Genomic DNA, 253,203 nt, shown 5'->3' on the forward strand with positions numbered 1-253,203 from the left:
TAGCACTTCAAGATCCAGCTTCTTCTAATATTTAAAACCATCCTAAATGTAAAGTTTTGTTTACATGAAGCAAAAATAGTTCCTTTTCCCCCCCCATTTGTGGATCAGTTTGATGAACAGGGGGATTTTTTTTTCCCAGACTTCACTAGCTAGCAAATAAATGGGCTATCCCAGCCTCAGTTCCGATACCTCGTGGATCAAATCCAACTGGAGCACAACTCCAGTCATGGTGGAGCAAACCTGTATCTCCTCACTGGTGGTGGTGTCACCTTGTCACTGTGAGAGGAGCCATCAGGGCACCACTCTGCCCCTGAAAACTGCTCCCTGGTATAATTTTTGTTTCCTCATCTCGCTGTCCCAGCAAGTTCCCTCTGTCATAAACACTGGGGTGTGGGGTGGCTCCTTGCTAGGGCTGTTTTCAAGAGCAGCTTAGACTTGATATTTTCTTGTCTCTCGAGTCTCTGCTCTTGGCATCCAGCTCTCAAATGCCTGGGATCCTTCCCTGTCTTCAGAGCATCACTGCTGGCATGCAGGGAGGTCTGGGGGCCAGCTTTCTGAAGTCAAATACCACAAAAAACCAAACAGGAAATCCCATGAGAAGGACTTGGTACCTGAAAACAGTGGTGTGGTACCCTGCTGTACCAACCAGTTCCCCATGTACCTCCTCAATCTTTTGTTCAGTGGCAAGAAATTAAAGGCAAATACCCAAGTAGCATAGTGAGTGTACACTTGTGAGCACAGCAGTTGAAGTTGCCTCATAGGGGACTGTAAATCCAACAGCCAGCTACATTTGAAAGAACAAAACTAGTAAGGTCCATTTGAAATACCACGGTGTGTCAGTACCAATGACTCTATATAGGTCAGGAATGGCATCTGAACACCATAAATCAATCCTCTAGATTGCTAGAAGGAGAGGAGGTTTGGTCAGAAGATGCTGAAGATACCAGGCTGCAATAACTCACAAAGACACCTGCCTCAAATTCATAGGTGAAACATCTCCAGAGATAAATATCAGGATAACAGAGTCATTATCTAGGTTTTTTTGTGAAGAGGAAACCTTCAAAAACTGGTGTTGGTTGGTTGCTTGGTTGGCTTTTTTTGTTCAGGTTTTTTTTGTTTTGGTTTTTTTTTGTTGTTTGCTTGGGGGTTTTTGGGGGGAAGGTATGATTTTTGGTTGGGTTTTTTTTTTTTTTTTGCTTGGTTGTTGGGGTTTTTGTCCCCAGAGCAATAAAATAAAAAGCAGTGAAAGAGATATGCTGCCTCTAGTGCCACAGCCTGCAGTAAAGGCAAATGTTTGTGTTCAGTGCTTCAGTCAATGCTTTGAACAGTGAGTTTAGTTGCTATGGAAAGGAGAGTCTTCTCTCTCTTCACCAATGCCTCTCTTCTCCCCAAGAAATGAGGATAAGCAGTGAACAACAAGGCTTTCTTCACCCTATCCTTGCAGTATGTTTCAGCACTGTTTTTAGGCAGAAAAGGTATCAGTTCTCATTTTTGTCATCTATCAAAATGACACTGCAACCTGTGGATGCAGATTCCAAGGTGAGGACAGAGTCCAGGAGATTGTGAAGTCTAAATGCTGGTCCAAGATGCCTCTATAAGAGCTCCAGTAGAAGCCAAGGAACAAAATGCAATAAATTAGTTGACTTTTCCACCATAGAGTAAAACCTACTGAAATCTTCATGTGGTAAATCGAAGTTCTGGTGTAAAATGCCACATTTTTGAAAACGGGACTTCAAACATACTCAGTACAACCCAGAGCTAAATTAAAGTGATGACCTTTCCATGACTTAGATTTGGCTGGTATGAAATAAGCTTTTTTGGAGACAGGCACATCCCTTATAGAAAGGGACATGTTATTGAATTCTCATTATACAGGAAATTCTATTGATCCTTTCAAGCACTCCCAGAGAGGTGTCATGAACTGGAGCAGACCCTCAAGACTGTATTTACTCTGAACAGTCTTCAGAAGTGGTTCATTCAGGGTTAGGATAAAGGCATGTTATTGCTTTTCTCCTGGTTTCTTGTAGGGTAAACAAAAATTTCTTTACTTCAAAGCTGTCAGTCTAATGACCCTCATCAGAATTAATACAGCTTTTGTGGAAAATACGATTCTGTTTAACTACACCATGAGGAAAAGGGGACAATTAAGAAGAAAACAGGATATAAAATGATGCCTTCAGAGATATAAATATAGCACATAGCATTTCTAAAAAAAAAAAAGGAGAGGGAGGGAGGGAGAAGTGCATACAATTTTTCCTGACTGTGGGATTAAGCCACCTGATTAAATTTATGCAAGAGACAGTTGTGATTTTTTGAGGGAGGCTTCAGTGTTTTCTTTAAACAAATGTTATTTAAAGAAAAAATCTTACAGTAAATGTCTCAGAAAAATGACATTTTGATTGTTTTTCCCCTAATTAGGGGAAAATTGAACTTCAGGAAAATGGCTGGAGCTGCAGCTTTCCTGCTGTGGGAGAACACTACTCATTACTCTGTTTTTTTACATTTATATCAGTATTAATTCAAGTCTTAAAAGTCTGACTTTTTGCCACTTTTTTTTTTTTTAATTAATGGTGCTTTATAAGGAGATATCAGTCTACCTTTAGGCTTTGAAACAGAAGGTGATTGGAATAAACAGGTTTTACATAGCTCTACAAATTTCATACATGTAAAGCATACACGGAACAAGAAAATTAAGGTAGCACATTTCTTTTCCCAGCACTGCTGCAAATAAAATGACTGTTTATCAATAAATACATAATGCACTTTATGACTGCATTATAAACAGTGGGAGATGAATGAATTTCATTTACGCAGACCAACGATGTTGTGCCAGTCATTATATAAATCAAACCTAGGCAGAGGCCTGTAAGCTTTTGCTGCTTCACTGATTTTTATCACCATACAAAATGATAACTGAAAACCACATAGAACAAGGCAAATTAAGAATCTATTGGGGGGAAAATGCGATTGGAAATGAACATCCTCCTGGAAGCGACATGCGTGAGCCAAATGCCGTGTGAGATTTTTATCTTCCATGTACAGTGTGATGATATTCCTGTGCATATATGGTTAAATTAAATTTCCCTTAGCAGCATAAAAATGTAGCTGGCCAAAATAGATTAGAACTGAATAATGTGTTGGATCACATTTTATTTAGATGGAGAAGAGGAAAATATTTAATTTCAGCCTGGAAAGATACTGAGCAGAATAAATGATTGAGTTCAAACAAAGAGATTGTGCTTCCTGGAGGTTTTTCTTTTGTTTCATGAATGAAATTATCTGTAAGTTCATGACAAGATGATGATTTTCTCAGTTGCAGAGCAGTGACAAGAAAATAAAATTATTTCTCTGTGGTCAAACAGGAAATTCTCATTCTGTTGGAGTCCAGTCTCACTCTTTGAAGAATTATTTGGTTTCTTGGGGTTCAGCCAGTCAGTTTGTGCAGTTTGAGGCTAAGGTGGGATGAACTAGTTTGTGTCCTGCAGGATTTTTCTTTAAATAAATTCATCTTCTAAACAACTGCAAAGTGCTCCTGCCTGTTATTAAAACCCAGTTTGGTCTGCAGCAGATAAGTGATTGGCTTCAAACTAGCCCAGCCAAGTTGCACTATTAACCTGCCATTTGCTAGTAGGGTTACACCTGCCCTTTTTAGCAGTGTTTTCAGTTCACCTGTAACTACTCTGAGCAAGTGGAGTCAGTACCATTGGCCCAGGGCTGCCAGGCTTGTCCCTCTGCTAAACATATGCAGCAGCTCCTGGGGCCCTGAGGATGCCCTCCCCTGCACACAACCCCACATAAACTCATGGAAGGGAAGTCCATGATTTTGCAAGTTAGATAAAACAGTAGGAGAAGGGTGGTAGTTTTGGGGTTCGGATTTTTGTGGTTGGTGGGGGTTTTGTTTTGTTTTGGGGTTTTATGTCTTTTTTTTTTGTCTTTTTTTCCTAATTCTACTCTTTTACTTCTCCTTGCCATGTAAGTGTTTCTTGAGGTTTGGTCGGTTTTTACCTCCCCCCCCAGCCAAAATGTTGTGGAGAATTATTTGCCCTTCAGCTATTTTTTATAAGAGCTTTTGAAGAAGATATCTAGTGTGTGTCTTAGCTTAATGTTTCAATGACAAAATCCCCTTCAAACCCAACAGGAAAATATATGCAGTGGAAGATTTATTTCGATGGTTACTTCTAGTTTCAGGCATACAGATACATTTTAATCCAATATTCAGACATTATTGAATTGAACTGGTAATCATTTAACTGTAAGTTGAGATTTAAATGCTTTTTTTTAAATGTAATTGCTTATTTTTGATGTTGGGTATTTCACTGCACCTCTTCAGTATACCAGATTTCATTTGTACCTGTTTCTACTCAATCATTACGTAGACATTGTCTGCTGTGCTAAACAATTTGGCCAATTTGCCCTTCTAATGGCAAAGACTCACTTCTCTCTACACCCTATGTGATGGAAACATCCCAACATCAGGCTGCATTGAGAAGGTCCCTCAGAGGCTGATGGTACCCCTCTCATGTGCCTGAGCTTCCCACAGACCTGAATGGAAATCTTAGGGAGCTTGGGAGCCAATTTCTGCTCACAGCACCTCAGGAGGATGGAAAATAGCCTCTTCAAACTGCACTTAATAAGACAGGTTTGTCCTGAAAATGCACTGAACAACTCCTGCGTTACTGTTCATTACTCAATAGTTCATGTAGTACTGGGGGTGAATGGAGCCTCCTGAAGAAATACACAACCCACTATAAACATGGAAAAGAGATGCATTTCCTCTAGATTTTGCAATGTCATCTCCATGCAAGACCATCAAAGCAGTGGTAAGAATTCTTCTCTGTCATGAAAGGGCTGACCTTGTTGATATGCAGGGAGATGGATGTTAAATGGCTTAACCAAGTGAAATGATTCCTCCAGAATGTGAGATTTTGCTGAAATCATAGAGGGAATAGACACCACTTCACTAGAAATCACTGGACTAGATTGTGTTTATTAAACAGCAGAACAATTTGACTTAATAAAACGTATAAGCTAAGAATAATGAAACTCTGGTTTGTCCACTGTAGTTTTGTTTGTACAAGTTTTGTGGATCTTAGGTAAAACTGTTCATAGCTTCTTATACTCCGCACCAGAAATCTCATGTGCCCAACTGTGTGCCTGGTTGTTTGCAGTTTTTACAGTTTTATCAACTGGTTTTGTGAAAGATATCCCCTTTCCTTGCAAATCTCACTTTTATCTATGGACCACCGTGTTTCTAAGAAACAGGGGCACCTTCTTAATTCAGACACATCCTATTTGGACAACTGGACAAATAAGAGACAATTTTGGAAAAAAACAGTAAATAATGATAATTTGCTAGCTGTCTGTCACCTGATTTTACCAGTAAAAGCAATGTCTTTGGGTAAGTTTAGTGAGTTCAATCTGGTTGAAATAATTGTCAAAAGAATTTTTTCCATTTGAGTTCTTTGTGATACAAATCAGATGTTTTAAACAGTCAACACTTATGTTAGCAGAATTTTAAATATCAGTTTAAAATGCATAAACCCTGTATTTTAGGAAGGAGAAATAAGGAATAAAACTCTTCAAGTTAGCAAATATCTAGTATATAAAAGTAGAGTTAATTTTAAAAATTAATTCTTGGAAAAAGTCCCCACTGTTTCCCCTCTACCCCCTGGCCTACCCCCAAGTGGAAAGTGGAAGTGGCAGCTATTGTGGTAAAACATTCCTTGGTCTGTCTGTGTTGGAGAAAATGAAAAACCATTAAACGGATAATAGAATAAAAGTGCAATGAGATGTTCAGAGAATCCATCAATAAAAGGATGGAAAGCAATTGCTAAAGACAGCCCTTTCTAAATGTAGCTTTATTGCCAGAGGATGGAAAATTGAGAGAGAACGTGCAAACAATTGAATTTATGGTAATGGCATATAAGCGCATTGTACCACCAAAGCAAAGCTCAGAGCAAACATAAAAGACAAAATACACCAACGTCCCATGGAAACCCTGTGTTTCACCCATTATATCTTGGTACTGGAAACTGTAATATTCTGATATTAAAATCTAATTCATTGCAAAGTGCATTAGGAGGCAGTGAGGGTGATGTTCTGCTTTAAGGTGAATTGTTGGAGTAAAAGCGATTCGAGGCATGAGCAACGAGCAGCTTGCTCCTGTGTACTCCAGGTAGCTTTGTTTCCTAGATCCAGTGATACCTGGACAGTCTGATGCTCTGACTTTAGCAGTTTATGGGTAAATTACTTCGAGATAATTAGAGTCAACTTGAATTTTAAGCCTGTTTGAAAATGCACTGTCTATTGAACCAGCAGAGGTGACTGCTAAATGACAGGGCAGGAAGAAAACAAAGAACTGATGGGCTCAGAGATGGAACCTCCCAATACCCAGGTAAATTGGAAAGGGGAAAACCAACCTCTACTGCAGGTTACAGATACCATTTCTGGACAAAACCACAGCCAAAGCCTTGACAGAGCTAAAACTCTGTGGCTGAAAAACCATAGGCAACAGTAAACTTCAGCTTTGAGACAGGCTGCACTCAGCCATCAGGCCAGGGATGGGGAAGGCTTTCCTGTAAGGTATGTTTTGATTTTTATGTGAAAAGAAATTGTGGGCAAATTCTTTTCAGAGAGGTTATTTATGTGTGGGTTTGGTTGTTGGTTTTTTTTTTTTTTACTCCATGTCCCCACCTCGTGGCGTCAGCAGCCTGTTTCAGGAGCCCTGCCTTCCCTGATGACCACGTGTCCCTGCTTCTGCCCCATCCGCGTTGCTGCTCACATATAACCAACCCCGCTACAGTGCTGCTGGCTGGACCAGGGAAGTGCCCCAGCACTAAAGGAAGTCTGGGATTTATTTTTTTTAATGTGTAGATAACAGACATGATACGTTTGGGTGTACTGTGGATAGAGCAGTGGGCATTGATGGTATTACCTGCATTGCTAACACTTGGGGTGTTGGGAGTCTAAAGGTAATTCTCAGCAAAGCAGTGAGAGGATGGAGGGTTTATTTGATTTATCTGATGTGGATTTGGGGTTGAGGATAGTGCTTAGAAACAGAAAAATGGGAATAAAATATCCCAGGTCAGTACATGTCTTTCAGGACACGTGCTCTCTCTGAAATGGGCATAGACATTGCTGAGCCTAAATTCAGCTAAGCTGTTTTTTTCTGTAAGTCCTCTGCAAAGACTGAACCTTCAAACAAGCTTCCTGTACTAATAAGTCCTAGATTGGAGGAACAGAGCAAAACCATCTTTGAAAATAACAAAAAACCCAACCAACCAACAAAAAAAAAAAAAAATCTAGTTTCTAGGAGTTACTCCACAGACCTCAATAGCAAACAATAAGAATGGAAGATGAAGAGTTTTGAAAATGGTAGAAGGTTCCTATGAGGTAACTAGCAGTGAGATACCTGCTGGCTTTTAAAGCAGTAGGGGGAAAAGAAGAGTCTAAAGATACTAAGTGGAGAAATGAAAATAAATAGCAACAGCCTGTCTGAGCCCGGCTTCATGGAGAGCAGAGCCTGGAGGATGCTACTGAGTGTGAACAAAAACCTGAGAGTGTCCAGCTGATGGCCCTGCTGAGCTAGTGGGACAAGCTACCACCAGGTAAATATCTCTTAAACAAGATTCTCTTTTAAAGATAAAGCCTTGACTATTAATGGCTTGGGCTGTGGCACAGCTTGTGTCTCTTTCTCTGAAAATTTACTAAAAATGTAATTAGTATGTATTACAGTGTTGCTACTATTAATGACTCTACCTTTCCCGAAGTAAAATATTTCTCATTTATGAGGTGGGTTAGGTTTTTTCTGTTGTTGTTTTACACAGTTTTTGCCTGAAGCATAACAATTGCTGTATCTCTGAAAAGCCCATAAATGACAGAGGCACGGCAATGTGAGTTCTGTTGAAAGATTTAGGCTACAGTTCCAAGAAGTGTAGTTGTCTTGGCAGCAAACAAGGATTTAAGTACCTCTGAGACATTTGCCTTTAATTGTCGAGGAATGGCATCACCAGCTGCAAAAATGTTTAACCTTCAGAAATGCTTGTCTTACTCATTAGGCCCTCGTTGGGGCACTGATTACAAATACGAGGGCTGAGAGAGGTATCTGTAGCATGGCTTGGGGGGCAAGCAGAGCCATGGGGGTTCAGCTGAGTCTGGCCCCAGGAGATCTCTGGAAATAGTCTATTCCTTCGAGCAGCTAAAGGTCTGGGCATGGCAACATAATGTCACAGGCAGCAACTCTCTGTACCTTTAGCTGGGAGGGGAAAAGTTACAAGCCTGATAAAACTGGGGAGCAACTACAGTGCTGTTGAGGGCTGAGATGAGATCTGGCTGTGTCCCTTTATAGGGCACAATGATTGTGTCGTGTTGTTTCCACCATTTTCATCTTATGCATAGAGGAGTTTGATGCATCTTGTGCCTGAGGAGCAGCCCTGTAAATACACCAGAGCACATGGGGTATGGGGAAGAGGTATTTTAGCTTCAGTCAGAGAGCAGCTCAAGGTCTGTACACTTTTTCTGTACTACCAGAGAACTCTTGTGATAAAAGGTATATACCTGGAAAATATTTTTTTCTTTAAATTCCATTTTCCCTGATTATTTTTTGTACTAAGAAAAAAATTGGGAAGCCCTGTCTACAATTTTTTGAAAAGCAGCAACAGAAATAAATACGGATAAAATCTTTACAACTGTGAAGCCTGTCTAATTATGAATGCTTCAAAACTTGTTTGTGAGGAAGCTGTGCTGGACTTTGCAAGCACTGATAGGCAGCCACGGCTGCTGCTTTCTCCCCAGGAGCTGCCTCTCCCGCGAGTCCCCACCAGCACGGTGGCGGTTCAATGAGCTCTGCCAAGGCTGGCCGCATGAAATCACCAGCTAGTCATAATGAGTGCTCAGCAGGCTGTGCTTGCGCCTTCTGCCCCCTCCAGTCCCTCAGCCAGGATTCCTAATTTACTCAGTTGTCTTTAAGCACAGGTCTGAGACTCAGTCTTGTGCTTGTCCCTAACTTTCTAGAGTGGCTGAAAAGTAGCAAACTCAGTACTGCACCTCCTGGTGATCAATACGGTAGAAATGCCTGTCTAAAGGCTGGAGTTGGGCTTTCCTTTCACATAAATTAGATGAGTTATTTACAGAGAATCTTCTTCTTACAGAGAACACACAGAGAACCATGTGTTTCCTTGTCAGTCACTGACTTCTGCCAAGTGCTCAGCTTTCATTTTGGGTCTGTTCACCATCAGCCCTATTTTCAATTTATTCCATGTAAATTGAGATGCTGTAATTGAACTTCTCCAAGTCTGCACAGCCTTGTCTTAGAGTACGCCAAGTGTCTTATCTAGGCTTTGATTGCTTCTCTGATGGACTACAGACATCCTGCTTGTTTGTTTATTAGGCAGCTCCTTATCTTGGTTGTAGACTTGAAAACTCCCATCATTTCAGTTGCACAGGTCCAGTAACTAGGCTTGCAGCTATTCTGGCCTGACTGGTGCTATCTTAGTCTGTATAAAGGGAGCAGAAGAAAGAAGTGTAGGAAAGAAAACATTACCATGGGTAGCAGTCAACATTATAAGGAGAACCCTGGTCATGTATGTCCTTTGCTGAATCCTGTAAAGCTGAGGTGTTGAGCAGTACCAAAAGATACTAAGAGAAGGCCAGAGACCAAAAAGATAAATGACATGGATTACCATTTCACACACACAAAAAAAAAAGCAGATAAATTAGAATAAAAGAATTTTTTTTTCAGAAATTTTTGCCTAGCAGGACAGGTTGAAGCAGTAGCAGAATGCCCCATCCGTGGAAAGTGGTCAGAGTCTGGTTAGATGGGGCTTTGAACAACCCAGCCTAGTAAAAAATGTCCCTCCCCATAGCAGGAGGTTAGACTAGATTATTTTTGAAAGTCACTTTCAACCCAAACCAGTTCTGTGGTTCTATAAAAATTGCTTATTATCTTTTTCCACTGTCAACCCCTACCAATTAAATATTCACTGGAAGATGAGCTTGTCTTGGGGTTGCAAATTTTTATCTGAATCTTCAAATGGAAACATGCACCTAACAGGCTGCTAAAGTACAAATATTCTGATTTTTCACCTGCAGTGATACCTGAACTTAAAAAAATATTGAAGATTTATAAATGCCATCTATCCCCTGGAGAACAGAGCCTGACTTGAATGCATTTGAAGGTGCTGCAAATTAGAAATGTTTTAATCATGTATTCCCACTGGTAAGCACACATAACAGCAGCAAATACTTATCCAGATGGATGAACGCAAGAATCAGTTTTGACCTTAAGCTGTCACTGCTCCTGGCCAGTCACATATGTCACTGGTGGGTCTTGCTGACATGTCATCTTTCCTTGCTGAGAGCATCCAGGTATCTTCAGCTGCTTGCCAGCCCTTCCCTTCCTTCACTGGGTTGCTCCCAGCCACTCTTCAGGCTGTGCCAAGTACATCAGCCACTGGAGAAGGTCCATCTGCCAGCCTTTCACAGGGGAACAATTTGGGGCTGTGGAGGTCAGCAGTACTGCCAGGATGCTGTATGATTTCAACAGGCTACAGGAGCCTGACAAAAAGGTTAATTCAGACAGTTGTCTGGTACAGTTTGAATTACTCTATAGGACAGTGCAAGGTACTGCCTGCCAGTGCTGCTGCTCATTTATCTGCCCTTAAATGTTGTTCAGGCAGCAAGGAGTTCTAATAAATTATTGCTGAGCAAGGAGCATGGATATAGTGCTATGTCATAGAACAGGACATCTTTAAACTAATTTCAGTCTTTCTGGGTCACAGTTCAACTTTTTCCTTTGAACTCCTGAAGGGGAATTCAATCTATGCTCAGTGTTAAGGTGGGGTTTCTGTGCCCTTTTGGCAGAGCCATGAATGCCTTAGTTTTTCACATAAAGAGCCTGATGCTGTAACTCAGATGAGGAAAGTACCTCTTAGGCCTCGCACAAATCAGCAGGGAAAACTGGCCTTTATGTGCGGGATCTGGGACCCAAAATGAGTGACTTCCACATGTAGCTTCCACCCTCCTGAAAGTATCTGCTTTCTGTAGTAAGATAAACTGTAGCAGACATAATTTTAAGGCTAAATCCTGAAAAGGTCTGGAAGAAGGCAGATGAAGTTCTATTGTTAAAACTGCAATGGGATATTACAGAAGAGCATTCTGAGGATGATGATCATATTGGCAGCAAAACTGCATCAGGGCTAAGTTGTCAGAGCAACTTCAGCACAAGTTTTTGGTGCCTACTTTCAGCATCAAAATACACCTGTGTTTTGGCAAGCTTTTTCAGGCCCAGAAAACTGTGTGCTTAAAACTGACCAAGAGTTGTGTAGTTATGAATTAAACTACACAGGCACTTTTCCTTTAACTGATTCTCCATGCAAAGGGTAGGGTCCACGGATGCCTGTTGAGTTTTCTCACTAGAGAGTTGCAGGAGACTGCCAGCAAAAGGTGAAGCCAGAGGTGCCACCACAGCAAGGGTGGGAGCCTTGGCCTATGAACTAGTAGCTTTAAAAAGCCCCTACAACATCAGCTGCATAATTCAGAGGTCTCTCCATTAATGACGTCTCTATAATGCACCTCAGGAAAGGCAGGCAGGGCACAGAGTCCCAGATGCCTGGAAACCAAGGAGGTTGGGAAGAGCCCTGGCATTGCTGACCAAGAGGGTATGGCTGTTTGCATGTGGCAGTGGCCAAACATGCTCCACAGAGCAGGCAGGGCAGTGGCCCTGCTCCTTAGCCTTGCTCTGGATTTACTGTTTTGCACATGAAATTAATAAGACTTGTCATAAAAAAAAATGCACGTTGGCCATCCGTGTTAATAATTGACTTAACGAGGATCTGACTGCCTCTAGCCCATCCCAGAGAAGTTAATTGAGGGGATTGTGTTTATAATCTGGTTTGAGAGTCCTAATCTCCTGTTCTGATGCTGCCAAGTCACGGATTGATTGATTGATTTTGGTCTCTTGGAGCAAAATAACAACCTCTTGAGACAGACTTTGGCAGTTTCCCAAAGAGAAAGTACACAGCATGGGGAACCAGGAAAAAAAATATAGGCTTTTCTGCGGTGTTTAAAAGTGGATTGCTAAAGCCTGCTTCCTAGAAAATGTGAACAGGTGAATGTCAAGCTCTTAGGTTAGCTTCAGGTCCTATGAAAATGTTTATTGTTAGCAAGAAAGGTGTGTTGTTTTGTATAGACAATGGATGGTGAAGTTTTTTCTGAGAATTGGAGCAAGGGGTTTGAATAATAAAACAAAACTGGTCATCCCTGCCCTTTGAGGGGAGGTGGGTGAGGTCTTGCAGAGGCAACCTTCCCCTGGGTCTGGGGACCTCCTCTCCAGAGGACCTACCTGACTGCTTGAACTATTCTATAATGGAGCAGGTCAGGGGGAGGCAAAACACGATTTTGGTAAGAAAAGGAAAGGTCACCCATAGAGAAAGACTGTTGAAACTGAAAAATGGACATACTAGAGAGCCTGTCAGGAGATCTAATTCTTCATTTTTTGCCCAAGTCAGACTAACTGAACCTAATGTATTTTTTGGTTAATATTTTTTTATGGATAATAATTCTAATAATAAGATAGATAATATACTTGCTCTGTTCAATATTTTATCCATTTTGAAACAGCTGATTACTTCCCTGAAAAAATCCTAGTTCTTTCCTGTGGGCAACCAGCATATGATGTAGGTGCCAAACCCATAAGGCTGTACTTTTTCTGTTCAGGAAAAGTGAGCAATCTTCCCTAGGATTCCAAGGAATACACTTGTTGCACCCAGCGTTTTTATCAATGTGGGCAGCATCCACATTGATATAATAAAATTTATCTTCTGGGTGAACAGACCACATCTGCTTCTTTCCCTTTTTGTTTCATATGTGGGTTGTTAAAAGCTTCTACTGTTCAAACTACTGAACTATATATGAATTTTCTTTGAACTTACATTTCTTACATTTCTTTCATTATCCAATTTGCTCTCTTCAGCTTCTTGGGAATGAGAGCCAGTGTAAAGCAGTAAGCCTGACAGAGAAGTCCAATATCTGAGGGTGTTATGAGATTACAGCCCCAATCTAATAAGGATAGATTAGTTTTATTTCCAATTTAGCCATGAGCATTGCTGGTTGAACCAGATATTAAATCAGACTTCTAAAATTGTACCTGTACTCTGAGCAGCTGGTCAGCTGTACTGATCTCCAGGCTCAGTACTTTCTCTTGCATCCTGAAAGACCACAGCCAAGACTTGGCAGAAGCACTGCAAGCCAAATGTATCTCTGGTGTATTCAACTAAATCACTAAAATTAGCCTGAAGTGATTTTGATCCAACCTCCTGCAAACAGATCTATGGTGCTTCTAAACTTGTGTTTTTCATGCAATTCTGTAGTGGGCTTTTTTTTTTCCTCCTTGACAAGCTCTTTGCTGCACAGTAGCCCCTGTTAGAGAAATACACCATGTGAGTCAGAGCCACTTTAAAGGGAGAAAGGATGACCAGTAATGACCGTGGCTGCTGTAGTTTGCATGATGTTTGGTGCTTCAGTGATCGTGCAGCTGAGCAAGGGGTAGGGAGGGAAGGGTCCTCTGGAGAGTCTGATTCACATCAAGCCAACTTTATTCAGTTCCGTAATGAGAGATTTTTTTTCTTATTTTCAATTAAAATGTCAAATACACTGTTTGATTTGGGTTCAGTCACAAGTGCAATTCTCCAGCTTACTGACTTTCAGAAGGCTTGCAATATGCTTATTTTTTTAAAAAATCCAATTACAGTACCAGACTGAAATTAATTTACTGAATCATTGATTTTCCAAGGGGCAGAAAGTGGCTTCAGCCTTTTGGGGAAACAAGACTTGGGTAACATGAGTGGCTTCCCTTGTTTACAGAGTGGTACTCTTTTTGGGACACAGCCTGAAATGATCCAGGAGCCACCCATTGGCTTTTGCAGTCAAACCCACCCAGACAATGTATATTCATTTTGAAAATGGAGGCAATCATGCAAAATAGAAGTTAACTGCTCTGCTAGAGGTCTCAAATGATTTCATTGCCATTAGCAGCATTGCTAAGCTTAATCAGCTGTGGAGAAGTTAAAGCATAACCTCATTTCAGGCTGAGGAAGAGCGGTGTTCAGTCGAGTGGTGCCTCTGTGTCAGTGGGTCACAAGCAGGCTCCTGGGAATGACCAGGTAACACATCAGTGACTGGGATGGAAATAGTACTGAGGACAAAGGGTCAGACTGGGAGGAGAGCTAGAGGAGATGACTACTAACCTACTTTTTGTTCACAACTAAAACTCCAGTTCAGGTAACACTCAGGGATGTTTTTTATAACTTGATTGTCCTTCTTCCATTTTAAACAAAAAAAATGTGTGAATGATGACTCTTTTAAATCCCCACAAGCTAGGATATGAAGTGTCACTGAAACAGAAAACAGCAGTGCAGGGTTTCCCTGTTTGTTCTAGGAGGTGACAGACTCATCTGGAAACCGAACATCTATTTCACATGGGCAGTGACCCTTACAAACCAACCAAAAACTGGAAGCCTTTCTTAATTTTGGTGGTTGCTGAAACTTTAAGAAGTCATATTGAATGTTGAAAGAGGTGTTTTCTGTTAAAAACTATCTTAATTCCCCAACCCTTTCTTCAGCTACTTGCCCAGTAGCTCTCTGGAAGGAGATATGTTTTCAGTGCACATTGCAGCACTAAAAACTCCTTGCAGGCTCCTTAGGGCAGGTTCACATTATGCCTTCAAGCACAGAGTGAACCAAAAGGTTTCACATCTGAAGTAGCTACATGTTACTCTGCTTATGGAGTGGAAAATAACATTATGCAGAAATATCCAAGAAGTTTCTACTCTTACCTCCGACCTACTCCTGTGCTGTATTTAACTTCTAACTCTATTGAGATACCCAGATTTAGGAATGCACTTGTCCTCTACTGTGCTCATCTGAGGTGCACTCAGCTTTGTGTTGCCCTCTGGAGATGACTTCCCCTCTTTCCAGGACCTGGGGGAGGTGTCCTGCTCTGCAAGGCCCAAGGCTAAAGTACCTCAAGACTCCAAATGGGCCCCCCTGAGATACATTTTCTTCTCTGCAGAATAAGGCTCAACATGAGAAACCATCTCTGCTTTACTTTTCTCATTTAAACTTCACCACCTTTTCTAAAGAGACAGGGTGTAATGGACAAGTTAATAGATGGCGGAAATATCTCACTTTCTCGTGGTTGCATGAAAGGTATTTATAGGGCTACAAAGATACTGCATGGAAACAAATTTATTAACATCTGATGCTTTCAAAATATTCTGAAAAAAACCCACCACAAAAAACAACAAAAACCAACCAACCAACCAAACAAACAAAAAACCAAAAAAAGAAAATATCCAAGTTATGGTTCTCAATGTCTGTATCTGAAGTTAACTTTCACACATTTAATCCTTTCTATTTGATGTATTTCTTCAGTGGTGAATTCTAATCAGTTTGCTGTGTTGAGCTCTGGCCAGACATCTGTGCCTTCAAGAAGGTACTTGCACACAATAGTATGGAGGAATTTAATCCATTGGAGATAGTCTGTACAATAAAATGAGCTGTACAACCCATCTAGGTTTATACCACTTTGGATGTGAACTTAAGCTTTTCAGTTCTGACCAAGTAGTCTGTTGCTTGTCTTGATAACTCCCTCTGTCATGCAGACCTCAAGATGAAGCCCCACAAGCTGTGTCTACAAAAAGGCCTTTCACAAGCAGACTCCTGTTCTTTCTTACTGGCATGATCCACAAAAGCTGCTCCAAGCACTGCCTCTGAAACCACTGCCAAAGCGACCAGGGGATGACATGGCCTTCTAGGAAGCTTCAGCAGAAACCTTAACCTTGTAGTCTAACATGAGCAGGTGTTTCCCAGTAGCAGGTAACTCCTTTTTCAAAGCTATGGGTGCCATTACATTTTGTTACACCGTTATGAACCTACCTCGAAACATTTCATCACAGAACATGGAAAATGAGATGTGCAAGTGAAAAGCCTTTAGCTGATGTTGTGCAAAACGGGGGGGGAAAGCACAGCTTGTGCTGTATCTGGAAAAGAGAAAGAGACCAAAGAAAGCAGGGCTGGTCTCACATGAGCCTCCCAGTTAATTTTGAAAATAATGGCTCTGTAGTCTTTAATTGTGTTGGAAATGGCTGGCTGGCTTTCACACAGTGGTTTTGCATTGGTGTGTAGTTGCTGGGTCAATGTGCTTTATATTTCTTTCGTTTTGTTCATTGGTTGCAACTTTATATTCTGCTTTTTCAGTAACTTGCACTTTGCACCATGAAATGCTTGACGGCTTTCATATGGTCCCTGATGGGCAGTCGTTGACCAGAAATGGGATTAAATGGGAGCAGAGGACCACAGGGACCTCTGGCTGGAATGGCAGAAAAAGTGAAGGAGCTCATTTATGCTCTCTTTCTCTGAAACATGACCTGTAAGTTAGGCCTTCTAATTAGAAAAACTAATTAGAAGGTGGAGCAGGGAGGCATCCAAGGCTGAGCTGTTCTTGGTTTCTCCCATACTCTGAGCTGTCAGTGAAGGAGTAGGGAACAAAAGTCCACTCAGATCTTTTAACATCTCTCAAATTGCTGTTGAGCGGGAAGTGCGTGTGTCTTGTTGTGCTGCTTCAACAGCCCAGCTGGAACCAGGGCTGCACTGTGTCAAACACAGTGTGTAGGTGTGCAGCCATGAGGGAGGAGGAGTACGAGGAGAATGCAGAGTGAGAAACCCTCTTCCCTCTCCTCCCCCATGCAGAAGAGGCAGTGCTGCAAGCTGGAGAGAGGCACCAGAGCTAAGGGTGGGAAGGGGAGACTGAGGAAGCAGGGGGTCACTGGAAAAGACCAGAGGATTATCCCACTGCAACCTCAGTGCCCTGTCCCCCGAAATGCTGCACCCACACACCCTCCCAGGCCATGCCACACACTCATCCAACCCCCTGCGAGGTGCTGTGGTCAAAGGTGCCTGCCAGCTACAGAGTCATTAGTGCGAGTTTCAAAGAGGTTCAAAACCAAAACACAGTGATGAAGTGGGAGTTTCTGTGCCAAGTGCCAAGCGAACCTGAAAGGTTAGTTTACTCTTTAATGAAATTCCTGCTTCAAAGTCTCCATCTCTTTTTCACCAGGGACCAGCGCTTTCTTTAAGCAATGTTTAGAGGACACGAGTCTGCAAGGGTAATCATCCTCGCCTCTGGCAGGAAGAGCTCTCGCACTAGCATTTCTGGAAAGGGTCTCTTTGTGAATAATTGAATTTGTCTCTGGAGTGCAAGATTTCTTTTTCTGTGGGACTGACTGCAGCTTTGCTTCTTCCTTAGTTACAACTTACTGTAATTGAGGCAGAAAAATTGTATTGCAGTGGCGAGTTTCGTGAGCACGATGCATAATACAGTGATTGCCATGGAAAGAGTCATTTGTAGTGTTCCAAATGCCTCCTCCAGTAGCAAACGGATCTGCAGAAAATAATTAGAGGATCCCCCACTGCCACCCCCCACTCCCACACAAGGGGAAAATAATTAATGCTGCATGAAGTGTCCCTGTGCAGCGGGGAGAGCCCCGTGCTGCAATGCACTGCTGGGGACCCGTCCTGGGTGATACTCAAAGTCCATCGGTTCCTGCCACTGCCTGGGACACAGGGGACTAACATCCAGGCTTGTCCAGCCCAAAAGAAAATGCTGTGGTTCACATATCCACTGACAAGGTATGTCACTTGCTTGGGCACAGCTTCTTTTCCTCTAAAACCTCCCAGCCTCGCAGTGATTTCTGAGTTTCTCTTGAACAGCAGGAAAAATCTGCACATCCCAATGCTGAGACACTCATCCCTGTAGCTGCCCCACCAAGGAAAAGCCAAATACAGAGAGATATACTTCTTCCAGCTACCAACAAAGTCTGCTGTCCCTGGGCATGTTTCAGTACCACCTCTCATCCCTGCCATCCATAACCTGGTGTGTGACATCCAGCTGTGGCACCTACAAAGCTGCCTGTGAGTAACTTTTCAGGAAAGTGGTAGTGGGGGAAGAAGCTCTTATAATAATTTGCCCTGCTGTGAGCAGGACCTCAAGTCTTGCTCCAGGGAAGAGATGTCTCCCTGCCAGCAGGCTAAGTGGTGTGTCTCAGAAGTGTTTTTTGATGTCATAGGCAGAGGCAGGGCTTAGGTCTTCATGCACGTGAATGTCAGCAGCAGGGTGAATGCCTGTTTCAGAATCTGGGCTTAAGGCAGGAACTGGGGCAAAACTCAGCTCTGAACTGAACAAAAATCCATCGAGCTGAGAGATTTCTTTCTTGTCTGTCTTTCATCACCAAGCACAGCAACGGCGCTGGGTGGCTGCATTCAGCCAACACAATGTAACGTGGCAGCAGTATATTTTTAGAATATTATTTTAGGGGGTGAACAAATTCCAAGGGCAACATACAGGGATATAGTAACTTGAAAAAGCTGCTCAGGGATTTCTGTGGCTATTGAATATGCCACACAGCACTTGGGCTGTCTTGTCAAATTGGGATGCATATTTCAGATCAATAAAAAGGCTCATTTAAGACTGTTTTTCTCTGTGTTACACAAAAATATATTCTCTCATGGTACAAAGCTTACATGACCTGATCAGCAGGAGAAGTAAAGGTAACTCATGAATGAAAGCCCAAATTTTAGATTAAAGTCCAGTTTTCTTGGACTCCAGTATCTGCAGGAAATCTCTGGGTTCTTTGTGGTCTCTGCTCTGAACTGGAAACCAGAACATATCTCTTTAATATTTTTACTCCCTTCTGTGCCTGTCAATTGCAATGGCTTGACTAGTCAGTTCACCCTCAACTTCAGGACTTGTTAATCCTCTGGGACAGGTCTTTCTCAGGTTTCTGAATGACAAGCAGAGATTTCCTCCCCAGGGACAATTCCTTTAGTAGTAACCAGGGCACCCAAGCAGTAACCAGGGCGCCCAGTGCATTTCCTACAATTGCTTTTAGTGCATTTTCTCAGGTAGAGGAAGCAAAACAAGAAACTGTGCAGAAGCATTTATCCTCCAAGAAGTGTGGAGCCCTGACTGCAGCCTCTCCAGCACTATTATCTGTTCCAGCTGGAGCTGGAAGGATAAGCCCTTCCAGCCTTGTCCCACCTGAACATGCAACCAAAACGTTGTGTGTGCACAAATTAGGGAAGCGGTGTTGATGCTGTTTACATCTGGTAGTGCACAGAATAGGGAAATGACTAGTGAGGACTTTCTTTTTCACTTTGTACTTTGCATCCTGGAGCAATGGGGAGCTCCATAGTGAGCAAATGTTGACAGTCAGGAAAAGACATGTCAGGACCCAGATGACTTAGGGATGGACCAGCCACCCAAGAGAGGGCACTGCTTGTAGAGAGAATAGCCTGTTTAAGGGACTGTGACACTTGTCTTCTCTGCCCTGGTGGATGGACTGTAGTCATTTCTCTCCCAAAATCCCAAGAGTGGGTTGTCCTTGGTCCCCCAAGAATGGAGCTATCAGGGGCAACAAACCTCCTTCCTGGCTATCCTGCCACACACCCATCCCACTTCGGGAGGAGCCAGCAAGTACTGTATGTCTACACTGTGTATATGAGGTGTCCTGCCCTTCTCTTTTTGGTTTTGGGGAAAGCAGTACGATAAGCAGGAACTCAAACCTGTTTCTTTCTGAAAAGCTGCCAGCAGCAGATCCAGTTTGCATAAGACTTGCCTGCAATGAGGTGCTTTGCTGGCAGGTGTGTGCCTAGCTCATGGAAATGCAGCGTGCTTTGAGGACAGCTCAGAAGGATGTACAGGTGACCTGCAATAAGGACAGGTGACAGGACTGGCAGGAACCATGCTTTTCTGCCTGAGGGTGCTGTCGTTACCAAAGCTGACAGCTGAAGGACGGTGCAGGGGTTAACCACACCAAGGGATGTTGCCGTGTGTGATGCTGTAATTCTTCATCTTGCAGGAAATAATTAATGGGCTTCTCAGGAACGAAAAGGAAAAAAATGTGAATGTAGAAAACTCTCAATTCACTCTATAATAGTTTAGGGGGATTGGTTTTGTTATTTTGCTGGGGTTTTTAAAGATACTGAGTATAGAGAGTCTAGAAATAATATATTTGAGATATTCTGGACTAACATGTGAAGAAAATGAAGCTGGGGGGAAAAAAGTGGGGTTTTTTGTATGCCAGCTACCATGTAGTACGCAGAAAACACAGAGTCATCAACGTTGGAATAGACCTTCAAGTCCAACCACTGACCTAGCACCATTATAATCACCCCTAAATCATATCTCAAAGAAGTTATTTATTCAACCTTAGACACTTGACATGTTTTTGAGAGCATGTAAACCACTAAACTGCTTATTCTGAATTTATCTGAAAAGACAAAGAGAAAAAAATTGGTCTACAATGTGGGCTTGCAATGTAGACAATGTTTTCAACTTAAAGGTTTCACAAGATGTACTAATTTTATCACTCTGGCAGGAAACTGAGGCTTTCACATTTAATGAAGCATTTCTTTGAAGTCACGCTAAGTGACTATGTTGCACATCTGCACGGGGCAGACCATTTCAACTTCCTTTTCTGAGTCCCTGACAGGAGCACCAAGAGAGATACATATTTACCAGAACTTCATCAAGTGAAGATGGAAAAAAGGTGGCTCTTCTGTCTCTTTTGTTTCCTCTGGGTGCCCAGCATCACAGGTAGGAGTATCCATGGGATACTTTGATTCATTTTGTGATGGAGGGTGGGGAGGAGCAGGCTGGGCTTAGTGTGTCTCACTAGTGTGTCTCATGGCTACTGGCAATGATTTACTGTTTCCTGACAACTTTCTAATCACCCTAGTTATAATGTGCAACTAGTAAGGAGTAAATGGCTTGTGCTGACTAGCAGATCACTTCATTCAAATTGCCTAACCTGCCAGAATAGTAAATGAGATCAGCTCATGTGTACTTAGGGCAGTGTGTGCTCATCTCGAATGGGCCAAAAGGAAAACTGCTTCCACTGAGGAAAAAAAACCAAACACCACCTTTCTCTCTCTCACACAGACACACTTGTGTATGCAGAGAGAGGAAGAATTGAAACACTGCAAGGCAAGGGTAAATTGTACAGCTGCAAACCTTTAAATAGAGTCTTCCCTTCTCCTTCCTCTCCCAGCTCTGTGTGCTGTGTTAAAGGCTTGAGAAACAAGTTTGTCATCAGAGCAAAACTTTCAGAAAAGTAGAGTAAGGAGGGCTGCATCCCTGTTAGAGGGAGTTTAAACCAAGAAAAAAATTCATGTTCTCAACACCCTCCACCTACCACCCCCAAAAGTCTGATCATGCACAATGCAGGAATACTTATTATCAGCTTGTAGGATACACATTTTTCCAGTTAATAAAGGAAAAACTGCATGTATCTGACTGGCATGGTAAGATGCATCTCAGAATCTGACATAGCCTGTTCCTGTTTTCTTCATCACTGAGGCAAACTGGATTTAAAAGAAAGGAAAAATAATTAATATGTGTATCCATAGAAAATAGAAATTCTCAAATGCAAAGAAAGAAATAGAAGCCTCAAGACATACACATGTAGGAGAGCAATACTAATTAGAGAAAAATAGGACTTGGGTTTTTTTTCCCCTCAGGATGAAATCCTCACTGAAGTCACTCTAAGGTGAAAGTGGACACCACCATGCCCTTTGTAGAGGTCAGACACCTAAATGTCTGTGAGTTACTCCAGGAGGTTTCAACTGGAGTACAAGTATGAGCTATTGGACAGTATTTGATTTGGAAAAACAAAGGTGACATAAAATGAGAGTGCTTATATTGAGATGCTAACAAAAAGTTAAGAACACTTTTACATGAAAGGGTTTCAGTTAAAGTAACCTAACATGCTAGGCTACTAACAAATAACACAAATTAAAATGTTGTTTCTACATATATAACTTTTTCATCTTAATATAAACTACTCAAGTGATTATTCATAGACATTCTTTACATGATCCTTTGACCTCATACAGCACCAGCATGAATATGAGAGTAAGCTTGTTATGTGTCTTTTGCCTTGTAGTCTGATCATAAGATTGCTAATTGCTTTTATCCTTAACTTTTACTGGTGCAAAACTTGCAGTGAAATCAGTGAGCATGTCCTATAATAATCTCCTTGGACTGACAAAAATAGTTTTCAGTAATTTTTCTCACAACACTTGTCATTCGGGCTAGTTTTTATTTACCCTCTTACCTCATCCCATCTCTTTGAACACAACTAAAAGATGAACAGAGCAAGTGCAGCAATGAAACAACAGAGATTAATGTTAGCCATGTCCATTCAGTAGCTTTGTTCTCCCCACACCCAAGCTCTACGTGTCCATGTCACACTTCAGTGGATCGGTACCAAATCTCAGCCACCTCTGTGGGGATGTGGCACCCTACCCTTGTTCCTTTTCCCTGTCCAATCAGAGCTGATGGTGCACTGGGTCCCTGTGTTGCTCCTGGCTGAGCTGGCAGAGTGTGGAGCACACTGCAGGCACCATCAAGGTTGCCTGACCTCTGACAGGGCGTGCCCTGGCTTATGTGCCCCAGAGCCCTGCACCACATGGCAGAGCACATGTCAAAGCAAAGAAATGAGTACGCACTTTTTTCAGGTGAAGGAGGCGAGCAGTGGGCACTTGCTGCCGTGGGGAGCCTGCAGTGTGCCTGGTGGGACTGCAGGGCAAATTCCCAAAGCAAATACACATTGATATTATGATACACAGGGAGGATAAAATCCAATGTAGAAGGGGGGTGACAAGTCTATATCTAAGAGCAATTGCACAGTTCATTTTTTCTGTGGACCTGCATGCCCTTTTAGAAAAGGGACTTCCTGTATATGGCTCTGTGGGTGTGATTGATTACTTGTCTCACTATGATTCCCCCATCCATAAATTCTTCATCTCCTTGAGTTTGTCAGTATCCTGCATACAGGAGTTTGGGGACTGCAAGACTTACTCATAGGAGGGAGAAAGGGAGATAAATCAATTTTATTACAGCAGCAGCTAAACCAAGTAGTACAGGCTCCTGCTGAAAGCCCCTTCACTTCATCGATCCATTACTCCTTTATATGGCACACTAAGGACTGCCACCTGCTTTATGAAATTAATTGAGGAAGAAACCATACATACCAGGGCAACTCACTCTGACACTGAGACAGGCATTCGTTTAGGGCATGCAGGAGATGTTTAATAACATGGAGGAAAAGGAACAGCTTTCTCTGCCAAAGCAGCAAAGGCAAAGGCAATGGGCGGGAGAGCCGGTGTGGGGCAGAATTAGCCAGCAGGGATAACTCATTTGTTCTTGCAAAAAGAGCTGGGGAATAACTGGGCCCAGTTTCTGCTTTATTTATATTACTTGAAAGATTTCCATTTTCACAGAGGCCCTCAGAGCTCCCATTTCTCTCCCACAAGTGTGACAGGAGCCCTCTGCGCTCTTCTAGATGTGCATGCATTTGCTTCCCCAGTTCTCTCTCTGCAGTCTGTAATGGTGGAAATTTGCTGTAAAACTCCTCCCTGGAAAGCCTATAGTTACAGTTGTAGGGTCTTCACAGTTGTCTGTGTCTAAGGCACCAAATCATGTTGAAGACGGCTTAGGAAAAGCTTTGTTTAAACATTACTTGCACTGAAAATGATCCTGTTTGTTTTTAAGGCCAGTCTAGAGACGTCATTACCCAAACAGAAGTGGTCCACGCTCTGCCAGGTACTGATGTGACCCTGGTGTGCCTCTTCCCAAAATCACACACCACCCACATAATACAGACACAGTGGTCCAAGACTGAAGACAACCATTCTGCCAAAATAGCTGTTTATCATCCCACTTATGGCACTCATTACTTCAAATTTTCTGAGGCTTCTTACAATTTTTCGGTGTCCTTCAGCACAAGGAAGTGCTGCAGCCAGGATGTCACAGAATCTTTGTGTTCCACCAATCCAAACACCACGTCTGAATGCAACCAGTGGGCTCTGCATCTGAAAAACGTTACCGTCACCCTTAGTGGGCAGTACAAGTGCAGTTTTGCTACTTACCCATATGGGACAAAGGCTGCAAAAATTCAACTTATTGTCAAGGCAGAAGGTAAGTGATGATGAAGGAGATGTTGCTTTATCCTAACAGGGGTGGGGGAGAGTATCAGGATAGACGAACATTTCTTGGTCGGTGATGGTGACCTGTTTGGAGTTTGCAGTGGTGCCACTGAATGTCGCTGCTACAGCTCCCTGTTTACCAGGCCCTCTTTAGTTGTTGTTATCCAGCTCGTGATTAGGAAACCTTATTTGTTTGGAGGAATATGAAGCAAGGCCAAAAAGGTATTGAGATGGGAAGTTTCTGCATTTTTATTTTGGAGAAACATGCCATGGAGGACACTGGATGAGCAGCTCAGGATATGGCGGGACCAAGGATGGTGCATCTCCGAACCATGCTGTGCTGCTGCTAAGGGTGTGCAGCACTGGGCACCAGAAAGAGAAAACACCATTATCTAGTTCAGACTGAGGGCTGGCCTCTGCAGGGCATGCTGGGTGTTAGCTCAATGTCCCTACTGTCAAAAACACACTGGAGCAAAACAGGGGATTGCTTAGGACAATCACAGGAACAGAGACTTGGCTGCTTCTGTCAGCCAAAAGAAAGCTGTAAAGCAGCATGACTGTTCTCGGTAAGTAAGCCTCAGGGGAGTGTGTGAACTCTAGGGAGGATATTTAAATTATCCCAGCAAAGGAGCAAATTGATTTAAATAGACGGTAATGGATTTGACTACAAATTAAACAACAGTGGCAATTGTTAGTGCAGCAACATTGGGAACAGCTATTTAGTGTCAGCAGTGAGGGCAAAAGTCCAAATTGCTGTGAAGATGGAACTGGGCAGGGACACTGAACAAGCCTGCTGTTCTGCACATGGGGGACTGGATTTGATGACCCCAGAAACCTCTCCCTGACCCAGGTTTCTGCTAACAACCCAAGCAGGATTAAAGTAAATGCAACAAACCCGGCACGGTTTCAGTTCAGAGCTGTAAGGCCAACATGCTCGCTCTGCTTTTGCCCAGGGCTGTCGGTGTAGCAAACATTCAAGGGTTAGGAGCAGGGTGGGTGCAGGTTATTTCAAGGGTAGCAAAGGGCAGCTCTGCTCCTACTGCCCTTTTACCTTCATGATGAGGCCAGACTGGTGGCAGGAGGGACGTTGGTTCCCATGCTGGATCACACTGGTCCTGCAGCAGGAGGAGGTTCTGTGCAAGACTAGTATGCAGGAATGTTTAACCCTCACTCCCTGGTGGCCACTGCATGGCAGTGGCTCCAAGCATTTCGGTGCTTTTGTCTTGGAGACACACCTCGGGCAACCCTGCAGAACCTTCCTGCCCTGATGAACCCATGGGGGCAAAATGAGAGCCAGCACCTCTGCACAAGCCACAGAGGATGGGTGTGTTTAAACAGTACACGTTGGATAACTGTGCCAAAGATAAATCTGCTGCTCCACCCGCTGTACAGGGGTGTGTTATGGTAGGTTCCTCTTGGGGAATTTTCCTGTGCTTCACAGGGCAGAGCAATTGGATCAAGGGGAGTGCAGTGAGGTACAAACAATGCTGGTAACCCTGTGAAACCCTCCTGTGTTTCTGTTCCTCATACCATGTGTTCTCTGTCTCTTTCTTAACACAATAACATTTCTAATCAGGCATTGCTCCTTTTCTCTTGCTGGTGCCCTTGGTTGATATGGGCACTGTTCAACACTGTTATTGCCATCTATGTGTTAAGCGTGGGCAGCTCTTGTTCATATCAGCATCACTGTGGCTTTTTTTTGTAGCTACCTGAGGTAGCAAGCTGTGATACCAATAGCTGCTTGCTAGAGAGAACTAAAAAATTCAGTTTGCTACCTCTTGCAGGTTTGTATTTTAAGGTAACCAGATCTTTTGCAATGAACCACTTCCACACAAAGGAAGGCAAAACCCCCTTAATCCAGTCTATGAGTGGAGTGGATAAGGGTGCTAGTCACTGACGAAGTAGTTTCCAACTACGTCAAACTGAAGTGAATCCAGATGGATTCAGCTTGTAGATACTGCTAAAAGCCTGCAGAGCAGCAGGCCTGCATAAGACAGGCAAACACAGAGGACCTTAACCAACAGGCTGTTAATGGAGACGGGAACAGAAATGGGGGAGTGGGAAACAAGCAGCTGGGACGTGACTGTAAGAACAGGCAGAGACTGTTTGCAGGCTGAACTTCTGGGGTGACCACTCATGTCTGTACTTGTTGTATGCTTCACGGCACTTTTACATGGTAGATTGTCCCAGCAAAGTCTCCTGTGCAGCTTTCTTCCTGGACAGGCTATAGATTTGCTTCTTTTGTCCTTGTCTTATCCTTTCTGCATTATCCAGCCCCTTAGGCCTTCTGCACTCTGCGTCCTACTGTGAGAGCTGGCTCCTCAGCTGCTTCACTCTGGTGGACTGTGCAGGAAAGCTGCTTCTGCCACTGGGTTTCCTGGTCACAACTCTGGGCACTGCCTTTCTTCACATCCCTGTGGCACAGGCTGTGTGCTGGCATCGTTGCTCTGTGCTTGCGTGCCAGATACAAAGGAATTTACAGTCACTGTGAAGTCCCCACTGAGAAATAACGCGACAGTCAGGGACAGCTAGATATTCTGACTCCCCCTGAGATAAAAAAAATAAAAGAAATACATATCTACTCCATCTCAACATGCAAACCAGAGCTACCAGGGGAGCAAAGCTGAAGAGTTTCCCTGCGGTGTGCTCTGGTGCCTGCCTGCAGGGAAGAGGGAAGGCAGGTCACAGCAGGCAGGTAGGATGTCACAGCAGGCTGTGGCAGGGAGGATGGCACAGCAGGCAGCACCACACTATCATCCACTGCACAGCTGGGGATCAGAGAGGCCAGTGCTGACCACACCACTTGTGGCACCTCCAGCCCATCACCACTGCTCTTCCTGTTTGAATGCACACATGCACCCCACTTCTTAGCCACAGCTGTGCTCTTTCCAGTGCACCACTCCGCCCTCCCACAGCTGGGCTGGAGCCCTGGGCTGGGAATGGGTGGGATAGGAAATGCTGAAATGCCTTTTCAAATGGATAAGAAAGAGTAACAAGTTTTCTGCTTCTGGAAGTGGGCAGATTGGAGAATAAAACCAGGAGCAGTTACACTGAAAAAAGGGGGTTACTCTTAACCTGACTGACATGCTGAATACCCTGCTTAGAGAAAAGAAGGTCTGCAGATATCTTCAGAGAAAACGAAATATGGGTGGACAAAATTGATTTGAAGGTTTATTGCCGCAGGAAACAAAAAATTGTTAGAGAAAAATTGAAGCTTCAAATTATTCTCAGCTCGAAAAGGAGACATCTTGATCCTGCAGTTAAGAAAAGCTTTTGTAGGAATTGCCAAAAATTCAGGTAAAGCTGTGAATTTCATGAAACTACATCTAGAATCAGATGTAGGGCTTTCACTTAACAAATGTGTCTATTGGTAATGGCTGAAAATTACAGTTCCATTCTAATCAAAAAAGTGTCTGTTCATTGAACAGAAGACTAGTCAGTGTTGGTTTTCAAAGCACAATGAACATCATGTTTCTGATTTTCCTTCTTGGGCTTTTTGTTGTTGTTACAATGATAAAAGAGGAGCAGCACTACCTGAAGAAAGTGTGGTTAAACCAGACTTTAGAAATTCCATGCCTTGAGGACACGACCTCAGAAAATTTGTCCACTTATCCTTTGAAATGGCTAGTGGTAAGTACTTTTCATCTCAGGTATAAAGTACAGAAAGGACTACAGGGTATTTCTGCAGACTGAAACAGAAATGTTCTACTCTAGTGTGTCCTGCAGAACCTGCTAAACAAAGCATATCAGTCACATTGGACTGTGATAAAAAAAGGGAAAAAATATAAACACGGGTTTGCTACATACACACCGTAATAGCTGTTAAAGAAACAAAGAGGGAATTTTTTTATTTTTTTTTAATTTTTCAGGACCACACACAGAGCAGGGCCATGGACAGTGGCAAATATAACAGAAGTAAAATATTTCTTGTGTTGGATTTCTCAGGGTTTTTTTTTTCTAGTGAGGCTTTAGGATCTGAAAAATACATGGTTACTGTGTAGGGTAGTAAGATATCAAGCTGCTTTGAGATAAAAAAAGGTACTGACTAATATTTTTGGTTTTGTTAACCTCTGTGTCACGGATGCCCACTGAAGACATGCAAACCTAGCTGTCAAACTAAGCACATGAAAAACTACTTTAAAGCAATTTGCTGTGAGATGTAAAGCTTGCTATATTTTTGTACTTTATCTCACTCTCTGGATAAATATTTATAAGCATGTTTTAATGTAACCTTTTAACATTCATTTCAGCATATAAAGATAAGTATCAGCAAGCAGTCCCTTAAGCTTTACCTGTTCATTTATATCCATTGTCACTGAGGAGCTGTAACTGTTGAGGGTTTTCTTAAAGGTGATTTTCAAATATTTTGGGTTTTTTAACCTTTTGTCCTGATTCATTCTTAATATTAAAATTTTAAGGGAACATCCTTGTCCTTACTAATTTTTAGTTTTGCTAGTTCACTCTACAAAGTAGCAGAAGAAAGGAGAAAAAAACCCCAAAGGTCAGCACAATGACATATGTGGATTGCCATGTGTCATGCAGAGTAAAGCTGGCAAATATGTACTGGCACAGATGTCCAAGATGTACCTCTGTCTATAGGCTATACCTATATCTAAGGGTGGCTGCCACACAGATAATAAAAGGAGATGACTTTTGGTTAGTATTATCAGATTCTAGCTATTTAAAATTCTAAAAGAGCAAAGTTTTTTCTGAAATTTCAGTCGTATTTAATATGTATGGGATGTTCAGCATAACTTAAAGACTGGTGCAGTGAGAAAGCAGCTCTGTTGTCCTCTCTGCAGGATACAGAGATCAGGATTCATCAGACACAGCTATTTACTCCATATTTTATTGGTAATAAGATGACCGCTCTTGGTGTTGAAATTCTGGGAGAGAATGTATTCAGGAAAAAAAATAAATGTTGCAAATGCTAAGGGTGAGAGGGAAGATTTTTTTAGTGGGAATAGAGTTGGCCTACAAAAATATTTTTCTCTCTGGGTGTCCAGTCTTCACAATATGGTGGGTTTTTGTTTTCACAGGGTGACAATGGCAGGAAAGAGGAACTTGTGACCAAGGAGCCCTCCTGTCCTGCTGTGTACAGGAACAGCAGCGCAGTGTATGGGCAAAGAGTCCGCCTGGCTTTGAACAACACTTTACAGATTTTCCCCATCAAAATCACTGATGATGGCAGGGTCTTTTCCTGCCATGTGGTGTATCACCCAGAGAGAGTCCGGAAGAGCAGCACCACTGTGAGAGTATACGGTAAGGGGCTTATGCCAAGTGCTTCCTTGCACTTGGAAGGGTAATGTTCCTGTCTGGTTCTGCAGCCAGTAATTTGAAACACACTGTTTGTTGTTTTTTCTTAAGATAAACATATTTACATTGTAATTTTTTCAGTTGCAATGAGGTAAAATGTTAGAAAATAACCCTTTAGGTCTTAGAAGAATTTGAGGCCATTCCTTCAAGTCCTTCAGTTTCTGAAATTAAAAAATAGTAGATTTGTTGCACATATATCACCCCCACTGGCAGGCACATGGCCAGTATCTTCCCCTGATGTGTAGGTTTATGTTTGCAGGCTACAGGTCATCAAGATCTCTGTGCCCCAAATGACCATGCTGCCTGTGGCTAGGAAATCATGGCCAAAAGTTAGTAAGCAGTTTGGAACTACTATTGTTGCAAAGTCACATCCTCGAAGGTATGTGATATTAAACTGCTGCCGAACACTCTGGCTCTGGAAATGAGGGTCCTGGCTGGGGAGTCTCCAACTGGTCAGGAGTGGTGTAGGCTCTGTACTGCAAACATGTGGGCTGCCATTTCGTGCTGGAAGCCTTCCCCATCTTTAATTACTTGCTCTGTTCCCTTTCTAGTGGCTTAGAAACTCTACTCTACAATTGCTGAGGTACAATTGAACCAGAAAAATGCTGCCCACTTGAAAACCAGGCTTTGTTTTCTGTTTATAAACCAGTTGGTCTGGAAAACATATTTCCAAAGCTTCTAAAATGAATGGGTGTTAAACAGTGGGTCTGTCAACAGTCCCTTGACTGTAGCTAATTGTCCAAGGAAGCCCACACCTTGAGGCTGGCATGGCCATATGAGGCTGATTCTCTGAATAAACAGGAAGGTTCAACAGGGAGCAGCAAAAAAAAAAAAAAGAAAAATATGTCTGGGGGCTGTTAGTCACTGATGTAAAAGAAATAAAAATAGAAGTTAATGATCTGAAATCCCCTCTTGCGTTTGCATGATTCAGACACGGGTTTTATTTTAAAATATTGACATTTGTCAAATAGCGACAGTGTTACCTGGGTAATTGTTCAAGTATACTAACATACTTGAACTCTCCCTCCCCTCCATCACTGCTGATGCTCTCACCTTGATTTCTGTGTCTGTTAGCCTAAGAGGTTGCTTTATTTGGATTTTCCCAGAATTACTGTGAGGTGTGTGCTTGTCTGTGCGTGCGCCCACATCAACATACTAGCACAACAGGGTAGAGAGGCAAACAAGAGAAGGTAACTGTGGCTCTTGGTGGTGAACAGCCCATGTATTTCCCAGTAAGTGCTGGCTGGCTTTGAGGGTGCTGTGCTGTCAGCCTCTCCCACAGGGGTCCTGAGGGCAGGGTTAGGTGCAGGGGCTCCCTGAGAGCCTTGAGGTTTGTAGTGGGTGCTAAAGGAAAGTCTCTCAGACTTCAAGGAAATAGAGTCCACATCTCGGAGGAAGTGTGGTTTTGTGCTCCTAGCCCTTCTACATCTGATATTTTGCAGGTAAAATAACTATTTTGCATCCGGTCTCACTCTTTTCTGTTACTATTCCCTGAAGTCATGCTGCTTATGATTGCATCATACCAGCCTTTCTCCATTTACCTCTCTTGTCCTGCAGCAGGATGTGAGGCCAAGAGCAGAGGGTTTAGAGCCTCCCCTGCACCATCACACATACCTGTGCACCACTGGCAGGGCAGAATAGGCAGAGACAGTGGCCAGAATAATCCAGCACTCTCTTGGTGACATCTGGGGACAAAGAGCCTTTTCAGATGAGAACCCTTCTCTTTTTCCTCGTGCTTACCAGGGAATAAAGAAATGAACTTTTATGTCCTAACAGTTAGATCCAGCCTCAAATGGCTGGGACAGAATCTAGAGATAGTATGTGTATACAACATCAACAGCACATTATATTGGTGATATCTGTTGTCTTGGCCATTAGCAAGGACACAGCTAGAGAGCAAAGCCCAACTGAAACCTGGGCAGATTTTCCCATTTTGGCAATCCCCCTGTCACCCAAACACTCCTGCAACTGAACCCCATGGGCTGGGTGTTATGAAACAGGGGAGAGGGCAGAAAGCTCCTTGTGCAGGATCACTCTGACAAATGCTTGAGGCAGGGCTAAACACAGCAGAGACAGACCAAGTCTGAGGGGCAGTGAAGTGGCACTTCCTCACAGTTGAGAGCTGGGCAGGAGAGGATGGGAAAGGCCTGAAAAAGTCTCTCAATGAAGTTGAGAGTCTTCGTAAGTTGAGTAAAGACAGATGTTTGAAAAAGAGAGCTTTTTTTAAGGGGGTACTTTTGGACTGAAATACTTTAAAATATTTCTTTTCTAGGACAGAGTTCTTTAGATACAAGTTTCTTGGAAAACATACGGCCTTTTCAAGTCCAACTTCACCAAATATTGATTTTCCCTTTTTGTAACAGTAAAAGCTCAGCCGCAGAAACTACTGAACTAAATATTGAATTTCCACTAGATACAAAACATTGGTAAATATCCTAGCAAGGCAAGTGAATGTCAAAATGTTAACAGAGGCTAAGATGTTAATTGCGAAAGATCTATTAGATTATTCAGAGCTATGCATGAGAGCTATGCATGAGAGTTACCCAGCAAACATGCCTTCTGAAAAAGCAGAAGACAGCATCCAATGCAGATGTGGAAAAGTGTGCCTGTTCTCATCAAAAAACAAAGAGAGCATGCACTAGACTAGACATCATTTAGTCTCCCAGGCAACTTTTTGCTGAGATTAGAAGATCCAGTTTATCAGACTTTTTCTAACATCTGAAAAAGTATGCTTGTCTTCTGCCAGCTCCACGACCATCTGTACAGTTTTGGCAAGGCAGAAACAAGAAGGAAATCTTAATACATTCATTTTCTGATAGGAAGAATCTACCAACCTACCTCCCAAAACAAAACAAAACAAATGAGTAAAGAGCAAAACCAAGGAAAAAATATTTAAAAAAAAAGGAAACTTCATCCAAAAGTACCCAGACTCCAAAAAACCATAAGGCTACGATAATTAAATACAGGTCATGACCAGGCATAATCCGTCAGTAACATTAAGCAGAAAAGTGGAAATTAAAAGAAAAAAAAGAAGTCAGGAGAGTCCTTAGAGGATTAGCCATATAATACAAGAGAGAAACTTGAGCAGTTCAGCTCAGAGGGGAATGTAAGGGAATATAACAGGGTAAGAAAAAAGAGGAAAGTATCTTAATGGTAGAGAATAAAGTGAGGTTTAAGTTGGAAAGAGAAAGAATTACTGATCTCCTAACAAATCCAGGGGCAGCACTTGTTTCCACTCCAGTTTCAAGGCTCAGAAAAGGCCAGAAGTACAATTTACCTGAGGCTTTTGAGAGTTTTTAATATATTAACACAGTTTCAACAGTCCTTACTTAACAAGTCAGTTAATATTACTCCAAAGCAGGGATTCCGATGGCTACTTTAGAAATGCCCACTTAGAAAGGTTTACAGTACCTGATAGCTTTAATTTGTACAGTCAACTTCACCCAGAACCAACATGCTGCAAAAAGAAAACACTTTTTCCATTTCATGTGGATGTGGTCATCCACAGCCTGCTGCTCTGATGTGAAGGTGAGCTCTGGGCTTCCTGGCAAGGCAGGAAGCATCTGTGGTGTGACACTGCCACACGTCTGTCCAGGTGACAGCACGTGGGTGGCTGGTACCCAAAACCAATCAATGTTTTTGGAGATGGCTGAAGCCTTTGGAGATGACTTTGATTGGCAAGCACCCAGAGGAACCAACAACCGGGGTGTGTTTCATTTCATCAGGCCCAGGAAGGGTGACTCTGCTGCCGGAGCTGTGACTGCAGGATGCTTTCATCTTGTTTCCCCAGCAAAGCCACCCTAGAGTAGTTTAGATAGACACTGAAACACATCATGAATCCTGTGGCAGTAGCTGCTGATCTGTGCTTGTAAACCACTTCCTTGACCTCAAATTGCAGCTGTGCAAGCTTTTATCTTGCTACTTGTGTGGGTGGGGTTAGGATTTAATTTCAACTCTTTTTATGAAACAAGGCTGTTAAGTCTTCTTAGAAGCTGTTACTGTGATCTTCAGTGTCCATTTCACTAATACATATATGTTTGCTTTCCAGCTTACCCTGAGATCTCTGTTAGCCTGCAGGAGGGCTCAGCTGGCACCTCGCAGAAGGTGAGCAATTTTGGAGCAAAGAGTAAGGCCTGTGACTGCCACCGTGCCACCCCAGCAGAGCCAGGCAAGCTGAGCTGAATCAGGCATGGGTGGAACATCCAAACTGACAAAGCTCACAGGTCAATGGGCACGGCAAAGAGTTAATGTCAGCTGTTCCTGCCCTTCCCTCTGAGCAATTTCCATCCTCACAGCAGTGAATTTCTTTGGTGAGCACAAACTTGACCAAGCTAAGGGCTTCTCTGATGTGTGGGCAAAATCTGGTTTTATGTTAGCCCTGGGGAAGACTCCAGGACAGATCAAGAGGCTATGTGGTTTGCAGGGGGCTGCAATTCTCCCTTTCCCTCCCCATCTGCTGGCTACTACCCAACAATCTCGAGCTGCCCTCTCCACACTGCATAAAATCCCTCTCTGAAAAAGGTCACCTGCTATCCAGGATGCTGCTCCAGGGGGTCAGGGAGAGGCAGCCTCTACCTTCCCCACAGCCCCCCTTAGGACAGGGAGGAGCAGGTGCTGCGGGAACAATGCTTGGAGCACAGACATGGCCTAACACGCTGATGAAAAGGTGGTGATCGTGTTGGGCATAATGTATCACACTGCAAGCCTATCTCATCTGGGGCAGTCAGATGCCAGTAGAGCAACTAGATCTAAATCTGAGAGTCCCTATTTAGAGATGAGCAGTTACCCATGTGTTTTGGGGCCTCTGTTTTCTCACATGCTTGGTAATGGCAAAACCTAAAGGTCTGCAGATCTGCAGTGGCCATACTTGGCATAAAACATATTTGTGGCCCATATGACTGACTAGCAAGCCACTCTGGCTACTAGCTAGGCTGCTTTGCTTCCTGTTCCATCTTTTCAAGTTGAAGCTTTTGGTCTGTGAGCATTCATCCCAAATTAAGGTTTTCCTTGGAAACAGAGCTTGTGGGCAGGCAGAACCTTGCACTAGCCATATCCACCTGCTTCAGACAAGCCATGAGTCAGTCAGTTCTGCAAAACTGACTGGTATAATTTTCCTGATGACCTATTTCCACGTGTGGTGTTGGATATTACAGGCTTTTATCTACACAGTCCTGTTGAACAGAGCAAGGGTGCTGCCATCATGAGACTGGACAATAGAAACTCCTCTGTCAGTTCTTCATCTCCAAACAAACACCAACTCCTTTACTTCTCTTTTCTTCTTTTTCTTGCAGGGCTTAAATCTAGTAAGGATATCGGATTTGTATTTCTTCATAAGGAAGCATTTATAAAAATATTATGACCTAAAAGTGCCTGAAAAATAAGGGAATAATGAAGAGAAAATAGGGGAAAGCAATACAATTTACCATGGCAGGGAAAGAGTTTCAGCTGGGTAGTTTCAGTCTTTCTACTGAATGATTGACTTCTCCTGGCTGTAATACATCAAGCTTGCTTTCAACTAAATGTGGGAGCCACTTTCTTCAAAAGTGGGAGCAAGTGGGCCTTGTGCTGCATGAGTAGCACATGCTTTTTCCTTTTTTCTGTTTAAAAGGACAAGGCAATTTCTCTTATAACAGTGCTTAGTACTTAGCAGTGTCATAACCTGCTAAATAAATGTAATTGTGAACATCCAGGCAGTATGAGGATGAGACCTCCCACCTTGCTAGTGCCCAGCCCTTCATCTAGCCTTGATTTTGAGGTTCTTCCCATCTATTGCTTGATGAGAAATTAAATGGAGCACAAAAACAGATTTTTGGAGCAATTGGCATAGAGCCAGGAGTACTGCCTCTAAAGCATCAATTTCTGGAAACCTCTTGCATATTGTGCCTACTACAAAGGTATCTAGTTTTGAATATTCAACAGACTAGGCAGTCTTTTTCATGGGATTTGTCTCTCCATCTGCCTAATGAAGGGAGGATTCACATGGTGATCAGAAGGTGTCTTACTCTCCATACACACACTGCCCATTACCTATTCCAGTGTTTTTCCATGTGGATGTTCATCACTGGAGGCAGGAGGGGTGGGGGTCACCCTACATCTTTCCAGCCACAGCCAGGGCTAGAGAGGGTTGGAGCCTTTTCATCCAGAGCAGTGTGTCCCTGGACTCTCATTCAACACTGCCCACAACCAGAAAAATGAAGGGAGTGGGCAAGAAACACAATAAAGAGGAAGGAAGTGCGTCCTTCCACAGCAGGATTGTGAGTTAACAAGCACTGTCCATAAGGGAATTTGGAAGCTGGCAGCAGGGTGAGGATGTTGGAGTCTAACCTAATAACTTCCTTTTCCTGCCCCATAGCCCAGCGTGAGCTGTGTTGTGAGGAAGGCATTTCCCAAGCCAAGCCTTGTGTGGTACGTGGACAGAGCAAACCTGTCGGAGCAGCCTGGAGGTAAAGCAACCTGTCAGTAGGACAATGGCACAGCTTTAGAAGTGGTTCCCAAGAGAAGTGATGGTTGCTCATCCCTTCCTGCCACAGGGAGCCTGCAGGAGTCTGTCTGGGTGCAAGGGAGAGTGTCAGACCTCCTCAAAGGGAACAGATGGCAAATGGCTGTGACCACAGACCCCTGCAATTGCTAGGGATGGGAACCATGGTTTGGTATAACCACACTGTTCCTGACAGATCTTTGGTAGTGTCTCAGCAAAGAAACCTGCATCTATATGAGCCTGTTTTCAGTACCAATATTATGCACAGTTTTGATTTATGGTCTGGAGTGAACGAGAGGGCCTTTTTCTTTTTTCCCCAAGAAATTCCTGTTGTACAAGAAGATTTGCAAGACAGTGAAGGTTTCTATCAGATGAGATCAACGCTGATGCTGCAAGGGACCCAAGAGACACATAAGACATTCTCATGTGCATGTCTGTTTCCTTCCCTCGGGAGTGAAATATGGAATATTTCATCGGAAGAAATATTTGTTTCATTTGGTAGGTTTTTCATAGATGAAACACATCTGAGATCTTAAGAACACCAAGCACATGTATTCACTGTTATTTAAAATACTGAAGAAATACCAAGAGTATGGAAGCTTTATTGTACAAGTTCATCTCACAGCTTGAACTTTCTGGCAGGTTTTTTAGCTCAAGTCTTTGCTTAAGCCTCTAAATGAGCTAAGAAACTCCTGCACAAACAGAAGATGCTTGTCGTTTGTTTAGGCAGTGTCTTGCTGTACTTCCCATATCCAAAAATAGATTAGCATAGCCACACGGACCAGTGAGCTATTATAATCATGTGTTTCCCACTGAGCATTTGTGGCAAAAAGTCTGCATGTGTGCAGTGCAACTCTCTGGAAATCTAAACCCTCAGATCAGGGCTGTGTTATACATCTTCAGTGAAACTTGCAAAAGGTTGAACCATTTTGGACAATGGAGAAACTCCCCTGTAATCTGTACCATAAGGATTAGCTACATGGTTAGGGAAGTGGGTATACATGCTGTCCTGCTCTTTTGGTGAAAGCGGGAGACTCAACATTACAGACGGTTTTGGCACTTCTGAGAATGCAGGGGGGCTGGTGAGAAGATCTGACAGATTTCCTTTAGCACCCTCTTGTTCATGTCTCCTCCTCAGGTGCAAATGCATAGTGACACTTTTTTATTATTTTTATTATTGTTATTATGATCCTTGCTGCACAGACAACAGGACTGAGCTGCTGACCCCTTAGCAGCATCTGCTGGTACATCATGTACCTTGGCAACTGCTTGCATCTCAGCTGTATTCACTTGTGGCTGTGGATATGCTTATTGGTATGTTTTTCCACAAAGTAAGACTGCATCAAAAGCCAGAGCTGAATCCTCTGGAAATATAGCTTCAGAGGGAAGGGATATAAATCACCCTTTTCTCCAAAATTACTCATTTCACCCAATTTGTAGTTTTGTAGAAATATCTTCAAATTGGAGAGCCATCAATTAAAGCAGTCTAAGTTCTTGCCTGCAGGTTATGCTAATGCTAAGATAGATCCACTCTGTATAAAAACATTAATGTATTTAGATATGACAGAAAGGAAAGAATCACATTAATTCTCAGCCATGCCTTCTGTGAAGGTGCACAGTATGACACAAACCTAAACTAAATTCTCAGCCTTTATAATTACTTTAAAGAACTGGTTTCATCTTTCTCTTTTTTTTATTCACAGACAATAAGTCTAATGAAGCTTCACCTGAAGCTTTTCCCACCACGGTTTCAGAAGGTAGGATAAATTAAGAATAAAATAACTTGGGTTGTGTTAGAGGAATCTATAAATTCCTGAAGTTGTTGTAACACTTACTACACCAAGAAACCCCTTCCTGCAGCTATGACTTCAGAGAAAATACAACAAATGGATATTTTGGTGATGTAATCTATCATAATTAAGACCAAGCATAATTAAACTCCAGCCTTGAGGGGCACATAATGTTATTTCTGATGCTTCAGCTGGCATTTGAATAAAGCTCTTTCAACACTGAAGTAATAATTAAAAATAACAGCCCTGTTAACAGTTCTACCTTCTGCTTAAGTACACAGCCAAGATCCTCAACACTTTTGCCTAATTAAAGAACTGATAGAATGTTTCTTAATTTGTGTAAATGTGGTAAATCTGTGCTCTGCCCCTGCAAGTTTGTCTTATTATCAGCTTATTGCAGACAGATAAATGTTCCGTCCACAGCTCAGCTGAAGCCCTTTGGAGACATCTGTCCTGGAGCAGTTTGTTCTGCTCCTCGTGGGAGGCAGCTGCACTTTAGCAGTGGGTTATGTGAGCGTGTCAGAGAAATGTTGTAGACAGATGGCATGAAAAGAAGTGTGGGTTTCTGTGTAAAAACTTCTACAAGTGCAGGTTGTGGCAAGCTCTGGGGGTTCAGCTAATACCCCACTGCACACCAGAAAGTCATCCCAGTCACTGGGGGGCCCTGAGAGAGAGACTTTGTTTTCCACTGGCCTCTGCAGTGGAAACTCTCTCAAAGGAACCCTGGCAGCTTGCATCAGGTCACCATTCTGCTTCATCTTGCACACTCTGCATAAAGTCCCTGGGAGCTGGGCACACCTCAAGGTGCCCACTGCCCTGGTTTTCCGACCTGCTGCACCTTTGCTAAGGAGTCCTTTATGTCAGCCAGCTACTGCAAAATCCCTGCTAGTGCAGGCGAGGCTAAGATGAAATGGAAATGGAAAAGCAACAGCCAAAGGAGGTACAAGTGCTTGCACAGAAAAGCAGCCAGAGAGTTGATAGTTACCTGCTTTTGCTAAGATCTGATCTGCAGAGGGTTGCTCCCACCCAGTGCCCACCACATGTGCCCAACCACACAGAGGTAGGTACCTCTGGCTGCCTTCCCAGATGTGTTTTTCTAATGGGGTTTGTGAGCTTCCATAGATTATGTCCTTCATGGAGCCCTTTGGGGAGACATAATCCATCCTCCTAACCTACTCGGGGAGTACTTTGCCTCTTCTCCTGGGGAAAAAAAAATACTGAAAAAAGTGAGAGATCTCTTACTTAGGACATAAATGCTGCTTGGGCAGGATGGTGTCTCTGCTGCACTTGTCTGGGTGGTTAACAGTTCTTTAATTACAAGGAATAACTCCCCCTCCTCTTCTCTGAGGACTCAGTGAGCACTTTTCAGTGCAAAGGGTCTCTGAAATTTCCTGTCAAGAGTTACAGCCTCCAAAATGCCTCGTGGATGGAGCTGTGCAGGTGCCACCACCAGCTCATATTTGTTATTTCAACATCTGTGCTAATAAGGTGCATCTCTTTGAATGGAATAAACCCATGTGATTCACTTGTTCTTTTTAAGTTGAGGTGCCAGGGGCTCCAAAATTTTTCCCAAAAAACCTTTGTTTCCCTAGGGATTTCACAGCACAGTTACCTCAGATGCTTCATGTTTCTCTCCAGACCACTTAGCTGAGTTGTGCATTGAAAGATTATTTGGAAATTAAGTGTGATGTACTTTCTCACTCTTGAACCTTTGAATCGCCCACTTTCCTAAAGCAGAATAAACACCTTCCTTATGCTGTTTGTTTTGATTTGTTATAGACCTTGGTAATTCAACACTTACATCAGCTGTCATGACTGCCTCAGGTAAGGAGGATAAAATAGAAGCCTTCATTATACAATATATGTATATTGACCACTGCTTAAATGTCATGTACACAGAACCAGAGATGTGCCAGGGAAAGGTCAGTGTGCTCTGGTACTGACAGTACCCATGTCCTGCTGGATGGGAATTTGTGAGCTGTGAAGTCACTCAAGCAGAGATCCAACAGAAATCTTACTAAAACTGTCACGTTAGGACAGCATGTAAAACGGCATCCTGAATATTGCATTATTTTTATGCATTTTTATAAAATGGAATATTATACCTATAGAACTGTAAATAAATTTGTCCTATTATGACAGAGAGGTGCGTGTGATAGAAAAGTTAAAGCCACCACTTTTCCTTGACCCAAGAGCAGCACATCATTCCCCTTCATTAGTTATGTAAGATAGCTAACTCTGTTACCAGAGCATGCACAGGGCTAACTACATAAAACTCTCTTCAGCAACCGAGAGGAAAACCCGCAGGTGATCTCCTCAGCTTATGTGGCTGTGGCATCTTGTCATGAACCATTTCTGGAAAGGCTCTGGATAAATGGGGGAGCACCACCATCAAATGCATGATCCACCCCACAGCAGTTAAACTGTACCCTGTGTATAAAAACATAAATAAGTAATGTCTCCAGCCAGCTCACAGGAAAGGGCCAGTATTAATAACATCAGCCATCTGTGAGTGCCCCCTGAATTTGTGGGATGTGTTTTGAGCATTTAGCCTAAAGTCTGACAGCAGGATTTCTGCTGCAGAGTCTGCATTTACCCAACAGCTGCCGCAAGCTTTGATCTAGGCTGTTTTATGATTTATTAATATTATTTTCTAAAGAACCTATCAGCTAAATGTGATACCATGTAATCTGTTTGTCTTTAGAGCCCCAGTCGACATCTTTGGCCTCTCTGGATTTCACAAGTCAAGCAAACTTGGCTCCTGCTTCCATAACACAAGGTAATCAATTAAGCCAAAATGTTTTCTCTATTGCTTCAACAATGGAGGAGAAAAACACATAAGCACAATAACCATCTTGCTTTTTTTGTAGCAAACAATTTACTGTCTCCTGAAGCCCTTTTCCTAGTGGATTATATGCTAGGAGGTACAGTAACCACAGTCAGTATAACCACAGTTCAAAAGTAAATATATGAGAAAATGCTTTAGTGATTTTATCTTTTTTAATGCTCCATTTAGGATATGTGCACTAAATTTGGCAACTGAATTGACATCGAGTATATATTAATTAGTGTTATTATATTATATTATTTACAAGGAATACCTATTTTCTTTAATTAAAGGTCATACCAAAATAGAATTAGATTAGAGCTAGAAAAAGTGTAAACCAAACATCAGAGCACAGAAGTCCAAATACAAAGCAACAATAAACAAAATGTTTACAACAGGTAATTTCTTCCTTAGGCTGGCAACACCAAGGCCAGTGGAGGGCAGAGTAACACTTGGAAGGGTTTAACCTCTCTTGCCAAGGGAGAGGTTAAACCAGTGGGCTGGACAGTGCAGCAGCAGCCTGAATCAAGAGCAGGTAAAGCTGAGAACCTCCTACCTTCTGATCTCAAAATACAGCGTTAATGCCCACCAGACACAGCAGAGTGCATTTTCTCGCAGCACAGCCTGTCTGCAAGCACTCTTTTCTTTAAAGTCTCTTTTGAAGCCCAGCTGTTGATCCCTGTAGGACTGGCTGGTTTTAAGCAGCAGATAGAAGGGTGCTGGGGCAGCCCTCACTGGCAGCAAGGAGAGGTGTGCTCACTGCCACAGCTCCTGACTGAACACACACATGGCACACACTCTTCATTTTAGACAAAGAAGCACATGCAAAACAGCAGTGCAGACAGCACAAGGAGGAGGCAAAATGGCAAGTTGTTGTTCCTCTCCTTAACAGCACCATAGCTTTGGGTCAGGAATGATGCACCACTGAGGTAGCCACCAGCAAGAGTGGATTTGGCCCTTAGTATTTGCAGAAGCCTTGTTCTCCCAAACAAAAAAAAATTTGAGTGCAACAGACTTTTATGAGCCTGTGGGGCATTGACTATTCTCCTTGGGCTGTGTAAATTCAATCCTGCAACCCTCCCTTAAAGTAACCTCAAACCTTAAAGTTACTCTCTAGCAGAGATAAGAGAGCAATGTGAAGGGCAGCAGTTGGGGGTAATACTGGAGGAAGACACCAAACACAGGGCTTCCTTGTGTTTGGAGTTGAATCACTCAGCATAAAGCCCGGGGGCACAAGGAGGCTAGACAGAGATATGCCAAGGCAGGAACACAGACTGCAGTGGCACTGAAATGAAAGTTTGCTGCTTCTCATGCTGCTGTCCCCATCCCCAAAACAGAGACCCTTGCCTGGCTGAGAGCAGAACAGCAAAGTTGCTTGTCCAAGTGGACTGAAAGCCCTTCTGTCTCAACAAAAAATTTAATGACAAAGGCTATAAATATACAATGTGAACAGAGAAGATTCTCCTAGCTGAATTACACATCTTCGCTGATTGAGGAGGTTCAAGGTAAAAGTCATAATGTAAGGTGGAGCTGAGCCATTTTTCTTCTGTAAGTAGGCCAGGAAACAACTGCCTTTTAATGAATGCTCCCAACACGTGGCAGTTGCAGTGTGCCAGCCTTGTATTGGTGCTTCTCCTCTCTGGCTCACTGCTGGTTCTCACATTTGTGCCACCATCAGCTACTTGAGCAAATCCTCTGAGCTGCAGCTGAGTCAGGATGCCAAGTCCAGGCCTGCCATTTCAGTCTACTGGTTTGGTTCAGTTCCTGCTATTTTGCAAGTTTTTAATGAAAATCTAAGAGACAGCTGGGAACGGATTCGAGGGAAGAGTGGACATAGAGAGGCAAGGGCAGGAGCAGGGAAAGCAAAACCAAGGCTGTTAAAACTGCAGCCTGGACTTTGCTTAGCTTCCATGATAGCTCTATGTCTGAGCACAGAGAAGCTCAGGCTTCGAGTGATGGGTTACAGCTGCATTTCACCTTCTTGGGTTTGTTTAGATGGCTTAATGATATTTTTTTTTTCCAAAAATGAGACAGTTGTTAAGAAAGATGAACTCTTTTTAGTAAATGTAATATAGTTCTTTTGGGAAAATAGAGGTCTACTTGCTAGCCACCATCTGTGTGTAAATATCAGATAAATAGCTAGCTGAGCTCTAGAAATCTTAGCACTTAAAAAAAAAAGCTTAAAGGAAAATATTAAATAAATTGGCTTTTGGCATCAGACATTGCAGGTTTGACACCTGTACACTAACTTTTTCAAAACTTCCCTTTGCTAGTTGGGAAAACAGTTTTGTTTCCCTGGAGCTGGTGACATCCTGTCTAGATTCTGATTTATGTATGTTTGTTTGTCGCTGCTCTGGCTTCAGGACGAAACAAGCCAGTGAACTCCAATCTATAGAGCTTCACTTGAAACTATGCTGAAATACAAAAATGCTCCAAATGTTTTGTCAAAGTTTATTCATCTATCTCAGTCGAGGTTCTAGCTTGTGATAGGCTTTCAAAGAAGACATGGAGTTATGTAGTGCTTATGTGAGGGAAGCCAGCATCTCAAGTAGTGGGCTACAACTGTTTGACCTTATTAGTCAGGAAACAGGGAAGAAAGACAGGGAAAATGAAAAACAAGCATTATGGTTCCCTACAGCAATTTTTACAAGCTTGTGTGTTTTTCAGCAGGAGCACTGGCTTTTAATGCAGAGACAAAAAGCTACAGCAGCGCCGCAGCATTAAGTGAGAGTCTGACAGCAGCACGTGAGTAGATGATCTGTCTCCTTTGCTTCTTAGGTCTGTAACAGGGGAGTTATGAAGCCAACTATGGGGGCTGCAAAGTGAAAATGTGGCACAAAGTGAAAATGTGAGCATTGGATTGCAAATCTACAGTAGCCTGGAGCATCTTGCAAAAAGTAGAGCAGCAGGTCCTCAGGTCCTCAGTTCGAGATACCTTTCCCGAGATACCATTCCCTGTGGCGCTTATTTTCAGCTGCTAGTTGATAGTCACCACATTGCCATGCAAAAATTATTACTAAACATGGAAAAGTTGTGTCTGAGCAGAGGCCAAAAGTCAGGTGGAGTCATCTGTACCAGCTTTTCAATGCTTCACAGAAACAATTTCCCTGTTGAATTCCGCTGAGTTAGAAGATAAAAGCCCAAGTTTCCAAGCTGTCAAGGATTTGCAGCGGCAAAAGAGGAATGAAAAAACGTTTGAGTATCCTGGTTTCAATAGACATATTTATTTTAACAATATTACAATTGAGAGAGTTGCTAGGCAAATGTAGTAAGTACTGAAGGTAGTTTATAGATGAAATAAATTGCCAGAGAAGGTAAATAAAATCGCAGAGTAGCAATGAAATAATGAGATAATGTGGAGCAATAAAGGCTGCCTAATAGAACATTGAAAGGCAGCCTCATTAAAGATCAATAAATCAATTAAAAAGAAACCCTAAGGTGAACGTTTTTTCAGAAGTCTTTCCCTTTAGAAAATCTCTGCTCAGCAGCAAGAAGCCCAAAGTGACTTTCTTTTTTAAAATCTTGGTTTGTCCTTGTGCTTTTGGAGCAGGCAGGAACTGTCAGTGAGCTTTTGCATTTGCATGGGAGTCATCTTTTGGCTGAAGTGCAAATGTAGCAGCCGCTTTCCATTTTCTGAATATATTTTTGGTAACACTCCAGTGCTTATTTACCCACGTACAACCCACAACCACACATTTAGACCACAACCTCGTGACAACTTCTAATGCTTCACAATTCCGCTCTTGCACAGCTTGCTGGTGGCAATCTTTGCTAAAAGCATGCTGAATTACAATAATACTTGCAGGATATACTGTGCATTGCACCGGTCATCCCCACATCCCTGCTATTGCTTCCCTACATCTGTGCCTGCCTGACCACCGGCTAAGAGATAATGGCCTTGAAGGGTCCTCAGTCCAGCAGCTGTAATTGAGGGTAATTTCAGAGCACAGAGGCACCAGTGAGCCTGCTGAGGCATACCAACATGCATCCCTGTGCCCTCCCAGGGCCACTGGGCTCCTACAACAGCGATTACCATTATCATTTCAGTCCTCTGAGGCTCTAACACAAGCCATTATGTAAATAAGAATAAGTAGTGCTCATCAGTGTGCTGTACAGAGCACAGTGCTAAGGAATCTCTTAGTGTATGTCTTTTTTTTTTTTAATATATATAACTTTGCCAGTAATAAGCAAGATCTGTCATGCTTATTCTCATTAAATTAAACACCTAATAAGCAAGAAGAAAAGAATTGAATTAATATCCGAAAGTCTCAATGACTTCTTAGAGTGCCCTAAATTTGGACAGATTTTCATAGGGCTTTTTACTGCATACATGCATACATACCTACATATATATATATATATATATATATATATATATATATATATATATATATACACACATACACTTCAGTGTTCAATTTCAATCAAAGCCAGCATCTAATAAGAAAAAGATTTTCCTGGTTCTGTCTGATGTTTCATTCATATAACTTAAACAGTGGTTTTGGTTTTTTTCTTGGATTTGTAAATCAGCAATTATACCAGAGACTTTCAGGTTCCTTTGTTATTTCATTTGTTGTTTGCATCAGAGAAAGGCTAAGATACAAAATAGCCACAGCTGAGTCTAATGAAGCAGTCATAGGTGCAGGCTTGGAAGAGAATTGAAGGACATTATTTCTTTTTGTACAGATTTGAATGATTCCACCACAGAATCTCCACAAAGCCTCAGGAATGCCACACACTCCTCTGAAAACACAACCCTGGCACACCATAACTGCCGTGGCACCTCTGGAAATGCTGTCCCATTGTCTAGTTGCATATTTTAGGTATTATTTCAGAAGCTGTGAATATGGAGGTGGCTAGAAAAAACAGAAATGTATCCTTAGGCAGCACTGATTCAGACATAGGTAACTCAGCTGTATTAGGAAGGGCAAAATACTGCCTACAAACAGATGATAGATTATTTTTGTGGTTCAGACACAGCACTTGACAGAGGAGACTGAGGTTTTGCTTAGTTGTGACAAAGGCAGACTCTTTGTGCTGCTGCTAAGCCACTTAATATCTTTAGGTTTTTCATTACCATCAAAGACATAAAGAGCTTATCATTCTCCTAGACCACAGCACAGCTCAATGTTGGCTTGCTGTAACATTTTAAAAGGTGTTTTCTTTCTCCCTTTCTTTCTTCCTTTCTTTCTCTCTTTCTCTCTTTCTTCTCTCTTTCTTTCTCTCCCAGCTTCCTTCCTTCCTTTTCTTCTAATATTCTTTAATTTGATAAAAGCACATTTTTTATCTAGCACCAGGTTTTAGGCCAAAAATCTTGGTAAGATACCTAGATTCTTGGCCTAAAACATGGTGTTAGATAAAAAATGTGCTTTTATCAAATTTTGACACCCTGATCCTGGAATTTGATTTCCAGTTTTCTGCAGGGTGAATAACAGTGGGTTCAAAAGACAGTCTTCATTTTAAAACACCTGAAGAAGTTACTAAAAATGTTCTGTGCCCATGTCTTTTTAGGTAATCTGTCCTACAGTGTCACAGACCAGACAATTTCAGCTACAGGAGGGAAAGATTTCTTTACTACCAGCAGCCTGCTCAACAGTACTGGTGAGACATTATCCTACAAATCCTCTTCTTTCAGCATGCCATTGCAGAAGCACAAAACCTGGAGCATCATGTCCATTTGACCAGGGGATTTCAAAAAAGGGAAAAGAGATGAAAAGGAGTCACAGCTGCTGTGTCTTCACACCGCAGCCTGTCACAGGCTTTTGGCATTCCAGCCTTCTCCCTCCAAATGCAAGCAAACATGCAGTGCACGTTTTCTTCCAGCAGCAAAATTTGGCCAGTCACGCTCTTGTGCCCCTGGGAAATCTCATGGCTCATGCAGTGTGGTAGACTTGGTGCCAGGCCACAGCACTGGCTGCCACAGTGGGTAAGACCCAGGCTGGGTGACGTACCAGTACAGCCAGCCTTGCACAGGGGTGTGATGAACAGGGAGGTGACACCGAGGTGTATCACCCAGGGACCTTGTGCTCCAGCCCCCTCTGGCACCCAGACCACTGCTGCACCCTCTGCAGCAGCTGGAGGAGTAACTGTGCTCCTTCTCTCCTCTTCCATACCCAGGACCCTGAGGACACCTCTGTCAGCCAACAGCACCCCCAAGGGTGGCTGTGCAGCAGGGGGCAGGGGAGGAATCCAAGCACTGTGGTGGGGAGAGGCAGTTGGAATGGAGCAGGGACAGGGATGCTGTGTCACCAAAAATGCAACTGAGCCCTTGGCCAGACATTTTGGCAGGGTTTGGTGTCAGTGGTGTGAAAAATAAACCCCTGGGAAGGACAGCTGTGGTGGGTAGCTGTGCCCAGCTGCACTGTGAATTGCTTCCTCTTCACAGAGAAGCTCACAGGGGGACAGAGAAAGCCAGTGGGTTTTGGATGAAACACTTGCTGGACTGTGCCTGAATAATCTCATCATGTGAACTGATGGGTGGCTGAAACCAGCTCACAAACCCAGTCAGAACAAAAGTGGGTTAAGTCCATAAATCAGAGCTGCAACACCCAGAGTTTGGAATCCTCAGGCTGGGAACGTGACAGTGTGGTGGTAATTTTGGGGCTGTACTGACACCAGTACTGTGCTGGGGGGAGCAACAAGCTGCAGGCAGCAAGCCCAGATTTCCCTCCTCTCTGAGGATATTGGGATGAGCTCTGATTGGTGTGTCCCCTACAGGTGCTGAGAGGAACACAAACACCAGTCACTTCCCCTGGCCAACAGTGGTGGCCGTCCTGCTCCTCTTCTGCAGTTCTCTAATAGCTGTGGGCGTCAGGAAATGGTGTCAGTACCAGAAAGAGATGTAAGTACAAGTGAGGGGAGCCACAGGGGTGGGAGGCGTGGCACAATGGACAGCACAAACTCTAACCCAGCTGTTTGGATTTACACCTTTTCATTTGAGATGACTCACAGCACACAAGGCCTTTAGGTACATGGATTGGTAATGCTATTTTTTTTTCATACAGCAATATGAAAAGTGGAGTGTTTTCAGTCCTTTCATCTGTTTTGTGGGTTATCTTTAAAATAAACTTTAAGAAAAGAGCTGCAGTGCAGCTTCAGGGTGTAAGGGAAGAATAACAGTCAATTTTTGTCCCCAGAGTCCCCCACTTCTATTAGCCTCCCTGCCAGCTGCTTTTGCTCTCTCATTTTCCATGGTGACTTGAGGACATGTTTTAATGAAATTGTACTTCTACGGCAGCTCTATTTGAGTTGTGAATAATATATGTGAAAGTAGGCTACCTGAAACTTAATCCCAGTCAAAGAAGCATTGAATTTGTAATTATGACCAAAGTTTAATTCCCTACTAACACACTCAGAGATCTACTGGTAAAAGTAGTATCTAAGAGACAATTATTTTTAATCTGACTAACATTATTAAAATGTTGGAAAATTCGTGGTGAAAATGAATCACTTATAATTCTGGAAAACCCTTTCGAAACACAACTACAAATCCTGTATACAGAAGGGAAAAATAGGGTTGATTTTTTTCAATGATTTGGGATGGGACCTTTATTTATCTTGGCTTATAAACTGACCCCAAAAAAAGTTGCAAGTCATTAAATATACCTTCAGAGAGAAGTGTGAGCAAAAGACCTCTGGTTTTGAATGGTTCATCAGAACCATGTTCTGTTCTTTTAAAACATGAATAAAGTAAAATTGTGAAGTGTGAGCTGAGAAAGCCAAATGAATACCAGGAGGTGTGCTGGGGTTATAAAACAGAATCAGGGAAGTTGCACTATGTAAAAGCTAATGTCAGGTGCTCTTAGTGTCAATCTACCCCCTCCTGTGATCATTTTACATCAGTCTTTTATGCAGTTTTTGTGTGATAGTGCATTTTTTCTCCTCTATTTCAGTATGAACAGACCTCCATCTTTCAAGCCACCACCACCTCCAATAAAGTACACCTCCATGGTGGACTCTGATGGGACTCCCCCTTCCTGCCATGAACTAGAAAACCTGTAACATTGCCTACACCCCTTGTGTAGCTTGCAGAAGACCGACAGTTAAAAGGCTCTGCCTTTAGAACAGTGACTACAGGAGTTGGGTCTTAATGACCCACATTAAAATTCAGAGTGCCTACATGACATTACGGGTGGAAGCTGAGCATTCCTTAGGACACTTCATCCTGTCAATCTCTATGTACGCATTACGTTAACACCACTGTGAGTGCCACCTCGAGATTACACGTGCTTAATTTGAATCAGGTGATCAACTGGGAATTTGCTGTCTTTTTAATGGGAGCGGATTAACACATCACTCCTCCAGCCTGACTGAAGAGTGTTGAAGCTTCTCTTTTGCTGAGTGTACAGAGATGACAGCTCTGCCGTATGGACACCACGGTTACAGTGGCTTAACACAAGCTTTTTGATACGTACGCGAGTCGTTCTTACAATTATTTTTTTTAACTGTGGACTAACATGACCAACTTAGTATTTTCTATCGCTGTCAAACCAACCAAAAAACAATCAGCACCTTATGCAGAAAGAAAATATCTGCATCTCTCGGCACAGGGTTGCACACAGTGGATCACGTGGAAGGGCTGGTGAGGTGGAAGGGCTGGTGAGATGAAAGGTCGTGGTGCAGGCCTGGTGCAAGTGTCTGTGAAGAAGACTCAGTTGTCATTGGTGAAGTCACAAAAAACAGTCAACTTTGGGCTCATGCACAAGCCACCTTTGGGCCAGAGACTTAAGGACTGAAGTGAATAAGGAGCCTAAAGATAATGGAAAATTCTAGTCTCTTTAGAAGTGCTGTGCCTTTGAAACAATGCTTACACTTGAGTCTGCTTTTGTGGAATTATATTTTTGATATTCATTAAGGAAAAAAAAGGAATATAATAATTTTCTTCTCCTTTGGTCTTAATGAGTTTCTGTCATTTGCTATCTTTCAGAATCTCAGGGGAAGTTTCCCAGGTGACTTAGGCCTGCGAAGGAGGTGATCCAGTCTTACCCCTGTCCTGCCCAGGCTACATATTTCCTTGCATTGACACTAATGGATAAATGATGGTGCAGAGGGTGGGATTGGCTCAGCTCCTGCTGTACAGTTCTCAGCCAGGTCAGCAGCTATGTGATCACTAATGCAAGGCACCAGATCTGCAGCAGGAGCACTGCTTTTGGCAGCAGTGTGGTCCTACATTACCTTCAGGCAGCCAAGAAAAAGGTCCTCTAAGCTTGTTTGAAAATGTACCACAATGGTATTTCTGTAATTAATGCAAATCAGCTACAGTTCAATCATGTCAGGCTCAAAATTGATATTCTGATTTAGGAATGGGATTGCTTTATTTACTGCTAAACGCTGGTCGATGAGTGTCAGGGTTCAGAGCACTGTATTTCCCGGGAATTTAGATTAAATTAATTACTTACTGGAAAGAATGATCTAACAGACCTTTTTCGAGTACTTTGTTGTATTATTTACCTTGTAATACAAGCAGCCCTAAATCTGTCATCTGTGCTGAACCAAAAACACTTTCTGTCCTACAAAACTACACTGACCTTGCATGCGTGAAAGGCTCAATGTTAATTTGAGCATTTCTTTTCTGTGTGGGGTAGTAGAAGCAAAGTAGTTTAACTTTTGTCATACTATCCATCACTGCAAAAGAAGGCAGCTTCTTGTCCTTAAAAAAAAAAAATCGTAAAAAAACCATGAACAAACAAAAAAAACAAACAAAAACCAGAAGGATAAAAATATTCCAAGGAGTGTGGAGAGCAAGGACTTTCCTCCCTGCCCTTAGATGAGGATGACTGCCCGTAGCACAGCTGTCGAAGGAGGTCATTTTATTTATCTGGGATATTTTAATCCCCACGGTTGCTTCTGGCCGCAGATGTTCCCTCTGCCCCTTAACAGTGCTCAGGGGTGTCACCGCTGCCTGCGGCGGGCGCCGCTCCCCGACCCGCCCGTCTCCGAAAGGATGCTGCTGCCGCTGCCTCCGCAAACGGGGGATGAGCAGGGTGATGATCCCCGCGGGACTCCGCCTGGCTGAGGAGCGCTTCCAGCCTGTCCGGGAGGTTTTCCACGGAGCCCCCCCGGGCGGGGGACGCACCGGAGGCACGGCAGCCGCGATCCCGCTGCTGAACACCGGGCGGAGCCGCAGCGCCGCGGCTGCGGGGAGCGGGGCCCGTTCCCCCCGCCCGTCCCGTCCCGTCCCGAACCGTCCCCCTGCCTGCCCGGGGGAGATGCCGGCTTCAGAGAGGGAACCGGGGAACGGGCAGCCCTCAGAGTGGGACCTGGAAGAGGAAATCCCCACCCCCAGCAGCCCCTATCGTCCCGGTTTTCTGCAGCTAAATTGGGTGTAGGATAGTTTATATCTCTGTTTGACTCCAGATGCTCAGCACCAGGATAAGCGTGTAACATACATTTTACTCAAGAATTGTGATTATGTTCAAAATTAAACCCTGCTTTAAAGAGGGGAAAAAACAAAACAACAAAAAACCACAAACGAACAAACAAACAAACAAACAAAAACCTAACCAACCAACCAACCAAAAAAAACCCAACCAAAAAACCAAATCAAAAAAAAAAAACCAAACAACACAAACAAAAAGAAAAAAAATTAAACACTCGACTGCAGCAACCTTGGTTACCTCATCCCTGGAAATGTTCAAGGCCAGGCTGGATGGGGCTTTGAGCAACATGGTCTAGTGGAAGGTGTCCCTGTCCATAGAAGAGTGGTTGTAACTATACGATAACATAGGGATCCCTTCCAACCCAAACCACTCTCTGTGATTATTTTTGGCAGCAGCTGCCCCTGTATATAGACTGGAATCATTCCGCTTGGACTTGGGTTCTGTCAACCCCGGAATAATTTGGCCCAAATCAAGTTACCAGATGCTTGAAGGTGGCTATGGGAGTGTTAGATAAAAGCTTTTCTGTAAGAGTAAAATTTTCAAAGCTTGCTGTGTGGGTATAAAAAGGATTTTTTTAAGAGAGTCTTGAATGTTTGTTGTGGTTTAACCCCAGCTGTCAACTCACTTCAACCAGTGGGATGGGGAGAGAACTGGGAGAGTAAAAGTGAGAAAACTTGTGGGCTGAGGTAAAGACAGTTTAATAGGGAAAGCAAAAGCTGCACACAAGCAAATCAAAACAAGGAATTCATTCATCACTTCCCATGGGCAGTCATCTCCAGGAAAGCCAGGATCCATCATGTGTAATGGTGAATTGGGAAGACAAAACACCGTCGCTTTTAACGTTCCCCTCTTCCTTCTTCTTTCCTAGTTCCACATGCCAAACATGACACCATGCTGTGTAGGATATCCCTGTGGTCAGCTGGGGTCAGCTGTCCCAACTGTGTCTCCTCCCAGCTTCTTGTGCCCCCCCAGCCCACATACTGGTGTGGGGGGGTGAGAGGCAGAAAAGGCCTTGACATTGTGTAAGCACTGAAACATCTCTCTGTGTTATCAACACCGTTTCCATCATAAATTCAAAACACAGCCTCATACCAGCTACTATGAAGAGAATGAACTCTACCCCAGCCAAAACCACAGTGTCACATTGCTAAATGCAAATCCATGACAAAGTGAAATCTGTAAAGCAGACCCGAGTCAGAATCTGAGGTCATGTATAGCATGTAATGTAATGCTGTGAAATTAGCTGGGGCTGCTGTATGTGGTCTTTAACACGTGCATTACACAGCTGTAAAAGCAACACACTGGAAAAATAAGCAACAAGGTGGTTTTATGCAAAAGTGGTTTCCATCTGCTTCTGAGGAGATGGTAAATGTTGTAGGGCGAAGGAAAAAAAGGTCAAAAGCAAGGAATTGTTTTCAGGATTTGTTTTCAGTTACTAATGTGCCTTGTGAAGTCACTTGCAGGTCCTCGGGACTTCAGTGGAGTGACTGACTTTTCCCAGTGCTCCCTGGTTTGTATTCCTGCTGGTTGCATCCAGGTGGTGCTGGGCCCTGCTGACAGAGAGCTGGGAAAGGCTGCCAGCCCCAAGCCCATAGGGTGCCCGGGGCAGGCTGGTGTCCTCAGCCTCTGCCTGGTTTCCACCTTTCTGTCAGCGGAGGGCGCAGCTGCGACTGAGAGGATGCCCTGCTCCTGGCACACCTGACAGCTGTCCCTCCAAGCCTCAAGCCTCCTGCATTACCTTTTGCCTCACTCTGAATCACACGTCCTTTTTAAACTGCATTGCAATGGCTTCTCTTACAAGGCACCTTTTGGTCCCGGAAATTAATTAAGCTTGGCTTGTTTATTTAAGAAGCACCCCTATAGTTTGCTCGGTGTGTTCCAGTCGGTGGAATGCAGGTGGAGGTGTGGCAGTGCCAGGGAGCAGGCTGTGGGAGAGAACAGGGCTGTGGGAGAGAACAGGTTGCCTGGCCATTCCAGAGCCAGACTCATTAGATAGCAATTGCTGATAATAGGCTTTGCCATCTGGGATTTCCTGGGGAAACAGCCCACCTTAATAAGGACCCACAGAGTTTTCTCTTTTAGAGAGATGTTTCACTTACTGCAGCTGTGTTGAAAGCTGCTGAAAACCTATGGGTTTGTTTTAATGTATGTGTTTGTTTCACAGAGCTGTGCACAGAAATTATATCTGTTAACCCACACAGGGTATTAGTTACCTTGTGTAGCCTTTGCTGGATTTAAAGCCATCACTTATCAGAGCTGGCAAACATTAGAAAGAACTGTGCACACTTTAACTCCAGAATAAACAGTATACAAAGGAGAAATTTTTTTTTAATTTATTGTTTATGTTTGTAAGTAATTCTCTCTGACTTGGCAATTAACTTTGAGCAATAATCCAATGGAAAGCTCCTAAAAAGCTCTGCAGGGGATAATGATTACTTAATCTCGCCTAAGGAGATTTTAGTGGAAATAATATAAATTCATATTCTAATTAAAATTATTCCTTAAGGACAAGACAAAGCTCAGGGAAGTCCACAGTAAAGATTATTTGATTTCAGGGAACATCCGATTATGTCTTTAAAACTCCTCTTCCAGCTGTTTTCTAGCCTGTGATGTTTCATCTCTTTTCTTTCAGTCTCCTGTATCAGGTTGCCCTCATAAGAGTTTTAATCAGTTGAGAAATAATATATCTGTTCGCCCCTTGGTTCCTTTCCAAGTGAGAGGACTTCCAGATTGACTCTGGCATCCTACACGGCTTGAAACACCCTCATGTGGTGTAAACGAAGCATTGAATAGCTCGCTATTGTCAAACATACGACTCACAGATGCCAGGGCTTGGCTTACAGAAACCAGCAAACAAAGGCGAGAGAGAGAGAAGCAGGTAATATATTGATATAAACTGACACCGAGGCTATGAGTGGTGGACAGAAAAAGGGGGGGAAGTCAATATTACAAAGGCTGTATTATATGACAGACATCTAAGTGTTTGCAATGGACTTAAGAAATGCAAAAAGTGCTGCAATAGTGGTTTTCTGGCTTGATGTAAAGTGGAAAATGAACACCACTATTTGGTCTATTGCACTTGAAGAAGCAGTGTTTTAAACGCAGTGATGTCTGCAAAGCTTTGTGATTGAGTGTGTCTGATGGTTTTAAATGTTAAATAATTCCATTACAATCAGGGTAAAAATGGTAATGAACAGCTTGGAAGAGTCTGAGTATACTTACATGAAATGTTGAGCAATTAGCTTCTCTCTGTGAGAGTGAATCCTGCAGTTTTCTTCTTATCAGTAGCAAAGCGACCTTTAAAATATGCAGATGACACAGAAGCCATTTCAATAACTTATTTGATCTATTTCCTGCTGATAAATTGCATTTAAGGGTTTGGAATTTACATGGCACAGTAGATTTTGGGCTGAAATGGAAGATTTTGAAAACAGTGACAGAAAGCTTTTTAACAATGGCAAAGCATCCTGTTTAAGAATGAGACGTGTTACCAGGGTACTCAATTTTATAAGGAGAAGGAGGCAAAGCTCCCTGTAGCACTTGATAATATCAACCTCTTTTCAGTTGCTTAAAGGTTTTAAAAAGTTCATTGTTCTGGATTTATATTCTGTATATGACAACTCAAGAACCACGTGTTAAAATTGAAATAAACCACATTAGTGTGTTTGGCATCGCCTAACAGTGAAAACCATATGCCTCTTGGTGCTTAAATAGCATCAACCTGATCTGCACAGCTAATCTTTTTACTATGCATTTGAAAACAGGAGGGTTAGGAGTGTGGGAATGCGACTTCAGCTGCTAGATTGTCCCAGCTGCCTCTGACACTGGCTTGTGCTCTGCACCCAGGCAAAAGGGAATAGCTGAGCTCTCAGTAAATCCACATAAGGTATAAATATGGCTATATAATCTGTGAGGCAAAATTGATAGTAAACTTTTAGTCAGGCCATCCTCACTGCTGATTGTAATTCATATGTGAATGCACAAGCGACATGGAAAAATACAACAGCCTACTGACCTTGATCTAGAATTAAAAAATGTCAATAATATGATGTTTTTCCTGCCTGCTTAGGCATTCATTTTGCAGCCACTTAAACACATGCTTGAAGTGGAGTATTTGAACGGTCTCAAGTGACAAGACCCTACATAATTTGTAGGTTTAGTCTGTGGAAAATAAAATTGTATTATTAATGTACACTTGTTCCCTCCAGCCATGGAAATTAATAATCATAATTGCAGGGTTTGGTACTGATTACAGAAGAAAATTACAGAGTTTTATGGAGATGGAAAGAGGCTGAGGTTTTAGTGGAGGGAACAGGTAATTTAATGCTCCTCTTTCCTAGAAAAGCACACAAAGGATTTTTTGGACCATATAAAAGTTTTGCTAGTGGTTACTGGTGGCCAGTATCTGTGCATCACATGCGATGCTCACAGCTGAAGTCCCTGTGCTGGATGAATGCATCTTCTCCTTCCCTCATCATGCTGGTTTTGAGCTGGTGGTGTCCCACACAGTCTAAATGTCCTTTGCAGCTTGGAGATCTAGACAGCATCTTAACCACAAGAGCCAGGGTGTACTCATGCTGCACATGATAGCCTGGGGATGCTGAAACTAGCTGAACAAGGGAGAAAGTTGCTGTGCTGTGGTAGCACTGAAGCACCTCAGTGCTGTCACTTTCTTTGGTACTATTAAAAGGTGATGGCAAAGGGCCAGAGATTTTTGGGAGGCTGCAAAGGGAGAAGGTTTGAGACTCTCCCCCCTCCAGCTTTATCCCCCATCTTTTCTATCTGATCTGGTGGCAGAGAACTGCTAAGACCTGCTGTCACAGTAAAAAAAATTCTAATCAAGACTCTCAACCATAGACACTCCATCCTTACCTCTGTTGAAAGATGGGAGATGCAACATGGAGCCTGGCAAGGACACCAACAGTACTGTGTCAGCAGTCAGATGTAATAGTTTTGGCTCTAGACTGCAGTGTCAGTGTTTACAGTCCCTGCCCCGAAGTCACAAAGATGTCCTCAGGAACATGTCAATCTTGGTGAAATGGCTACCCCTGCACTGCAAAGCTTTCTCATCCTAGAAAGCTACACCATGACACAGCCATGATCACCAACCACATTCAAGGAGTTCACACACACACATTTGCTGAGCAGTCACAAGCTGCAATGGTGGGAGCACGAGAGAGTGAGGTAACCTACAGTAAAGTAGTCATTTAAGGGAGATAAACTTGCAGGGATATGGACCAGAGCTCCCATATAGCAGTCAGTCTGCCAACTGAGGATATAAATTTATTTACAAGAGAAAATGTTTCTGATCTCATACATATGGCTTTGAGTAGCATGGCTTGCTGTCTCCTACATTGGGGCAAGTGTACCAGGTGGTCTTAAATGGAAGGGGGAGCAGGGCTGCAGGACAGCGGAATGCATGCCAAACCTACCCTCTATGCTCTTCCTCGAGTGTGAGGGTACTAGGTTGGGAGTGCTTTGTGAAAACCTGTAAAAGAAATTGCACTATTTTTAAGATTCTTCAGTATCAAAGCTCTAAAAGCAAAATGTCTTTGTTCACTTCCTTGAGAAGAAAAATGCAGACTCATGGAAGGAGATGAGTTCTGGTTGTATTAGGTGAAAATACATAGTTAACCTGTGTATTTAGAGATAAATTAATTTTATATATACTTGAAATATATAGTTCAATCAGCAGTTTTACTAGATATCAATGAAATCATTCTGTGAATAACGTGCAAAATGTTTGTACATATTTGTAAGCAGCTTTTAAGAGAACTGGCTCACAAAGCATTATCCTTCAAAGGCACATAATAATGCAAGGCAGAAAAAGCAAATTTTAGCAGATCCATCTTGTGTGTCACAGCAAATCCAGAAATTGTTTTGGAGAACGCTTTAGCCACCAGTTAAATGCAGTGAAGGGCCCAGTGTGAGACTGCCAGCAAAAGGGAATTACTGGAAGAGCAGGGGATTAAGCCTGCCCTCTCTTGCTCCTTAAATCTTCTGCTCCATGTTGGCTCTTGCCAGGCGCAGTGCGTAAGTCGCTCCAGCTGATCCACTTACTGACCATTTGGCATCGTAAAACCAAGACGCTGGCCCTCTGCACTTGGGGCAGGTTGTCTGGTACTACAGTAGCAGGAACGAATGAATTTTAGGGACTAGTGTCTCTCTCTTATGAGGAAAGCCTGAGGGAGCTAGGCCTGTTTAGCCTGGAGAAGTCTGGAAGAGGACCTCACCAATGCGCATAAGTGTTTGAAGGGAGGTGCCAAGAGGCTGGAGCTGGGCTCTGCTCAGTGGTGCTGAGCAATGGGACAGGAGGACATGGGCAAAAACTGATGCACAGGAAGTTCCTCCTGAACATGAGGAAGAACTTCTTTACTGTGCAGTGACCGAGCACTGGAAACAGATTGTCCAGAGAGCTTGTGGGGTCTCCCTCACTGGAGATACTCAGGAACCGTCTGGACACAATCTTGCGAGATGTGCTCTGGGATGACTCTGCCTAAGCAGGGAGGTTGTAGTACATGCCTCACTGTGGTCTCTCCCAACCTGCCCCATCTCGGGATTCTGTGGGTACGGGATCCAAGCCCACCCCGCCCTGCCCCATCCTGGGATTCTGTGGACATGGGATCCAAGTCTGTCCTGCCCCATCTCGGGATTCTGTGGGCACGGGATCCACGCCTGTCCTGCCCCATCCCCGGACTCTGTGGGCACGGGATCCAAGCCCGCCCCGTCCTGCCCCATCCCGGGATTCCGTGGGCACGGGATCCACGCCCGCCCTGCCCCGTCCCGGGATTCCGTGGGTACGGGATCCACGCCCGCCCTGCCCCGTCCCGGGATTCCGTGGGCACGGGATCCACGCCCGCCCTGCCCCGTCCCGGGATTCCGTGGGTACGGGATCCAAGCCCGCCCTGCCCCGTCCCGGGATTCCGTGAGTACGGGATCCACGCCCGTCCTGCCCCGTCCCGGGATTCCGTGAGTACGGGATCCACGCCCGTCCTGCCCCGTCCCGGGATTCCGTGGGCACGGGATCCACGCCCGTCCTGCCCCGTCCCGGGATTCCGTGGGCACGGGATCCACGCCCGCCCTGCCCCGTCCCGGGATTCCGTGGGCACGAGATCCACGCCTGTCCTGCCCCATCCCCGGACTCTGTGGGCACGGGATCCAAGCCCGCCCCGTCCTGCCCCGTCCCGGGATTCCGTGGGCACGGGATCCACGCCCGTCCTGCCCCGTCCCGGGATTCCGTGGGCACGGGATCCACGCCCGTCCTGCCCCGTCCCGGGATTCCGTGGGCACGGGATCCACGCCCGTCCTGCCCCGTCCCGGGATTCCGTGGGTACGGGATCCAAGCCCGCCCCGCCCCTCACGGGCGCCGGGGCGGGGCGCGCGGTGGGCAGCCAATGGTGTGCCGGCGCTCCGCCGTGACGTCACTCCCCTGTTACATAAGGGCGGGCCCCGCGCGCCCCCCCCGGTGGCGGCTGGGCCGCGCCGCCCGGCCGGGGATGAGGGAGCGCGGCCGCCGGCGCGGCGGGGCCGTGGGGGCCATGGCCGACGGCAACGCGGACTGGATGGGCTCCCTGCCCGCGGCGCTGCGCGCCCTCCCGCTCTCCAACCTCGCCATCCCGGGTAGGGCGGTCGGGCAGGTGTTCGGGGGCAGAGTGCTGGCGCTGGGGGGGAGGCGCCTGTCGGCCGCGGCGTCGCGTCCCTGGTAGGGGAGCGCTCGGGGTGAGAGAATCCCTGTCCATTGCAGCAGGGAAAGGAGGGCTTAATCTAACGTAAATATAGCCGGGAGAAGCGAACCCATTGACCTGCTGTTTTGACTGGCTTTAAAAAAGGTAGCTGCGGCCTCTGGAGGTCCTCCTTAAGGTTTTTCAGGTTGTTTAAGTAAGGCTGGAATCAAGTCGGGAAGAAGGTTGGTTTGTGTTGACCCGAGCAACTGGAGGTTCAGCAAATGGACGTGTTCAAGGTCTGCTGGGACAGGGCTTTGAGCCACCTGCTCTAGCGGAAGGTATCCCTGCCCATAGCAGGAGGCTTGGCTAGATGATCTTTAAGGTCCCCTCCACCCCAGGCCATTCTATGATATCTCTTCTATAGCAGAATCTAAGCGTGACTTGTTAGGGGGAAAAAATGAAATATCCTAATGTATGGTCTTACATGAGAGACACTAAAATACTGTAATGACTTTTAAAATTTTCCCCCTAGAATTTTCTATATAAACTTAAAATATCTAACACCTGGCTCCTGTGCAGAGCTTCTAGTTTAATTTATTAAAATTGGCAAGAGTGAGCCTCATCGCTTCTGGTTTGCAGATAGATAAACGAGTACAACAACAGATGACCTGAAATTTACGTAGGAAGAAGCTGACTTTCCATCTGTAAATGGCAAAAAATACTATTACTTGTAGATGTCAGTAGGGAAGATTGCAGGGGTGGCTACAGTGTCAGCTCATTCTGATACTCGACGTTAGACTGGTAGAGGCTTGGTTTTCATCTTAGTGCTTTAGCTTGAAAAACACTTTGGATATGTGTTATATTATAGATAGTCTCAAGCTGTGCCTTGGACATTAGGAGGAATTTCTTCACAGGAAGGGTGATTAAATATTGGAACAGGCTGCACAGGGAGGTGTTGGAGTCACCATCCCTGGATGTGTTCAAGAAACAACTGGACATGGCACTTGCTGCCATGGTCTAGTTAACATGGTGGTGTTTGGTCAAAATTTGGACTGGATGATGTCAGAGGTCTTTTCCAACCTAATTGATTCTATATAGCAGATTTTTGGAGATGCTTCCCTAGAAACAGAGTAACTTTTTGTGTCAGCAGGAATAACCTGTCCCCTTCATGAAGCAAGTAGAGGAAGAGGCTGTGCACCTCCTGTGAGGTACCACAGCACTCACTGCTGTTATCTGGAGCAGAACAGCAGAAATGCCAAGTTTCAGTCAAAAGTGGCACCCTTTCCTACCCTGACAGTAGCAAAAACGTTTTATGTGACCCTGCTCAACAGAAGTGGGAGAGAAAGGAAGTTGAATGTTCATATAAAATTCAAGTGTCAGCAGATTTTGCAACTTCTAGCAAAGAAATTCTTCTCTGTTTTAGTGAACTGTAATAAGTCAAATTCCTGTTGCTGTAGCCACTGAGCAGAATGTTGTGATTGCATTAGGGTGCATTGCTGCTGTCTGTCCCTTGCAAACATCATGCAACCAGTATTGCAGCAGAGAAACCAAAGAAATGAGTTCTTGTTTCAGTAATGCCATGATGCTTTTAAAATGAGTAGTGGGGTTTTTTGAAAATGCTTACAACATATCTTTGTTTATGGCCAAGGTTGGTGTATCTTCCCACCCCTTTCCTGTATATACATTATATAACCTGTAAGCAGGCAAAAGACATTTTGGGAAGATGTTTTGGAAAATTTTTTTAATATTATTTTAGTCAAATGATTATTTTGCTGAGGTGGATTTTTGAATTTGTGGTGCTTGACAAAGCAACCTTCTTGAGAGCCAGGGTGGTGTGCAAGTAGTGTGCAAGGAAAGGACTGTATAATACAGGTTGCAGTTGAGGCATCTATTTACAGATGCTGAATAGCAACGGAGACCAGTGTTGTCTTCAAAGGGGAGATGAAAGGTAGGCTTCAGGTTGAATGAGAAGCATTTTTGTTTGTGCTTAATGCCTGTGTGGCCTGCTTTTGTCCATCTCTTGATGCATTTGTGTTTCTCCCCTGGAATGATGGACTCAACTGGTTTTGGTTTGGGGATTTTGTTTGTTTGTTTGTTTTCCCCTCCCTGCTCCCAGTCACTCTTTGTACATAGGAGCAGAGATGGAGCTCTAGGAGTGGAAACCCTAAAACCTGTTTTAACTTGAAATAAAGTCAGCACTAAAAATCATGACACTCTTTTATACTTTTTGCACTTAGAAGAACTGCAGCATTCAAAGAATAACATTCTACTATTTTTTTTTTTTAGAAAAGGACGAAATGATGGTATAATGAGGCTATTTGAAGTGAAAGAATTTATAGTATACACAGTAAAGTAACAGCTTAGATTTAATTTATGGTGTGATATTTTAAGTGGCAAAGTCTTAAGTCTCTTGTATGATGCTCAGGAGATCTTCATAGAGTTCTGCTGTTTATTTGTTGCAAAGCTTTTGCTTTTGGAGCTACTTGTTTTCACTGGCTTTAGAAAAGGTAGTTGTGACTCCTGGGGGTCCTTTTCAAGCTACGTTATTCTGGGATTCCTTGAGCTATTAAATATGGTGTGAAACATCTTACCTGAGGGCAGAGGAGGTCATTCTTTGCTCAGCCCTTAGAACCAACGGGTAGCAAATGATGTTGAAGATGGGTACCTCATAATGCATAGAGTGTGTTTACATGCTTATTTAACTCTGTGCTCAAAATGGAGAGAGAATTTGAAAAATTCAAGGTCATTCTCTAAAGTTTGTGTCATCTGTTCCCACATTTGGGCTTTTCTGTCATTTCTTTTAGATAAAAACTCTAGATAAAATGTTACACTAGCGTAGTCTCATCCCAGGAATGTGTGATGTCATGAGGGGAGGGATCTTTTGCAATAAGAAATTGCCAAATATCAAGTAACTAAAATGTCATCAATTTACAACCATACAATACAATCAACAAAAATAACCACCCTCAACAAGTGGTGACCCTGTGTGAAAGTCCAGAGGGTTTTCTCTTAATTATATTCCACTAATCCTCTTTGAATGTGAGTTTAAAAATGAACTCTTAAACATTTTGATTGTGGATGTGACTGTTGGCAGGGTATTTGTATGGTATTTGTTTAATCTCAAGCTGGTTTACTTTAAAGATTTTTATGAAATCATGTACAACTGTGATACTTATTACTTTCCTTGATCATCTGTTGATCTGCATCAGCTATTTTTCTTATTTATTCTTTGAGAAATGGAACACAAGAAGAATCTGGAGCACTCTCACTGATCTGCTTTTGAAGTAAATCAGCTATCCTTGCCTGTAGTTGCATGCTGATAGTTCATTGCACTGTGGTTTGTACAGTTTGTACTGATTCATTTTAACTACTGCAGAAATTCTTAAGCAAGTCTCTTGATCAACTAGGTGCTAGAGTCTCAAGTCTCTCTGCATCTGGATGTGCAGCACCATTCTCCTGTTTCATCAAGCTTTTACAGATGAAACACTGTGTCAAGGTCCACTTTGTGAGGTCACCATAAGCTTGTACCTGTTGGTTTGAGACAACAGGGCAGTCTAGTGGATGTTCAGTGCCAGCCATCAGTGTTTGCTTATTGAGCATTTTATCAGTCCAGCCTCCAAGGAGCTGGATGAATGCGATGAGCAGAAGAGCAGGCAATTCTGTTTTCCTTTGGGTGTTGGTAATAATTCATTTACTTAATTCTTATTCCAGCTTTGAATATTTAAGGGCTGTGATGTAACAGATAGGTATACAGTCTTACATCAACCCATATCCCCCGACTGGTTCCCAGCTTTGGGCAGAATGGTTAGCTGTGAATTTCCCCCGTGCTGATTCTCTTTCTTTGTCTTCCAGAGAAAGCTTATGATGACTTAGCTAGGGATCCACTGCTCCTTGCAGGAGCCTCCAGAATGGTTATGGGTGCCCTTTCATAAATATAAGTAAGGTAATCAAAAATGTGTTCTGTCCCCTGCCTTCCCTCCTCTTCCCCTTCAAGTACAAATGAGTGTGTTCAGCAAGCTAACCTGATGGGAATGTCTTCTGTGGTGATGATGGTTTAGAGGGATTTTAGAGGGTTTGGGTTTTTGTGTTGTTTGTGTTTTGTTTGGTGGTTTGTTGTTTTGTTTTGTTTTTTTGGTTTGGTTTGGTTTTTTATGAGAAGTGGTTTCTGCCAGAAAAGCTTCTTGCAACAGCTGCTCATGGAATTGGGCAAGCCCCAGTGTGGGTGCTGGAGCATGTGGGCGTCCCAAGGGAACATGAAGGTTAGCCTGATGTGTCATGGTGCTGCAGATGTAGAAAGGAAAGAACAACAGGTTGAATGGCTGTATGTAGAATATATGAGTGATTATATTTTCTTCCACATAGTTTGGGTGAAACACATGCTATTAGTAAAACTTAAGCTTAGTTGGGGAACAGTTAATTTGAATCCGAACTTTTTGATTGGTTTGATTGGTGTCACTGGAGAAGAGAGCTGAAAAATGGAAAAATTCATTTTTAAAACTTTGAAATGTAAATTTTTGTGTTGTAGGTCAAATGCTGTACATCTAAGGCTGATTTGAAACAGTAAGGAAATTTTTGCCACCAAAAACCAGTTTTTCACATGCTGGTATACCTAGAACTGAGCATCATGCTCAGCAGGGTGCTCTGCTGGTGTGGAATGTTCTGGCTGGGCAAGCTGCCCCTCCTGGGAGAACGGGGCAGCTCTTCACCTGCAGCTTCTGATCGTGCACAGAGCCTCTTCTGTCATCTTCTAGTGATACCAGCTGGTGTGTTCTTGCTTCCTCAGAAACCATGTGGAAGGCTGGCCAGGATCTCATTTCTAAGTCACACAGAGCAGTTGGAATGTGGAGCTATTCCTGTCAGCATTAGGTTGGATGATGGGTAAGGAGTTTCCTGTGGGATGCTGGGTGGCAGGTAGCTAGAGCTGACAGAAGAGTTTTACAGTTCCAGAAGCATTTTTTTTTTTTAGCAGAAAATCATATTGGCTTGAATATGGCTAAAACAAGGCCATGTCTGAGACTTGAAATACTGAAGTGTCTTTTGACTGTTCACTGATCTCTGAGGGGAGGTGGCTCTTCTAAAATAGTAAGTCTTTGCTTGCTGCTCCAAATTACAGCACTAGTCATGCTGCCTAATTCCCCACTATGACACATACACTCTTAACTTTCTAACCAACTTTGAATACAATAACTTCCTATAGTTTGTTCATGGTAGTGTCAGTATGACTGTGGCCAAAACTTTCACTACTATAACAAGCCACTGTTTCTGCCCTTCTATGGGAAGCTCACTCCAAAAGCCTGAGTAAGAAGCCTCCTGGTTTTGATCTAAATGATCAAAGTACTATGAAATGATCATCCCTGGAAAACAAAGCTTTACACATACAGCTAGTAGGCAGTCATAATGAGGAGCAGCCCTGCTGGCCAAGCCCATAGTTAAGTTAAAGGAGGTGATACAAGGCATGGAGGGGTGTTTCCTGTGATGACAAGCTGCTGTGGGTGACTGAGTGGTGCCGTAGCATGACTGCTGGGTGCTTGTCCTCATGTGTCAGGCACATGGGGAATGCCATGGGAAAGCTGGTGAGGCCTTGTGCATCTGCCCAGGAGTGCCACCTCCCACCCAGCAACTGGCCAGCTCTGCTACCCTGGCAGCGCGAGTGTTCACCAAGAGCATGGTGAGCTGCCTGCGTTTGACTCGGCCAAGCAGAACTGATATGGTTCTGAAAAGAAGCAGCAGCACTGTCCAGTTAAGAGCTGGTCACTAGGCTCTGACTACATCTGATGTTTTTTTCTCTTTGCCTGCGTGACCCTGAGGTGAGCTGCTGAACTTGCTAATGCTGTGGTTTTCTTCTTTGTTCATGGGCTGGTGTGTGCTCTGGGTGCATGAGCTGAGAGAAGTGGTGGTGAGCTTGAGGCTCCTCCCAAACAGTATTCCTTTGGAGTGCTAATTAAAAGGATCACTGAATCAGCTGAGCTGGCCATCTGTTGGGTTAAAGCTCAAAGGGAAGAAATGTTAAGATTTGTTCTGGTGCACCAAACTCTGTTTTCCTTCCCAATTTAGTTGGCACGTAGCAATGAATCAGGTAGTAACCATTAGAAGAAAGCATCTGTTTAAGTATGGTGATGTTGGGTACGATTTGTAAATACAGAATTTTCAGGATGAACTTTTTCTGAAAGGAAAAACTGTTTTATTACCTTGGTAGTCTACTTGATGGTAACAGCGAATCTCAAATGTTTTTAGAGAGTCTATTAAATTATCAGGAATGTTACACTGATGAGAATATTTGGTGGAAGATGTTGCACTATTCCTAAATAACCAAGTATTCTTTTTGTGTGTCCCTGTGTGAGGAACTGTGTGCAGACACTGAGTGTTTGTAGAAGTTCCCCTGAAAAGCCAGTCTTAGGGTTTCTCTTTCTAAAAGACTTCTGTCATCTGTGTAGCCAAAACCAATGTTCTTGAAATGTATATCAAGGTCTTAGTTTTTCCTGATTAAAAGAAATAAATAAATCTTTTCCTTATTAAGATCTGTTCCCTAGAGAGTGACTTGTGTGTCTGGTAAATGAGTGCAGAACATGCCAAAGTTTTACTTCAAGTGGAGAAAACTAGTCACAATGTTGATATAAATGTTTGTTGCTCTCTTTCCATGTTGTGTGAAAGTTCCAGTTTGCCTGCTCTTCCAGAAAAGATGTTAAAAGAGGGAAAATTGCCATATAATGAAAACAAGAAGGCTCTAGTAAAATTCTTTCTCAGAAGAGAACGAGCCCTTGATCCACACGTTTCTGAATGGTTGGAAATCAGGAGTTTTGGACTCTAAACTGAAGATTTTTTCCTTTTTGGAGCAGGTAGATCCATTCAGGATTTGAAATGATAGAGAAGTACTGCTGCTTTCTTGGTTTCCCAATGCAGACAGATGAGGTTGTTGATAAATGGGAAATCATTACTAAATGACCTTAAACTTCATTGCCAATAACTCCAACCAGTGCTGAAAGGATTCCTCCTGGCTGGAAAGAAAAGCAAACTACCCTGTGACATTGTGTCTAAGATAGTTTTAAGCTGTCTTTAAGCTCTCTTTATGCCCCTTTTATTGTACCCTGCTTCACCTCCCACCCTGAAAGAAGCAGTGGGAAATCAGGATACTTCTTCCTCTATGAGAGCAAGTTTTCCTAAGAGGATTTAGTCTGTACTAGGGTTTGTCTTTCCTAATGAAACTGCATTAAGAATACCAAAGGATTCTTTTAAGCTTGTTGAAATATAAACACTCATCTCTATAGTTTTAGATAATTATCAATAGGATGTTTGTTACTTCTGCCTTGCCTCCTTTTGCTAGGCAAGTTAATATGAACTATTTGATTTGCTTTTCATTAGTGATGAACTTTTAAGATGTTAATCTTCTGATTAGAAAATCTGGATTGTTAATGACCTGAATCCTGTGGACTTCTAGGCTTTGAGAGGTACTTTTGCTTGTCAGGTTTTTCCCTCAGTTTTGGCACACAGGACATGTGTTTTAGAGGAACGTTTGTGGGATAGCCTTAACTTGCTGGCAATTACATCCTGTGTTTTTGAAACTTGATTACTGGGCTCCTGGCTGTCTTGGCTGTGTGATGCTTGCTATGCCGTGTGGTGTGCAGTGGTTTGTAATGTGTGGGGAATGTACTTCATCCAGTGAGAAAAGCTTGTGCTAAGAAGTTTGGCGTCACTACAGCTGGGGGGGTTCCGTGTCCATAAATGACCCTCTAATGCTTTTAGGGGGTGGAATGTTACCTTGACCTTGGTTCTTAGGCACATTTAACATACACAAGAGGTTTTCTTGCGCTTTTCATCCCAATAATATTCTTTTAATGTGAAGATGAATCCAAATTTATTCTGATCTATTTAAACTTACTGACAGTGCATTCTCCTGCCCTTCTGCTTTCACTTGTTGTTTCTTGGTAAGCCAGATTATTGCAGAAAGTGTCTTTAGGTGCTGCTTCTGTCTAGTCCACAGCCTTGCTATGACGGGGACCAGCAATATGCTAGTAGACATGGTTGTATGCAAAAAAAGGGTGGTTTTGTCTTGTTTTCAAGTAATTGGCAGTGCACAAGTATGTTATATGTTGGAAGATCTCTGCACTTTGCATGCCATAGACTCATATTTTTAACATCCCATGAAGGTAAATTTACAAGCTTGCAGAAAGACACAGGTTGGTGAGATGATGCTCATCCCTATCCCTCTGCTGCAGCTGGATATGCAGAAAGTACTATGTGGAAACAAAAGATAATATCAAATGATACAGCTAATAAGTGTTGAAATTTGATGCTTAATAACATTCTGTTGATGAGTATCACTTGTTTAAGCTACACCGTGGGTTAATTTGACTATCTGTGACTAAGTAGCAGGACAAATAGACACAACAGACTGGAAAGGTAGATTTTGCTGCAGATGTGATGATAAACGGCTGCTTTCAAACAATTAGCAGAAAGGCTTCAATGAAAAAAGTCATCCTGAACAGTGAAATACAATCTATTTAACATACAAATTGAATTGAGAAGTGATCTGTTTAACGTACAATTAACTTGAGAAATTAGTATAAGGACAATAAAAAGATGTTTAAAGATACAAATAAAAATTAATCCATGTTCGTAATTACTGGGATAAAATTAAGAGGACTATCCATAATTTTAAGTCTGGCATCTAGAAGATACCTCTTTATTCTAACTGTATCATAGCCTTTGATAGTTAAATATCTGGGCACTCGATGGGATGTGACTGCTTTCCTTGAAACTTCCAGTCTTTGTCAGATGAAAGAACTGAAACCAAAATAGAGCAGCTGTTGTCTATAAGAGCTGCCAGCTGATTAGCAGTCCGCTAATTTTTGTTTTTGAATGTGCAATCTCTTTCATGATTGAATTTAATGCCTGCTGGTTCATGCTGTGCATCTTCAGCCAGTTGGAAGCAAGTGGCAAATTATCATCACTTTGTTGCATTTTCTGTGGCTGACTTGGTTTCGGGAAGGGCTGAGCACCAGACTGATGCCGTGTCACTGGAACAGCTCAGTGAGGTTTGCAATCTGAATGCTAATCCGGTCTCATCGACAGTAACTCAGAAAGATGTGTGCTGCACGTGCAAGAACGTGCCTTGGAGGCAACTCACACTGGGTTTCTGGCCTCTGTTCACCTAAAGGACAATGAAGACCATGTTTCTTGACTTTTGTCTGCCTTTTGACTTTTCAAGGTGTAAGGTGGAGGTTATAAATACCTGGTTCTGTTGGTTACTTTTTTCACAGTCAAAAGGTTTAAGGAATAGCTTTATTGAATCAGTATAGGATGTTATTTATATTTGAGGTAGGTATCATCTGAAATGTCTTGCTTCAAGAATTCTTGAGGTTGTTTTTCCCAAGAAAAGTGCCCATAATAATTTGAGGTGACACACACTATTTATGTGGTGGGGAACGCAGATCGTGAAGGATTTTTTACATGTGAAAAAGACTTTCCTATGTACATTGCTATGAGAGTTTTGTGGCACTTGCTCTGTCCAGGAACTTCCAGCCCTGTCTTGCTGTCACTGTACAGCATCTGAGTATCTTCACACATCCTTGTGTTAGACATGAGTTGAGAATGTGGTTAGCAGCTCTTACACTGAACTGCTAACAAAATGGGACTAGTCTTCTCCATTCTTCTGGTATATGCTCTAGCCTTTGCCTTTTAAATTTTACAGAGTTGGATTGGTTTAGTTTATGCTTTTTCAAAAAGAAATCATGCTGTATCACATGTATCAGCAACCAGCCTGGTTTCTGCCATAGCTGCAGAATGGCTACACTTTGATGGAGTTCAGGAGTAGAGTGAAGGAGAGCAGGGATTATTTTGACCTCGTGATACAATCGGCTTAGCATGTACTTAACATCACAGCTAAGCTATATTAAAAGGCAGTGGCTGAGCTGGTAACATATCACAGTGATCTTAAATTAAAGAAGGGCCTGGTGGATGATGTGAATCCCCACATTGCTCTTACCCCACAGCCCAACGAGTATCCAGTGCTGTTGCTTCAGTTTGGTTTTCTCTTCCTGGAGTAAAAATGTTGTGGGTCCAGGTTTGGCCTAGATATTTCTCACAGTGGTGGCTGGCCTTCTTAAATGACCACTGAAAACTAATTGAACTTGTGCTGTCGTTCCAGCCTCAGTATTGATCATAGAATGATCAGTAGAATTGATGATATTCCCCTGTCCTCCTTAGCAGGTGGTCTGCCAAAAGAAAGGCATGTTTTTCAGATGCTCCAGCTCATGTTCTGCTTGGGTTTTTTTTTCTAGGTATGCCTGTTGACTTCATTGTAAGTGAAAGTTCCATTTCTTAGACTTTTAGCAGAGCCACAGGCAGAGAGTTAAAAGGATCTTCTCTAACTATAGCAGCATGTCACATATAGTTTAGTTTGCTGTTAAGGAGTGCAGTTTTTAAACTATGTTTTGAAAAAGTTGCAATGTGCTTCTGGCTCATTTTCTTTCATGTTGCTCTCTAGTGCTGTAAATAGAATGTTTGTGATACTGTAGAGAGCAAATTTGCTCTTTGTGTCCTTACATGCACCTTGTATGTGGCAATTTGCAAAGGAAAGGCTTTTGTAGCTGTAAAGTATGTGATCAGACTTAAGAAAACAAGCTGTTTCTTGATTCAGATTTGCTCAGATAACTCCAAGTTGGCAACGATATATTTGTGGCCAGATAAAATTGTCATTCCTTTGTAAGTCAGATTTATCAGTCTAAGGGAGCATAATGGTGAGAGTGACTCCTATAGACAGATCTCTAGACTGCTGCACTGTCTTAGTTAGAATAAAAAGAAAATATTTCTTATGTCATTATTCCAGAAAGTCAAACAATTTTCTACATTGACTTAAACAGAGGAAGAAATAAAATAGGTAGAATCAAGATCATAAAAAAAACCCAAAAAACAAAACCAACCAACCAAACACCTTCACAGTGAAAAACAAAAAACCCCATGATTTCTGTGTGCCAAGTGACTCATTCCAAGGCAGAAGACAAGCCCCATGTGATTGAAGTCTACTTTCTAAATATTATGGAAGCTTGAAAGACTCATTCTGCTGTATGGGAAGGTGTCTGAAACTCAAACATCTGTAAACTACAGCTTGCTGCCTGAGCCAGACCTCACATGGCTTCTTCTGAAGTGTCTTCACTAAGTGTTTGATCCTGTATTTTGTTTGGGGTTTGATCCTGTATTTTGTCTGCATGTTTGGAGGTGGGAAAGAAAATCCTCTCACTCCAAAACTGACAGCTACTTTCTGATGTAGTTTACTGTGACAGGTAGTAAATAGCTTCTTAAGATGGCATCTTTTAAAACCAGCTCTTTTGTCACTTGTTTCTAGAGGACTGAATGGAAAACCGTAAGAGGCACACTTTTACAAGGCTGTGAAGAATTCATGAAGAGTTGGTCAGAACTAGTTTTAGTGGTTATCTGTAAAGCCTGAAAACTAACCTTCATGGTACCTTTTCATTGCTTTTGAACTAGTTGAAATTCATGGAGACAGAGGGCATTTAAGGTTGTTGGCAACTGATGTTTGGTTTATGCACAGTCTGTTCTTCCATCTGGATTAAAAAATGCCGACAGGATAATCCAATTGAGATCATAATCTTGTTTGTAGCTCTGACCTTGCATCACAGGGAATGCATCAGTCTTCAAGTGAGCCCTTATACACAAAAGGTTTGGGTAAAAGAGGCTATGGATGCCTCAAATTTCATCTTAAAATTGGATATGACAAGGTAGGACTTTTTAGAGTTGCAAACTGAGGTAGAGAAGGAAATTCTAGAAAAGCATAGCCCTAGAAGCAGGGACAAGAACCTTAGGCCATGCACAATTAGAAAATGCAGATGCCAGCAACATGGTGCAGGGTCCTTGTATTCCTGGGGCAGCTGGGATATGAGCTCCTTGTTACTGCTGGTGAAGATGCTTTCTCTGTACTTCAGCAAGTGGGTCTGCAGGGAGTGTGTGGGGTCTGGCTCAATGAGCAAACTCTTCCACTGTGCTGAAGAGAAAGGGAAGGAGGGCTGATAGAGCTCCTATAGTGTTTTTTCTGTCTGGGGTTTCACAGGAAAGGTGAGCCTGCAGCAGTTGCAGCTGCGTGGCCAGAATGCTGGTGCCTGGTGTCAATGATTAGAAATCCCTGGTAAACCTCAGTCTGGTGGATCAACTTCTACCTGTCTTTGCTTTCTGCTGTTCTGGTACAGTGCAGGCCAAGATACACTGCCCTCACTCTTTGTTCTGTTACTGACTTGGCTAGGGTAGGGATATTTGATTGACTCTAAAGCTGTTATTTTGAAGGAATCTTGTTGTTATTCAGGTTTGTTTCCATTTACCATTGAATTTTCAGTTGGAGGTTTTTTCTAGTAATCAAAAATTTTATACTAGAGGTGCAGTTTTTCTGCCAAGGTACAGATAGTGTTACAGGAGCTTTGTTGGACTCTCATTATTTTGGCGTGGACTGGTGATTTTGATTGCTGGTCGTCTTTTTTTGAGGAGTTTTCTGTTCACTGTATGTTTAGTCACTCAAAGGCACTGCCAGGTAAAAGACATGTTCGTGATCTCATTTAACATGAGCTTGGTATCTACACACACAGTAAATGTGGTGTACTCAAGGGTTCCACCTCTAAGTTCAGCCAATCATTGCCCACTGTTCAAACTACTAATCATTTATTTTCTATCTTGAGGCTTGTGCAGGTGCAGATGCCTCTGTCCATCACACTAATAAAGATACCTCTTTGAAGAACTCTGCTGTATTAGGTCGTAATTGGATTTACCAGGTAGAATTAAATTGAAGTCTCAGGTTTTTACAATGAAGCTGGACGTCTCATCGGAGATCAGTGATCTACCAGGCTCTGGGAAAGCTTTGAAGATTGATTGGTAGTTTATAAATTGAAGGAAGGTTGGAAGGAAGTTCTTCTTTACCCACTTTTGTTTGTCTTGTGGTTTTTGGAGTGCACTGAAATTAGAACTGTTTTCTTGTGTGAGCTCCCAGCTGAGAACCCTATGCATGGCTCTTGTTGTAGAGTCAGGTAAAACCAAGATGTAAAGGATAGTCTGAAAGGCTCACACTTGAGCATAACTCTTCTGTGATCCTGCCATACATGTAGGACTTTGTTCAGTTTACAGAGCACATGGATATATGTGTTTTGGCAGAGTCAATTTTTCTAAAATTAATTATTCTTGGCTTTTTTTCCCCAGGATCACATGATTCTTTCAGCTACTGGGTTGATGAGAAATCTCCTGTGGGACCAGACCAAGCCACAGCCATCAAACGTTTGGCCAGAATTTCCTTGGTTAGAAGGATCATGAAGAAATGGTCAGTGACCCAAAATCTGACTTTCAAAGAGCAGTTGGAAGGTGGGATCCGCTACTTTGATCTTCGTGTATCTTCCAAACCTGGGGAAATAGGACAAGAGATTTATTTCATACATGGCTTGTTTGGCATCAAAGTATGGGATGGGCTGAAGGAGATTAATACCTTCCTTGAGCAGCACCCCAAGGAAGTAATCTTCTTGGATTTCAATCACTTCTATGCCATGGATGACGGCCATCACCACTTCTTGATCAACAGGATCCACTCAGCATTTGAATCCAAACTTTGTGCTGTTGAATGTGTGGAATACGTGACGTTACAGTACATGTGGGAGAAGAAGCACCAGGTAGGGAAAGGATGTGTAATGTTTTTCAAACCCAAAAGGTTAAGATTTCAAAAACAGAATCTGTGTGTAGTTCCCACTCAGAGGTGTTGGACCAAGGATGATGCTGATGGTCAATTTAAAGCCCACTAGGGCCTCCTTTATATAGTGTGCATGTTTTCCTCCATTTATGTGCAGCAGGGTATCCCCTTGTCCATGATGTGACTAGTCTGTGTCCTGTTCCCAAGCATGCTTGTTAAATTAAATTAGATATCCTTGGAGCTTTGTGTTCCTCACAAGTGGTTTTCTCTTCTAGAAGAGCATGTATTGCAGACTTGTGTTGGTGAGGATTTGATTAACTGTCATCTTTCTGGCTTTAATGTGACTGAGGTAGAGTACAGAATTTCTTAGCTCCTTTGCAGCCATCCAAATCTATAGAGGTGAGGTTAAATGCTTCTTTCTGCTCCCATGTGTACATACAAACCAAGAATAGGGTTTCAGCAGTGGCTGAATTTCAGCAGCAGCTGTAATTCTTAAACTGTAAAATACATGAGGCTTTGAGGAATTCCTCTGAGCTAATGTTGTCAGTGTTAGGGCTCAAAATGAATGTTTTGTAAATGTGGGTGTTAATAAAAAGTATTGCATCTTTGTGCTATCCTCTTATAGAGAACCACCTTACAAGCCATAGAATATGGACTTTTGATTTGGAGAAGGTTTTACTGAAAGCAAGAAAGCTTTGGCATGTCATGCTGTGTCAGCAGAATGCCATTACACCACTCGACCCAGTACCCTTTAGCCATCTAGCAGGAGTTACTCAGAACATGGCAAGACTGCTAAAGTTCTTAACTTAAAGTACAGATACAGTATTCTCTGATGGTAAGAATCTGAAATTCTCTTAGAAATGCATTTAAGCTGAATTCTTCGAAAGACAGTTCAGTATGCTCCTGGCACCTGTCGTTGTAAACTGATGACCCTTAAAGCCTGAAGCAATCCCATTCTCATAGCTAACCGAAATGATCTCTGTCTCCTTTGGCAATAGTGCAAAAAATTTACTGACACTCTTGACTTGAGAGCACCTTCTTTTTGCTTGGTCCTCTTTTCACTGCTATGCTAGCTGCAACAGTACCGTATGAGCACAAGCCAGTGCAATATCCTGCTCAAATAAAAATATAATAGTTGTGATTTTTTTGTTGTTTATTTTTTCTCTTCCTTTTTTTTTTTTTTTGTTCTGTTAGGTTCTCATATTTTACCACCACCCTTTGTATGAGGAATACCCCTTCCTGTGGCCAGGTAATAAAATGCCAGCACCGTGGGCTAATACAACCAACGTGCACAAACTGCTGCAGTTCCTGGAGACTACACTTGAGGAACGAAGTCGTTATGGGACTTTTCATGTTTCTCAAGCAATCCTCACACCTCGAGTGAAAACTATTGCACGGCATCTTGTTCGTGGTCTGAAGAACACACTTGTTCATAGGTAAGGACTTGTCTTCATTTCTCAGTTCTTTACTTACCACGTTTCACGTTGAAAGAAGCACTGAGTAAGCAAGAAACCACGAGATGTTAGCTTAGGCTTGATGCTGCTTTGCTCAGTACTGTTGCTTGTGAGAGATATTTGCAACCCTTAAAAATAAAGAATCAATGAAAATAATACAGTGACAGGGTGTGTATATATATATATATATATATAACTGTAAGTGGTTTGAGGGGCGGGCAGAGAGCTTGTGCCACAGAGGAAGATTGGCTATTTCTGCATTCGGTTTTGCATTTGTTTGTACAAATCTGTCCCAGTAATATCAGTAATGGACAGATATATGACCTGGGGCAGTATTTTATCTTGGGTGTTTTTTCTTTTTTACCAAAAATTAGATTAACCATTTGACTTTAATACCACTGACTGTTGTACAATTATTTTGTCTATGAGTAAGATCATTATAAGAGGGTTTTACTTGGAGTAGCACAGGGTGCCAGTGACTCTTAATAGTGTTAACAACATGACCAGAATATTTCCATATGACTGAATATTATGGAATTATCACCTTGTAGCCTATTTGCTAAAAATTAGCAAAATTGTCCTAATAGGATCTGGTCTCCTGACTCACTATTTAATATTCCGTGTTTTGATGTCACTAACAGTTTATTTTGCCATAATGATATTAAGTTTTAAATTACTCTCATACAGATGGTCTCAACTGGTCTAATTCGATCAGGAACTGAGTTTATTTCTAAGCAGTGAGATAAACACACATCTTCAGCAGCCAGTTCATGTTCCTTGCTCATTGGTCACTTCAGAGTTAATTACAGTATTACTGTTTTGAAGTTAATGTCAATGTAGCTTTTTAAAAATCCTTTCTAAAAATAGCAAATGTTGTGCTTTCACACTCACAAAAGTTACTGATCTAAGTTGCTGACTGAGAGCAGGCCTGGTGAGAAGGACTTGGGGGGTACTGTTGGATGAGAGCCTGGACATGACCTGGCAATGTGCACTTGCAGCCCAGAAGGCCAAACACATCCTGGACTGCATCCAAAGCAGCATGGGCAGCAGGTTGAGGGTGGTGATTCTGCCCCTCTACTCCACTCATGAGATCCCACCTGGAGTGCTGTGTCCAGCTCTGGGGTCCCCAGCATGGGAAGGACATCAACCTGTTGGAATGAGTCCATTGGGGAGGCCATGAAGATCATTAAAGGGCTGGATCACCTTTCCTGTGAGGAAATGCTAGGAGAATTGGGATTGTTCAGCCTAGAGAAGAGGATGCTCCAGGGTGACCTAATTGCAGCCTTCCAGTATCTGAAGGGAGCCTACAAGAAGGATGGAGGGAGACTTCATACAAGAGCATGTAGTGACAGAACAAGGGAGAATAGCTTTAAACTGCAAGAGAATAGGTTTAGGTTAGGTATTAGGAAGAAATTTTTTACTGTGAGGGTGATGAAGCCAGAGCAGTTGTGGATGCCCCATCCCTGGGAGCAACTTGGTCTAGTGTAAAGTGTCCCTCTCCGTGGCAGGAGGGTAGGAATGAGATGACCTTTTAATATGCTTTCCAACCGAGGCGATTCTGTGAAGTAAGGAAATTTCAGGTGGCGGTATACATCACGGAATTTTCAGTCTGCTTCCTGTTTACGGGCATGAATCTGGCAAAACCCAGCCATCGCAGCCGGCGTTCCGGGTCTGTGCGGGCGCTCGGCACTGGGCGGCGCTCGGGGGCCGTGCGCGGGGTCAGCGCCGGGCTGGTGCTGGGCGGGACAGCGGCCGCGGTCTGCGGGTTACGGCCGGCAGCGAGCCGCGTTTCGGCTTTAAAACGTACGGTTCTTTTTTAAAGCGACTCCTGGCACGGATCTGGGCCGTAAGCCACCGTTAGCTGGAAGCCTGCCTTCGCTCCATCCCTGTCTTTCAGCCCCATCCTTACCCCTTGTTTGGAAGTAAACTGAAAATTTAGTAGATGCTGCCGTTTGCTAAAGCGTGATTGCTCGTGTAGGTTTACACAAGCTAGCTGATGTGCAAATCAGTCTTTGCATTTTATGTAGATGTCTGCCTTCTCATATGGAAATTTTGCCCTGAATATGAATATTTAAATGTTCTTGAGCTCTTGTTAAAGGAGAAACGTGCAACAGTCACACTTAGCCAGCAGAAGTCTCATGTGTCCCTTGACAGGGGCAGTAATTATGCCTTCACTCAAGTTCTCTTTTTCTCTCGATTCTTGATAAGATTTTTAAAATTTTCCTGAAGCAGGTGTGGTAGGGTGTTTTTTAAATTTTTGTGGATGTGGTTTTTTTCTTTATCACCCTGCTAGCTAATTTGCATGTCTACCGTCTTCACAAATAATGTATGGGTGCTATGGCACTAAAATAATACTAATGTATTTATCCATTTGTCTTAACTGCTGAAAAACCTGGTGTTTGCATATTAAAGTGCGAAAAAGCTGGTGTAGACTCCTGGCTTGCACTGTGTCCAAGAAATTACTTGAAATTTTTCCCCGTGGTAGAATTTCTAACTCCACTTAACTCAGTTCCTGACACACCTCACCTTCCTCTGGTTACAGTGATGTATAGCAGGACGTTCAAAACCCCTATAGAGCTGACAGCCTGATTCTGGGTTTGGTTTCCATGATCCCATTGCTTTGGGTGGATCTGGAAACTGAAAGGAGTTTTGTAGAAATGCTGCCTCCAACTTTTTTCCTGCCAACCCCAAGGCAGAAATGGGCAGGGGAGCATCTCAGGCCAGATATAGCTTTGCTTTGTGCTACACTGCAGTCTGCTGTGAAATTGAGCTTTTGACTTAACACATGCTCAGGTGAAAACAAATCAGGTTGGAGAAAATTGTAGTGTAACGTTGAATACTGAAGCACAGTCTGCTCAGTGAATACAGAGTTGACAAATGTTTTGTATGCCTGCTAATTTGGATTGATGACTGACCAGTATCTGATAGCTGATGACCATGTGCTATGTTAAGCACTCGTCCTATCAGCTGGTGGCAGTCAGGACCCGATTACAGACATGAGATAATATATTTTGTAAACGGCATGTTGTGTTTGAAGTAAGTAGAGTAAGTATAGAGAAGTGTCTCTTTTAAAGTGTCTAATTTTCTTTATTTCAATTTCTTTAGGAACCTGCCCATGATTTTGAATTGGGTGAAAGAACAGAAGCCCGGTGTTATGGGTGTTAACATAATTACCTCGGACTTTGTGGAGCTGGTTGACTTTGCTGCTACAGTTATTGCACTGAATGACCTCCTTTTAGAAGAGGATGAATCTACATCTAAATCCTGATTGCTGTATCCTGCTTGTGCTCATCAGTGGAAATCTTTGAACTATGCTCAGTGTTTTACTTATCAAGTGAAACCCATTGTAGTCTCCATTCATTTTAAAAAAAAAAAGTGTCCTAGAGGAAACGTGGTTAGACATCACGTACAGCCAGGTCCCCGCTCCTGGTGATGTGTGGACCTGAGTGGAACAAAGTACTGTCTGAGTGCTGCTGCGTGTCTGTCTGTGCTAAGTGTTTGACTAAGTTATGCACACATCTGCTGCCGTCTGGTGCAGTCCCTGCCTGCCAACGAGAGGCTGGCCTCTGGAGCAGATGTACCCGATTGTGGGGCGCATCTCCCTGGTGACTGGGCTCACCGTGCCCTTGTGTGTGCATCCTGCTTGTTTCCCATCACCACGGCTCACTCCAAGGATTGCTGCTGATCCCGTAGCAGTCTGGCCAGGCTGGCTGAGATGGTATTGTTCTTGGGCCACCTCAGGCATAGCTGGGCCCAGCTGGGGGCTGCTGCTGTGTTCATTATGCTGTTTTAGACACTACCTCTGACTTACTTGAAGGGACAATATTGCCATTGTTCAGGGGGAAGCTGTTAACACTGTTAAATATCCAAACTGTCCTTTGGGCCTGAGAGGTGAAGGCTTATCCAGTTCTTCCTCTTTGGAGTCCAAATGCTTCTTCTGGACCTCTTTATATTACTTTAATACTTCAATACATTTATTGCAACCATGTTTGTTTCTTTTTTGTTTGTGTTTCTTTTGTCATTAATTTGGAGAATATTTCTATCTTCAGATTTTGAAGATTATAACTCACAAGTCTGAATTCCTGTTGGGACATTTGAGAACGTACAGCACAACCTTTCTCTTTTGCTTGTGGGTTACTCGGATTTTTTCATCCTTCAGTTTTTCTTTGGGGAAAGTTTCTCACCCAGACAGCCTTTCTCTGGAAGAAGGTGGGCTAAATGGGGGATTACTTGATATTCAAAGAACTGGAGTTGACAGGGACTGCATAAAGCCCAAATATTGAATCACTGTGACTTGTGATGTGACAATGAATTTTGAAATAGGACCTGCAAGTTGTGCTTGTAGACAGAGCCACAGCTATGGGGGAGAAATTTCTCCAGCCTTCACATGCTTATGACAAAGTAAGCAATAGTCATAGAAGCACAGGCAGGTGTCAGTGCTGCTTCTTTCTGTAGTCATGCTTATTTTTGTTTGTTCACAACAAGATGTGACCATGTGTGTTTGCGCCAATGCAATCGCATGTTGGTGCTTATCAGCACTTAATTCACTAGCTGATGGCAGTCCTGCAGTCTGGTTTACCTTTGTTTTTTTTAAAAAAAGATTAAACACAAAAATGACTGATTAGCAGATGCTTCTCTGCTCAGTCATCTTTCTAAAGCAACTGTTGGTGCACTAATTATTCACTGAATATGAATTTGTATTAGTCTCTAAGCTTATTTATAATAGAATGGATCATTTTTTATGGATATTTTATTCAAAAGAAAAGTGAATCTCAAGATTTATTATTTTTGTTATTGTATCCTGTGTCTGCCATCATGGTCTGACAGCTGTGAAAAATCTCAAACCTCTTTGCTTGCTTGTCACAAACTCTAAACTTGGGACAAGTTTATCTAAAGGTTTGCAAACCTTCCATGTGAACCTTGGCTGGATTCTGAGCAGACTGTAATCTGATTTATCTGTTGTTTGCATGGTTTTCATTAGAGTTCTTTGAATTTTTTAACTGAATCCTTTCTCTAAGGGAGTTGGGGGTAGGGGGCTGCCTGTCACTCAAGCTTTCTTTCTCCTTTCCTCTTGTGTTCTAGTGACAGGGGACAAGTGATAAAAATCAGTTTTTGGGAACTAAGCTCAAATTTCTAGTTTAATACTTCCTTTGAAAACCCCAGCAGAAGGTTTTTATTATTTTTTTTCTTGTTGATGAAACTGTTGGAACCTTTTTTTGAACAGCACTGTTTAGTGTGCAAATTTATTTAAAATACCTGGATTTTCCTTAGCTGTATTTTGTGTTAACCTACTTTTACTTGTGGCCCCAACTGAAACTCCATGATAGCATTACATGTATGCATTTGGTTTCAGTGGTGGTGTAGCTGCAAATTGTCTTAGAGCTCAGAACTCAGAAAAACCTGGCTTGAATACTGATTAGGCAGAAATAATATGTTTGCAAGGTTTCCTGCAAAACTGGAAGACAAGGCAAGAAGATGAAGTGAATATGATGTTTGCATTTGACCCTTAATGTATTTTGTACTGTATATATCTACCTCAAAAGAGATTTATTGGACTTAACCAATACTTGTGTTGTGCATGCACAGGAATGACTGAGTCATTGGTCCTTCTGCTGTATTTATTTGGATAGAAACGGGATGGTTGCAACTCAGGACTTCGGTTAGACATTTTTAAGTGCAAACTCAGCAGTTTCTCTAACATACTTGCTGTTAGCTGTTGCCTCTTGAAATAGATAATGGCATGTTAGGTGTTAAGAGTGTTAGCAGAGGGAGAAGAAATGGACAACAACTTTAGGATTAATGGTTAAGTATGTGTGGGGGGAGAACAACGTTTCTGTAAGGTTGGCCTGTCGGAAGAGTCTCGTGTCTTTTCAGAGCAGTGCTTGATGTTGTGCTTCTAATGTGAGGAACCTGACAGTCTCAAGTAGTGAGTTGGGCTCCTGGCAGATAACACTTGTCTGTGACAGGATATCTCCCATGGATATTCTGGGCAATGTTAGTGCTGGTGTTTCAAATTGGTCCTAGGGTAGTCCTGAACCATCCTAAGCGATATGAACTACCCTTCTTCTATTCTGTTACACAGAGCAAAGCTACCCATCTAACAGGCTTATCTCTCTGACACAACACCAAAACATATTCAGACTTCCTCATGCTTTGAAAGATGGAGCTCATCTAGGCTTGAACTTTGGGCTGTGGACTCTGTTTTGCAGCATTACAAAATTAAAAGGTGAGCTGGGCAGGAAGGGAGGATCAAGGAAGTAGGGCAGTAGTTTGCATCCGGTGCCCACGTGGAAGGTGTGGCAGTGTTTGGCCCAGTTTCAGGCAGTAGAGTGGAGCAGGTCTGGCAGGTGAGTGACAGTGGCTGCAGCTCATGCTGAGACACTCAGACAATAGTCTGACTGAGTGGTCTGTTCCTGAGGTCAGTGTGAGCAATTCAGACTGTGAGATCAGGGATGTGTGAGCTTGAGGAAAATAAAGATTGACATGAACACAGGAGAAAGCTGGAGGGTTTTTGCTGTTGATGTAGACATACATTTGGTGAATACAGTGTTTTAGTCTTGCTCATATATCCCCAAAGCAGTAGGGTTTACTTTTAAACAGTGTAGGTAGAAAACTCCCCCTGAAGAGTTGTTCTGACTTCTTGACTATTTGATAGGTGCTGGGAGAGGAAAAGCCAGGAAAAGAGCAGCTGCTTGAGGCAAAGTACTTACTTGAATTGCATGTTCTTGAATAATTATTCACATGGTTTGTTATTATAGATTCAGGTTACTTATATATTATTTTATGACTGTTCTTTCTCTTCCTAATATGCAACACAGAATGCCAAGCACACTGATGGCATTCCTGTTCTCCTTGCACTGATTGCTGCCATGTGCAATTCAAGGGCACATTTGAGGCACAGTAGATCTGTGTATCCCTGATGGGAAGTAGTAGGGAGATAGTTGTTACATGTGTGACTACTTAGCTTCTTACTGTGTCCTTGTAGTGAAAACAGAAAAGGAGTCACTACTGGATTTTGCAGACTGACAATCTCTTGGCTTCTTACTTGGGAACTACTGTATTAATACATTGAACTGTGAAACTGGGAGTTAGTGTTTTCTTTTGTTATTAAAAATTAAAATAAAATAAAAATCCTGCTGTTGAGTTTTATCTCAAGAACTGAAGGGATACCTGTGTGCATGTGCTCTGCTGGAATGGTGAGGATCTTGCTGGAGACAGTGCTGGCGAGACATGTTTCAGGGGTGCTGTGGGCAGTGAGAGATGTGAGACTGGGAGTCTTCTTGGGTTGCTTAGCCTGGAGAAAAGGAGGTTCAGGAGAGGCCTTATTGCTGTCTACAGCTACCTGAAAGGAGGTTGTAGTGAGGCGGGGGTTGGTCTCTTCTCCCAGGTAACAACTGACAGGACAAGAGGAAATGGCCTCAAGCTGCACCAGGGGAGGTTTAGATCAGGTATTAGGAAACAGTTCTTCACAGAAAGGGTTGTAAAGCATGAGAACAGACTGAACAGGGAAGTGGTGGAGTCACCATCTCTGGAAGAGTTCAAAAAGTGTGTGGATGTGGCACTTGAGAACATCATTTAATACTGAGCACAGCAGCGCTGTGCTGGACTTGATGATCTTGGTCTTTTCCAGCCTTGGTAATTCTATCATTCTGTGATTCACAGCAGAAATGCTGACTGCAAAAAGGCCCACATTCTGCTAAATGGACTCTTTGGAGAAGACAGGAACAATGAGAAAACGCTATCTTTGCTCCCAACACATGCTGTCTTCCTGTCTTCTGGTGTGTTTGCACTGAGTTAGCATGTTGGAGTTGACAAAGCACCTATGCTGTAAGGTTGAAGAAGTACTTTTGAGCAGGAACTTCTGGCTCAAACAGAAGTAGGGCTTCTGCCAAGATGCTTATCTTGTTCTCATCTGGCTAAGCCTTTGGAAATATTTTCTTTGCATACCTGTCTCAGGTGTCAGAGTTCATTGCTGTATCCTCTAGCAGTCCAGGGGTTAGGACTTCAGTAGACAGAGGATGTGACCATTTTGATTTAAAATTGGGTTACCCATGGAAGTCTAGAGAGCATGTGGGACTTGAGATTTACTTGACTTTGCAGTGTTTCATACAAAGTCCATATGAAGTTTTAGTAAGACTTTTGTCTTGATTTCAACATATTGTTACCAATCCCTAATAAGCAAATTTTTTGGTCAGAGGACCACTGTTGGAGACAAAACTTCAGGCAAATTTTCATTGGTTGTTTAAGCACAGAGAAATTGTCTAATGTGAGGAACAGAACTGACCCAAAACTTCATTCAAAGTTCAGATCAGTTCAAAATGCAGTTCTTTTTGGCAGTGGAAAATAAGATTTTTTTTTTAATTATTATTTTTATTTTGCTTTTCTCTCTGACAAATTCTTATTCCAGCCTTGGTTTTTAACTCAACAGATGAATAAAAGAGCCAGAGCAAATACATTTTATGCTAAGGACACATATGTAGGACTAACTGTGGCAAGAGTATAGTGATTTACTTAATCACACCTTTAATGGTAATCCTATTAGCTCTTTGTTTTAGGTTGTTAAATCAGTCTCTATTTTGTATTAAAAATAATCAGTCCTACTAAATCAGTATGCCTGTCCTGTTAAAATGTTTACTTCCATTAGCATATTTATTTCTCTGCAAGTCTAATCAAGTAAACTTTTAATTGTAGCAACTGGAATAGGAATGTCAGCTTTAGAACTGTGTGCTGAATCTGATTACATAAATATTCAGGAATATAAAATATATTGTGTTGTCCATTGAAACAGTACTTCTCTTACCCACTGATAGATCTGTGATATCTCACCTGCATTGAACTGCAGTGTATTCTTTATTTTGAAAAAAGTATTGATCAGTACATCCTCTATAACAATAATTTTGATGGTTCTTGGATTTTTTCTTAATGTTAAATGTATTTTGCAGATGGATTTTTTTTTTATTATTATTTATACTGTGGGAAAGGACAGAGGGGCCAGATGAATTTTTATTTTGTGAAGTTTCTGTTCTCTTTCGTGGTAGTTTGTGCTTGATCCATCCGTCCAATATAGTTTTGTGAAACCAGGATGCCTCACCTGAACTGCAGATAAACTTGGGGTTCACATCTGTTTCTTTCTGCTTTATATTGTTGGGGTTTTTAATCCTGAAAATAAAAAGTATAACATGAGCTAATCATCTTTACTGTGTGTTCTGTACTGCTGACTGTTTTGATACATGATGATTCCATTGTGAGTCAACCAACATCACTTGAGCTCAGTTACTTCTCTGATGCAGAATCGTGTCACTGAACATTGGTTTGGGGGTTTTTTCGAAGTGTCACATCTTGATGCACTTGTGTCTCCTGGGTAGTTGGACCTGGACAACATGCTTATTTTTAGGATGTGCTGACAACTTCTCAGTGGAAGCAGCAGTGCAAAGTGATTAGAAATCTGTGTACTTGCACTCGTGGGTTATATCTCTGCCTGGCTGCACTGGGATAAAAGCATGCTAATACATGGATCCAGGTCTATCTTGGAAGGCAAATATAACTTATGTGCAGCCTCTACTGCTTTAATACAGGTGATGAAGCTCCACAGTAACATCTGATCAAGAAATAAAACATTGATAATGACTCCTGGAGCCTTCGCTAATGTTGGATGCTTGTAACCCAGTGAGATCAGAGAGACTGCTTTTGAGTTACTTTCAGCTTGCCTGTCTTGAGGATGTGGGAGTACTGGGGTGGAGAGAATGGATGGCCCTGATTCCCTAATGTTTGCAGACAGTAGTGACTGAGCGGGGTGTGTCTACCTTTAATTCTAAAGGTAGAGCTGGGAATTCCGAACTTAATCACTACTGTTCCTACCTGTTGTCTCAGACCTCGAGGTAAGTGTTTACAAGCCAGACTATATTAGCAGTGACACACAGTGGTTTAGTAATCTATCTGCAATGTGCTGTAGGCAGGGAGTGTGCCACTAGTTTTTGCAGAATACCTATGCCACATGAGTCTAATGTGTCTGGCATAAGCTGCCAGTGTGTAAAAAAGTTGATGGTTAAATTGCTTGCAGTAGCAGTGTGACTATTTTTTTCCCCCCTCCGTATACTGTTGCCCTAGGCAAGGAAAATCATATACCTGAGGGGACTTCAGGTGCAACACTGAGTATGATGCATGAAGTTGATACTTTTTTGAAGCATATGAGACTACAAAAAACTAGATGCATGTTCTACGACAAATTTATGCACGCCCTTTATGCAGAGTTTCACTGTTGCCACAAACCTGTGATTAGCTGTTCAAACAGGATCGTTCCTGAATTACATGTGGCTTAGTATTTGCCTCTTAGGGGGTACTGAATCTTCATTTTTTTTTTTTTTTTTTTTTTTTTTAGCTGTGGAGGATCAACTCTTCCATGCTGTCTGAAGGAAAGCCAGTTTGAAACCTGGTGTATGCTGCCAACTGCTCTTGTTTCACCTGTAGCTGGAAGGTGAGGCAAATGCTGTCAGGCTCTGGAGCTGAGTAATGGGAATGCCACTGATTCTTCTGATCAGATAGGTGGCACACCAGGCACTTGCATTAGGCTATACAAGCATTTAACCAAAAAGCCTCTCTCCAATTTAAATGTACTAAGCAGGATCAGTTTGTCGAGGTCTCAGGTGAGCAAATGCTGGAAAAAGAAGCCAAGTGAGTTTTGAACTACTGCTGGTTGGTGAGCCCAGATGCTCTTCTTGGGGATCAGAGTTTAATGCTTGTTTCTGCTCTGCTCAGCTGATAGCAGTGCCACTGCCTAAAGTCAAGACAAAGTGGATTCTCCTAGAAAAGATGGTGAGTGTGACCAGGATCATTAAACAGGTATCTTGCTGAATGGATAAGCTGTTAAGGTAATCATACTTTCAAACTCGATTAATTATCTGTTAAGGAATCTCCATTCAGAGATTTGCTTTAAATTAAAATTGAAGGTTGTTTAGAGTAGAAAATGGTTTGTTTCTTGTATGTCTCTTATCTGCAGCAGAAGTAAATATACCTTGGGGGAAGAGCTTTGGGATGATGCAGAGCCTGCTCAAGGGAGAAGCTACTGACGTACAAGTAGCTGTATAGGTTGATGTCTGCAGGTTCAACAAAAAATTCTGCCTCAGTGAGTTGGTACCATTCCTTTCAGCAACCAGTGGGAGCACATGCTTGTGGCAGAAGTACTTACATGGCCAAATTTGTGGATTAAAGTTTTCAGTATAACCTATGGGCTCAAATTGCATACGGTTGTAAGTTGGGTAGCACTTCAGAGGGGTGAATGTTTCTCTGGTCTGTTTTGTGATGATTTTTTGTTTTCAGTAGTTTAAAAATAAAACAACCCCCTTTGTTGCAAGATACGATTTCTTAGCCTGTGTTCTAATTTGGAACTGGTACAAGGGTAGTTTTCTCATGCTTTATCTGTAGTGAGCAGTGTCTGGGTGGAAGAAAGGAAGTGACTGATGGTACCTCAGGCACTAGAACATCAAGCAAGCCAGTGGGTAGTTGCATGAAGTGGAAACTGTATGACAGTGCCAGCACAGACATTGAGGCAGATGGATGAACTTTTGAAAGGGATCTGGTGACTCAGGAGATGCTGAACAATGTATTGGTCTTCATGCAAAGGCTTTCAGTTTTCACTGAAATGGCCTAAAAGCTTGGCTGGTCTGTGCAAAGCCCAGATGGTATCTCATGCTTGGGTTTGAAAGGGCAATTTCAATGTTTGATCAGAGTCGTAGGAGCCTTTGGTGTTTCATCTCTTATAATCACAAGGAAGTTTTGATACTGTTTGTGGCAGATGCTGTTTGGGTGGCTCAGCAGAGGGGCAGACAAATGGCTGGCCCAACCATGTCCCCCCAGGCCCTCACTCTGCTGTGGGGCACAGCACCTTGGCACTTCAGATGTGTTTGTAACTAATACAAATTCCTCTTGGATTGAACACTCGAGAATGTAACATACAGAAGAAATCGATAGCTGAGTTGTTTTCTATCGTGCTGCTTCTTGCCAATAGACTTTAAGAAAAGGAAAATAAAACTGCTTAGGGGGTGTTCCTCCCTTCATCAGTCATCCTCTGGCAGATCAGGTGGAGAAAAACACAGTGTTTACTTGGTAAGGTCTGTGTAAATGAGGATTAAAGATAGTAAAAATATTTTTCTTGAACATTCTATTACTGAGCATTCACTTTTCTTTTTGTTCATAGCAATTGAGCAAGGGGTTGGGTTTTGGTATTTCTAGGTTTTCTTCCAGCTTGAAATTGCCAAACCTAAAATCACAAGTGCAAGAAAGAAACAAAAACCATCCTCAGAAAGAGAGGCTGAAGCAGTGGAAAGGGAGGAGGAAGAAAGGTATGCAGCAGTGATGGTGCTGTAACTTGCCCTTTGGAACAGAAAATAAAGCTCTCCGTTGGGGGTGCTTTTTTGAGACAGAACAAATTATTACACAAAGTTCAATCTCTGAATCACATCCAGTACAAAGTTCATCTGATATGTTAAATGCAGTTCCACATTTGTAAATGTTCTGAATTTTGTTTGATTGCATCTTTTGAAAGACTACACTGGCAGCAAATAAAATACAATGTGCCAGGTGTTTCTCCTGAGAAAAATAACGATTGCTAGTATGACAGCCTAAATACCAACAGGGTTGTTTTTTTTTTTCTCTAATTCTGCTTTTCTTAGGAATTGTGACTTTGAACATCAGAATTGGCCAATTCATCCTGTGTGGTAGTGGATATTGCTGAAAAATGTGCTTTGGTCATTGCCAAAATAAAAAAAGCATACTGCAAAGATAATCCCCTCTGACCCTCCATAAATCTGTCTTGAAAACTGCCCTTAGTAACAGGACTGTCTGAGGCTGTCTCAGCAGGTTGTCTCCTTGGTTGCACACCACAACCATGTATATGGAGTGATGAACTGGTATTTCTCAAGACTGGTTTTGCCCCTGTCCATTGGATATGCTCACTGTGCAGCCATGCTGGCAAAAGCACTTGAAACCAGACATATCGCTCCAGGCTTTAAGATTCAGAATTAGTCTAAAACTCAGTTAGGTTTCCTGAAATATGTCCACAAAGGAAGGGCAAGGCTACTGCAGGACAGTTTACAATAATAGAGTCTATGTAATTTGGAGGATCCTAGAAACTCCTGCCAAGTAATTGTTTTTCATAGTGCTAAATCTGGAAAGAGATTGGTGGTGCCCATCTTATGAGGAAACACTGAGAGAGTTGAGAGCCTGAAGAGGAGAAGGCTTTGGGGTGATCTAATTGCAGCCTTCCAGTACCTGAAGGGAATCTACAAGAAAGCTTCAGAGGACTTTTTAGAAGAGCACATAGTAACAGGACAAGGAGGAATTACTTCAAAGTGAGAGTAGGTTTAGATTAGATACTAGGAAGAAATTCTTACTGTGGGGGTGGTGAGGCACTGGAACAGGTTGCCCAGAGAAGTTGTAGATACCCCATCCCTGGAAGTGTTCAAAGCCAGGCTGGATGGGGCTTTGAACACCCTGCTCTAATGGAAGGGGGGTTGGAACTAGACATGCTTTTAGGTCCCTTCCAGCCCAAGCCATTCTATAATCTTCATATCACCTGGATTTTGTGCACAAGGGGGATTGTGTTCTCAAATTGCTACTTGACTGCCATGTTCTGGAAAGATTTACTAAAAACTAGACTACTAAAAAATTACTTCTTTATGGCAATAAACTAGATAATGACAATCTTGTCTTCTTGCATTTATTGCCAAGAACTTTTAAGTAGTATAATTTCCCTTCCACATGTTCCTTCCTTCTGTCTTGGGGCTAGGTTTGTCCTCTTTCCAAGGCTGAAGGATAATGCAGGCAGTGTTAATAAATGCACTAGAGAACCAGCTTCTCAAGGTCAGGATTATAGTGGAATTAGGCTTACCCAAAAGTGAAATGAAAGGACTGAGCAGTGAATTTGTTCTCCACTCTGTTACTGTCCTATGACTCTTGGAGCAGAAGAGGCTGTGGAAGCTGTTAGAGCAAGGTTTTTAGAGGGAAAGGAGGACACTGGAGTACCCAGTAATGTGTGTGCTTTTGTAGATGGCTAACAATCAGCCAGCTTGAAATCCTTGTTTTCCTGCCCCACTAGCTGTGTGTGTTTGGTTAGAGTGTTTTAGGAAAGAGAAGAAAAATCCTTCTTACTGTCCTTATGCCCACTGAAACGCAATATTGACCAGACAGGTGTGTATTGCTGTCCCTCCTGCTTCCCGTGGGACATGGGTTGGTAGATTCCAGAGGCTCACCAGCGTGGTGCCCCAGGTCTCTACCATGTGCTTTATTAGAGATATGCAGCTACCTCGTTCTGTTCCTGGGGTCTTGCTTTGTTTGGGCATTTATAGCTTTAATGGTCTTCATGCACCCTTTGTGCCTGCAGAACCCATGGGTGGGATTTTCTTCGTGAGTCTCAACCCTTGCCAAAACTACAAAGTTTTGGAAGTGGCAAACTGAAAAACCTGCATTATGTTTTAGAAGAAAACCATGACTACCTTCTCATATGCTGAATATGACCATGGTGATCATTATACCTGCCCAGATGACAGAGGTGTTGCACTACATTCATTAAAGGTTGAGAAACACTCCTGCTCAAGTGCTGAGGACTGCAACTGTGTAGTCTGATACAGGTACTAGTCTAAGCAGACTGAAACCAACTCCCACATGCAGACTCAAGAATGCCTTTCATGAAGTGCTGGGGTGCTGTCCCACCTGGCTTTTCCTGTGACACACCCCCCTGGGGAATGTGGACCCCCAGGGTCAAAGTTAGGCTCAAGTACATGCTTCCAGATACCATCTCTTCACATCTTAGGGCACCACACCTCCTTCTCTTGAAGACTTCTGTATATGGTAGGACAGGAGAAGAAAGGCCAGCAGGTAGTGTCTCCTCAATCTCAAATCCATGCTTAGACCTCTGTCTCGTTTCTGTCTTGCTGGATTCCTGATGGTCAGAGTCCATCTGCTCTGTCCAGAGAATCTCATCATTAATGCTGGTGTTGTTCTTTTCCTAACTAAAGGGAGCTGGCACGTGTAGCCATGTCCCCCAGGAGAGCTTAATTAGGTATGGCCTTCTGGCTTCAAACTGAGACAGTGTTCAGACTGATGGTTTTTTTCCAGATCTGATTGGCCTAGGAATAGTGTTGAAAGCTGCATTTTAGTTTCAAAAGCACTTAGCTGTCCTACTAAACTGTTAACATTGGCAAGATGCCACCAAATGGAACAGAGTCCAGTTTTGGGGAGGTGGTAGAGCTGCTCTCTTATTTTGTTGGGTTTTATTGAATAACAGCCACAAAAGACCACCTAACACTCATCAAAGTTTTTCTTCCTGATCTGATGAGAGCAGGATGTATTAATAGCATTGAATCTGAGGGAAATGTGGGCTCTTGTCTCCTGTGCTTTTCTCTTTCGTATGTGCCAAGTAAAGGAAGAGGAGAATTCAGAAAATGCAAGGAATTCTTGTGTCACTTTTCTCCCTGCTTGCTTTTAAGCACCAGAGTGAGAAGCTGGTACTTTAGTAGGCTTTCCAGACTTCTGTTCAGAATATAATTATCCCATGACACATTTCACCCTGGTTTTGATACCTTAGGAGGGGGCATCCTCCCCCAGGGGTATTTTGGACTTCTGTTATTCTGTTGGATGACTGTATTTGCTGGTGTTTGTAAAACTCCACTTGCTGTCCTGTCTGTTAGTTGTTCTGTTTCAACACACCTTTAGCTGACCTGTGCTCTAGAGCACTGTTAAACATTGCAAGCATGCTTAAGGAAGGAAAAGAATATTTTTTTTTTTTTTTTTTTTACTTGTAGTGCAGCACTCAAACTTACTGGTGTGGCAGAAGGAGCAGTAGATGTGCTGTGGGTGGTGCTAAACCGGTTTGGAGAGAACTCAGAACAGCATGAAGTGTGGAACTAAAAACTTTATACCATGGTGGGATGGATAAGTTAGCATCTATGTGCTGGCAGAACTTTCTTTTTTTTTTTGTGGGGGAGGGGATGTTAGAGCTTTAAAAGGATTGTGGATTATAGAAGGAGCACTTTGGAAAGTCTTCAAGCCCTTGGAGAAGGCAAAGAAGAAGGTCACCAGAGATGGTTAATAAAGCTTTAGCTGCTGAGCTCGCTAAACATTCTTCCAGTTCAATGGCCTATGCAGAATGATGTGTTTAGTCAATGTTTAATTCCTAAGCAACAAATGGTGATTGTCATACTAGAAGGCACTTGTGGTGTTGACTGAAGCAATGGAGGCCAAGAATTAAAAAGGTCGTGCGAGGAAATCTCTTCTGCAGCCTCAAAGCTCTCACCTTTAGGTCATGTCCCTTCTGAGCAGGAGAAAACAGGGAGAAGTTCATGCTGCCTTAAGGCCAAAAAAGGCTTTCCAGTAAGAAAACAAACCAGCTGTTTAAAAAAAAAAAAATTGACTGTAGGAAAAAAAAAAACAAAAAGAAATGGTAACTGTGGATGGTTGAGGGAAGGCAGGGGAAAGCAGGAAATTAGGAGACATTTACCCTTGTCCTGGTGAAAGGAGAACAGGAATGGATCATGTAGCTGATCAGCAGAGGCAGGCTGTGACTGACAGCAGGAGAGGAAAGGGGAAGCAGCTGAAGTGGCAATCAAAGTTGAGGAGGTTGAGGACTGCCTATATGGTTTGGATCTGGAGAAGAGATGCAGAGAGAACTGCAAACAGTTCCCTCGTGGAGCAGAAGAAGACCTGGATGGGATGTCAGTCAGAAAACTCAAGAAACTTGCTTGTTGGATGAGTCAGAAATGAGAAGAGCCCTCTCAGGTGAGAGACTCTAACCCTGTCTCACCTTCACCCTTCTCCAAGACCTGCCTGCTCCCAAATGGAGATCCTACCTGCCCTCTTAGCAAATACCATGCTCTTTAAAAAACCACAGCCCTTTTGTCTGCACAAAGCACAAACTTCAGTGTGTGTGCAATGTTTCCTGCAGAAGATAATTTGAGGTTACTATCACACACATTAGAGCACTTATCTTGTGTTGGACAACTCAGTACTGAAGAAGGACTGTTGTGGCCTGGTCCACGGGCTCTGAACAGGACTGTTTATCTCCAAGCCTGGCCTGTTTTTGTCTGAAGCTGCTTTTTCCAAGGATTTTGTTAGCTCAGGCTTTGGAAGGGAGGGTGGGAGGAGGGGTGTGTGACATTCCTGCTTCCTATGAAGTCAACTCAAAGCATGTGAAGTTTACAAGTCTGTTTATAAAGATTGGCCCAGGCCAATGGAACTGACTTGGCTGTTGTGCATCTATAGTGGCACACTTCTGCATCAATGCTAGGAGGATCAAGATGATTTGTCCTTTGTCCTTTATTTTCCATGTTCTATACATCAACATGCATAATAGCAATTATTCTGTGCTTTTCTAGCTCTGCTGGGTAAAGTACACTGGGATTTTGTGATGCAGAGAGACTGAGTGCCATTCAAACCACTACACTTTCCAGGTTGTGACTCAGTATTTGGGATTGCTTTGTCTTGAAGACAGAGCTATTACCAATTTGTTTTTTTGGTAGGCTGTTACTGAGCCTGGGCATGTGTAATGCAGACCAGAGTTCTGCTTCAGTTTTAGAAGATTAAGGCAAGATTGAGCAGATTTTCTTTGATCTGCCAAGACCTTCAGTGCTTAACTACTAAGGGAGGGTGAGACTGCAAGCTAATAGCATGGCTTTATTGTGGCCAGGACACACCACTTCTTCCATACTATATATTGACTCCAGCACTGATTTAGTGGGCAGCAGGAATAAGTTTTCACCCACACAATCCCCAGCTGCAGGATGGGTTTAGTTCTAAATAACTGATCTGTGAGGATTTCAGTCTTGGCAATGATTAATTTTGCTGATGAGTTGATGCTCTTGGAAACATGTAGGGCAACTCTGCAAAAGTCACTGTTTATGAGGTATTTGCTGCTTTTTCTTTTCAAATTTTATGCTATTTACCTTCAGGATGAAGAATGAATGCTGTATAAAAGTGGCATGTCCTATGAGCCAGTGTTACTTTGCTCAGTGTATCAGCAGGAGTGAGCTGTTCCAGCAGCCAGGGTGCACATTCCAAAACAATTAGAACAGTTTCATAAGTAAATACTGCTCAGCAGCTGATAAAATGCCTTTCAGATGTCTTTGCTGGTCACTTGAATCAGTTTTACAAAGATCTGCTTTCTTTAATCTTTACGGTCAAATGTGAAAATACTTATTTTGATTTTAACAACTTTTTCATTTAAAAATTGATTTGAATTGAAAGTAGTTCATTTGTCTTGTTGGAACAGCCTGCAACTGAGTCACGGGGAAAAGAAAAGGTGACAATCATGGATTCCCCACCCTGTCTGCTTCCCCAGGGTCCCTGCCCTCTCTGAGCATAACCACACATTGAAATCATTTGATGCTTGGCTTACTGTGAGGGTAAAAACTTCTAGGGAGAAGGAGGAAAATGTGGGAGGGTGGAAACCAAAAAAAGGAGGATTTCCTCTGCCTGTAAACTGATGTACAAAATTGCAATTCGTCTGGGGAGCTCTGCAAACTAAAGCATGCCTGTTTGGTGCTCAGAACGAGCCTGGCTTCAAGCTGCACCACTGATCCCCAGATTTCTTGGATCAGCTTTTCCCCATGTTGTTCCTTGTCATAGAGCTTTGAATTCCCAACCTCAGAGCAGTGGTGTGGTCTCCAGGTCCCCTCAGAGGCCCACCAGCTCTCTGTATTCCCCAACTATGAGAACCCCTAACCTGGAGTACCCTTGGGGTAAAAACAGGAAGTTGCCCATTATGTACTCCAAGCCCAAAGCTAAAAATCTTTTTTCCAGAAGCATTCTTTTAGAAACTAAACAAAATAGTCTCTTAGATGCGGATTTGCTTTTTTCTTTTGTCTCCTGTTTCCCTGATTTTCTTTCTTTCCTGTCCTTTGTACATCTGAGCTAGTGTTACCTTCTCTGGATTGGTTCCTTTTGCTGAATTATAGAAGAGTTTGAGTTGGAAGGGACCTTTAAAGGCCATTGAGTCTAACTGCTCTGCTTTAGGCAGGGACATCTTCAACTGGACCAGGTTGCTCAGAGCCCTGTCCAACCTGACTTTGAATGTTTCCAGGGATGGGGCATCCACCACCTCTCTGGGCAACCTGCTCCAGTGTTTTCCACCCTCATTATAAAAACCTTTTTCTTTATATCTAATCTAAATCAATCCTCTTCTAGTTTAAAACCACTACACCTCATCCTATCACAACAGGCCCTGCTGAAAATTTGTCTTCATCTTTCTTATAATCATAGTCATTAAGGTTGGAAAAGACCTCTAAGATCAAGTCTGACCATTAACCCAGCACAGCCAAGACCCCTTCAGAAGTGAAAAGCCACAATAAGGTCTTCCCAGGAAGAACAACCACAACTCTCTCTGATTGTCCTCGTAGGAGAGGTGCTTCAGCCCTTGGCTCATCAGTGGAAGGCTGGACACTCATTGGAAACTCCAATTGCAAGGATGAAGGAGGCCAAGCATGTGAACGGAGAGTAGGGCTGAGTGCTGAGCCTGAAGAGCTACAGAGAATGGAGGTGGACCTCAAGCAGAGCCAGCTGAAATTCAGCCTGGATGGTGCCTGAAGCCAAACCCCAAATCTGTTTGCTTTGACTGGGTAACTTAAGACCTGCACTTGGATGCTGTGGCCCAGGCCCTGGACAAGCACACAGAGCATTTGTCTGCTTGAGTATGAGGAAAAAATAATCAGCTTTGTCAGTCTAAGTCCCAAGCCTGTCATATAAACACCCTGAACTTTAAATGTATGTGTAGCTCAGTTTCCAGTACAGCATTTGAAAATGTGTCCCCGCTCCAATCCTTCATTCTGATGAATTAAACAGGATTTATAGGGAAGATTTTAAGCATAAAGTTGCCTTTTGTTCTGTACTGAAGCACACAGATAGTAAACATACACAAAGATCTATTTCATTTTGTTCACTCCAGCTAGCAGAAGTAGAACAAGCATTGGTTTGGGTATTTTTGTTTTGTTGGGGGGTTTTGTGTGTGTGTGTGTCTTGTGTTTTGATGTATTTTCTCTGGGAATGGTTGTATGTGGTGTGGTAGCATGAGAAATGTCAGGCAAAGAACTGGGCTTGGCAGTTTTCTGTGGACATCCAGAGAATTGCTGATGGCATGTACCTGGTGAGGTTCCAGATGTGACCAACCATCAGAAGATATTCCTCCTGCCTCTTGTCCAAATGCTTTCCAACACCTAATCCCCTTTCAAGATTGCTTCCAGAACAGCAACTCATGGTTGCACTTGGTGGTGCTCAGTTCTGTTGGAAATCTTGGCCAGCTCTGTCAAGGACCTGAGGCCTGATGTGATATCCAGGTAAGTCCAATCCTGGACTCTTCCTGTCTCCTAAGTCTAAATATAGAATCTGTGTTTTCATGTCTTTTTTTTTTTTTTTTAAATCCTGAGTTAGATTAAATAAGGAATCCTGCTAATTATGCATAGAAATCTTTTTTTATGGCATAGTTGTCTTCTTCAGCTTGAATCAGTTAAAAAAAAAACAAACAAAAAAAAACCCAACCAAACAAACAGAAAAGAATCCAAACAAATATTTCCAGAATATGAGGTGAGTGTGGCTAAAGCTTTCTAATACTTCTGGGCCCTTCAGTTTAGAAGTGTCCTGGTCTTGTTTTACTGTCAGTCAAAACCTAAACAAAATCATAAATTCAACCTTATTCCCACCCCTAAGCTCTACTGTGTTAAAGACAAAGACACAAATTTTACAGGGATAATTTGAGGAGCTTCACAGGACCTTGCTCAGTTTTAAAACCTTGTGAAAAAGCAAGAGGAAGCTTCTATAATTTTGTGTTTAGTTTCAAGCTGGAGTCAGAGCCTTCATAGTATTTTCTGGCTTTGGTTTGGAAAGGGAGTTGCTTTGGCCATTGGCCAGCTGGCAGAGGGGTAGCCTTTGGGCCTCCCCATGGAGCCCTGCTCTCCTCAGGTCAGCAGCTGAGCCACAGTCTGGCCACAAGCAGGAGAGTTGGGTCGTGGCCAATTTGGCATGCTATGGCCCTCCCTGGTAAGGATGCAGCAGGCCAAGACCTTAAGCTCCCAGAATCAGGAAGAGAGTCTGTAATGAGCCTATCTTCACCTCTCTTGGGAACTGGTACTTCCTACCAGCATCAGCATGGAAAGGAGGAGGTGTCTTCATTATGCAGGACTGGATGGGAGGATTTTTGTCTCCATTTCCTAATCCCACACTGAGTGGAAGTCTGCTGCAAAATTAGCTCAGAGTCCTACAACTGAGTGATATTCAGATTTGTACACTTATTAAAATCATATAACATTTTCACCTCAAGAGCATTACAGTCTTCAAACTGAGAACTGTATTCTGGCTGAGGAAGACTGGTCTGTGTTCTGAATACAGCCTTTCTCTGTTGTCAAAATTTTAACTGTTTAAAAAAAAAATTAAAAGTCCTGTCATGCTTCTTAAAATCCATGTGCCCCTTCTATTCCAAAGCTCTTGTGCTGGCACATGGTCCCATGTGATGAGCAATGTAATTTGCCCATGGAGGAGGAACCTCCAAATTCCTCTTACACTACAGAAACATAATCATAGACTGGTTCATCTTGGAAGGGACCTTAAAGGTAATCTAGTTCCAACACTTCTACCATAAGCAGGGATGCCACCCACTAGACCAGGTTGCTCAGGACCCCATCCAACTTGGCCTTGAACACTTCCAGGGATGGGGCATCCACAACTTCTCTAGGCAACCTGTTCCACTGCCTTTCCACTCTCACAGTAAAGAATTTCTTCCTAACATCTAATCTAAATCTTCCCTCTTTCAGTTTAGAATTATTGCCCCTTGACCTGTCACTATCTGCCCTAATAAAAACTCCCTCTCCCTCCTTTTTATAAGCCCCATTAGGGTATGGGAAGGCTGCAACAAGGTCTCCCTTGAAGCCTTCTCTTTCTAGGCTGAACAACCATAGCTCTCTCAACCTGTCTTTGTAGGAGAGCTGTTCCATCCCTCTGATCATCTTCATGGCCCTCCTCTGGGTCTGCTCCACCAGGCCCATGTCTTTCCTATGCTGGGGACACCAGATGGACACAGTATTCCAGGTGGGATCTCACAAAGGCAGTGAAATCCCCTCCCTTAACTTGCTGTCCATGCTGCTTTTGATGCAGCCCAGGATGTGTTTGGCTTTCTGAACTGTGAGTGTACATTGATGGCTTATTTCCAGCTTTCCATCCACAAGAATCCTCAAGTTCTTTTCTGCCAGGCTGGTCTCAATGAACTCTTCTCCCTCCCTGTATCCTGCATGGATACAGGTATTTCCTCAGTATCTGCAGAAGACTAGCAAACAGTGTGCTAAGGAAACTCAAATGGTGTAATGCTTCCACAAAAACTATTAGCCAGCTGAGGTGCTGAGTCAGCATTAAAAACGCCCTATGGAAGCCTGTACTAGTGATAATCAAAAAGAGAAAATGCTTCATGGCGTGACAATGTCTTCACTTCTCAGGGAAGCCAGGAGCAGCTTCTCAGTCACATAGTGCCCTCAATGCCTGAACACTTCTCATAACTCGTCACCAAGTTAGGAAAAAACCAGCAAAAATCAATTTTTTTTCTGAGTTTCTGCTTTTACTTTTTCAACATGTTGAAAAATCCCTGCTTTTCCCACCCCCTTAAATGAAGATTTGGTCCATGTCTGCATCACCCACGTGGTGTTATTTTGCACTTGCTCTGTGTAAAGCTAAGTAACTCCATCTTCAGCTGGAATGGTAGGAAACTGCTTGCTTTTTCCCATGTCCCAGATGCTTGTAGTTTCAATGTGCATTGATAACGGGAATCTTGAATATCTGGGTTCCTGTGAAACAGCTGTATGCTTCTCAGATGTGGCAGGTCACAAAGCAGAGAGTGCTGGAGGACAAGATGTATTTGTGATGGTTGATGGGCAGAGGAAAATGAAGTCAGAGTTACCTCCCGAAGAAGTCTTTGCAATGATGTTTCACATGTAGATACAGGTTATTCATCCTATCCTTTCTCCCTTAAATGCCTAATAATTTTCTCCTTTAAACAAACATATCTGACCACTCCTTAAGAAGGAGAATAGTGGAGTTCAATGAGAGGCCAGAACTAAAATCCTCTGAGACATTCAACATGTTACGTAAACTAGTGGATTCCTTCTTGTGTGCATTTCAGGAGAGTGCTTGTCTGTAATCTGGAGAATGTCCTTTCAGTATCTGTTGGGGAATCGCACCGTTTTTATTTTGGGTGAAGTTTAACACTGTTTTCTTCAGTATTGCTTCCTACTGCTGCTTTCAGGCCTGGTCTCCTACCGCTTCATCTCCTTAAAGCTCACTTGTGTTCCAAACTACTTTTCTAGAAGTTAAGTATTCGAGGGAAAAAAAGTAATAAAATGAAGGCCTTGCAGCACCCTCTGATTTTTAAGAAAAGGTTAACAAATCCAAAAATAGCTCCTCAAAGCTATGGGCGATTTCAGGCCAGGTTTGCATTTTTCAGATTCTTGCTTTACCTTATTTGGCCATGCAAAATGGGATTCAGCAGTCCCCGGGGACTTTGCTGTGCAGAGATCAGGCTTTGTTAAGAAGAAAGTATGTGCTTTTTCCTTGGGAGACACATGGCTAAATATGGGCTGTGTTAATAACAAATGAGTCTGTTTTCTGGCAGAGTTACAGATTCCCAACCTCCCTCAAGTTAAAAAGGCAGGCATGCAGCAGCCCTTTAACATCAAGCTTCGAGTCTGACAGCGACTGCATTGAAAGGTGGGGGGGAGTGGAAGGATGTGCCAACATCCGGCAATCATGCAGCTTGTCTTGATTTCAGTGAGAAGTAGTTTGGGTACAAAATAGCTACAGTGTTCTAAAACAACTTGAAATGAAACTGAAGCAGCCAGAGAATGAGAGTCAAATGATTTTTGTGAGCTTGAGGCTGTATTTCATATTTTTTTCTTTTTTTTTGCTATGTTTTTCTTTTTTTCTTTAATAGTCTTTCCTGCTCACAACCATTCTCCATCTGAAAAATACAAGAAGACAAAACATAAGGTGGCCAAATAGTATGCATAGCTTTAGGGAATAAATATTGACTTAAGATCTGATATTGGTGAAGTGATACGATTGAGGTGTGCCTTATAAAGTGTAGCTCTTGGGACAGGAGCAGTATCAGATTAAAAATCGCTGCTGACTGCATGCTTTATTTACTTATTCAAAAGGATTCTGACTAAAATATTGTACCTCAGTGCTTTTTTAGGCATGAAACCTGTTGATGTAAGGTGAAGAGTGTAAGGCATACAGCAATGGAGAAGCATCGGTGTATTAAAGTATGTGTTGTATAAAGCATTAATTGTATAACCACTTTTTTTTAAAAAAATCTAACAACAAGGTTGAGGAATTCTTGCAGGAACAAGCCAGAGGCTGTCAGGGAGTCATCAGGACTGGAGCAGTTGTTAAGGAAAAGGTGTAGGTAATGAAAGAGCTCCTACTGCTTGCTTGGGCACTGCTGATGGGACAATATGAACTAGATCCTCATGCTAGTTGAACAGTTTCAGCTCTTCAGAAATGGTTACAGGCCAAAGTCCTTATAGATCATAGGATCATAGAATCCTAGAATCAGCTGGGTTAGAAGGGACCTCCGAGATCATCTAGTCCAACCCTTGATCCAACATCACTGCAGTTACTAGACCATGGCACTAAGTGCCACATCCAGTTTCTTCTTAAAAACCTCCAGGGATGGAGAATCCACTACTTCCCTGGGCAGCCCATTCCAATGTCTGATTACTCTCCCTGTAAAGAAATTCTTTCTAATATCTAACCTAAACCTTCCCTGGCACAACTTGAGACCATGCCCTCTTATCTTGCTGATAGTTGCCTGGGAAAAGAGATCAACCCCCACCTGGCTACGACCTCCTTTCAGGGAGTTGTAGAGAGTATAGAGATGATTCTCTACTCACAAAAAAAAAGAAAAAAAGGCAAGCCAACTCAGAAAAAAGACAGCAAAAGTTTAACTTTTCTATTAAGTTGGGACTTGAGGTGAATCATGGAGGAAAGGCAGAGAGAGTACGTCCCAATGAGAATAGGAAGGCATTACATCTCAAGCTCAGTTGCTTCATGAGCTTACTATGCAGGTGACGAAAACATGAATTATCTGAAATGCTTCTTGAAGATGTTGAGAACAGGACAGCCAGAAAAGCTTACAGGCATGCTAATGACATGGTGCCTGTCAGTGTGGCTGCGTCATGAAGAGAAGCAGATGGGGGACAGTTGCACCACAGTTGCAGCCCTGTCTTCATATCTGTTCCTGAGAAAGTAATTTTAAACTTGCCACAGTCTCCTTGTGTGTTTATATATTACCACCTGGATTATACAAATATTTTGACTAGAGAGCTGGTGGAAATTTTCTTGTAGGAAGAGTCTTGCAGAAAAGGATTTTATTGAAAAAATAAAAATTTCACATGAAAAAGGAAAACTTCTCCTGGGACATTGCTTTGGAGTGTTCTTGCTCTCTCTGTTCAAAATATTTTCCATGAAAAGAGAAGGATTTTAAAGTTAAGGAGTCTTGCTTTCAGATTTCCTTTAATATTTGTACTTTGTGGTGGGATGTAGGGGACTATTGGTTCCCATAAGTGTTGTGTGGATTCAAGACTTGGCATACCTTTGAACATGTGCAGTGTTACAAAACCGTTGTTATTTTTGATGTGAATGACATTCTCAGTCATCTTGTAAATAGTTTTGAAAGCCACAGAGCAAAGAGCTCCAAAACACCAAGTGCATTTGCACATCCAAGAGCAACTACTGACCACTGTTTTTTTTTGTTTGGTTGGTGGTTTTTTGCTGGGTTTTATTGTTGGTTGGTTGGTTGGCTTGTTTTTCGGCGCTCAGGTTTGTACCTGAATATTTTACTTTGGTTGGAGTTGAAGGTGGTTCAGGACTATCTCAAGTTATGCTGCAACTTTTCCTTACAGCTGGTGCTGTTTTTTTACACCACTGGGGCATGATGGTAAGCTGACATTAGGAGAAGGTAACTGTCACTTTTGAGGACTGATTTCACTTGGCTGTATGCTTGCCCTAATCTGGAAATGTGTGACCAGTTCAGGAGTCTGCTCTGAAGTGAAGTCCTGAGGTGGCTGGAGACTGAAGGACTGAGAGCTGAATATAGTTCAAGTCCCCTTAAAATGGTGGCTCATCTTGCTCTCTACGGCCTGTACCCAAGGCTAGTGAATTTAACTATTCCTTCTGCATCCTATCTACGGACAACTAACAGGATTTTGATAAGTTATATCTTCTCATCCACTTGGACACTGTCAAGACACTAAGTACCTGTGCAAACGTGGGGATGCAGCAGGCTTTTCACAGGGGCAAGATCTGAGCAGGAGCCAATCCATTCCTCAGGCTTGGGCAAGACGTGCTGCAGAAAAGAAACCACTCCTGGAGCCCCTGTGGGCTTTTTAGTAAGATTCAGTAATGCAGTTATCAGATTTCTGTAATACTGATGTTATCGCTGTTCACGCTGCCTGTGTTTTGAATCTGAGCACCGCCCACGTTCTCAAAGCATGGTTTGTGAGGCTTCCACCGCCGGCTGGCTGTGTCCACGTACTGGGGTATGCTGGGACAAGGCTGGGATTCATGCCTGAAATGCCTGGTGCATACCAACAAACCCACTCCCACTGCCTGTCTGTTTGGAGGAGGCACTGGCAGACCAAAGGACACTCGTGGCCTCCGATAAGTTAATTACTGGTGGCTTAAATGTTTATAGGGTGGAATGTGCCTCCCATTCAGCATCTGACCTGTGCTAAGAAGCTGCCTTGGACATGTTGTTTCATGGGTAAATGGTTTAAAGTGTCTGTGCAAAGTAGAAAGATGTTTGAATGATGTGTTATCAGTGCTCCTTTATAACACTGAACCTTCTTTAGTGTCCATTTCAAAGTACGAATAAGCCCAGTGCATTGAAGCTCACCCAGCACAAGGGCTCCTCTGAAGCAACCGTGTAGCCCCTTCAAACCCTGTATTTTGTAATTGTGTTGCTGCTAATTACAAGGTAGTCATTGTTTATAACCTCATCTACCCTTCCGGCTTCCTCTCGGAAGAACGGGCACGGCTCCATCTCCCCAAGGCAGCTGGAGGCAACGTGCTGTGGATGGTGGTGGTTGGTGGCACCAGCCAAAGCATGACACTTGAGAGGGGAATGTCTGCGTTGGGATCCAGCTCTTGCCCTTCAGATAGTCCTAACCACGAGCAGAACAGGGAGGAACAACCTGTCATGTGGAAGGGGAGGCTTGCAGGATGAGCAGTAGCCTTGGGGAATGAGATCTTGTGCAATGTACAAACCCCCCTTTATTCTGTAGTAAAGTAGAATATGAACTCCAGGCAGAATAGTTGATTGGAAACAACTCCATGGACAATTGAGTGTTGGATTCTTGAATCAGGGAATAGTTTTGATTTTAGTTTTCTGAAAAAAAAAAAAAAAACCTTTTCAGGAAATGAAAAGAAAGAAGGGAAGCATGCTTTTCTTTTGGAAACAACAATGAGGGTTTTGGATTATCAGATAGCAGCTGTATTGATGCAGACACAATAGCTGTCTGTCAAGAGTATGCAGACAGCTTAAGGACGAAATTGCACTGCTCCCAGCAAACACTGGCATCTACTGTGGGAGGAATTGATGATGGCTGTGGATGAGGCACCTCCTGAATGGAAAGTTTCTGCAGCATTACAGCTCAACATGCTTGGAAAAGTTTTGATGAAAACACTTTCTGTAGAATAGAAAATGCAATTCTATCAAAACTAAAACACCTTCTATGAAATTGTGGATCTTGAAAAAAAATTATTTGGCAAAAATTGGAGTGATTACTTTCCTCTTTTTGGAGGAAATGAAATGTCTATACCCCATCAATCATGTTTTGGGAAAGTTTCATTTGGTTTGTTGAAGAGTATACTCGACCCCAACTGCATTTTGTATTTTAAGATGCATTTGAAAGCGAAGAAAAAATGTTTGAGACAAGGTTTCCCTTGATTGAAACTGGAAATGTGACTCTAAAAAAGATTTTTACTGGTCTTACTCAGAATTGGGAATTTCCCAGCCTTTCACGCTTGTTAAGACTGAATTATTCCTAAATATCATGATGTTTTTCAAGAACAGACACTGATTCTTGACTGGCTTACCCACAATAAATCATTAAATCCATATAGCTACAGAGCTGCTAAAGAGTCCCCAGGACACTAGTCTTTCATTTAGGCTGCTAAGCTCTAGACTTGAAATAGCCTCCTGCTCTCCAGTCACAGAGTTTTGGCAGGACCTTATCCTACCATAGGGGAGGAGGAATAGGCAGAGGAGACATAACCAACCCAACATCACATCTGAGCTTGATTTGCTTTAGACTCCCAGGAAGAAAAAACAACACAAACGGTGCAGCCCTGGTAAGCTGTATGAGATCAAAACCCCAGAGGGGCAGATGGGGTGGCTTTTTGTCAATGTGACTGTGCTCATGCTCAGGTGTCCTGGGCCCCTTGTCTCCCTCTGATACCTGGTGGATCCACCCAGTCTGCTGTCTCTCAGGGGTGGTTAACATGGTAAGGTACAAAAAAGGGGAAGAGGGATGGAGGTGGCTGTAAACACTGAAACAGCACCCATGAGAGACCCTGCAGGTCTGTGACTTGCTTTCTCCATTCTTCTGTGGAAAATGGCATTTGGAATGGGTTGATGGTTATATTAGTGTTATGGCAGGGCACCTGTGTACAGACCTCATGTTGTAGCTCGTGCTGGATGGAGCTCTTATTCTGGGCTTTGTTCACATTGTGCTGCTGAAAGTAGAGGGAGCAGCAACCTTAATGGAGAAGCAGAGCTTTTTCCAGAGCTGAACCTTGGGGGAGCAATGCAAGCATCTGCTAGAGGTGCTGCTGGGGAAGAGTGGGGAGTGTGAATAGGACTCCCTTTCAGTACCTTCCTGCGACATAAGGGAACGTACTTAAAAATTATCACATTTGTGGGCACTTCTTTGACTTCTTGATATGCTCAGAAGCACAGGAAAGATAACAAGGAGGAGGGTCTTCTGTTGTGCTGTAGTGGTCCTGGAGGATACCATGGTCAGATGGAAAAACTGTGAGATTAAAAGATTCAAAGTATGTTTTTGATGGGGAAATGAAGTCTGAGAGACAAATCAGGAGTGGGAAGGAGAAACCCCTGACCGGCATACATTGCTTTAGAAGGAGTCAGTGAAGGTTCCCTGGCAGCAGGGCCACTGTCCTCCAGCAGATTGGAAAATTATTATGGACTGAGCAATAAGCAAAACACAGGGCCTGGGAAAGGGCATGTTGTTCTTCAGTAGGGTTTGAGAGTTATTTCTCTCTCTCTATTCCTGTCTTGCATAAATACTTTACACTGGCACCAACCGGTTACAGCCAGTGTTGCATATTTTTCATCCATCAGCTTTTTGAAAATGTGACAGAGAACTGCTTAGATCTGAAATTTAAGGTTAATTTTAAAATTGGGAGAAGTGGCTGCTTTTGTGCGTAAGGAAAATATACACAAAAGAAGCCTTTGTGTAAAGGAAATGTTTTAGTACACTTATTTTTAAACATGTTACGGCATTGTAAAGTGGTGCGAATCAAGTGTGATTCTCACATTGTACCCAGAAATAGGAAAGGCTCTATGGAAGAGTCAGATAACACTGAAATTTAGAAGGTTAAGCGAGAAGCAAAAAGAGGGTTAATGCAAGTAAACATTAATGTGATTTCTAGGGACGCAGAGCTGTTTGATCAGACCTGGTACTGTATCTGCATGTCTTTTTCTGTCTGAAAACTGTTTGTATCTGTTGTGCAACTTTGATTAAGTGTGATAGAGGGAGGAAGGTACTCAGTGTAATTAATTTCTGTCAATGAAATGCAATGAAAGGGTGGAGAAGCCACTGCCATCCCCCAGAGAGAGCTTAGAGGTGATTGCAACCTTTCATAGACACCAGAGAATCCCTGCAGGGCAGCCCTTGTGAATGCCTCTGCTGCAGGGAGAGCCACCTTGGGAGGTTGCAGATGTTCCACCTTTGTGCTGGGGTAGGCTCTACTTTTTTAGCATATTTACTGAAAACATTTGTAGTGGTGTAGTCACACAGCGATGTGCTGAGCAAAGCCCTGTTTGCTGGAGAATGGAGATGGTAGAGCGTGGCAATGGTGATGGGTGCTGACCCCCCCATGCAAGTCCAAAGTTAACACATTCCCAAACACAGAGCTAAGATTGCTCAGTTGTCTGAATTCCTATCAGCAACATGGCAGAGAGGGAAAATTCTGCCTCTAGCAACAAATGTGAAGTCAAGATGTGCAAATTCCCACCTTGGGGATTGCTTCTTTAGGGTATAAAATGGTTATTAAATTGCAGAGATTTAAGGCTACTTCTGTGTTTAAAAGTTCTGTAAATGTGTAAAAAAAAAAAATGAAAATGAGGGGGGAAAAGAAAGTGTGGCTTTTACAAAATTGCATTTCACAGATGCAAACTGTGACATGTTTCTGCAGGTTTTTCCTAGTACTGGTTTCCCATTACTAGCTGGTGGAGTTGTTCACTGGACCTGCTAAGGAGAGGTGCAATTTAGAAGTCCTGCATAACTTGATTCTCAAGCATCTCATTGAAGGGCTCGGTTTCAGAGCACTCATTTCTTCTTGCCATGGGGGTTGGCCATGGCTGCTTTCAGGTGGCATGTGTGACTGCAGATTTTCAGTGGGAGAGGACAACTCTTTGGGAGGGGTAAAAATTAATTCTTGCCAACATGTAGTGGCTTGTCAGGAGTGTTGGATGATGAGCCTGATTTTGGTACTGAATCTTCCTTACAGCTGATCTAAGTCTCATCTTTGTGTTTGCAGGGAAAAAACCTGCTCCAAAGTGTCCTGTAGACTGTGAGGGTGGGACGTGACAGTGCTGGGATAATACTCAATATGAATGAACTTCAGGTATCCCACACTATGGTGGCCAAGTCATGAAATGGCATAAAGCCTATTCTTTAACAAGCAGAGCTTGCATATTCCTGATGATGGCCAAAATAGGAATATGTTGCTGTGGCAGGAAATCCTCTTAAAGCAGTGGTACAGTGTAAATGGCAGTTTTGCTGCTGACAGTTTTAACTGTGGAAAAACTGTGCCCTCTTTAAAGATTCTCAGAGAGGCCAAGTGACTATAGTTCATTTCCTATACTGTGGAAGTGATGTGTTAGCCATTTTATTTTATGGAGGAATATGTAATGGTGTTAAAAATTTGGCTTTAGCAAAATAGGAAGACTTATGGAACATTGAAGTTTACAAGTGAAGGAAAAAATCATAGGGAATTGCAGTAGGCAGTTTTTAAATCTCCTTGAAACTGTAATGTTCTAAAAGTTTTTGTTATGACAAGGTGCCTCTTCATTTCCAGGTTTAAATGCCTTTTTGAAGGCAAAGATAATTGTTCTTTCATGCAAATCAAATGACCATGCTTACTTTGGTCTTCAAAGTGAAAGATCCACCAACCAGTATTAACAAGAAATGGTGTTATTAGAGTCAACAAGAAATAGTTTCTGCAATGCCATGCTTGACTGTAGAAGAGAATAGTACAACTGTAAGCAATAAAACAGAATACTACTGCAAAAGGGGCTAATTAAGCGGTTTTGGAAATCCAGATTTTGAGTTTCTCTGAGACTTGCATGATGGAATTTTGTGTGTGTCAAATAATAATTTTAGATCCAGACCACTTAGATCCTTGGTTTTATTGTGCTGTTATAACGCCCTTGGAAATTAATGGGAAATAAAACTGAGCATGTGCAGACCATGTTGATCATTGACACTATCAACTGATGTTTTTCAGCTTAAGCTGTACTGTATTTTGGCACTGTTCCTTTCCTATTCTTTTTATGTTTGGTTTTTTGGTTTGGTTTTTTTTTTTTTGATCCTGGCTTCACTGAAACTGGTCAGACCCTAAGCCTTCACACTTAGGGATGAAATTCTTACACTCTGCCTTTTGCAAGGTGCGGCAAGCAAAAATGTTTTTGTTCCATCCAGCACAAACACCAGACATTAGCTGGCTGTGTGTGTGTGAAGGGTAGCAGGATCTGGCATGCAAAGGAGCAGTGACTGCCTGTGAGGTGGGATTGCTCCTTGTAAGCACTGCAGGCATGCCCTTGGTCTGCAGTTAGTGTGGAGTGGGTAGTCAGCCAAAATCCCTTGAACTGGGGAAAAACCCAAATTTTGTATGATGCAGCAGCAAATCAGTCCTCTCTGGTCCTCTTGATTATAATGAAGGTGGTGAAGCACAGGAATAGGTTACCCCAAGGTGTTGTGGATGCCTCACAAATGAGAGTGTTCAAGGCCAGGTTGGATGGGGCTTTGGACAACCTGATCTACTGGAAGGTGTCCCTGCCCACAGCAGGGGGGTTGGAACAGGATGATCTTCAAAGATTGCTTTCAATTCAAACCATTCTGTAACCCTATAAAGAGCATTCTGGGGCCTGTCCTTCAAGGGGATAGTAGAAATACATAGGCAATGACTGACCCGATTTGCTTCAGAGACAGCTTGGGAAGATATATTAGGAGAACAGGTTTTGGAAGAGAGGGTAAAATGTGGCTGTGTCTTCTGAGAGAGAACATGAGATACTTGTCACTCTTCCTATTCTGCTTGGTAAATCCATGCTTGCTGAAGATGTTTTAATCTGCGGCTTTTCAGTCAGTCCTCTGCAGAGGGGAGCAGTTTGATCATCCCTTTTCAACACCACAGTAGTTTACATCAGTCTTTAAAAGATGATACAGCAAATGTGAATGTGTCCTTTATTAATCAAACCCTCTTACTAAGTGTTGTTATTGTCTTGCTTGATAAGCCTTGGGAAATATGATATAATCAAACAGTGGATCAGGAAAGTGCTCTTCAAGTGCTAGTCAGGCTCATTATCCAAGTGAAGGAATTCATCAGAGAGGCCTCACGTCAGTTAGTATTTTTCCTGATGACCTGGACGATGGAACAGTGATTCATGATTAAATATATTTGAAAATGGAAAATTTGAGATGGGAGTGGGGCTCAGGAGTTCTAGGCAACAAGTTTCTGGTTCAAAATAACTGAAAGAAACTGAAAATATTATTTGAAAATAGCTTATAGTCCAGGGAAGACAAATGTGAATTTCTGTATTGTAACAAGTCATAACTTTTCAGTTGGTTACAAGGTGGGAAACAAATGGATAGACTGCAATTCTGCAGAAAAAGATCTAAAAATGACAGTGACTGAGGTGATATATATATTATCAATAATATATATTATCAGTTATTCCACAAGGGTAAACAGACAGAGATGATAGGACATGCAAAGGGATCATACTCCCTGTGGAGGTAATAGTGGTAAGACCAATTGGAGAGGCTTGAAAAGAATAAGACAGACCAGGGTCCTATACCATGAAGAGAAATGTATGGGGTTGTGTAATTTAAGTGATGGTAAAGCTGAAAGAAACCAAATGAGTTTTGTGAAGATAAAAGCAATACTCTGTTCTCTGGTCCACGGTGGCCAGAAGAGGAATTAAGATGGTTTCACTGAAAGTAACAGTCATTGGGACAGGCAGCTTGCAGTAACTCTGTTCATACCATGTAGATGACCATGTCAGTCAGGGGTGGTGTGTGTGCAGCCATGCCTGGGGGTGTGAATTCATGAGGCCCCATTTGGTCTTGTGCTTCTGCAATCAAATCAGGACATGAGGGGGAGGGAGGAACTCTTAACCAGTAGTGATCTAACATTTTGGCCAGTGCTTGCTTCTGCCTCTCTTCAACCTTGTGCTTCTAATTCCTGAGCTCAGACTCTTTGCTCTGCTTGTGTGTTGACATAAATTATACAGCAAGTCCTTTCAAGCAGGGGCTTTGTTTACCTGCCTATTTGTCTGGCATCAGTGGGGCTCCAGTGTTGACTGGCGCTCCAAGCATAAACAATAACCATTGTCAGAGTAGATTATTCAGAGCAGAGCAATCATGAAGTCATTTGCTTATGAAAAGCTCCCCAGAGCATGAGTGCTTGCTGTGACCCAGAAATGTTGGCATGAAAATCGATTACATGGTAGGATTTATGTGGCAAACTTGTGGTTCTTCCTTGTGCAGACGGTGCATGGTGTCATGGAGATGGTGCCTATTGTGTGAAATGTATGTGCAGCCTTCCTAAAGGGAACACAAACTCTAGCCACTGGGAAAGAGGGCTGAAGGAGCCCATTTGTTGGGAAGGGCAGTGATGAAAAGTCTTTGGAGTTTTTGAAGTGAGATGATACGAACAATAATTGTTGGGGAGGGAGTGAGATATAGGGGCCAAAGACGCAGGGTACGGAGCCGAGCGACTCCCTTTGGACACGTTCTCTGAAGTCATGGCTGCACTGCTGCTTGAGAGCTGATTAGACAAAGCACTGGAGAATACAGAACTGTTTGAAATGGGCCCAAAGCCCCTTCCTTCTTCCATTTCTCTGCCCTGCTGCTTCCTACCTCTGATGAACATTCCTGCCAGATCCTGCTTGCTTTTTGGTTGGTGAGGAGAAACTGGGCATAATTATTCACATCATCTGCCCTATTTCCACAGCTTTGCTGCTGTTACTGCTGCAGCCTGGCAGTGGCTGAAGGTACAGCATCTCTTGAATGTGGATTCAGGCCCTGGAAACTGCGGTTGTGTTCCCCACCAAAATTTTGGAAACTGTTCAGAAGGTCTCCAGCTGTTTTACCTAGCAAGTTTCTCAGAGCTGTTAAGGACAGCCACCTGGGCAGACACATTGTGGGTGCATCACACCCCGCCCCCCAAAATCTTTATGAAAACTTGGATTCTTCTAAAAATAGCTTTAAAATGTAAAATTCGTGCTTAACAAAAAGCAAAAAACCCCAAAACAATAACAAACAACCCACCCACGCACACACAAACAAACAAACAAACAAGCAAACAAAGCTAACTAAAACCCTCAAAATGGCTAAAGGTCCTAATGGGAACTATGTTAAAACTTAATCTGAAATGAAAAATCAGCCCCAAAGACTGAATGCATCTAAAGATGATCAAAGCCATTCTTCCAGTGCATTCTAACTAGCACAGCAAGGGTATTTCCTAGCAAGTCATTATTGGTATGTGAAAGTGCAATGTGTGAAATCTCACAAAGGCATGCTCAGCTCAGAGCAATGAAACTTGTCTTGATTTCTGCTCTGGACAAGTTTCAAAAACACAGAGCTAGAAAAACAAAGCAGCAGGGGGAAGATATGCATATCCAGCATCCACACCTCCAGCTGGGGCAAGTACTTAATTCTTGAGCCTAGAGCAAAGAAACCACTAACAGAGCTATGAACTGGTGTGATAGTTTCATATGCGGTGAGACACAGTTTCTTTCCTAATCCATATGGTGATCAGTTTAAACCATGAAGTGTGAAATGTGATTACCCTTGTCCAGTGTTTGAATTAGAGGGCTGCAAGTAAAGCCTTATTGCTCTGACTTGCATGAAGGAGGGGAAAACAGGCACAAGGACTAAGAGCAGCTCCTGCATGTCTCTGTGAGGCAGGGCAGAAATAATCCTCTTCCATTTATTCCCTGAGATTTAAGTATGATGAAATAGATAAAATTCTCTCAGGAGGGCTTTAATACAGATCTTTGGTAGGGGCAACAGCTGCTATGGAGGACAAAAGAATGACATTTCATGTTAGTCTTTCTCCACAAATTGGAAATCAATTCTTGGGAAAAACAAGACACTTTGAAATGAACATTTAGCTAGTGCCAGCCTTTTGGCAGTTCATGACCACTTATGCTATAAGTCTTATATTGGCTTTACCTGAACATGTTAGTTGGCACGAAACTCAGAGTGCAACTGCCTGTGAATTAACTTGCATTTGCAGATTATTTTTCTTCCTCTGGTAAGCTCATCCATTCTGAGTGGGCCTGCTGGTTATGAGGAGAGAAGCTGATGGGAATCCTTGTTTCCTTTTTCAGTGGTTGAAGAGATACTTTGATACTGATGCTTTGGCACAGGTCTGATGCTGTGGGTAGGAGCAGAAGCAACAAGATGGAAAGACTACCACTTCTATCTACTGTACAACAGAATTGGGGATGCCTCATGGTAATGCTTTGAACTGACAAACAGGATTCAGTTTTGCCCAAAAAAGTGTTCGTCACCATGTCTAAATGGAACAAATACAAATGTGTCTACAGAAGTACAGAAAAGACTATTGATGTTGGGCTGCAATGTGTGACCTGGAGCCCCTACCCTGCCCCAAAAAGTTTTCTAATTAATAGAAAAGCTTCTGTGTTTTGCTGTTGATCTAGCACTGGTACTTTTCACACTACAAGGCTGAGAAATTCAGTTTGGGGTTAGAGAAGCTTTTTTTTCTTTGAATCTGTGCTGCCATTTGGGCTGTTACCTTCATAGAGAAATCACAGTATTCACTAAACTGTGTGTCAGGCTAGAATGTGTAAACAAAATCAGCTGAAAACCAGTGGTGGGTGTCATTGAAATTCCAAGTGTAATTTTCTGTTGCTTCTTCACTTGTTTAGCTTCCATAGGCCAAATTTCCATTATCTAACCTGTTCTGGTAGCTTTCTAGAGTCAGAAGGGTTGCTGCCCTGCTCTGGAAGCAGCTGTGTGGAACGTTTTGATTTTAACAATGTGGCTTCATCTTAGTGCACCGGCACTCTTTGATTGCCTTTTGAGAGACAAATCCCATCATAGCTCTGTGTGCTGTAATCAACTGCTTGCAAGCGCTTGACTCTGCAGTTGCTTGGACTTGGACATGTTATAATATTCATGAGATATTGATGGTCTGTGTCAAAGGAAAAGAATTCATTATGCTAGCCAAGTCTGAAAGATAGACTGGAAGAAATCTACACAGTATGAAAATCTCAGCTTTAATTTTAGTTTTTAGTTGGGCTCCTAATATGTGGTTGGTCTATTGAATTCTAACAGAATTATATGTTCTTTGCTTGCCTATAAAATGCTACAGAGCAAATACATTAGGGTGGTAAAGATTAGTAGTCTTTACTCTTATTCTTAAAGGCTTTCTACTGGCCTTTGAAAACAAACTTATTTTCAATATTTCATTATTCACTCCGTGCAATATCCACTCCATTGTGTAGACTATTGGCAAGCTACCTACAAAGAAATTCCATTCTGGTTGCCTGTTGCCCTTTTCTGTCACATTATTGATGTATTAACATCTTTCTAAGCATAAGTCTGTGCACTGGGACTTTTTTTTTTCATGGCATTTTTTCCCAGCCTGCTGTGTCCTTGAGGAAATTCTGGAGGGATGCTGGAGAGCTGTTGTCACATTGGGTGTGTCTCACTGCTGAGCACAGGGATTTTCACTCATGAGCTGAAGCCTCCTTGACCCAATTCTGTGACTTTGCTGCTCAGTAAGAAAAGACAGTGAAGGAAAGAGTGGCTTCAGGCTGGGAGCCAGTAAAAGTGGGGACATTCCTGTGTTTGGCCCACTGGGGATTTGGCTAGGGTTTTGGGGTGCCTTTTAATGAGCCCCCCTATTCAGCAGCAGCAGGGGATTTTTTCATGTATGCCCTGTCCTAGGCTTGAGCTGCCAGCATGGAAGTACAAGGCTGTGGATCTCATGAGAGTTAGTATTTAAAAGGCCCATTTTTTATTATAAAATAAGCAAGTACAGATAGGAATGACATAGCTTGAGCTATGAATCACACCTGACTCACATTAAAGGTTACAAGTCCAATTCTGCTTTCATCTGTATTGAGTGCTGTTCTGCTATTGGTGCTAATACATGGAAAAACAGGTGTTAGTACAAGAAAGCATTTAATATGAGGGATTCATCTTATCTTGTTTCAGACTAGGTATTTCAACTGTGTCATCACTTGTATTTAACAGTTGTCAAAACAGTTGAATAAGGCAGAGGGGTTGTTTCTCATCAGCAAACTTTGCAGCCTGCCTGACTTCACATAATAAATCCCTTCAGAGCATAAGATATTTTCCTATGGAGAAACCAGTTATTAACTTTTGCCTTCCTCAACATTTTAATAATACAGGAGATATCTGTGGTTTGGATGGGAGAGAGATGAGAAGAAATATAGCAATTTATTTTTACATATTAGGCAATATGTCTGGATGATGGGGGATGTGACAGAAGTATTTATGTAGAGCTGCAGTGACAACTAAAAAATGGAGCATACAAATATGGATGAATGTCTTGACTGTTGCTAGTGCTGGCCACCACAAATAACAGACTATGAAGTTGAGCCTGCTTGGTTAGTTCATTATTTCCAATTAACTCTAATTTCCTCCAGATGTATGTGGCATTAGTCATTTTCGTATGGTGTATATATAGTTTGCTTAATATTTTTGGATTATTTGCTCTTCTTACTCTGAGCTTGGTCTAGTTATCCTGATTATGCTACTTCTGTTCCCCTACTACATGACTGAAATACATGGAAGAACATTAGAGAAAGAAAGGAAATGTACTTGGACATTCTAAATTTCATAATCTTGTTAATATTGATCAATGGTTTAGGAGCCACAAACACTTTTACAAATACTTGGTAATCTTCAAATATTTGCAAGCAATTAATATTCTGGTTTGGCAAACGAACACAAATTAAACTTGGGTTTAATTGTTTTTAAAGCTGTGTATTAATTTAAGCTTCCTTTCCTCTTCTCATGCTACTGAATTTGATGAAATTGTTGCTAGCCACAGGGGTTTGTGTTTGTCACAGGGTATCATTTTCCACAGGAAGTTAGAAGCCTTTGGGTTCCTGAGGCCAGGAGCTCTCCTGCTGCATTGCTCTGCTTTGTTCCCAGGGTCTCTGCCCTGAGCGCAGCCACGCTCACCACTGCTGCCCTGGCTGCTTTTCTTTTTCTTTGCTATTGCACAAGCTCCACATTATTCAACTTGCATGGCAAGGGTTTGGTAGCAGTGGGGTTACAGGGGTGACTCCTGTGAGAAGCTGCCAGCAGCTTCCCCCATGTCCAATGGAGCCAATGCCAGCTGGCTCCAGGATGGACCCACCACTGATCAAACCTGAGCCCATCAGTGACAGGAGTAATGCCTCTGATAACATGTTCAAGAAGGGGGGAAAAGTTATTCTGCAGAAACAAATTGCAGTCAGAGAAGAGAGGAGTGAGAATATGTGAAAGAATCAGCTCTGCAGACACAAAGGTCGGTGCAGGAGGGCAGAGGAGGTGCTCCAGGCACTGGAGCAGAGATTCTCCTGCAGCCCATGGTGAAGACCACAGTGAGGAAGGATGTCCCCCTGCAGCCCATGTGCAGCAGATATCCACGTGCAGCCTGCAGAGGACCAGAGCAGGTGGATGCCCAAAGCAGGCTGTGTTCCTGTGGCCAGCCTGGGCCTTTTGTTATATTTTCTGTACCCTGTCCAGCTGAAGAAGGGAGTGATAGAGTGGCTTTGATGGGCACGTGGTGTCTAGCCAGGATCAACCCACAACATCAGCTTAGTGGATATAACATATTTTTTGGCACTGGCAGTCCCTCTTATGGTACCCATTGGCAGTCACTCTTGTGCCTACTGGCTGGTGCACAAAGCACGGGAAGCTCCTGACCTGTGCCTCCAGGCAGCTCTCGTGACTGGTACCAGCAAGTACCACCTTCCCACATAAATCCTCATCTACTTCTGCCCCCCACCCTCTCCTAATTTTTCATCACTGATCCATTTTCACTTAGAAGCATGGTTCCCAAAATTAGTTTACCTCAGTATTGACACTGGTAACAGCAGCAGCTCTGGACTCTGTGCTTTGTACACAAGCAGTAAGAGATGGTTGGTGGTTCAGGCAGTTTCTGTAATATGAGAAGTATCTTGCATGCAACTTGTCTGGGAAACCTTAATTAAGACCATTCAGGTCCTGCAGCATTGTTCATCTATGGCTGGATGTAGAGTTGAGGAGATGTACCTGGAGCCTCAGCAGTGAGCCTCTCACTCTTGGTACCAGACTTCTTATTTCTGCTTTTCTTGAATCCTTGAAAGAAAGTTAAGAAGCAAGTGACATCTGTCTTGCACATCTCTTCTTCACATGCCAGTAATGGATCTAATAATTATCAAAGGAGACTTTGAGTGGAACAAGCCACAGAGAGGCAAAGGCTCAAAACTTTGCAAAAATTTTAACTGTGTAGCTCCTCCGGATGTTTGCTTCATCTGTGTGGCTCCTAAATTTTCAGGCTAATTACTTTAAATCCAAGCTAAGCAGGACATATAATTATGTAGCCTTAGTAGCCTTTGGAAATAAAAATTGTTTTGCTGTTAGGCCCCTCTAACCTTGTCAGGAAAATCCAGCTTCATAATATCAAGCAAAAAAATTAAACTTTACCCTAGCTGAGGCCTCTTTGGGTATTTGTACAACTTTGCACGATGTTTTGGAAATGTCTGATGTAGATGAGCCTAATAAATCTCCTGCAGTGTCTCAGCTGTAGGCAAATGGCTTTGTCTCTGAATGGTCCATGCAAATGATTTGCTATCCTTGAGGGGCAAATTGTATGATTAGGCAATTAATACTAAAAAAACTGCACTCTTCCCACTGGAGAGAAACAATATTCAGCTGAATGTATTGCTCATTTGTTCCTTGTAGTTCTTTTTTGCTTCCTAAACAGTCAGCACTGGTTGAGTAATCACTTTTTCATATAAGAAAAACAGCTCTGATTGCAGAGTCATTGCTTTCTGTAGCCCCATATTGAATGCATCTGAGACTCATTTCTCCTTTTGGGCCTACATGTAGAAGAGTCATCAATACAAGATACTTTGCAATTACCTCTGCTTGTTCAGAGAAGGCAATTAAGCATGTGATTCTTCATCTTGTAAGGTGATGTTTTGTCTCAGTGGACCATTTTGCAAACAAATTCTGAGTAACCATTGAGCACATGGGTTCAAGTGCTGCAGCCATAGGTGGTAAATAAAGCAAAGGGATATATAGGGAGTAGCAGCCATTTCATGAGGGTATATGATGTGGTTAAGGGAGAAAATATTAGTACTGGGGAAAAAAAGCAATCTTTCATTCCTCACAGAGTCACTGATATCCAGTCTTTCCAGTGTTATCAGTTTTGATAATATAGGCCTGTTTGTAAGAAGCAGTAGAACTTGCCTAAAACAGACTATGCCTTTGACAAGCCATTACTTTGCCTTAGAAAGGACTATGTGTATTTGCTGACTCATTTGGCATAGGCACGTGATTATTTTACTTTGTTAGATAGTATTAAAAGATGGTTTTTTGAGACTATTTGGTTGGTGAGTTTAAACGTCCCTGTGACTCGCACAGGGAATAAACAGTCTGGAGGAAGATGTTTAATGTGTCATCATTCTTCATTAATGAAGCAAAATCTAAATAAAAGTGTGAAGATGGACCCTAGTATGGCTGACTTCAGTCTAGTCCTGAGGTATTACCTGTTCACTCTGTATAGCTTGGGCTTCTCTGGTACCAATCAAAAGTTGAGATCCTCAGCATATGTAAGCACAACCCCTGCCCAGTGCCTCCCAGCCTCTAGGTATGGCTGCTTCTGATTAATTAAAAAGATATATATTTTAGTGATGATTAAAGACTCAGTCAGAAAACCAGTGTCTTCAATTTTATAAGAAGTGAAGGTACACCTGCATAAGGACTGCAGCTGACTTAGGATTTGAATATATAGGAATATTCCTTAGACTATTAATGCTGACAGATGATTTTTGTATAGGAACAGTTCTTAGCTTATAGAAGATTGACTTTCAGCTTTGAATATCATTTTTTTTAGCCAGCTTTAAATATTGACACTTTTAACACATTTATCTTCTTAATGTGAATCTTCTCACCCCACCTCCTTTTCTTTGCACCTCCAGAAGATGTTCCACATGTCTGACCATATTATTTGGGCTGCTGGTCGATGTCTGAACACGGGCAGCCCTGGCATATGGAGGAAATAGAAAGGGAGGTGGTTGAACACCCCCTCTCACCCTGGCTTACAGGACAGGGATGGCCTGAAGCTGGCAGAAGGCACCACATGTATGTGCACACCCACGTGTCTCTGCCTGGCCTCTCTGTGGCCCCTCTGTCACTTTTAAGAGCTGTCTGTGAGGACAGAAAGGCAGAACACACATGAGGGGTGGTGGGAGAGGCTGAAACACCCAGTACCTCCCTGTGCACTTTGGTCAGTGACTACACTCCTAAAGGCAAATGTAAGCTGGCCAGAAAATCGAGGACTTGGGCTGGATATTTAGAGGTGTTTTGTATCACCAAGGTAAGTGCCAAGGGCATTTGGCCCACCGAAATAGTGGGGTGAGGCTGGGAAAGCCTTTCCTCATGCAGGCGGCTTGGAGCAGGAGCATTGTTTCAGTTCAGTACTTGGTCATTCCTTATATCCTAAACATGGGCTCTCAGTAGCTGCCGTACAGCAGGAAAGGGGCTAGTTTGCCCACAGCAGCCAGCAGCCCCTTGGGGTTCATACATAGGGTTCAGGCCATGGCTGTCCTAAGAAATCTGTGTCATGAATGAGCTGCAGAAGCAGCAACTTCAGGCTGTCTCTTCCCCCAGGGAATTAAAATCCCCCTTAGACCAAAGCTGTCCCTATTCCATAGCATGGGATGGCTGGGTGGGTATCTGGCAGTTCACAAAGGAAGAAAAAAAGGATTCTCGTGACACAGCTCCCAAATACTGAGTTGTCCCTTCTTCAAAGGTGTATTGGTGCTTATATGCTGCTTATATATCCCTGATAGAAAGATCAAAGAGGGTGCATGAGGACACTGGTCCAGTAATGTAACCTCCTGAGGTAGGTCCCTCAATTAGGCAGTGAAACTACCCCATCTTTCCCTTGGCAATGAAAACAGCTGTTTAAAATTTACTTTGAGAATTGTGACCAAAAACTGCATGTGGATTATGGGTGATCCATAATGAAGTCCCTGCTGAAGCACAGGCTGAAATTGCATGGCATAATTTTCTACAGTTGACTATTGGTGTTGTCTTCCCAGTGGTGTCTTCTTAAAATACACCATGTAGGATCTGGGTTTTCAGAGGAAAAGTCTTCAATACTGTCTGCAAAACAATGCCATCTGAGCTGCTCTGTGTGTTGCATATGCAGAATCAGAGATCCAAACTCACAGTTACTTTAGAAAATACAGACTAGAATATTTAAAAATGAATTCTTCATATTTTTGTTTCCAGGACTAATTCTCTTGACTTCACCAGTGACATAGATGTTGTCAGTCTTTCAGTTTTATTACTGTTGCTGTGGGTATTTAAGCAATGGGAGCTTTATAATACTTGCAGTTCTTATAGTGCAAAGAAAACCCCAGCCTTTTTTAAGAGACTTGTTTGCTCTGACTGAATTCTGAGAAAAATCCTAGCCTTTGGCTTGGGTATCTAATTAGAATTTTGGTTAACTCTTGACATGTTGCAGTCTTTTTATGGAATCACAGAATCAATTATGTTGGAAAAGATCTCTGAGGTCGAGTCCAACTTTTGACTGAACACCACCATGTCACCTAGACCATGGCACTAAGATTTGTCTACATGTTTCTGCAAATCTAGATTTTCTGGTATATCACGAATCAAAAACTAAATGAAGTGGAGCAAGACTTCAAAATATTAGTTTTTCCAGATGTGCCAGTTGAGCCCAATATGTTCAAAGAAAAAGCTTTTGGCTTTCTACCAAGATGTTGATGACATTTGTGATGGATTAAAATACATTTTGTTAACTACCAAAAACCAAAAGCGTTTTGCGCAAATATAAAAAAATTATTCCGACTCCTTCCCATTACACTGGATGGTAAGATCTAAATTCTCTACTCAGGCTGAGGCAGATGCATAGTTGATCTTCCAAAATCAATACCTAACTCATATTTACAGGCAAGTGAACTCAATATTCCTCAGGTACTTTCTGCAACTTGGATAAACATTCCTGTTTTTGAAGAAGAATCACTTCAGATTAAACTTTTAAAAGGTTTACATAAGTCTTAAAATGTATATTTATTTTCTCAATATTTCAAATTGAAAGTACAGAGCAATCTGTTCGTGGAAAATAAAGCCATGTTTTAATTGATACTAACTCCATCTTGCTAAAATATTTTCTGAAATTTAACAACAAGTGAAACTTTATGGTTTAGAAAAAGAAAAGCTGCTTATTTAGAGATACAGGGAGTTAAATTTAACAGCCTAGTTGCAGGCATGAAGCATTAGAAGTAGTAAACAATAAGTAGAAAGACCTTAAATTAAAACAGTAATAGTGATATTTCATTTTGGATTAATCTCTAAAAGGACAACCTGCTAATTAAAAACAAAATACTGAATGTTTCTCCCATTACAATGCTTATAATGCTTCCTAGAAAATGGGAGTTACTTGCTTCAAACAAGTCCCTGACTACACATGCTCTTACTTTACCAAACTGCCCAGACCCAGCAGGACACACATTGAGCTCCTGTGCTGAGATAAAAGATAACATTTGAAATGCACCTAAACCACATGGGATGTCAGCTCAGCCAAACTGAAAGTACCCTGTTAATGTTTCTCTGGGGCCAGCCCTTTGTGGCAGAATCCCTGCTTGGTCCCCCGTCCCTTTTTGAGCAACAGCAGCACAGCTGTTTGTGTGGTGTGTGTTGATGCTGTTTGTCTGAATAGTTCCTGCTTAAAGATAATAAAAATCAGAGGATTGCTGCTGGAGATACTGATACAGAGCTGCATCCTTCTGAAATGTTACTCTAGTAGACTCTGAATGAATCAGGCAGTATTAAAATGTCATTAGTTTGCCTTCTAGAAAGTGGATCTAAAAAATTTCCACAGTTTGCTTTTCTTTCTAGTAGCATGCATTCAAAGTCCATCAAGAGGCATACACAGACATTTTGTTGCTTCTTGTGCTCTTTTGTATTTGGCCTGAAATGGTTTAGCAGATTGGATCTGAATTTGTACTTTTAGTTCAAATAAATTTGTCACTGTATTATGCTAGTACTTATTTCTCTTGCTAATACTGAGTAAGAAAAGAATTTTATTTGTGCATCAAACTTCATGAAGCAGGATTATAGAGCATGCTTTGGGATTAAATCATGAAATTTAGTGTGTAATACAAGTGACAGAATTAGCAGAGTAAAGCAGTTTATATATAGTATTTATTGTACATTAAACAAGATAAATACTTCAGTCATTATTAATACAGCAGAGAATAAAGTCAAGAATCAGAGAAAAGAGGGACACAAGACTAGTTTTTTAAATATTAGTTTAAGTTAATGATTAAAAAAACTCCAAATATCTGTGGAATAGGTCATGGTGGGAGAAGAAACAAAGTAATGACAGATCAGTGGCTGGTGTACTCTTAATATGACCTATGGCTCCTTGGGCCCCAAAGCTCGTCTTTGGAAGGAACAAGTAAGGCTTTTCAGTGAATGTGATGGTTTCACAGGGTCCTACTGGCTTGAGAGCTTCTGGAAATGTTTCCTGTCTTGGTGCCATTTGGGTGCCTGTTACTCATGATTAGGTTTCCAGACCACTTTGGTGTTTTGGAGAAATCTGAGAATAAAAAACAACTATCTCAACTTTTTAGAAACTAAAAGAGTCTGCTTTTGAGTTTTAGCTACAGGAGAAGCTGGACTTTTCTGAGGGACAAAATAGGATGGCATAAGAAATGGCATGTTTTAGTACTTGTGTGTTTTACATTAGATGAAGATGACAGATATCACTTGTTTTCACTTAGAAGCCTCCTTCAGTTAGAGCCACCCTTCTTTCAGTGTGGCCTTAACCTATATGCAGCAAGTTACTGTGTGAAATTAATTAATTTAAAACATACTGTTTGTATTAAGGCCACACAGAACAGTTTTTAATCTGAATCTTCAAAAAGTCTTTGACCTGAGCAATCAATCTCTTTCTTGTCCTTTATATTCAATCCAGTTTTCATTCCATTCACCTCACTGCCTCATGCAGATACTAAGCACATACTATTCTTGTTTACCTTTGGCTGCAATTTCTGTATCTCTGTGGGGTTTTTCCCCCCACCCAGCCAGGAAACAAAAAGCAGGGTGTGCTTTTAAAGGCAGGAAAGTAGCTTTAAATATCCTATTGGAAGAACTGTGAGATTATTTTTTGTTGCTTTAAAAAAGGCATCATTTTCCTGAAGACTTTCAAAATTTGTGGCTTTGTGAAATATTTATTTTAGAGTCTCTTTCTGAGTCTAGCAGTGAAGCTTCTTCTAACAGCATAAGCAGGACTTCCTTTTCTCCTCTCATCCCCCTGCCTTCCTGGGGCCTTACAAATAGCATTTTTCCTGTAGAATAAATAACTTCACCGAAATAGATACATAAACCCACTGTAAAACTCAGTTTGTTTATAGGTGAAACTGAACTGTTATTCTGCAGCTGGTCTCTGTAGTTCATGTTTACACTCACAGAAGGTTGTTAACTCCTCTGAGATCTTTGTTTTACACATTAGTTCCTTTTGAAGGAGAAATCAGCCTTGTTCCTGACCTTTCTTAATGGTAATTTCTACAGGTAATAGGTACAGGAAGGCTCAATAGAAATAGCTGGGGGTTAGTGAATATTTACAGACTGTTCAGCACATAGACTTTCCAAATGGGGAAGTTCACCAGAGGCAGGAGCTGGTGTCAGGGCTGGATGCAGCTCTGGCAGTCATCAAGGCAAGGAGAGGAAGGTGATGTGACTGTGTGCTGAGATAATACGGATCAAGAAAAAGCTCCACATAATTATCATTATTCCTACTCTACTCATCTATGTTGCTTTGCTTTTTCAGTTTTTGAGGTAGGGGAAGAGAGACAGAAACAAGATTTATGAATTAATCTGTGCAGGGCCTTTTGTGGGTGAGTTCAGGAGAGAGCTTCATTTTGTAATAAACTGTAACTTCTAAGCTATAGGTCATGGTCATAAAAGGTTCATGATCCCGGGGGTGATGTTATGTGCCTAGAAGCATGAATAAGAAATGTATTTACAAAGCAAAAATTTTGGGAAGCAGCCCTCTCTTTCTGTCAGAGCTACTTTTGGGTTCTGACCACAAGAAAGCAAAGTGTGGAGACAACTGGAAAATTATGTTGCTGTTCCAGTTCAGGTGGTGGTGTCAGAATATGCAAGACTTAACAAGATTAGAGCAGTTTTGCCCTTTAATTTGAACAGATGCAAGTTGAAGTCACTAGTAGATTTACATCACAACTCTAGTTCAGCCCTGAGTCATGGGTTTATTTCATTCTTCTATACTCATCCTTGATGAACCACTTTGCTCCTTTTTTTTTTTTTTTGTAAGGGTGGGTTAAACAAATGCTAATTCCTCAGAGAAAAATTTCTCCCTTGTTGAAACTTGAATGGGATATTTTACAGAGTGCAAGATCAGAAACCACCCTTCATGCAATAGCTGTGCCAGAAATGGCTTACCAGGAAAGCAGATTGCCAAGGGCTGGGTAACATTAATGAAATGGACAAGGGGGGGGGGCTTTTTAAGGAGTACTTTTATTTCAACGTTTTTCTTGTCTTGTGACATTAATCTAATTTTTTTTTTTTTACTGAAGCAAGTTGGATGTCACACGTTTCTTTTATCCAAGTTGTTAAAATTCCCAGCTCTTGCTCAAGCACACTGTCATTTCTGCTTTTCATTAAGGTTGCTTGACTATTTCATGCCATAGAAAAATAGGTTATTCAGATCACAGCTTTGCTAGCTGTGAGCACCAGATAGGACCATATCTACCTGACTGCTACAGCAAGTCCAGGACCAGGTAGTGACTCTGGATTTTGATAGGAACCCACATGTTCAGCTGCCGACAAGGGGAAATGGGCAGGAGTGCAGAACCACAGCACCTACCTCAGCCCAGCTGAGGAGTCATCCCAGGCCATTTGCAATGTGTGGGTCATCTGTGCAGCTCCAAATTGCAGCTGCTACAGAATCATAGGAAAGCACTAAACTGGAGCTTAAAAACAAGGGAAAAGGACAAACTCAGTGTAAAAAGAAACTGCAGGCTAGCTGAAGGATGCAGAGAGGATTTTAAGAGAGACCTATAAGATTTTTCTTGTCATTCCTGCCCTATAATGAATAGAAGCATTTGTCCCAGGATGGAGAATAAGATACAGCTATGCATATAGTCAGACTAGGCTTGACTGTGGATTTTATTTTTCAAGGCACTCTATTTAAACCAGAGTTTAAAGTATTAAGAAAAAAAGACCATTCGTGCCCAACACTGATTTTCCCCTGTACATTTTACCTATTTTTAAATCTGTCGTGCTTTCTCTCCTAGAAATTAAATGGTCCCTAAAGCAGACTATGTAGCTATAGGAGCAAGACTGCACTGCTCTTGGAAAAATCTGCATGCCTTTGTGCTTACACTTCCTTGCTTTTGCGTCTGAGCTGAGCCCCTGACAACTGAAAATATTTAAAGAGAAACTAAAATCTAATGAATGTGAAAGGCATCTGCACAAAAACACAAGCCTTCTTCCCTCTCTTTCAATTGAAACACCCTAAAAGGCTTGTGTAGGCTATAAAAATAAACACATCTACTCATTCCCTCTGTGCTCTTGTGTGCCAGTTTGTGTGTCCTTATTCTTTACCCTAATAAAGATCCCCAAGTAAAATTTCTGCCTGTGTAAAAGCTCAGCAGCTACGTGGTCACATCTTTTCTGTATCGTTTTTCCTGTGAACTTTCCGTTCCTTCTTCTTCACTTGGAATAAAATCAAGCCTGCAGCGGGCGAGCCATACCACAGCTCATCTGGGCCTGTGGATGCAATAGGTGAAATGCTATCAGTCTACTGGAACGGTGATTCGTATCTTTAAAGTCACTTTCCTATAATAGAAACTTAGTTTAAGAGCAGAAAAAAGCATGGGGCTGCTTCACGCCTTCTCAAGACCTGCTTTCACCATGTAAAGTCAATTGGCTGGAAGCTGTGGACCCAGCTTGGCTTCCGAGTGTGCCTGGCTCTTCATTCACAAACTAAATGCTCTAGAGAGCTGCCAAATTGGGGAGATTATTCTGTCTCATTTTCTGGCAAGCTGCGACTGCGTGTACCACTTAATTTATATGCTAATTGAGGCCAAGCCTCCAAATACGCTCCGTACAATATCAGTGTGACTTGGCTTTGACTGTATGGTTATTCTGCCTTCCAGCAGCCTTGGTGTGTGTGCTCTGAGCCCGACAAGGTTTAGCATGTCTTCATCAATGAAGTCCTGTGTCCCGACCCCAGCTTTTGGAAAGCGACAACTAAACTTGAGGAGTGCGGGTCATTCACACTGAGGACTTACCACGTCGCTGTGAAGGTGAGCTCATGCCATTTCTTGACTGGGGCTCTACACATTTCAGGTCTGAGGAAATGTTGATGTTTCTTAGGTCAGCTGGCCTAATAAGAGGTTGCAGAGGGCACAGCTAATTATGGGGACAGTGTGTTGCCAAGCCAGCTAAGTTGAACAGCTGGTTTTGTTACCTCTTCTCCTCTGCCAGCTCATGCATGACTGAATAGCAAAAGCTCACTCTCTCCTAGACTGCCCATTTTAAAAGCATAGTAAGGATCCATGCTTTGTCAGCCATTCCTTGAGGAGCACTGTATTGTTACAAAAAGAGCAGATACAAATATATGCATTCAGGGCTACTGTAAAAATATACGCATTAAGGGTTCTATTTGACAGTTTAGGATTTTGTGAATTTCAAAAGTCAAGGATGAACTAGCCAGTAAAGGGACATGTGCCTCATGCTGAATATAGGATGTTTCACTGAAGGCTTCTGAACTTAGGTTGGGAAATGTACATACCTTTTCAGAGAGAAGTATTAGTACCTCATGCTTTAAAGTAGATATGTGACATTGGCTCTCATGTGTACTTTACCATTAGCCCCACAGATCAGAGCTCTGTACTAAGTTTTGAAGTTTCTATGTGATATTACTTCCATGCTTTTTTAAACTTTCTTTTAGAAACATATCAAAGTGTATTTTTAGAATCTTGTTAAAAGAGAAATGATTGCTTGAAAGTTAGAAAATTTCCAGCTGTCAGTCACCTTGTGAATCTTTTGTGGGTCTACACAGCAGTAGCATACGTCATTTTGGACAACAGCAGCATGGGAACAATGATTTGCAACATACCTAACTAAAAGCAAGGGCTCGCACTGCAATTCCAAGTCTTAGTCCAAGTGTTTAAAATGGGGCTTACTAGCCATTACATATTGTAGAGAGAGTAAAAAGCCATGGAAAGGCTGTTGACAGGAACAAAAATGTGCCAAAAATTCCTGTGCTCTCCCAAGCTGAATGTATGCTTACAGATTTGAAATAAGGGATTATTTGAAACCAGGATTCATGGTTTGAGCTCAGGCACCTGTATTGTGTCTTTATGTATGGGGGAATTGCTGTTCTCTTCTGAGTTGTGTCAGTGCCCACCTCTTGGCCAGGAAGCAGGGGTATCACTTCGGCATGAGCCCTTTCCTGAGGCTGCTCAAATTTACACCTCCTGTGTAGGATAATTGGCTTATCCAGTTAAAGAATTGACACAGAGAGGCTCTCCACCTCACATGTGGATGTGAGGTCATGATCTGGTCAGAAAAGGAAGGAAAGACTCATCAAGCCACAGAGTAAAAAGCAAGAGGTAGCGTGACTCCTCTGCCTAGTGATGATGCAATTTCCTGGGATGGAGTAGTTATGGGATCTGGTACTTCCCAGAAGTATTTAAGCATTTTTGTGATCTGCTCGTCATTCATCAGGTAAAAATTTCATGGGATTTCCAAAGCCTGCCTATACATTCAGTTTTCTTTGTTCCTGTGAACAGCTTGTGCCTGTTCTCAATAGTGTGTTGCCTCTGGGTAATGACCTGTTGGTTGGCAGAAACAGGTGCCAGGTGAGGTACCTGCCAGGGCACGACCCACCAGGCTGAAGAATCCCAAGGAAGTGGCTCATTTATTTCCATGACACTGTGCTCCTTTGTGTGCTTTGTGCAGCAGGTCTTGGCAAGCAGCATTGAAGCAAGTCTCTCTGTTTAAAGTGGAAAAGCTCCAAAGCTGATAAATTTCCTCTGTCAAGTGGGTCAGAGAGAGGACATCCCTGTTCTAGGCAAGGCTGGTGTCATTAGGCAAACGGGGATTGTTCCTCAGCCTTGGAGCTGGCCCAGCCTAGAGTTCAGCATTCAGAAGCTGTGCTTAAAGGAGATGATTGCAAAGGGCAGGATCAGGGTGGGGGATCAGCTGCACCACAGGGAGGAGAACTTGCTGCTGTGCTCAGAGCACCATCCCATGCTTTGGGAAGTTCTGCAAGGGCCAGTAGTCCCTGTTCCATCACACATCAGCTTTTGCCCAGGAAGCAAAGGAAGTAAAAAAAAACTGAACAAGCTGTGGAGTGCCAAGTTGGCTCCTAGGAGACTCATATCTGAAGAACCACCCAAAAGTCTGGAAATACCCTGTGAACAGTGGAACCTTAAAGGTTTCTGCCCAAACTCCACTGGTGCTAATGCTGTGGTTCTGTTACTGCTGGAGTACAATGTTTGGTCCTAAGCAGTGTCAGAGGCTTGAAATTTGTTTATTCCCTGCTGGAGTGAAAGGAGAACTGTTTGAAATGTTCCTCTCTTTTTTACGTATATATTTTTCCTGTTAACTCAGTTATGTTAATGTTTGCTTTTGGATGCTAATGGGATGTTTTAATTCGTGAACCTTTTTTTTTCTGGTATCAGGCACTGACCTGACATAGGATCCCACTTAAAAGTTCTGCCCAAGTTGGAGCAGAGGTTTTTACTCCACACCTGCTCAGATGAATACATCAGGAACTTGAATGTGGGTGTCTCATTGTCAAGAGCTTTCCAGAGTATGAAACCAGCTTCTACTCATTGCCAAAAATGCCAGCTTTGACCAAAAGGTAAAAATGTCTTTATTCCCCAAGATACTCTGACTACTCTGTCTTACCACATTAAGGCTAGCTGACAATATGGGTTAATTTTGAAATGTGTAGAGTTGTGTTTCAAAGGTATGAATCTACAGCTAAGGCAAAATCCAGATTTTTCAGCAAATAGAGCAGCCTGTTGGCATATTTAACTGGAAAATTGAATTTGTTGGAGAGACGAGAATGATTTAAAGAGCAGGAAGAAGAGTGGAACAGATTCTACCTTTGTCAAGGAAAAGGGAGCTGCTGCATTTAAACACAGAGCTTCTCTACTGTAGGAATATAGAGGAATGTGTTCTGCAGCTCTAGCAGTTTCATGGGAAGCGATCTGTGTGTCTGAGAAAACTTGCCATCAGTGGTTAGTGTCCTGTTGAGCAGTTCTGAGGCACACAAACACAATGGCTTGCCTGGGTACTAAAAATGCTCATCTTGTGATGCTGGCAGTTGCTGAAGGTAGTGGGTGTAACAACCACCTTTCATTTAAGTCAACTGCAAAGTGCAATTAGGCTTTAGGGAATAGATAGCTGAAACAATAGGAGCCACCACCCCGAAAATGAGGGTACACACAAAGCTGTTTAAGAATGTGTTGCGTAGGTGGAGGGTTTGATAACAGGCAGAGTTAACATGCAGGTGGCTGAATATTGTTCATGTGTAAGAGAAACCAGAAAGACATCAGGGCAGCATGCAGAGAAGGCATCAAGAAAGTCACAGCCAAACAAATACTTTCTACCTGACTGAATAAAAGCTGAGTTTTCAGAAGTCTGGCACCTGGAGTTCCAAGCAAGCAAGGTGTTATCTGCCCTGAATTGTCACTGATATGTGAGAACTTGTGTTTAAGGAGTTGCTCTGAAATCAGAAGGCTTTGTATCAGAAAAATGCAGTACCAGTTTCCAACATCTGTCTGTCTGCAAGAGTCAAATGACACAAAAGTACTGACCAGGTAGAATGTGGCAATGCTTTATGGATCTCCTCATTATTGCAGTGGCAAAGAAGCAGGTATCTCTGCTTCTAACTGTAGTTAAGCAAATTTATCTTTTATATGGAATGAAACTTCAGATTTTGGTGTGGAAAATACAAATGAACATCAACCAGAAGGGAAAGGCCAGATCAGAATAAAACTCAAACTAGGCCCACCTGGCTTAAGTCAATTCTACTGGAGCTTTCTACATAGGAATATTTACTTGCTGCAGAACTTGGCAAAGTGAGACTTACACTTGGCTTTGGAGGTTTGCTTTTTCTCCCTATTATACAGTCAATTTGCTCACAGTTCACCTTGATTTTTTGAGCAGTGTCCCACATGCTCTCTCCACTGAAAGAGCTTTACTTGGTTATTCACCTATCTTATTGCTTAGAAGACACCAGATTTTTTGCACAATGTTTGCTTTGCTGACTACATTTAGCATGTGAGTAGGTTGTCTGGCTATGACAGAAAGGTTGTTCCTTATGTCTTTATTTATAAAAACCCCGAACTTTTGACAGTCTGTTTATAAGCCTGACCTTAAGAGATTTCTAACATTATGAGTTTGGGCTGCAACTGAGACAAAGTTCAAGACCATCCAAACTGTCCCTTCCACAGATATTTCCCCTGGTTTAAAAGTGTCTGCAGGCTCCACATAATTTCCCGTGCAACTGAGTCTGACTTTTATTAAAGCACTGTCTGCATCTGACTTTCATTAGTTCCACGAATGATCACTAAGTGTAGATTTAGATTCTTCTTATACTTTCATTGCAGAAAATGAAAAGCAAATGGGTTCAAGCTAAAACCGAAGCCAGGCTGCATGTAATTCTGCTGCATTCCTCTGAACCCCAGCTAGCTCTCTGGTGATGCACTGGTCAGACTACTGGCTTTTCTGGGCTTTCCAAAATGCATTACCTCCAGACATTCTTTCATATGTATTAAAGAAGTTTTTCATCAACTTTCAAAGTGAGAATATAATCAATGCAATAATTTATTTCTCATAAAATAGTGAGCAGTGTGAGATATCACGCACTGTACATGGAATAAGCCACCAGGGCCATCCAATCCAATGCCTCACAAGTGCAGAGGTAATAGCTGGTTAGACCCAAAAGGTCTACAAATCACCCATTCTGCATATACCACAAGCCACAAAACACTCCCCGATGCTCTATAACAGCTTTAAGAGGTACAGTACAACCCACAGACTGTTGTTTGTCACAGTCAGGCTGTTGCAATCATGCCAATCTAGCATCTCTTATCACATACCACAAGAGGATAGCAAAGAAATCTAAGGCATTGTCAACATCCTAAGCACCAAACACCCTGAAGGCCTCTAAACAAAAATGCACTAAGCAATGTATCCTACCCCATTTTTAGCCAGACTTCAGCATGGCTATGTGTATGCTGGTGTTACATACACTCAGTGCAGGATGCACACCTTGCACTTGCACATGCATGCACATAAACACAATACCTGCTGAGCTTTCAGAAGCTGCTCTTCTGTCTTCATGGCACATTTCTGTTGTCTTCTAGCCTCTCCAGAGCCAGAGCTTGTCCTTCCCAAGCACTTCCAAAACCTGTCAGCAAGGCAACTGAGGGTTCAGCAGCCTTGGCCATGACCCAGTCCAGAGACTAAAGGTTTATTGGTCTCTTTGGTCACTGGAAAAAGAGAAAAAACTCTGATCTGTGTTTTAGGTGGAGCAAGTTTTGGGTCCCAACCATCTGAGCAGAAACATACCCTGGGATTTTCACTGCTCAGATGCAGAGCTTTTTTTCCTCTCACATCCTGCTGGTGACTTTTATTTCCATGAATAATTAGGTGTGAATTGCCAGGGATATTTGTCCTCTCATGCAAAACCACCTTCTGTAATTTCAGAAACAGCTGTGTATGTTAAATATCACCATATCTGGATGCTTCTAGCAGAGTTGCTGTGCCCTGCTGTCTGTACATGTGCAGAAGAGATATGGAGCATGCTTTTCTCCCCCTCTCAGAGCAAAACATCAGATATAGTACCCAAAAAGATATGTGCTATGCAGGACCCTATAGAGAGTAGGTGTGCTTTCAAAAAGATGCTCGGTTTTTATTTTGAGATTTAGTCCAGTTTAGGTCTTCACTTACCCAAAACAGCTGCATCCATCTTAACTTAATAAATGGAAATAGCAGCTCTATTAAGGACCTAAAGCTAGTTCCAAATGAAATCTGAGAAAAAAAAAAAAAGAAGAAAATCTAAGAGCAGTACTATTGTGATAGCAGGTAGATGAGAGCTTTGCTTCAGATGGAGGATAGGCTTGGACTATTGGCATCCAGGCAGAGCAGCAATGTGACATTTTTTCTCACAGGAAAATCCTTTCCCTAGGGTAGAGACAGGAAATCCAAAATGAGAGGAGGTAAATACCAAAGGACCACTGAGGAAAGGGGAGGAGAAAGAGCAGAAAGCACGGTGTTCACTTGTGTCCACTAAGGAAAGGCTCAGGAAAGAAAACTGCATGAGAAATAAGTGCTTATTTTGATATTATATGAAATGCTGTGGCTGCAGGATGAACCACTTCCGTGCTGCGAAGCTGTAGTACAGATTGTTGTCCCACTCAGTGAAGTCCTTATTTACTGTGTTCTTTATTTCTTTAAATACCATTGAATTCCTTTGGGAAAAAAAAAAAATCAAAATTCACCTTATTCAACTGATGCATGAGACAGACCTTTGAGTTTGTTCACAGCAGTTGTTTTTCTGACTGCTGACCATTGTAGCTTCTGTGAAGTCCTTGACTCTTTTGTGTCAGAAATTTTGGTGCAAACCCAGTGATCCTGTAGCAGGTGAGGATTACAGCAGCACACATACTTAACTTGGGGAGCTTTTGCCGACCGTACCTCTTCTAGGGTAACACAGCCTTCTCAGGCTGCTTGCCTCTGAGTGCAGGGTGCTGTGCTTCAGATGTAATGAGGGGTGGGAGGGACAGGGGCCAACCCACTGAGCCTTGCAATGGCTCCTTGAACCCACTGATGGGAGCTTCGTTTTGGCCCGATGCTGTCACATCAGTCTCCCCCAGAGCTCAGCATACAAATGCTGGGCAGACACGGGTGGGTTACAAGAGCTAATTACTTAAGCATGAGGAACAGGGTAAGGATAATTCACCTTGTAAGGAAGGGCCAGGCAAGGCTCTGCTGTGTGCTGCTATTGAGGTGTTCCGTGACAGGGAGACTGTGAAACAGGGACTCTGAAAAGGACATTCTTCACATTGGATTTGCTGACTTGAGGTTTTTGTCAGCTGGATCTTTGGGCTTCTTGCCAGCCCAGAAAAAGCTAACAAAGGCCGTTTCTACTGTTGCACATGATCAGAGAAGAAGTAAAGGAGGAAGAAAAGAAATGAGGGACTGTAATACTTTTAAAAGAGAAACATTTTTTTTCCAGAGAAGTAAAAATGTCTTCTTTATATGGATACTCAGCCTTTGGTTACTGTGAGCCCCAGCATAATTCTTAAATCTTTGCAAAGTGGCACAGACCACTGCGTTAACATTCTTCATATGCCATTTGGTACTACATGGAAAGTTAGGACAGCCTGGAAACTGGAACTACAATCTTACTGGGGTCGAAAATTAGAAAAGATACAACATTAAGACTCAGAGGGAATTGTTTGAACTGCGTTTGTTAATCAAAAGCAAATTTATTTAAAGTGTTATCTTCACTCAGTTTCATATGTTCTTTGGAGTGTTTGTGCTGCCTTAAGACAATGTTTATCACAGTGGTGCGATTTCTGTGATTTCCAATAAAAAAATAGATCGGATACTCATATATCCCTATTTTTCAAAGCTTCCATTTCAGTTTTTCAGCCATTTAAAAGCTGTCCAACTGAGCTCAGTGATTTCATGGTGCTCACAGCCCCTGGCAATGGCATATTTGATGAAAGTTGAGCTCTTAGATAGCATTTCCCAGACAAATTCCAGTACAGCTACATTTTGACATTCTCTTCCTGAGCTGCGACCAGATACAAGTGGCACCATTTCACTGCCATATTCTATCCAACTGCTCGAAAAAAACAAATTAAAAAGAAAAAAGAAAGAAAAAAGAGAGGTGAAAACAAGATTTTTAATAGTGAAGTATAACAAACTGTTGCTGTCCCTTCTCTGTATAAACTGTTATCAAGACTTTGAAGTTCTGCCAGCTTGTTTCCATTACAAGGAAAACCTGATACCAGCTGGAATTTTTGGAGTACAGAGGGTGCAATGGCAATGGTCCTGCTGACTTAAAAACTTTGCGTAGTGTCCTGAGGTTTAGGAACACAGAATAAAGAAACTGGAAACAATTTCTTTTTAGAGGTCTCTGCTTATTCAAGACCCCTAAGAAGCTTCATCTGTTAAAACTTCTTCCTAACATGACATCCACAGGAACTTTTCTCATGCTGTCTCTTGTTTTCAAGGCTTTCATTTCTTGTCTCTCCTGCCCATAAGTACTTCAGGCTATCAAATATTCCAGTCCTGTGCTTATCTGCCCCACGAGAAGCTTTCCAGCTCACATAGCGTAACTTCTACTTCACGTTTTGGGTGTTAGCTTCTGGGATTTTTCAGACATCACTACCCCTGAGCGTCTTCCAGTTTGCTTAATGCAAGCCTGGGACCGATGAAAAGGGTGATTAACACTTTCAGTCTAACAGCTGGCTGCAGCTAGAGACATAAAAACCAGCTGCCATGTTCTGTTGATTGCACGCATCAGCGGGCAGGTAAAGCTTTATAATCAAGATAATCTGCAGTAAGGGTCCTTCCTTGGATACTCAGTATGCACAAACAAGCTACAGCCCTGCTTCATCTCCAAAACAGCCTTCAGTTTCAGCATGTGTACCGTATTAAGCTTTCTTTGCATCAATGTAAAAAAAAATCTTCTGCAATATGTCAGTATTTGAGCCATATGGTGTGTGAGAAACAGGTGGAGCAAAGGCTGAGCAACAAGCACTGAAAGACAAAAACAACCACTATTTTACTAGTCAAGATAAAGGACTATATTTGTGGCCATCACCCTCCAAACAATTATTATCGGAATAAATAGACAAGGCCTTCTTAATAAAGAACTTATCTAGAGAATGGAGGCTGAATATAAGAAGTTATCCACTGGTGTGCTGCATGCCTGAGAGAGGTGCTGCTAACAGTTTTGTGGGGTATGTTGTCTATGGCCATAAAGTGCTCAGGACTGCTGTCTCTGACTTATATTTTGAGTATTCACAATCTGCTCCTTTTGTTTTGATTTTTTTCACCTCCATCAAGGAGATTTATTTCAATGCCCTGATTGTGTGATTCTCAAACCCACTAATACTCTTTTCAAAGTGGTCACTGGACCACTTCCCAAGTAAATATTTGTTGAACTGCTTATTAGCAAGACGATTTCCTTGGATATTTTCTGTTTCCATAAACATTCTTATTAGAAATGTTAACAGAAATGAGAGGTAATTTTCAAAATTTGTTGATATTTCTAGCATAGTTGAATAGGATGGTTTAATCAGGGTATTTACAAATACAAGCCTACTTATTATTTTGCCTTTTGCTTGACATCTGTTTTCTTTTTGTAACAAAAAAATAGTATGCAGTTGTATGTTCCTATGGCGAGTAAAAGCCAAAGCAGTCATCCAGCTGTTAAAATTAGTGTTAAATCTGAATTTTCTATGGATTTCCCACTGCACGGCAGGAAATCAGCTTTCATTGCTGCTTCCCCCTCCTCCCCATCCAGCCTCCTATTAGATTAATACCAGAAGCATGAAGTAACGTTTAACAGAAAGTTGTTGCTTTTAGCTCTGGGAAAACTTGGCAGCCTCTCCAGAAATGAAGGGGGAGGGGGAACCTGAAACCTCCGTTAACTAAAGAGGAGATCGGAGGCAGAAAGAAGCATTTATCTCCCGTTAAAATTCTGAGGTTTAAGAAAACATGCTAATGACAAACTGTTCCTAAGTTTAATGAGGATCTGCTGTCAGCCCTTCTCTCTCCTTATGCACTAATCGCCTGGCTCCTATGGGCTAGTTTTGTGTCCCCATTTCATGTTGCTCAGTAATTTATGTCCTGTTAGCAAAGCGTATCACTGAGATAGTGCATTTCTCTTCTTGGTTAGAATGGGCTTCTAGTTCACAGGATGGTTTGGGAAGCCTGCAACCAAAATGAAGATTGTTGCTCACCAGCACTGGGATGCCTCCCCCTGAGTGCTGTAAGGTTTCAGTAGTACAAAGAGAAAGAAAAAAAAAAGCAACGTGCAAACAAGGCATTATGAAAAAGAAGCCAGACTACTCCCAGCTTCCTATCTCAGACTTCACAGTGGTCTTTAAACTACAGTACAAAATTATAATTTATTAAAACAATGTGTTAAATATTGTCATATGTTAATTTCCTGTGATACTGTGGGATCAGCAAGCATATTTTATTACTTCCTGTGGGCCTAATCCTACATCAGTCAGTGGAAATTTCATGGGAAGCATGTGGTGTCACGGCCACACCAGTGCAGGCCCAGAGTGAAGAGCACATACAGGGTTTTGTGGCAAACAGGCTACCCAGGCTACCAGGAACAGTGCTGTGGGATGGGAACGGACGCTCTCCAGCGAGCAGCGTAGACAAGGATATGTGCGTAAGTCAGCAGACTTCTCATGGTCCAGCTCCTGTAAAATAGCATTTCCAAACTACTCGTATTCCCAAAATCTCTGTGTTTATTTGCTTCTCAGCTTACCTTGTACTGTTAGCTGGGTGCTGCTCTGTAAATCTTTAGCTTCTGGTTAAAGTGCAGGGTTCCCAGCTGCCGCAGGCTGGGCGGGTGGAGAGGTGCGAAGCTTTGAATCTGAAGTACCCAAGTGCTTTACTTCCTTTACACAAAGATCATGGTACCAAAAGCTCTTCCAGCAGTTTGCAGCCTGCACAGAGGCTGAAGTCATCTGGAGCCCTCCCAGTTTCATCCCCTGCCCTGCCTGCCAGAGCCCAATCCTGTAACTAGCATGACGACAGACTCTGTGAGGAAGGTGGCACACCCAAGAGCAGGCAGAGGGAAACAGCGTTACCAGTAGGATGGCTGGGCATGGTCCCCCGTTATTCCCCAGGGTAACCCAAAATGGGGCTGACATAAGGAGGAAAGGGAAGGACAGGACACGGATTAATCTGGCACAGGGCGTATATGATGGGCATGTGCCACATCCTACCTCACAGTGCCTTGCACACCAACAAGCTCCCTGGTACAGAAGGTGTCCTGGCCTCAGGAGCCAGATTTTGACAGCACCCATCAGTTAAAAACCTGTTGGGAGATGCTGAACTACCTCCCCCTTCCCCTGCATATTCTGATGGGAGACCTGCTCTTCCTTTGTGTTGACTGCCCAGCCCAGTGTATGACTGTATTCCATTCTGTGACATTCTCTACTACCCTGTAATACTTTTAGGATTTTGTTGAAGGGGGTGCAAGTGCAGTGGGGAAGCTAGATGGTCGGTTTTCACTTGATTTCTATTTTGGTTTAGGTTGATTTTACCTTGTGTATTCATGCATCTTCAGGATGTTTATCATCGGGTTTAGTATATTTTGTCTAAGCATTTAAGGCAATTTTAAGTAGAGGCTTCGTAGGGAGAGAATGGTTATAATTTGCATTTTGCAGTTGCTTATAATCCTTCCTCTGTTAGGAGGAAAAAGAAACAGAAATCTGAGGCTAAAATATATCTCTGCATCTTACTCTGCCCCTACTAGTGTGAGAAAGTAGTAGCGATACTGTGTCATCCTTTGTGCTGTTAATGGGACATAATTCCACATTTGGGGGCCATCTGCTGAGAAGAAAATCTCTACAACCCTTCTCAATGCACATATAAAAACTTGCCAGCAAAGGCAGCTTCATGAATCCGTTGTGAGAATATATTTTATCTCAACTTTGTTAGGCAAAGCTTTTTACTTTACAAAAGACCAAATGACTCTTAACAGAATGAAGTAAGTTTTGGCAACCATCTTTCCTTTTGGTACAAATACACTGGTTTACCTCTTTTGACTGTACTAATTCATTTAATTCCACTTGAAGGGGAAGAACACTTTTTGCAGGAGGAAGAAACCAAATGAGAATTTATTTCAGCACAGGGAGATCTATCTTTACAAAGATTAATTGTGAAATTAAAGTAGTAATGCTGGTTCTTGTGTTCCACACTTTGCCCCTACTGAGATTTCTCATGTAACCCTTGGCAAACAGCTTAAATTCTTTTAGATTTCTTCTCACTTCCTACTAAAGAAAGTACTATCTCACCGACATGACCCACAATATTGTTATATACGCACACCAATTTGATAAACAGAGACCAAAGGAGAACAGAAAACTTCCTGGCTTGGCATGAGAAGCAAATCATAAGGCCCCAGACTAACGTACATATAGGAACTTTTGTCCTGTGCAGGGTTAAGGTATGGACTCAATGACCCTTGTGGGTCTCTTCCAACTCCAGACATTCTGTGATTCTATGAGTAGCTTTAGTGCTTGCTGGGAAAAACCCAAGACTGGCAACTGTAAAGTGAAGGTACCCACGTATCCAACCACTGAGTACAGAATGATTGGCTGCCCTGATCCATGACTATAACTGTAAGCCAGTGTAGCTACAGAATTCGCACCATGTCTTCTGCCAACTGTTTTCCTACTGTTTTGGCATCTATGAGGAGCGCTGACCAAGGTTTTGCCTGCAGACCTAATGCCTGCAGTTTTCAACATGTTTTCTCACAGATCATATGTCAAAAACGTACTTGTGTACAGGAAAAAAACACGTTAGTACCACTGTAGAGAGCTTAGCTGCTGTAGCAGCTAATGAAGCCCTAAGCCACCCCCACTCACTAACACACCCCGATTGTAGGAAAGGGAAGCAATTAATCAGCAGTGAAGACAGAGAGCCATACACAAGCTAACAGGGGAATGCTCTTGTGAGTTGAAGCAATGTCTGTCCTGTGTTAGAAAAAATTCTTTTGATCGCTAAAATGCTCTATTTGAAGAAGAAACAGCATGATCTTTTATTGCATTAAATGGTCTAGTTGCTTAATAAAAATGGTTACCTCTCCAACAAATCTTGTCTTGTTTATATCTTTAGGCCATTATGGCTACAACACTGCTGCTACTTAAATGAGTCATTATGAGTTGTGCAATTATTGACAGAGAGATTTTTTAAGGTAACTACTTATTATTAACAGAAAATTAACTGCCTAAATTAGTCTCGCTTTAATGGTAGTTCTGCAACACAGTCATACTCTGGGCTAGGCAGTCAGCACAAAGGAAGAGCAAATCTCACAACTGCACTGCAACTCCAGGCAAAGCCTCACAGAACTGCAACAAAACCCACCTACCAGACCTGTCCCTTCAGCTCTGAACTCAGCTGCAAAAGCAGCCAGTGCCCAATGATTCAGAGGAATGCAAGACCTAACTGCTTTCTTGCCTTGCAATTACAACCTAGTTAATTGTGTACAACCGTGCAAAGGAAGAGAGTGAGGAAATTCCTTTCTTGACCCTTCCAGCAATTGACTTGCGCCCTGGAGCATGAGATTTGATTACTCATGTAACTTATTTTCCCTGGGCAGTTTCTTCTTGATAGCTCTTGTGTGACGACTTAGGTTTCAGGCCGAGTCATAAGAACACTCCACTGGTTGAACACCAATTTACATTATTATATTACTGTTTGATACGCATCCCCTACTGTGTGCTGCATTTACAGATTTTTAGATTTTTAACTAGGATGACCACTGTAACTATTGGGTGTGATTTTTTTTTCCACTGGAATGGTACTGATGAATGCAGTACCATTCATGTTGCCTTTAGATTTTGCAGAGATTCCCAACGAGCCATGAAAATCAAGTTTCTTTCAGTACCTAGCATCCAGTCTTCTACACTGCCTCAAAATGTCTTTGAGGAAGTTACAGCGGAAGAATCACTGCTTGCTTTGAAGTTTCACCAGAAGTTCTGATTGTGACGGTTGTTATTATTTTCAAGCTATAAACAATTGTATAATTTTATTCTTCAATGGCAAACAACAGCTGGGTTTTTTCACAGTGGTTCAAAATGCTCTGGTCAAATGATGGAAAGCACTGAACCTTATGATTTCATTTGTTGTGACATGTTTGTTCAAAGAGGGTGCAATTTAATAATCCATTAGTGTGTTGGTGATGCCAGTTCAAGAAACAGAGGTTTGGTCTCAAGCACAGCAGCTCAGATCTATTTGTTTCTCTTCTCATCAATCACCCTAATGCAAGTACTGCTTGAAAATTTGTTGGAAGGGGTAAAGGTGCAGGGAAGGAAGAGGTTTCGCCTGGATTATTTTCTTGGTCTGGTTTTCACAAATAACTGCATCAACCCTCCAAAGAAGGTCACAAACCATAAATCAGGAACCCAAATTAATAGTTAAGGCAGGAAAGGGAAGAAACCAGACCAGTTTTGTCACCAAAGAAAAGACTGGGTGTAACAGCACCCAGTCATCAATGGGTAGCTTTATCTCAACCGATTTTGTCAGGCTCTCCTCCTGCAGGTAACATAAAACCTGAACCAACTCCCAGCTGTGGGCTCTGGCTCATTTGACAGAAATGCAGTCATGTCCACACCTGATGTGGATAAAATCTGTAAAGGTAAGGGACCAGGTTGTGATTGTGGGTGCCTGCTCAGAGGTTCTGAAGCAGCTGATCTCTCCTTCCCTCTTACAGGAACATGACATTGAAATATGGTAATAAAATGATATTTTATTACCATTTGCAATGCTCCTGATTAAAGCATGATTTTTGCAAACATTCCAACATTTGATTTCTACTTATATGAATTACCATGGAAACTAAACTTTTATTGGGTATGCTTGCATGCTGAGGGGTGGAGAATTTTAAAAGCTCTATAATATGCAGTACAGTTGTTGTAGCTGAGCAAATGCCATTAAAATAATTTATAGTAGCTAGGTGGATTGTTGAACCCATCTATTGCTTGTACCTCTTGTGCCAGTTTCCATGCACTTTTTCCTGACTTTCTTTAATAGTAGCATTGTTGCTTTTATTTCAGCAAGAGTTTTCAGCTCTTTAGGTTTTGGAGTTTCACTTCTTTGCTAATTTTTAAGTGTTTCCCACTCGTAAAAATTCCAAGACGGGGTTTTTTGTTGTTGTTTTAAATTGCCAGAGTCTTACCTGTTAGACATTACAACCCACCAAGTTATTTTAGGGCCTCAGCTATGGCTGGTTTTAAGTACCTCTTATTTAGAGATAAGTCCTATTCCTTATTTTTATTTCCTTTGCTGCCAAGAAACAGATGACATTTATTCAGATATAGAGTTGTCCAATCATACAGGTATCAGGGGAAGCACATGGTCTGCCTTATCCAGGTGTGCTGCCACCTCTGGTGTTGTGTAGGAATTAACTGAAGGTGTGTTTCAGCTCGCATATCGAAAGTCCTTCAGAGTAACAGTTTAACAGCAAGAGCAAAGTTACAGCTTTCCGTACTATTAGGCTTCGTTTTCTCTAGGGAGCTTTTTGCAGACTGTCATCTAGAGTTTTCCCACTTAAAAGGAAAAAGAAGATCGTGTTAGATGAAGGGAAGGCTGGCTGCTTTCAGTTCTGGCTGTGGCAGGGTTAAGAGTCATTCTCACCTCTACCAGCTGTGAGCGTGTTCTTAACTCTGTATTAATTACATGCATCTACCTTTATTTTTTTAACCGTGTGTACTCCTTCTTTCTTGTTCAATGAACAAAACAGAAAAGCCAGGTTCAATGCTGGTGATAAATGAAGCATTGGGATGTTTGTGGAGGCATCACAGAAGAGCCCATCTAAGTTCTGGCCTATTAGTGTAAGTAGTCTCAAAGCTGTCTTTTTGTATGTAAACTACAGTAGACATCAGGACAGTCAGGGGTGGGTTTTTTTTTTTTTTTCTGGTTGGTTGGGTTGGGTTTTTTTAAATATTCTCTGGTATTTTGGGTGTTACTAGACAGATTCCAGATATTAATGAATTATTACAACGTTTATATTGTGGTAAAGTAACTGTTCTAGCCAAGTAAAATATTCTCTGGAATATGCCAGGTAGGAATCGGATCACCAGGGCCCCCATTTCCTCATGGCACATGGGAACACTCAGCAATCGCAGTAATGGGTTACCTGGCTGAGGGCTGTGTGAGCTTTGACTCATCCCACAGGACCCTTGCACAGCAGGTACGTGCTGCGATGCCTGAATTTCCTCTTTGAGAAACAAACGGGAAAAGGTAGAGTGATGAGGCCACACAGCACGAAACAAGATCGCTATGCAGGATACTCTGGCTCACTGCCCTGAGCACAGCCCTCCAGGCTGGCTCGCATCCCTCATCGCCGGGCTTTGCCTTACCAAGCTGACACTACACGAGCGCTTGGAAAGCGAAGGTTGCTTATATGCCCTGGGCTCTCAGCATCCAGTGATCCCAGGGATGGCATGACACCTCCCTGGAGGCTTTGCCCTCTTTTCCCTGTAACAGCTGCAACCCAGTGGTCAGCCTCGCTGCCTCTGTCAATGAGCAGCCTCCAGGGCCAGGAACCCTGAAGGGTCCAGACTGGCATCCCCAGGCACTTGCCAAACGCGGGATGGGTGAGATGCGCTGATCTGGCAAACATGCTTTGCCGAGCCAGTGCTGGTTCATAGGCTTGCTTTGGTGTGAAAACCCCTCCGGTAAGGGCCAGACAGGCTCACCGGCCCATTGCCCGCTTTGGGACAGCAAAACGCTGGTGGTGGCAGCTGCCACCTGCATGCGTCCTTCGCTGATGCATGGGGCCTGGATGGGGGTCTTTTGGGACCCCCGTGTGTGTGTATGCACACCCGTGTGTCTGTGTGCACACACACACGTTCAGAGGCGTACTTTCCTCAGGTAAGACTGAATCGCGGGACGCCTCTGGCAGGTGGCAGCAGGGTGTGACCCCAGGCTGGGTGAGCGGCAGGGACACCCCAACCAAGGCACGGAGGCAACCCGGCTCCGCTCCGGAGTCAGGAGGTCAGAGGGCAGCCCCCCCCTGCAACACGGCTTCACCGGAGATGATGAAGAGAGGAAGATGAGGTGGAGGGCGAGCGCAGGTAAAGGCAGCCCCGGGCACGGAAAACCGGGCCCGCGCCCTGCCAGCGCCGCCCTATTTGCACAGCTAATCTCGCGGGCAGGAAATTGCCTGGCGACTCATATTTACGGATCGTGAAGAGCCCGCGGCAGCCCCTCCGGGGGCATCCCTGTGCCCGTTCGCCCCTTTTCGCCCGTCTACCCCCGCCCCCGGCACACCCCCATCCCGGCTGCCCTTCGGCCGCCCCGCTCCCGCGACCCCGGCCTGAGGGGAGCGAACCATTCCGCCCGCGGGGGTGTCCCGGCCGCGCCGGGGGGCGGGCGCTGCGGCGGGGGGCGGCTCCCGGGGGCGGTGGCGGCGCTCCCAGAGCCGGGCGGGCAGCGGGGACCGGGATGCGCGGGGAGCGGCGGCGGCCGGAGCCGGCGGTGAGTGCGGGGGAAGCGCCGTCCCGCGGGGCGGGTGAAGCCCACCCGGGCAGCGGCGGCCCCGCTCTCGGCGGCGGAGCCCCGCGGGCGTGGGGAGAGGGTCCCTCCCGCGCGCGCAGAGCCCAGGCTGACGCCGGCTCAGCCACTCGCAGCCGTGCCCTGGTTTTGGCCACTTTTAGGGGAGTTTGTGCCACCCCCTCGCCTCCGGCCCCCTCGCACGTCTGACGGGTGTGGGCGGCGGGGTCCCCCGCTTGTTGCCCGTCTCGGCAGGGACCCCGCAGCTGAAAGAGACGGGGCTCTCCCCGTTGTCCCTTTCGTCACCGGACGCCTCTCCCTCCCTCTTCGTCTGGGTGTTCTCCCCGGTTCTGCCGCGTCCCCGCCGATGAACAAAGCCTCTGACCCGGGCGGCGGCGGGGACATCCGTCCTCGCGCGTCCGTGGTCCGAGGAGGCAAGGGAGGAACGGCAGGGCTGGGCTTGGCTTGGTTTGCCTTGGCTTGGTTTTCCGTCGTCAGTAGTCTACCTGATGGAAGGGAAGACGTGGGACAGGGCTCTTTGTCCGCGCTCCTTTGTTCGGCTAGTGGCTTTTAAAGGCTCCTGCGGCTGTGCGAGGGCTGCCGTGCCCGGCGGGGATGGGTTCCCGGGGCTGAGCCGGTGATGGATGCCGTCTCGGCATCACTGGAGTTTAGCAACAGGAACCCGGCGTTACGGCTGATCGGTTTGCGGACGGAAATCGAGGGGTTTGGGCTCGGTCTCCCCTGACAGATTTAGACCTCGTAAGTCCTCCCTCGTGTAGCCCTGTCAGCAGCCGGGGTGGGATTCGGTGGCGCTGGGAGCCGCACGCTCGGCGGTGAATTCAGCTTGGAAATCAGAGCTTTCTCGGAAAGATACCTGCTGCACACCAGCAAAAAGAGGAACGGGATGAAAACTACAGCCCCCACTCCTTCTCCTCCTGCTCCAAAGCTGCCCGAGGAATTTCCCCCTGTGCAGAAGTGTAAATAGACTGAGTGTGCTTGCACAGAGGCTCAAGAGATGGGCTTTCTGCTCCTGCCACAGTGCTTGCGTGATCTCGAACACATGGCTTTTGTCACCAGTTCCTTTTCCCCCAAATGCTCATCTTGTCAACCTGTCATCTTATCTCTGAGCCTTGACTCCGCACGTGCCCAAATTCTCTGTGTCTGCATCTCCAGGGCATCTGTGTGAACATGATGCCAGTCAGAACATGGTGAATATTTCATCTTTGTGCCACACGTTCCCTCTCTTTTGGGGGAAGAGGGACACAGGAGCAGCCCTTTTTGCAAGTTTTCATGTTGATGAACTTCTCAGTTTTTCCTTTCACTATAGTCTCATGGATAATGTCACCAAAGATAAGGTACTAACATGGGAGGAGGTAAAGCATGATAGTGCCAAATGGAATTTCAAAGGATGAGGATGGGATTGCTGTCCCGCAGCAGAAGGAAGCAATGTAGGAAAGAAACAAGATGAAGTAATCAGAAGATAGGAGAGTGCCTACATTTGCTGTCATGGGGAGGGGTAGTCTGAACCGAGAGGATAACAGAGAAAGATATTCTTTTCAGGCTGTCAAATAGTAATACTATCATTTCTAGATAGTTCATTTTACACACTTCCTTTTCCACACCGGCAATTTATTTCCCTTCCATTTTTGACAAATGCTAAATGGACTCACTTGTGTGCCAACATTTTTACTGAGGGAATGGAAATATTTGCCAGCAAGCAGGAGGGGAAGAGTAGTAATTTTTTCCATATCAGTTACTGTCTACGCTTATCAGATGAAGTTATCAACCAGCTCCTTGAAAGTAGGCAAAGGCACCAGTTGGCCATTGCTGGGAAGGAACAAAGAGCATCGTGAAAAATTTGAAGTATTTTGTTTGTAGATAGGAAGCTGAGAATGGGTGAGGTAAAGATTGCAGATCTATCTTGAGGCTGGAGTTGGATCAGAAGGACTAAAAGGGTTTGGATAGGAAGATTTTTTTTTTGTCTTTTTCACTTGAAGATCCTGAGAAAAGCTGAAATAAGCGAAGTGGATGGGGGGAAGTGCTGATGATTGTTAATGCTGTGCTCACTGCACATGGAGTGTATTCTTTCCATTTTAATTTGTTAAAACAGTTGATTCTGATGTGTGGTAGCTGTCAGTGTAGGAAGCAGTGTTTCCCATTGAATTAAATGACTACCTATAAGGTGATGCCCTGCTCTGGGGTGTTCAGAACAGGTGCTGTTCATTTAGGTTTTGTTTTAGACCAGTGGAACACACCCAAGATGCCACAGAAATTGAAGGGGAGTTTTCCCCTGTAGAAAGGAAGTCTTCCAGAGACAGTCATGTAGAGTGAACTCCATAAATGTGACCAAGCTTGGTTTTTTCTTTACTTAGATCTCATGCAGGGATCAGTTTTTAAGTGAACCATTTTGTTTAAGTTCATTAATTATAGTAAATGGTGTAACTGCAGGTATGGTACCCATGTTCCTTGCTTAAGGGAACAACAGTGCTGGGACTTGCTGATAAATGCTGTCCTGTGTTTGTGCAAGAAGACCCATGGCTTGGTAGCACAGCAGCCACAGCAGATGCCACTTGAGCTATCACTGTCATGATGGGGTTTGCCAAGCAAGTGTGATGAGAAGTATTTAGTCTGGGGGCATGCTTGCTGCCCTGAGAGTGCTGGAAAATGAAGAAGCGTTAAAGAGCTAGAGGGGACGTTTGGAAATATGGGGCAAGCATTTCGGAAAGGAGACAAATTGAGGAGAAATGGAAGAACGAAATGAGAGACAGAAACTGTCAGAATAAGTGGGCACTGGAGAGAACTGATTAACGAAAGGAAGTGACAGGCACAAAGTGGCAGTGAAAGAAATCGGCACAGAGGAAAGCAGATCGTGGGAGAAATTTGTCTGAGAGAGTGGGAAAATGCAATAGATGGGGGAAAATGGTAAGGACATCCAAGAAAGAAAGAAAAAAGAGTAGATGATCTTTGAAGCTATTCTGGTTAGTTTTTCTATCTGCTTAGATTTTCTAGGCCTTACTTACCTGCTTACCTTACTTACCTGTAGCAAGCTCTCACTGAATTTGTTAGGGGCGTCCCAGAGGCAAGTTGATCATGTCAAGTAGGATGGGAAAAAGGAGAAACTTTTCTTTAAGGCCTTTGTGCTCTTGTACAGTGACAACTGCTGCTCCTTTGTGGTATGAATTTGGATACCTAACTGTTTTGTGCTCCATCCCCTTCCTGAAATTTTAGATGAAGAAAGTCTGTATTTCTTGGGCTTCAGGAGTGAGAATTATATTGATCTAGATATTACTACAGCAACTATGTTGTTTGGTTTGTTAGTGGTTGTTTTGTTTGTTAGTCTGCACAATGGGGTGTAAGCAGTCACAGCCCACCAGCCACCAGCAGAGCTTTCCATTTGCCACTCTGTGTGAAATTTTAAAGTCTCAATTTGCAAATCTTTTGAGCATGCTCACAATTTTAATAGGAAAGGAGTTAATGAAATAGTGTCAGAACAATACCAGGGAGCTTATCATTACTGTCATGAGATGAATCAGTCATTGGTCAGACTCTTTAGCTTAACTACCAGAAAGGTTCCAAGATGGAAAAGAGGCATATGACTGGTATTAGGCTTGTCCAACCTGTTTTTCTGTGTGAAGAAAGGAGTTAAGTGTTTTAACAGAGATCTCTTCTAGTTTGTTTCTACCCTCGGTGGCTTTTATTTGGGCAGAAAAGAATTAACTCTCCTTCTTCCTTTAACTTCTCTTGGTGAACTAGTCCAGATGAAACAGTGGTTTGTGTGACTGTAAGATAAGGAGGAGACAGTGATGTCTACTAAAATAATGTGGTATGAGTAAGTGGTCTAGTCTCTTGTCCTACCAAATGCATAGGAATGAGGTTAAATTCATTGAAATGTGTACTTTAACAATTTCAATTTCAGGTAAGAGTACCTATTATGGCACAAAAGTTATAAAGCTTCAACTTTTCCGCAGTCATCACTCAGCAGTTGGTATCTCTTATATCAGTGGCTTAAATCTCAATTTGTAGTCACCAAACCACAGTATTTACATGGTAATGAATGTTTTCGGTTTTGATGTGCATTTAAAATTGTCAGCTGTCGTGACCTGATTAAAATGATTACATCTGTCTACTTGAAAGAGCAATTGATGTGACAATGCCTACAACATCAATCCTTATCAAATAAGAGAGAATCATGTTTTAGCAGTAAGAGAGAATGGTAAAAAATGTCGTATTTAGGTGCAGGTTTTGGAGTAGCTGGGGTGGTTATTATAGGAAAATAGATGTGGTTTATGAGGGGAGTAAAGTTATTTAGAGTGTTTTCTGCTGTATTGTTTTATTTCTGCTCCTTCTCCAATATCCAACACGCTAATTTCTCAGAGGAAGAGGTAAGCCATAAGAGTGACTTCCTGTGCCACTCCCTTTTCCACATCGGAAACCTGCAGGATTGCAAGAGAAAGACTTAGTCAAATCTGATTCACAGATATTTGATTTTTAACTTATTTAGTGTTGCTGAAGGTGCCAAACTGTGAGTTTTAGCAACTAAAACACCCTGTGCCTGTAACCAGACTTTGTGCTCACTTGCATGCAGGGACCTATGTGTGGCAGGACTTATACTGTGAAAAGTCAGGGACTGAGCAGGTTTCAGGGCTATGCTGGGAGGAAATTAGCTGTAACTTTTGGGGTCTAATGTACTGTGTTGTGGGGGAGGCGGAAATGAAGAAGGATGTTTAGGGTGATCTTTAGATAATGGCTTTGCTGAGTTGTCCAGTTTTTGGCAGAGATGGCTTTGCTCTCTCTTGAGGATGTGTCCATTCAATAGTTCGTGGGTACAGAATCTCCACCAAATTATGCAGGTGCCTTTCTGTGAATATATTGTTTTAGTTTGACAATGGGCTTCAAGGGGTTGGGGGAAGATGAATTTACACCTAAGTGTTTTGGAGGTAAACAGTAGATCCCAGTGAGTTTTACTTTGCCATCAGATTGAGCCTATCAAGACTTTTGTTTGTAGATAAGCGAAGTAAGTTGGGGGAGGGAGGGAACAGGCTTGATTTAATCAGGAGCAAGTACATTGTCCTCAAATTATGCAGGAAAAAGGTAAATCAATTTGGTAATGGAACAGTCTATTTATGCACATAGGTGTACTATACTGTGGAAAAACAAAATCTCTGGATACTGAAGCTATCAGCACTCATTCACCAAATTTTGTTCAAGGTGTGAAAATTCAGGAGCCTTTCTTATTTCCAAAACAGTGTGTGTTTTATTGGAATAATTGGAGCAGACTCTAATAATTTGAAAATCTCTTTGCAGAACAAATGAAACTGTAATGATGAGAAGATGGTGCCAGTGATGGGCTTTTGTCCTCACTCTCCACTACTTGGAGTTTAGTCTGTTTCCAAGAGTGGCAATATAATGCTGTAGGAGTTTCTGAGGAGAAGTGTCAGAGATATTTAGAGGTAACAGGAGCTGCAGGGAGCTACGGGTAATGTTTTGAGAGAAACTGAAAATGAAAAAACAATGAAGAACAGAAAAACCTTAAAGGAGAGATAGTCAAGTTTGAGAGCGTTGTTTAAAACTGACTATTTTCAGTCAGAGGAGCGCTTTAGCAATGCTTGAGGCACTGCAATCCATTCCCTTGGTAAAGTAAGAACCAAGTGGGTGCTATAGCAGTCTCTGCTAAAGGGAGGTGGGAATCAGTCCGGGCAGAAGAAAAGGAAGAGGTGAGACACTTATGCACTGAGAAATCTCGCCCTAAATCTATGGACTAACTGCTGTGTACACCTGTTCCTGTAGCTTAGTTGAGCTGCAGCTTTAGGCTCTTAAGCCAAAGTGTCCTGATTTTGGCTGGTATTTCTTCCTAGTAGCTGTTACAGCATTGTGTTTTGGATTTAGAATGAGAATAATGCTGATAACACTCCGATGTTTTTAGTTTTTGCTAAGTAGTGTTTCTTTTAAGTCAAGGACTTTTCAACTTCTTATGCCACGCCAGTGAGAAGGCTGGGGAGTACAAGAAGTTTGGAGGGGATGCAACTGTGACAGGCTTACCCGAGGGATATCCCACATTATGTGGCATCATGCTCAGCATATAAAGCTGGGGAAAGAGCAAAAAAGGTGGTGCAACATTCAGTGATGGGTTTTGTCTTCCCGAGTCACTCTTACGGGTGATGGAACCCTACTTTCCTGAGGATTTAATTCCTTGTTTTGCTTTGCCTTGTGTGTCACTTTTGTTTTACCCATTAAACTGTCTTTAACTCAATCCACGAATTTTCCCTCTGTTACTCTTCTGATTCTCTCCCCCATCTTGAGGGGGAAGAGAGCGAGCCACTGGTGGGGCTGAGTTGCCAGCTGGTGTTAAACCACTGCACAAGGGAAAGGAGTTTTTACTGTAGAGCCACCTGGTGTTATAATGTCTTAAAATTGGAATCCTTTGTTAGACTTGCTGCCTGTTTGAGTTGTGAATCACTGTTTCTTCTGGTCGTTAGTGGAACAAAACTTAATTTGGCCTGGGCTCTGTAGAGATGAAACATGATTGGTAGTGCTGTATACATTCACTTCAGATGACTTTATAAATCCCAAATGAAATCATTTTGCTTCGTTCCAGGCAAGGCAGAGTGCGGCATGTGCTCTGTAACGAGAGTCAGCCTTGCTGGAGGCCTTGTTGGAGGCTCTGTATAACCTCATCTGAAAGCATATGATTTCAGGAGAGCAGATATACTGTGGATTTTGAGCTGTTCGTTATCTTAGCTCATTAATTCATTAATTGTTTCTTTTTTTTGCTCACAGCGGAGAGTTTTTAGAAAGTTCTCCTCCCCCAAATCCCATTATTACAAGGTGATGACTTCTCTGATCTCTCATCCTCTAAGAAAAGAGATGTGTAATGAGTTCTCAAACTCGAACTGAAACCATATAAATATTTAACCTTAAAAAAGACATTTTTCCTCTTAGTTATTAGCAAACCCAGGTGTTCACCAAACTGAATTGAAGATTGAATTTTCAATTGCGTAGAAACCCTTCTCTTCTAGCCGTGCTCTCCTTAATGTTTGTCACATTGATTAAGGGGTAGTTGTCATCTCGTGAGATAAAAAGGATGGGGTTTTTTTGGTGATCTTAACCATAAAGCAGCAATGTTAGAGCAGCAATTGCACAGGAAGTGCAATTATATCTTCCTTTCTTTTAAACTGACCCTTTCTTCTGTCTTTTAATTCCAAGTTGCCCATATTTTGTTTTTTCCTGTTCAGTGATACAGTGACAATTTTTTTGCAGAACAGTGTGAAATGTTGAGAGTCACTAGTTTTCTGTGTCAACTCGAACACGTTCTTAAAAGTTTTGGTTGTTTTCTGGGGAGCTCTGGGCTTGAAGTGCAGTATTTTTAATAGAGATTACACAAGCAATATGCCAAGATAGCAATGTATTGGCAGTATTAACTGGATTTGTGTCCTAGTGCTTCACATTTGGAAGGCAGACGACATGCAGAGACAAGTGTACATGCAAAGACACTGTTACCTCTTGCTGGGCTCAGCTACCTGTTGCCACAGCCCTGCTAGGGATCTGTGGGCAGTCCCCCAGACCTGCTCCAGCAAAGTTAGGCTCCTGAGATGCTAGGCAGGTTTTGAGTTTGGAGGAGCTGAGGCAAACTTTGAGGAATTAGGGAGGGAGTCTGTCTGTGGGGTGGAAGACCCAGTGAGGTAAAAAGGATGGTAAATGTTTCATGTCAATAAAATAACCCGTTGAGCGTGAAACTTGGGTGGAAAAGCTCTCTGCTCTCCAGGTTCTTTTCCCCCCATCTGCTTTGGAGAATTTCAGTCCTATGATGCTGGAGAGGGTGGACGTGGTGGGTGAGTCCCCTCATGAAGTGTGGTGCTCCAGGGATCTCCCTCCTCATCCTGGCTCCTTGAAAAGCAGTGCTGTTTTTGGGGAATGGTCAATAGCGTGATCTTGGAGGAAGGCCACTTCTCACTGTGAGGGGGAGGAGGTGCCTGGTGGGGTGGAAACTCCCCTTAGGACTAAGAAGTGACCTCTGCAGAGAAAGAAAAAGCACTGCAAAGTGAGACCAGCACAGAGGGATTCCTGGGGGAACAGAGCAAAAGGACAGGGATTGGCTTCCCTTTGGGAGAGCAGCTTGTGAGGAGCAGATGAGGTAAAAGCCAGAGGTCACAATAAAGGAGCCTCCCTCTGCAAGGATCAGCAGTCAGCTCCCTTCTCCCAGGGCTGTCCTCCCAGGAGACTAATATGAAAAAGCATGGCACAGAAAGTCTGTGCACCAGAAACCTGGAACCTCGGGGCTGTGATGACTGTGGTTAATTAAATAGGTGGCTTGTCTCTAGACAACCCCAGACATCTGTCTCCATTCTTCACTTGTTTTACTGATGCGTTTCTATTTGCTTGTCCAGAGTTAAAGCCCAGAGGACCTACAGATGGTCACCATTAAGTTTGTCACTTGATGCAATTTAAATTTTTTTTTTGCCAACCATTTAAAAACAGATGTGTGTGTAAAAAAAATAACTCTTGTAATAGATCAACTCACTAGAGATCTTCTATTTGGATTTAAATTTAATTTTAGTCTTTAGTGGCTGGAATTTAACTTTGGTATTTCTTTTAAGCTAAGTCTCTCTTGTAGCCATATAATTTTTTTTGTATTTTTTTTTTAACAAACTTTAAAGAATCTCTTTGCATTCCTAGTCTAGCTTCTTCGGAAACTCAGAAATCATTGCATGCCAAAACGTTTTCTGTGTTTTGGATCACGCACCTGGTTTTGCATAGGTTTGCTCATGATTGCAGGATGCTGGTGTTGCATGAGCTGAAACTGGGCTGTGGGCTTTCAAAAATAAAGTCTTCAGAATCAAAGTCCAACCGTGTTAATGATTTCTTAAGGAAGCAACAGGATCACAGACAAAACTCAGGAGCTGTGACTAGTAACTGCCTGCAGAGAGTGAGGATCATAGATAATAGCTGATTATCAAATCAAATTATATGTACTTTGCAGACAGGTGTTTGTTTTGGTTTTTTTTCCACAGTCTCCACATTAAGCACAGTGTCCCTTCCAAATATCCTTTTAACTTTTTTTTTTTTTTTGAGATGTCTTGGGAAATTTCCCTTTAAGAAAAACCAGTTGTTGTCTATAATATATACTTCAAAAATGTTCTCAGAATGCACTTCTTAACACAATATTTATTTGTTTGTTTTCTTTTGTTATTTATTTGCAGGTCAAAATTTATCTGGTTCACTCTAATTAGTGTTGTTTTAACCATCCTGTAGAAGACGAATATGATGCCGAACAGAAGTAACCTCTCCTCCTTTCAGAATGTTGGCTCAGGTAATCAATTAAAATGAAATTTGTTTGTAAATGTACTGAGATCTTTCAGCATTTCTGATTGATTTTGGTCCTTTAATTCTCCTGACACATGGATAAGATCGGCACTCTGTTCTTATTCCATGCCTAACTCCATTTACCAGGCAGAACAAGGCCACAGCTGGATACGCTGCAGACAGCCAACCCTCCCCCATCAGTTTAATGCCTGGCTGGAGTATATATCAGTGACCCCCAGCTAAACAGCTTGGGAGAGGAAGAAAAGGAATGAGGGGGGGAAAAAAAAGAATATAAAAAAATGGAAGAATTTCCTTCTGTAGCTCCAGGCAGCAAATACTTTGCTAAACAGAGGACCCTTGTGCTGTGTGTCAAAGCTGGGGCTGACCTGGATGCAGGATGGGTTCAGGGCACGTCATGTCCCAGTGCTCCTGGCCTCAGTCTCTATAGCTGCATGTGAAGGCAGCATCAGCCAGGATGTGTAACGCATCCTGGCATATTCATAAAGTCTCTACCCAAACATTGTCCTAAAAATAAACAAAATAAACAAGATCTGGTTTGCGGGAAGCAGCTACTTTTCATCTAAACATGTGCTGTCATCCGGTTGGGATTTAACCACTGTGGTGCTGGAACCAAAAATGCAGAGGAACTGGTGTAAGGTGTAGTAGAGAAAAGCTGAAATTGAGTGGCTGCATGAAGGTATCGTCACCTTTTCTTACTGTACTTGTTTGGATTTCAAGTACAATGAACCCTTCTCTGCTGTGGTGAACAGGCATGCAAGTTTCTGCGAACTAACTTGTTTTTTGGCAAAAGCATCCCGTCTTTGTAGGATTAAATGTGCCCTACTGGTGTAGCAAGAGAGTAATGAACAATTTTTAATGTCCTATTAATGTGTCTGCTAAGCTATTTATATAGAAGCCAGTGGAATTTATGCAAAAAATAGTTGAACTTCAGCTGTGTTCAAGTCAAGTTTTGGACAGTAAAATTTTGATACGAGATTAGATTTCAAATTTAAGAGAGATTTGGAAGAGAGGAGGAGAAAGAAAGATGAAGATGGAACTTAGATTGGGTTCTACAATGGAAGGCTAAGTATAGAAGGCATATACATTGTGCTTTGTATCCATGCTCTTAAATAACTTCTACATCATATTCTTCTTCCTTAAAACACCACTAATACGATGAATGCTTGATTTTCCAGGTGATGTTGTCTTGTCCTGACAAGAGTTCTTTTCAATGTGGGTCATGTTCCTCCTTTTGTTCATTTGAACTTAATTATTGCTGTTATCAAAATTTATGAAAGTAGCTAAAACATGTCAAGTAAAATGTCTTAATATAAGAAACTGCAGTTTCACTGCTCAAAGTGTGAGGAGGACTCTGTGAACTCACTGGTTCAAAGGCAACTTAGGTAGCTGGATTATCATTACAAATGTGTTAAAATTATAAATGTAGTATAAATCACATAATCACAGCCAGTATAAAAATATTAAATTCTGTGTAGTAGTAAACTTGAGGTTTGGTTTTGAAGGTGCAAGTTAATGTTTTTGGCCACTGCCAGAGCTTGTAATTAACAGCTGCTTAGCCAGGTCCACTATGGCCAAGAAGGTGTTTGATTTAATTTTGGGGTTTGTGTGTACATTCTCTAATGACGACTCCTTTTATCTTCTGCCTATTCAATTCTATTCTTAGTGATGGTTACCTTTGTTCTTAAACTTATGGGGTTTTTTCCCTAAGAATTTAGGAGAATGTGGTGTTACGTACTTGGACTAACCGTGGTTTTCACAGAGGAAGCCTGTGCAACAGAGATTTGTTGATGCCTTGGACAGCAATGAATTCCATGGGGTTTTCCTTATTAGCAAGGAAGGTCCCAGAAACAAGGACTCTCATGAAGAATGCATTGCCACCTTCCACTAGATATCTGAACCTAATGATCCTCAGTGAGACCAGATCATATGAACTCAGGTGGGGGGCAGGAATCCCATGTTTTGTTTCTAGGTTCTTATAATTGCCTGAAGTGGTACTTGGAAGAGGACTAAAATATTGCCTCCAAGGATTTTAAGGGCACTTTGCACATTAGGTTTTCCTGCTGAGTGACAAGCTGAAATTAGGTTTCTCCTGAGGTGGCTGAAGTCACAGGTGAAACGTGACTGAGCCAAGAGTAAATCCCAGAGCTGACCCTTATTTTCAGAATCAACACTCACTGGCACTGAAGGAACTGACACTCAAGTCCTTTATTACTTTGAAGCACAGCCTAGCACATCCCAGGAGCTGCTGTAAATGTTAAATAATGTCATATCTACATCAGCTGAGGTCTGAATGTAGGCCTGCTGAGGGTCCTGTTTATCTCCTGCAGTGACTGGCACTGTCAGGAGCTGAATTCCTTTCTGTGCTTTTGGCAAAGTGGAGCTCAGAACTGTAGGCTGGAGCTTGACACATCATTGAACAATAACATTCACCACAGTAAAGGCTTTTTTAGCCTATTCCCTCTTCCAGAATATAAATTGTAGTTCTGAACACAAAACATTAGGACCTGTAACCTTAACCCCCATCAGTGTTTTTAACAGTCATGTGGTTTTGTTGTTTTGAATGAAGTCATGGAGCCTAGCATTGTACTTCCTTAAGGTTATATTTTAACCAAAGTGCTCTTTGCAGATGCAGTTACAGCTTTATATTTTAAGAGCAATGAGCTGAAACACCTTGAAAAACGTGCCTTGATTTTTTACTTTTCCCATTAAGCTTTGCAGGATAATCCACAGGGTAAGCAAAAGGGTGACAAACTCCTACTGAGCTTTGAATTGAGCTCATTAGTATGTTGGGCTTGGATGCACTAGCTGCACAGGTTAAAAGAAGAGGTGATCCAGAGCAGGATCTCATGTCCTTGGCCCTGGGAAACCTGACTTTGGTTCTTTACTCTGCTGTCTGCTTTGCATCTTCTCCCTGAGCCTCAGTTCCACAGCTGTAATACATCAGGACAGTAATGCTTCCTTACGTCATGGACATCTGAAGAGGCTCAGAATTATAAAGGCTAACCCACAGACTCCTGCAATAGATAAAACAGCACAGGAAGAGTATAGCATCTTTGCAATTGTGTTGCTGATTTGTGGTATGAATTTGGTGATGTCCCTCTACCTTTTTCAGTCTCTCATCTTTTGCAAAAACAGAGATGGGAAAATTGTGCATCCCCACCTTTTAGTACAAGCACAGTAATTACTCCAAGAAGTGTTCTTTTTAAGTTAATGTGAAGGCATGCACATGCAAGAGGGTACTTCCTTGCTAAAAACTTCTTTTTTCTTCTTTTGTCTTCTTTACAGATTCCAGTAAGATTATGGCAGAGTATAGCCACGCACAAAAACAGATGGAATTACAAAATGCTAGTTTGGGAAAGGGTTCTGTGGCAAATTCCCTTGAAAATGGTCTCCAGGATATTATGGAAAACCTCAGTACGAAGAAATATTCATCAACTCTCAAATTTAAAACCAACGGGGACTATGCTGGCTCTTATTTAACCCTTTCACAACCTATGCCAGTTAAACCTAATCCTTCCTCCAGTGTTAAAAATACACACTCTATTAACAAAATTCAAGGAGGCAAGCAGTTCCCCTGTGAAAGCCCATATCTTCCAGATAAAAGCATCTCTGTAAAGCATTTGGGTTCCATATCAGGTGCATCACCATCCCTCAGCGGGTACAATTTAGGAAGGACAGACTTTGACACTCATGCCAGCAGAGAAAATGAAAAATCCCTTGGACACATGGATAAGTTTCACTACTCAAAGTACAGTCAGAAAAATAAATCTTATGACAACATCTACTTCCCAGGGATGCTGGAGACAAAGAAGATCTCAGGCTCTCTTCTGACTATGTGGAATGGAAGCTTGGGGAACGAGCTGGTGCTTTCACCTGCGAGCAATTCGGGGGCAGCCAGCATGCCTTCTAGCCCAAAGCAAGGTAGGAGGATGAATGTTGAAAACAGCCTGGCCCTTCACATGAAGCCAGTTAAGTACAAGGATGTGATGATGGAAACTCTGGGTTCACGGCCTAGGAAATACTCTGGTGGATCTCTAAGTCATATGGGAGCATACAGTCGTTCCCTACCCAGACTTTATAAATCAACAGAAAACCAGCTGGTGCCATTAAGTTTGCCCCCCAGAAGCTCTCTGGGTAATAGTAAAAGGAAAAAACTTGGAGAAAAAGATCTACCTCAGAATGCTTTAGATGCTGATAATTACCTGAATTTTTCTTCTTGCAGCTCAGGGGTTTCACCACATGCAAACTCTATCTCTGGGAGTAATCCCTATGTCAGTTCAACTCTTAGTGTTCCTGCAAGCCCTCGAATTGCTAAAAAAATGCTTTTAGCACCTTCTTCCCCATACTTGCCTGATGATTTTGATAGACTTGGGCTCTCAGGAACAAGTCCGAGTAGTTCTTTCTCCCCAGTGGATTTTGACAGGTCGTTCTCTGTCCGAAGAAACCTTTCCACCAGTTCCATGGAACTTGATGACCCAGATCTGGAAAGTTACAGACAGATGCCAAATTCTCTGCAAACGTCCATGCGAGAGCGGAAGAACAGCATTAGCTCAATTTCAGGAAGAGAAGATCTCATGGACTACCACAGGAGGCAGAGGGAAGAGCGACTTCGGGAGCAGGAGATGGAACGCCTGGTAATTTTTTTTTTTTCCTCTTAGTTTTTCATGACATTTAGCACTTGCAAAATGTCCATCCCAGGTACCTTTCTGATGGCCAGACAGCAAAGCCTAGGCTGCTCTGTTCTGAAATTCAAATGTTGGCTGCTTCAGACACGTCATTTATTATCGCGCTACACGAAGCTAACGCTTAAATAGCTTACTGCAGTAACAGCTTGGATAGTACTGTTCAGCCATCCTGAAAATATGTTGGAACCCATGTAAATTGCATTCAGTTATCCTGCGGGCTCTGTTAAAATGTCTGTGTACATAAAACCCATAAATTACACTGCAGGGATCCAGGACTTTTAGTTTTAGATGATGGCACTGTTTTGTGGTAAGTGGGGAAATAAAAGGGATTCTGCTCTAAGCTGCTGAGCCATGTGTGCTGTGGAACTAGGTATACATTGGTGTGGGCTCAACATCCATCAGCAGAGCTTCTTCTGCTTAGTTTTTACTTTTCCTCCTGAGTATTTTCATTAAAATACAGGCCTCCTTGCTTCTCCCCCTCCCAAAATGGCAAGTAGCAGAGGGGGACAGGGTTTCTTTCTTTGCCTCTAGTCAATGTAAAGCAGTGCATGCTGCTTCAGTTTGGGATTAAACTTGGTAGTAAAATGTAATTTATGTATTGCAGAAACAACTTTTGAGTAGGAAAAGTAGAAAGGTCTTCAGAGCAAACAAAGATCTTTGAAACAGCTTCTTATTGAAACTGTCTCTGGAGGAATACTTAGTAGTTCTTCAAAAAGGTTTTCTAAGTTGTGCCAGGAGTCCCTGACCCTGTTATCATGCATTGATATTTCCTGATTTTATCATCCACATAGAAACAGAGGTCAGTAGATGGACCAGTTGGTATTCCTGAGTCTTAGGTTGGAGACATTAACTTTACGTTTTTGTGCTTTAATTCAAATTATGAATTTGAGCAAAATGATGGTAGGATATTCTTAAACCTGTCTAGTTTGCATACAGACACTAAGGCTGCAGGAGAATTCACTTCCTGGGTGGACTGGGGGTGAAAAGCCATGGGGAGGCAGAATGCAGGGGTAGGGGGAATGTGGGAGCAGGGGCTGCCTGTAAAGGGCCACTAGCAATGACCCAGTACCTGTGCAGGGCCACTGTTCCCATCTCGAATCACACAAGTGAGCAGGTTCAGCTAAAGAATTGGAACCCATTCAGATATCTCCCCTGCCCTGTCTCACTGATGTCCTTGATGCAAGTTGGTGAGGAACCTGTTAAACAGGCAGGAGCCTTCCTTTTCATCCCTAACCCACTCAGCGCTGTAGTTTATGAGGTACACACTGTTGTTTGCAAGATGTGAAAATGTTCATCCTTGCCTGCTCAAAGCCAGGGCTGTGGAGTTGAGGCATGGGTGTGAGAGGGTGGCAGGCATTGCCCCTTTCACGCTCCATGGGTGTCAGGGTGTGTGCACCCCTGCCCTGCTTTGCCCCCCAGAACCTCTGCTGGCTCCCCTCGAAGCTGCAGCTTCTCAGGAGCAGGGACTGGGCTCTCCAGGGAGAGAAGGACCAGCTGTGAGTGGAAACGGCTGGATGGCTTAGGAAAGGTTGTGGGAAGCATCAGCAGAAATGGTGGTGGGTTGTTTCTCTCTCTTCTTGCTGCCTTTGTCCTGCTGTTCCTCTGCTCCTTTCAGAAATCTCCTTCCTTCTCCCTAGTCCTGGTATTTTGTGTATACGACGTGGTGATTTCTTCTTTGCTTCTTATCAGAAGGTTTTCCAGACAGTCATGCTGTAAAACCTGAGATAATCAGTCATAAAAGCAACGTATTTGTATTTCAAAGAGATCAGCTTGCCTTTTTTTTTTTTTTTTTTTTTAAATTTGTGGTGAGGGATGAAAGATACAGGGTTGTTTCACTATTTGGTAATGGTAAAACTATTCAGATTTTATATTTGGATGTAATGGCTACATCCTCTCCCACCCCCCCAATATTTTTTCTCTTGCTGAATAGTACTTCCTTCAAGTCCTGATTCTTTAAAAAGAGAATTTGCATACTGTGTTTCCAAGCATGGAAAAAAAATGATGTTTTGTGTGTTGGATATAATTTGAACATGAAGGAACCTCCTTCTGCTTGAGTTCATCTTATACTCAAGATCCTCCTCAATACCTTTTTTTTCCCCTTGTTAGAGCTATCTGGTAGAAGAGGGGAATATTTGGACAATGCCCTTTTCCAATGGTTTGAGAGTCTGAAAAACACCATGAACAGGTTTTTAGATCTCTGAGAAGTAAAAATATATATTAAAAAGAAATCCACACATTAGCACTTTGTACATTAGGGTCTGTCCTGTTTTCCTGTTTTGGTTTTGTTTTATTTTTGTCCTTCTGTGTGAATCCCTGCCCAAAGGACAGTCGGGGATCTGTCCAAACAGGGACTTGATATATATTCAGCCTGAGCTTCCAAAGAAGAGTTTTGTTTGCCCTTGCCTGTACATGGACAAAGGTTAGACAAAGGTCAGAGATCCATATCTGTTCAGGTCTCTCTTTTTTGAGCGGTGGGGGAAGGTGTGAATAAAAAACCCCAACTAAACAAGCACTCGTGGATATCAAAACTGTGTGCTCTGAGCCTTCAGTGCTGTCTAAAAGTTCTGGTTGAGTAGCTGGTAGGTAAATGGCAGGGGAAATGTAGTCCCTCTGTGCACAATGTCAGACTCTTCCATACTGGGTTTTTGAAGCAAGGAAGACAGAAAAACCATGTAAGACTATTCAGGCAACTCCATCAGAAACATAAACCTTTTTAGAGGACTAGACTGTTCTATGGCTCAGATATGAAGTGGAGAATATTTTTGTTTGCACCGGCACTGCCTCTGTAGCTATGGCGCTTGCACAGGGTGGTTTGGGAGCGTTGTGTTTGATAGCTGCTATTTACTTCTGGATTTTTTTGGGTAGTAAAATCTATGCACTTATTGTAATCTGACCTAGTATCTGCCCTTGAGCTCTGCTGTTTACTTTACCTTGTTTTCTTTTTCTTTTCCATATAAATTATTCTATGAGTTTTACTTGTGCTTAGTTTGCTTTTTAAGTGACAGAGGCTCCTCTGGAATTTTGTGTTTTGAGCTGCTGCTACAGCCTGCATATGAAACCAAACTATCTGCTGTCATTGCCCAAATAAATAAACAGAGAATAAATTTTAGAAAAAAGGTACAAATAGTGAAAATATGCAAGATTTTTTTAAAAAAACCATTATTTTAAAAGTCTGAGTTGTATTTTGTTTCTGTGCACCAAACATAAAAGACATGTATGTACTTGGTAGGATTTGGTGTTTTTCCCTATCACCTTCTCTAGATTTGCTTTCTAGGCTGGGTTCACTCAAGCTAGCTGAAGACTGATGCCATTTCTGTTTTGCCAGCCTGTTCCTCTGTGACTTGAAGAGCGGGAGGAACTGGAATTCTTGTGGCTGCCATCCCTCTGGCATTACTGCTGGGGGTTGATGGGCTATGGGAGCAGGTGGGACAGCATGAGGTTGCTCCTGGAGCTGGCACAGGCATCAGGCTGGTGGGTCATGATCTGCTTCTGCTTCCTCTCCTGCTCAGCTGACCGGACATTGCATCTTGGTGTAGGGATGTTTATACAAGCTGTATACAAGTAGAAGTGAGAGGAGCTATTGCTGATGATAGCCCAGGAGCCTTATAAACAAGGGAAAAAATTATCACTCTGATCTAATAATATTCAATGCGATTCAATTAGCTATTGATTTTTTTTTAATTTTTTTTTTTTTAATTTAGAGAGGAAATCTCACTCTTTTTTTCCTATCTGAGATGAAAGCCCAATTGTGGTTGCTGCTGGAAATAAAAGGCAGTCTTTCTCTTCGGCCCATGGGGAGGTCAGAGGTGGAACAGCACAGGCAACATAGCTGGGTGGATATTAAAGACCATCTGTTTTCTTTGATAGCCGCTCATTTGAATAGCACTGAAGCTGAATTTTCTACCGCTGGTTTTTAGGCAGTACAACTTATTTCCTCTAGATGGTGGTAGGTGCTTAAAAATTACATGTGCATTAACTGTGTGAGGACTTCCTAGGCCAGCTGTCTGTATGGATCTGTAAACATACACTTGTTAATGAGGTTTTACTGGATGCAGGACTTGTACTGGGAGAGATTTCAGTTTATCAATGCCTGAACAAGCAGTAATAAAATTCACAGAGCTTATTCCATAGTCCACTTTTTCACAGTCAGAAGAGCACCAAATTTCATGAGTTAATTTAGAAGTAGGGAATAATACAGAATATCCCTGTGCCTGGTTTGCATTGGCGGATTACAGTTTAGTAAGATGTGCTCATTGTGAAGGGAAAATGAAATGAAAATATTTCTGTTTTCAACATGGTACTGCTTTAAAATCATGCTTAATAGAGCTTATGTAAATCTCCCATGCAGCTTGTGGAAAACATCATATACATGTTTTATAAATTTATATCGGTACTGTGTCTTTAAGCATAAAGTACCCAAGCTGTATGTAAAACTGTAAGTGATTAGCTCTTACAGGAAGCCCAGCCTAGTAGACAAAGGCTACCTTCAAGTTAATTTTTCACACTACTGGTATTTGACAGTCTCTATAGTGTTACAGAATAGCTACTTAACATCAGTTTAGTTTTGTAATTGAAAAAGTGTTGTATAATAGGATAATGCCCCCCCTGCAGAATATAACTAATATTGATGACTCCGTAACTTTTCAGGAACATTCAGTTTCAATTGTGTTGTAAAACATTTCTGGGGGATCTTTAATAAGCCAAAGCGTGGATTACATATGCTTAATTTTTGCAGCTATATTTTATGCAAGCTAACAGTATGGGCCAGGAAGAAATCAACTTCAGGAGACCCATTCTCATTTGCAGAACCTAAATACTGCAGTGCAGCTCTAGTCTTCAGGCTCTTCTCTTCAGTGTGATTTGAAAAGGAGCATCTGCATAGGTACTGTGGGGACAAAAGTTCTGTGCTGAACAACGCTGTTATTTTGGAAGCTGATGGCATTCCCTCAGGAGCCAAATACATGGCTGCAGATATAGGAGCTAATTCTGCAGGAAGTCATCTGCTCAGCTCCTCCCTCTGAGGAGGCTGTCTCTACCCTGTGCCACCGATCTCTTCTGCTTTTACCAGTCTGTTTCTGCTGTGCCTGTACTGGGAAGGTAAGGACGAGGCACACTCAGTCCTTTGCTGTGATCTGGGCTGGTCTTTCCACAAGCTTGCTGTGCAGGTGCCTCTGCTGTCAAAGGCTGCCTGTGAGAGACAGACACGAAATACAGGCGCTTCTTCTGAATTCTGTGCTGTTGGTGGTAACCTCAAAGCCAAAACAGTAACTATAGCGAAACAAGGACTGAAAATGAGAAAATAAATGAGGCTGGAGTGAGAAACTGGTGCAAACTGGAGGGAAGGGGAAGAACAGTTGGCTAACTGTTATAAGTACCAGGTAAAGTTTAGCTTTGAAATAAGCTCCTGAGAAATGCAGGAAGAAAAGAGAAAGCTTCTCTTGCCTCTTGTCTCTGGGCCACTGAATGTATTTGTAAGAAAGAAAGTCTGGGGAGTTTCTGCAGTTCTCTTCCCCAGTCTCTCTACCTCTTTCCCCACCATCCTTTTTGACTAGCTGCCGCTCCAAGCTTTTGCTGAGAAGGTAGTTGGTTGTCTGCATCAGCAACAGTAGAAAAGTGCTGTTCTTTGGTAGCTGAATAGAGCAACAGTCACTTCTTCAGGCAAAGGAAACCTGGCTGCATGGACTAGCTGTAATTCATGTTAGTGTTTACCACAAGGGATAGACTGCACATGTATTTTTAATGAAATGTGAAGTTATTCAGTTGCTAATGGCACTTATCTAAAAAGCTTCTTGCTTGCCACAGCTGATTAACTAAGTCTTGCCTTGATGTCTAGATATAGGATCCCCTCTACGCATTTGTAAAATTCATAAACGTGAATGCAGCAGATGAACAAATCTGGGAATCATCTCTTGGTTACTGTTAAAAAAGTGGGATATTTATCTCTGCTGTTTTGGAAATTTCTTTTAACTGTGTGTCAGGGATGTCTCTTAATGTCATTGTTAATCAATAGCAGAAGAGAGTTATTATCTCCTTATCCCACCCTTCTCCTTCAGTACCTAAATTTGCAGCCAACCATAGGTGATGTGTAGCTTTCTCAAAGCCAGGAGTAGTGAAACTGCTCAGGCAGAAAGCACACAAGACCTGTTACCTCTTTTTGTGGCAGGCGAAGAGAACCACAGAAAATACACAGAGGTGTTTTAGTCTGTTAGAAAGAACATTTTATGGGGAAACACACTGGCAGGCTTATAAGGCTTGATTCAACACTCCTCCCTCCCACCAGAGGAAATTTAAACCCATTCCTTCTTTTGACATACCTTTTTTTTTCCTTTTTTTTACCTTTTTTCTTCCCCCCTGCTGTGTTCAGCATCACAAATAACTTGTTTTGTATTTCTTGTAAAATTGTTGACTGGATTTTCCATTGGCTACTCCTTCTGCACTTCTCTTTGCAGGGGTACTTTCCTAGCTTGCTACTTCACTGAGAAATTTATTTTGGAAACAGTTAAATGCAGGTGTGCTGGAGCTGGAATGAGTTGACTGAGATGAAATGATGAGAATAGAGCGTATAAAATAACCACAGAGCTTCCTGTCCGTAAGCTTCTCAGCACATGTCAAAATAGAAGTGAGAGATATCAGTATTTCTGTAATGTGTCTGAAAGCTCATCAGGAATTTTTTGAAGACTGACAGAGTTTTTCCTACAATTTTTAAGCTTTTTCTGAGCATCTGAGACTTGGGGGAAAAAGAAATCCCTTTTTTTTCCCGGGCTGCTCAGCAAAGGGCAGGTTTGCAGTGAGAGCCCCTCACCTGAGCACTTCAGCTGGGATGAGCAGGGGCCCCGCTTTGAAATTTGCCATTTCCTATTATTTATTACCAACGGGATGGAGGTTTAACACGGGGTAACCTGATACAGCCTGTTGTTGCAGGGAAGGATGGGACCTCATGTCCTCATGCCATGTTTCCTGTCTATAACCATTATGAGGGGCCCGATGCCGTCACAACAGGGAGAGCTGCATAATTACTGGCAGTCCCAGCCAGCACTTGCTCAGCGCTTTAGGAATTGGGTTGCGTGGCCAAACGACTTAGTAAGAGGGAGGATAGCGGTGTTGGAGGGGTAAGGGAAGAGTCTTAGGGTCTGGCAGTAGTCGCCTGGAGGGAACAAGGCTTTTGAGAGTTATAATTATGTCAGTCATTTGGGGTTGAAGGATGTCTGCAGAATCTGCTGGACTATTTTGTGGAAAATAGAAGCTTGCAATTGCTGCCCCAGGCTCCTTTATTTCAGCGGTTCGTCTCTGCTGGTGCTTCAGGAGGCTTCAGAGGAAACCTGCAGTGGGAACCTGGGAATAAGCTACCCAAAGGCAAAATTTCTCTCTTGCAGCGCTCTCTTGTTTGGGTAGTGCTTGGAAATGGGTGGGTTCAGATGGGTTCTCCAGCTCAGAAACAGAGCTCTTGAATGCGGGTGATGTGGGGTGATGCGAACGTGTGGTGTGTACAACCGGGGAATCTCTTGGTGGCTGTATAAAGAGCTGAGTGCTTGTAAACCAGTGTTAAATTTTCATGCAGTCCAGTGGCTTGCTGTGGGGAAAAGGGTAGGCAATGCATTGCCCCAACTGCTTTGCTTGACCTTTGTAATCACTTGCTGTTGGGCATAGGAAGTGTTAGGGCTGGTCAGAAGTAGCTGCTTTGCAAATCCTGTTTACAAATCTAATGCCAGGTAGAGCTTGGAAAGCAAACGTGTCTGTAGTGGTTCCTGGGAAAGGAGGCTGAGGCTGTTGGGTTTTTTGAATTTCTTTTTAAATACTACTAAAAGTAAGAAGGATTTCCTGGAAATCAGAAATGACATCATTAGTGCAGGTATTAATGCCAAGCTTGGAACTCTCACAGTGGTCTTTTTTCCAGCAAAATTTTCAATAGGCTTATGGTAAGCAATTTTTTATTTACTTTTTGGTTAGCAAAGGTAATATGAAATTCCATAAAATCATTACCTCTTAAAAATGAAAGGGTAAAAAAATTTCATCTGAAATAGAAGTTACAGAAAGTTATGCATACAGTAACATAAAACAAATATAGCTTTCTGATAGTTTATAAACAGTATCATAGAGATCTAGAAATCCTATAGGAATTAAATGTTTATAGCAACTTGAAGCACATCAAGTTAAACTGGCACAGCTATTCAGAGTCTCATGTTTGAAATGTTGGTATGAATCCATAGGGAATTTGAATAAACTGTTACATAAAGATTTCCCTCATTCTGTGCATTTAACAGCTGTTGTATTATAGATGTGATGTCTGATTTCTCTCTTAATGCTCCTAAAACTGTGAGTTTCAAAATGTGGACTAATTCTCTCAAAAAAGGGAACCATAGTTAACAAAATGGAAAAAAAATCCAAAAAAGTCAGGAATGAGTGAGTTCATGGAAAATCTGTGCTAGATTTTGCAGCTTGGTAGGAATATAGCGTAAGTGTGAAGTGGAACCCTTAGTGATTTACGCAGTGAGATCACTTGACATGTGTATGTACAAATGGGGTGTGGAGACAACAACCTGAATAAAAAGTACATTTCACAGAAATTAATAGCTACTTAAATATGTCCTAATACTTATCTTTCCAATGTAGAACATTTTAATATTTTTTAAATTATTCTTCCATGTTAACTTTGATTTGTCACTTGCACTGTAATTTATTTATGTATCTATATTTATTATCTCTAAGTGAGACATCGACTTTACATGGACTTTAATCCTTCACTCTGGAAAAAAAACCAACCCAAAACAAACAAACAAAAACTCAACATGAACAAAACAAAAAAAAAACAGCAAAATTTTATTTTTCACTTCATCTTTAGCTCACATGTGACACTGAGTGCTGCTATCTTTTTTTAAACTAGGAACGACAGCGGCTCGAGACAATCCTCAACCTGTGTGCAGAATACTCCAAATCTGACAGCAGTCCTGCTGCAGCTACCACAGTTGCTGATGTTCAAAAAATTAACAAAGAACTCGAAAAACTTCAGCTTTCTGATGAGGATTCAGTGTTCGAAGACTCCCAGATGAACCTGGAAACGAGGTTCAGAAGCCACTTGAAATCCTCTGCAAGCGATTCAGACTTCTCCGAGCTCAGCAACCACAGCCGTGGCACTGCTGCTTACCTTCCCTCCAGGGGGCTGAGAGCTGATGAGCACTTCAGTGAAAGTGGGAAACCTCCACCTTTTCCTGCTCCCAGCTTCCTGAAGGATGCCACTGAGTCATCCTACCTAAGCATCACACCAAAGGTAACACTCTGTAGAAGTAGAGAGTATAAACCAGGTTTTGCTGTTTGAAATCCTCCTCTAGACTGTCCTGGCAGGGACAATGATTAGGCTGGCTTAGGTATGAGAGTTAATCTCAGAACTCATACAGTTTTATAAGCCAGCAAGTGTAGAAAATATAGCCAGCAAAATGTAGCAGCCAGCACATCATTATTTTGTATTTTGTGGAAGCTAGTGGTACTGGAAGTTTGTTTTTTTTTTCAGATGGATGTACAGTTCAGGAGGAGTTTAAGGTTTTTCCAGGAGAAAAGGATTTGCTTGAACAATTATAGCTACTGGAATAAGGAAGGTTTTGGGAACCCTGCTTATAGCATCATTCTGGCTTGTAGGAGGGAAGGGAAGCTCTGCTGTTTTCTTCCAACCTGAGGCTCCTGTCTTCTGTAAGAGGAGCATGTTTTCTCATTGTCAGACCAGAACAGTCACATGGAAGGTTGTTGCCTGAGCTGAATTTACTGTCCTGTCTCCTTTCCCAGGGTTGGACTTGAGCCATTTGTTGGATCAGCTGTTGTCTCTAGGGGCACATGGCAGCAGCCAGCCTCCTGCCCCTCTAACCTAACTCCTGCATTTAATAAGCTGCGCCTCCTTTCCTGTACACTTCACACTGCTGTTTTCATTACTGAAGAGAAATTGTCCTTTAAAAAATGAACTAACAGCATTCCTAACCATTTGCTTGCTAGAGCAGCAGGAGCCTTCCCTGGGCTGGGATAAGAGCCTTTCCTTTCCTTGGGTCAGTTCCTAGGCTCTGCTGTGCCAGAGCAGCAGCACAGCAAGTCCCAGAGACATTATTATGTTAAAAACTGGATTCAAGAGTTAGAATCAAGAGCATAATAAGACCAAGCAAAGCTATAAAAACAAGTTTCTGTTTAACAAATTCACACCTTCAAAATACTTTGTTTCTCTTCTCTTTCATGTTATTTACACACTGTATGATCTCCATCATGCTTACACGTGAATTGTATTTAAACCCTGCTTAACTTACAACTTAATAGAAGTATGTGTAGGTAGAAGAAGGAGGAGGTGTGGTAGAAAAACATTTTCTATTCTAAAAGGTTATCTCTCTGGAAATCTGTCTGCTGAGTCTTCTGGTGTGAAATTGTGTTGAACAGAAACGTTCAACACAGTATAGAAATAGAATAGAAAGCTATTATGGCTTTACTTGGTCTTTCCATGTTGAAAAGGTAGTAGGACATTTCAAGTTGCTGTGGTCTTGCATTTCTTTCCCATTTGCTGCTTTCTTCATGCAAGTCAGAGATCCTATTTTAAATCCTTATTAGGAAGTTGAAATCAAAGATGTTTTGTCAGCATTATCTGAACAGGAGACCGGACAAAAAGAGGCTTTCCTGCTAGGATTACTATTGCTAAATCAAGGAATACCATTCATTCATTCATTCATTGTAAAGAGTGTTCTGCTAAGCCCTTTAGAAAAGCAGTAGCAAGCAAGAACTGTGTTAATGAAACACAGTACATTGTTTTAAAATATCGAGCTCAGATTTGTTCAGGATAAAACGGCTGCTCTCAGAATAGCCATTCAGTAGCTGAGCTGAGCCTCTTTTGAGCAAGGTTGTGTGGTCCAGTGGTTACTGTGAAGCCCTGCACACAGCCCACCTCTAATTCTGACTGGGGACAATGAGCGAGCAGCCTTACCAGAGTAATTGGATCACAAAACCCCTGGGATCAGGCAAATGTGAAGAATGCATGATCTACTTGATCTAGCATTTGCTACTGTAAGATCACAGGTATTTTCTTCATAAAGTTTTTTAATTCTTGGCACAGTTACTGGTAAGTAAATGGCAATGAAAAGAAGAACATTAAGGGTACTGCTTCCTCAGCGCTACCTGGGGGGACAGAACCAACTTTTGTCCTTATTTTATGTAGCCTGCCCATCTTAATGGCTGGCTACAAAAATGTCCTATCCTACCTCCTAGCCTCTCTTATATGAACAGCTGACATAAAAAGCATCTTCATCTATCTGCGTTATTTTTATAAGGGAAAAATTGGATTTTTACCACCTATATAGCACAGCATGTAAAGTATTTTCAAAGGTTAAGTTTTAGTAATTCCTTTAGAATGAGTAGTATTTACTGTTAAGTATAGTATTTAATTCCAATGCCTGGAAGTAAAGTATCATGTTTGTTTCTCTTGTACACCTTCTAAATATAGAAACAGCAATACAGTAGATGGGAAATATGTAATGGGTTCAAAACCAGCAGTACTGTACTTGCCTAAAATGAAAAATGTATGAAGAGGGGAAGAAGAGACAGTGTTTAACTCTTTTTCTAATGAACCTCTCGTGGCGTGCAACTGCAGATACCAGACTGCACCAGTGATGAGCAAAGAAGGCAGGAGCTTGGTCGGCTGGAGGAGGAGCGCATAGTAATACTAAACAACTTGGAAGAACTTGAGCAGAAGATCAAAGATTTAAATGACCAGATGGATGAATCCTCAAGGGAGGTATGAAATGTGTTTTGGTTTTAGATGTCTTACTTGTTACGTATGTCTACATAGCACGAGTCTGATGGGTCCAGTAAGTACATGGGGAACTCACTGATGTATGAAGCCTTCATATTCTGTGATTTTCACCAGGATTAGGCACAGAATCACAGACCTGGCTGTCTCCTGTTATGAAGGTTGTTTTTCCCCAGCTGGGAGATGGATATGATGGTCGGGTTAGCGTTTCCCAGCTGTAACCATTACACTCCTAGGTGGAATTGGAACAATCTTGCTTGTTTAATGGCCACTCAGCTGATCCAAATGCCTTGTGTCACTTGGGAGTTTTATGGTGGTATCTCCTATGACTGTTTAAAGAGACAGGAAGTGAGACAACTTCCTTTCAAGCCTCCTTGGCTTTACAGTGGCAAGGGTGTGTTGACACCCCCTTGACTTCTGGAATCTCTCAGTTGCAAACTAAGCTGGCCAGGCATTTGGGTTTTGCTTGCTCCAGTTATCAGCGACAGGAAAGGAACAGCTGTTCCAGAAGGGTTTCCTGACTGAGCTGGGCACAGAGACAGTACAGTATCATAACAGAAGGGAGCACAGAGAAGAGAGAGAAAATAAGTAGTTTGGGGAAAAAAGGATCTTCAAGCTAAAGTTGGTTTGGACTTTATTTTGCAGTATTTTGTGTTTCAGTTTTACTTCTTCTGAGATCTGTGATCTCTTTTTAACTTCTGTGGCAGTAAAACATTTTTCCCCCCTCCCCTCTTTTTAAAATACTTCTCTTGTGAATAACCACCAACTCACTACCCTTCCCCCAGAAAATAATGTGTATCAAGATTTCTTCTGAATCTGGACTGCTTCTGAAAGATGTTTTGTGTTCCTAGTTGGATATGGAATGTGCCCTTTTGGATGGGGAACAGAAATCTGAAACAACAGAGCTGCTGAAAGAGAAGGAAATTTTGGATCATCTAAACAGAAAAATAGCTGAACTGGAGAGAAATGTTATTGGTGAAAAGACAAAGGTAATTCAGTTATCTTAGCTGTGTGCTCTGTTCCCCTTGATCTTCAAAATATATTTATATGATTAACTTTGATGGAAGTTATTTTATGAAGTATTGTCTATAGGTAAATTTACTTGATAAATATGGAAGAAAAAAATAGTTGCTTCACCATCATTTCCCTTTAACAGTAATGTGTTCCAAGGTATGCTTGACAAGCAAAATATAGTATGCTTAAGTAAAAAGACCTGATCTACCGTAAAGAAATTTTTATTAATAAAAAAAAATATATATAGGGCTTGTACTTGGGTTATCTGTTGTTTAAAAGAACAATACTAGTTGAGCTGTTCCATTGTAGGTTATATAATTTGGAGAACAAAAAAAAAAGAAAAAGAACCCTTTCTCAGCAAAGCAACAGAATGAAAGAAGGCTGCAGGTTTTTTCTATTATTGTATAGAATGATGTATAAGACATCTGTCAATTATGTAATTTTAAAGCAATCATTTTTTTTATTTTGTTTGCTGACTGACAGTTTTAGTCCTGTAGAATTATTCTCTCTGTGATTAAGTCCCAGGAATTAATTGGTTTTCCTATACAGTCAGATACTTAATTGCTCTCCACTATATAGCAAAACATGTTCCAAAATAGGATAGCACTATAATAGGATTTTAAGTGCAGAAATGGAAAGGGCCTGCAAGATGAAGTTGTCCCCCTCAAGCCTGGGCTGCCAGTTCCCTCCACCAGGCTCTTCACTGGCCTCTCCAGGCATGCAGTTCCCTTCTCCACAGGGGATGTGCCAGGGCCAATAATACTTCAAGGTCAGGAAGTTTTTCCAGGAATTTCAACCAGTGTTATTTCCTTTTTAAATTTCATCCTCTGCCTCATAACTTAGACCTGTCACTTGTGGAAGTGCTCTAGCTAGTCTCTCTTCTCTTTTAAGCCTTCCAGAAATATCTGGAAGTCTTCTGCATTATTTACTTTTTCTTAGACAAGCTGCACATTTTTAACACTTTCGCAGTTCCCACTTAATTCTCACCTTACAACTTGCATTGTTTTATTCTGAGCTTTTTGTCTTTGATTTCTGCTTGCCCTGTCATGAGCCTGACTGCTATTTTGTGGCTGTGCTCATCAAGCCTGTGGTTGAGAAGGAAAATGTTGCTCCCACTTCTCTGCTCTGTGGGGAGACAATCCAGTTTGTTTGAACTTCCCTGCCTGCACTTTTTTTTGTTCGTGTGTACTCCACACAGATCCTTCAGCTTTCAGTGTTACCTGTGGTCATGTTTTAAGTTGCCTATGGGACATGTTTCATTCTTACTTTTTAGTATAAAGATGAGTTTAAAGTGGGCAGATAAGATCATGCGAGCAGATACCCTCCAGAAGGATGCTGCTAGAAGTTTTGGTTGGTAAGTGGTAAAAAATAACATGTCCAGAAATTCAAGAGATCTTTTGCCTTTTATATTGCTTCTCTAGTAGCCTCAAAGTTGAATTAAGCTAATGGAAATTACTGTAAAATCTGTAGGTCATTTAAATTTCCTTGCCAGTCATATGATGGAACATTAGTATGTAGCAGTCAGAAAATAAAAGTGCCGAGTCTAGTTTAGATTTTCAACTGAACTGAAACATGGAAAGCAGCCTAGAAAAAGCATGTTGTTATTTAAAAGGCAAGTTCACTCAGAACATTTTTTTCAGTATGAAGCATGGCACTAGTCAGATCAGTTACAAAATATTAGTTGTCTTGTCTTTTGTGTTTCTTTTTGTTTTAAACAAACAAAATAAAAAACCCCAGCTGTGAGTGTGTCCTAAAGCCATGGCTCAGTTAATACTGAAATATTCTTTGTAGGAATAAAGCATTGCATAAAAGTGAAAGTTTAAAATAGAAATCGGACATGAGCCTCTGTGAACAGGCAAAATATAAAGTGACAGCTGAAGGGTTTTGGAAAAAGTAGTGTCAGCCAGCAAAGCAGATGGCACTGATCATGTCAACAAATAGAAGTTTGGGCTGGCTTGAAACAGTAGCATTTTTTAAAAGCTTGATTTGTGTGTCTGTGTTAAGGTTGCAGCCCTGCAGATCTGATGCAAGACAGGCAACATCTTGGCTCTGTAGTAGCACAAGATCAGCCCTCCACTCCCCAAAAGGGGCTCAGCTGGAGGCAGTAAGTGGTCCTTTTTACTGAAATAAATCAAAACTTAGGACTTCCTCAACAGCATTAAGGCTCAAGTTTTGGCCAAGAGTTGCCACTCTGCTGATGGTACTTTTTGTGTTGTTTTTTGCAAGAACGAGTGTCCCAGTGTCCACAGGGTGGTCACAATTTCTATTAGTTGCCTGAATATTTCACCCCTAGTGATACCTGGGGTCTTGGTTTTGGTGGGGCTTCAAGGCAAGAAGCTTTTGGTGTCCCATATTTCAAACAGTGGTTACGTTTTTGTCAGGGTAAGGGAGTGATACCCTAATACACCACATGGTGTTGGTTGTCTGGAGGTGAGAGGGAGAGTTCATTTGACTTGTGAAATGATGGTGAGGCATTAGTCTTGTACATGATGGCACTTGTCCCTGAAGAGACTTGAGCATCTCATGGAATTTGCCACTGATCTTGGCACCTGTTTGACAGGAAACCCCTGCCTGGCTGTGTCTCATCCTTACCCATGCACCTGTTTGAAACCCTTGTGAAATTCTTGAAAAGGTGGGTCACAAACTACAGCCTAATTATTGGGCCATGTTATGTACCTAAAATGGACTTCAGGTGGAAGCTCTTGTACTACCTTCTACCTGATTATTGGATTTTTTTTAATGCCTCATGCACAATTCATTTAGGTGAGGACACAAAGTTTTGCCAACTTTTGCACAATTTTAAAGCCACAGTTTCTAGTCCTTGTGAGGTAAAAGAATTGACTGGAAAACATATTTGAAGGCAGATGGCAGGAGAGTTGTGAGTTCGGTTTCGGGCTGTGTTGGTGTGCTCTTTGCTCTGGTTCAATGTGTCCCAGCACCTTGCTTGTACATGAGGAACGTATTTTGTGAGCAGGTTTGTATGTTATATATTAAACTGCATCCTGATCTCATTCGAGTCCTGTGCTCAACCCTACTGAACACGTGGCAGGACTAATGGTGAGGAAGAATGAGTGAATTGGTGGGAAAGATGATGTAGCACACACCCTGGGTGAGCTGGGACTGTTTCCCTTGCCTTTGTGACCATGCCACCACTCAAAATGTAAGGAGCGAAGAAATTAGTGTTGATTTACTTGGGTTTTAGAAATAAGAGCTATGAGTGGTTGCCATTTTGAAAGGATGGTAAAACCTTTTAGCACTCTTGCAGGACTTGGTGTAGTTCTGGTTGTGGTGCCTCTTTGTCAGGTGTAAGTGCTGTCAGGACTCAGTTGTCATGACTGGGGTAGTTGCTTCCAGAGCTGCTTGGTATGGCCTGTGCTTTCAGCTACACTGGAAATCATGCCAGGGTAATGGAGGAAGGTACCACTTTGCCTCCATGGCTGTGCTTCTTGAGCAAAGCTTACAATCTTTCATTCTTTTTTTTTTTTATTTTTTCTTTTTTTAACTACCTTGCACTACATATTTGGGTTTATCCACAGAAGAAGGTGACCAGCTACATCACAGAATCACAGAATATGCTGAGTTGGAAGGGACCCACAAGGATCTAGTCCAACTCTTAGCCCCGCACAGGACCATCCCCAAGAGTCACACCATGTGCCTGAAAGCATTGTCCAAACACTTTGTGAACTCTATCAGGCTTGGTGCTGTTACCACTTCCCTGGGGAGCTTGTTCCAGTGCCTAGTAGGGACATATGGGAATATCAACATTTAAGAATTAATAACAAACTCCACTTACGCAGGGGCAGCCCTGATAAGTCACTACTAACACAGTTTGACAGATACAACTTGAAGTTCTGAGGGAAAGAGCTGTGCTACAGATATTGAGAAAAATACCTAGAGCACAGCCTGTTCTGGAGAGAGCTGAGCTGGACAGACCCAGAAATAAGCAAGCAGGTGAACCAAGCTCCCTTTTCCCTGCCATCCAGGCCCAGCTCCCTGTAGTTACACAGCAGGCAATCATGTTGCTGTACTGTTGGTGTACAATAATGATGGTATTGTTTGCAGTGGAACAGCACCTCAGGCCCATGGTGGAATTTACATTTACAACTTCCTCCCAGTGAATCTTCGCTCGTGAGACTTAGTTCAGGATTGACATTTGTCTGTAAGGGAGCTGAAGAAAATTGCATTTGCCTGCTTGAGTGTTATCCAGTTCTGCAACGTATTTTCTTTTCATACAGTGCTTCCTTAATCTGTGCCATTTTAAAAAATGCAGTCCAGCAGATGTGGAGAAGGATGCTTAATGATCCCCCATGCCTGAGGTCTCCAAGTTAAAGCATGAGGTTAAAAGTAACAGTGTAGCCAGGGAAAGAAAGAAAAGATCAATGAGCATGAATATACTGGAGTACCTGGAAATTAATAATGAATTCAGCAGAAGTGCTGTGGGAGGCAATCATAGCTAAATGGGAGTTTTGGCATAGAGTTTCAAAACAATTATTTATGCAAAAGTTGAGACTTTTTTAGAGAGAGGGACATTATTCCTGTTCTTCTGGAGGAGCTTTGCCTTACGTCATGGTGCCTTTGGAACTCTTTTATCAACCAGGGTTTCCTGTCTGTCTTCAACAGCAGAAATCAGGAGCAGCTGGCAGCAGATAACTCATCTTTTTTTGGAATACATTTAATTTTGTCCACATGCTTTTGTGGAAATGTTTTTCAGTCATGAACAGAATATCCCAGACATGCCAAAACACTTAAAAGTCAGCCTCTTTGCCGAATTAGTACTGCAAAGACTTTGAAGAATAGAGTCAAGGAAAGAACATGTTAAATATACTGGTGGTCTATCCTCAGTCCTTTCTCTTCTGAATGCAAAATTCCTGCTGCTGTTATCCTGATGAATCTGACAAATTTATGTCTCCTATATCCTGGTCAGATTCCAGTTCAGCAATATATAAGCAAGTGTTTCATATGGATGAGTTGTCATATCCATAACATTAGCTACCTCCTTAAGACACAATACAGAAGATTAAGGGGTTTGAGGCATACTTGCATCCACTGGATATAACCACATAAGGATGTCCTGTAGAGAGAACACTGATAAAGAAAAATATGATTACAAAGACCAAAGGAGAAAAATCTGAATTCGCAAGCTTTCTTTTAAAACGGTCATGAGAGAAATAGCAGAATGGGTTATACTGCTAATGGGAATCCTCCTATCATCATCTAGATGTTAAAGACTATACAGAATTTGAATTTTCTAACTTGAAATTTTTTTTCTGCTGGTTGGATGATTATTTTCTCTTCTACACTCATGAGTCAGGGATTTTCTTTTGCCTCCCCACCTGTTCATTAGGACAAGACATTACAATGGTCAGAGAATGGGCTTAGAAACTGCAAAAAACTTGAGTTGTCTTAGTAGCAAGTTAATGTGTGCACTTACTGTGATTTTTTTTTTCTTTTACTTAAAACAGAGAGATTACTTACTCTGGTTTAAAATGCTTTTTAACAGTAGCTTTATGCATGCACCTGAAACAAAAATATTGAGATCTCTTGTATAGATACCATCACTGAATATAATCAGTTATATAATAAATTAGTTACCATTCATACAGAAAAAAGAACTATTGTGAAATACCTTCTTCTGACTTATTATGCTCCTCTTAATACACCTGACATACTCTTTCCTCTTAATGGCTTCTGTCATGAAACCCAGAGGGATTTAATGACAAACAGTTAAATTGTTACAAGTTTTATGCTTCTGTCCTGAAAGAGACCTGAAAGAGTAGTCTGAAAATATAGAAGATGAGCACATGCAGTTTGAAAAGGAGGCTCTCTTTTATTCCAACAGTATTTTTTTAAAAACAATTGTATGTGGTCTGATTTGTATCAGCCACAGTATTGTAAATGCTTTTAATTTGCCAGAGTGCTGGACAAGTTGGTAGACCTCACATTTAACACTTTCCCCAAATATACCACTTGCCCTCTTTCTTCAATTGATAACCACTGAAGAGCAGATGATTTTTTTTGTTGGTGTTGTTATCTTTGTATCTGCTTTTTTGTTAGAGAGTAGACTATTTTCTTACAAATTCATGGGAAGGGTTAAGCTAATTTCATCAGTGTTCAAGCCAAATTTTCTTGCTTTTCTGCTTATTCTCCATTACTACTGAATAGACAAACCCAGCAGCACCACACCATTTCCAAGTAGAAAGGAATAATTTCTGTAGTCTCCTCTTTCTCTTCCACTTTTAGCTTTTGCAGTAGGTTATTTTGGAGAAGGGGAGGATGTTCTTTTGCAGTGTAAAGAAAAAGGCTTGGCTAGAAGTGAAAGCATGAAGATGAGGTGGAGAAGCTTTTCAAAGAACTGCATGTGCTTCTCCTTATTTCTCAGAAACCCGTGAGAGTTGTGAGACTGATTCTGTAATGAGAGGCAGAGCATGCATATCTGAAGGTTAGTGTAGATTACAAATGTTATCTTAAAAGATGATTTATAGGTGGGTTGGACTGAGAAAGACTGTGGAGTACTTCGGACTGCAGCTTTGAAAGTTAAGAGCCTATTAGATGGGAATACATTCAGGTCTGGGTTTTTTTTCTTCCATTTGTCTTGTAGGTATATTTGCCATTTCTGTATGAAAATGACACATCTTGATTTTTGGAAGTTTTTTTGTTCATGGAAGTTTTTTTGTGGAGTGATTTGGAAGGTTGTACAGTGAACCAAATTCACTTAGCCATACAATCCATTTCACACTGACATGGTAAAAATGATAGGGGTTCTTATTTTTGGGGTTTGGGTTTGGGTTTGTTTTTTTTTCCCACAGTTTTTATCTGGGTTCTTGAGAAGCTTTCTGTATTTCATCAAATTTACTCCCATTTTTGCAGAGTTCCTACCAGTTTATGCAAGAAGGTTGGTTCAGAGGGCACATGTGCATGCAGCCACATGTTGCTCTACAGTTTTAGCCAGCCTGCCTGCAGTAGCAGATTGTGATGAATGACAAACTGAAAAGCAGAAGTTCTCTGCAGAAGGGGTGTGGAGATCCACTAGGGCTTTAAAAGTAGCAGCATTGATCAGGCATAGAGCATCTTTAACCACCAGAGACAACACTGAAGCAATTTCTTTTGCTTTCTTTCTGTTGTTCCCATTCATCTAGGGGCTACGTTTGTCTTTAAAACCATCCTTTTATCTCCTCTGTGTCCTCATCATCTCTGAGATGTGTTGGGTATATATTCTTTTTTTTTTTCCTCTTTCTTTGCCCTAAAATAATTTCTGCCAGATCTAAAGACTGATTTCCTTTTGTGACCCATGTTAATCAGTAATGGTCTGTGTTCATACCACATGTGCTCTTGCTGACATCCCATGTCTGTGCTCTTGGGGGACAGTGTGACATGTCAATTCTTTCTACTGCTGTCCTTCACAATTTTCAGAAATCCTCCAAAAGTGATCCAAGCTGTGCCCCGGTATCATCAAACCCCAAATCAGCCCTGCTCTGTATCCCGGCTGACCCCAAGTCCATTTAACGTGCATCTAGAGGCAGACCATAGGGCAAGTTGGGCAGTAGGCTAAGGCCAGATGTTCTACCTTTTTCCCTGGAAATAGGACTCAAATAGACTGTAGTTAATGTGCTTCTGGCATCAGTGCTGGGGCTGGGAAGCGATTGTCTGCAGAGAAATACTTAACAAGTACAAGCTCATGCGGTTAAATGAGGATGAGCAGCAGGAGCACATGGATTCTGTTCACAGCTCTGCTGCTGGCTGCTCTTGGGCAAACAGCTCATGGAGTCAGCCACAGGCCTGCCTCAGCTGCATCTTGTACTTGGCTTGCAAACTTATGAATCCTTTCCCTTCTAGAAGAATTTGCCTGGATTCATTTGTGGAAAAGACTGTATGAAAAAATTACAATTATTGATTTATTTATCAGATTACCAATGCACAGCCTGAGACGTCAGCAAACTTAACTCCACAGCTGCAAAACATATAATGCATCTCGTTGCTGAAAGTGATATTTCCTGTTAAGACTGCACATTTTGAAGGGAGCCAGTTTGGTGAGACGCTAGCACTTCCTATGCTATAAATAGACCAGATGAGTATCGCTTTCAATCTCAAAGGAATACATTTCTAATTTCTTGAGGGATGTAACAGTATCTCTGGCAAGATTCTCAGGGAGTTTTATACTTGCTGATGATGTCTCCTCACGCTCGAGATTTGACTTGCTTGTTAATCAATGAGCACACTTGTTGCAGAGCATAGACATTTAGAGAGCTACTAATGGCTTCAGAGGCACGATACTGCAGCTAAGGTCAGAGAAGTCCTTTCTGCTTTGGATGGTAAGGTGGGTAGAAAAAGAAAGTGTGAAATAATGTGGCAGACCATAGGTTGCATGTTAAATGGTCAACAAGGTTTGTGAGGAGAGAAACTACCAGTTTATCCACAGATTTCCTTCCATGTTGGAAGTAAGGGTGATTCAGCAAGTGGGGCTTCTTGGGGATAGAGGTCTAGAGCTGATCTCTCAGGAGCTGCATGATTCTCCCTCACTGTACAGTTTGCACGTGCTACATCCTTTGTATTTCTGATCCCTGCTGCCACTGTTGTAAGACAGCAGCTAGTACAGGAACTCCAGGTAATAGAATATTTGTGCTCAGTTGCTCATTTTCATAAGCTGAAAAAAATATATTTGTGCTCAGCATTTTGTTCATCTGCTTGTATGAACTGAGAAGCTGCATGTGTAAGTGAGCATAAGGGCACTGGGAATCTGGTTGACATTGGTCTTGAATAAAATGTTTCCTGCTGTTGTTTTTAAATACTGGGAAAATTAAATCCCAGCCCCTGTTCCCACTCAGATTTAGAGATAAAATCATAAAGACAGCAGGCAGCTCATACATATTACTATGCCTCTGCCATGCATAAGGGTTTGAGAACCTTGTCAGGCACAGCAGAGAGTAGGTTTGGGGAAATGCCTTCCCACAGTTTGAAATGGCACGCACTGTATAGTAAAAGACACTCCTTCTCTATGGCATGTGCCATAAGAGTGATGCAGAGTGTCTAATCATATAGCACCTGTTACACCACACATTTGATTTTAAATACTAGTTGGGACTGGAAAGAGGAGAAATGAGTAGATGCTCTGACAGAATTGAACTGTTCTTGGAGTAGCCAGAAGATGCTAAAATTTTGGGGCTGATACTGTCAATTTTTGAGTGTTAGGGAGAGTTAGAGACCATCTGAGAGGAGATGCATTACTACAGAACAACAAATAGGAAAAGAGAACTATACCAGTGTTATCCTACAAGGTATCAGAGAGCCAGGCTTCAGGGACTTAGTTGATTATTTATGCCTGGCATATCAGGCATATTGTTTTTTCCAGTTACTAATTGCTCATTTGAAGAAAATGCATCTGCTGTGTTGGCCAGCGTAGATGCAAGTGAAAGGTGCTAAAAGAATTCTCTGTGCTCTGATTTATTGTTTCCCAAACTTTGGTCCCCAGATAAATAATAGTCTGCAGGGTAGCTTTAAGTGATCTGCAGCCAGTCTTCAGAGCAGCGTTGCACAGTAGATCATGTAGTATTACAAAGATTAAAAGGCCAAAGGCTTTGGAGGGTGAGAAGTAGTGTGCTGAGTACTGCTGCTTGAGTGGGCCGAGAGGAAAGCTAACCTAGTTGGTGGAGACCAGGGAGGTGAAGCTGTCACCTTTGATCCCCATGAACAAGTTATAGTTCCTGTCTCCTGAAGCAAATTTGCTGGATCACTTTGGTGTTTCTGCTGCAACAGGACTTCGTGGCCCAGAGTTATTTCTTTATAAAGCTCTGTCTTGTTCTGGTTTTTCACTGCTTGCTAAATGTACTTGTCTGTACAGAGCCACACAGGCATGTAATTCATTCTCCTGGGAAGATCCATTTATCCCTCACTGCCAGACTACAGTCATTTTTCATCCATTTTGCTTTCTAAAAGCTACTCTTTCTCTCTTGGCTTTACCAGTTACCTCGCTAACATGGCAACTGTTTCCTTATTTTTTTTTTCATTAGGTGAGACAGGCAGTGGGCTTTAAAAGCATCATCCAGGCACGGGTACAAAACACAGTGACAACGGAGAGCATTAATCACCCCACTAAAATGATTTCTGTTTTGTTTTGATCATTTTGCATCCCACCATTGCATTTCAACTAACAAGAGGTTTCTGTCTTTGACCAACATGCTTCAACTGTTCATTAAGGTTTTACCACGCACTGTCATAATCACTAACAACTGCTTGGGTTTGAAGGTAATTGTGTTTATTTTCTGGTTCATGCTTCAGGAAAAATTAAAACTTGATGCTGAGAGGGAAAAACTAGAGAGGCTTCAGGAGCTTTACTCCGAGCAGAAGACGCAGCTTGATAATTGCCCTGAGTCCATGAGGGAACAGTTACAGCAGCAGCTGAAGAGGGTTAGTAGCAAGTTTCAAGAGTGCACTTTTTTATTTTGTTGATTTTTAATTTTTTTTCTTTTTTTTTTAGTTAAGTGTAACATATTCTCTTTCAAGTATCCAGTGTCTGAACATATTTGCAACTTAGAATTTTTAATAGTCACGAGGGTGGGTTGTTTTGTGGAATGGTTGTAGTAGATGATGTTCGTGATGGCAGACAAGTAGAGTGCAAATGGGTGGATTAGAAATCATTTTGTGTTGAATGTTTTTAAAGTTTTGGGCTACTTGCCTGTAATTAGCCCCTTAGGCCTTCTGAGTGATGTGGAAGCTGTTGTGATTTTTAGATGAATGGTGGAGCGTCATTCTTTACCTGTGTGAGCAAAGACTGGAATCAGCCAGTAAATGTCTGTCTCAGTGAAGCCATGGGTAACTTCTTTTTTTCAGTATATAACTTAGCTGTTAGCCTGAACTGTATTTGAAAAATTAATTTTGAAGATTTTGCCACTTAGTAAAATAGCTTTGTTTTGTCCTACATTTTCATTTTCAACAGTTACACATTGGTATAAATAAACTTTTCATACTGTCTAATTGCAACTTGATTTTAGTTTGTATAATTTGTAATCAAAAAAAAGCTGCAATACTGTTTATGAAGGTACCATTAGTACCTTCTTAGTATTCATTAATGTGAAGTGAGTTATACAGCACATATAGTTAGCTTTAGCAGGGGAGGAAATAATTTTCAAAGCATCAGTATGGCAAGCTCAAGAGGCCATATGAGAGTCAAATCTTTTTTCTGTCTTGATTGTTTTTATCAGGAAAAAGGGCTGTAATAGCACTGATTTTTAAAAAAAGGCTTTATAGGAAATACTCTTTGTATGTTGTTTTATTTCGAGAATTCATTTTGTTGGGGTTTTTTTGTTTGGTTTTTTTGTTTTGTTGTGGTTTGTTTGGTTTGGTTTGGTTTTTTGTTTGTTTTTGGTTTTTGTTTGTTTGTTTCAGAGAACAAAAAGTGAAAAAGTCCAGCTTTGGCAATAACAATGTTAAATTCTCAGTTAGTACAGAAGAAGTTTGCTGGTTTTGAGACGCTTAAAGATTTTTGTGTTACCTTAAAAAAAAAAAAAAAGGCAGTGTTATGTAATGTCTCATACATATTAAAAGGAAAGCAAGCCTTTCATCTGCAGTCACATACTTAAAGGTATTAATTCGTGAGAAGCTGCCGTATTTTTGCTATGGGAGGGTAGTAAATCTTTTTTTCACTATTGACTATCAAGTGGCTTCTAGAAATATGTTTGGTTAAATTTTGTTTGTTTGTTTGTTTGTTTGTTTCTTCCAACTTGTTTTAATAACGATTTTGGATTTGAAAGTGGGACAAAACTTGAAATGTGGTGGTGTAGTTAAGTGTCCAGTTAGTCCTATTAGATATTATTCCAGGCCAGCTGCAGTGGAAGTTAGTACTGGTCAGTGCAGTAGAAGTTATCACTGAGTTAGTGCACAGTAGCTCTCTAATGAGGGAATGAAATGACTCTAAGTATTGTACCCAAAATAGAAAATCTTCTTCCTCCAAAATAAGTTCAGCTCTGGGGCTCCCTTCAAAAGAAAGACCTGGACCTGTTGGAGTGAGTCCAGAGAAGGCCACAAAGATGACCAGAGGTCTGGAGCATGTCTCCTATGAAGACAGGCTGAGATCTGGGATTGTTGAGCCTGGAGAAGAGCAGGCTCCAGGGAGACCTTATAGCAGCCTCCCTTGGAGCAGCTGGGCTATGAGAGAGCTGGAGAGGGATCTTTTAGTGATAGGACAAGGGGTAATGGCTTTTAACTGAAAGATGGAAGGTTTATATTAGATATTGGGAAGAAATTCTTTACCCAGAGGGTGACGAGGCACTGGAACAGGTGGCCCAGAGAAGCTGTGGACTCCTCATCCTCATCCCTGGCCCTCTTCAAGGCCAGGTTGGATGGGACTTTGAGCACCTTGGTCTAGTGGAAGGTGTCCCTGCCCATGGCAGGCAGGTTGGAACCAGATGATCTTTAAGGTCCCTTTCAACCCAAACTATTCTATGAAATACCTGAGTCTGCAGCAGCTTATGTTGCGCTACTTTACTGCCAACAAAGAAGGTGTGAAGATGAATTCCCTTCAGGGGCTTCAGTAGCTTAATAATTTGTGCCTGGGGGAGTGCCTGGCAGCCAATTTCACTGTAGCAGCTGGCTGCAGGGTGGGTCTGGAGTTTGGACTGGGGTGTGCAGCTGGCAAACTCTTGGCTTTCCTGTGTCCAAAATGCATATACACTCTCCCTTCTTGGGCAGGAAGGGTATTTTCAATGCTCCCAGTTGTCTTTGGCTATCGGTTGCCTTCCCTGAAGTCTGTTCTTCTGCCTTAGCAATTAATGTGGTATGCAATAGGCTGAATTTATTGACTTTCATGGCCCAAGCAAAGGCCTTCTGTTTGTTTTAGATGCTGAAAATGTCTGACCAATGTGAACAAAACATTTCTGTATTGTAGGTAACTCCTTTCCTGTAACTTTTAGCCCACACCTTCGCTTTTGATCACTGTCTCCTACAAGTGAAGGGCACATCTTTGGAGAGTAATGGGACGATGCTGGTATTTCATATAGTAACTTGGATTCTTCAGTTTCTGCATCCTATGTCTTTCCCTGCTACATTGGAAGCTGGGTTTGAATGACTTTTGTAGGGACCTGTCTTCTTATCCTAGTCACAAACCTTTGCCATAGGTTGAAATTAGAAAAGCAGAAAGTTTGCATTCCTCTAAAATGATAAATTGCTTCTAGGATGTAGGTTTTCTTGTGTAACATGCTTATTTGAGAGAGCCTTAGCATTTACTAATGCTGTGATTATTAAAAAAACCTTTTTCTTCAGAACTCTAGAACTTATAAGCAGGAATTCATATTATGAATGCACAGATGTTTCATGATTAGCATTCAGTTCTTGTGCTTCCCTAAATGGTGTGTTCTTATTTCGTAGAATCACAGAATCAGCTGGGTTGGAAAAGATCTCTGAGATCATCAATCCCAACCCTTGATCCAACACTGCCGTGGTTACTAGACCATGGCACTAAGTGCCACATCCAGTCTCATCTTAAAAACCTCCAGGGACGGAGAATCCACCACCTCCCTGGGCAGCCCATTCCAATGTCTGATTATTGTCTCTGTAAAAAATTTCTTACTAATATCCAACCTAAACCTTCCCTGGCAGAGCTTAAGACCATGCCCTCTTGTCCTACTGCTGGTTGCCTGGGAGGAGAGACCAACCTCCACCTGCCTACAACCTCCTTTCAGGTAGTTGTAGAGAGTGATGAGGTCTCCCCTGAGCCTCCTCTTCTCCAGGCTGAACAGCCCCAGCTCCCTCAGCCTCTCCTCAGAGGACTTGCGCTCAAGTCCCTTCACCAGCCTCATTGCTCTTCTCTGAACTCTTTTCTTGGGTCTTTTTTGCTGCAATCAACTGCTTTTTTTTTTTTCTGACAAAACCTGGTGTCATTTCAGGGAAATGCATAAAAGTGGGCTGATACCTTTTCTGGAGTAATACACCTACTGACTGGGGCGGGTGACTAGAGTCCTTAATTGCACAGAGAGTAATTTTCAGCTCCAGTTTGGTGTCCATGATCAGCCTCTGGTTGAGCAACTTACATGGTTGGACATCACTGCTGAGGTGCTGGCAGTGCGCTGAAGGCACACGGCTCCACATATCTTTTGTCTTATCTGACTATGTCTGTTAATAAAATCAGTGTTGGTACTTGGGATAGATCTGAAGAAATTCTAACTGCAGTCCAGACTCCTTTGTTTTAGTGTGATTTCCCATAATCAGTTAGTTCTGTGTGCAGTTCTCTGGTGTTACTGGCATGATCCTTTCTGTCCTTTTCGGTTGGTAAGCAGATACTCTCCCCGTTTGGCATCTGACAACCTCACCAGATGGGTTCATGCTTTCTTGGTGTCCCAGTTAGGCTACAGCAGAGAGATCTGCCCAGCCAGTTTGGGAGGCTTCAGCTTGCTCTGAACAGGGCAAAACGGCTCCCTCACTCTGAAGGTGCTTCTTAGCAAGAGGCATAGTAGGAGTGATGGAGAAAGCAACATCAAAATAATAATTAGCCCTATTTCCTCTCTTATTATGACAGTAGACCACTAAAAGCATTGAGCTCCTGGTGGATCATGTTGTATGAGATAGGTAAATATCATTTTAGGTTGATTTTTGTGTTTGTTTGTAAATGCCTCTGGTGTCAGTGAAAGCACAATTACTTTTTTATATATATATTACTTTTTTTTCTCCCCCTTCCTTAAGGATGCTGATCTTCTGGACATAGAAAGCAAACACTTTGAAGATTTGGAATTTCAGCAGCTTGAACATGAAAGCAGGTTAGATGAAGAGAAAGAAAATCTGACCCAACAGCTCCTGCATGAAGTAGCTGAATATCAGCGCAGCATTGTCAGTAGAAAGGTAAAAGCACTAATAGTCGATTAACTTGTTCTTTGTTGTTGAGTATAAAGGTAATGAAATGGCTCTACAACCTGCCAGTCTGTGGCAAACAATGCAAAATGTTCCTCTTTGAAAAAGTTTTTGAGGCAGAGCAAAGACAATAGCCCAGTGACATCCCACACAGATCAAATCATTCACTTTTCCAAAAGAAAGTAAATCGACAACATTTTCTGCCCTGTTTGTATATTTGCACATGAAAATCAAACCCTTTAATTTGCTACAAAAAAGCACCAAAGCATATTTTTTTCTTCTTTAAGAAAGGAGATTTGTACACTCTGGACAAAACTACAGTTATTTTAGGCTTGTTAGTTGATGTTAAATGGTTTTGTTAAAATAATAATAGAACATCAACGGTGAACTCTCATGAATTGAATCCTTGATGCATGTTGTTTTGTACTTTGAAAATGAAACATAAATTGTGATTATTTTCTTTCTATGTTAGGAAAAGATTTCTGCTCTCAAAAAGCAGGCCAATCATATTGTCCAACAAGCACAAAGAGAACAAGATCATTTTGTAAAAGAGAAAAACAACTTAATAATGATGCTGCAAAGGGTAAGTATTTATTGTCTTTCAAACATTTTTAGCATGTAGTAAAAGAGCATTTCATAGAATAAAAGAGTGTAGAGAACAAGTAAAGCATCAGTTCTGCAAAAGCTAACAAGTTGGTGTAATGTGAGACAAGGTTTATATCCATTTACCTTTAAAAAAAAAAAAATCTTTTGCAATTAATCAGCAGATTTCTTAAGAGAAAATGCTAGTGTCATTAGGTAATTAAAAGGGTTTTAGAGGTGCCCCCTTTTCAGAGGGCTCAACCTGAGAACTCAACTTTACCTGGATGCTGAAGCTAGAAGCTTGTGCTCCCTATGTGGCTGCTGGAACTGTGCAGCTTGTAATATTGGCTTGTAATAGCCTATACTTAGGCCACAAGACAAGCTCCTTAACATCAGCTAACAGCTGGGTAATAAGAAGCTGGTGTGAACCCTTTGCATCCATTTTATGTTTTGCTTTTAAGTATGAGAAAAATCACATTAGTTTACTGAGCAGAATCATCATTTCCAAAATGCTGAAGGAACACTTATTTGGTTTGGCTGGGCTATGATTATTAAATAAAATATTCCACTAACTTTTCCTTCTGCACCTCCATTTTTTGTTCAGTTCTACTTTAAATGGATGAAGCTAAAACTCTGCTGTGAAGTTTCAGCCTTCCATCCCAGTGTGTTTCTTCATACAGTTAAGAAAATGACTAGCATTTATTTTTTGCTTACAAAACTGTTGGCATTTAACATGAAATGTCTGGTTTTAACAGGAAAAAGAAAATCTCTGTAATCTGGAAAAGAAATATTCCACACTTTCCGGAGGAAAGGGATTTCCTGTCAGTCCCAATAGTCTAAAAGAGGTAAAGACTTTCACTGTCTTTGACATTACCATAAGTAACTTTTAATAATGCTTCATACAAAAGCACTTTAGTATTTAGTGAAGTCCTAGTCATCACATCTTTCCAAAGTAATTTCATACAATTTCAGGTTTTTTAAGTTATTGATGGAAGTCCAGATGAATGAGTAAGCAAAAATAGCTTCTCTTGACAGTCTTCCAGATATGACTGGTATTGCCTTAATCTCTTGCTTTGGAAAATTGGTTGTTTTTATGTGTGGAATGTGTGTGTATGTCTAATTTTCTCAAAATAGACAATTAAACCTCATTGAAATGAAGAAGAATGAGTCTGGGAATAACTCTGTTCAAGTACAAATACAGTTCAGTCTTATTTTTGCTTTGTAGATTTTATCATTGCATCCCCTCCCCTATTCTAAGGCTCTGCATTAAAGCATGACAAATGTACATTCTGTTCTTTTCAAAAAGCACTAAATTGAAGACTTCAGGCTATTGTTGTTGTAAAATACCTATTGAGATATTTATTTATCTTTTCTTAATAGCTAGAGTAAGTGGAAAATTTAGCATTTAAAATACACTGACAGTTATTTATGGCTGCTTCATTAACTTCTGCTTAAGAGGACTGACTGGACTTGCTGGATCTGCTTGTATCAAAGCCCTACATCCAATGATGTAGGTGTCACTGTGGGAAGTTGGGCTGTTGAAGTCTAAAGCACCCATGTGTCCTTTCAGCACCTGGGAATTGGGATCTTGCTATGTGGTCTCCAAGTTCCTGGGGTGCAGTTTCACATGCCAGTGGGGCTGAGCACTGTTCCCTGCTGCAAGCCATGTTGCAGATGCTTAGACTTCCAGTGCCCTAGGGTGTGTTCTGACCTGGACATCTGATTTCCCATCAGGACATCTGGCTAGTCTAAGCTTCTTTTTTTTTTTCTTTTAGAGATGGATCTGTTCATTCTCTTGCTAGAGTGGGTGCTGTCTCTGTGTTTTGTTCGTCATATCCACATAATGGCTTGTTTAATCACATATTTCAAAATGCAACTACATTAAGTGAGCCTACACTCTTTAATGAAATGGATTATTCAGTGGTGTCATTTTGTTCACTGCAGTGAAGTCAGTTAGGACTTACTCCAAGGCAAATAAGAGAAGGAACAGCACATGAGTTATCTGTTTCATCCTCAGTGTTCCCATAGGTTCTGTGTTATAAAAGAAATGCCTTTCTTTGCCAGATGTTGTGTTTATCTCAGTCCAGTTTAACTTTTCTCTGGCTGTTCTGGCACTTTAAAAATCAGGCACCAAATGGCACACAGGCTTAAACAGTCTGCTGGCACACAGCAGTTAATCTCACCATGCAGTTGCTCACGCATCAGTCAAGTCTGTGCTCCAGCGTTTCCCAGGCCCTCTTCACCAAAGTACCCATCTGTAACTCCTCCATCCCTTGTGAAGCTTACTCCCTTTCTGCAAAGCAAGGAAGTAACATGGCCTTACATAAGGAGGCAGGATGCTTATCCTAGTACTTAAATAAGCACAGAAAATCAATGCTGTTTAAAAGTTCAGCACTAACAAAATTACTTGGATGACTAATCTGACCTGAAACCATTTATTTATCTAATGTAATAGGGGCCTGAGCTAATGAACAGCACAGTCATTTGTTCTTTACTTTGTCTTTTATCCTCATGATGAATCCTCATTGGCATTGTAAGTCAGAAGTGAATGTTTTTCGTACAGTGGTGACAGTGCTTTTGTCTTTAAAAATGAACACAATATTTTATCCATAGACTTGATGAGCTTTGGTTATTGCTACTATGAGATGATTAAGCAAGTTTTATGTTAATTCATACTGGTCTCTATTTTACTGTAGTCACATGTTTTGAGAGATAAACTTTAGTATCTTACCCAGTTTCCTCATTTAATAGATCATGACATAATATCAGCATTAAGATTTGCCTCCTATTTATATAGTGCTGTGTTCACTGTATGATACCTTATCTTCCAGAATTGTCTTATCTGCTTGAGATAACTGATAAAATACATTGAGAATTATGCCAACAGATAGCAATGCTGGTATTTTTTTCAACTTGCCTTCTATGATCATTGCTAAATTTAGGCATTTTTAAAAAGAAGAAATACTATAGTAGTCTGTGGCTTCTGTTACTGAACTGCTGAAGTAGACATACTGGTACATCACTGTGTTGGCACAGGAATAGAAACATAGTCCCTTCAACACATTCTCAATGTGAAAGCAGCTTACCCTCTTGATTTAAAAAATAAGCATATTTCTATCTCATCTTTATGACATTGCTTCAACAGTGATTTATCCTTCCTTTTGTATAGCCTTGTTGGATAAGAAATTATGACATTTGACTTTGTTCAGCCTGGAATCCTATACACAATGGATTAGAATCCATATTTTATTTTCTAAATAACATTTTTTCAGCTAACACCAAAACACATCCATTAATTCTATTTTGCCAAAATCTGCCTGCATACATCTTCTCCGCAAGCAGCAGCACACTCTGATGTCCCTGCCATCCCCTGCCATCCCTCACTCCATCACATCCTGTATGACTGTTAATTAAAAAAAAAAAAAAAAAAGGAAGCAAATTGTAATGGCTACAGGGCTGACAATAACAGCATCTTAACTGAGTCTTCTGGTAAGATATAAAAATCAGAAGTATCTTCCAGACAATGGAATTGAAAGATATTGTGTTAGCATGATTTAAGGGATGGCTTGTCCTTATGTAAGTTCCTCCCAGTTTCATTAATCATTTGATTTACTCAAATTAGCTTAGTAGGTAGGCAAGAAACAAATCAGGCTATTTTATTTAAACATGGACAAAAAAATTGGGATATAAAAATAAGATTTGTTCTTCCTTTTCCCCCAATTTGCTTTCCTGAGAAAGAGCTACATATGGAATGGGTATTTACATTTTAGTAAAATCTTTTGGACACTTAAAAGTACATTTGGGTTTTGATTACACAAATGTTTTTTGAAAATAAATTAAGGACAATTTTCGGAATCCAAGTATTTAACGCTAAAAAAGCTTGATGCTAATTTTATTTTAGTTGTGATTAAGTATTTAATTGATAACAAATATTTGGCTGTATCACTCTAAACTAACTTTCATTGTACTGGATACATTAATACTCTTGCACGTCTTTTGGCTTTTGCTCCTTTTAACTTCTGAATTCCTCCTTTTAGGGCTATATCAGTGTAAGTGAAATTAGTGAGCTGTATGGCAATTCCACGAATATATCCCCTTCCACTCAGACCCCCACAGATGCTGAAGCAGTTGCCACTGAGCCTTCCACGGCTGTGCTGACGAGCCAGCCACAAAATAAAGAGGTTTGTTTGAGAGACATTTCCCTTTGTTTGCATTGTTTTTTCATGAGTGCCTTTTTATTTTATTTATTTTTCATTTTTTTGGTAATTAAACATGTAACAAATTGACCCGAAGGCAAACTGCTGTATGGCAGTTACCAGGTCAGGTAACAGATTTAATAGTAAAGCTGAAGGACGGTTCCAGCTGTAAAGTGTCTTTGATGAGATAGATGGAACTGAAGGTCAAAAAACCTGAATCCTTATGACCCAAGCAGCACTAAATGACAGTCTTTGCCTGTCAAACACAAAACATCTTTGGGAAACGGTCTTTGGACAAGCTTAATGATGACTGGATCAGTGATGCTCAGGTGTTCTTTTGGTATGTTTTGCAGCTTCTTCTTGTTTTGTTTTTTTCCCTGTAAGGTGGTAGAAGTATATCTCAAATATTTGTGGGAGATGGGTAGCTTCTACCTATCTTAGCTATTCCATGCAGTCTGTCCAGTCTGTCTTCTAGCTTACTCTCCTTTCCTCAGTCTTTGTGATGTTTTTGGCTTTGTAATGACCATAGCGAATTTTTAATAAATATCGCTTACAATTGTAAAGCCACCAACCTTTATGGTGCAATAAGGTGGCAACTGGTTTAGAATTTGGCATTTCTGTGCTGCTTCTCTTAGCTCAGTATGCCTTGGGAGTTGCAATACAACACATGTCCTTTCCTGCTAAACACTGCAACAAACACAGTGCTAGAACTGCAGCTTGTATGTGCCGTATCTTTTGAGAAATTCCAAAAAGAAAACTCTGTGTGTAATTTCTCTTTTTTCTATAAAGCTAAGATCACCTCTCTGTTCTGGATTTGTGTTTCCTCACTCTCTTTCTCCTCGCTCTATTGCTCAACTTCCATCAGTCCATTGGCCTGAGGTCATGGCTACTCATGTAGATCCTATTCCTTTATCTGATACACCTCCACCTCTGCCAGCTAAGAAACACCGCAGGCAACAACAGGTAACAGATTCAAAGATGGTAACTTGGGATTATTTTGTTTTGTTTGCTTTTCTTATGGTGGCCATGAAGTTGATTTACATGTGAGGTTTTTAGAGTAATATGACAGATCATGAGTTGATCGTGCTTGCAGTGTTGCACTTAAAGGCACAAATCATTAAGGCAAAAATAATTTAAAAATTGACAGTGTATTTTAGAATGTTACTGAACAAAATTTCTCCTTATATGAACAATGTAGAGGCAAATACTAATATTTAAGAACCACTGTTACTGTCAGAGGACTTGCAACAATAAAGTTCATGTGCCTATATTTGAAATCCTAAATTAATTTTTCATATACATTTGGACAATGCCTTTCAAAAACTGTATTGGTTTTAAGCCACCAATTCATTAGAATAACTTGTAAATAAAACTTTTTCTTTGTAATTGGGTTCCACTTGTATGCTAGACTTGAATTTTTAAAACAAAAGGTACAGGGACATGTACACAAAATGTGCACGTGAATTTAATGTGTTTTTTTAATCAGTATTCTTTTAATGTGATATTTGTAAAACTCCTGGAAAGTGATGCAAAGCGGGATGTACTCTGTATTTTAGATTTTGCTCTTTCCAGGCTTCTGCCTTCAGTATTTTCCATATAGAGCATAACTGAGCAAGGACATCAATTCATGTTGTCAAAACTGTAACCAATTGCATTTGAAGCATTTCAGAAATCTGGAAGAGCGCAAGAAGCAGCACAGGGAATGCACGTACATGAGCGATACTTTACCTCGCAAGAAAACCGCTCCGTCTGTGTCACCGCACTTCAACAGCGCCACGCTGGGACGGAACACCGCATCCAAAGTACGTGGCTGCTGTTTATAGCCTTCCAGCACCTGTATAAAACCTGTGTCCTGTTACAGGGTAGGTCGGGTCGTGCTGTAAGCATTAGGTAATCCCCCAAATTCACATGTCAGATTACTTTGAAAGAACTTCAGGTTTATTGACATATAGGAGTGCACACAAAGCCTTCTGCCGCGGTCCGAAGGGGGGACGGGACCGTGGCACAGCACGGGTCCAGGACACAAGGGAGGGTGCAAGTAGAATCCTTTATTCACGGCTGCACGTGGTCTTTTATCAGCTCGGGAGGGGAAAGGGCCAGAACATAGGGCGGAGCATGAGACAGACAAACCAGGGGGAGGAGCCGGGGAAGCAGGGATCAGGCAAACTCATGGCAAGCCTGGGCATGTCCAGGCCATGCACTGTGTAGTGTGAATACAACGAAACCACATAATAACAGTAAAGTCCATATAATAACTGTAAGGTCCATGTAATAAAATCCTGTCAATTCCTGTATGTTTTTCTCCTCATCTGGAACTGTTCCCATCACAGCCTTCCATTCTTCCAGCCATTATTCCGACCTGTGGAAATGCCGTGCTGTAGTACAGTAATCACAAATGCATGATTTCTGTCTCAAGGATTGTATTTTCAGGCTAGTTTAAATTGATTCTAGGGACACAACATGTCGTTTTCTTTCCTACCTAAGGCCTTTAAATGGTAAAGATAAGGTTATGTATAAAGTGAAATAATCTTCATCTGTAAATGAGCAAACAGCAGGAAGGTGGAGATACTACTTTGAAAACATGTTGATACCCATGACAGAGCAAGTTGCTGATACAAAAAAAAGTCTTGTAATGTAGTTTTAAGCATGTATGTACAATATTTCCTGCAGGGACATTTACCATTGGGACAAAGCAACAGCTGTGGCAGCGTACTTCCTCACTGCCTGGCAACCATGACCAAAGAGTCAGAGTCAAGAAGGATGCACAAAGGTAAGACCTTTTTATTTGATTCATTTCTATTTAAAGTTAGTGTTCAATTTTTCAGGAAATAAGCCTGAAACTGGTGTTGTTATAATCAACAGATATGTAAAATAAATCTACTTCTTGGTGAAAAAAACAATTTCTAAGTGTAATTTTTTTTAACAGGCAAAATAAGAAATTAATATTATGATGTAGGTGCACGTGTAGTTTTGAAGTACATGGTAACCAAATATAATCCAGTAAAGAAGAAAAGTATATTGAAAAATACACATTGTGCTAATTGGGTAATTTTTCTGAATGATTTTGAGGCAGTATATTACATGTTGGGGTTTTTTTCCTTTTTTTTTTTTAATGTGATCTTAAAAATTGTTTTTCACAGGCATATATTTTTGCCTGCATAAATTCCTCAGACAGGGAATTGAGAAGCTATGACTATGGTACTGTAAGTGTTCTTAAATATTTGGGCCACAAAATAGGAAGGGAGAGATATGTTCCATTGTGGATAGATGGCTGAGTTTTGTAATAGGGACACAGCAATTCTGGATCCAAAAGTAAGTTACATCTCTGAAAGATGATCTCGTAGGCTATGGGATTCTGTGTCTGTTTTTTGTTGACTTGAGTCAATACACTTATTTTCTGCTTTAATAAGATAGATTATTCATAAGTGTCCCATCTTCAGATGGAGTCACTCTTCAGTGCCATCTCTCCATTTATTTTCTTTCCAGCATCTGCACTGCTGTTATGGGTATTAGTGCAAGAGGCCCTTATGTAGAATTGCACTGACTAAGGCTGAGCTGAGATAGGATCCATCCTGTTGTTATAGGACTTGTCAGAGCTAGCAGCTGTTAAAGGTCAAAGCAGATGACTGATGTTAGTCATAAGCACCGAGATGACTCAATATAGGGATGGAACAAGCATGCTGAGAAAGGATCATGACCTAATACATCCCCTTCGTAGAGCTGATATAGTTGTGATCTGTTGGTTTTGAGCTTTAGTTATGCACCAGGCCTTCTACAAACCTACTGTGTTGTAGCTAACTTACCTTGAGGTATTTTAGATGCAATACAAAAAGAGCTTCATGCTCAGCTTCAAAATCATGTGTGTGCAAGGGTGGAATATCGTTGTTATGTTTTTTCAGTTTGAAAATCAATTAGAATGTCTTGGCTAAACTTTGACAAGAGATCATGTTTAAAATTGGAAATACTTCTGTAAAGTGGCTGCAAAAGCGCATTAATGTGTGACCTAAAACATGATTACAAAGTGTTACCAAACCTAACACAGGCAAGGAGTTTTAAAAATAAATCAGTTTTAATATTTAATTTTTTGTCACTGTGCAACTAAGACAATCTAAGAGTAGGGTCAGATTTCTTGTCACAAGAGTGAGAAAGAGAGAAACCTCATGAATCAAAATTGAATATGGCAGAAGGGAAGCGGGGGAGAATGAGAGAGATGTATTCATTAAGGCACTTGGCACAGCACTTTTCATATGCCATTGAGGAATCATGTGCTATACTGCTTCTCATACTAGGTGACCATTATGTTTTGGAAGATCCAACAGTTGGAATGGAAATGGTAAATTATGAAGAGAGCCTTAAGGGATTAATTTGTTACTGGGAAAGATGATGGTTCTAGATATCCTTTTCTGAAACATCAGCTTTGCCAAAGGGAAATAATGCTGCTGACAGGTGCTTTATTTGAACTGTCACAGGATTTGCAAAGTAAGAGAGTTGTAACAGGAAGGATAGAGGAACACGAGGATTGTTTGTGTCCTCTCTTAGTAGTTAGTGAAGGGTTTATTTCCTTTATGTTCAACATAGAGCTCCCTGAATTTATTGCTGTTGGAGGAACTTGAAGAGTGTAACTGCTTTTGCACTGAAGTGCCACGTTTGTAGGTTGGGGAAAGCTCCTCTGATGGGGTAACACACCACAGAAGTGTTTGCAGGGCTCTTTCTGCCCTGCAGGATAGAACTCGTTAAGGACAGAGATGTCCAAATCAGGTGGCTGGAGCCAGATTTCTATCCAATATTTCTATCCAACTATACAGAAGGGCCAGACAAACAGTCTTCAGGCACCTTTCATTCAGCATTATGGGCATAGCCTTAATAAATGTCAGGGTTTGAGCAGGGAAGGGACTGAGTTTCCCCTAGTACTTCATACCCATGCTTAGCACACAGAGGGAAAGTAAACTTTCTTCAAGGTCACAAGTAAAGAAAGTGCATTTCTGTGGAATGGTGAGATTTGGGTAATGTTCTGAACACAACGTGCTATTTAAACCACACACCACACAGTACAACTGAAATGGAATACCACTGTTCATTAAAATTCTAAAATCTTACTTGTCTTTCACTAAAATCAGTGCAACTTGTCTGAGTAACAAGGATGAATTTCAGCAGGCTCCCTTAAATACATCATTGAAAACCAAGCCAAATGCCATGTCAGCGGACGTACTTGGAGAAGTTTTCTTATTCTATCACTGAATGACAAATGTTTATAATAAATACAGTGTACTTATTACAAAACCATTCTTGAGGCAGGTCAGATTTACCTTTTCAGACTGTGAATATTTTTGAGGAATAAGATTTGCTATCAAATCAGTGGAACTCTGCAAATGTATAGAGACTGATTATACTGATAAATATGAGCTCGCTTCTGTTCCCGCTCCAGAAATTAGTTGTTCACCTAAAAAAGGTGATGAATAGATAAAATGGTCTCTACCTGTCATGTATTGAACCAGTACTTGCTTTCCTTGGGTCTGTTTTCCCACTTGACAGGTTTTTCAGTCCGTCAGTTTTCTGTGTTCAGGATGATCTATTGCAAACGACACGGGAATCTTGGCTTCCTGATGCCTTGAGCATAGATAGAGCTGCACCCAGTGCCTTGGATCTGGGGGTACTTGGCTCTGTGGAGAGCCAGGGTCTCATGTGTTAAATGCCACTTCATCCCCTCACTCTGGAGCCCTGGATATCATGCAGTGGCCCACAAACTGCTATCCGAAGAGGATGGTGCGGTCCTGAAGTGGTATTAGTAGCTCCCTGTGTTCCTTAGGGCTTGATAGCATTGAGCAAACTTCTAGACCAGATGTTTTTGGGGGTGTGTATAGATCTGAAAACAAGTATAGTCGACGCTGGCTGGAGGAAGTGGCAGCTCAGCTAGTTTTAAGATATTTTCTTAGTGTTATCCCTAAACTAGTCATGGTCTGAAATAAGTCTCCTCTAATATGCTTTCTCCAGTTTTTCTTCTTTCAGTCCAAGAAGGTAAACATAAAACTCTGAGATGAAAAAATGAAAATTAAAAGTGAATTCAGGAAATGAAGAACAGCCACTTGAGTTTGAACATGAATTTCAATTTTGTTTTCCTTATGCAGGAACAAGTAATATCTATGAATAAATTTTAGGCTGAATGCAGTAGGAAATAATTTCATAGATTTTTAAGTACCAAATTGCCTTTATTCCAGGATTACCAAAACTGTGTTTAGTCAGTCATGTGAGTTCAAGAACTGTTATTGAAAGAAAAGGTCACTGTCAGTAATCACAGCCTGAGTTAAGAGCAACTTATAAATTGTTTCAGAGGATGCATATTGGTTATAAATCTTTAGTGGAAAAGCTGTTTCTTAGCTGCCACTCATGAGGTATTTTTGAAGCACTGTATTTATAAATTCACCTCCTGTCTACATGCCTTTGTAACCCAACCACATGCAAAAAAAAAAAGAATGAAGAAGCTGCTGTTTGGTACAAGCTAGAGACCTCACACTGCACAGATTGAGACTTGGCCACAGGGAGCTCCCATGGAGCATGGGGTACCAGAAGCCTGCACAAGGACAGGCAGGAGTGAGGAGGGAGAGTTAGCCAGTTCAGTCCCATTGACTGCAGGATTGACTCCAGAAGGGAAAAGGGAATGGCTAGCTGGGAATTAAGGTGTAAGACCAGATATAGCACTGGGAACAAAGCTGTTGGGACAGGGAAGTGAGATACCAGCAAGATGATTATTTGTATTCTTTCTAAACTCTATAGAAAAAACAGTATACTGCAGGCAAGGGATATTTGTACAAACAAATTATAAGCTTTTCAAAGCAGTTTGCCTTTTTTGTTGTTGTTGTTTGTCTGTTTTTCACTCTTTTTCTTACCAAACTCAGGAAAAGCCAGAAAAGGTATGAAACAACCCTTTACCTGGCTTTATCTACTGTGTCATGTTTTTGCAAAAGTACCAATTGCATCAGCACTGTCAAGTAGTTCCCAAAATATTGCAAAACTTTAAAATAATTGTTAAATAATGATAGCACCTCAAAAATTCTTTTCTTTGTGCTGTCAAATAACCTATCACAACAAAACTTCTGATTTATGCTAATATCTGCAGAGCTATGGCTTTGCACAGGCCTAATTTTTCTTCTTTGCTCATAGCAAGTAGAGCAGAAAATTTAGAAATCTTTGCAGCTCTATGGGTGAAAATGACAAGGTAGACAGACTTGGGCTTCCTACTTTGGCATGTGTTTCCACACAACAAATGTATCTTGACATGTTAATGTCAGTCTTTTAAAAAAAAAAAAAAAGAAAAAGAAGGGGGAAAGAAGGAAGAATAGAAATAAAAGAAAAAGAAAAGAAAATGTAATGGGATCTTTTGCATGAAATACTGGTGGGTTTTTTACATACTTGACAGTGCCACTTTCAATAATAGCTTTCACCTTTATTTCTACCCGCACAAGAATTTTGTGGTGGTATACCTGGTTTTTGTGATTCTGCAGTAACTCCTTTGGAGTATTTTGCTTTAATGATATGGCTTTATGGATATTTGCAATATTTTGCTCAACAGTATGGCTGTTAACACAGTTAAGTTTACTGTTTTACTACAGAGCAATGGATTTCTGTAGTAAAGCCAATGCAGCAAGAAACATTTTAGCTTTTGTATCAGATTAGACTTCGCTGGTCTGAGACAAATCTTGTCTTGTGGGAAAATTTCAGTTAAGTGCTGGATCTTACAAGGAGTCTAATATTTTTAAGTGCATGTTGTGTGAATAGGCACCCGAGCAGTTAATAATTCCTTAAACAGCAGATGGTGCCTGCCCGCTGTGTAAGTGTGGCTGTAAAGGAGGCAGGTTGGTTGTGAGGCTCTTGGTGTCGGTGCTCAGCTCATCCTGAGCTTTGAGCTGCCTGTTGCTTACAGCATGAAGATAAAAGGAGAACACTGAGTTATGCTTTTTTTTTCTGTGAATGAGTCTCATTTTTTGCAACGAACAAGTGTGTGTTTCTTACAGTGTTCATTTACATTTGCATGAGTACAAAAATTTAACTGATAAATGTTTGATTTAAAAATGGGCTCTTTATCTTAATGGAAAGTTGACTCCTTTAGGAGAGTGTAGAACTGCTATGCTTCTCTATGCCTTTTAGATGGATTTATTTTTCAGTGAAATATAAGATGTGGAATTAAGATTTCTGAATAGGCAAGGTTTTGCAGAGACCTCAATAGAAAAACATGCATTTGAATAAAGTTCTTGCAGTAATTTAATTTTTTTTCTCTTTCCCTAATGAATAATTGATAACCATTTCACAGGAGCAATTAGTCATTCCAAAGGTTTGCGTATGAAAGGTAATTGCTTATCTGCAATAACAGCAGCATCTGCCAAAATAATGGGGGGAAAAAACAAACTGCACATATGAATCAGTAACACCTGTGTTGTGTGACTCTGTTATTTATGGCTGCTGAGGTGTGTTTGTGTCCCCTTTGTCTCTTTTACTAATCGATGCAACTGAACTTTTATTGAAATTTAGTGTTCTTTTAAATGGCAAATAAAGTCCCATTAGTTCCTTAGAAACCAGCTTTAACTGCGAGAAACCTTTGTACTGTACAAAGGGAAGTGAGGAGGAAACAATCTGCCGTGAAAATGCTTGTAGGGCACAATTTCTTTAATAATGTGCTTTAATTATTCAGCTGCAGACACACTTCTCAGATACCTGCAGCTGTTGTCTCTCTGAACTGGGACTCCCCCCAGTCTGGCATGGCAAAAAATACCAGAAAGTAACCTTGTATGTGCAGATAGAGAAAAAAGACAGGAAAATATGCCCACTTCAAGCATGTTTTCCTAACATCAGTGTCTTAATAGTGTCTAGTAAACATTTTTATCTGGACCTTGCTGCATTTCTACAGTTGTCTGCATTTCTCCTGTGTCTGTTTATCTTAAATATGTTGAATGTCAGTGGCTACCTTCCTGTACAAATGGGAGATTTTCATGTAGTCTGTCAGTCCTTTCTAATCTCCAGCTCTGCCAGCAGCTCAGAATTTGGGTCAGGAATGTGCAGAGAATATTATAAACCTGACTGAGTATCAGAACTGTGACAAAGTCTCACTTCTTCCATTCACTGAAGGAAAAGATGAGCAGTACAGTTGGATTTGTAATCACATAGATTAAACAGCCCTTAAAAGGGCACTGTGAAATACTTCAGCGGTTAAATTGACAACTGTCATTATACTCTCCTCTTCATCAGGCAAGCTCAACAACCTCTCTGTAAGTCTGTATAAATACTGCTGCAACATATTGAAAGAGCAATGGAGACATGAGATAAAAATAATTCTGAAGAAACATTTTCAAAGGACACATAGCCAAATAAAATTCCCTGTGTTCAAGAAGTATGGCTTTTCAGAAAAAATGATTTTGTGGAAAAATCATGATTGTGTGGATAAAGAATGTAACCACTGTGTAAACCTGATTTTTCTTTATAGTCATTGAGCTATAAGGATCTGCTTCAGTCATGTAGGGTGAACTGCAGTTTCAAAACTCCAGGAAAGTACTTCTACACTAGTAACTACAGTGGTGTGACAAGCAGCCTGTATTATTTCAGCTGAAACTAAAACTTCAACTTGCAGTTACCAGAAGGCAAAGTTTCCCAAACAGACAAAAAATAACCCACATTCAATAAAATCAATCAGAAAAGTACTCAAGACCCTTTTTTTTTTTGCCTAATTTAATCAGTGTCAGTTCTCCTAGATCCCTGAGTTTAACTGCCTTACTTTCCAGATTAGGCTTAATTTTCATTTTAAAATGAAAGTTTTAAAATTTTAATTTTAAAATGAAAATTTTATTCGTTCAAATTAGATTTTCATCATGCACACAGAAGAATATTTATTGACAAGTCAGCTGTACACTAATCTGCATATATTTACATACACCGTAGATTAAAACAGGTATTTAAAGCTTTTATTTCAGTTACGATTAACTTGTGAAATTAACTGTAATATTGTAGCACCTTGCTCACAGTGCAGTTAAGACTGAGGTGATGTTCAAAATGCTTGTACTGCTAACAAGTTACATTCCAGTCACAAAATTTCTGTGTAAAACAAAGGTTTTCTCTATACTTTATAGGGTATAACCATCAGCGCATCTGTGAAAACCAAAGGCAGAAGTCTCCTGAATTCTACAGCAGAACAGCATCCGAATCCAATGTGTATTTGAATAGTTTCCATTACCCAGACCGTAGCTACAAGGACCATGCCTTCGATACATTAAGCTTAGACAGTTCCGACAGTATGGAGACAAGCATATCAGCATGCTCACCAGATAACATTTCCAGGTAAACCAGCTTTCTTTCTGATCTTGTAATGTCACAGGGTCATAATGAAAAAAGAGAATAGGCACATGTTGATACTGTGGTAGTGTGAATGCTGCTAACTGGTTAAGAAAATAGAAGATCACTAGACAGTCATAATAGTTGTGTGGCATCTCATAATCAGGTTTAACTACATCTCACCTGTTTATTTGAAGATGCAAAATAAAAATATGGAAATGTTAAGTGGTAATGTTGAAGCTTACAGAGATATCCTTACAGTGCTTCCTCCCCTGGTCACTGGAAGGAATAGGGAAGGAATTTCCTCTGATAGGAAATTTCTCAAAGACATATGCTGTCAGTGATGTACACTTGTTCCATAAGTCCAACGTGTTAACTTACTAGATGCTTAAGATGAAACACTTAGGGCTCCTCCAGGAGTCTTTTTTGCCCTCTCCCTCTTCTGGGTCAGTAAAAACGAAGAGATGGCACTGAAAGGTGTAGAGCCCTTGGCTGCTTTTCTCATCCTCAGACGCCACTCCTCAGATCAAAGGAACATCCACGATCTGTGTTAAAAATCCAACCAAGTCTCAAAGTTGTGTGCAAACAATTTCCTTCTGACAGTCTGGTTTTCATTTCTGACAGTATGGTAGTGCTTTCATTCATCCTCACAGTCCTGCCCCAGCAGTTTCGCAAGCATAAGTGGAGGCTGATAATTAAGTACAGCCTTGTCACAGCATTATGAATCCCTTGTGAACACAAGGACAGCTTTTTTTTTGGCTAGCATGTTGTGTTTTGTACAGCATCTGTTTCCTGTGACAGGGAAGCCCCCTGATTTCCCCTTGTAGTCTTTATCACTGCAATGTTAAGTGCTTCATAAAATAGCAGTGGCATTCATTCTGCTGGCTTCTTTGTTTGGGCTTTTTTGGGTTGGTTGGTGTTGGGTTTGGTTTTTTTTAAATAAAAACATTAGGACTCATGTTTTGAGCATTTCTGTTTTAAATAGATACAGTCAGCCAGTTTCTGATAGCTGGAGATAGGCTGGGAATTAACTCTATCTATGCAGTGATCTAATGTGGCAGTGGTGTGAGATCTGTGTCCCTGAGACTTGTTGCTCTGACCATTTTGGAGGAGGGTGGGGTGTGTCTGAGCTACATCAGGGCCATTTTGTACACGCAATCTCCAGCCCAGGATGAGGGAGCCCCGATGGCTGTTGAATTTCTCTGATGCTGTTTGTCCCTCCGCCTCACGCTGGTTCTTTGTAAGCTTCCAGCCAATGCTGGAAGAAACCAAACCAATAAACAAAACCAATTGAAAAACCAGAAAAGGACCCAGTACAACAGATCTTTCAGTTTCTCACAAGGCAGACTTTGCTGAGGGAAGAAAAGAGAGTATTTTGTTGATAAAATTTGGAAGATAGGCAGATAATTTTCCTTGACGAAACTTCCCTTAAGCAAAATTAATTTCAGATTGTTTTAGATGGTGTTTGACAATATTTTCTAGCCACGTCAGACTGTAAGGGAAGACAATTCATGATGCTTTGTTCTGACATATTTAAAATACTTAAGTTATATTTTACCATGTTTAAGGTGAGAGAGACATTTTTTTCCTGAAAATGCATAACATTTGTCAGTGCTCATGGTACAGAAGAAACAGAACTGTAGTCATTCATCAATGTGCCAAACAGTAGTACATCTTTTTTTTTTGTTAGTGGCTATTGCACTGAATTGGATCAGAAACTATCAACTCCATTCTTAAACTGTCTTATGTTGGACTGAAAAATACTTCTTTAAATACCAAGTATTCCTTTAAATAACTCTGGGCTTCTTTTTTGTTTGTTTGTTTATTTGTTTGTTTGTGGGTTTTTTGTGCAGTGCTAGCACTTCAAATGTTGCAAGAATAGAAGAGATGGAGAGACTTCTGAAACAAGCACATGCTGAAAAGACTAGGCTGCTTGAGACCAGGGTAAGCATAACTTTGAGTAAAACTAAGACTTGTTAGTTTAGATAATATCCTCCTAAATGCAGTACTGAATCCTGAATAGTTTACACCTAATAAACACATAAACAGTACCTCTCCTTTCCTGGTTTCACCCTCACACTATACCTTTGAGCCCATATGCAATATCTGCTGTCTCAGTGGGTGAGTTGATGGCAAAACCCCCTGAGAAGCTAGGTCAGCCTACTTCAGAGGCAAAAAGGTATTTAGCCCTAGCTTAGAAATTGCATTACTAACTATAAGTTTCACATATAACTGAAGTTCTGTGTGTGCTGTGGTATTTAGGAACGGGAGATGGAAGCTAAAAAACGAGCTCTGGAAGAAGAAAAACGCCGCAGAGAGCAACTGGAGAAAAGATTGGAGGAAGAAACTAGCCAGAGGCAAAAACTAATTGAAAAGGAAGTCAAAATACGTGAGAAACAAAGAGCACAGGTGAGATATGTTGATGTGAAATAGTTTTGAAGTGCAAGACTTCCCCTTCATATACAGAAAGGACTAAGTGTATTTCTGCCAGTGGTAAACAGAACAGCTTTCAGCTGAACAGATGGATTTAGTATTTCTGAGGTGCAACTGTTTTGCTTAAACTGTGTTTGGGCTGTTGGAGCCTTAGATGTCCAAGTATTCATTTTAAATTAAATAATAGCATTGATATCTATTTAGCATCTTACATATAAAGCATAAATATTAATCCTATAAGGTTTGTTACTGAGTAGGAGCAGAGCAGATTTTTTTTTTTTTAGCCAGAGCAACAGAAATTTGTGAGTTTGTTAATTTTGTAAACCATTGGTGTGGGGTTTGTTTTGTTTTGTTTTTTCTTTTAATACATAAAATACCTTAGAATGTGAATCATTGCTTCCAAATAGTTAACAAAAAACCAAAACAAAATAACACCAAAAAACAAACCACACAAAAAAACCAAACCAAAACAAACCCACAAGAAAAACATAATCTTTTTCAGCTCCATATCTACTGTAGAGAGGAAATAGTATTTTTTCTAAAATTACTGAAACTATACATGAGAAACACTACTGAATTTAAAAAAGTGTTACCTCTTATACATTTTTGCTTCTCTTTAGGATTTAGAGGCATCTTGAGCTTTCATTAGGCTTAGAGGTCTTACCTATTTGTTTATTCTGCCAAAACTAATAATATCTAGAAGGTACAGCAAATAGAATAGGCAGCCATTGTTAGTATACTAGAGCAAGAAAATGTCTCCACCATAATAGATGTACCTGAGTGCAGAAGTTTCTATATCATATTTGAACATCTTTCTCGTTTTATCTGTGCTACCTTTGCTGGTATTTAACCAGCTGTTTCTAGTCAAAATAGATACATTCCTTTGTTTTAATATAAGATGTAATTACAGATACTAAATTTTACTTACTTGATGGCCTTTTTTCCTAAGAAATTTTGATGACAACTCAAGTATGACATAAACAACAATGCAATGCTGATATCTTTATCCCCAATTACAGTGTGCATGTGTTGTAAATAGAATGCCCTATTAGTTACTGCTGATTAGCAGAGTTGGCAGAGAGGCTGAAGACCGAGTTGGCAGGAAGACAAAACGTATCTACCAGAAATGACTACAATTTTTTTGCTAACTTTTTTCTTTCCTTTGTAGAGTGAGACCCAATTTTTTTTTCCAACAGTTTTTGACACTTAGAAACATAAGCTAGAGGAAGGAACTCCACCTTTGCACTTGCCAAAGCTGGTGCCAGCTTGTATCATACAGGACTGCATAATTTTAGAAGGGTGCTAAGAGTTCTTGTGGGCAACACAGCTCCCATTGCATCAAGAGGTTCTTAAGAATGCAATGAGGGAAAGTCCCTTCGATTTGAGAGTCACAGTGGGATTTAACAGGCTAACTTTAGGAGTGAAGCAGGGGCAGATTAGTTTCTCCAGGTCACTGACTTCTCTGGCGTCCAGGAGAAGAGAGAGAGGGAGATGCTCCTTTCACAGATGATTCAAAGTGCCTAAAATCAGCTTCTGTTCCAAAGTAGCCTCTCTCTCTGCCTTGACTGCAGCAGGTGCCCTGGGAGACATGTCTTTTATGTTTAAAATGAGCAGGGGTGGTTATGCATAGGCCCTCCAGACACAGAAAACAAGCATATCCCCTCAGCTGGCAGAGATCCCAAATTACTATCTCCTCCTGCTCGTTCTCCCAACTGACACTATCCAGGCTTGATGTGCAGTCTTGAGCTGCAGTCAGAAATGAGGCACCATCTCCTGCACTGCTTTGCTGACTCTTGCAGAGGGACGCATTTCATCTCTCTATACCATGTTGCTGATTGTGAACTAGATATCATATTTCATTCATTCAGAAGAAAATAATTCTGTTTTATTCACTGTAATCTCTGAAACTAACTAGTGATTACAGTTCACTCCCATTGTTAATTTTTCCTGTAATATCAAGTTCTTATTATTTGTATTAGACTTTGCATGAAAATACCTGTAACAGTGAAATATTAAAGAGTGAGATACGTGCAATGAGTATTTAGCCCAGAAAAATAAAGGATTTGCTTAACATCATAGAAGTGAAGTTCTTGGACTTCATCTAAAGTAGCAACACACCTTTAAATTCAATTAGCATCTTAATTCTGAAACAACCTTTCTATGCTGTGTTTTAGCAGCTTATCAGCTGATGATTTCAAGAAACTACCATGCTCTACCTGGCTTTTATAAAGTAAGTTCTCCAACACTGTAAAGTTAGAAGTTTAAAGGATTTTTCGTTTAAAGAAAATTAGGGCTGCAGCAAAAAACTCTTTATTTTTTCTTATATTCATTCTTAGACTCTGCGAGCAGTTTGCAGTTGCGTCCTCGCAGCAGCAAAAGTGAAGGAGAAGTTAAGACCTCTCTAAAAAATAATATGATTTCTTTTCTTTCCTGTAGGCCCGTCCCTTGACTCGCTATTTGCCCGTCAGAAAGGAAGACTTTGACCTGCGTAGTCACATCGAAACAGCTGGGCACAACATCGAGACCTGCTACCATATCTCCCTCACAGAGAAGACCTGCCGAGGCTTTCTGATTAAAATGGGAGGAAAAATTAAAACGTGGAAAAAACGATGGTTTGTTTTTGACAGAAACAAGAGGACTTTTAGTTACTACGCAGGTAGGTGGCAGGATCACTGCTAGGGTACCTCTGTCTCTCTGTTTTCCTATCAACCTCATCTGTGTTACGAATGTAGGGAGTCCAGATAAAACATTTCCATTTCATCCAGTGTTTTACACATATACTTAGAGCTCATGCAGTCCCTTCCCTACAGTGTTCAATCCTAATGTCAGGTAAGGCAGAACTGAGCATGCAAAACAAAGGAAGACATGCAGATAGGCAAGAAAAAAATGGAAGATGATCAGGTTCCAAGTACACAGAATAATGGCTCCACATAATTTATTTTTAAATATTACATACTTCCCCCAGTGACAGAATGATTTCTTGTACCCTTCATACAAGAATATAATTTATTATACGTACCATGAAAATTGAATGGAATGCTTCTGTAGTCCTATTGCTTGATGTGCTGAAAAGACTTTCAGGAAATTAAATATATGGAGGTAGACTTTTGAGTTTGCCTTATTTTGAGAGTCTAAGGAATTTCAGATGAAGAACATGCAATACTCTAAAGAGGTTTCTGTACACAGAAAGTTGTGCTATACAATATTCTGTAAGTTGTGCTATACAATATGTGGAAACATTATAAACAGTACATTGCTTTGTTATCTTGGGGTAAACCCAGAAATTTGGAATTTAGGAACATACACGTTTCTCCAATTGCTGTGCACATGGTTTGACTTTGAAGTTTCAGAGGAAGCCAGAAAAATGGCATTGTGTTCTGAATATTTATTGTTAGGAGAGGCCAGACAGGGGCATATGTAGGATGGTCATTGCTAAAAAGCATAAGAAAACATCGAGTACAAAACCCATCCAAACAGTTTCATTTATTTTTATGACATTACTGCTTTCTAGCAGCTCATAAGGAACTTAAAATTGATGGTAGGGTTATGCAGTGCTCTCTATCTCTTTTAAAACATATATTTGAATTCATTATATTCATTCATTACATTCCCACTGAATATTTCTTACTAGTTTGCAATAATACTATGAAGAATGTGACAAACATTTTTTATTTTGTTCTTAACATCTGGTTAGCAAGGCCTGTAACACAAATTAGTGTTTTCATCTGCTACTGATCTCTTTCTTTTTCTTTTTTAGTAGTTATGTTAACAGTTAACAGTATCAGTTTTGACTGCATTACAGTTGCCATAATTTAATTTCAGTTACAAAAGAAAACTTTTCATAAAGTCTGAAGGACTTCAGCCCAGAAGAATAGTTTTATGAGAATTCTGTACCAGCTGCACTAAAATGCCACTGCTTGTATGAGTGAGGATCTGTCTAGATCTTTAAATGCATAGTAGACTTACAAAATAAATATTGATGCTGTAAACTCAGAGTATTTCAACACTAAGTGAATATACTGGTACATTGCTATAGTTCTGCAAGTGCACTTGACAAAGTGCACTAAAGTCTGACAATTTAGTGTGGTGACTGAAGCATCTGCACTTTCTGACCTGAAGAACACAGGGAACTCTGTAGACTGTTGTGGTGGGAGCTTGTGGGTACCTGAAATAATCTTGTAACCAAGTTCCCAGGTGGGGCTTGAAAGGAGAGTGGATCCACTGTTTGCTCGTACTGCACAGACAGTATACTTCGTGTAGTATTGCGTTTACTTGAGTATAATCTGTGCTATAATCTCGTAATCTGATACCTCAGTACTTCTACTGGTCCTCTGGGGGCTGGCAGAGAGATTCCCAACTCTGTATTGTTTGTTCTCTGGGATTTCATTTTGCCATCATACGTAGCTTTCAAAACTGCCTGCAGCTACCAACAGCATTTAAGCTGAGTTCTGTGAGCATTCAGAATGACAGCAGGATCTCTCAAGGGAATGATAAAGATGTTCTGTTCAGTGATAAAGATGATAAAGATGACTGTTCAGTGTTAAGGTGATACTATAATTTGGGGTCAGAAAGCACTATACTCCCCTAACACAACCGTACCAGGAGTGGAAGGAAGTTTGCCCTTCACTGTCACATGCAGTTGTGATGCTTCTTAACAATTTCTCATCCCACTGCAGGAAAATGCAGGGTAGATGCTGATCTGTCCCGCTCCTTTTTCTTGTGAAATGTTATAGTTGAGACTGGTAAGATGATAAGTTCCCGGTCTGTACTCTCCCTGCCCTAATGATTCACTAGGTAATGATGGGACCAAAGGCAAAATGAGATGATGTCTGAAATAGTTTAGAATTGACCCCCTGCAAGTGTCTGCTTTTTTCCATTGCCTTTCAAGGGACATTAAGTCAACCATGTCTCCATTGTAAGTATCAAAACTCGAGTGAAAAAACTCCCAGCCTGTATTTCAGCTTTGCTGCAGTGGGATATTGGTACATAGTACCACTGGATAACAACTTACTCCTTGTTAGCTGCCTCCCTAGAAAACTATCCATTCAGGCATTCCTATTTCAGACACTGAAGCAAAAAGGGAGTTAGTTCCCTTTTGCAATGAGAGCAAACTGTGTGTAATTACTTTGGCTTTTACCTTGGGTGTCAGAGTAGGAGAGCACAAACAGATGATTATGGTGCTGGAGCTGCTGCCCCAGAACTTTCAACCCCCTGCAAACTTTTCCATGTGTCAGAACCCATAGAAACTTGCCTACAATCTGCTAACCCCACATTTGCATAACAGGTATTAGCTTGAGACTGAGGGAGATTATTATAAGTATGAAGAAGCCTTTTTTTAAAAAGTCCAAGCACAAAGGATGTTCTAATGTAAAGGTTTTGCCATCAGATCGTATTGAAAATTTGCTTATCATAACACTTTTCCTTTGAAGGCAAACTGGAGGTCTTAACCTGCAAGCTGTGTGAAGTCCGGCTAGCTTTCATTCAGTTGGAAGACTGGATGTACCTGAGAGACATCTGTCCCTCTGTGGGCTAATACCAACCATAATGTTTAGACACCTCAGTGAAGGGAGTTACTTGCAAATAGAGGAGCAAATTGCAGAATCTTTTCTCCTTTGAAACCAGGTGGAAAAGAAAACATAGTAAAATCAAAAATGCATTTCTCAAAAAAACCGACAAACTAATAACAAAGGTTCAAGGTTTCCATGGGATTTTAAAAGCAGGACTATTGAGCCAGTGATTTATCAGCTGAACATATATGGAAATGCAATTAAGATTTTGGTTCTTAAAGTACTGTTTATTTCAGTTCTCAAGTCATTCTCTTCTCTCTTTTCTATTTTAGACAAACACGAAACCAAATTAAAAGGTGTAATATATTTTCAAGCTATTGAAGAAGTCTATTATGATCATCTAAAAAATGCATATAAGGTAAACTTTGTTATTTCTGTTTTAACCACATATCATAGAGCAATACCCAGAGTACGTTAACTGCTGTGAAGTAAAAGGGAGAGTTAACATTATTTGGGGGGAAAAAAGCACCAACAAAAAACCAAAACAAACATTTTAAAAAAAAAAAAAAAAAGAAAAACTGGAGTGGAGGAAAAGGAAGAGGAAGCTAATCTGTGATTAACACTGGGGGGTTTTTTTAATACTGATGAAAGCAGAGATAAGAGTGTCTACCTGGAAACTGGGATTTGCTGCAAGGAGTTCCTTAGTCCAGTGGCAGGACCACTGAAATCAGTGGCTTAGGCAAATCAAAGGATGCCTCTGTCCCAGGGAGGGAGTTAACTGGCACCCCCTGCCTCTCACCTGTAATTTAAATGAGTTGTGTGTGACTCAATGGATTTGTGAAAGCCACTGGACAGTGGGGGGCGGAGTTTAGTTGTCTGGGCATGAAACAACAAGGAAGAACCCTGTATTGCTGTGCAGAAGTCTAGTGGAAACACGCTGTAAAAACTGTTTATGGTGGATACAAACACTTTAAGCACATCTGCTGCACGATAAGATGCAGTGGTACAGCATTTTGCATTTTATCATCTTCTTAACCCTATTCATAAATATCCCTGTAGGCAATTTCACTTCTGGTACCAATAAATGGCTTTGATTTCATTCTTTTTTGATATCCCTCTCTGTGTTCTATTTCAGAGTCCCAACCCGTTGCTCACTTTCAGCGTTAAGACCCATGACCGCATATACTATATGGTTGCTCCTTCCCCAGAAGCCATGAGGATATGGATGGATGTCATTGTCACGGGCGCCGAAGGCTACACCCACTTCATGTTGTAATAAGGGGGGAGCAGCAGGGCATATTGCAATAACACAACAAATGAAGTTAGCCATATGTAGTGAAAGCTGAAAAGCCAGCGAGTACCCTGAAATGTCCTCCTTATGATGTGCACCCAAAACCTCAGACCGACAGGGGTTTACAAATGCATTGAAAAGGGGGGGAGGTTGTTACCTGTTTTAGTTGATATTTATAGGAACAAAAGAGCTAAAGCTGTTGAGAGAATCGTAGTGCTCCAAAACGGATAATCAGGCAATTTTCATTAAAGCGTCTTGATTCAGCGACAGGTTTCTGCAAATTTTCTTATATGGAGAATGTCTTTGTAAACTCTTACTGAACTGTTTACAAATGTGTGTGTTGTCATCAAGTGTGCAAAAAAATTCTAGTACTGGAACAAAAAAGGTGTAATAAGCATATATTTTAATATGCAGCATTTGACATTTATAGATGATTAGGTGATTTTTTAAAAAGTTTTAATCAAGTATTTTATAAAAATACAAACAAAAAAAGCAACGCTAAGGTACACACAGTTCTTGCCTTAGTAGTTAAGTGTCACAACAGAGCCAAAGAGTTAAAAGATTCCAGTATCATAACATCTTCATATTGTTAGTTCTGTCTAACTTCCTGTAAGGGGACAGTGCCAAATTCCTTCACGACTTTTAATGTAATTAAATTGTTATGATATTCTGCGTGTTCAAGCACTCAGAGGCACCAACTGTATGTTTAAAGTCTGCATCTATGGAGCTTGACAAAAAAAGAGAAGGATAGCCTTATAAAGATGCAATTGTTTTCCACAAGGCTGTTAAATGAAACGTGTATTCACTTCCTCGTAAGGAGCGGTTTTTTTAATCTTCACTGTTGAATAGAATGAGCTGATTCTGGACCCTACAGCAATTTTCTTTTATGTAGTAAGGTCCCAGTGTGGTTCTAATCTTACTCTGTGCCAAGTGAACCCTCTACTGAAATCTCTCAAACACTGCCCACCTTGAAGCCAGGACCACAACCTCTACCTATCTAAATTCTTTGGAGCCAGGTTCTCAGCCCCAGAGAGTAGGTTTGTTGTTTTTGTTTAATGTATATCTGCACATAATAATGCTGTCAAATAGAATAAAAAGAGAGAGGCAAGTTCTAAGAGTTCACACTAAGCAGTATATGAATAAAAACCCTGAAATTTTTAAGTAGCAGGGATTGAGATTCCTCAAACAACAAAAACACTGAGGGTGCAGTAGTCTCCCATTTTAAAATCGCTTCGATGTCCTTGACTAATATTGCAAAAATGTAAATTATTTAATTGAAACTGAACTTCAAGAAAGTCTTTTATATTATGACTTTAAAGAGGCTCAGTTTCTGTAATCGAAACTCACGTGCTCTGTGGTTTGTGTACTATAAGAAAGCACATTAGCCTTCTTTTTTTCTTGACGAAAAGTTAATGGCTTTTGATGGAACAAACTGAAAGCAGAATAGAAGTATCCTGGCAGAATATTTTTTTTTATATTTTTTAAACCCTATATCTAATGAGTGGGTTGAATTTTTTCTGGTATACACAGGTGATGTGGTTGCTCTAGCATGACAAACATCAGTTTTGACTTGACTCATGAAAGAAGGGACTATTATCACAAGATAATTGTTATCATCTGTGCAGATCACAGCCTGTAATCTAGGATTTAAAACACTATCAGAAATAAACTGGTTTTGTTTATACAATTATTATTTTCCCCTGATGTATCTTGATTTTACTCCTAAGTATGGTTATAAAGGTTTTCTAATAATAACTTTTGTATCCTGCATGATGCAATGAAGGCATTTCAATAAACATTTTTAAAAATACACTTGTTTCAAATATTTTCTTGCTGCTTTATCTTGAGACATTTCTGCTTGTCTATTAAATAGTCATATACAGTTGTGCAAGCAATAATGTGTTTCATAGTAATGTTTAATTGAGCTGTTCCCTGTGTTTCCCCATCAAAGAGCTATGCAAAATAATCTTTCAGATGGCAGTAAAATTAGGAGCATAGTCTGTTTATTGCATGTATATATTATATTTCCTTTTTCATTTTTTTTTTGAGTCTGTTTGAAAAATTTATCACCAGACTTGGATGTAGACAATTTTTTTTGTTAATCTGCAACCAGAAATTGCTCAAGTTTGAGGATTTCCTAGTTTTCACAGTATTTGACTTAGACATGACTTGAATTGCAGGAATTATTAGCTTGTCGGGGAAGTCCATGCAGTTCATTATTTATTCCTTTTTTATTTCTTGTGATTTATTTGATTTCTGTTTGCAGTCGTCATCGCAAAGTGTGATGGACTTTGCAGTGATGGACATGGGGACACTGTAAGCAAAGCATGGTGGTAGGCACCATCTTTTATGATCAGTCTTCAAGCTCTCCAACCTTAACTCCCATGGGAGTCAAGCCCTCGCTTACCCTGAAGGATCTTGGGCAATTGCAAACCGTGTAGGCTGCATTTTAAAAACCTCAGCTGCTGTATCCCATGTCCCATGGCTGGTTGGACTCGATCATGGAGATCTTTTCCAACCTAAATGATTCAGCGATTCTGTGATTGTTTTCTTCCTTTCTGAGTGTCTGCCACAGGCTGTATGTAAAAGGTACAGTGAAGAAAGACCTTCTTTTGGCTACTGTGCTCATACAGCCAAGGCTGAGGAGAGAAGGTGAGGAGGTGTGAACCTGTTCGGGGGCCCTGCAGGCTGACAAACAGCCACACACCCGATGCCGCTGGAGAGGTGAGGGAGGGAGGGAAGCTGGCATTTCAAATGCCCTTTCTGGCTGTCTATAAGGGGCAGGTAATTAGTGTAAGATTTTTTATACGTATATATATATGTATATATAATTACAAAATGTATCCTAACAGATACAGAACCCTAACAGATTATACCTACATATGGAGAGGCAACCTGAGGTACAGGTGCATCCAGCCCTGCCTGATACAGAGGCCCTCGAGGAGGGTGCCCTCTCCAGAACACACACAGGATCAGAGAATGGGTGATGTTGGGAGGGACCACAGTGGATCAACTGGTCCAACCTTCCTGCTCAAGCAGGGCCATCCCAGAGCACATGACACAGGATTGTGTCCAGACAGTTCTTCCATGTCTCCAATCAGGGAGACACCACACCCTCTCTGGACAATCTGTTCCAGTCTGTGGTCACCCGCACAGTAAAGTTCATCCTCGTGTTCAGGTGGAACTCCTGTGCATCAGTTTCTGCCTGCTGCCTCTCATCCTACTGCTTGGCATCACCAAGAAGAGCCTGGTTTCACCCTCCGAGCATCACCTCTTCAGGTATTTATGCACATTAATGAGGTCCCCTCTCAGTCATCTCTCCTCGAGGCTGAGCAGGCCCAGCACCCTCGGCCTTTCCTTGTAATAGACATGCTGCAGTCCTTCAATCATTTTTTGTTGCCCTCTGCTACCCCTGCTCCAGGAGCTGCACGTCTCTCTTGCCCTCAGGAGCCCAGAACCGGCCGCAGCACTGCCGATACCGCCTCACCAGGGCTGAGCCGAGGGGCGGGATCACCTCCCTCGACCTGCTGGCAGCGCTCCCCCCCATGCACCCCAGGATTCCGCTGGCCTTCCTGGCCACAAGGGCACACCGCTGGCTCAGGGAAACACGCGCCTAGGGAAGCGCACACTCAGCGCTTCCTCACTGACAAAACGCTGTTTCGTGCTTCCCGAGGCGGTTCCCAGCACCGACCGCACGGATCCCCGCCCGCCTCACCGCCGGGGCAGAAGGGAGGCGGGGCGGCGCCTGCGCGGGGCGGCGGCCATGGCGGCCATGGCGGGAGCGCTGCGGGCGCTGGTGCGGGGCGGTCGCGGTGCCTCGGCCACGGGGGTGTCGCTGTCGCCGCCGAGCGCGGCCCGGGGGCTCCCGGGTAAGGGAAGGGCCCCGGGGAGCTCCGAGGAGAAGGGGTGTCAGCCGCAGGGCAGAGGATGTGGGTCGGTGCCGGCTGTGCTGGCCGCGGGGCGGTTCTCGGGCAGCTGGGGCTGACACCCCTTCAGCGCCGTCTCCGTCGGGAACGGCCCGGGCGCGTCCTCCGGGGTTGGGATGGGCATGTTAAAATTCGCTCCCCTCTGGGGGACGGCGCCCCTGACGGGTTTCCCGCCCCCTGCCAACCCTGCCCGGGGGCGGTTCGGTGTCTCTGTGCACAGGGCAGGGCAGCTGCTTTCCCGTGTGTGTTCTGGGGGCTCTAAGCTCCTCCTGCCCCTGCTGCGTTTTCAGGAGCCGGGAATCAGTGTGCCAGTTCCTTTGCTTGGATGTGAAATTCGCCTACGTGCAAAGCTTCACTAGGCACCTGAAAAACTTTGCTGGCATCCACTTCTGTGTGAGATGGTTCTCTGGCAAAACGCATAATGTCCCCCACACCTTCTTCCAGATTCTGTGCTTGTCTGACTTGTTGAGTTTATTCGTTGCCTTAAATTTAACAGAAAAGGTGATGAACGTCATCTGAGGCTGCTCAGTGAGTAAAATTTACTTGCCACTAAGGATGCACGTTTCGTAGCTGCATTAAAACAAGACTACAGTGGGGTTTTGCTGCTGTTTTTTTCTGTGGGTTTATAACGATAACATGACCAGAGTGTCTGTTTGTTTGAGTGCGTCTTTGGGTGCTCTGGGACCCGACTAAGCAGCAGTTCCTGCTGGCAGAGCTGGTCCTGCCTTACTCCTGTAGCTCAGGAGATTGCATGAAACCAGGTGTGGACAGGGTTTAGTCCATAACCTGTCACAGCTGCATTACTCTGCTGCTGTCGGCAGTGGGTAGATTGCAGTGCTGGAGCAGTTGCTCAGAGGACTTCTTTGGTTTTGACATATAGCACTGGTCTCAGTCACAGTTTCTGGTGTTCATAACACAATTAAAATTGCACAGGGATTCTGATATGAAGAGAATTCCATAGCATCAGGCAAGAGTCCTGTGGTACTCCTATAGCTGTCTTCTGTCTGTAACTTGGTTTTATAAACACTGAGTACCACCTTACACCCTTCAAAAATGATTCCCTGCTCTTAGCAAGGTCTTTCACTGATATCAGGAGGAGAAATTACTGGGTAGCTACTCCATTATTTATGGTTTTGTCTGTCTAAAAGGAAATCAGTGTTACTTCAGTGAGCTTTGCTTTTGGGTTGGCTGAGGTGGTTGCTTTAGGGTTAGGATTGCTGCTGGTGCAGTAACTTTTTAAATGCAGAACAGTTTGTGGAATAGCTTAGACTGTGGTTGTGTCTTGTAGCTGCAGTTTAAACCCTGCCCAGTGTCAAACTAGCTTGAGGACACCTCCAGGGTGCTGCAGGAAGGAAAACCAGTGACTTCAGAGATGGTTATCAGGGCTTAAGTGACAGAAAAGTACTCCTAATTGTTTTTCTGTTAAATTTAACACTTCTTGATGTATCTTCTCTGTTACTGGCGGGCAAAGAAGTCACTCATTTAGTGACAGAGACGCACAAACAGAAAGCCTTAGCGTGGATGCATCCAAATACCTTTACTGTGGCATTTATTCTCCTTTATAATAATTTATGCATCAGTAGGATAAAGAATTGTCCCGTTGTGTGAGGAGAAATTTAATGGTTCTAATCTATAGTTCAAATGATATAATTTGTTAGACTCTAGGAAAGTGCCAGAAACATCCTGCATCTGTTACACACCCACATTTATTCACGCACATGCAAGTTTAACAACAAACAGAACCCCCCAGGCCCCTTGAATGTAATCTCTCTGATAGTGACAAAACGGAACTCAAGGCTGCACTGTGATACTGTCGGGGTCTGGTTCTGCAGTATTTATCCTGTTATTATGCCACTAAGAAGCCCTGAAACATTATATCGGGTTGCACAGTTTCTGTACCCCGCTACTGAATATCTAGTCTTCTAATCTAAGAATTAAGCGTATCAAAGCCTTAGAAGACTTGACCAAGCTTTTAATTTAACAAATTATCTTGCTGAGTGGTATAATAGAGTGGATTAAATCTCCATAACACCTCTCTATGAATTACTTGTTCCTCACCCACAGCAGAGGTACAATTACCTGCTAAAATTAGATTAAATACTGTAGCAGCTGTTGAGATCAGCATAGTTATTAATTAGTTAACATTTCCTTTGTTAATCCTCTTTTCTTGCTTGAAAACTCGAGGGGGGTTGGTTGATGTTTATTAATGTGAATAACAGAGTCCAACCTAGTGTTTGTTTTCTAAATGTGTCTCATTTGTTATTTTGAAGTAAACCAGAACAAAATGATAGGAAAGCTTCTCATTCTTATAATGTGTTGCAGATTTCTTTGACAGAATTTGCACAAAATTATTTTTCATTTTTTTAATATTTGCAAACTGCTTAGAGTTACTAAGTGCCTTTTTTCATTCTGGATAAACAGAACAATCCAAGTACTGGAATAATGTAACCTTTCCAGCAAGAATGCACCAGACCATGCAATAGGATATCTTTTGAAAAAGCATAAGAAAATCACAGCTCTACAGAGGTCAATTCTGTTTCTTCTTATGGGATGTGTTTAATGAGCTGCTCTTTGTTTACAGAAAATGTAGCTGTGCTTCCTATCTGAGAAAACGGCTGATGTTATCATAGCATAGTGTTAAAATGATTCTTTTTTTTCAGTGTTCCTGGCCATATTCTTTAACTTAAGCAGAATAGCTGTTGAAGATACCATGGAAAGCGCTGGATGTTACTTATTTCATTTGGTTTTGAGCAGTGCTAATGTTATGTTCATCGTGTTAAAAAAGTTAGTCACAACATTCTTTCCCAATTCTTGATTTTGAACTTCCCCACTGTATCTCTCTCTATATATGGTGTGGGTCTCGGATTTTGATACAGCTGCAGTTTTGTCATTTAGTTTTGATTTTCATGGAAAATTTGTCACCTCATGTACTTGTAAACTTAACATTGCACAGCGTACTCTTGTCCCAAAATTTTACTTTTTTGAAATCCAGTCCAGAAAAAAAAACAAAAAGGTGAAATAAAAAGTTAAAAGAAGCAGATAAAAAAAATCTTACCATTGCATGGGAAGTGAGTAAATGCATTCAAGATGGTATAAAACATGAGGACAGATGAAGTCTAGGAAATCTTAGCATTTGTCTTCAGTCAACCACTTTACTAATTGCTGAGTGAACTCTGTATATGGTTGGCATTTAATAAGTTGAGAATGAATCACAGTCAGCTTTCCCTTTCAGGTTCATCAGTACTTGTCAGTCATTAAATAATATAGGACATGCTTTTTTTCTTCTCGGGCCAAAATATCTTGTTTTCACGTAATGTGCTCATATTTCCTGAACCCTAGGTTTATAAAACACTAATATTTCTGCCAAGGTTATCATGATGATTCTACTAAATAGCTCTTTTTATTAGTTTGCAGGCTGAAGTCATCAGTCAGCTTTCTTACTCGACCTGATCGACCCAACCTTGCTTATCATAAAGTAAAAGGCAGGAGTCCAGGGGTTATTTTCCTTCCAGGCTATAATTCAAATATGAATGGTGAGAAAGCAACTGCCCTTGAAGACTTCTGCAAATCACTAGGTCATTCCTTCATCAGGTACATGCAGTGTATTGTTCTTGAGAAATGTAAACTCTGGCATTTGGATTGGAATGTGTCCTGTGCTGTAGATAAGCTGCGAAGTCTTTCTTCTGTTTCCAAACTTAGGATTTCTGTCTGTAGGGAGACTGAGGTAAATCAAGAGAATGTATTCTGAAAGCAATTCAGAAAACTCGCTAATATAAATTTCTATAGTCTATCCAGTGCTACACGTTACAATCAGGATATAGGCACAGCAATGAAAAAGGAAGGACCTGGAATTCTCTTTTTTTAAGTTACCACTGTCAGCATGGTCCTTACCTGCCAAGTCTGACTAAGTTACCCTATGTCTTCTGTAGTTTTGGAAGAACATGCCCGTGGTCGATGATGCCATCCTTTGATAGACCAGGCTGAATGCTGAGTGCCCTAAATTTTCCTGTTTGGCTACAGTGTTTGAAAGAGAGTTTGTACATTTTAAAAATACCTTTAAAATTGAAGTATTTGGGATTTTTTTGTCTGTAAGAAAAACTGCCTATTCTTGTAAGTTAAGATATTATTATATCAAATTATAAGAGAACACTGCATCACTTAGTTGTGTATGCTGTATTTAAACCTCTTTTTAAGTAATAAGTGGGACCGAGTAAGAAAATATTTAATGTGTTAGATTGTCCCCTGTCAATTTGATTAAGCAGTAGTGTTTAGTTAGTGTCTATGCTGCTGTAGACAGTACTATGACTTTCATTTTGATGGTTACTTTTTCAGATTTGATTATACAGGATGTGGAAGTTCAGATGGTATCTTTGAGGAATGTACAGTTGGGAAGTGGAGAAAAGATGTTCTGTCTGTACTGGATGAACTTACAGATGGACCACAGGTAATGTTTTATTTTAAATCCTTTTTTTACCCCTCGAGGTAGAACATTGATCAAAGATAAGCTGTAATAGCTCTGGCAGACAGTAGCTTCTGCTGAACAACTGACCCTTGCTCACTTTCAAGCTGAATCATTTGAGAGGTCCTATTTGTAGAACCTTTTTTGCAAACAGGTAGATCGTAAAATCTCGGAAGCGTGCGTTGGCAGGACCTCCTGGCAGCTGTTTATTAGAACCTCCTGCTCAGAGCAGGGCTGTCATCCCAGAGAGTCTGAGAAAGCCTCATGATGGAGGTGCCACCTGACAGGGGACAGGGAACTGTTCCAGTGCAGTGCAGCCCTCTTAAGAAAAAGTGTGTTGCTGTCCCATGCTGACACATGAATTAACGGATTTGCAGGAAGGTTACAAGCTAAGATACTCTATATGATTAAATAGCTTTAAAAAAAAGTCAAGCAGAAGCAGTATTTGACTTCTTCACTTACTTTAGAAGTTACTGTGAGAAACTTGGAATCTCCTTCAATCTGGAAATACCTAGTATTTTGTTTAAAACAATTTTGTATTATGAATTGCATTTGTTTACTTCTTTCACTGCACTGAGCCTTTCCCATGTGCATTTATTTTAAGAAGGAAACATAAAGTATGCATGTGATACTGAATTGTTTCAACTCTCATTTTGTTTTCAGTGTTTCAGTCTCAGACAGCAATAACCAACCATGCCAAACAGAATAATAAATACCAGATCTTGTGGTGCTTACTCAGGCAAAATTTCCACTGGAGGTGACAGCAGTTCTGCCTGGGTAAGGACAGCAGGATTATGCCCAAGGTTTCAGTAGTTAAACAAAGTGAAAACTGATACTTTGTAAAAGAAGAAAAAACTTATCACCCTTTTCCCTGTAAAACACTGTATTTTCTTCTCTTTTTTATTATTTTTTTCCCAGATTCTGGTGGGCTCCAGTATGGGTGGATGGCTGATGCTTCATGCTGCAATAGCCCGCCCAGATAAAGTAGCTGCTCTGGTTGGAGTAGCTGTAGCAGCAGACCACCTCGTAACAAGTTTCAAGAGGCTTCCCATTGAGGTCAGTGCTGATGATTGGCTTTTGTGCAGTCTGAAAATCCATCAACTGTTTAAGAAACCCTGTTGTTCAAACTGTATTTTTCCTGCAGATTTGCAGTTAAGTTTTCTGTGTTTGTGGTGGATGTAAGCTAAAAATCAACATTAATCTAAAAGTCTGCAAAATACTGTGCATTGTAGGATGAGACTAGTGTGAGCACTACCCAGAATGTGTTTCTATTACTGTGCCATAGGGGATGTGAAGTCAGATCCCTACTGTTAGCAGTCCATTAGATTTCAGCGTTGAATATCTTATATTTGCATTGAAATTGAATCCTTGTGTTTTCAGGGATGGAGATGTAGCTACTAGTGTATTTGACATGACATTGGATGAGATGAGTATGACATAGGTTGTGTGTGTAGGAAGGAAATTCTTCACATTAATGTGTAAAGACTTTAAGATTTAGGTAGTGGGAACTGCCTTTCTGAGTTTCTTCCTTGATGATAATAATGTCCAGTCTTTAGGGAAGTAAATCAGGTGTTATATGGCAATAAATAACTTGTGCTTTAAAATAATTAAAATATTTTCCTGATTTTTTTTGGTTTTTTTCTAAGGCACTTTGTAGTGTCAGCATTACTACTTAGGACTAAGGTAAAAATCTGGAAGTACAGTATTTAGATACAGCGATTGTGCCAAATACTGAAAGGACTGATCAATGGAAAATTCCTTTTTGTAGGATTCTCCTTGGTTGATGTTCAGTGAACTGATTGAAGCCAAGGAGACTTACTGGTCACAGTGTCTATGCATCTTTTTTTTTTTTTTTCTGATAGATCCTGACTGAGAAACTTAATTTCATTGATGAATTTTAACTAGATTAATTTGCAGGAGAGATGTGTAGAGCAGCTTCTGTGGCATGGTAGGGGGTTAGTCTTCTCAGGTGCTGTGAGAAGAACAGGAATACACCTTTGCTAATGAAAATGAACAAGGTGAAATCTAATGATTCGAGGAGTTTTAGAAAAGAAATAAGTTGAGGCACTCTAAAATACTCCTAACATCTGTCTTGTCTATTCTTTGCTCTCTTTTTTTTTTATAGGCACAAAAGGAAATAGAAGAAAAAGGTGAATGGAAGTTTCCAACAAAGCATAACAAGGAAGGATATTACTCCATGACATATGACTTTATCAAAGAAGCAGAAAACCACTGTGTGCTGAATAGTCCTATTCCTATAACATGTCCCTTACGACTCATCCATGGCATGAAGGACGGCGATGTCCCTTGGCAGATCTCCATGCAAGTTGCCGATCGCGTGTTGAGCAAGGACGTGGATGTCATCCTGCGCAAAATTGGCCAGCACCGGATGAGCGAGAAGGAGGACACAAAACTCCTCGTGAATACTGTTGATGATTTAATTGACAAGCTGTCAACACTAGCATAAGCTGCAGAGTAGCACTAGTGCATGAACTCTACACTTGACTCTTTTCCTTGAGTAGCAGAAGCCCTGTTCTTAATCAGATGGTGGCAGGCCTGTGACTATCACAGTAGGAACTGAGCTTTATCTGCTGTTTTCTTACCTCTGTATTGTAAATACAGGTATTGTATTATTGCTGCATTTGCACACAGTCCAAAATGTAAAGGAGTGCTGCTCTTTCGTTCAGAACCTCTCCTTCAGCACTTAAACCTTTTTTTTTTCCACAGATTTCCTACAATTTTGTACTGAAATGTTGATTAATTTTTGTTACTATTGGCCTGTACAGTAAAACTTTATTTTCACATCTTTGAAACCTTTTGGTATTGTCCTTCTGCTGTAACAGTATTGTATCTTATGTCTGAAACCATCTGTGCAAGGCAAAATACAACTTGTTTACTGAAGTTAATTATTAGAAATAGTGAATACCATGAAGCACAATAAACAGATTTCAGATAAATGATTATTTTGTTCTTAAGTACTGTTAAAATTAAAAAGTGGAAGGCAGACTCTGATGGCATGCTTGGGGTGCTACATAAGAAAGAATTTAACTTCTAAGAATACAGGGCCTCAAAATGTTAAGACTTCTCTTATCTATGGTTATCAGGAGGGTATATGTTGTCTTTTCCAGGCTGCCTGTTTGTAATAGTTCATTGTGGGCCTCCTATTAAGGGAACAATATATAATCTTGGTGTGAACTGAAACTGGATCTGTATGGTGACTTTTATAGTAACTTCTTTAAAGTGGGGGTACAGGTGCCATAGGGCACCACTGCCTCTTTCCCGTGGCTTGGGAGCTGTAGTTCACTGGGAGCAGTGTCTTCTGAGTTAGGAATTTGAGCTGCACAAGTGCAACCCTGAAAAGCTGTAAATGCGATTGGATAGTTGGATAAATCTCGTAAAGTAAATCCATAGAATTTATAAGTAAATGGATTTAATTGCAGACGTGGCTATTACCTGTTTTTTGTCCAAGAGTACAATGCCATTCATACATTTGAGAGAGAGGAACTTAGATGAGAGGCTGAAATGAGTTCAGGCTGGCCCTAATGTGAAACATCAGTCAAAATTATATAGTTGTTTTTCTGGTTTTATTATTTTAAGTAGTAAATAGCATCACTATTGTTACCTTAAAACAGTAAAGCTCCTGGGGATATGATATTTCTAGAGAGTTTGTTTTTTTCTGTTTTAGTTGTGTCACTATTAGTGTGCTGTATGGGGCTTTGCTGAGGTAATGGGTTTTAATTTAAAAAACACAAATAACTAAAGCAAAAAAAAATCCACAGCAACAACAACAAAAACCCCCTAAATTTCCTATGAGTTTCTGTGAAGTACAGTTTTATTTAGGCTTCAATACTGCAAAAAACAAGAAACTGTCATGTAAAAAATTTGAATTTTGGTAGGAGAGTAAAAAAGATGGCTCTTGCTTAGATGCAGATTTTCTAATTCAACCATACCAATTCCCTAACCCAGTCATAGAATCATAGAATGGTGTGGGTTGGAAGGGACCTTAAGAATCATCTACTTCCACTCCCCCTGCCATGGGCAGAGACACTTTCCCCTAGGCCAGGTTGCTCAAAGCCCCATTCAACCTGGCCTTGGACACTTCCAGGGATGGGGCAGCCACAGATTCTGTTTGCAACCTGAGGTAGGCCTTATGCAGGCAGACCTTCTCTAACTTTGCCCTGGTAATTCCACTGGTATTTCTCTTTGCAAGCATTTTCCTTGTGTTCGTGCTGGAAATTACCAGAGTTTTGATTGTTGTCAAACTTGGCATGTTCAGATGCCTGATAGAAAGGATGGTGATAACCAGGGAGATTTACATCCTACCTCTCACTAGCTCTTGACCTGTCAGGAAGTTCTGACAATCTGGAATAATGTAATATTCACACATTATGGTGTCATTCAAAATTGCTGCTGTTATGTCCCCTGATTTAGTGCCTGTGGCATTGCTTTTGTCTTTGCCAGTAGATGCCTGCATAGTAAATTATTTTCAGTTTAGTCATGTTTAAAAACAGTATTTCTTTCCTCTATAGAAATACTATATTAAACTAGGGTGTTGCACATTTGGGAACCTCTGCATGGTGCAAACTTTTTAAATTCTTTGTAATGAATTATTATGTTCTGTTTTGGTTTTTTTAGTAACAGCTGATTTGTTGCCAAATACAAAGTATATTTTGTGAATATATAATATTCATTCAAATATACATTTCCTCAGCAATAAGCTTGATTCTCATCAAATAATCAGTGTCTTATGGTTTCAGAGTTTTACCAGCTCTGTCTTGTACTGCCTGGGGTGGGGATTGGCTTTCTCCAAATACCTTAATCTATGCTTAATTATTTCCAGTAGTGCACTTAGCTGAATTTGTTAGTGTTCTCATTGTCTTTTGCTTTTGGCAGGTCTGAAAAATTACTTTTGGGCTCCTCTGTCATTGAGTGTACTGCGGACATGTCAGGGCTGACACTGCTGTCACAGTACAAGGGAACTCTGGGCACTAATCAAGCAACTCATCTGCTTGTGTTGTTGATTTTGATCAAACAATACCCCTTGAATAAGCACCTCGAGGTATTTGCCTTCTACGTAAAGCTTAAGCTACATAATATTAACTTTTGCCGAGGAGTTATGATCATTCACGTTTCATGAGTAAATAACAACAAGCTGTTGTAGCTAGGCAGGATGTTTGATTAGCATACCAGAGGAGTAGGTAGTAGTTTTCATGTAAAAGAACCACAAACATTACCAGCTGGCCTTGACTGTCCCTAGTCCTTATCAACATTTTCTTTCTGAATCTGTTGCAAAAGCAAACTGCTTGAGATTTAACTTGTGAAGCAAACTCTTCTGCCTTCTGAAAAGGAAAAAAACCGATGAGGCAGGCTTTCCTGTGTTTGGGATTGAACTCTGCAGTAAACCAGGGTGTGCTGAAAGTTTCTAAAGGTTATTCAACTTGTTTCCTAATAAACAAGTGCTCTTATTCTGCTTATATTGAGCTGTACTTACTTGGGTTTAGATATATGTATTTTTATCTTGTTAAATATTCTACTTGTTTTGTCTCTTCTGCTGTTTGGCTTTGTTTATTTTTTTACTTAATTGATATTAAATATTTCATGTAGTTTCAGTTTAGTTAACCTATTTTCTCTTGCATCAACACTAAATGCAAACAAATCAGTGTTCACAAAAAACCCCTTGGTGCATAGGCCTCAGAACTAACTCCTGCTGTTTCATTTTTATGTTAATTTTGATTATGAGGTCTCTTGGACATGCTGTTATTCAGTGGGACTAAAAGATTTATGGTACCATACTTTTCATATCAAATGAAAACGTGCTTAGAGAGAGACTTTGAACCAGTGATTTATCTGCAGCTGCTCAAGTATTTTTAATGCTCTGGTTGTGCTGCAATACAGAGTTACAACATTTTCTGAACCACTGCCTCGCTCAGCTTCTACATTAGGATTGTGTTTGTCACTTCTCCTTGGCCCCCATCCTTTCCTCTGTGGCAGGAAAAAAAACAACAACACAAGTGGGAGGGAAAATTGTGTTCTGGGGAGATAACAAGATTTCAGCTTCCTTGGTTTTTAAGTTACTCAGTTGTGCTGTTATAAAGAGGCCTACCTTGCCTTGTCAGATTTTTTGCTTTAAGTCATGAAAAGTTACGTTAAAACTGAAGGCTTCCCTGGAAATAGAAGAGGGTTATGTGTTTCACCTGTCTCTAAGATCAGCAGTCTGTGCTTTGAGCTGATGAACTAATTCATTAAGATGTGTGTGAATGTAAAATTTCCCTAAGTCTTGGTGAATATTCATCAGCTGTATAAGGAATGCATATAGAAATACCACAAATCAGTGCACATTGTCACCCTTCTACCTTTGTTCTTCAACCCAGCAGGGACAGGAAAGGCAGAGGGAACTCAGCCATTATGTTAAATAGCAGGCAGCTTGCTAAGTATGAGGTTTTCATGCCACTGTACATAGTGCTTTGCTCCTGGCAAGTGTTTTCTAGGGGAAGAGATTTCTGTTGGGAAGGAGAGGCAGAGATGAAGGACGAAAATGCACTGCTCATAGATTTACTGCTTGTTGGTTGGTTTCTGTAGCTGAGATTGACTTTCTGACTGTAGGACCTCATCTCCCTTCAATACATATTTGCCTAGAACACAATAATGTTACTTACAGCCCTGGCCTTGTAATGGATAAATCTAAATTACAGGACTTATTGCAGTCTGGTTGCAGGCTTGACCTTGTATTTCTCTTTCAAGTCCTGCATATGTATGTTATATGGTCCAATGCTCCTATTCCATTAAAGAGAAAGGGGCGTCCTCCATTTGACACAGTAATTGTAGCTTGTGCTACAATTGTAGCTCACGGGTGAGGAATAGACATGTTCTCAGCCTGCTACCATCACTTGATTTGTGTTTGGCAAGGGGCTTCAGGCAGCTCTGCATTCAGATTTGGAAGGAAAAGCAAATGGCAGCTCCTAAAACTTCCAGCCATTTGGTCCTGAAATTAAAATGCATATTTAAAATGTTTTCAGGCTAGCACGTGAAAGGCTGTGTTCTTTTTGGGCCTTCTGATCTGCACGATGTTGTCCACTGGCCTCCCACATGGCAACATGAGAAGGTCACTGCTGCCTGTCGGGGTGGAAGCAGGTGCTCATATCTGTGGCGAAGGTATGCTGAACAGTAGCACGCCTGGGCACTGGAGGGATGCAAATGGCCTGCCCGGACTTTAGTCTGGGAAAAGCAATCCATGAAGGCTGGCTAGGATTGGGTCTGATCCTTACAAGAATCCTCGCTTTTGAGTTTTAATTGAATACAGTTTGCTGGCAAAAAATGTGTCAGCGTGTGCTAGTCCTTAGGACAGTAACTCTTGAAAAAGTTCCTAACAGCAAAGCTAAATCCCTAACCATAAGAAGCAGCCTTTATTTAGTTAGGGGATTTGATCTTGTTTGTTTGTTTATTTGTAAATCTTGCTGTCTGCTTTGACCTATGTTTCAGAGAAATAAAGATGATACTTCCTTTCTGTTCTACTGGTAAATGTGTATTGCAATGTATAATTTTCAAACCAAAGTAGTTCTCTGGAGGTACCGTTTTTGTTGGGGACAGATGAACAATGGGTATAATGAAATGTATTGGTTTTCTTTCACAGGAGTCTGTCAATCCAGCACAAGACTTAAGAGACCGTGAGAACTAAAATGCACAATTTACCTTCAAGATCACCTTGAATCGTGGGAATGCTGACAATTATATCCAGAGGAATTGGTTTCCAGTGCTAAGCTGGCAAGCTGCATGGAAGGTGGGCAGTGACTTACAAATTCCAGAAACACTTCCGGTCAGGGCAGTCTTGGGAGCTGCCTTGTTCCGTAGGTTGCAGTGTTAGTGCATTCTGTTCTGTCACACAAATAGGAAGGTCCTTCCTTCCTGAATTACTTTTCTTTTAATCACAAATTGGAGGTGTTCAAACTATGTACTGGCTTGGGGATTAACATCTTCAGAGCTGGCAAAGGAACCTTTTTGCAGGTGAAAGGGAAGATGCTTGCTTAGCTTAGCGCTTTTAGTCTTTGAAGTTCTCTAGATTGTAGATTTCAAAGTAATGGGGAAGTTAGAATTTTTAAAATTAATGTTGTCCCCTGATTCTGATATCTCTGCCACTTGTTTGTGCACAGTTAAAAAGATGGCAATATTCCAGTAGCTACTTTTTCCCCCTAGTCTGAGTAGTTCTCTTGTGTAGAACATCTCCAGGTATCTTACATCAAAGCAAGGCTGTGAATAAAACCAAGGGTCTGCAGAGCAGTTTCCTGCCTTGCAACTCCCTGAAAAAGGCCCTGTACTTTCACCAAGCTTGTATTGGACCTGAGCATCCTCTGCAACTCTAGAAAACATGACATCACACATAGACATTCATGTCTATTCTCAAGGAGGATCTTTGACCAGAAACAACTTCAGAAGTTTTCTTGTGAAGGGAGGTTCTGTAAACTTAAAGTGTTGGGAAACTTCCTGGTTTGTTTTGGTTTGTTTGCTTATTTGTTTAACTTAGTTATGAAAGGTCCATTATTTTACAGTGGCACACCAGGAAAATGAAGCCTGGACTTCCCAGCTATTGTAATTGCTGGATAGCTTTGTCTGATGGAGATTGACCCAGCATACCTTGTAAGACAGTGGTTTGGAATGGTTGAAATGGAAGGCTCTTTCTGAGGAGTGAATCACCAAACAGTGAATCTAGCAAAGATTAAGGCTTACTCTGTGTTAGAGTAAGTTTTACTTTTCCCTCCGTGTTCCAATTGGAAGACACTGAAAGCTATTGAGTTACCCTGGATCTAAACGTGGGTAGAGAGCTAGTTAATGTCAATTTTGTTGTTGTTGGCATGACTTGTTTATAGACTTAAAAAGATTTTTAAATTTATAGGGTAATACTGTGATTATCTGAAAGCAGAAGAGGAGCCATAGTGCTTACAGGCATAAAAAGCTACTTCAGTTATTCAAGCTTCAACTCTATTTTTAGTCATAAATTCCAGTCTTGTGTTGCCAAGAAAAGTGAGAGAACAAAATCCATCAGAAGCAATAAGTGAAGTGTTCTAATGGTAGTATTTTTGCAGCTGAAAACCTTCCCCTTTCTCCTGTAACCCATTTCTAACCATCAGGCTTTAATATACCTGTATCTGACAGGTATATTGTAGGCACCTGTACTTGCCATTTCTTAACTTCTGGTTTTGGTGAGCTAAACAGATAATCCTTCTGAAGTGATTACTGTAAAGGCTCTAATTTTCAGTCTTGGTTACTGGAATAATTATTTGAATTTACTTCACTCTTCCAACACTTTTTTTGGAGAGTGATTGTCAGAACTGGATATAATATTCCCACTGCTGTTGCTGCACGTCCTGTCTTTCATTCAGCCAAGCCCCTCAACCACAGTGTCTTACCCAGCATCTGTGCCCACCTGCTTATCTTCATCACCCTTTGCATTTTTTTTAGCATCTGTTTTGTCATAGGACAGGGTGCTGCACTCTGAAAAGCACATTTCTTATGATGGCTGGACTTCAGCTGCAATGAGACATGTTTTTGCCTGCTTGCAGGTAGACTGCTTTCAAGGAGGCTTTTTTTATCTTTTTTGTTTTATTCATCGCAGCTCACATGAGCTGGGGTCTTCTTAGGAGCCAGGATTTTTTTGGTGTCTTCTAATAACATATTAAATAGTTCAGGCCTGGGAACATATTCTAGTACAAACTGAATAAAATATACACCATCATTAGTGATTTTTCAGTCACAGTAATATTACGGTACCTACTAGTTACCAGGTTTATTCTCTAATGTGTCTTGTTGTTTCAGAATCAGCACAGTTCCCTAATTAGTGTGTCATGCAGTAGCCAACTCTAATGTATTACCATGCTTTTAGTAAACTGCATCAACGCTATCACTTATTAAAAAAATAATTATTCCACTGGTTTTCCCAGGGTTGATGGCACAGAAGCAGGCCAGATGATTTGTTTAGTGGTGCCGTGGAAATATTGGTGAGGGGCTGGTGTTTTTCCAGTCCTCTGGAGTTTTCCAGATTTTCAAAGCCTTGTTAAAAATTTATACTGATGGACAAGCTTGCTTTTCAGCTTTCACAGTATGGATTGGTCCCTCGAGAACAGGTTGCATAGCCAACAGCTGTGAAGGGGGAGACCTCTGCTCTGCAGCTTAGGAGAGTTAAATTACTAATCCCTGCCCCCAAGTTAGGAAACAGTCAGAGGCTGATGCAAAGGTAAGGACTTTCATGAGATCTTAGTGCCAGTGAGCCTGAACACCCTGGTGTGACCAGAAGCAGCGAAGCAACCTCAGTAGTTCCCTTCTAAACAGAAGAACACAAAAAGATCTAAAAATGCAAAGTAAAGCTTATTCTTGGTGGGGCTGGCCAAAGAGTGTGAAGCCCAGCCTTTAACAGTTGCTGGAAGGGAAAGGATGTCAAATTCATGTTCTACCTCTTACTGTTGCAGCTGCAGCTTGGTCCTTCTCTGATCTCCAGGCTGGGTTTGAAGCCTTGGTTCCTGCCTATTTGCTGTGCCTTCAACAGCATGTTCACTGAGGTGGAAAGTGCTCAAGTTGTGGCCCTGTCACGTAGCACTCTCTGAGTTATGTAATCAAGTGTTTCATAGGGGTTTAAAACTACCAGTGCAGAGAAGAGAAAGCACTAAATGGAATGCCTGTGGAGGACAACAATGAATTCGGTCATCTATTAAATTTTTCATCTCTTGAGTCTGACAAGCCCAGTAGCATCTGAAGCAGTATAAATCTGATAATTTAAGGTCTTAAAATGAGAAAGTAATGGATGAAGAGACCATTATGAAACAGATATACAAGGAACTGTATTCCTTTCTCCCTTCCTTTTTGTTTTTTTTTTTCCTTTCCAAATGCAGCAGGAGGACTTTTCTTGGTAAAACTGGTTGTGAATCCACCTCAGGTTTATCAACCTCCTTGCATATCAAGCTGAACATGAATCATTTACCAAAAAGAAACTATTTTGTACCAGGGTGGATAATACAGCATGAATGAAAGACACTTGACAAAGCCTTGTGTCATTCGAAAAGAAGCAAAGTTATTTTATTTAATATAGGATTAAATCTGTATAAATCAGACCACAAGAAATGTCTCTTGTCTTAGCGTGCCTCCTCTCCCCTTCCACATTGTACCACTGCAGTGGTATAATCAAAATTTAAACTACTGTACATGGGCATAGTTCCCTTGCTATCTCTGGAGTTTAGCTGACTCATACCAGCAGAAAGTAAAATCCTTGTGCTTTATAGTAGGTTTGCTACTTTTCAGTGATTTCCCCTTGTTTTTAGTGGTTCCAGTTGTTTTCTCAGGACACTATTACACTGATAGCCTAATATATACTAATGATACGGTGATAATATTCTGCTACCTGCCTTCTCTTCCTTGACTTTTCATCCTGTTGTCCCCTTGTTGAAACTTTTTATCAGCATTTGAACAGGGAAGAAGAGAAATTATTTTTCACATTCTAAGCCTGTTAGCATCGGGATGCAGAACAGGGAGGAAAAGGGTTTGCTTCTGCTTTGTGATTAAAAATAAATTATATTTGTGGTAATTTCTGTTTACCTTCATTTAGCAGAATGCCTCTATTTGTATTTGTAGCTCTCTGTCGGTGGGATGCTTGGTGCAGTTTGGGTTGATGCAGACTAGGTGGAGTAAATCTGAGCCTGTGGGGTGAGCAGCGCAAGGCTGAGGAAAGATGCATGAAAACAGACTGCAGATGGGTGAGATAAACAGGATCCCCGGGCTGTGACTGAGTAGGCAGGCCTCTTTAATGGCTCTTAGCAACGCCCCTGCTCTGACCCTCCTCATATGTGAGGGAAATCAAATCAATACACTGTTCTTCAAACCACGATGCTGCAGCAGCAGCAGGGCATTGTGGCAGCCTTCATCTCCTAAATTCATCAACGCTTCTCAGTTTGCTGATCTCTGGATATCCATCCTTGCATCTCTGCTGAGGAAGACTGACTGCATCTTTAATCGGATTGCTTGAGCTCCCATGTACAACCTTCTTCTTAGCAAGTATTAGGTAGGCAATTTTAAAGTGCTTTTGGATTTGCAGGCAGCTTTAACACTGATCTGAGAACCCTGTTGTATTCTCTGTAAACATAGCAGAAGCCTCTCTTTAAACCTACTCCGTTTTAAATTTTGCTTTTCTTCTGTTTTTGTGGTTGGGCAGGGGGCACTGCTGTTTTTCCCTTCCTTTAAAAAAAAAAATGTTGTAGCTGATTTGTGCTTTTGGAAAAGGATATTCCCTCGTTGATCCCTCCCCTGTTCTGTGGAACAGCTATAGCCGGTGCCATACAGTTACTTTCCACGTTCATGAACATCTGTTCAGCTCTCAAACATTGAGGGCAGGCTGCTCACTCTGTTATTCTTTAGTTTTCCGGTGCGTACTTCAAAGCTGTAGATCAGGACTCTGCCCACTAAATAAGTTCTACCTTGTTTCCAGAGATGGCTAACAGAGGACCAAGCTATGGCTTAAGTCGAGAAGTTCAGGAAAAGATTGAACAGAAATATGACCCGGAATTAGAGTCCAGGTTGGTGAACTGGATTATTGTCCAGTGTGGAGAACACATAGAGCACCCTCCTCCTGGAAGGCAACATTTTCAGACCTGGTTGATGGATGGAACGGTAAGTGTTTTGTCCAATTATACATTTTCACATGTTTATATGCACAGTGTCCTTGTGTTCTGTCTTCCTCCAGCTAAATTCATCACAGCTCATGGTTGGTGCAGATATCTTAGTATCTGATTTATTTCCTTTCAACCAAGAGTCTTAATCTCAAAAGATAAATTATTCTACTAGTGCACTGGGATCAGTACAATATTTATGATTCTTATGAGTCATGCATGTTATGACTCATTCCTTCAGCATCTTTTCTCATACAGTTAAATGTGATCCATTTTAAAATCAGATGCATACTTTTCTCTTTAAGAAATAATCAGTGTTGACAAGGAAAGGCGAAGAGACAGCAAATTTGAAGGATTGAATTGTGTCGTAGCTGTCTTCTTAGGAATAATTCTGTAGCTAAAACATTGTATTCCATTTGTTTATTGAACAACAGGCAGATGCTGCTGTTTGCAGTGGGCTGTAAGACTATGCTAATCATTGAATCTCTGCCAAAGTGACTTTAACAATATTTCAATTGACATTGCTTATTTTTGGCTTGGGCATGAGGTTTCTTCTCTGTCAGTTGTTATATAACCTCTACCAGTGATTGCTTTGTTGTTTCTAGCAGATTAGGATTTATATGGTCAGGCTATTGCCTCAGTTAATGAAAGCTTTTATGCTTTTCTAATAGTGATTATTATCAATTCACTTCTTTGTTTTTATCTGAAGAAATTATGTCCCTGACAGAAAGTTGCCGGGTCAAAAACATTTTGCGGCATCATTTCATGTCCAGAAATTGCCTTCTAGGTTGGTGACTTTTTTCTAATTTTGTTTCTGTCTTTATTTCTCAGCTGTTATGCAAGTTAATAAACAGTTTACATCCAAAGGGAAATGAGCCCATCACAAAGATCTCTGAATCAAAAATGGCTTTCAAGCAGATGGAACAAATATCTCAGTTCTTAAAAGCTGCTGAAATCTACGGAGTAAGAACAACAGACATTTTTCAGACAGTGGATTTATGGGAAGGTAAAAATAATAAACTGGAAGTCAGCTTGCAGTCTTCATTTTACTTTGATCTGCATTTTGTCTAAGACATACTCTCTAATGTAATTATCTTTTGTTTCTGTTTGCCTTACCTCATTACCATGTTCTTCCCGTGCTGCATTATCTCCTCTGAGGGATTTATATTACCCTGAGGGCATAACGGAACCTTTCCAAGCTCATACGTTATCCAAAAGCCCATCATTCTGATAGAAATCCACAGACCTGATAAAACAACTGTTCTCTGTGCTAATTATTTCGAAGTAAATAGCTTCTAATAACAAATATGGAAACCTCTGATTTTCTGATGACAAGATTTTATTGCAGTGTTCAAATTACAAGCAAAGCTTTAATTGGAGCTATAAAATGCATTCCCAGGAGCGTGTATGCCTCTGTGAAGCTTATAAGGCCTCATTTATAATTAGTGAGAAGCAAAACTCACTGCTTAATACCATGTTAGCTGAGCTTCTCTCTCTAAGGAGAGTCTTTTAAGAGAGGTCACTATGGCAACAGCAAAAAAATTCAGGGTGCTCCTGTGATTTTGCAGTAAGCCAGGTGAAGGCTGTCTCCATCCCATGTTCGAAATGGAAACTGCTTGTTCTAGTTGCTGAAGAGCTGAGTCATTTTTATGTTCATGTGGCTGGCTTTGCCCACTTCTGTGGTGTTGATGCATCCCTTCATGGTGCTTTAACCAAGTACACTGTATATCCTGCATCTCTCTGGACAAGGTGATGCAATGCTTTGGATGAGGGCTCAGAGCAAGGACAGCTGCAGGGTAGTGAAAGGCACATTTGAAAGGGTCAAAAATCTGCCTTGAGAATGAAACACTGGAAAGAGGAAAACAATCCACTGGGAACTCTGGTCAGCATAGTTTGTGTAGGAGCACACACTGAGAGAAAAAAGTGGGGTTTGTTTTCACAGGCAGTCGGGATATGTGGAAGAGATCACTCCTATGAAGGACAGCTGGAGGAATGAAATACTAGGGAGTGCATTGTGAATGGGTTAGAGGGAAAGGATATATTGACAGCTGGAGGCTGCAGTTACTGGGATATGTAATGGTCTCAGAGTGCCAAATTTGCTTGACAAAACCATACATCTGGGGGCCAAGGGCAGGATTGTTTCTTCCAGTTCAGCCTTTACTGTTTCATCCAATCTACCTTTAAATGTCTTAAATGAAGAGATTTTCACTTCCCTGACCTAGCACCTTCCCACCCCTCAGCCTAGCAGGCTGTTGACAGAGAAGCTCCATCTATCTTGTAAAGGATGATAATGGCTCATTTCAGATGTTCTTTGCAGTCTTTTGCAACTTACAGTGGCTTCACACCATGCAAATGAAAATACAGTACTTTGATCCTTACTAGGAAAAGGACTTACTTTGAAGACAAAAAGTTCCTAATGATGGTGGCTGCCTCCTAATTTCTCTCTTTCACTCATCACCTTTTCTCAACAGATGTAAGGAAAAAAGGTAGTAACTTCTAGAGGACAGCAAGTCAAAACACAACTTGCAACCTAGGAGGGAGACATATAAGACTTTTCTTCACTGTTATTTTAAGACTTCCCAAAGCTAATCTGTCTCCTCACTTTCCCACTCCCTTTTCATTCTTCCTGCTGCTCATTTCAGTGCTGAGATGAAACAGTATGTCTCTCCAGCAGTGAGTCACTGCAAGCTTTTTGTGTCTAACTGTAACTCTGACCTGTAGCATCTGTCCTTCTTCAGGGATGAATCATCTGAACCTGGATGCATCAGCTGGACAGAAAGAACAGTCTCTTTTTTGCTATTTCATAATTGCAGCACTCCTACTCCTCACACCATAACCTCTTTAGAAAGAGAGATGTCAATGTTTATAGTGAAAGAAAAGGGTGTGAGTGAAAAACAGCTTTTCCCTTGCACTAATTGTTTTCTGGGAGCTTCTGCTTTGAAATTCTTAGCAATGATTAATGAAAATGTTTTAGGACACAATTTGCTGTTGGCTGTTTCAAACTCACTGAGTCCATCTGGTGCATTTGTCTTCATCTCTGAGACTTCTTGATCTGGGGAAGTATCACCTCTCTTTTGGCCTTTTCTTACATAAATGCATTGTGCAGATACCTCCTTGGTATATTTCCAGGCAGGCAAGAGGCAGCTGCACCTCTGGGTATTTGTTCAACCTTTGCAAAAAAGCATTTCAGGAATACTAGACAGAGCAGTTCTCCATCTTTGTGCTTGAACCTTCCCCTTTCTGGACTTGTAGAAGAGGCCCCTCCAGAGAGGTTTCCGCCAAAGAGAAAGGCATAAGACATGAGCAGAGACCCCTTCCTCCTTGCACTGGCAGTGCCAAGTTCCTCTTGGAGGCTGTGCTATTCCAAGCACACTGCAGAGGACACTGAAGATGCAGGCGTGCCATCAGCGTGGGTCCCTGCAGCACGATTCAGGGAGCCGAAGCTGTGGGCCAGGTGGGCAGCCCATGTGGCTGCCAATAAACAAGTACTGGAGCTGAGGGAAGGCACTAACTACAATGTACTGCAATGCCAGAGTCAAGTCTGGCTTCAGAGAACATGTATGATCCTTTCTGTCAGGTGGCTGCAGCATTAGGTGACTTTTTCACCGGAAATTTAAAATCTTTCACAGTGGTTTTTTTTTTTACAGTGACCATCGAGCCCCTTGTAACATTTGCTAGAAGAGGTCAAGTGACACAAGACCATTTGGATTTTGGGTCTTTCCTCACTCACAGCACCCCTCATATGCAGCAAGGAGTCTCTGCAGAGCAGAGCCATGGCCGTGGCTTTGTTTTGTCACGTGTTGTTCAGCTCCCACTCACTCTTTTTCCCCTGCAGCATCTCCAACTCGTCAGTGACAAATAAAGCAGAGCTGAGCGCAGAGCGTGGGGGGGCTGCCAGATGGCTCTGCGAGGCTGATCATCATGTTTCACTGCCTGTCTTTTGTTTCTTTTTCTTCTTTCTTCACTTGCCGTCACTATTCAGCTGATTCACTTTTAAATCTTTCTTCACATCCCTTTTCATCCCAGTCAGTCACTGCACTCCTTGTTATATGGGAGGCATCCCAAGGACGTTGTATGTGGCATCTGTTGCAGCATATGGTACATCTGCTGCTTCGGGGAGCTCTGAGTGTCTCTGCCTCGCTCTCCTCGGTGCGCACCCGTGTACGCGCGCGTGTGGGATGTCGGCTCTTCAGCTGCCCTCCTTACGCAAGGACTCGCCTGATGCAGTTTGCATTAACGGTAAAAGGAGGATTCTGGGTGACCGACAATTTATTTTCTGAGCAAATGGTCCTCTGCAGATAGGATTCTGACAGACTGTAGTAGTCTGAATGGCAGCCACAACTGGAAGCTGATAGGTGTTTTCAGCCTTGGCGTGTCTTCCTCACCTCAGCCACAGTGTTAGGCATTTAGGTTTGTACGAACCAAAGCCCCAGGCTGAATCTGCCTATAATCAGTGTGATGCTCAGCATAAACACAGACAGTGCAGTGCTCGCTTCCCTCTACACTCCAGCTGGTGTACAGTGATATTCCTTGATACTGGACCACTGGAGGTATTTCTGAGGTCTATTATCATCATCTCTCTGGTATCTCATGTTTTTATGAATTACTTGCTTTCACACGTGAAGAACCATAATCAGATTTGTTAACTAGATACATTACTTTAGGAAAGAGGGAGAACTGGAATGGAAAGAAGGGGAGGGGAGTCATAGAAACACTTATGGAAGAATTTCAGAAGAAGTTAGAAGCAGCAGGTGGATTTCCAACAACTTACCACCTCACACAATTGGAAATACCTGCTGCAAACTCAATTTTGCTAGAAAGTTTTCCAAAAGTTAGCATATCTGGATTGGCAATGAGTTCTATAATTTTTATTTGGCTAAAAATGAGATGAGCCATGACTTTTTGAACTGAGGAATGAAGTAAGATAGCATAGGGAGAAAGGGGAAGAATAGTGGACTGGATGGCAGAAACTGAAAGTATGAAAGTGCAGAGAATTAAAGCCAGAAGGAAGATTAGGGTGGTTTGATGGTTAAATTGGGAAGAACTGATAAAAGTTATCTGCACAGGAGCTCACCAAGACTGCTGTGAGCTTTGTTAGCACAGGGATCGACTTTACTCTGAACAAAATGAGACACAGCACTGTTATTTGATACACTGTTCTCCTTCAGACATATTTTACTGAGTATATTACCGTTATTTGTACACCAAAGTAATCTCTTCTTAGGAGAAAATTTTACCAAAAGTATTATATAGACTTAAAATGGTACGGCAGAAGGCATTAAAATAACCAAAGGCCAGGAAACCTTGAAGTGTCTGAATAATTAAGTTTCACTTTAACACTATCCCTTTGTTGACATTTTAATAAGGTCTTGCATGCCAGCACCTCCATTTTAGCAATAGTGAAATAGCATTTATAATGCTATTAATGCACTTCTTCAGGGGAGCTGAGGGAGTTAGTTAATACATTTGATGAAACTATTTATTGGTGTGCCAAGCTATTTATTGTGCAAAGACATATATTAACTTCACTGTCTGGCTTTCTAGGGAAGGACATGGCAGCAGTGCAGAGAACCTTAATGGCTCTAGGCAGTTTGGCAGTCACCAAGGATGACGGCTGCTACAAAGGAGATCCATCCTGGTTTCACAGGTAAAGTCCAGAGCTGCTCAGAGCTGTCTTCCCTGGAAAGCTGGTAATATTGTGTGCCTTTAGAATTAAAGGAAATTTATTGGGAAAGGAAAGGATGAATCTCTCCAAAGTTTCCTTGTAATGGAGAGATTTTTCTCTCTGGAGTCTAGAGAAGGGAATCAAAGGCCCAGGCAGCAATATTTTCTACCCTTCACTGGCGCCCAGCATTCTAGCTGTATGTCCTACCCTGTCTTGTTGACCCAAAGTTACACCAGGACTGCTTGGGGAGGAGCCCCATGGGAACTGTCTACTGCAGCTTTTTCTCTTTGTAGCATATCCATCTTACTGCTTGAGGTGCCTGCAGTGATCATTGAAGAAGATGCATAATTTTCTTGTTCACAGACTTTATCCCTGATTCTCGTTCCCTAGAAGGAAAGCAACAATACTTAGCAAATTTAGCCACCAGTTTTGATGACATTCATCTATTCAGAAGATTCAGCTAATCCTCAATATCCATATATGAATCCAAGGGAATGAAAACGGCAGCAGCCATACAGATATGTGTGTCCTAAGAGTAGCTGGCAGCGAAAGTGTACACTTTTGCCTCACATCAGATAGCAGACAGAAATACTAATGAAGGCTGTTATGGATGTCTGGAAGCCCCCATATAGTGAACCCTTTACCAAGCAGAGACAAGGCATGAAACCTTTTTCCCTTTTTCATCAAACCAAAAATTGTATCATTTCCTAGTCTTCTTTTCTCTTGGGGAGCACCATTTATCTGTGAAGAAATCTCTGTCTTGGCAAAGCTGTTTAGTTGTTCTGAACCTCCTCTTGTTTTGGCTAGGGAAGCTGAGAAGCAGGGACAGGAAGAAAAGGAAATCCTCCCACAGGTAGCCCTCCTGCCCCACAGGCATATTATTGACATGAGATTCAGCCATCCAAGAGTATTTCTTACATGGAAATGTCTGAGGCATGTTAGCAAAAAGAATGCTGACTGCATTTCTTCCCTTGAATTTTCTGATGTCTAGGAGAGGCTCAGCAAAAATAAAGCAAACTTCAGTTTGTTTGTCTTCAACCTTGAGCTGGTTAAACTGAGTGTAAGGGAGACTTGAATTTTAGGCGAATAAATGCAAACTTCTATGCATTGTTTATATGAAATCAGGTTACATTAACTTAATGCAGTGCACAAATAGATTTATATTTATGGAATATAATTGGGTTTAAAATTGATTTCAAATCCAGTTACATGCTTTAATATAAACCAGACATGAAATCACTATGACCCAGACAGGCTTATTTGTTTTATGTAACTAAAACAAAGTCCTTCATGGAAAAATTAATTTTCATCTGGACTCTTAATTGTGGGTGGGAGCAGTTTTCATTGGCATAGATGAAGAGGTGATCACCTCCCTTTTCCTCTAGCTGGCTGCCCAGCCCGTACTGCTTGGATAGCCAATCCATATCTGTTGCAGCCCCTGAAATACCCTTTTATAGCCACTAATTTAAGGAACGCTGGCGTTACAATATGTTGCAGATCAGAAGCTGTTTTCTGAGTAGCTTACCCATCCGTTCAGGCAGACCAAGCACCCTTGCTGCCACACAGTGTGACTCATAATTCAGGGCTTTCAGGCTGATTCTTAATCGCCTTTAGTGAAACTGAGAGACCAATATTAAATGGTGTAAGAGTACCCATGCAGGGATCTACAGTGATTAGGATAATGCCACACTTGAGCTAAGCCATTTAACTTTCCATTGCCAGTGTCTCACCTATGTGGTACCACCAGGCCTGATTCCCTCTTCCTTGCATGCCCCACCAAGGTTCATGGATCCATGGCTGTTTGTTATCCGGTGGTTTGCCAACCACGAGCACTGGTGTAAAGTTGGCACAAAATGTTAACAGATCAGTTTGAGGTAAGAGTGATGCCAGGTGATGGCAGGCAAGCCAAAAAGAACTTGACATAGTGTGAGACATTGAGAGGGAGTAGACTTGCCCTCACCCCTTTTTCTACAGTCTCAGTTAAGGCCATTTCCACCCACCTAAAACCAAATTGTGTACATGTTGCTATCTGTAAGACCATCATATACTAAATGGGGTGCTTATGATGGTAAAAATAACTCTGTATAATCCGAACTGTATATATAATCAACTTTTATTAGCATACCCAGGCTTCCAGCTAGTCTCTTTTTTATTTCTTTTTTGCAGTTCTCATTTTTTTTCCTCCTCAGTTACTTTTAGACTTTCTGTGGAAGTACTCATCAACACAGCTGAAAATCCTAGGAGGAAAGACAAAAAAATGCTTTCCTGTTTTTTTAATTAAAGTAGAGGCAGACACAGTGAACCCAAGATTCAATTAGGTAATAGGAGTAGTTCTAAAAACATCCTCTTGTGGAGATCCTGGCAGCAGTTCCATGCCAGTATAAGTATTCTGGAAAAGACATTAAGCAGCAGTGAGAGGGGCTGCTTTCTGAGGCACCCACGGTTCTGTGTGCCTCCCTCCAAAACAGTGTGCTTGTGCTTTCTGGTGGGAGGTGTGGAATCTGAGAGCCTGTGACAGGCCTCTATAAGCCCTCTTACTAGTCAATACATTACCACTGAAGACCCATTCTAAAAAACGGGAGGTCGGTACTGGTTTCCTGTGGATCTTTTTCACCTTTCTGCTTTGCTGGGCTTTCATGTGGGTGTGGGTTCTTCTCCTGCAATGTCCTGAACACCCTGAGCCTAGCAAAGAGTGTAAGTGCTTTTCTGGACTTGAGCCAGGGTTCTCAGCACAAGACAGGATCTGACCCTCGCGGAGAGGATCATGTTGATGGTTTTCAATCACAGCAGGTACCTAATCTAGCATTCTCATCTAGTGGTGGGGTGGGGAGAAAAGGGGAACTGTAACTGGACACCGTATTGCAGCGTAACCCGATCCCAGGGTAAACAGACACAGCAAGGAAAAACATTGTACCTGGGTGGGAGTAGGGTGTGGTAGATGGAAAGCCTCCCTCAGTCTGGAGTTCTGCTGATTCATATGACTCGTTTGATAGGAAGAGACTGATCTTTCTCCCTTGTAAACAGCCTGTTTTCTCCACCTTGTTAAAATGAAAGATTAATCCAAGCCTTACAGTTTCTTGCAGGGCAACAGAGTGCAAACTTGTGTTTCTTCTTTATCACTCTGGCCCTCAATGCTATTTTCAAGGAGATAAGGGCTCCTTTTACATTCCAGCAAAGGTTCATTAATCTAAAGGGCTTTTGAGACCTAGGACACCGAGCAGAAGTGGTCAGCATGTCTTGACAGAATTTAAAGGACTGTCATACAGTTAAGACACAGGTGCAAAGGGAAAAGTCTGTTGCTTAGAGGTCAGAGATTTGGAAATGGAAACAGAGCGGTTGTTCTGTCCTGTGGGCAACCACTGTCTACTCTGCAAAAATGAGCAAGTCCCTTCACCAACCTATTGTTGCTCTGGGGACATTCAGATCTTATTTACTCCACTGAGTTAAATTATACCCATTTGTACTGTTACTCTAGATGGGCATCAACTTGTAGTATAGCACAGGTAAGTGTCTCTGATCAGATCCCATGGACTACAACTGTTAAGAGCTATAGGGTTTAACACAAATTAATCCTATTTTGTGTGTTATATACAGCACTACATAAATATTTTACCTGTCATAGCTGCTAGGGAAGTCCCTTGGGCTTCTGGAATAAGTGGTACAGTGAAAGTCTGAAGCTTGACTAGAGCATTACTTCTAACTGCAGCAATAAGCCCAGCCAGTATTGTCCAGCACATGGGATGGTGCAAATGACATTACAAGGGACATAAGCCAATTTCAGATTGCTTTTTGTGGTCCTCTGAGCATATGGAGAATGATGGCATGGATGTTGCTTTTTTTGTGTGTATCTGGACAGGAAAGCACAGCAGAATCGACGAGGATTTTCAGAAGAGCAGCTTCGTCAGGGACAGAACGTAATAGGCCTTCAGATGGGCAGCAACAAAGGAGCATCACAGTCGGGTATGACAGGCTATGGAATGCCAAGGCAGATTATCTAAAAACGTCTCTGTCTGTGGAGAAACCACTCTTTCTGCAGCATGGTCTGTTAAGAAAAAAAAACAAAACAAAAAAACACAACAAAAAAATCTCATTAGTTCCTTTTCTGCCTGGTTTTTAATAGTTAGTGCTCTCTAAGGTTTGGGGTATTTTTGGTTTGGTTTGTTTTCTTTGCAGCTGCAAGAGTTCATCTATGAACTTGGGTTTTTGTGGTGGTGTGTATCAGTTCACAGCACGTGCGCACTGCTGCCTCCTACTTTTCACTTCTGAACTATGCAAAGACAATTATTCTGTATTAATTTATTTGCAAAGTGTTATCTTCCATATTTGTCTCACACTGCACTTGTATTTCAACCAGTAACCTCGTTCTTCAATTCAGTGATGATATTGTTTGACCTAAGAATAAAGACAAATTAAAGACACCTCTTAGACTCATTATTTAGAGGTAAAAGCAAGTAAAACCAATGACCACATGGTACAGTGCAGAGGATTTAGGTATTTTCAATGGTCAATCTATCCCATCTCTAACCCAGAGCCCTGTTTGAGTGACACTCTGCTGTAGTGTTTTACAGTGTTGTTACAGGTTCAATTTAGTGTTTCTCTAAAGGCACATCCAATGAATTTTCCTAAAAAGAAGAAAAGATTTATTATCCATTGAGTCTGATTCATGTAGTCTCACCCAATTTAACAAGCGTGCTGGGTCAACTGCAGCCCACAAACTTGTGGATCAAGCCAAAATCCATTTAATAGGGAAAGCAAAAGCTGCATATGAAAACAAAGAAAAATAAGGAATTAATTCACTTATTTCCCATTGGCAGGCAGACGTTTAGCCACTTCTGGAAAGCATGGCCTCAGTATACATGATGGTTACTTGTTACTACAGTTGTCCCCTTCCTCCTCCTTTTCCTTGAGCTTTTGTTGCTGACCCCGACAAAGTGTGTATGAAATATCCCTTTGGCCAGTTGGGGTCAGCTGTCCCGTCTGTGTCCCCTCCCAACTTCTTGCCCAACCCCAGCTGTGGGAGCAGAATGAGAAAGAGAGAAGACCTTGGCACTGTTCAGGCACTGTTTAGCAGTAGCCACCACACTGGTGTGTAATTAACTTCTTTAGTCACCAGTCCAAAGCACAGCACCCTGCAGGCTCCATCCCAGCCAGACTCAGTACAGCTTGCAGCAGACAAGTCTCCAAACTTGGGGAATTCTTCACTGTGAAAGAACAGTCTGTCAGTCAGAGGTGAGAACGGGCTTCATCTTCTGATAGTTGATACTATATCAAACAACACACAAAGCAAGGTGTGTCTTAAATGCAATGAAAGAAATAAAACAAAAGTACCAAAACAATTCTGACCTGAAAAATGCCCGGAGTTCAAACTCAAACAATCTGTAAATGTGGCGGGTGGTTCATCCGGGGGCAGTTTGCTGGAGTGTCAATAGAACTCACAGTCATCTGGCCACAGGAGCACACCAGAGCTAACTCTGCATACTTGATTTGCTGGTCAGCTCAGGTTGCCTCGGGGCTGTGTGGCACATACAATTGAGGCATTCATGCAATTTTCTCTGCAGGGTTTTCTTGCTGTTAACTGTCTCTGCTGTCTTCACTCGCAAAACCAAATCACTTTTTCCCCACAGGCAAGTGGGAAGGGAGACATGATAATTGAACTCTGTGGGCTCTTTATTTTTCTCCTTTTTAATTCATGACAGGCTTCCAAGAAGGCCTGAAAATGTAATATCTAGTCAGGTAACAAATGAAGAGTAATCTGTTCTGACAGCTCTCTGAGTGCCTACATACATAGGTAGGAGTGACTTCTGTCTGGCTTTAAACCCAGTGACACATGGTGGCAGCTAATTGTTTACTAAGTAGCCCTGGAGCCAGTGACACACATGTTGATGTAGCTTCAAAAGTTTCTACTCAGTAAACTGAACCCCAGCTCTATCATCCTTGTCAGGAGGAAGAACATCTCCCCACTTCAGCCAAGCACTGCAGAGCAGAGCAAGGAGGGATGTGAAGGTCACATTACATGGTTGGAGCTTAGTGGATCTCTAGTAGCTGCCACTGAAAAGGTCCTGTCCACACTGGTACCTCCTCTTATATCTGCCAGGGCATCTTGACTCCTCCACTGTGCTACTGTCAAACACGTTTTTTGTGTTTACTGCCTGTTCAGGGATATTTTTCTGTTACTTAGGTGAATAAGCTCAGCAGAGGAGCAGATGACCACCCCAGATAGTGCATCTCATGTGGGAGCTCACCTTTCAGTTGTGGTGGGGCGTTAGCTCAGTGCAAAGTGTAATATGTAACTTGCCCGTAGGCATGACCTCAGGTGTAACATGAAGAGAATAGCAGTTTTTCTTAATAAAAGCAAATAAGATGACTAAGGAAATCTGGACTGATGGCAAGACAAATGGCAAGACAAATGCCACCAGAAGTTTCACCTTGATGAATGTGAACAGCAGCCATCTTCCTCTAACAGAAAGTCACAGCCACAGTAGGCAAAATGGCTGGATGGGACGAGCTGGAAGAACTGCCTTGAAGGTAGGTAAGAGGTCTAAGAGGCCACAACCCCACACCTTCTCCTCCACACCACCCCCATAGGGGACACACAATCTTTCCTGAACTCAGTGATCTAGTTCTCTCCTCTCTGTTTGGCTGCAGAATTTCCATTCTGTATGCTCTTCTCTCTAAAAACACTATTTTTCAGTGTTGCTTGCCAATTGAGTTCCCAGGGTATGTTGCTTTCTGTATCCCTGATGCCATGCTGTGGCACCACCTGCTCCACTGTCAGATTTTCTCCTGACCTTGCAGGAGAGGACCTGGGCAAATTCAGGTCCAAGTCATTAGCATGGCTGACTCAGAAGAGCAGATGGATCTACTGGTCAGAGCAGCAGTTTGTCTAGCCCAGCAGTCTGCCTCTGGCAGTGATAAAAAAAGAGGCTACAAGCCATCAAACTGTTCTAGCTGTTAATGTCTGGCATTCAATGCTTCAAAATATACTTCATTCTGTGGGCTAATCTTGTCCTTCCATATCCCCATATGATAGATACAGAAATATTAATGCTATTGTTAATTAAATGTTAATGCACTCTGGCCTAGTAATATTCTTCTGTTAAGATATCCTTACTAGTAAGTTTACAAACATCTGAAGCTAAGAAGTAAATTTAATACAGTACCATGCCAGTTGTAACCAAGCTATCAGGAAGCATTATCACTTCTCTCATATTAACAAAAACTCATTGTAAGCTTGTTTCTACTGCATCAAAAGCACTTACACAGGTGTCCCAGAAGGCTAATTATTTTCTGTAACAACCTTCTGCATTGTTACTACTTAAAAGCCTTGATATACATTAGAATAACACTGAGGGGTATAGTATGTGTTTGGGAGAAGGGGGTTCGTGTTTACTCTCCTAGCTCTACTGCTTAGAGGAGGATTTCCTCTGCAGATGATGAACAACATCTCACTGAAAGCTGTGGACTCAGTTTGACAGCAAGAATGAGCTAAGATCCCTCACACACACACTGCCTATAATCCTGTTTGAAGCTTGACTATAATGAAATCAGCTATCCCAGCTTTAGAATAGAATAGAATAGAATAGAATAGAATAGAATAGAAATAGAATAGAATAGAATAGAATAGAATAGAATATTTTGGTGAGAAAGTGCTTTAAATATCACCCCCCCCTTCAATAATGGTACCACAGAGATACCCATCGTAGCAGGCTGGACCAGAAACACCTTAAATATTGCTACCCTTGAGCTTCAGTTTGACATACCTGTACACAAGTAAATGACATTTATCTGCCTAAATAAAGGTTTTGAGACCATGACCTCATTATGTACAATTGCTTAGTAACTTCTTTTTACCATTAAGGTGGCATCTGATGGCCTTTGGAAAGGATGCTCAACACGTGTGAGGGAGAAAACCAAATGCAAGAGTGTAGGATCCAGGTTTATCCTCATGTATAAGGAGAGCAGAAAGAAAATACAAAGAAAGTCAGTATTAAGTCTAGCCAGTTCAATTAAGCAGGAGCTTGAGGACTGTCAGGCTAACATAACGTGGTGTGTTTTAAATGAAAACTAATGAGAGTGAACGGCATGAAGAGGCTTTGCTCTTCAGTAAATTAGCCCGAAACATCACTTTTTAAGATGCCTCTTCTAAACAGCATCCCCCACACTCAGCAGGGATGAGAGGAGAAGGAAGGTGCTGCTGGCAGCAGCGGGCACCATCAGCCCTGTCCCTCTCATCTGGGAGCTGCCTGCATGGACTGTTCACACGCTGGCCACAATGCATTCAGACTAAGCTGTTTTGTAGGCCAAAACAGAGCCACCAAGGAGCAAGGATAAGGACTCAGGACACCAGAGTTTCATTTTCATTTCTGTAATTGATTGCATTTGGCTCTGTCTGCATTGTTTGGATTTGCTACCTCCATTCCTCTAATGGGAAGGCTAATACTGATAGTGATGATTTGAACAGATCAGACATTAATAGCATCACTGATATGGTAATGTCTCCTAACTAGAAATAAGCTTTAAATATGTTGAGAAGGGGAGTGAGCACCTTTAGAGGAAAGAAATTCAACCATTTACTCTAAGCTTGTTCCGTGACTGCCATGGTAGGTCCTGAGCCAGGGAGCGAGGAGTTACCAAGGCTACTGATAAGCCTGTGTACACAGACCTTCCTCCAGCTATTTTGCATTCTATAAACTTAAAAAGAAATGTAGAAGCTGATATTTTTAATGCACGCATAAGCTACCAAGGCAAACAATCTGCAACACCCTAAATTTAAGACTGGCACCAAACAGACAGACAGAGGAACAGACAATTTTGTCAGCATGAATTTTACACACAGTATGCTTTTGACTGGAAACAAAACTGTTTTCCCCTTTGTGGGACTGGCTGTCCTGCAGAAACGGCAAGTGGCAGAGGCAAGAAGACAACACAAGTGACTGCTAGGAAAACATGCAGAGGCAGTCACTACTCCCCACCCTAACAAATCAATGTACCTATTTAAACTTCGCTGAGGTTGTTCTTCCCACATGAATTTCCAAAATAAAACCACCATAGGTCTGTGACTAAGCTTGAGCAGTAGAAAACCATGAGATAAAATGGCAGAGGGGAGAGAAAAAAAGTATATTAACTATTACCAAAGGGGGAAAATCACAGCTTTGGATGGAAGGAAATTTTTCTGCTCTCATCTTGCAGTGTTTACGCAACAGCAGAGTGCATGATGCTGTGACATTCAAGTGAAGTTCTAATGCCATTCCTCAGATGTAGAAATAGATTTGTCAGTGGTTCTATTGGATTTATAGGGGAAATTAGAGAGGTGAACTTTCTCCCTAATGAAATTCTGTTAAATGGCTCAGTTTGGTAGAAATGTTAAAGGCGTAAATCCTATGCTCCAGTGAGTCAGTGCTCTGCAGACCACGTGGCAGCTTCAATCCTTAGGTTCAGAAGTGATGTCCAGAAATGCAGGAGAGGTCTCTGCTCTGCTCTGAGTTCTGCAGGGCCCAGCTTGCCTGGCAAGGGTAGAGGCAGTGCTGGAGGGAAGGAGCAGGTACCTCCAGGCACGTGGTTTGCGGGGGCTTGAAGCAGCACGTGTCTGAGACAGACTGATAACTGCTGAATATTTCCAAACTGAGTTTTAAGAAAAGGTATGCATTGTCATCTTGTCGATAAAGATGTGAGGTGGATGAAAGCTCTTTTGTTTGCACAGAAATCAACTAAATGTTCTGTTTCTCTCATTTCTTGTCAAGGCATGGAAAGGACAACAAAAATGAACAGGGACTGCTTTTAGGAGCAGGCTTTGTGTTAGTGTCATTATGAGTCAACACTTCATTCTAAGTTTCTTTGTATTAGCTCCCACACATAATGTAAATGTATGGGTAACTCTGCTGCTTCCAGCTCCTACCAGCACACAACCAAAGAGTTGTTTTGACCAGGTTCTCAAAAATGCTGGAGGAGTGCTTCCCTCCGTGGATGTGCCCTAACACCCCCAGAGCTGCTGAGCACAGGACCTGGTCTTTGTGGCTTTGGCTCTTGGTAAAAGGGGACAAAACCCCTTCCTCATCTCTCAGAAGAATGGTCACATAAATTCAGGTCTGACTTTTAGGTGCTTGGATACCATGGCAACATTGGTTTTCCCAGTGAATAGAAAAACCTTTTGATTCAAGGAGGAAAAATCAATAAATCAGATAGCAAATTTGGAAGGCGCAAGTGGAATATCAAGGGAATCTGTGCATGTGCCCAGTGCATTCATCATCCCCTGACATCCTTAAGGAGCCCTGTTCTCGTGTTCTGCCCCGACAGTTCAGATGCATTAAGCACTGTGCCAAAGTTCTGCCAGTGGTGCTAAATTAAAGCAGTATTTCTTGTATTCCCCTACCTCAAAAGTGTATTTTGGAATATGGATAATGGTTGGAGTCAATTAGAGGTCTCAGTAAGGTTCTTTTTCAACCTAAATGATTCTATGACTTTATGAAGATGAGCTACAGCTGGGTGCCCACATGAGTAGCAGCTGGAGAAGGTTTTGCTACTGAAAAGCAAGAGCTTGTTGCTAGATTGCATGAGGGAATTGGAGTGAAAGGTTCAGGCCTTGCTTGAGGAGAGAGAAGGTGAGGAAAACAAAACTCATGCTCATGTGCATAACCTAAACTGCACTTTGCTTTCCTGTTGTGGGAGATTTTGCTCCGGGGCAGTGTCCCTAAAATGGCTCAGAATTGTCAGGTGCTGCTGGGACTGTGGCAAAGCAGCTATTAACCCTTTTCTTGGCTGTTTATTAGTAAGTGTGTTGCAGGGTGTTGATGGAGCTGTTGTTAGCAGGGGCAGCGTGGCCACAGCTGAAAGCAGACTGTGCAGGTGTGCAGCTGTATGAAGGTGCCTGTCTCCCGAGTGCAGGACAGCTGGATCACTTGGGAGAGCCCCACAGCCCAGATGTGCTGACTGCCACCATGAGGGTCAATATAGTGAGTTTTAAGGAACAGACCTGCAGTTTCTAAGTACTGGAAATTGCTTTGTGGAGTCCTGTGCATTCAGTTTCATTCTCTACCATTTGTCTTGGAGATCTTCTCTGTAGGACTTCTTAGTGCAATTAGAAGGCATTTCTACTCAGGTCTCAAAAGGATCCACTAAATCACAGTGTGTTTTGTAAGATGTTTTGTGAGATGTTGCTTAAAAATGAAAGTCTTCTCTTTGTGCTGGGACACATTTAATTATGTGAATCCTTTCCCCAAAAGCATTACCATCTTACAAGCTGTTTTGTGGGGTGCCAAATACAACAGCTAGAACAGAGATGATTTTTCTGGGGTGTATGTGTTAATAAGTCAAGCTTTGCCATAACCTTCCCAGAGGGAATACAAGAAGAAGTATTGTGTGAAGGTAAGTGTTGTGGTAGGTTTCTGGGTTTTCTGGGTGTGAGACACTTGTAACGTGTTAAGTCAAAATAAGTAGAAAAAAGAGTAGTGCATTTACAGTAATAAACTTTTTTTTTCTGATTTATTTCTTCTGTCTTTTCCACTTTCTTTTTATGTACTTGGTATAGATAAGGATCAAAAGCAAAATTACTGTTTACAGCCAGATTCAGCAGTCTCTGTATTCCGTAAAATGAATCCATGAATGATTAAACAGTTTTTGTGCTGCTTGGTTTATAAGTGGGAGTTGTGAAATAAAAGCAAGCCATAGTACTGCCACGTCACTGAAGCGGGCTGCACGAGTGAAGCTCACTTTGGCAGAATATGTTCTGTATTTAAAGTGCCTGTCTCTGTGTAATATGATGAGTCCCCTAAGAACTACCTTCTGCATTTGCTCTGTGAATTGTCCTCCCACTGGAGGCAAGTACATCCAGGCAAATTGGATTTTTAGCTGGAGATAAATGGGCCCAGGGAGCACTTAACTGCAGGAGCAATGATGCTCATGCCCTTCAGCTAAGTATAAATGCCAGCTCTTTAAAAAGTGGGAGGTATAGAGGAAGGAGTTTTCAGTCCTGAACATTGTCTGCTTTCTTTAAGAGATTCTCTACTAGGTATAATGGGATGAATCATAAGTTTTGAAGACAATGAATTTCAGAAAATGTTACATTCTTTACAGTGATTTTGAAATAAAAGGAGTAATTTTGCTTTGTTTTTAAGACAATCTCCTTAAGGATATTGTTAGTTTAATTGTACTGTAGGTATAACATGTGTGATCAAGGCCAGCACAGAATGGTTAGCATGCTTTAAACTTCAAAACTTTGTGGTGATATTTTTAGAGTATCAGAATATGCAGGATGGAAACAGCTGGATTTATTTGTTTGCTTGCAGTGTCATGGGGGTGAGATGTGAGCCCCAACAGAGCACTGTGTGGTCAGCAAAGTCTGCAAGGAACTGAAATGCGGTGGTCTTGGCTGGCCTAAGTGGGGGGTGATGCATATAACACCCTCCAATGAGCAGAGAAAACAAGGGGGGAGGATTGTTTGTTTGTTTGTTGTGGTTTTTTTTTTCTTTTTGTTTTATTCCTGAACTCCTTGTTTCAATCTGGAAAGGGGAGGGGATGCAATCTGATAGAAAATAAAAACTAAAAGCAAACATTTCCTACCTGCTGCTGACTTACTTGTTTTACGCATGTGGTGGGTCTTTAGGGGGGAAAAAGAAAAAAGCAAATTAGAAAGAAAAATTAATTAGAAGAATAGATGGATATAAAACTGTCTTTCCTGTGAGCAGACTTGAAATAACCCATGAAATACAGGATAAGATGGACAGAACAAAATAAGTTCTTGGGGGGAAAAAAGAAGACTACAGTAGAGGAGAACCAGCTGTTCTCATAGAAAAAAGAAAGATCACCCTCATTTGGGAGAAGAGGGACATGATGACCTCTACAAATGGAAACATAAAATAGTCATACTTAACATCACCAATACCCCTTCTGTCATCATAGGGTCACCAGAAGTCTCAAATTTTAGTTGTTCCTTTGGTCAGTGTTTGTATATTCTCAGTTAATATTTCTAATTTAAATCCATATATAGCAAGTGAAGCTGAAAGTCCTATTGTCTTGGCTGGGAATGAGGGAAGGCAGATCTTTATTCACATTAGTGGGAAGCTGTTCATAGTGGAGACCGGTAGTGTACATTGCTCAAAGAGAAATGGCATTTGCTTGTTTACTTGGCTGTCTAAAAATAAGACTGAATGAGCATCAAAATGCACGTGCTCTCTCCAGATCCTCACCTCTGTGCAGCAGCAGAGCTGCTGTGCTGGGACAAACTGTTCCTGTGTCCAGTAGGAGCTACTGAAAGAACAAAGAAACTAAAGACAGTGCTCCTACTGATATGTTTTTATTCCAGGATGGATGAGTGTCTATCCATCAAAAGGCAACCAGGACCTCTAAAAGAACATTTTTTAAATCTATTTTTTTAAAAAAACTGCTTTTCTCCTTGGAGCAAGGAAAACTAACTCCAAAAACAGTTTTTTACAGAACATTACTTATGAGCTGTGTGCTTGTAACTACACTTTGTCCTTTGAGGTAAAGGATGTGGTTATTGCCACTTGCTTGGTGTTTTACAGAATGAATCATATTTCCTCCCTCAGGATTCATTAGAAAGGCAAAGCATTTTTGAGACTTATCGTTGTCTGGGACTTCTTTAAAATCCTCAGGAGGAGGGCTGCACTGAAAATGCAATGTATTATGAAGAGTCATTGAAAAATACAATTTCTATCATCAATTTAGAACCATAGGAATCATCTGCATAGTCATGTGTTTATGTCCTGATCTCCCTGTGTTGGGACCCATCCCCCCCCCCCCCCCACTGCCCTTCCACAAAGAAATGGGGAAATTAGAGTCTAAATCTATTTTTAAAAATGTTATGAGAGAAAAGTTTTAGAAATTATAAGGCTGAGGCAAGTTCAGAGACTTAATGTCTTGAACAGGGTCCCAATAATGTGATGGGTTCAGTGTAAGGTATTAGGGACTTTAGAGCTGCCTCCTTGTAATGGTTCTGGAGGAGAAATAGTGACAGCCCTGTATGTCACTTGCAAAATTGAGAGCCAAGACATGATGAGGCTGCACAAGATCCTAAGCTATGTGAAGAGGGGTCCAGGCTGTCCATGTAAAAGTGTAGTTTGTCTTGTTTCTATTTTTATATGGCTGTGGCAGTAAAAATAGGTGGCTCTGCCAGCATCCCATATGATCCTAAATTAGCTTTCCCCTCCTTTTGACTCAAAGCACCGTGAGGAATCCATCTCGCCTGTTAAAATAAATCCACTACAAGTCTGGACAGGCAAAAGGTAGATAGATGACCAGCCAACATGGAAGTGGATATAGGGAGCTCCCTGTGTCTGAAGGTCAAGACACACAGACATTCAGCACTACTCTGTTACATGGAGGAAGTGCAGTCTTTGCAGGTTCTGACATTACTGTACACAAAGGATTTAGCTTGGGGATCTTATCCCATGCTTTCCAGACAACAAAGGATACTGAAATTTCACTGCAGTAGGCAAGTGCAGCTAATGTGACCAGCTATCCTTACTAGGCACTGTACTTGTACATGTGTGATCAGCTTATGTTTGCTGTGATATCCACCTGTTCCTCAAGTACTGATCCTTGAACAAATCTCAGGTGACTTGCCTACTTTGGCAAATTGCTGACCAGACTGACTTGTCTTGATTAGCTCCATATTATCCTTTATGAGGTGATTGGCTCTAACAGGAGAGTTGAGCTCCTTGAAAAGAAGAGCCTGCTTGTGGTAAAGCTTTTGTTCACACAGCTGGCTCAAGTGGTGTTGCTGTGAGATGCTGACTGATGGAGCTGGATACCATGATGGTGCTAAAGAAAGGTTCATAAGCTCTTTGATTTGAGGCTGCAGACCCAACACTGGAAATGCTGCTTCTCTCTGCTGAACTTCCACACGGCAGACACACAAGGTGTCTGTCCTGTTTGGTCAAAACCTGTAACTGTGGTAAGAAATTTTTTTTTTTTTAGCAATGGCACTGTAAATGGAACGGACAAGGCTGTACCTCCCTCCTGTTAATAGGTCTTTGGTTCTTTATTTCTTGCAGTTTCTTCACAGGGCAGTGAATGTATAAAGATACTGCCATGTGCAGATCGTGTTCACATCCAACCCTTGAAGTCCTGCTTCTCTAACCAACACACAAACAGCAATTTCTGTAATGCAGAACCCAGAAGCAGGCAGGGGGAAAAATGCAGCTTATGTGGATCACAGTAGCAAGTTTTATATTTAGACTTTCATTTGTTTCCATCAGTCCAGATCCTCTTAACTTCTGCCTGTTATTTCCCTGCACTCAGCCCAAGGGCATGAGCAGATATTCAAACTGGTGATCAACCCCTAATGAAGATTAGTGTCCCTGCAGCTGAGATAGAGCAGTTGCCTGGCAGTACCCAAAGATGTCAAGGTCAGAGGGGATTGTGTTGACCTAGCTAGAACATCAAAAGCATCTCTGAAAAAAAGATTTCAACAGGGGACTGTGCAATTTGGTGAAAAAGAGTAATTGCAGTTCTTGGTCAGTTGTATTTATGGTTAACAGCCCTCACTAGTGGTTCTTCTCAACTGGTTTGTCTGTGCTTATGTGTGCTTTTTATTCTGAACATCAGATTTTCTTTGTAAGTTATCTCTTTGCACTGCCCTGCTTCTGCTGGCACTTAGGATTTTCTTTGTCTTGGTGATGAGCCTGCCAAGAAGAGAGCTATGTTATTTGAACACTAAAAATACTTCTGTTTAAACTTTTCCTTATCAAATTAGGTGGATTAACTTCCTGGTGTCCCTTCCTGATAAGTATGTTTTTTCAGTTCTTTAATTAGTCACTATAGGTCTTCTGGGTACTCTACTTATCAAAATCTTTGATGGGTGAGAGATGAGAACAGCACTGTCAGTCACTTCTAGGGATGAAATGTTGAGCTGCCCCATAACTCCTGAACAGAGAAACTGAAACCCCAAATTCACCAGACTGAGTGAAACATCTTGTTCAATACTTGAAAGTGCAAATAATCTGTTTAATAGTAGGTTAGTTTGAGTTACTTGCTTTAAAATTGAAGTTTAAAAAAGAAACCAAAACAACAAAAACCAAACAACAAACAAACAAACAAAAAACCAAAACAACAAAACTCTGCTCTGCTCCTTAACAGTTTGAGGTTGTCTGTGCTTGCTGTAGTCTCACTGCCTGGATGATAACATCAAAAGATTGTGAGAGTGGAGATAAAAGTATCACAGGTGGCCTTAATGCCCTGCTGGAGTCTTTTACGAGAAAGTAATAAAGGCAGAAAAAGCTCTAGGATTTGGGGGTTGTGTCGTTTTTTTTTTCTTCCCAGGATTTCTTGATCTGTCCTTCTACTTAGAAGATGATTAGAGAAATAGAAATGAGGTGAAAGATCAAGACTGAAAGGAAGAGGCATGAGTAGTTTTTGAAAGACGGAGGAGGGAAGACAAGAAGTTAAACTTCCAGTGCTGGTTTTCTTCCAGGGTATGAAAGATATTCTCTGCCTAATTGCAAGGAAAATACAACTGTGGAAAGGCAGAACAAGTAGATTATACTAGCATTTTATAGGTGAATTTATTTCTGGCAAACACTGAGGCTAGGCTGGCATGAGGCCTTGGGCACAGTGTTTCCTGGGGAGATGATTTAATCCTGCAAGCATGAATAAGATATCTTTGGTTTGCTTGCACTTAATATTAGCCTTGCTTCAGCTGGGCATCCACAATGGGAATAGATGTGACTGCTAAGAAAGTGAGGGAAGAGAGATGTTTTCCTCTTTGTGTTCCATGTGGCACATAGAGTTTGATGATCAAGAACAGGGTATCCATTAACCAGAACAGTGTCTGGATGTCTTGGCCTCATGGCCCAGTGCTTTTTTACAGCACTGCTTGTAAGCTGAAGCCACGCCTGTATAAATCTCATATTTGTTCACTTTTAATAGGTCACTAGTTAAGGACCAGGTCACCATCTGAGTGTGATTTGCAGGGATGAACACAGACACGTTCACCAGTAAAAGTACTTTGAACTTGGCTTGTCAGACCCCGCTCAGGCCTGACCTATCCAAGTACATGTGATAGACGGAAGTTTGCACATCAGCAAATCATCTGAAAAACTACAAGCATTGTTTTTGCTTGGCTGAAGAGCTGCCCTGCCTTGGATTCTGTAGAGGATGTTATCTTTGGCTTCAGCACTAGTTCAACTGGGTCAACCTCATTATTGTAGAAATCCTTTTTTTTTTTTTAGTAGTATTTATTTTATTAGAAATGCAGCAGGTTTCATAAGTCTGTCATTGTCCTAAAAAGTCATATTTAATCTAGCAGTATTATTATGCTGTGTTAATATTGCTTGTCTTGCTCCTTGCCCTGCCACACACACAGCAGTCCAGTTTCATACAAGCAAGAGAGAAATTGAGAGTAAAATGCTGGCCCCAATGAGCATCAAGTAATGCAAGACCATTAACTGGTGGAGTAGCAGGGCTTGCTGTTCTTAAAATGCCACAGACTTATAAAGGGATGTTGTGTCCAAAGCATGTGCTCACTTAGCCTTTTAAATTTAATTTAAATTGATGGGGATGCAAATAACTAAGCTGTCCTTAGTCTGAGTCTCAGAGGTGAAATAGCTCTATTAGCTCTATATTCTGCTTCATTTCGGATGATGTGCTCTTCAATGGCAGATATATTGTTTCTCGATCCTTGAAGACAGCTCAATTGCCTGTAATTTCCAAGGTGATTTTGTCTGTTGGAAAATGTTTTGCTACATCAGAGACCTCTAGTGCATAGTCAAGGATTGTCAACAGTCAGAAACTGAGTGAGCTCAAGGAGAAAAAAATAAATACAAGTGCTGTGATTCGAAGCTGGATCTCTAGATGACAAAGATCTTGAAAGTAGGCAGCATGATATTCATTCAGTGGGGGAGGGGAAAAAAGGTTCGAAGTTGATATTGAAACGTGTTAGAAGACAGATATTAATAATTTAGTATTAAGTAATCAATTACCACTCACTTTCATACTTTGATGAAAGCCTCACCTCTACTTGCTTACCATTTTAGCTTTAAAAAAATGGAAGTAATATCTATTGTGGGCTGGTTCTGTCTTCTGTGGTGGAAGAGCTGTATCGAAAATGTTAATGTCTTGCCTGTGTATGCAGACCTTTGCAGACTACTAATACCATAGTAGTTACTAGTACGTGCTTATTGAAGGTATAGGTGTTTGACCTGGCATATATTCAAAATGAAACTGAATTACAAATTCAGCTGGTTTATTAGGAAGGACAGCCAAAACCTTTCCTTCCTCTGTTAGAAGTAATCTTGGCTGTAATTTGAAGAAATTATTTGGGGTACAAAGTATGCAATCAGACAGTGTGACTCTGTACCAACAAAAATTGATTGATTTAGGAATGTTTATGAATGCCTTCTGAAATGTCATTATAAACTGTCACTTAAACTCTTGTTTATTTTTCACAGACATGTTAAAACATGTGCTTTACCGGAGTTTTGATTAAAGAAAAAACAGATAAAAGCAATATGCAAGAGAATTCTTATAGGTACTAAAACCAGGTTGTCGTAGAATTACCTTTGCATTGTGCAGGGACTTTCCTCCAATGATTTTGTGCAGTTTCTTAGACATTGCTGGTTAGCAAATGGACATCCTGCAATACAAGCAAACTCTGTCACTTTTAATGTTCAGTTTGGAAGAAGTGTCACGCTGAGGTTAGTAGCTCTCTGGAGCACCCTGCTGTGTTAGTGGGCTGATGCTGTCAAGCTGGTTCTAGGCTCCCGTCATTTAAAGGGCAAGGACTGTCTCTGAACTGATCATGAAGGCAGCTTTGGTCAGAAGGGAAAATTTTCTGTTACACAAAGATGATTTTGTAGATGGCAGGTTTGCTAAGATAACAACCTCTTTCCTATCTGTACTCAGTTGTGAAAGTGTGATTCATCGTTTCAGTTTTGAAATGCTTCTCTGTCACCATCGTGTATAGACTGAGTCTAGAAAACAAACTTGGATTTACGTGCCTAACATCTAGGCAGTCTGAGACAGGTGAGCTGAGCCCTACCTCTCCCCTGGTAGAGCACTAGGTTTGTGCAGCACAAGACAAACTTTTTCTCCTACAAGGCTGAATTGCTGGTATCCCAGCTTCCTCCACGATATATCCATGTAATACAGGCAGACATCTCCGCTGTGGCTTGAGGCTGTTGCGTAGATCTGCTGTAACCTTTCCCTTAATGAGGGACTCAGTGGGCTGGGGGATGTAGCAGAGTAGTTGAGAGAAGGTTCTCAGCCAGGTACAAGAAGTAGGACACAGTCATCACATGGATGATTATGATTAGATTTATTGCCAGTACAGTATATAAATATTGCCAATGCAGCATCTAAATAACAACTCTGTGATCTATGACAATGGATTACAGTGTCTAAAGGGTTATAATATGAGAAAGTTTGATTAAAAATGTACAGATTTACAGTGTTCAGTCTTGCAGAATTCACAGTTACAAAGCAACAAAGCACTTACGTAGCTAGTTCAGATTTTAGTTCTGTATTTATCGGGATCTTAGCACTTTTAGTCACTCATTCAAAAGTGACTGTTCTCTGTCTTCCCTGCTAAAGGAATTCACCCAGAATGTGCTGACAGCTTCGGGACATCAGTTTGCCCTGATTGGCTGGTCTCCAGCAGCATTTTATACCCTTTTGCAGGCCAGTGTGCACCAACAACAATGCAAACATCATGACTCCCCCATCTCTGGAATGCATTCATTATGTGAGCCTCCAGACAGTTTCTCCTGCAAATACCCACCTGGTGGTCTTATCTTGGGACAAACCACATTGCCCAGAAGACTGGAAAGGGAGAGACGTGTTTGGGTGTGTAGGGAAGGATGCATCAAAGACCAGACTATCTTTCCTTGACTGTCTTTCATCACCATCATGGGGGGCAGAGATTAGATGGTCAAGCTGCCCCTGGTTGTGTGAGTGTCTTGTGCGAGATGGGAAACAGAAAGTCAGGCCGCCAAACAGATGTACATGAGGAAACTATGCCCCTAAGAGAGAATGATATGAGTGAAACCAAGTGCCACTATCAGTGTGTGAATGATCTGAGAAGTGTGTGATTTGTGGGAGTGGGTTTTGCAGAAGAAAAGCATGAGGAAGTGGAACTGGTCAGGAAGCTATGACAAGGGCAAGAAAATGGGACACTTCTGAAACGGTTATGTTGATTTGGGTCAACAAGAGATGTCATGTTTTCTTATGCATTACTTACAGGAGATAAAAATCAAGGTGCTTAATACCAGCACATTCATACCAAGTAATGGCTTAAAACCAATAGCCCTTTCAGGTGGACCTAAGTCAAAGTGCGTTTCTCCACAAAGCTCAGAACTGGAATACTTAGGTCATGGTAACTTTTCAGGCTGAACTGGAATCATTGGTATCCATCAGGGGACCTGAGAGACTGAGCCTATGATTTGCATTGGCTTTGAATTTTTTTAGTCTTCAGACTTTTTTTTTATATAGGGAACATGCAATAATCAAGCAAAAGGAAACAACAGTGCTCACTTTCATAAGATGATTTTATTTCTAATGAGTTTCATGTTTCATTTCAGTTTGTCAAAGTCTTATTCTTGGTGCATTCTCTTTCAAAGTAAAGCTATCTTGAGCAAAACTCAAACCCTTGCTTTTTAAGAGAAGGAGAGGGGAAGTAAGTACCATATACTGCAACACTGGTTCTGGTTAGCCATGACTATCAGCCAAACTCCCACCCAGCTGCTCAGGCTCTACCTCCTTTTCTCAGCAGGACTGGGGGAAGAAATGGGAGGCAAAGGAAGGAGAGAAAAATAGTGGTTTCTGCTGAAGACAGGGACATTATTTGTCAATTACTGTCACAGGCAAAACATACTCAACTTGGGGAAAAATTATTGAACTTATTGCAAATTT

General features: G+C 41.7%; 5 protein-coding genes and 1 long non-coding RNA gene across 16 annotated transcripts; all 6 read left to right on the plus strand.

Moving 5' to 3' along the window:
• Positions 1–17,297: 17,297 nt before the first annotated feature.
• Positions 17,298–49,333, plus strand: CD96 (CD96 molecule). Of its 3 annotated transcripts, XM_051780003.1 has the most exons (15): positions 17,298–17,967; positions 20,433–20,650; positions 23,609–24,034; positions 27,563–27,672; positions 29,082–29,304; positions 33,407–33,462; positions 35,711–35,801; positions 36,158–36,334; positions 37,540–37,593; positions 39,406–39,450; positions 40,331–40,405; positions 43,121–43,198; positions 45,965–46,054; positions 47,171–47,294; positions 48,346–49,333. In XM_051780003.1, exons 2-15 carry the CDS (start codon positions 20,593–20,595, stop codon positions 48,452–48,454), a joined length of 1,716 nt encoding a protein of 571 aa, XP_051635963.1. In that variant the 5' UTR covers positions 17,298–17,967; positions 20,433–20,592; the 3' UTR covers positions 48,455–49,333. The 3 variants fall into 3 exon arrangements, with proteins under 3 accessions (XP_051635963.1, XP_051635962.1, XP_051635964.1); XM_051780002.1 differs by lacking the exon at positions 17,298–17,967 and having other exon boundaries at positions 20,377–20,650; XM_051780004.1 differs by lacking the exon at positions 17,298–17,967 and having other exon boundaries at positions 20,377–20,650; positions 43,124–43,198.
• Positions 49,334–58,279: 8,946 nt separating this feature from the next.
• On the plus strand, positions 58,280–82,805 carry PLCXD2 (phosphatidylinositol specific phospholipase C X domain containing 2). 2 transcript variants are annotated; one of them, XM_051780011.1, is made up of 4 exons: positions 58,280–58,452; positions 71,691–72,151; positions 73,363–73,604; positions 76,728–82,805. In XM_051780011.1, exons 1-4 carry the CDS (start codon positions 58,329–58,331, stop codon positions 76,888–76,890), a joined length of 990 nt encoding a protein of 329 aa, XP_051635971.1. In that variant the 5' UTR covers positions 58,280–58,328; the 3' UTR covers positions 76,891–82,805. The 2 variants fall into 2 exon arrangements, with proteins under 2 accessions (XP_051635971.1, XP_051635972.1); XM_051780012.1 differs by lacking the exon at positions 58,280–58,452 and adding an exon at positions 63,356–63,374.
• Positions 82,806–83,801: 996 nt separating this feature from the next.
• Positions 83,802–125,275, plus strand: LOC127467751 (uncharacterized). The gene is made up of 3 exons (XR_007903278.1): positions 83,802–84,096; positions 122,578–122,727; positions 125,113–125,275. It is a non-coding gene; the product is annotated as an uncharacterized LOC127467751 (long non-coding RNA).
• Positions 125,276–132,699: 7,424 nt separating this feature from the next.
• PHLDB2 (pleckstrin homology like domain family B member 2) lies at positions 132,700–207,460 on the plus strand. 8 transcript variants are annotated; one of them, XM_051779988.1, is made up of 21 exons: positions 139,494–139,693; positions 148,906–149,015; positions 152,315–152,950; positions 153,440–153,663; positions 162,596–162,979; positions 165,323–165,466; positions 166,333–166,470; positions 176,768–176,896; positions 181,163–181,318; positions 181,800–181,910; positions 182,665–182,754; positions 185,947–186,090; positions 186,895–187,068; positions 187,767–187,907; positions 188,776–188,875; positions 196,218–196,425; positions 198,273–198,363; positions 198,682–198,828; positions 201,289–201,508; positions 204,692–204,777; positions 205,495–207,460. In XM_051779988.1, the coding sequence occupies exons 2-21, from the start codon at positions 148,967–148,969 to the stop codon at positions 205,633–205,635; spliced, it is 3,513 nt and encodes a 1,170-aa protein (XP_051635948.1). In that variant the 5' UTR covers positions 139,494–139,693; positions 148,906–148,966; the 3' UTR covers positions 205,636–207,460. The 8 variants fall into 8 exon arrangements, with proteins under 8 accessions (XP_051635942.1, XP_051635948.1, XP_051635941.1 ...); XM_051779982.1 differs by lacking the exon at positions 139,494–139,693 and adding an exon at positions 132,700–132,869 and having other exon boundaries at positions 152,315–153,663; XM_051779981.1 differs by having other exon boundaries at positions 152,315–153,663.
• A 1,916-nt stretch (positions 207,461–209,376) lies between these two features.
• On the plus strand, positions 209,377–219,644 carry ABHD10 (abhydrolase domain containing 10, depalmitoylase). Its single transcript, XM_051780016.1, has 5 exons — positions 209,377–209,519; positions 212,984–213,167; positions 213,909–214,020; positions 214,954–215,091; positions 216,161–219,644. Exons 1-5 carry the CDS (start codon positions 209,414–209,416, stop codon positions 216,500–216,502), a joined length of 882 nt encoding a protein of 293 aa, XP_051635976.1. The 5' UTR covers positions 209,377–209,413; the 3' UTR covers positions 216,503–219,644.
• A 6,050-nt stretch (positions 219,645–225,694) lies between these two features.
• TAGLN3 (transgelin 3) lies at positions 225,695–236,762 on the plus strand. Its single transcript, XM_051780025.1, has 5 exons — positions 225,695–226,075; positions 226,499–226,680; positions 227,511–227,685; positions 232,224–232,326; positions 236,201–236,762. Exons 2-5 carry the CDS (start codon positions 226,501–226,503, stop codon positions 236,340–236,342), a joined length of 600 nt encoding a protein of 199 aa, XP_051635985.1. The 5' UTR covers positions 225,695–226,075; positions 226,499–226,500; the 3' UTR covers positions 236,343–236,762.
• The last annotated feature ends 16,441 nt before the right edge of the window (positions 236,763–253,203 follow it).

The sequence above is a fragment of the Manacus candei genome, unplaced genomic scaffold (genome assembly GCF_025592945.1).
Source record: "Manacus candei isolate 608988 ecotype Guabito, Panama unplaced genomic scaffold, ASM2559294v1 h1tg000014l, whole genome shotgun sequence".
NCBI lineage: Eukaryota > Metazoa > Chordata > Aves > Passeriformes > Pipridae > Manacus > Manacus candei.

Excerpts from the sequence above, each read along its gene's own strand:
- TAGLN3 (XM_051780025.1), top strand. The coding sequence starts at position 226,501 with ATGGCTAACAGAGGACCAAGCTATGGCTTAAGTCGAGAAGTTCAGGAA. Across the intron at positions 226,681-227,510 it reads CCTGGTTGATGGATGGAACG|CTGTTATGCAAGTTAATAAA; the intron begins GTAAGTGTTTTG and ends TTTATTTCTCAG. Across the intron at positions 227,686-232,223 it reads GACAGTGGATTTATGGGAAG|GGAAGGACATGGCAGCAGTG; the intron begins GTAAAAATAATA and ends CTGGCTTTCTAG.
- ABHD10 (XM_051780016.1), top strand. The coding sequence starts at position 209,414 with ATGGCGGCCATGGCGGGAGCGCTGCGGGCGCTGGTGCGGGGCGGTCGC. Across the intron at positions 213,168-213,908 it reads CTAGGTCATTCCTTCATCAG|ATTTGATTATACAGGATGTG; the intron begins GTACATGCAGTG and ends TTACTTTTTCAG. Across the intron at positions 215,092-216,160 it reads TCAAGAGGCTTCCCATTGAG|GCACAAAAGGAAATAGAAGA; the intron begins GTCAGTGCTGAT and ends TTTTTTTTATAG.
- PLCXD2 (XM_051780011.1), top strand. The coding sequence starts at position 58,329 with ATGAGGGAGCGCGGCCGCCGGCGCGGCGGGGCCGTGGGGGCCATGGCC. Across the intron at positions 58,453-71,690 it reads CTCCAACCTCGCCATCCCGG|GATCACATGATTCTTTCAGC; the intron begins GTAGGGCGGTCG and ends TTTTTTCCCCAG. Across the intron at positions 73,605-76,727 it reads AAGAACACACTTGTTCATAG|GAACCTGCCCATGATTTTGA; the intron begins GTAAGGACTTGT and ends CAATTTCTTTAG.
- PHLDB2 (XM_051779982.1), top strand. The coding sequence starts at position 148,967 with ATGATGCCGAACAGAAGTAACCTCTCCTCCTTTCAGAATGTTGGCTCA. Across the intron at positions 149,016-152,314 it reads CTTTCAGAATGTTGGCTCAG|ATTCCAGTAAGATTATGGCA; the intron begins GTAATCAATTAA and ends TCTTCTTTACAG. Across the intron at positions 186,091-186,894 it reads GCCAGCCACAAAATAAAGAG|CTAAGATCACCTCTCTGTTC; the intron begins GTTTGTTTGAGA and ends TTTTCTATAAAG.
- CD96 (XM_051780003.1), top strand. The coding sequence starts at position 20,593 with ATGGAAAAAAGGTGGCTCTTCTGTCTCTTTTGTTTCCTCTGGGTGCCC. Across the intron at positions 27,673-29,081 it reads ATCCTTTGAAATGGCTAGTG|GGTGACAATGGCAGGAAAGA; the intron begins GTAAGTACTTTT and ends TTGTTTTCACAG. Across the intron at positions 33,463-35,710 it reads CAGCTGGCACCTCGCAGAAG|CCCAGCGTGAGCTGTGTTGT; the intron begins GTGAGCAATTTT and ends CCTGCCCCATAG.